The 257,872-nt window shown below is 40.7% G+C and overlaps 7 protein-coding genes across 17 annotated transcripts; 6 read left to right on the top strand and 1 right to left on the bottom strand.

The window, feature by feature from the left end:
- The first annotated feature begins 2,454 nt into the window (after positions 1 to 2,454).
- Positions 2,455 to 5,156, top strand: RBP7 (retinol binding protein 7). The gene is made up of 4 exons (XM_032201373.1): positions 2,455 to 2,530; positions 4,196 to 4,374; positions 4,676 to 4,777; positions 5,106 to 5,156. The coding sequence occupies exons 1-4, from the start codon at positions 2,458 to 2,460 to the stop codon at positions 5,154 to 5,156; spliced, it is 405 nt and encodes a 134-aa protein (XP_032057264.1). The 5' UTR covers positions 2,455 to 2,457.
- A 3,860-nt stretch (positions 5,157 to 9,016) lies between these two features.
- UBE4B (ubiquitination factor E4B) lies at positions 9,017 to 47,302 on the top strand. Of its 2 annotated transcripts, XM_032201347.1 has the most exons (29): positions 9,017 to 9,211; positions 14,987 to 15,173; positions 18,985 to 19,120; positions 19,681 to 19,768; positions 21,399 to 21,543; positions 22,391 to 22,619; positions 23,073 to 23,480; positions 24,336 to 24,449; positions 27,962 to 28,103; positions 28,616 to 28,716; positions 29,509 to 29,623; positions 31,001 to 31,084; positions 32,549 to 32,605; positions 32,971 to 33,087; positions 33,173 to 33,271; positions 33,735 to 33,848; positions 34,785 to 34,983; positions 35,220 to 35,358; positions 37,163 to 37,262; positions 38,010 to 38,137; positions 38,520 to 38,618; positions 39,458 to 39,693; positions 40,283 to 40,409; positions 40,697 to 40,841; positions 41,918 to 42,052; positions 42,431 to 42,622; positions 45,513 to 45,687; positions 46,179 to 46,325; positions 46,739 to 47,302. In XM_032201347.1, exons 1-29 carry the CDS (start codon positions 9,188 to 9,190, stop codon positions 46,798 to 46,800), a joined length of 4,044 nt encoding a protein of 1,347 aa, XP_032057238.1. In that variant the 5' UTR covers positions 9,017 to 9,187; the 3' UTR covers positions 46,801 to 47,302. The 2 variants fall into 2 exon arrangements, with proteins under 2 accessions (XP_032057238.1, XP_032057237.1); XM_032201346.1 differs by lacking the exons at positions 23,073 to 23,480; positions 24,336 to 24,449.
- Positions 47,303 to 52,448: 5,146 nt separating this feature from the next.
- On the top strand, positions 52,449 to 146,533 carry KIF1B (kinesin family member 1B). 10 transcript variants are annotated; one of them, XM_032201589.1, is made up of 49 exons: positions 52,449 to 52,654; positions 59,043 to 59,226; positions 75,754 to 75,830; positions 78,100 to 78,279; positions 80,410 to 80,475; positions 82,073 to 82,251; positions 82,966 to 83,077; positions 83,817 to 83,894; positions 84,114 to 84,179; positions 84,954 to 84,971; positions 86,480 to 86,555; positions 86,855 to 86,933; positions 87,447 to 87,589; positions 88,757 to 88,798; positions 91,178 to 91,389; positions 92,460 to 92,539; positions 93,973 to 94,048; positions 97,114 to 97,193; positions 98,635 to 98,741; positions 99,006 to 99,089; positions 100,683 to 100,863; positions 101,479 to 101,551; positions 114,022 to 114,115; positions 114,879 to 115,027; positions 115,605 to 115,783; positions 116,292 to 116,429; positions 117,182 to 117,430; positions 122,296 to 122,414; positions 124,079 to 124,164; positions 124,307 to 124,436; positions 124,752 to 124,914; positions 125,352 to 125,442; positions 126,056 to 126,174; positions 127,101 to 127,156; positions 129,325 to 129,433; positions 130,342 to 130,408; positions 131,894 to 131,978; positions 132,226 to 132,331; positions 136,531 to 136,645; positions 137,164 to 137,297; positions 137,792 to 137,853; positions 138,590 to 138,735; positions 139,080 to 139,319; positions 139,721 to 139,792; positions 140,375 to 140,496; positions 141,282 to 141,431; positions 141,923 to 142,115; positions 142,657 to 142,775; positions 143,574 to 146,533. In XM_032201589.1, the coding sequence occupies exons 2-49, from the start codon at positions 59,121 to 59,123 to the stop codon at positions 143,614 to 143,616; spliced, it is 5,451 nt and encodes a 1,816-aa protein (XP_032057480.1). In that variant the 5' UTR covers positions 52,449 to 52,654; positions 59,043 to 59,120; the 3' UTR covers positions 143,617 to 146,533. The 10 variants fall into 10 exon arrangements, with proteins under 10 accessions (XP_032057480.1, XP_032057482.1, XP_032057479.1 ...); XM_032201591.1 differs by having other exon boundaries at positions 59,040 to 59,226; positions 91,256 to 91,389; XM_032201588.1 differs by having other exon boundaries at positions 59,040 to 59,226.
- Positions 146,534 to 149,119: 2,586 nt separating this feature from the next.
- Positions 149,120 to 160,601, top strand: PGD (phosphogluconate dehydrogenase). Its single transcript, XM_032201599.1, has 13 exons — positions 149,120 to 149,190; positions 149,391 to 149,466; positions 149,820 to 149,999; positions 150,142 to 150,207; positions 151,399 to 151,517; positions 152,920 to 152,989; positions 153,362 to 153,496; positions 154,191 to 154,380; positions 156,850 to 156,980; positions 157,239 to 157,372; positions 157,707 to 157,806; positions 159,230 to 159,352; positions 160,312 to 160,601. The coding sequence occupies exons 1-13, from the start codon at positions 149,183 to 149,185 to the stop codon at positions 160,429 to 160,431; spliced, it is 1,452 nt and encodes a 483-aa protein (XP_032057490.1). The 5' UTR covers positions 149,120 to 149,182; the 3' UTR covers positions 160,432 to 160,601.
- Positions 160,602 to 161,677: 1,076 nt separating this feature from the next.
- LOC116497691 (centromere protein S-like) lies at positions 161,678 to 166,264 on the top strand. The gene is made up of 5 exons (XM_032201600.1): positions 161,678 to 161,738; positions 162,039 to 162,162; positions 162,508 to 162,541; positions 163,169 to 163,235; positions 164,372 to 166,264. The coding sequence occupies exons 1-5, from the start codon at positions 161,697 to 161,699 to the stop codon at positions 164,525 to 164,527; spliced, it is 423 nt and encodes a 140-aa protein (XP_032057491.1). The 5' UTR covers positions 161,678 to 161,696; the 3' UTR covers positions 164,528 to 166,264.
- Positions 166,265 to 169,088: 2,824 nt separating this feature from the next.
- On the bottom strand, positions 169,089 to 173,616 carry DFFA (DNA fragmentation factor subunit alpha). The gene is made up of 6 exons (XM_032201444.1): positions 173,500 to 173,616; positions 173,183 to 173,344; positions 172,348 to 172,475; positions 171,351 to 171,540; positions 170,801 to 170,955; positions 169,089 to 170,101 (listed from the first exon to the last, which is right to left on the bottom strand). The coding sequence occupies exons 1-6, from the start codon at positions 173,594 to 173,596 to the stop codon at positions 169,898 to 169,900; spliced, it is 936 nt and encodes a 311-aa protein (XP_032057335.1). The 5' UTR covers positions 173,597 to 173,616; the 3' UTR covers positions 169,089 to 169,897.
- Positions 173,617 to 173,671: 55 nt separating this feature from the next.
- PEX14 (peroxisomal biogenesis factor 14) lies at positions 173,672 to 251,414 on the top strand. Its single transcript, XM_032201528.1, has 9 exons — positions 173,672 to 173,736; positions 180,293 to 180,340; positions 210,080 to 210,164; positions 233,086 to 233,208; positions 239,887 to 239,972; positions 242,375 to 242,477; positions 243,725 to 243,822; positions 247,035 to 247,126; positions 249,574 to 251,414. The coding sequence occupies exons 1-9, from the start codon at positions 173,701 to 173,703 to the stop codon at positions 250,037 to 250,039; spliced, it is 1,137 nt and encodes a 378-aa protein (XP_032057419.1). The 5' UTR covers positions 173,672 to 173,700; the 3' UTR covers positions 250,040 to 251,414.
- The last annotated feature ends 6,458 nt before the right edge of the window (positions 251,415 to 257,872 follow it).

Genomic DNA, 257,872 nt, shown 5'->3' with positions numbered 1-257,872 from the left:
CTTTTGGTTGTACTCTATTAAGAGAACATAGGGTCCTTATACCACAAAAGTAATTCAGACTCAAATTATTTTACAAATACTGCAACAGCAGTAGGAACCATTTAATTTACTTCTGTAATGAGGCCACATCATTGGCAGAATGTTTTATAAGCTCAGTGCTGAACAGCAATTAAGATGGACATGGAAAATATATCTTTCCACAAAAAAAGAAAAATAGGGGAAGATGAAATGAACTATCACAGGAGGTGGCCAGAACACTAGGGAGTTCTCACAAAGTTGCATACACAGTTCCTTGGCTTAGTCTTGAAATAGTTACCTGAGTATCCTCCATAAATCTTAGTTCGAGATTTTGAACTGATTTACAGAAAGAAGCACCACATCCTGGGCAATCAGCACAATCTTAATTTTCAGCTAAAAAGTTAATCCAGACTTTTGGGGAGGATTTATACTAGTACCGACTTCTCTTTACTTGGAAGAGTCAGTAGTATTGCAACAGTGCTCTTTTAGTATAGTAACCTTGTAATAACAAATTGTGGGTGAAATGCTACTACTGGAGTCCAGGGGAAACATTAATTTGCATTTCTCTGTACCATTCCCAGTTTAGTATAGGTTAGAGAACAATATCCAACTGCAAACAGGAAAGAAGCTTTGACGTCCTAATTTCCTACTCACATGATTCTGTGAGTCATATAGGTCAAACTGTCAGCTCCAAAAATGTAGTTAAAGTTCAGTGTAACAATTTTCTCTGCAAAATATTATCCTTTTGTTCAGCCTGACCTGAATCAGTGACCAGGTAAATGTAGTAGCTGTAGGTGATTTTTTTAATTCAAGATTCAGAATACCAAATTCTCTTTTTACTAGCAGCAGTTAAGATTTCCCTTGTTCATCAATTTTGGGTTTTTCTTTCAATGTAGCCTTCACTGTCATGATCGTTATTGTCCCATCTGACAAATTAAAATGTAGGATTAAGCTGATGCTTAAAACATATGCACAATTTTAGGAACTGTTGTTTTCCCCATTTTACAGATAAGAAACTCCAGTACTTCAAAATTCTAGACTGCTTACTATTTCAGGGTTATAAATTCCCATTTCTTTTTAAATGTACCTTGTAAATTGTCACAATTAGGCGTACAGTTTGCAAAAAGTGGCCACAGATGGAAGAACTGCAGGTGACTGGAGAATTGTATGTATTCTGTAGGAATTCAAGTCTTATTTCTAAATTCCTCACATATCATTTCCCTTTGAAGTGTTCTTCTATTCATTTTTCAAAATATATGACTGGGTCATCACTTAAGGAATTTATTTCACTGTGTTGAAGTCTAATATTGAAGCTTCCCAGCTGCACCATGTGCTATACTCTCTATATACTCTAGCACAATGCACAGCACCTAATAAAGCATCAATGGGATTAATGCTCCATATGATCTCCCCTTTACTGTATGCGTCAAGAATAAAAAGCAAGGGGAGAGCCACATCTTCTATCTACATGAGTACTTTTTGAATTTCTTATTGTCATTAGCTGTTTTTAGGAGTTAAATGTGAATTGCAAGAACAGGTATTTGACTTCTTTCCTTTAGAAAAACTGATAAATATAGAGCTGTAGAACTGTGAACAGATCTCTGGCCTCTAGATCTGTTGTCTCATGCTTAGCTGTTACATAAACTTTCTGTCTGATAAAAGCACCAGGGAAACAAGAGAATTTGGTGTTCACTCTGCATGCTTCCCATGTGCTTGGATGTCCATTTACCTAAGATATAACTAACAGAAGTACAGAACACAAGTGGGTAAACTGTGGCACAGCAGAGTTGTGTTGAGAGTCACATTAGAGAATAACATATGCAAAAACAATTGGTCTCTCACTTTCCTGTTACAGCCACTAGACAACAATGCTGCCTATTATTCATTCCAGGAATAAACCAATGAGACACTCTACTTAGTTCTATTCCTGTATCATAAGTATTACTTTAAGACTTGCAGATACAGTACCATGAACAATTTACCAGTCAACCCCTGCCTGCTAAAACATCATGAATTTGCAGTGGGTAGATCACCTTTTCAACAAATATGTAGATTTCAGATCATAAACCCCCATACCCAATATACACGCAAGGAATCTGACTAATGACAAATTGTGTCCATGATTCTCTTTAAAGTATACAAGACAGACAGAAGTTTAACCAGTTTTTCGTTTGTACTGTGTGACTCTTGGGTTAATAACATTTGCTCCATACAAAGATTTCAGAAACTGTGAACTTTTCCCTCCAACCCAGCCGAAGCTAATCCACAAATGTCCCGTCACCTATTGGCTCAGCAACAGTACCCCTCCCCTCCATCAGAAAGGATCTCTGATGTAATTCCACCCACAGTCTTCCTCATATAAGGCCTGGTTGGAAGGCTATTTCTTTATTTTTGCTTGTTGCTCAGGGGTTCATTGCAACTTCTTTCTGCAGTCTAGAAATGCCTGTAGACTTCAGTGGAACCTGGAACCTTGTCAGCAATGACAATTTTGAAGGCTATATGGTGGCTTTAGGTAGGTGAAATACCTCATTCTATCCTTCTTCCTTCCCCCATAAGATTCCTTCTGAATTTTAAGTGTTTGAGTTCTTTCAAAATCTAGATATTGGTGAAGCTTTTTTGTCCAGAAAAACAATGGAGAGGTATTTGTTTGCTGATTAATTACATAGCATTAGCAATTATTTTATCCTGTAACCCAGGCATCCTGGCAGGTTCCAGGAACTCAGCCTGGTACTTGTTAAAAGCAGAACTTCTGAATACTTTTTATATGAGATGAGGGAGAGTTCTCCCTGTCCGCTGAGTTTCTCTTGCTTTTCAGAACAAACTTATAGACCTTAGTTTAGGTCTAGTCTTAGGGTTAGTTACTAAATAACAAACAAGTTCTTGTGTATTTGTCAATTCAAGGCAACTGTTTTGCTTAGTATCATGAATCTTTAAACAGCTCACAAAAGACTTCGCTTATTCTGTGACCTGTTGAGCAGTCCTTCTAACTATCCCTTTCCTCATGTGCTTGAAGTTAACCTCTTATCTCATTCAGATCTTTATGGAGATATTAATGGTGCTGTAATGAGAACTAAAAGTTCTTGGTACTCTATTACCTTCCATGTGCAAAGCTAATTATAGACTGACAGCAGGTAACCCTGCATATCCCCTTCCCCTCACCTATCTCTGCCACCTCTTTCTGCCTTGCAGACTTGTGTAAGCTGACTGCTAGCAGTATCCCTTGCAGGTAATTGCATGTGCAAGTAGAATGCAATCTATTTTCTATCCATATATATGCTGGGTGACCTACTTTAATCGTCTAGTCGATAGCTTTAGCATGTTGAAAACTCTTCTCCCTTTCTTCATCCTGCTGTGTTGTCATAGGGGGAGGAGGGTATTCCATAATGAGGATTTATTCCCAAGTCCCCAAATCTGAAATTTGAATACAAAGCAATTTCGTTATAAGCAATAGATTCACTTTTTTTTTCCATGATAATAAATATTGTCTGCCTATATAAAGGATTTTTAAATGAAATTTAACACCTCATCTTATGTAAAACTAGAGCATGTAACTATTGTCTGCTAAATAGATGGTTTGTTCCTCTAAATAAATAAACATTCACTACGATAAAATAAAATAGAAATAAACCCTAAAAGCAATACTTCAAGCTCAGTATTACCAAGACCGTGAGGATGATGTTCAAGACAACTGATTGTTACAGATAACCAGGCAATATTTTAAGTGTGATGTTTTCTAGTTGCACTCAAAAGGTCTTAATAGCCAGTGACATGTCCTGAAAATGAGCCTGAGTAATTCAATTTTAGGACTGTCTTTCATTTGACTCTAAGGTACAGTGTAGAGAAAATTCTTGTTACTTTGCATAACACCTTTCCTCTTTCAAAGTATGAAAGAATAGGTATTAATTATTCTCTGTATCTAATAAAGAAGGGGTTCTTGAGGGGTATGTGTGGGGAAACCAAATTTTGAAGAACATGCATTGAACTGTATAACATATAACAGTTTGGGACGGGGGAACCCAAAGCAACAACACAAAAAAACAAAGCAACTAAAAAAATCCATCGAACCCTTGCATAGCAAGCTATTCTTAAGAAATGCTTCTAGAAGCAATAAAGGTAAATCCTGGCTGTCAGAATGGCTGGTGATGAGCACAACTTATCCTTTTTTCTCCTGTCAAAGGTATTGATTTTGCAACACGCAAGATAGCAAAAATGCTGAAGCCTCAGAAAGTGATCAAACAGGATGGGGACATGTTATCTATCCATACCACAAGCACATTCAGAGACTACATGCTCCAATTCAAAATTGGAGAAGAGTTTGAAGAAGACAATAAAGGCCTGGATAACAGGAAATGCAAGGTAAGATTGACTATATATAAAATAATAATAAAAAAAGTTCTTACAGAATTAAGATGCCATGATCAATCTTGCTACTTCAGCTGAAGTTATCAAGAATACTATTTCTAGTGTGACACAGAGGCAGGAACCTTAATTTACTTTTTCCTGCACAATAGAATTTAGTATTTTATTTTATTTTATTTTATTTTATTTTATTTTATTTTATTTTATTTTATTTTATTTTTTCACAAAAAGGATATTAACTATTAGGTATATTTCAGAACTGAGATAACGTATAGGAACACTGTTTCTTCTTCAACAGAGCCTAGTTACCTGGGACAACGACAAACTTGTCTGTGTCCAGATTGGTGAGAAGAAGAACAGGGGCTGGACTCACTGGCTTGAAGGAGATGACCTCCACTTGGTATTTGCTTTACTTCAGATTTGTATATATATTTCAGAATTGTATCTATGACAAAAATACAGGTTTTATTGTGATCATAACATGCACAAGTTATCATCTCAGTAGTATACGCAATTGACAGTACACATTCTGCTTTCAGCTAGCCTAGCTGGAACAATTTTACTGTTTCATTCTTCTTTCTCTTGCATATTTAAATTCAGAATATTAAGCATAACTTACTAGCATAGCAGGTGAGTGATTGTCAGTACTCATGGCAAATGACTGATGTTCATCTTTGGAGATGATTCCTTTGATTACTCTATATTTAATTTTATTATTATTTTTTTAGGAGCTTCGTTGTGAGAATCAAGTATGTAGACAAGTCTTCAAGAGAGCTTGAATATGAGTGTTGGTTCCTACATGGAAAGACAGCTATATACAGGAGGCCATGCATCCTCGTGTCCAATGACAGCTGTACAGACAAGAGTTGATTCCTTCTACCTGTTAATCTAAATGATATTATATTTCTGGCTCAGGAAATGCTGTCTGTTAGCCATGTTAAATATCTGATTTTTGCTAATAAACACCAAAAACAATCTTAAATACCTGTCTTCTGAATGTATTGACAGAGGGAAGGAGAAAAAAGACAAATGACAGGGCTTGGTTTACAGTTAACTACTGGTCTAAATCAGAACAATACACAAAAATAAGAAGTCTAAACAGGCATGCCAACATCAAACAAGAAGAGAGCTGAAATCTGTGTAATTCTGGGAGTGGTAAAAAGTAAAGAGGACTTCACAAGATACAAGTTCATTATTCAAAATACTTCTTAAGCTGCAGATTAGTATTTCAGGAGAAGTTAATGTTTGCATTTTAAATGTGTTATGTAAACTTTATGTTGTGCCATAGCTGCTTTGTTCTCAAAATAATTAAGTTCAGCTTACCAGAGGGGGAGCGAGCCTATGACAAAATAGTGTCATCCCACAATAATGACAAGAGGTTTGAGCAATCACGTAGGTTCCAGTCTGCAAGGCAATTGAATGCCATTAGCACACACACAGAGTAAAAACAATGCTACTCAAGACTTACTTGCACGTGGTTGTTCAATTAGGTTAACACATCTCTCATTTTTGACCTTGTGTGCTGTTGCACAGAAGCTTAATTCTGCCTCCTGTAAATACCTTTAAGCGGTCAGACCAATCTGTTGCATGTGCAATGTATCTCTCTGGTAACTCTAGTATTGTAGGGATGGGCTTTATAGTGGAAAAAGCCAGAGGAGTTTAACTTAAATCTAGCTTAAGCACAATAAATGAATTAGAACTTCATTATTTTATTTTATTTTATTTTTTTTTTTTGTAGAAACTGAAGTTACCCCTGACACTTGGAGAGATAAGTAATCCAATCTTACAGACATTTCTTCTTCCCCCCTGTCAGTTCAGAATTACTACAGCTACTAAATGAGGCAGACAAAACCTGTTGAAGCTTGAAGGGCTTAAAAACATCGTGAGCTTTTGTGAGATTTGTGGTAATTATGTGGGATACCATCAGACTAAAAAGGCACAGTAGCTTCTAAAATATGAAGAAATGACTCATACTCTGGACAGGGAAATCTATTGGACTGGGAGTAAAATACTACATATATTCTATGATTCCTGACAGTGTCTTCCTTATGGAACTGAGTGATGATTTTACTTATTTGGAAATAAGGTTAATGCTACCACGTTACTCTAATATAAACAACAAAATGACTCAAATCTGCTCTGTCATGTCTACCGGCAGTGTACTGCAACAGCCACAGGCTTCACTATTCCACTAGATGGCACCACTGCGACATGTTGTTTTTTATTTAAAATTGAGGTTTCCAACAGCAGTACATGTATTTTAGGCATTAAATGTTGCAAAAATGCTTAAACTGCACAGCTTGAAGTTGTATGTTCCAATCAGATGTACTTGAGAAGCAACACAGAAAGGCCATGATGATCTTAAGAAGTCTGTTAGTACAGGGAGTGAATCCAAGTAGAAATCAGAAAAATGCAATCTTCAAAGACTGTATGACTAGAACTGTAACACTTCAGTAGTAAGGCTGCTATTCAGAAGCCTTTGCTAAAAACAAAAACAAACTATAGAAGATTTATCAGCTGTGATATTATTTTTTTGTTGCTACCTTCCTTCTTCAAATTGTTAATTTGAAAGCAGGTGATGCCATGCGGAACTCACTTGAGGATGCTTTGGAGATCTTCAGGATGAGACAAGCCACTACAGTGAGAGAACCGCTTATAATTTCATTTTTATGCCAACCATTTTGCATGTTTTTATAAAATACAAATTAAGCATCCTGAAATTCAAGGTGAGAAAAAGAAAGGGAACAGCCCTATATTCTGTGACTGGCCAAAATAAATAAATAAATACATAAATAAGATATTAAGATATTTTTTGCCAAGAAGACATGCACTTGAACTCTATAACTGAAGGACAGAAACAAAATTCCCCAGGGAAGCATTTGAAGGGTTTTATTCAAAGGTGTTTCAGACCACTTCAATTATCTCGAAAGCTTTGGTGGTGAAACTTTTTCAGCAACCTACCCTTAAGTTTTTTAGTCAGTGTAACTGCTGACCATGTGTATTACATGAGTTTAAAATATATTGGCTGCATGTAAAAGTACTTTATAGATGGGTGAATGGAAGGAAATAAAAAGGCCCTATCAACTTAAGAAAGGTGTGCACTGAAATACAATAGCAAGGATATCTGCCTAACATATGGATAAAATATGAGAGCTGTTCAATTGTATTGCTTTATAATTACTCGTGGTACTTGAGGAAATATGTCTTAATTTGATTCCTTGTTCACACTGACTGGTTTGCTTCCGTCTCACATCCTGTTGTCCTTCCTTTATGGGATTCTTTCACCAGCTGAGTCAAACTACACGGCATGGCACAGAGCTGTCTACTAAGATCTTATTACTAGTGACTGTTCATCCTAAGGGCAAGTCTGCTGATGCAACTCCTTTTTTTTTTTTCTTTTTCTTTTTTTTGTTTTGTTTTGTTTTCGTTTTTGTCCTCTTCCAAAAGAGCAGCTTTTCAAAACCTTTTTCTTTTTGCCTACCTGTCCTGTAACCGATGTAACATGGAGTGGGAAGCAAACATCCGACTCACCTCCAGTCAACACAGCCCCTGGCCACTTTGTTCTCTAACTGGAGTATGATTTTTGACAGGGAAAGAAAAGGAAGCGAAAGAAAAGGTTAATATCTTCCACACAAATATAATTTTTAAGGATTGGGTGGCACTGGCATAGGCTGCCCAGGGAAGCGGTTGAGTCATCATGGAGGTCTTCAAGAAACGTGTCGATGTAGAGCTTAGCAGTGCGGTTTAGTGGTGGACTTTAGCACTAGGTTAAAGGTTGGGCGAGATGATCTTACAGAGGTCTCTTCCAACCTGCAGAATTCTGTTATTCTATGACTAGATGCAGATGCAAATCTCTAGATGTTTTTCCACAGGAAGAGGAAAAATATACGTCAGGTTCAAACGAGAGTTAGGGGTAAGGCCCAGTATTGAGTGCTCAGTGCTTCAGCTTTCCTTTGCCATATCACACCGAGTGTGATGATTAGACTAAAAGCTTAATTATGGCTCACGGAGAAGCGGACTAAGCCCTTCAAGGCATGAGGCAGGAGAGCCCATGAAGGGGTCTTCAAGGAGCATGAGGGGCACGAGGGGACCCACAACTGGAGGTCGGTGCCACCACAGCGGGTGGCTCCACACATCCCTCTGAGGCTTCCCCCTCCTGTGGGCGAGCGGAGACGCCCCTACAAGCGGACATTTCCCCCATTTCCCCTCATGCCCACCCCTCCCGGCCGCTGCCCCTCAGCACCGCCCTCACCCCCTCCACTCCCCCCCCTGTTGCCATGGCGCCGCCGGGCCCCTCCCCTCCCTCCCTCCCTGCCCGCCACGACTCGCCGCCGCTTGGCCCCGCCCCTCGCGCTCTCCCCGCGCTCCCCGCCGCCTCCTCCCGGCCCTGCCATTGGCCGGCGCGGCGCGGGGCCCGGCATGCCCGCTGCCCTCGGCGGCCTCACGTGATCCCGCCGCAAGATGGCGGCCGCCGCCCTGTTGTTTTGATGAATAATCCCTGCGCGGGGCAGCGGCGGCGGCGGCGCGGGCGGGGGCCGGGGCTGAGGGGAGCGGGTGGGGGGCGGCGGCGACTGCGGCTCCCCCTGGGCCGGCGGCGGCGGCGGCAGCAACAGCAGCAGCTGAGCAGTGGGAGAGGGGGTCGGGGGCTGCGGTAGCAGCGGGTTTGGGGCGAGCGAGGCGAGGCGGCCCCGGCGATGCCCTTGTGAAGCGGCCCGGGGGGCTGAGGCGGCGGCAGAGCGCTCCCCCGGAGCTGCCCCGCGGCGGGGCGGAGGAAAGCGCCCTCGGTGCGGTCACCATTAAGAGGAAGGCGATGGAGGAGCTGAGCGCGGACGAGGTGAGGCTGGGAGAGCGGGGAGGGTGGGTTTCGGCCCCCCTAGGGCGGCCCCGCTGGCTCTTGCGGGGGAGATCCCGGTGGGATCCGTGCCCGCAGGGTGCTGCCAGCTTTGCCCCCTGCCTTCTCCCCATGTCTGACCCCCCCTCCCCGAGGCTTGTGGATGGGGTCTGGCTGCTGCTCTGCTGCCCGTCCCCCGCCTTCCGCCTGCCTGCCTCTGGAGGATGTCTTTGTGCTGAGCGACAGGCGTTGCGTGCGTCTTCTGCCTGCGATTTCAAAAAATAATTGCAAAAAACACTCTCTTTTATGCAGTCAGCACCTAAAATATTGCTTTCTCGGGGTCTTTGCTGAAAAGCAAGGTGTGTGTGGGATCTTATATTGAATATAGTTTTGCCTCGAAACAGGCTTGCCAATCTTCTGAGGCTTCCTTCTGATTTGCTCTTTTTCAATTTAACCTCTTATTCTTTCACTTCAAAGTCATAGGTGTTGTGCTCAGCATCAGACATGGAACTATTTCCAGTTTGTTCCCTTAAAAGGGTGCCCCCACCCCCTTTTTATTTATTTATTTATTTATTAGTATAAACTAAGATCTTACGCTTTGCTTACATGTTGGTGGACTCTCAAATGAATTCTGCCATGGTGTTGATCGGGATGTAGGGAGTTTCCCACTATGCTGCCCAGTTTGTGTGCATCTTCAACTCTTCTCTCACCTCCTTAAAATATGGGTTCATATCAAAGTGTGTTGTATGTAATGTGTGGTTATCAGATCAGCTACAGCCTAGGCTTCTTGCTATAGTTGTATTCAAGGAAGATCAAAAGAAGTTATTTTTGTGCTGTACTGTATGTTATGGCTGGGTTGTAGATCAAGGTGACCACTGCCATCACTCAGGTTTGTATTCCAAAAAGTTGTTTTGATTATGTTGTGCCTCGTGATTTAGCAATCCTGCTACGTTGCAGCAGGGGAACTGGGAGGAAATGCTTCGTGCTGTTTATTTGCTGAGGTCCTTACAGGCTAGGGAAGCACTGAGACAAGGAGCCCAATTCCGATGGTGGGGAGAGTGGGGTAGGATGCTGGTGTTGTCATTTCTGCCATGAAAAGGCATCTTTAATTTTATGGCTGTATTTTATGAGTGCTTTATTTACTTGTGATCCTTCCTATAAACTGCGTTTTGATTATGAGGTGTTCTATGATTTCAGAGTTGTTTGATCTGTGTAAGCTTGTTTGTGTCACTGCTTCTGCAAGTCTCTGACATCATTCGGAGTGCTGCATTGTGAACTGAGGTTGCAGAAAATGAGCTCTCCGGCAGGGACTCATCCACCTATTCTGGCAAAATGTTTGTCCCAAGTGACTTGGAGTTTTCCCATGTCCTTCTAGTGCAGCTCAGCTAGGAGCAGAACTGATTGGTCTTTTAGGTGATTGCTTCAGACAAGCTTAATCTTGTAGCGTTTTAAGAGAGTCGTGCTGTCACTTTTTATTGTTAATGGGCCCCTCATTGTAAAGGCAGAGCCAAGTCAATTTTAATACCACATCACCATTTACTGTTACTTGATGCAGTGGATCCTGCATCAGAATTGAACTGCATAGAAAAAGAGCCTTCTAAAATAGAAATGTTTTTATCTTACATACGTGTTCTATCTGAAAAAACTTATTTGGCATTAGCTGAAGGAGAAAAAACACTTAATTGATTATTTCCTTATATTGAAACATAATTAAGTATAACATTAACAGGTTTTAACTTTAAAAGAGGAGAGATAGGATTCAATTGATTAATCGCTTTGGTATTAAAGAGTATATTATAACTTCAAGAAGTTATATACTTTTTTTTTTCACTGATTTTTTTTTTTTTGGTGTGTTTATTAAAGCAGTAAAGTTGTCTTTTACTACAGACCATACTAAAATCTTTAGATAGGGAGAAAATTCATTTTCTGTGTATGAAATTTAACATCAGTGATAAATAACACAGTGAGAATAGGGACTGCATATAAAAAAGCAAAAGGAAACCAAGCATGGCATAAAGTGGGAAAGAATGATGTAAACTTAGCCTCTTTAACCATCTACATACGGTTTTTGAGTAGTTTAGCATTGTGCCTTCTGAGCATAGACCATGATCAGCATCCCCAGAAAATGAAGCATTCCTTAAAATCTATTAACATGCTGTAAAGGGTGCAAGAAAATAAAGGTAATCCATTCAGATTACCCCTTATTGTACAAATTTGGAGCTCTGCCATGCTTGTGGAAGGATAAAAATTTTCCTTAAAATCTCACTGAGCAGTTGCTACTGAAACAGCTGCTGACTCCGGACCTTTTATACAAACAGGGTACGTGAACCTGAGGGACTAGTCCTCTTGCTTGTGTCTTTACTGGTTTGCTGTGTAATTGAATTATTGGTTAACTGTCTTTAGCAGGGTGCTATTTTAACATCTTTGTTGTAGTGTGCCCAGCTAAGAGTTGTTTACAAGTTCAGTAAGATCCAAAATGCATTTCTGAACGTTACTATCCTGAGATACAGTCCAGATGTGTCCAGCGAAACCAGTACTAATTAAAAACACAATGTCCCGTTTCCATTCAGCCAATTACATTTCTTCATTAACCCTTTAAAGCGTATATTATGGAGTTGTGCTCTGTAGGGAAGGTAGACTATGGAACAAAGAATGCCCATGGAGTAATTGGTCCCAAATAACTGGTCATTATTAGGTAACTTAACGATGTGTAACAGCCTGTCACAGGTCGCTAGTGCAAGTAGTTATTGCTGAACTCAAGGGTTGGGTATTACCGAGGTACCCAAAATGTCCCTAACAAAATATTTAATACAAAAAACCCACGTGTTATTTCATGGTGATGTGGATAGTCATGTAACCCAAAATGAAACCAGGCCACTGACTTTGAACCCGCAATTCTAGTATGTGGTCTCTGTTGTGAGGAGGCAGGAGGTCAGGGCCTCGTTTGGGCTCAGTACCGCACAAACACCCTACATCTTCCAAGTCCCCGCGTTGTGCCCCAAGCAGAAATTCTCTCTTATTCCCACATCTCAATGCTGTTCAGTCTCCAGGCCTGAATGATTTGATTTGGTAGAAGGTGTGCACTGGTTTTACGCTGTCTTCTCAGACCTCTCTTTCAGCCTGCGGCTTTCCCGTTCGAGAGTTGTATCTGAAACCCCAATTTTTTCCTCTCTTACTCAAGTCTATAATCTTCAAATCAAATTTCAGATTTCCTTGAAAATATTATGTAAACCTAGAGGAATATGGTAACTGGGTATCTAGGAACCAAATCTGTTTTTTTAACCATCGTTAGATGTAACCTCCTTCATGAAATCTGTCTCTTTTTCAGTGTAAAAATATTCAGAATGTATTTATATTTTTATGTTAATTTGTTCAGCAGTAGGAAGGGTAAGTATAATTTGTCTGTCATCCTTAAACGGGTAGGGAAAATCTTGTATTGCTTTAATTGCGGTATCTTATCTAAAAGCATCTCGGTGTCTCGGCAGGTTCCGCTGTTATCTCTACCCTTTTTCAGAGTTTCTTCAGGGCAGTTGACAATCTGCAGTGTAGGTCTGTAAGAAGGATAGGTGCTTGCTTGATGGACTCAGAGTGACAAACAAACAGCAAAAGGTCCAGCTCAGTGTCCTGTTTCTAAAGCATTGATTGCAGCTGGTATTGACGTAACTTCGGTGTTGATCTACTCCAGCTCTGTAGATGAAGAAATGTCGAGTGGCACAGAGGACCTCAATTATTTGCTTGAAGCTGGGAGATGATGAAGAGGATTTGTGCAAATTATACCTTGTGAGGGATATGAGCTTGTTTGAGTAATCAAGGTTTGGCTGTATTTGAGAATAGATGATAAATAAGTTGATGAATATTAACATTTTGAATATATTTGTGTGTTCCTCATACAGTTCTAAATCTGGTGTTAGAAAGGAAATGGCTAGCAAGAAAGAATATCAACACTTGGGGAGGAGTTTCACATCACATTTATTTTTCTTGATCTCTGCATAATTTCTTCATTTTTCTCCTTCAGCCACTTCTGCATATATGGGGGGTTTGTGTGCATCTTACTTTTTTTCCCCCTCTATTCCTGCGTGCTGTTCCACTATCTGAAAAAGAAAAACATGGTTATGAATTAGATGAATAATAAAGAAACAGCTTTAAAAAAATTTAAATCAGCCCCCTAATTAGATTTCAATTCAGGTTGTTTAACTTGTTATATTTTAGCTTTGTGAGCTATGAATAATTCATTTGGATTCAGCAATAGGGAAAATAGATATCGGGATGTGTGGCTGGCATGTTCTCAGGTATGCCTCTGAGGAGTGAGAATTCTTTTGGTATTCTTTTTTCTTCCAGATAACAATTGTGGAGAGAAATTGAGATAACTTTTTACATCTTTTTTTGAGAGACACTAGTATGTACAGTTTCTACTTGTGGTAAAACTAAACTGTTTATGCAATAATAGGCTCTCCTGTTTTGCTCAACGAGGAGGAGGAGTTAAACAGAAACACACTATGATTAAAATGTATTAAGAGCAACAACAAAAAAGGATTTATTTTGTAGCTGCCCTCCATACTCATGTGGTGACAGCACTCATGGTAGAGATGTTGTTCCAGACACTGTTTTCCCACAGTTTTTGAAGTCTGATTTAATTTGATCTGTTCTTCTTCCTCTTGGGGTAGATTTCACAGACCATTAAATGACTACAGTGATGTGGCATAGACATTGACTTGACACAAATCTTTTGTTCGCTCTTTCACTTGCTTGGCAGTTCTTCAGGATTATGAGCAGAGATGAAAACCGATATATTGCATTCAGCGCTCGGGCATCGGAACGCAAATAGGGAATAAAATGAATGGCTTAGTTTTGCAGGGTGTGGGCACCCTCAAATACGATGCTTTCATTTATCTGTAGCTGAAGCTTTTGTATTAGATCCTTTGAGGCAGCCTGTATAATTTTTTTTTTCATTTATGCTCCAAGCTTCATGGTCATAAGTTACAAGTTCTATAAGTTGTTCTGCCCATTTGTTTCTCATGCATCATATTAGTGTTATGCAGTCACAGACTAATTTTAATAAATAGGTTCACAATAGTATACTGAAGTTAGATTTTTAAGGCAGATGCTACTACACCCTATTAGTAATGTGCAAAACCTGATTATTTTTTTTAATTCTGTTTAGTTGAGCCTCTCCAGGTGATGAGAGCATGTAATTTACTGTCTTCAGTTACTACTTGAGATGCTTCCATCCAGCAGTTGCCTTGTAGATTTTCCAGTGTTGCAGATCTGTTTCACATGGTATTGGACAATGTTTTTTTTAATAATGTTCTGTTGGATCTTCTTAAGCAGAAGTTTTTATTAGTATTACGTGGTGTGAAATTAAGGCAAAGGTCATGTTCATATTATCCTTTTTATCAGATTAATGCCGTTTGTTTAATCAAATGCCAAAATAAAGCAGGAGGTGTGTTAGAGGTTTTGAAATAGCCGAATAGTAAATGTTAAACTTGTCTTACACAACTGTTTGAAGGACAAATTCTCAGTGCAGGTGGTTTTCCAAGGCAGCAAATACATATGTTCAAAATAAACATCAGAGGTACTTTAATATTGTCACAAAGAGCAAAGAATGGCAATAAGACTCAGCTACAGGTGGCAGGTTATCAGGTAAAGCTGCTCTGTTTGCAGTATTGCAGGAATAAATACCCATACCATGTGGGAGGCACAAAGCGGGGAGACAGTGGGGTGAATGTGTATGCCCATGCAAATGAATTTGTGCATTTATGTTTGATTTCCTTTGTGCAGATCCGTCGAAGGCGCCTTGCTCGGTTGGCAGGTGGGCCATCTTCCCAGCCGACCACACCACTTACGTCACCGCAGAGAGAGACCCCGCCAGGACCACCTGCAGTTGCACCAACCCCAGGGCCATCCCATAGTCTAGGCCTAAATGTCCACAGCATGACCCCAGCTACCTCTCCAATTGGTGCATCAGGTAGGTTGATGTCTGAGTGACAACAATTTTTATTACATCTGTGCTGAGTCCATTTTCCAAAAAAATAAATGGTTAGATACAATTCTCCAGGTATCAGTAAACTAAGGATGGTATTTAAAATCTTACCAAAGATTGCTAAGTTTGTAATACAGTTTGAAGTTGAGGAATATGACGGATAGAATGCCAGTCTACCAAGGAGCAATGAAAAGAGCTTTCTAGTCTTGCAACACAGTTCTTAATGTTTGGCTGCTACATACGGTTTAACAATGAGTCCCAAGTTCATTTCTGATCCTTAATTACAAGCGTTTGGTATAATAAAACATAGTAGGCTGTGACTTTGCATTATCAACATAAGAATAAATTATTTGCTTTCTTGGTTGTTACTTTGCAATGTTTTTGAAAAATAAAGGTTCTGATAATTCCAGTTTTTACTGCAGTGAGTACAAGTGTCATATATATAAATGACATTTACTTTGGAAGATATGAATAGTTTTTGATCTATTAAAGTTAGACAACGTAGAAAGCATGGAAAGTTGGGAGAGTCTCTGTAGAGAGGTCAAGACCGTATTCGTATGTGTGATGCCACTAAATATGACCTAAAATATTTTGATTTACAATTGTATATCTTGGAAATAGAAACAAATTGGCATGTTTCTGCAGTAAGGTGTTCTCATCTGCCAACTTGTTTGACGTGTTTTGTGTTAAGAGGGTCACAAAACCAATCTCACAACAAATACACCAAGATTGTTTTAAGCAGGTTTTCAATATGGTTTCTAATAATTTGATAGAAATAATTTTCTGATGATCCTCAGTAAGCATGCAGAAATCCTAATATATTTGCTTTCTGAAATGTCATGTTTTTTGCTTTGGCAAGAACAATAAATTGAGATTTCTAGTCTTCTGGTAGCTTGTAAATGAATTATTTACAGTGCTGCTCTGAGATATCTGGAAGGCACTGCTTTCTGCTTATTTTGCTGTCTTTTATCCAGGGCAGGCCAGAGAAAAGTTACCAAAAGCATTTCCTGAGCAAAGCACATCGCAGTTGGAATTTAACACTGCATATTGTCCTCATGATTATATACAGCAACCCAGAAGCAAAGGTGTCTTTTATTTCACTTATTTATTTTACAAATAGTGCAGAGTTCACTTGCTGTGTTCACTCATCCTGTGGTTACATGACTATTTTAATCCCTCTTAGGTCCGGCCCTTGCTGAAAGGAGTGTTTCTCTCTGCCTCTCGCTCTGCTGTCAGTAGCAACTCTGTGGTGAGGTGGATTGTGGACTTGATCCAGGTGGAAACTAACCCACAAAAAAAATTAATGGCTAGTTTTCAAACAGATGAGGTCCTGATCCATCTTACTGCACAACTGTATAAACACAAATGCCAACAGAACAGGACGTGTGGAAACGCTTACCTGAGGGTAGAAATGTTCATACATTGGCGGACCGGTTTGTTGTGGTTTAAAGTGGTCTTACAGTTAAGACCTTAGAGATTTTTGTTTAACGAGTTCATCCATCTGCACTGGACAGTTGCTAAATACACAGGCTAGACTGTTTGATCACCAGCAACAGAAGGTATCTAGCCAGTCTAGTGTTTGCTTCCTGGAGTGCCAGTCATAGCAGCAATTCAATAAGGCATGATTTTTTTTTTCATCAGGATAAGGGATATGGTGAAATTTGGGAATAAATCAAGAAAAAATCTTGACAACTGATTATCTGCTGTATTTGTTCAGCATAAACGAGGACTTGGCTAACGCTGTGTGGTTTGCAGGAGTTCCTTTGCAGCAGTAGACTGAAATGACTGCAGAGGATTTAAAACCATTTGGATGTACAGAAAGCAGCCCCATCAGAATAATGTCCTTGGAAGCATCTGTTTCTGTAAGGAGTTGCATGTCACGACGAGATCAGATTCATGCATTTGTTTCATGGAAAGTGTGATCATTTATTTTGTGTGCGCTTCAAAAATATTTTGGAGAGCCTAAAAATAGTGCCTCATGGACAGCCACGCGTACTGGGTGTGTGGTCTTTGTAACTTTTACAAGTCCTTGCATGCTGTTGTGCTTAAAGAGGCCGGGTACTGACTGCTGCAGTGCAGTGGGTAAAATACATTTACCTGGCAGAAAGACCCCAAAAGAATGTAGGACAGTGCGCTCTTCACCACGATAACCCATGTTTGCTCTAGTCCCCTTATCCACCGAGCTGGGGAGGAGGAGGAGGTGGAAAGATTGTGCCTTGGTGTGACTCGAGGAAGACTGCCTCTTTATAACTAATGTACTGATAGAGAACCAGGCTGTCACTGGGCTATCTTTAATCAGAGACATGCTAGAATATCCTCCTGAAGCCAGCCTTTCCCTGCCATGGATATTGTTTCCGCTAGGTGCTACCTGCGGGGGAACTGCATCATTGAAGTTCTGCTATTGAAAGTTGCCTTTATAGAGATATAACCCGATTGACATGAGCAACTTAGTTCAGAGGATGCATTTGGTGTTTCTGTATCTTTGGGTTTAGGGAAGAGACTGTGCTGGGGTTTGGGTCTGTGCCTCCTGCAAGGGCTTGCAGTGTCAGAGCTGTAATAGCCATCCCTGCAGTCCCGGGACTGGAAGTAATAGAAACACCAGTTCTAAATGGACAGCTTTCCTTGATGTTTCCCTGCTTCTTGGGTGAAATCTTTCACAGACATTTAACATTGGTAAATAGGTGCTTAAGCAAAACCTAACTTTCTTGAAGGAGTGATAATATCCAGTTAGAGCCTGAAAGATACTAAGCAAAACAAAGAAGCTTTGAACAAACTGGAGTAAAATTTTAAGTCCAAGTACTTTGTGGTGGACGCAAGTTACTTATGCATTCTAGCAAGGTGCTCTTAGGTGTCTTCAGCTACAGAAGGTGGCTGTTTGGGTAATCTGCTTGTTCAATTCTTTTCTGAATACCAGTGCAAATTAATTTGACCTCACGCTTTTTTCCACTTTTATGTGAAGATCGCAGTGTTTTCTGGATACTGACTAATTTCCAACTTAAATAAGGAGGAGTTAAATATAAACTGTTTTTAAGCACAGGGAAGTGGAACAGGAGTTTCAGAGTGGTACAATGAAGCAACTTTCCCTACTTCCCATGCTGAATATCTAGTTGTTCTTCAGCAAACTGTTTCAATGATGTTCTTTTAAACTAGCTGGATTTTTTAACTTCATTTTTAACATTTGCATGGATTTTTTTTTAAAATTAACCCGTTTCAAAATCCCACTGAAAGCAGACTTGCTCTTCAGTGGTCACCTTTACATGTTCCATATATGTTGTGTTTTAGGATGATGTGAATTTGATGTTCACTTCTCACCTGATGAGGCTGGAAAAAGAAGGATGCACATGAGTGAAAGGCTATCGTTTTTTTTTTCTTTTTTTTTTTTTTGAACACTCTTATAAGTCCATGCTAATTCATTAACTGTGCTGGAGTCAAGTTTAAGTATTCGTCAAGCCTGACATCATTCACTTAGCTAGACCATATCAGATTTTAAGTCCAGACAGTTTTCCAGCACTTTTTATTATGGGAGTGAATCTCTGAGCACTCATGGATGCAAATTGAATTTTGTTCTGTGTTATAATGCAGGTAAGCATTACTATATTGCTGCTGCAAAGGGAAATAGAAAATGTCATTATCTTTAGTCAAATGTGATTATTATTAACGTTTATTTCCTAATACATTACTAAGAATGCCTAACAGTTGTACTGAAGAACAGTATTCCTTCCCCCTTTCCATCAAAGTGATTGTGTAGTGCCTTCTTATCTCTGCAGTAGTAATCTTGGTGGTGTCTTTGCTTTAGGAGTAGCCCACCGAAGCCAGAGCAGTGAAGGAGTGAGTTCACTCAGCAGTTCTCCATCTAACAGCCTTGAAACACAATCTCAATCTCTCTCTCGGTCTCAGAGCATGGATATTGATAGTGTCTCCTGTGAGAAAAGGTAAAAATAATAAGAAAGAAAGCAGTTTGTATAAGCCAGAAAATGTTGCACTGTGCTAATCATCAAAACCATTTACACAGGAAAAAATTCTGCTGTTTCTCACTTCCAGCCATGTTAATACAATAGGTTCAAATGCTTAAGTATGACACATTGTTTAGACCATTGTGATCTTTTTTCTAGTCTGTCTTAGATGGTAACTCCTTACCTGAAATGATAAAAGACAAAGCATCATCTCAGACATCAAATGATGAGCATGTCTGTTGGGGATGATTCAACTATTCTATTTAAAAAAGAAAAGATTATGGAATGTGATAGCAATGTGGTTTGTATTGCCTGCTGAAGAAATTTAGTGTTGTGTTTCTTGAATTCAAAATAAATGTAACATGAGAAGCATTTATCAACTAGTGACTTTTAATTGCTCTTTGTGCATATGTCCACTGCTGTTACATTGGTTCTTTCTTGGCTGCTTAAGGTGATGTTCCTTTGCTCAGCATCATACAGAGGACTGTCTGTGACTTTCTGCAAGTTAATGGACTTTTTCCTCTTATTTCCACTTACAGCATGTCCCAGGTAGATGTGGATTCAGGAATCGAAAACATGGAGGTTGATGAGAATGATCGCAGAGAGAAGAGGAGTCTGACAGATAAGGTTAGCCCATTATGTTGGCTGTTCTCTTCTAGACTACATGTGTAGATTATTGCAACATCAAGCTTCAGGATTTCATGGCATGGCTGTTCAAATCATGCAATTTGCAGTTAAGTGTTGTTTTTTTTTCAATGTAGCATATGCTTCCCATATGTAAAACCTTATTTATTTTATGAAGACTTCACCTCAGATTTGATAAATTCTGCCTTTTCTTCTACTGCTAAGTTTTCCCTCGCTGGCATAACCTTACGTGGCTACAGCTTTGCCATCTGTAATATTCCTGATGTTTCCCAGGTGTTCTCTTCTTTCTTAAAATGAAACTTTCTTACTAGAAGTCTGTGTAGGTAAGCATCCCAAATAGTGGAATTGAAACAGGAGCCAGGGGTTTAGGATGGAGGACTGATGCAGAACATTAGTTTACAGTGAGTTCAGCTATCTCCCTGTTTTCAACACTTTCTTTTGAGAAGATGGAACTAACTTTCAGATGTCACCTGTGAAAAACTTCTTCACTGTTCCTCATTGAAATTTGCCTGAAGAAAAAAACAACCTCCAAACCTCTAAGATGTCTGGATTTTCTCAAAATAGGTTTATGAATGATTTCTGAAAACTCTGAGGAAAAATACTTTGTTATGTATCCTGCAACAGTGACCTATTATTGTCCAGATCTATTTTTTAATGCGCAGTATTAAGAAGAAACACTTTTTAATATACTTCTGAAGAATGTTGCAGATTATTTGTGTAGCTTTTAAAAGTCTACTAAGTGCCACTTCAAATGTAAGCTGAAATAATGCTATGTAATAAGATTTTGTTCTTAATGATATTATATGAAAGTAAATAAGAATATTTAGCTATCAAGGATTACATAGGAGGTAAAACCATTTAAAGTAGAAAAAGGAAGAAAGCATGTACAAAGCTTTAATTCACTTTTGAGAAAGTCCTCTTTGTCATTGGGTTTTAAGGCCCTTGTGAAATAAAACCACAAAGAAATGGGACATCAGCGTGGTGGAGAGAATTTTCTACAATTCTTGCAGCGCTCATTAGATGCCTTTGTTTATTCCTGCACTGTCAGTAATAAGCTCAGTTGGTAAAAGCCTGGCTTAAAGCCATCTAGCAATAACCCTGCTGCAGAATCCTTTCCAGTCAATTCCTAGCTGCAAACAGGGCAGCTGGACAGCTTGCATTGTGCTACTGTGAAATAAATAGCTTGGAATCAAGGACAGTCTTGAAAGGGTGGGGGGTCAGCGGAGAGTCAAGTGAAGTTTTGCACACTTGGCTCAATTCCTCTTAACTTTTTGGTGTCTCCAAATGCGTAAGTGAATAGACAGCGTGGTCCTCACTTATGAGCAAAAAATGTTCCAGTTATCAGCATTCTTATTATACCATTTTTTAATGTGTTTGGGGAATTTGCTTCCTGCTGGTATAGTGTATTTCTGCTACATCTTTTCTGCATCATGTTTCCTTTTTTCTCTAAACTGACAGATACCTGCATTCCTTGATAAACATGCCAAATCTTCCATTGAGAGTTAGTCTGCAGCTATTTAAAGAAGACCTGCATCTGATAAAATTGTGACTTGACCAGTACAGTTGTAATTAATGCAAATAAGTTAACTTCTTTTCTCCCCCTCTAACCAAGGAACCTCTGTCTGGGTCTGAAGTATCTGAGGAGCAAGCTTTACAGCTGGTCTGTAAGATCTTCAGAGTCTCTTGGAAGGACCGAGACAGAGATGTTATATTCCTGAATTCCCTCTCTGCTCAGTTTAAGCAGAACCCAAAAGAAGGTAGGAATCCAAGCTGTTATTATTGTTAGAGGTGGTTTCAGTTGAGTGGCACGTTTCCTCCCCTTATCTTTAGCTTTTTGTATTTTTGCTGTGAGCCACCTACTTGCAGTCTTTGTTTGATTTCAAGAGTAGGAGGAAGGTGCATCTGCAGTCAGCAGATGTACCAGGAAATGGAATTCCCAAGAAGAAACATGGGACAGCTTGGTCGTAGTTCTTGTTGTAGTCAATTGCTATGATCTTGCTAGTTATTTCTTCTGTTGTGAGACTGCTGTGCTGATACTGTCATGCTGTTGGATTTTTTTCAGAAAACTTTTACTGACTTAATAGGTTATCTTGAATCATAGCTGACATTTATAGAAATTTAGCAGTTTATTTGATAAGCTAACAATTTCTGATTATTTTATATAATTTATATTTTGTCAGCTGTAAGATATCACCAGAATGAAACTTGATTTTATATGTAGGCATGTGTAGATTGTGTTACTTTGCGTTGTTTTTCTTTGTTTTATGACATACCTTTTCCCATGCAGCGTCAGGGTGGGAGTATGTGAGAGGGATGGACAAGGCAACTCTGTTAATGAGTAGTAGCAGCATTTGGTCATGTATGATCTTTGGTACTTCCTATGACAGTTGAATTCTTGGGTGGTTGTAATTTCGGAACCTAGTTAATATAGACAGAACTGTAGTTACCGTATTTATAAATGTAAATTTAATTATTTGCTTTTTGCCAAGAGCAGCACTGTTTTCACACATGTAAATCACTGTCCTTTTTAGTTGAAATCTCTGACTAATGTGTTGTTGAAGACAGTAGATAAGGGTACTAAATTTCTTCTTGTATTCTTTACAGTGTTTTCAGATTTTAAAGACTTGATCGGACAGATTTTGATGGAAGTGCTGATGATGTCCACCCAGTCAAGGGATGAAAACCCATTTGCCAGTCTGACAGCTACATCACAGCCAATTGCTGCAACTGCCCGGTCTCCTGACAGAAGTCTAATTTTAAACACGGGCTCCAACCCAGGAACCAGCCCTATGTTCTGTAACGTGGGCTCCTTTGGTTCCAGTTCATTATCCAGGTGACTTCTGATTATAACTGAATATTGATTTCACTTTAATATTGATTGGTAGACTTAGAGAGGCATAGAAATGTCCCAAGAACCATAAACAGAGTAGATATTAAAAGTTCTTCATTCTTTTTCATGTGAATGTCTCCCTGCAGTCTCACCCTTTTTTGTTGCATTGCTGTGGCTAGAAGCATATTTGACAGATTAAAGCCATGTAGGTCATTCCATCCAAGAAGTATTCCTAACATACATCAGCAAAGGCTGTGGATCTTAATGTGTAGATTGTGACATAGTTTTATTCAACATTAATAAAAAGGACTAATGTGTGTGAGCTGCAGAGCTATAGCTGAAGAGTCAACAGAAGGGGAAGGGCATCTGCTGCTCATTTGATCTTTTTCACCCTTTTTCTTCATATCCTAAAACATTGCTTTTTTGTTTTTTCTTCTTCCCCTGTAACTGGTTTAGTCTCTATGGGACTAGTCCAGCTCCTACTACCAATTTCACAAGCTATGTACCAATGACTGGTTCATCTCTTACCCCACCAGCCAGTTCAGTTGCCACCACCTCTGTGCCTTCCATTACTGTCAGCTCTCACCTGACAGCAACAAGCCCTTCTTGGATGCAGCCTTCCTCTCCGAGGTACCGGCCGTACACTGTTACCCATTCTGGAGGCTTTTCAGCTTCTGTCCCGCGTTCCTTGAATATTTCCATCCCACCTAGTTCACCAAGTCCTTCGGTCATGGCTGCGAGCCCTCCAGCCATGCCAGTCACCGCATCCAGACAGCGACCCACAACAATGGGTCCGCCTTTGTTTACTGCTTCACCCAGTACCTCGCGCAGGCGTTCGTCTTTACTGAACAGGATTCCTTCTAGGTATTTCACAAGAACACAAGAGTGCGTTTCATGTGTGCAGTGCAGGGTGTGGCATGATCTTGCAATTTGGAAGAACTTATGTTTGTGCCGAGCTCACCCTACTCACCCAGAGATGATTTCTGCATTTCGGTTTGCACTAATACATTGACTTGCTAACAAGCTGTCTTTGCCAAGATGTTAAAGCTGCTTCTGTGAGCATTTGAGGTGGATGTTATTACTTTAAAGGTAGCAATATTGTTTTGATTTTCTCCGCCTTTTACATCCATCCCAGCTAAACTTAACTTTCCGTTCAGTTGTTACTGCTGGATAGTAAACCAAGCAGACCTCCTGCTTTGAAAGCAGTTTTCTCAGTAGGGCTTCAGTCGATTTGATGAAAGCTGTTACTTGCTGGGCTGTGTTAGATTTGATTCTCTAGTGCCTACATTTAAATTACAGATTAGCCTGTTTCTGTAGGCTGGGCCAAGTACTGCATTTTCTCTCTGGCTGCTCCTAGAATCCCCATTTGCTGCAGGGGGGAAAAATGGAAAGGCAAGGTCTTGGAACCACTGCTTCATAGCTCAGTAGCTTACAATTTTAGTACTGTTCAGTGATATCTAAATATTCCCACTTCAGTCATATTCTTTACAAGGCCTTCAAAATTAAGTTTTTGGTTTGTGACTGTGTGGTGTTTGGATACATGAATAACTTGTAATAGTGCCATGGAGCATGTTAGTATAGTCTTGGTTTTTACTAACATGGGGTTATCTATTGCCTGCATGTTTAGGAAGATGTTTTTTGGCAGACTTGCAAAGAAAAGTTGTGTACTATTTTTGGCTTAAAAAAATCTGATGGCCTTTTTCATTTCTGTTGTGGTAGTATATACGACAACCCTTTCTCCCTCCTCTTCCTTGCCGTTTCTGATGTGTCTGAGGACAGTAGTGATGAAGAAAATGAAGATGATGATTTTTCTTGTGTCCAGTTTGGGTCCAGGTATTGGAGAAAGAGAATGTAACCTGCATGTCTGGTTGCCTAGGCACTAACAGTATGTGCAGCGTCAAGTGTTTCTCAGAGTAACTTGGGAAATGAGTAAAGCCGAGCAGCTGACTGGGATGGTTTTTAAGATGGTGTATAAATATGGATAATGAATGCTAGTTAGTCAGCTATTTTTTTGAAGAGATGACTAAGATAAAGGAAATGTTAATCATGCTGCCTTTTAAGTTTAATGAGCATGGTTTCTGAAATGATGCTTGAGTTGAACTCCTCGTTGACTATGAGAAGGAATATTATTCACCCATGGCTGTAATTTTAAAACCAGTGGTACATCTTGTTGATGTTTTCCTATTAAAAACTTGGAAAATGAGGACAAATACTAAGATATGGTGGCAAATAGCCAGTTGATGCAATCATTATCATTTTGTCTCAGATTCATTGCTGTCTGGCACCATAGAATCTCTTCTCTAGCCTATAAAGAAAATACACCTGAAAGGTGGACCCCCTGGGGACTGTGATTTTTTTTGAGATGGTGGGTAGTAGAAGCTGATGTAGCTGGAACAGCCAAGAATGGAGGGAAGAAAAGAGCAGAATATTTTTCTGTGAAACAAGCTTAGGAGTCATGTAGCAAAAACCTTTTACTCTGCAAAATGAGGATTGTTATTAGTTCTGTCTGGAGGCTAGCCAGGTAGTTGTGCAAAAATAACACAACCTACAGAACACTGGATGTGCCAAGGGAAAAAAAAAAAAGCTTTTGGAAATGTGAATGTGGGGTAGGATCTCTAGTTTTACATCCCATTGCAGAGTAATATTGCAATGTCTTGGCACGTACAGAAGTGTTTTCGTATGAGGGGTGAATTTTTGATGTGAAAAAATGAGCAGCCCTCCTACAAGGTTGTTTGTCATATCCAAGTGATTTGTGTTCTTTCTCTAGCTGTTGGTGCAAGTGATTCTTTCTTCTCCCATTAAAATATGACATTCATCAGCTTCATCATATGCACCAAAATTCCCAAAGCAATGCCCATTTGTCTTGTATCAACCCAAATTGGAGAAAGGGAATAAATGTTGTATACAAAACCATATATTTTAGGAAGACTCTGAGAAGTGATACCTCTATAGTCTTGCTAGTATTTTGACTATTTTCTATGATCGTTCAGGTTCCTGATTATGATTGATAGTACTTTGGAGGTGCCTTATGGCTGGCCACATTGTCTTATTCTAATACACAGAGCCAGTGACAGCTTACAAATGTTTCTGTTGAACAAATGTGATGAAAAGAATTTTTTAGGACTTGCAATCCCTGTTCAAGTATTTCAGTTACAGCAAGTCAGGGAAAGCTAACTTCTCAAGCCTTTTAAAACTGTCTAGGTGCAGACTTTAGGAAATATCTTGGGCTATTAGGGAATGCCCTAAAACTAGGTATGAGATAAATCTTTTCTCCACCCCCCCACTAGCATTTCTGTCCATGACTGTTCCTGTGGTATGTTGGGACACTACTGATAAGTCAGTTAATTAGAAGACCTTCCAGTTGCCTCTCCTCTCTTCCATACCAGTCTAAATTCAGCAGAGGGAACTCAATAGCAGAGGTTTAGGCCTTTGTGTGTGTGCATGTAGATGGAATTTAGGATTGTTTTTCACCATTGTTTTGTTTAATACTTTTGCTGTTAGCAATTTAATGTAAATATTGGATTGAGTTGCATGGCCTTTGGTAAGGATTCCTGAGGTTGCTATGCTTCTGGAATCTTGGTTTCTATATTATGTCCTGGCATTCTACAGCAGTAGATATTAGTTAAATTATGAACACAGTGACTATACAATTACGCAGCAACTGCATTCTGAAAATACCAAGGCATTCAATACGTTTGTAGGGGATGTATGAGCTCTGCATTGGAATAATTTCAGTTACTGCTGCAGTGAAATCATTACCAGAATGACTAACTACAGAAATAGTAATTTTGTAAATAAATAGATTTTCTTAAAGGGGTAATTTTTATGCTGAGTGTGAGAAGTCAGAGGTTCTGTTTCTCTTAGAATCATAGAACCATGACGCTGTTCCTTAGAACCATAGAATCATATAAGAGACAATAGAGAACTGATGCATGGTTTCATGGTAACCCAGTACTATTTTATTAGAGCTACGTTTTATGTGTATTAGTTTCAGCTGAATAGCTGAAAACAAATTCTCTCTGCAAAAGAGACTTCTGCTCCTAGAAGTTATATTTCTTCAGATGCTCAGCTACCAGATACTTCACAAGTAATAACCTTTATGCAATTCATTGGTTGGACTGCAAACCTTACCTATTAGTTTTGTAAAAAAGAAAAAAAAATATGTTTTGTAGGAAATCCCAGTTTTGATGCAGTCTGTAGTTCTAACCATATTTTTGTAAAGTTGCATCTAAAGAAAAATGCTCTTATTTCTAAATTTAAGGTTTGGGGCTTTTAAATTGATCTTCCTTTTAAATACACTGTGATTGTACACTGATCTTCAGTGAGGAATAGGAATAGACCATCCACATGATTGCTATTTATTTTCTTTGTATTTTATCTACATAAGGTGAATATATCTTCTCTTAATTCCCTTCTGTAAAATAAGGGTTTCATTTTTAATTAGCTTTGTTAAGCTGTTACATAGAGAATAATTCTGTTGAGATAACAAATCTGGGACTGTGAGTCGAGGGGTCTGTTCTCCTACTTAATTTGTCACTTGTCTCAAGCATAGTTTTGTCTTTGTGGGTTTAGTTTTCATGTTTACAATATCAGTGTTTTCTTTTTTCTCCCCCGGTAGCTGTGCTACTTAATGAAATGGCCTATTTTACTATGAGGGAATTAAAATGAACTGAGATGAAATTAAATAATCTTTAATGTGGAAATGTCAAAAGATACATTGCTTGGATGTGTTCCCTCCTGTTTGTTTTCTCCTTCCTTAGAGTATATAGCATGATTGTTTGTAGTCCTCATCTATAATCTGGGGTCTCTTCTTTGTAGCAGGAGACTTTTATTTTCCACGGGCAGGCTAATGTTAACAGAGTTGGTGAAATTTGTAATTTCATGAGTGATGTCCACGAAGACTTCTGCAGAAACTGTGCAGGGGTTGCATCATTGCGTAGAAGTGTCGTGATGTCCTAGGACTTCAAACAGCGTTGATGTCAAGTACAACATAAAGGCTGTTCATTTTCAGTGTTGCCATATAATGATGATTTATCGATTCCCATTAATTTTTTGCACCTTGTTCCCATCTCTAAGATACCTTATTTAATAAGAACAAATTCTTTGCTCATATTCCAGTACAGCTGAGGGATTTTTTGTGTGTTGGACAAACTGTTAAATGGAAAGTTATTTGTATAGGGCACAGAAATGGTCTTAATTGTTGAGAAGGTCATGTGTGTGATGGAGTGGAGTCTTCAGAGATTTGACAGAAGAAGTCAAGAGCTCATTAATTATTAGATTGTGCAAGAGTGAAGAACTGGACCTTATGCTCTGTTTCTTTTCTCTTTGTGTGTGTATTTTTAAAGTATGGGAGGCTCTGGCAGCTCAAGCGTTTCTGATTCCTGCAACGACCACTTCACCATTGAAAGCTGTAAGGAGACAGAGATGCTGAACTACCTCATTGAGTGTTTTGACCGAGTTGGAATAGAGGAGAGAAAAGCACCAAAGGTATATTTGAACAGACTGAAATCACGTCAGTGCTGTTGCAGACAGTGCTTTTACTTTTTAGTGGGGAAAGTTCGTAGAAATGGGTAGTTTGTTCTTGATGGCTTTGTAGAAACAGATTTGGAGAATTTATAAAGTCCCTTTACCTTGTTAGATCATCATATGTGAATCTTGTATGTGTTTTACATTTCTAAAATAAGCACTCTGCTTGAAGCTGTCTTTCTTCATTGGAACTTCTGCGTTTTATTGGCATTTAATCTATGTAAAGCATACTTTCATGAGACCAGCTCCTAACCAGGTTTGTGTATTTTCCTTTAAGCTTTACTTCTAGAGAAAAAAGCAAAACAAAACACAGCTTTCTAGGTATAAGCTAAGTTTTTAGCTGAAGTAATATGCAAATTAAAATTTGCACTACATTCATACTACATGAATGAAGAAGTTTATCATATTGTCTGCTTGTTCTGTATCTGGATACTTTTAGTTTGTATTAAAATTACCTTATTTTTTTTTGTCAGATGTGTAGCCAGCCGACAGTTAGCCAGTTACTGAGCAACATTCGATCACAGTGCATTTCACATGCTGCTTTGGTGCTACAGGGATCCTTAACACAACCAAGGTAAATACAGCTCATGTTAATCATGAAAGCTAGGCTGTTTGGGGATTTATTTTCTTCTGAAGATTAGGTTAAAAAAAAAAAAAAAAAGCTAAGTTTTTGGAACAAGGTATATTTATGTGCCAGAAGAATAATTTACTCTTCTGCCATTGAATACTGCCATTAATATGTTGATGGAGAGCAATCTAGGTGCTTTTAAATTGTGTTTATATCAAACAATTCAGGTTGATTTGAACAGTTTAAATGGGGGATCTGAAATAGATACTTGATTATCTTTCAAGCTGTACCTTTTATCCATTGTGTTGTGAGATTAGTTTTGTCTTTATGTGAATCAGTGTTGACACTGGAATAAGTTTTGTGTATGTAGTAAGACAAAAAGATTTTTTGCAAAAACCCAGGGAGCAGGTAAAAGTAATGACTGTATTAATTCAGCAAAGACTAATGTTAAATTTTTTCTTAATGCTGGTAAAACAACAAAAAAATGTTGTTCTTTCAGTAGCTGAGCTTAACAAAAGGTCTTTTCATTAGAGAGGAGTAGAAGGCAGAGCCAATTACTACACAGAAGCCGTTATTTTCTTCCAGACTCATTAAACTGAAGTGTGATGTTGGCAGCAGCATCTGCTTGAGAATAATCTTTACACAAGTACACTAGAGAAGGCAAGGTTGGTTACTTCTGAAAAGAGCAGGTGTCTACATATGGATTATCTACTTTCTGGCGCATCCTTAAATGTGATGACTCTGATGTTTTTTTCTGCTAGTAATCAATAGTTTTGGATTTCTTTCACATAAATAAAGGTCATTGCAGCAGCAGTCTTTGCTGGTACCCTATATGCTGTGTAGGAATCTCCCATTTGGTTTCATCCAAGAATTGGTGAGAACAACTTATCAGGATGAAGAGGTGTTCAAACAGGTAAGGCATAGGTTAAAAAAATAAAAATAAAAATAATTGTAGGATTTTCATATCCAAGAAATGCAAAACTTTATTCTGCATGTCATAGTTCTGTACCTATTACTTCCAGGGCTAGCAAACTGTTAAACAAAAAGGGTTTGTAACTCTTACGATTTTGTGAAGAAAACCAACTTACTTGGTGATTCTCATTATTAAACGTGTCTTTTAAACAGTGCGCATTTATGAAATATTGAAGTATTCTACTCGGAATATGTCTGTATTACTGATCTACGTTACAGGATTGATTTTGTTTTCATCCATCTGTATTTCTATGCAAAATGTCTTAATGTGTATCTAAGATAGGAAAAAAATATAATTATATGTATTAAAGAAGATTGCTATTTTGCTATTTTTACTGTTCTTTGTAACTGTAATGGCTTATAATTAAGATCCTAAGAACACCTTGCAAATCCTAGTTCATGAAGTCTATATTTTATGGAGGAGATAACTGAAAAACATTAGCTTATCCTGTGTGTCAGAGTAGTTCACTGAGATGTCACTTCCTCTTTCATAACAGTCCGTGATTACTGCTTATTACCTTTACTCCTACCTCAGTTCAAGTTTACCAGCACAAAAACAACTTACATTCATGACATGTAAAAATTAAAGCTATATGATTTCCCCAACCGTATAGGCAAATAAATTGTTATCAGGTTGGCTATCAAGTTGTTGGAGACCTCCACAGTCCTTGTGCTCGTGTGTGTTTAACAAACACTTGTACACAAGCACGCAGTGTTTCCAGTGATCTTGTATGAAGTGTGTGCTTCCCCTTGTGGTTTCCATGTGCAGAGAAGTTAATGGAATAACAGCTGATTCTGTCGGCATGCTAACGTGACTGTTTTTCAGATTCAGCTTACATCTGCTAGCTTTATATTTAAATCTAGATGTTTCTGGGGACATTTAGTTTCTAAAGTAGAAACAAGTTAGAAAGTGAACAGGAAAGATACGTACAAGTGCTTGGAAAGAAGTTTGCATGGGTAAGCTGTTATGCCCAGGCATGAAGTCAGTATATCATTTATGCTACATCAGATCACAGAGAAGATTCAGACCAGATAACTTTCTCAGCATGTAACAAAAAATGCCATTTATGGATCTTCTGTCAGAGCTTTGAGCAAAACAATTGGCTGAAAGCTGTTGTGTTTTCTTTAAGCGTTGATACTCTTGTGCATTCAGACATTGAAATGTTCCCTGACATAACTGATGGAAATCTGGAGAGAAGATCTCAATTTTTCTGTAGTGTAACTTTCAGTAGTTGATGAAGAATGAGCAGGCATTTCATGCTGTGTCATTTGATTGCTTCCTATTCTTGAGGAAAGTAATCTATTTCTGTTTTTACAGATCTTTATCCCCATCTTACAAGGCCTGGCTCTAGCTTCCAAAGAGTGCTCCCTTGATAGTGACAATTTTAAATACCCCCTTATGGTAAGGACTGTACATTTCTAGAAGATTTTTTTCATCATGATTATTAATAAACTTAAGGAAATTGTATACAAGATAATGTACTTCAACATTTTGGGGCCTCCTTTGGTTAATGGGTTAATATTAAACTTGATACTGAAAGCTTAATGTGATATGAGATGTTGTAAAGCCAGTGATATCTCAAATGTAAGGTACAGCAGACTTGGTATAGTGGGCTATTCAAATATTTGTATGAATTGCTTTATATAAAACAAATGTATGGACATCATCACGCGTACTTGTAAAATACTGTGGATGCTGAGTTCTTCCAAATTTAAGTCTGGGAAGCAAGGACTGATATTCATAACCGTGTTTGTTGGTCTCACGTGGGTATGTAGTAAATTAAAATCTATTGCGTTAACACCAAAATTATGAGTTGATGGCTGTGTACTGTAGGAAAATGTTGTAATGTTCCTTGTCTGAAAAGTTTTTTTTTAAAGTGTGTATTTTAGTCCCTCGATCTGCTTCCCTCCTGCTGCTTTTATTGACAAAACAAAAAAATCTTTTGAACAGCATGCATGGTCACAAAAGAGCGAGCTAAATTCTTGACTAAACTGAGCATTGTCAGCTAGCACCTTCGGATCTTAAGATCTTCAGTGCATCGTGCCAATAAAGGCAGTCCTTCATATCTCGAGTTTGATTTGTAACTCCGGAAATTAGTTGGACGGGGGTGTGTGCTGCAAATCAACTCCCCCACATGTTAAATTGCAAACTGTTACAAATTTGGTTGTCAGGTACAGTAAGGGCTATTTGAAAATGATACTCCATTTTGGTCATATTTAGTGGGCACAGCGAGCATGAAAAAGAAGGAATATAGTTACTAACTGCAGTGTAATTGAAGTATGAGAACCTATAATACAGGAGAAACAGGATACGTGAAAGCCTACAGTATTTTTGTGTTTTCAAAATTGTCTGTTATAACTGCTTTCTTTTTTCTGTGCTGCAGTTGAAAGTGAGTTAGAGATCTGGGATAGGATTCTTTGTTTCTGGCTACTGTGTTCATCTGACATTTTTCCACTCTGACTCAAAAGACAAAGGCCTTGGTGTATGTATAGTACAATTGCTCTATTTATTATTGTTAATGACTTTTATGTGGCAGTTCAGGCGCCCAGCAAAGCTATTGTTATTTTCTGAACAAGCAAATAATTTGCACAGCTAATTTTTGAAATAAGTGCAATATTTTATTATCTGGTGAGATGTTAGCTTTTTTGAGGCAGATGGAAACTTTTTGGAACAGATGTAAGAACTAAAATGGGAGCAGGGTGTGCTCTAGCTTTTTTTTTTTTTTTTTTTGGTCCTCTTTCCCACTGATTAAGGGAAAAAGGTTTGGCTCTTTTTTCAGCAGTTTACTATGTTTATCTTGTTATTTGCAGAAAGGTTACTTAAGAATTACACACACAAGTAATTTTTCTTGTATTTTCCTTACAGGCACTATGTGAACTTTGTGAAATCAAGTTTGGGAAAACACACCCCATGTGCAGTTTGGTAAGTGTATCCAGGCTGATTTTCAAGTTAAATGAATCATGCAACTTATTTGTTGGCTGATACAATCTACATTTATAACCTTCCTTAGAACTCTATAAAGAGGGACTAATGTAAAATCTCATGCTAACTAATAGTTCACTTTAAACTCATAAAGGGAGTCCTTTTCCCTGAGAATTTAGAAGAACTAGAGCAAAGTTGCTTAGATTTCTGAAATGCTGAGGAGAATTCCCATTTACCGGACAGTATGACTGAATTTTGAAGAATCAAGGGTGTGTGGTGAAACACTGAATAGTGACAGTGCAGATAAAGGAGTATGGTTGACGTGGCAACTTTATGGTCAACTTGCTGTTTATCTGATTTTCTAGGTTGTCTCTTTACCCTTGTGGCTGCCTAAATCGTTAAGCACAGGTGCGGGAAGAGAACTGCAAAGACTTTCCTATCTTGGAGCCTTCTTCAGTCTCTCTGTCTTTGCTGAAGATGATGTAAGTGTTACAGAAGGATGTTGACAGTAGTATGTTTTATTTTCAATATGTTTAATATGTTTGCCAATGTTCATTCCACTTTCAGAACAAAGTAGTTGAAAAGTACTTCTCAGGGCCTGCCATCACGCTTGAAAACACCCGGGTTGTTAGCCAATCCTTGCAACATTACCTGGAATTAGCAAGGGTAAGTATCCTTGTGTGTAAACAACTGCAAAAATATTGTGGTTTTGGAGGGGAGAGTTTACATAGATGAAAAATATAATATAAAAGAAAAAAAGTCTCGTTGGTGTTAACAAGAAATCTGCTAGGATATGGTCGAAGGGAATTAAGAAAAGTTGATGAGCACTACAACCCTTTTTCTAAGGCTGTAAGCCAATTCAGAAAGTATTAGAACAATTAGGATGAGTAAAAAAAAATTAATAAAAAAATTACCTTCTGTATTAGATCTGTGTTGTGCTCGTCTTCCATATGCATCCTTTCTGTAACTAATGTTGTAATTAATGTGTCCATATAATCCTAACAAATAGGATCACAGCAATAGTTGTAGTGAGCAGAATTTGTAGAACATAAAAATATGGAGCAATGGATAGTGGGAATACAACGTTGAAAAGTCTGTGCAACCTGACACTGTTTATTTGAAATTCCAGCAAGAACTGTTCAAGATTTTACATAGTATTTTACTGAATGGTGAAACTCGAGAAGCAGCTCTCAGTTACATGGCAGCCATTGTCAATGCCAACATGAAGAAGGCACAAATGCAGGTAAATAAAGGAAAAGCTTTTCCTGTGACTTATAGATCTAGCACTAGATGCCTGGTGCAGTGGTGGTTCTTGAATGGAAAACTAAAGAACTGTGATCTTGTACTACAGCAGGCAAAAAGCTGTGTCATCAATCCCTTTCAGTACATTTCCCATTTCTGAAATAATTCTGTTCTATGTACTTGATCAACTTGTGTTATTTCCTCCCTTGGGACTGATGTGTCACTTCATTAACAAGGATTCTGCTTTATAGCTCTCCCCTCACCCCTCAAAACAAACATACATCAGTCTGAGGGTTTTCTTCCAGCTGGCTGTGTTTAAAACCCCTTTTTCCCCAGCTGATAAGTTGCTGAGCTTTGCTTGTGTGGTCCCGTAAAAAGAGTAATGCAGATATGAGCTGGTGTGGTTCCAATGAAGGACCAGGGCGTTATTTTGTCATTGTTTAAAGTAGTGCACTCATTTCTTATGCGTGAACAACTGAAGTTTGAATCACTGTTGTCTTCAACTCCAATTTCAAAAGCAAACGTTTGGATCCATCACTGTATTTCTGTGAAATTCCAATGAAGAACAGAAACTTTATATTTAGGATAGGAGTTATAAATTGGAGCTCAGCAACTATTTGAAACAGCTGTTGCTGACTACCTGTAGCAAACCATTCTTGAAAGAAATGCTTGCAAATCCTTTTCATTTTTTCTACTACTTCTGTTTGTTTAACGTTACTGAGAATGCCTGTTTGAACATGAACCATGGAGAAAGAAAAAGACAATATATGTTAGTAAATGATCTTCCAGTTCTCAGGAAGGCTTTACATATCCATGTTCTTACTCACTTCTCCCTTTTCTTGAACTGATATACTTTATGTTGACTACTATTAAAGCATCAGAAAAGTCTCTTGTATTTCTAAACTTAGGTTTTGAATCGTTTCCTTTTACTCTACAGACAGATGATCGTTTGGTATCTACAGATGGTTTCATGCTCAACTTCCTATGGGTACTGCAGCAACTAAGTACGAAGATAAAGCTGGAAACGGTTGATCCCATGTACATATTTCATCCCAGGTGTCGTATTGACCTCCCAACAGATGAGACAAGAGTGAAAGCAACAATGGAGGATGTTGCAGCCTGGATTGCTGAGCTTTGTGAGTGCTTTGAGTATATTTTGAACATTAACTCTGCCTTGTATTTTTGCTGTTGGAGGCACATGGAAGTGCTTGATTCTAGCAGATAGTTCCCTTATTCCTAAATGTATTTTTTTCTTGATGCTGTCTGCTCTTACTTGATGTAAAGAAAGATGAGTCTAAGGTCTCACCCCTACATAAGGCACAGCCCATTTGTTAACTTCTTCACTGACCCTGCTTTTTTGTTTGTTTTCTAGACAGGGATCCCTCTCCATTTTCTGAGCCGAAATTTCCAACAGAATGTTTCTTCTTAACCCTGCATGCCCATCATCTCTCCATCCTGCCAAGCTGCCGTCGGTACATACGTAGGCTGCGGGCCATCAGGGAACTCAACAGGTTAGAAGCTGTTAATTATGTAGTATGTCCCCTGCTGTTCTACTGATGTCTTGTTTTCGGCATGATGGCAAGTTCTACAAACCTAATGGAAATAAGAACACTCAACAATGGCTTTACTCAAATTGTCAGAAGTCATCTGTAACCATTTGTTAATCTGATGCTTCTGGCAGTTAAGGATTTTGCTTACATTTAGGGACTGTGGCTTGCATCAGGAATGCAAGTAATAATGGGAGGGAAGATATTATTTACACAAGGCAGCTCAAATTGGTGAGAAGACCATTCCATTTAAAAGAGGATTGGATTGATCTTCAGAGCATGTTAGATTCCATGACATTACTAAACACTATTTATCATAACTTAATATGGTGTGTGGTTGATGGTGTGTGGATGTCAGTGTCTTGGGCTCTTTGGCATAGCCATAGGCTAGCATGTAAGTTTACATGTCTGATAAATAGAAGTCGTGCAGATGACTTACAGTTTCAGAAACAGCACACCATTAGCAGTGCTTGCGCTGTTTTGTGTTTCACAGAAGATACTTGCCTTGTTCCCTTGGTTTCCAAGGTGGAATAACTAATTGTATTATCTGTAAAAAGGCTTCAACAGTAAACTCTTAGTATTATGGATGTACACGTCTTTCAGCATGTGGTTTACCACTTTAAAAATTATAAATAGAAGTTATGATGTTGACTTGAAGATACTGCTGTTTTCCATTTGTCTTGGCATAAAGCCAAATAGACTTTTATAGTTGCTAAACCTCGAAGAATACTCTGTTAAAATTAGAATGATTTTTTGTATCATCAGTATTTTCCATTGTTTATAATTGCACTCACTGCATTTTGGTAAATGTTCCTTGGCAGTAATACCATGAGTTCATTACAGGATTTTTGGACTGCATTCATAGTGATTTCATTTTTAGCTTTTAAAGCTCATGCAGGCCAAGAACTTGGGAAGCTGCAGAAAACAGAGCAGGAAGGGTCAGTATACTTGAAAGAAAAAAATATTTTCAAATAAACAGACTGAATTATTTGTAAATAAGCTACACATTTGGCTTGAAGAAGAAGGTATTTCTTTTCCTTATTTAGAGTTGTTGAAAACGAGTTGCCTACGCAGCAGTCTCCATGTAGTGCTAGAGTGCATTGAAGAGCTCTTGGCTTTCACTGACTTCAATAGGACCTTAGTGCTCAGCATTTTCCATAAGTTGCCTAGTTGCTTGCAACACCAGACAACATATTTAATAAAGAAATTAGACTGAGTATTTTTCTGCTGTAGGCAGAGGTTGATGTGGAAAGGAAATTGTGTTTAGAAGGGGGAAGAAAAGGGATTGTATTTATATAGCTCAGTATATTGAGTTTTGTTCTAATCAGCTGCCCTTCTAAAAAGAGGTAAGGCATAGGAGTAAGCAGGATTTGTCAATGTTAATAGTGCATGTGTATAACATGCATTTGAGTTCTTTTTTTTATATAGGGCAGAGTGACAAAGTAGGTAAGGGAAGGGCAGTAATATCAACCATCTTGATTTAATGGCCCTTATGCTGGCAGGGAGACTACAGACTATTCATTTGTCTAACGGGCATGTATGTTGGAGCTAGTGTATATTTGAATGCACACTGTGCAGATGTTACATCTGCATTTACAAAAGCAGTTTATTTTTCTTGTGATTATGGTATCTTCTGTGAAGATAATTGCCATTTTCCTCCACTTTTTTCAGTCTTTCCTCTTTATTTAGCAGTTATGTAGGTTAAATGACTTGCAGATGGCAATAAGTATCCCCTCTGTCATGATAACCAATTATTGCATGTTTGCAGGACTGTTGAAGATCTGAAAAACAATGAAAGTCAATGGAAGGATTCCCCTCTGGCTACTAGGCATCGAGAAATGCTAAAACGCTGCAAGACACAGCTTAAGGTCTGTAAGTGGTTTGGATCACAACAAAATGCCTTTGTCAAACCGTCTGTATGTTTATTTTGTCCTAGTGCTTAAATACAAATTCACAGTAATGATTCAAAAGCCCCACTTCCAAGAAACTATGAACCATGTGAGCATGTTAAAGCTTATTTTGAGTGTACTAAGTGGTGGTCATGACACAGTATCAAGTGAATTGTGACTTGAAAATTTGAAGTAATTCCAAAATGAACTTAGCCAATATTCCTGAGAAAGAAGAAAATACTGTTTTTGTTGGAGAGAGAACATGAAAGGGACTGTGATTTGATCAGGGGTAGTTGTGCACAGTTCATGCCCAAGGGGGAGACAGAACTCTCAAGTCTCTCATCTCAAGTAGAATTCTTGGAAAGGTGAATACACTGGGGGTCCTCTTATGGAGGTGTCTGTTCTTCTTAGGTCTTCCTCGTATAAGGTGATAAAAATTTCCTGAGCTGTATGAGCAAGATGACTTCAATTGCACATTTTCCCAGTTTGACACCTCTGTTACTTCTTTTTGTTCCCTTAGAGCTAGTAAAAGGCTCTGTCCATGCCTGCGTTATGTGCTTTTTGTGTTAAGTTGAGGTTTAAGTGCCCTGTTTTAAGTGCATATTTTAAGAAGAGACCTTTGTACAATTGTCATAATTCACATACACATTGATTTAGCTTTAGGTCTGGTCTTCCTTTCCTATTATGTTGTCTTGCTGGAATAGTTTTTGTTTGTATCTTCTGCAGAAACTGGTGAGGTGCAAGGCTTGTGCAGATGCTGGTTTGCTGGATGAGAACTTCCTCAGGAGATGTCTGAATTTCTATGGCATGGTTATTCAGCTGATGCTTCGCATTCTTGACCCCGCCTATCCCAAGTAAGTTCCAGGATTATCTGTGTAAATTTTATTTGGTATTTCAGATCATGGTAGGCTGTTTACTGAATTTAGCTGTTCTAGTATTTTTTACAATATCTACCTACGTTTCTATGTAAAAGTTACTTTAATTTTTATCAGTGACATATGTTCTTGCATGGAATATGTGTCTTATTCATAGTTTAAGGTTTGGTTGGAGGGCATGGGGTAGATGGGAAGCAACCCTCAGGTGTGGTTAGTAGATCTGAAGCATAGATCTTAGAAAAGTTAATGTTAAATCTTTTGTAAAGTGTTCCCATAGGTGAATTCTGTAAAAGAACTCAGGACATGTGCTACTTAACCCCGATATTTCATTGTCCTTTTTGTTGCATCTTTCATTCTACAGCATAAAGCTGCCTTTAACTCCTGAAGTTCCGAAAGTATTTGCAGCACTGCCTGAGTTTTATGTGGAAGATGTTGCTGAATTTTTATTTTTTATTGTACAGTAAGTAAAAGTGATTTCTGAAAATTTGTACTGCCCTTTACCCCTGTAACAGGTGGTGTGCACACAAATTGAGGGTGTGAAAATAGTTTGCTAGTTTTTCTGTATTTATTAGAGTTACGTACTTCGGAGCTTGACACCTTTTAATTTCACATTAGGGTTAATCATCACTAGAATAATACCTAAAAGAAAAAATCATGGCTTAAGTATAAAATCCCCTCTATTATAGCTTTGATAGGATGAAATTTATTTGTATAGTTTTAGCAGTTAGGACAGGTGTGAATGCTGTTTGGGTGTAATTCTGAAGTTGGTTACTTTCTTCCTGAAGACATGCCTTCAAATTCAGACTTTGCTGTTGTGTATGAGGAGCAGGTGAATGGTTGTTTTTCCTTTTCTGAGGTGCTGTTACAGCAAATTTGCTATGAAGCTCTACTATGATACACAGCAAAAGAATATGACACTGTTTCAGAAAATGCTTGGAATCAGGCCAAAATTCAGCTGCCCGTGAACAGCTGGCAAGACCTCTTGGAAGAGTAATAATTTATTTTTTGTAGAGAGGCAGATATTACATTAAAATGAGTTAAGGTCTTCCTATTTCTAATAAGACCATGAAATCACAGACTGGGTCAGATTGGAAGGGACCTTAAAGATCACATAGTTCCAACCACTGCCTCACCACTCTCTGAGTAAAGAATTTCCTCCTATTATGGGAAGGTGAGAGATATGAGTTCAGAGATATCTGAACTTTGTGTGTGTGTATATATATATATAATATAAAATTTTGTGTTTGTAATACAGGGTTGGGATTTCTCATTTTATTTTCCTCCTCTCCATCTTTTCAGATATGCTCCTCAGGTGCTTTATGAGCCCTGTACTCAGGACATAGTCATGTTCCTTGTTGTGATGCTGTGCAACCAGAACTACATCCGAAATCCTTATTTAGTAGCCAAGCTGGTGGAAGTGATGTTCATGACAAATCCAGCTGTTCAGCCCCGGACCCAGAAATTCTTTGAAATGATCGAGAATCATCCTCTCTCCACTAAATTGTTGGTCCCCTCCTTGATGAAGTTTTACACAGGTAAGCGCTTCATCTGTAGTTCTGTGACTGCACAGTAAGCAATGAGTATTATAGGACAAAAGTCTGTGTTGACTCTTATGATCTTTCAAAAAACAAACAAAACACAAGAAATTCAGGGTAGATCTTGGAAAGACAAGGCTTTGCTGCTCAGGAATCAGGTGAAACTAGCATTAGGAGGAACCTTAAGAATTCTAGTCTTTCCACAGCTGCTGTCCTGTAAATTTATATGCTTCTCGGTGTCCTTGCGCTCATGGAACTATTTTTACTGTAATGTTTCCAGTGCCTTTTTAGCATTGAAATTTAGGTACGTAGGACAAAGAGTAGAATTGAATACAGCAGAAAGTGTGTTTTCTGAGGCTTTTCTTCAGGAATGAGGTCGGTTCTGGATTAGATAATGGCCAGTGCTCCTTTAAGTAGGGATTATGATGGAGATTTCTGAATGGGAACTGAATTTAATCTCTTAAAGCTTGGTGCTTGAAGGTCATCACATGGGAGACAGTAGGAAATGATTGTTATTATTAGAGAGATGTAGGGGATCCCAGTGGGAAGGAGTTTTGATTTCAGTGCTGGGATCTGATTTCTCTTTCAGATGTTGAACATACTGGAGCAACTAGTGAGTTCTACGACAAGTTTACAATCCGCTACCACATCAGCACCATTTTCAAAAGCCTCTGGCAGAATATAGCTCACCATGGTACATTTATGGAAGAGTTCAAGTGAGTAAGAAATTGTCTATGATGCTGCTTACTGTCATGCAATCTGCTGAGGAGGCCATTACCATTGGGAATGGGTGATGCTGCTTTCCATTGTGTTTTTAAATGACAGCCCCTTCCAGTAGAACTGGAGTGTTTCTAAAGCTGAGCTCTGGACATCACAATCAACTTGGCTTGGGGAATGGGGTCATTGTTCAGAATATACAGTGCAGCAGGTGTGTTGCTGGGGTTGCAGTCTGCTCTGCACACCCATCTACTCTGCAGTGATAACTGTGTTTCAATGTTTTCAGCTCTGGGAAGCAGTTTGTTCGCTACATCAACATGCTGATAAATGACACAACTTTCTTGCTGGATGAGAGTCTGGAGTCCCTAAAACGTATCCATGAAGTGCAAGAGGAGATGAAGAATAAAGAACAATGGGACCTGCTGCCCAGGGTGAACAGAGCTGTTTTTCAAAGTGCCCTTTACTTATTTTCAATTTTTCAATACAAGACCATTTTTAATTTTTTTTTTTTTTTTTTAAATAAGGAGCAGCATCAAAGAGCTGCTCATGAAAAGCAGTTTTCAATGCTTTTTCTTGCTGCCAGTATGGCTGTGGTCACTCTGGATGACATTCTGCAAAAAAACATCCTTCTGCATAGTTATGTTGTGGCTGGCAAAGAGTGTGTGACATGGAAATAGTATGAAGTTTTAAATTGCTGTGCCCTTAAAATACTAAATGGAGAAACTAAGACTTTAACCTTCTTGAAGGAGGTTGTGGAAGATGCTCGCCAGTTGAATTGACTTCAAGGGAATAACACTTTTATTTTGTTAATGCATTGATCCTTTGTAGATTTGGTATAGACAATTAGAGTACTGAACCTCAGATCTTAGCCTGATTTGACAATAATTGTGTTAACCCACCAATGTCAGGTATTTCTGTTTTAAGGTTATCAATTTTAAGAAAGTCTGAAAAGTTACAAAGATCTTGTTTTTTAAGTCTTGTTTTATTAATTCTGGTTTGCTCTTCTGAAGCCTTTGTTCCTGTTTATGCTAGCAAGGCAAAGCCATTACTGTGGTCACAAAATGATCTGGTCTGTAATCTGCAGATTGTTCCAGTGTAACTTGCGGTACTAATGTTGGTACATAAATTAAGAAAACCTCTCTTGACTCTCAGATTCCAGGCTGATTTTAAGTATTGGCATTTGGATGGAAAGGAAACAACTCAGTTTTGTAGTTGTGAGGAGCAATGATGTAAGCAGACTCACTAAACTTGGAGTCTTGTGATACCATTTGTGTTCACTTTTACTTTTGCAGAATTCTGGAAAATTAGTGCAGACTTCTGTTTAGTAATAGATAGTAAAAGTGAGCTGCGTCTTCAGTTAAAAATGTATCATGGATTTGGATTGCAGTCTGTTCTTTCTCCTTCCTAGATCATGTTAGCTTTGTGGCTGTTCAGGTTTTTTGATTGGTAATATGGAAGGAAATTCGGTGGATGTAACCTTTTTAACCACTCAATATTTATTTTCTAGGATCAGCAGCAGGCTCGGCAGTCACAGCTTGCTCAGGATGAGCGTGTCTCTCGTTCATATCTCGCTCTGGCAACAGAAACTGTTGATATGTTCCATATCCTTACCAAGCAGGTTCAAAAGCCTTTTCTCAGACCTGTAAGTCCTGCTCAGTTCACTTAGTTTCTACCTTCTCTTAATATCTCTGCTATTGGATAATGTTCTGGAAATGTTTGGTGGCCCTTTGTCTCCCTTCACCTCACTTTTTTCCAACTGCATTGAAATCTAATTGCTCTCGAGGTTATTTGATGTTAAGAGCATTACTTGAGTCTCTGAGATGTTGTGATCCTTCTAGACAGAAGCTGTTTACGTTCCATTTTTTTATGGAAAGCATATATAAAGAGAAGATTGTTCCTGCAAGCTGACAAAATAATTGTATTGGTTAATAATTTCTGATCTTGTTGTATGCAAATCTAATGATAATCTGCTTTATCTCTGCCTTTGTGCTGTGATCTGTGTTTTACTTTGGTCTTGTAGGAACTTGGACCACGATTGGCTGCTATGTTGAACTTTAACTTGCAGCAACTGTGTGGCCCGAAGTGCCGTGACCTAAAAGTTGAAAACCCTGAGAAATACGGGTTTGAACCAAAGAAGCTGTTGGACCAACTGACTGATATTTATCTACAGCTAGATTGTGCTCGTTTTGCTAAAGCAATCGCTGATGATCAGGTGAGCTCAAAAAACATAAAGGGGAAGAGTGAGTGTTGTGGACAAACAGGACTTCGGAAGATTCTCTTTAAGAGCTTCATTTTATTTGTATGCTGCCACCCAGTTTCCATCATGTGTGTTTGCAATTTTTCTTCCAGAAAATAATTTGTGTTCATATTCTCTCTGTTCTTTGTAGATGTATGTTTTCCAAGTGTTTTGTCCCTTGGAGACACACAAACTTCACATACACAGGAAATTTCCCAAGCATTAGTTGTTTATTAGCTACTGCCTCCTTGTAATGTAGTGGAAGTACCTTGTCCTGATTTTGCTAGAGAGAAAAATGAAGTATGCAAGGGTTCTGACTCCCCCTTCTCCTTCCTCATCAAGAAAATGCAAAATAAGCAGAGCTGAGACCAAGAGCCTATTTTAACAATCCAAAAATCATTCTCTAGACTGTTTCTAAATTGTGTTCATTTTACTGAATGTCTGTGTAGTAAACTGACAAAGCTGAGCATAAAAGGGACATTTAAGACACCTTTGTACTGCCAATGTGCTTTTCAATGGTAGTCTTCAGACCAGAATGTTAACAGGGTTTTAATTTTTGAGATAGATAAGTTATTACTCACCTCTTTGTTCTTGTAAAGATGGTATGTTAGTTAAACTACTGAATTGCTTCTGTCCATGCCTATGTTTTATAACACAAACTTTTCAAAATCCAGAGGGACAAACAGCATTATCCATGGCTACTTGAAATTCTAGTGGAAGCAGTTTTAAAATACGTAACGCTGTATTTGCATGTCTGGTGAAGCAGAGATAGCAGAGGTGACTCATAATCTTTTTTCTGTAATAATTTAATTTCTGGCAGTAACACTCCTGAGACAGATGGTGAGTGTGTGCGTGTAATGAGCATGCAGGGTATTTTTCATGCTGCTCGGTATATATGAGAGTGAGAACGTTGTCCATCATTCATTCATCAGTGCTAGCTACAGCAAAATGCACAGCAATGACGTAGGGATTAAAAAGAAAGAAGTGCTGGTGTGGGAACTGGAAAAAAGCTTAAATAACAAAGTGGCCATTCATAAAAACTGGGGGGAGTGACCAGTATCTTGGAAACTGTCAATGACAGGAAAGAAGCAGTAAGAAAATGCCCAAACGGTTAACTGCTACTGGTATTTAAAAATAAAAAAGGTGCTTGATCATGGCAGCATCTCTCAAAAGCATTTTGATACATCCCCCATTTCAAATCCTAGCATGTATTAGCAGGAATTTGGAAACATTTACAAAGCCCTGGGCATGTTGCCATAGTTCTGCTCTCTGTGGACTAGTAAGGAGTTTGGGTGGGCACCGTGTGTCCTAAGTAACGATTGGTATTTCATGGAGTGCGGTCGTGTAGATGGGGGATTGGGACTGTATTGAGTATTTTCAATTTCCCAAAGGAAATAGAAACCTGTGAGACCTACTGTCTTAAGCTCTGTAACTTAACTCAGCCTTGCACTGTGTAAATAATTTTTATTAAAAGAACATTGTCTAGACTACTAAAAGGCTGACACCAAAACACAGCATTGCCAAGTTAAAAGCAAACGGTGTCTTCAGAACATAAGCAGCTTCCAAAAATTCTTGCCTAATGCTTTCTTTACAAGAAAGCAATGTTTGTATCAGTTGAAGCTTTAGGATGCACACTTGGGCCCTGTATGTTGTGCTAGGTTGCTGCATGCTGCCCCAGCTGGCAAGTGGGTATTAGGTGCTTCAAGAAGTTGCCTTACTAGTTTGGCAGATGGGTTGGTTTGGGTGTTAGGAGGAGGTTATCACCTCTTCCGGTATTGCATTGCACACCAACAAACTGCATGGTATCTGTTAGCTTGCAACTCATCAGTTTTGTTGTAAAGCACATTTCAGTAGTCACTAATACCATGGATGGGCTGGACAGTCTTGTACTTCCAGACATTGTTTCCAAAAGATTTTAAGTCATGGCTTGACTCACAATTTTTTGAAGTATGTGTGCAGAAATCAATGATAACGAGTGAGTCAGCTGTGCTTTTACCAGGATTTGTCATTTCGTTCCTACCACGTGGGAGAAGAACACCAACAGCATCAAGAGGCTTGGGTACACTGCTTCTACTTCATATGGCAGACTGCTCCAGTGTTGTTTTTTTTTGTTTTGTTTTGGAGAGGTTAATAAATCATACTCCAAACACTGGAGTTCCACAGAAAACTGCTTTTTCCTTTGAAGTAATCTGTCCAGCACATCATCTTGAGGGAACAGGAGTGGATTTGCTAGTTGAACTTTGATGGCAAAGTGATCATGACATAATCCCTGTAGTACTCCTTGATGTTAAATACTGGAAGCTGGTGCATCAGTCTTATTCTGTTATGGTATTCTCTCATAGCCAGGAGGAACTGGGATGTTAATGATCCTGAAGATCCACAAGAAGTGCTTAGAGGGTATTTTTGCTGGTGTAAACAGCAGTTTCCTTGCTGCCTTCGTGTAGAGTGGTTGGAGATCTGGGGTTCAAAAAAACCTTTTATGCTATATTTTCTGCCAAGACCTGTGAGAAAAAAGAATACAGACAGGAGTGACAAGACAGATGTTTTATCTAAGGAACTGTTCTAATGATTATAGTCAGCCTATCTGAATGCTTCAAACATTTTGATTAGTTGGTATTGTCTTCTCTTTTTTTGTCCTGAATAGTTCTTCAGTAGCGATGACTCTTACAAAAGGATAATTATACCCCAAAGTTGACATTTTTGTGCTAGATAAAGTGTTATGTGCATACTTCTCCATCTGATGTAATGTTGAGGTTTCATTGATCCCTTCTTCTGAAGCTTTAAAAAAAGCATTAAAAGGTCTGTAGAATTTTTGATGGCATATTAGGATACTACAGCTCAGCAAAGTTTTATGCTTTGCTTGTAGAGGTCCTACAGCAAAGAGCTCTTTGAGGAGGTCATATCAAAGATGAGAAAGGCTGGAATCAAGTCAACCATAGCAATAGAAAAATTCAAACTGCTGGCAGAGAAGGTGGAGGAAATTGTTGCCAAGAATGCCCGTGCAGAAATTGATTACAGCGATGCTCCGGATGAATTCAGAGGCAAGTTGGTTTTTCTAAATGCTGAATTGTTAGGCCAAGAGGGATTTGTTTTGTTGTTTTGCTTCTAAATATGAATATATATATTAGTAGAAACTAGGTATTGTTTATGGAGCCTCTCATCCTTCTCCATTTCAATTAAATGACTAAGTAAATGAAAAGAGCCAGAGGGTGTTTCTGTTTGTTTTACCCTGAGATTGCACTGTCCAGTCCTAGCCTTGTCTTTATTACATGTACTTTAAAACAGTAAGGAAAAAAAATAGAAATATGGTGAAAATAACTAATGCTTAGCCTTTATACTGTTTTTCCCTTTCTGAATTGGGGCCGTATCTGTTGTTTATTTAAGCCTGCTGCTACTTTCATCTGTTTTCTGTACCTTCAGCAGCATTCCTGAGTGGGGACTCTGTTTCTGAGTTCTGTGCGGTAGTTTTGTGTGCAGGTTAAAGTTTTATTTATTGTTTCCAATTTGATGATTGTGATAATCGTGTCCTCAGATCCACTCATGGACACTCTGATGACTGATCCCGTGAGGTTGCCATCTGGAACTATTATGGACAGGTCAATCATCCTGAGGCATCTGCTGAACTCCTCCACCGATCCTTTCAATCGTCAGACACTGACAGAAAATATGCTGGAACCAGGTATCCTGGCTTTTAAATTACTCATGGTGCTGTTGATCTGGAGAAGCAATTTGTGTAGTTTCTGTTCCATATACTTTCGGAAGATAGTGTTGATGCCTCAATACGACTACCAGTTGTTTAATCTCAATTTGCACAGAAAAGTTCATTCCTTATTCTCCCCTTTTCTGCAAATAAACTACCCTTGTTTTTGTAACTACGGGGTAATGAGTATTGTTCTAATACGTAAATGAGTAATAAATTTACTGAAATCTGTGCAGAAAATATGTTGACAGAAGAAAATAATAGTAGATAATCCTGATCAGATTTCTAGAAAAGGAATTTCTGTTAGTCACAAGCAGCTTTCTTATAGTAGCATTGCTAAATAACTTAACAGCCAATTTAATTATTTTTTTTTTTCTTCTTTATATTACTAGTGCCAGAACTTAAAGAGCAAATTCAAGCCTGGATGAGAGACAAGCAGAATGCTGACCATTAAAAGTTCCCTTGCAGTGCACGCCAACACCAATGGGAAGATCAGGGCGTGGGCTGTTCTGCTAATAGTGGGGCAGATACACTTTGAAAGTTATTGATGGGATTAGCACGCCCACTGGCACTGACTTGCAGTAGTGACCAGAAGCATGTGGACGAGAAGAAAAGCAGCTTAATTCTTGTACATATATTTAAGTGATAACGATGGTCAATAACATGGAGGACAAATTAGGAAGTTGCTTATGTTACAAAACTGTCCTTCAGTATGTCACGTTTTGGAGTTTTTACAGCTGAATTATTTTAGCAAAGATGAATGGATCAGGGCAGCATCCCTTCAACCTTATTTTTTACAGCCGGATATCCGTTAATTTGATTGTGGTTAGAAACTTGGACATTTTGCTGCTACAGTAACTTTTTCCTCTTTCCCTCCCTTTTTCCTCATCCACCCATCAAACCTGCACTGCTGTCTTTTTTTTTGTAATGCAAAAAAAAAAATCCCTGTGAAGAAACAAAATCATTCCCCTGCCCGCAAAAGAACATATTCTGTGCGATAACTGTGCCTGCAACAAAGTGTTAATCTTGGGATCGTATTTTTATATTATACATATTCGCATATTTGTTTTTTAATTGGTGTTAGAAGAGACGAGGATTTCAAAAAGGCAAAGGTTTGACGCATGGATTTTACGTTCCGTTATTTGAGATGTCCCTCTGTGTTGATCTAGATGCTCTGGTATTTCTGAGAAGCCTTGAGACAGAAATACATTACAACAGCTGCCAAGAATTAGATGCTTGGGAATACCAGGATTTCAGTGACTTTTTAAAATAATAAAATCCATTCTTTTAACGCTGCAAATATAATATATGCTAAATGACAGTTCTGAGCCATTAGAGCTAGTCCACAGAGATCCTTTTATTCTTGGAGGCTGCAGTTTGGGGCAGGGGTCATTTTTTATGTTGCTTACCAATTTGTATCCATGGCTTGGCTTTACCAAAGCAAAAAGGGTGCAGCAAATGTAGAATTACTTTTTTTTTTTTTTTTTTTTTTTAAGAAAAGAAAATATCCACAAACATTTTTGTATTACTGCCCCCTGCTTATGATACTTGAATTTCCTTTTTAAAAAGGATTTGAAACCACAGTGTTTTAAAATTAAGTCTGTAAAAAAAAGGTTGTTTTTCTTTTATGTTTTTCGCTGTGTCCTCTGTTCAGTTCCTGACTCTTGAACTACAATAAATGATGATACACACTCACACAAAGTGTTTCCTTTGTCTGTCTTTCCTTTCAGTCAGTGAAAGCAGAAAAAATACAAATGATTGGGTGGCTTTTTTCACTTCTGCTGATAGTGATTTAGGATCTGGGGATAATAAACCATTTCATGTGAAACTTCCATGAGCACAGTTATTATCAGTACTTCCAACTAAAGCATTTTTCCAAGTGGATGAACCCTGTTCCTATTCATAGCTAACTGACAGCTGGTGACAAGGCTTCAGGGGGAAGTTTTAGTTAGGCTGTATGTAATCCAGTGCTGGCCTTTGCAACGGGTATGTAATTCTAAGTTAATTTTGATTTTTTTTATATTTACTCAAGGGTGGAGGGGAGCATTCCAAAGTTTGTGTCTCCGTCGACTATTGGAACAGACATGTTTGTTCTATGACTGTTTTAGTTCCTTAATCCACACCCCTTCCACAAATTCAAATCTTCTTCCCCCTCCAAAAGTCATGGAACAAAGCAAGTTATGCTTTTATCTTCAAGCAGTCATTCAGCATCCAAATCTATCCTGGTTTCTGAACGTTTTATAAGGGCATGAGTTACACCTTTCAAGAGGTTTTGTTTTCCATAAAGGTAATGATTTTTGCATAAAGAAAAACTTCAGTGTTCCGCTATCACCTAATTTTTGAGGCTTGTAGCATGAAATCTCTAGAAACAGCTCAGAATTTACACCCTACTTATATAAAGGACAACTGTTCAGCTGTTTTTAATGGAGGATAACTAAACTGCAATGGTTTCACATTATGGTTTGTTTTTTTTTCTGTGGTGGTTTATGTTGTCAGTTTTAGTTTTCTTGACAGATTACAAACATATCAGAAAGATGGAAGAAATACTTTCTTATTTCTTTCAGCAATTTAAAAGTTAGACAGACTGCCACCTCTTCTGAATAATTGTGGCAACCATGAGCAGTCCAGTCCTATAAAGTGAGAAGATCACAAGCAGGGAAAAAAAAAAGGGTATCCAGTACAGGGTTTGAGGTTTGCTATTCTCTATTTTGCATCTGAAGTGCTATAACTAGTATTAAAGATAGCCATGAATTTAAATGTTCTATTAAAAAAAAAAAAAGTATGAATCCAGCTCTTTAATATAATGAAAAGCTTTATATTTAGTGTGTATTGTATGCTCTATTGTATCAGTTGAAAGGCTTGTTTGAACAAATTCAGGATGTTTTCCTTAACCTTGTCTGACAGAAAAGAATTTAAAAAAAAAACAAAAAAACAAAAAAACACACATACGGCATAGGATGGAACAACTGAGACCATGTCTTTCAGACTATGGATTTATAGTTATTCTGCTGTGATACCAGATTTTGACCCGAGGACTATAAATAGTAAAGTGCATTACTGAACTCATATTGACTAGTTTTGGGATCCATTTATATCATTGATACATTTTTTTTATCAGTGCAGATATTACTGAAGGCTAATATTAAGTAGCAAAAAAACTTATTTGGAAAACTCAAATACTTCAAATTTGTGAATTTAGCTAAAAAACTATTCCAAATTCAGCATTCATAGGCAAAATAATGAAATGTATTTTAATAAGAGAAATGGAAATTACCATTGCTGCCCTCTGGGTACAAAAGTGGATAAAAAGCCTGACATTCAGAGGGTAGTGGACATTTTAGTACTTGAAGAGAAAGTCTGAAGATAGTATTGGATTAAGAATAAATCTCCCACAAAAGCTTATCAACTGCTTGACAATTCTTTTTTTAATTCATTTAATGCAACCTGCAGATTCTTGCATTTTTTCGCCTTGCATACTAATGTGTCATTTACTTTCTTCGATCGAACTGCCACCTTATTACAATAAGGTAAGGAGACCTAATATTGTAAATGGTGAAAATGTCAGTGATCAGTTGATATTTACATGTATCTGCAGAATTTGGGTAACTTTGATCTGTGAATTGTTCATCACAGTAAGGGCTAACTTAATACACCTTGCAGAGGTGATTTTTTGGAGAACTTAACATTACAAGATCACATGGCTTGTCTTTGCTTGCCCTGTAGTTATGTGACCAGAGAAATTACTGGGGCGAGTTCTGATGCTGATAGCAATACAATTCAGTGCAATTGATTCTATTGTATCACAATTCACACTTATGTAATAGCCAAATTTACATCTGAGTCAACTGTTTGCTGCTGGCAGCAAGGACAGACTAATGTTCTTAATGGCAGGATGACAGTGCTGCCCTAGCCAGCAACAGATAGACTCTAACAATCCCCAAGAGCATTGCACTACCATGTAGTCGCTTTCCTTTTCCTTTACTACTTAGCTCAAGCCTATCTATCCTCTGCCCTGTGCTTCAACAGACTTCCCAGCTTTAGGTAATGTAAGTGATCCGAGTAACCAAGTGCATATAAGAAGTTCTTCATAGCATTGCTTGCTTTCATTTTTCATTTATAACAGTTTAAAAGCACTTCTGTGCAGGGGACCGTTGTTACATGCATATTTTCTTGACAGCAAATGTTAAAGCTGGTTTAAAATGCACTTGCTAGTGGGGAATTGGATCAGTCTCCTCTGTTTTGCAGGATGTTGGTCAGATGCACAGTAAGGGAAAGGACACTAATGTTTTTCCTTTTAAACAGGATTAGTTGGTGGAATTCTACTGCAGTGTTTTAAGTACTTTTTTTTTTTTTTGGACAAGTTTAATGCTATGTTACACTCAGAGACCTGGCTTTTGAAAATGATATTGAGAAACCTAGCCAAAGCAAGGGCTGATCTAATTGAACTGAGATAATTAAAAAGGTGTGGCGCAGCCAGGTAGATGAGGGCTGCCTTCATATTCAACCGGCTTTCAACTAAATAACCTGGTATTTAAAGAGCAATTTTCCTGTCTCTCTTTGCAGGGAGCTACCTCCCAGGTCTTATAGAGCATGTGTCATATGCCCTTTACAGTTTTGTTTCTTGACACGTAACTAGACTTCTTCTGAATGTTCTTGGCAGATTTTTCATGACAGTAAGCAATCAACCGAAGAGCTAATGTAGTGGGATTATTCCAAATGAGTACTTCCACAACTTAGAGTCAAGAGAGTGATGCAGGAAATAGTATTCCTCAGAAATATTACAAATTGCTAATGTAGAATGAATCACTGGGGAGGAAAACTGCACCCAAACGCTGTTTTAATGCTTTGTAGGGGTTTTCACAATTGTTGTAGTTTTTTTTTTTTTATTTTCAGAGAAATCACTGACCTAATTCTGCACAGCCCTAGACAGAAGTTAGTGGAGTTAAACTGCACTAAGGACAGTACTAAATATGATGTCCCACCAACACGAAGTCCTTTGAAGTTTAAGCAATGGTATTTTTTAGGACATATTTAAACCACCTCTTTGCTGTTTCTGCAGCAGTATCTCCCTCCTGGGTACTGTGCAGTGATGTATTTGCTTTTGTGTTCACGGGCATAACTGTAGGGGATAAGCACACAAGTTCACAAACAAGGCTGGCAAGAGGGAAAATTCCCCTCTCACCACCCAAAAAGTAGCAACTTGTTCTTCCACAGTCCTGCAACCCATGGGGAATGGTGAATAATGTAATTAAGAGCCAGGAGCTTGTTAAAAAATGAATAAACTTTGTTCTGAAGACAGATGTCTCAGGCATCAAATGTTTTCAAGTTTAAATCTGACTTGTATGAAATCTGACTTGTATGTAGTGGTTTGTGTGGAAAGTAAGATACTTCATGTAAAATTATTATTTTGAGAATTGTAAATGGTATTCAGAAATGTAAGGCTGTTTATAGCACTGGAACTGACCAAACAATTTGTGCAAAGGAGGAACTCTACTGAATTTATTGCCACAGAAATCACTTTATTATTTCAGAAGATTCACAGAATTATTTAGGTGAGCTTATCCAACTCCATTTAACCACAGATATTTAAAAAATAATCAAGAAAAAAAGAATTGAGGCAGATCGCAGCAGGAACACGGGGGTCGCCAAGGCCTGTGAGGGCCGCGTTCCCCCCTCGCAACCGTCGCGCAGCCGAGGCCGACGCACGCACACAGCGGGGCAGTGCCCCCGCGTCCTGGCGCCGCTTCCTATAGGCTAACGGAGGGCCGACGCGGGTTCCGCCCCGAGCTCTGATTGGCTGTTCCGGCGGAGGAGCCGAATCGCCTTGTCCTCGGGGTTCGGCGGAGGGATTGAGTCAGGAAGAAGGGAGGGGCCCTCCAGGGAAGGCGTTCCCTCACGCCCCTCCGATTGGCTCTCGGCCGTGTCAATCTTATGATTGGCACTGCGGGGGGGCGGGAGGGGGCCGGCTCTGCGCGCGGCGATTGGCGAGCGGGAGGGAGGTGGGAGCCTCGGCGCGCGGCGATTGGCGGGCAGGACTCTCCTCCCTCCCCCGCGGAGGCGGGGCCGGGCGCAGAGCGCCGCGCTCCTGTCAGTGTGGGAGCGGCGCCGTGGGGTGCGCATCGCTGCGCTCCCTCCTCCGGCCGCGGCCTTTTTCTCTCTTCCTTTCCCCGTTCCTTTCGCTTCCCTTTCGGCCTCAGCAGCGAAGCGTGATGGGGGCGGCCGCCTTTTGCCCTCCCTTCGCCGGCCCCGCCGCCTTCCCCAGCCGCTGACAGGGCCGGCGGCCCCCCGCGGCCTTCGGACGCCCCCAGGTGAGGCGCTGAGGGAGCGCGGCCCGGCGGGGGGGGGCGGTTGGGGGGCGGCTCGGTGCCGAAACGCGGGGGGAGCCGGGGCTGGGCCGGGAGCTCCCGGGGCTGGGCTGTGGGGCCCCGGCCCCTCCTCGCCCGCGGCCGTCCCTTCCCTTCGCCTCTCCCCCTGGCGGCGCGGTCCCTTCCCGGTCTGGTCCCCGCCTGCATCCCGGCCGCGGGGGCCGCCGCCTTCCTCTTCATCATCATCCTCCTCCTCTTCCTCCTCCTCATCCTCCCCGGGCCGCCGAGCGCCCCCTCGGCGAGCCCCAGCCGCCCGCTGCGAGGAGGAGCCGGGAGCAGGGCTGTTTTCAGGGTGTCCGCTTGGGTTCTGGGCACCTCGAGGTAGTGCATTCCGGCCCTGGCTCCCGCACAGCACAAGCAGAGGCAGCCATGTTGGGATGACGAGCTGACAATCCGCCCTGAGCTGAGGCAGGGCGGCGGGCCTGGGAGGTTGGGGTCGCGGGCAGAATACGGGCATGAAGCTGAGGCCAGCCAGCAAGAATTCACCGCACGCAGGTACCGAATTCAGAGCTGTGCTCTGAGATAGGATCAAACACCACAAGACGTTCACGGTATTTTTCAAAAATATCTTTCCCTTCATTTCTAGCTCTTTCTCAACTCAGTTCTCTTCGTTATTGTGCAGTGATGTGTTGGTGAAGAGCCATCTGTTTATAGCATTTGATTTGTCAGTGCGTGGCCAAATTCTGCGCGGCTGTTTTATCTGGCATCATCACTTTATCCCAAAGCACTAAGATAGCAATTCGTAGTGTATGAGTTCAGCTGATATATCAGGCTGTCAGCACTACCTGATCCTTGGTGGGGGACCTAAATTTGGATTCCCTGCAGTCCCCTTGTTCATAAAGCCCTGCTGCTCTGAACAGCTGTTTTGTTAACTTTCCACATACCAATCGCTGTGCTTCTTCCCCTCCTTTCTCTAGAGCTAGTTTAGCGATTAAGTGATAAGCGTATAAAGCGTTTTTTTTTGGTTTAAAACTTAGCACGTTCTCTGGTAGGCATACCGTATTGTTCGTTTCCTATACAAATATGACACAATGGCTGGTCGTGTTGAATAAAAACGATGCTTCTTTGTTTGTGACGTGTGTTTCTTTATTCGAATGTACAGATCTAGATTCTGACCATTGTAACAAGCCAAAAGTGGTTACAAAGACAACCTTACCTGAAGACACAAATAGCAATCTGATTCTTTGAATTCCTATTTTGTTAGTAACCATCTCAGGAAAGAGCAATATGCTCTGTAGCTTGCTGTAAATTGATTTGTCAGAACTTTCAAATACATCCAAGGATTCAAGTCTTAATGAACAGCTTATTTGTTTATACGTACCAAATCTCTTGAGACTGACTGGTGATTGACCAACATCATTGAGTTTGGCAGCTTGAATAGGAGAACAGGGTATTTAGATGACTTGTTTAGTGATATATTTTAGTAATAAAATCTCAGTACGTGGCTTATTGGGTGGATTTTGGAAATTTTTAAGTAATGGCTTAAAGTAAGTGGAAAATGAATACGTAGGGTTTGCTTTTGTGCTGGTAGAACTCAGTAAATTCTCAGACGCTGCCTACTGCCCATTTTACAGACAGTGGTGTATCATGTCAAGAAGTCAAATATGCATTTCACTTCCTTACTAAGTTCTCAATTGGATTCATACAGAAAAAGCATTTAAAGATATACAGCAAGTAGATTCTTTTCCAGACGTTAGGAGAATGATTCATTCCAGAATGAACATCAGCCTTCTAAGCCTGTAATGAACATATAACAGACAGCTTCATGTTCTTCAGATTGGTCTCCTAAATCTGTACCACAGGCTGCATTATACTTTTAGGCTTACTTTGTTGCAATTTGCATCTCCTGTTACCACTCTTAGATGGTGTTTGGTAGTATTAAGTGATACTGCAAGGAAATGTGAACCATGAAAAACCAGCTGTGGTTTATTTCTAAATTCTGTGATGCTGCTCAACTTGATCTTGCTTTGCCTTATGGTATCATTCTGTATGATGAAGGCAGTAATGCCTTTATAAAATATTATGACCAGTTAGACTTTAAAAAACAAACAAAACAATTTAGACGGTTTGGGGTTAATTTTCTTATTAATTAAAACTGAATCTTGCATAGTGAGGTGGTGTTTTGAACATCAAAAATCTGTGGGCAACAGCAAGTAGGCATTTTGCTTACTACAGCTATGAAAAGTGGAGTTGAGAATGAGACAAAATTAAATGCGGTGTAGTTTTAAATGAGCACAAAAGATAGGGTTGGAAAAAGTCAGTAACTTCAAAAGTCTACCAGTGATTTTTTTTTGCTAATGTAGTTGGTTCTGCGACCTGTTCTGTAAGTGTTTCTTCACAGCTCGGTTTCGAACAAGGCTATCATTTAGCTGGCGCATGTGGAACCTCTGGTGGTGTACTTTTCATGTTTTCTTGCTGTGAATCTGGTGTTTACTGGTGAAATTAGTTTCCCCTAATTTCAGCGTGTGGTTTGCTTGTTGGAGAGTAATGATTTCTGTTGATTGAAATGAAAACACAGTCAGGTTGCTCAAGGCACTTTCAGAGGACATTTCATTCGCACAATCACCGTGTTGTTCTTCAGCCGCTGTTTGAGAAGAGCAGGGATAGCATTTTGTGAAAGTACTTTTATTTGTGAGGGTTTTCCTTGTCGGTGGCCATAAGCTGATTTGGCTCCTTTCCTGAGGTCTTTCAACAAACGCTAATGAATCCTGTTTTGATATCACCCCCAACTGTTTTCTGTTATTGGTTTTGGTAGTTTAAAGGATTAAAAAAGAATAGAGTAGAAGTGAGAAGCTCTTGATTCAGTACCGTGCAGATCTCTGTTTTATTAAAGCTCTGTTTCAGTGTTAGGTATTTTTGTATATGTACTGGAGGAGGAGGAAGAGAGATCCGAGCCCAGTATCATGTGAGATAAAGGATTTGAGCAGAGAAGCTCCAAATAAGTGAAATGTTTCCCATGCAGCAGGATGAGTTTCTAGAACTGTTGTTCCATGCTAACGCTGGGATGCTTTTGAATGCATCAATACCAGGAGAATAAGTGCCTAGCAGTGCATGGCATTGTGTTACGGGCAGCTTTGTTTTCTTCTCCATAAGTCTATGTTCTACTCTGTGTGCAGATAATCCAATTTTACTTATTTTCACAGTAAAAGATAAATCTTTATCTTCTCCTTTAATTGCCATTTAAACGTCAAAGTTTGCCTGAAGTGAGGATTCTGCTCTGTGCTTGGGTCATTGAGAGGAGCTTGGTGGTGGTGTGATGCTGCCTCCTGTAGAGGATTCAGGCGTCCAGTTCTTGTTGGTGAGAAGTGATTGAGTTCTGCAGGACTGCACTCTGTGTGATATAGATTATAAAACAGCATTGAAGCAAAAGATAGTATATTACTGAGAGACAAACTTTCTTACGTAACCTATTTACAACCTTAGTTGTCTTACTTTCTGGTCAGTTAAACCAGTCAGAGTGCCCTGAAGGGCATCAGACTACTCCAACGGACACAGCTCCTCTAAGTGCCCGCCTTCCACTCCGCTGCAGTCAAGTGTGTCTCATGGACCAGGCATGCATCCGGAGTGCTTTCTGGTGCACTTAGTTGTAAAATGGTTTCTGTTTAAAAAGTAGCTGCCAGCAGCACTTTGGCATTTCTGGGGGCAGGAAGAACGTTGGCCTGGTTTAGAGGTATTCAAAATGTTTTAAAAGTAGATGATTCTTTCAATCTGTCATCTGTTTTCCATCTTCTTGTATTTATTCATTGGTTAGCTGTAGATATTAATGTAGTACTCAGAGGTATTTCTGTGAGTACATCAGAAAAAAAATCTTTATATGTGAGACTTCGATGTGAAAGGGATGTGAGCTCCTTAAGTTTCATAAATCATATGAAAAAACTACATTGTATTGTTTTTAAATCTCTTCATGAATGCCTTTACCTTCATTTATTGGTCCTTGTAGCAAGGTGTCAAAATTATGGTTTCACCTTAAATAAGGGTAGATAGAGAAAAGGCAGCTGAGAACCACCAAGCCGGTGTTAGGCGGGGTTTCCAAAGTCTACATCCTGAGAAATCTGTGAAATTGGTTGCGAGTTCGTGTTTTGTTGTCCCTTCCTGTGATGTGCCACACCCTCGGAAAACTCCACGTAACCATCATTTTCTGCAGTCTGGCCAAGTAAACCCCTAAGCTATGAACTCGATAATAACAGAGACTTTGCTCTTGATAGAACTCTTTAGAAGCAGAATGCCGACTTGGCCACGTTCAGTAGCATTCCTGTTCCGTAGCAGCAATATTCGGGGTCAGTTGAATAATGCTGCTGGCTGTATCCAGATTAGTCTGTCACTTAGCTTTCCTGGGAGGGCACAGACACTTATGCAAGGGTTGTATTAGGAAGGGAGAGCAAAACTTCTCCTGAGTGGAAGGTTATAATGAAGGTACAGATTCGACACGCTTTGTTATACAAAACCTCTGTAAAACAACCACAGAATCTCCTTGAAGCTTTGCAAACAATGCTAATTCATTCACATTACCTCTCTGCTCTAGTCTGTGTTCAGGTTTTTAGTGAAACTTCTTGAGCTATCATTAGTACAGAATTCTAATGGTTCAAGTTGATTATTAAAGCCATTCAAGTGTGTCTGTCTCCCAACTAGTTATTCTTGCCAGTTTGCTGTACCACTGGCATTGAAATTCAGTTGACTTGTTCCTATGGATGTTCCTAATCATGTAGTCTGGTGAGCCACCTTAGGTACAGACTAAAATAAAGAACGCTTTAAATTGCTGCTTTTGCTTGGTGGAATAATTTAATTTCCATCTTCTCCATGTGATGGCATTAATGAAGGAATGCAGTTTTATTAAAATCTTCTGTGTGAAGGTGTGTCATCGCTTGAACGAAGCGTGTAGAAGCATTTTTACCAGCTAGAAAGCTTTAGAGCTGATATGCTTTCGCTTTTGATCTGCTAGTACATTGTCATCTAGTAACATTGTGATTACAACCCTAAAATGAGCATTTCGTTGCGTGTGGATGTAGCTAACCATAAAAGAAGCTTTCAAGTTTTCCAGGCCAGGCATGCTGACTTGTGCAGAGAAGGGTTCTGCCTGTGTTAGCTTGGACTCAAGTTAGAGATGTCTCCATTGAGTCAGACCAAAATTCACCTAGCCCATGAATCCTTTCTTCAGCATACACAGGTATTTAAATGTAATGCTAAAATATAAAGATAACACCTTCTCAATCTACTCTTCCAGGTTCTGATTGCCTGTGGCGTGTAGCTTGTTTTTTTATTGGGCCTTGAATGACTTCTTTAAATCTGTCTTACTGTTTTTTGAGCCCTCGTTAGACTTCAGTACTGTCAGTGTCCTGTGGCAATAAGTTAAACTCCTTAATGGTAGATCAGGTGGAAAACTTGCTTCTAATGGAATCAGCTGGTTGGGGGCAATGCAACTGAACCAAACTGTTCCATCTCTGCATTGCACCGCTGGCTCAGATGGACATGCCTGGAGGTTTGGGTTGTGGGTATGATGGATGGTTTCCTGCTGCTAAAGTGCTGCATCATTTGGATGTGGTAGGGAGGATTTGAACAAGTATTTTGATAATGAATGAAGATGAACTCACTGGTGAACGTTTGCGGAAGATACAGATAGTAATATTTACCCTAAAGGCGATAATTTTTGCTTCCTCTTCATCCCTATGGAGTAGTGTGTCCTTTCATCGCTAGATATACAAGTTAGTTAGGGAGATTTTTTTCTTTGAGGAGTTTCCCAGTAGTGCAAAGGGTTCTTTAAAGTTGTTGCCTGCACCCTTTTGTCCGGAATGGGGTGTACTAAAAGTCAGCGTGGGCTGGCCCACTTCACTTGTGTTAGTTTTACTATTATTGCTAGGGCATTGTGGCAGCAGGGGTTGACAGCTAGAGCACATAGGCATGTAGTATATGGCAGCTAGCTCATTCTGAAATCTAAGCAGCTGTATCTTTGCTGCTAAAATTATCTCTGTTAGGTTAAGCCTAACACATGTTGCAACCAGATCTGTTGGTATTAGTGTCCCTTCTTTCTCGGAAGAAAACCAAGTAATGAAAACAAATCTGTTTGTACGCTTCAAAAGAAGCTGCTTTGGGTGACAAACTTTGGAACAGGGAGACAGCATACAGGTGCTGTTAAGTGTATTTCTAGCTCTGTCCTTGAAGTGACAGCTTGTTGCATGGGGGGAGGTGTTTGCTGGAAGGGAGCTGAAGTTATCAAATCACTTTGTACAGTGATTTGTACAAAAAAAATGTACATTTTTTTTTTTTTTTTTTTAAACAGCATTGTGAAAGCACTAGCTGAAATAATCAAAGTGTATTTTTTTTTTTTCTTTAGAAGACGCCAGCAAGAAGGTAAACTTGGAAGGATTCTGACCCCTTCACTTTTAATTTCTTGACCGCACTACAAGCAACCAGAATGTCGGGGGCTTCTGTGAAGGTGGCTGTTCGGGTCCGGCCCTTCAACTCCCGAGAAACCAGCAAAGAATCCAAATGTATCATCCAGATGCAAGGCAACTCAACCAGTAAGTTTATTTTAATTGCATGAGGGAGTCTCTCTTTCTCCTCTCCCTCTCTGCTTAATTGTATTCTTTTTATCAGACTAAACTTGTTCTGTGTACATTACATCATCTAGAATTACCCTGTTAGGAAACCTTCATCTCCTCTGAGGCTGTCATTGCAAACTAAATTATCTCTGGATTTCACTAGAAAGTCTAAGTCATGAGTGTCTTGATTTTAGTGCTGTTGCTTACGGTGTGTGCTTGCGGTGACTTGTGAATTCTGCAGGAAAATTAGGATACAGAAGTGAAAACCTTTTTGGTTAACTTCAGTATGTGGGAATATCACGTGGACTGACAGATACAGGGATGTGGTAGGCCGCCAGATGATAATGCTTGTGGTATATCTCATGCTCGGGTCTGCTGCTTTACTTCCTAATTTGCTTATTTGGCAGTCTGTGCTTTTGTTTAGGAGCATAGTTGGAGTGAGACAACTGAGGGAAAAAAATACCAGGTTTTATGCTTTCCAGACTAGATGGCAGAGCAATGGACTCCTCTAACCAATTAGAAGTGTTAGGTTTATTAACTAATTAATGTGGATCAGATTAGGAGGAGAACATTCTTCTTATGGGAAACTGAATATGGACACACCATTAATTGATTTTTATGTGCTTCTGAAAATATTGGTACAATTTTCTGCAGTGTTGTGTAGACTGAGCTATACCTATAAATGGATCTTCTGATGGTAGTTTTTTTACTGTCGGGTAATGAAGTCATGTCTTGCACGTACCTTAAGGAAGTAACATTCTAAGAGTGCTGAGTTATTTCCCTGTGATTAGTTGCGTATTTGCTGTTAATAGAAAGGTTACATACGCCCCCCCTGCTTTTTATTTCCCTTTTAGTTGAGGCTGTACTTCACTCTGCTTATGCAATGGTATCTGTGGTGTCAGTCAGATCCTGTACAATGTTTGTGGTTCAGTGAAAGAGAGGCATCATGCAGAAGAGACCTCACGCTTTTCAGTGCAGTGACTTTTTATCTTCAGACCTTCTGTGGAATATTTCCTGGAGAGACAATTTTGAGCTGGATTTTCAAGATTCCATTTAAAATGAGGGGAAAAAAAGTGTTTAGAAGTGTTCCTATGTAGAAGCAGGACCTTGTATCCAAACACTGCCTGCCAACTTTCAGACCGAAACAGCGAGAAGGGAAGAACTGTAGGCTCCAATAGATGGCATTTATTATGGAAATGCCACCAAGCTCCAAACTACAGCAGCACTGCTGGGTGCCTCTGTAATAGGTTTTCTCTCTGCTGTCATGACGTGATGGCAATAATTTTAGAAGCTTGAGATTGCTTAACTCCAGGAGCCTGTGGAAACTGTTTGTGCTACAGTGACAAGGGTGACCAGAGAATCTCTGTCAGCCTGTCTGTCAACGACTATAGAAGTCAGCATAGAAAAAACCACCGGTTCTGTTTCTGAATGCTAGAGCCGCGCTGCAGAGATACTTGAATGGTCAAGAGATTGTGTTAGCTTTCAAAAGGAGAAAAATACTTTGTGATTTATCTCGTTGGAAATTTCTTTATGGCTTTTTGCTGTATTTTGTATTCTGGAAATGTTTAATCTGCAGCCTTCTGTGTGAGTCTTATGGCTGTGGTACAAGATGGGTGATACGACAGATGGTCAGGTTTAAGTCATCAGGGGCCATTACAGGCTGTGGGAAAGGAGCCGTCAGTTTCAGTAGTTACACGTTCTTACGGTGTGGGGGCTATTTTCCTCATATTCCCTTCTTTGAAGAGACATTCAGAAGACAGCTGTAGACAGAGGAGTAATTTTCCCTCAATGAACAGAAAAGGTTCTTATGATAAAAGATAAGAAAAAGGCATTGTTTGATGGAAAAACCTGAGCAGAAATCTTCCTCTCAAAAATCAGTTAAGCTGTCTGATGCACATAACTTCAGGCTGAAATCTTTCTGGTGTGCTTCCAGCCTAGGTGCATAAGTACTGTGGCTATTTTTTTCCATTCTTTCTGACTGCTGTAATCTTGCAGCCTCTCAGTTGCATTATTGAAATAATTACTATAAAGTTTGGAACTTGTTGGCTAAAAGCAGACTACAGAAAGTGATGCTAATGCACCGTATGATGCTGCAGTTGAAAAATAAAGGGGAATCAGTCATAATTTTTGTAAGGCACTGGAGTGCCAGTCTTGTACCTTCAACCATGTGGTGAAGTGAACAAGGCTTAGATAGCTTACCTCTGAGAAGGTTATTTTTTCAATTGTGCACTGGTCAAGTTGACAGGCAGGAAATCTGAGAAGCTGGTGGAATGCGGGATAGTAACTACTTTAAGCCTCCAAGGCAGTTCAGGTTCCCTTATCTTGGAATTAAAGTTGAATAGACTATTGTGATGAACAGGATTCATGAGGCAGTGTGAAGTCGGATGACCAAGAAGGGATTTTGCCTGCTACTTGAGCCTTATTTTCTTCTGTATTGATTGGCCAAGCTGAGTGAATCCTGAGTTTAAATAGAATCCAAGTCTGAGTTTTGTAACTATACTGGCAATATAGGCAGAAACTGTGCTATAGTGAAACCAAAGTGAATCACTCAGTGTTATTTTAAGAAGAGCAGTATAGAAATGTAGATAAGTATGTCACAGGTATGCTCCATTTATCCTTTCCTAATGAATGCATGCAGAAAATGTTTTGTGAGGCATCCATAATCAAGTATTGTTGAAGTTGGAATGCTGGAATTCAGGGTTGTTTCCTGATGTACTGCTTTTGTTTGTCAGTTTTTGTGTGAATTCAGCTGTTTATACTTTTTGGAGTGCCTGCTATTCATGGGGGACTTGCCGGCAAAATATAGCATTCTCCTGGGCTAGAAATCTTATTCTCAGTTTCGTTCTGTGGTTTAACTTTGCATTCGAAACAAAACAAGTGTAATTTTGCAAGCTTCAGGTCTCCTCCAGAATTAACTTGGCCTTGGCTTTTAGGTTACTTGTATGTGGTCAAGGCCTTTAATCGAGGTCTGTAGGGAAACTCTGATTTCTAAAAATTCTCAGTATTTAAAAAATGTCAGTGTAGCTGACAAGCTGTAGTTCTGTTTCTTAAAATGTCAGAGAAAGTTCTTGCAAAGTGCTTTACCCTGCTATGTTAAGAACACTAATGATGCAGTGACAGTTAAGTCAGTTAACAAGGAAATGTTTCTGTTTCTGTTTCAACAATCCACATTTAAACTTGAAACATATAGAAATCACTTGACATGTGGTTTGTGGTGCAGCAATTGAACTAATGAAATACACAAAAGTAACTAAACCTGAAAGTAATGAATACAGCAGTGCTCCTGCAAGAAGTGCTCTTACTGTGAGCAGGCAGGATTTCTGTGTTTCTGTCTCAAGGGTGCAGAATATGGAAATTCTGAAATCAGAAACATTTTTTGTCTTGTATTATAAAGTCTTTGTTTTCCTTTACGGTTGTGGAAGGTGGTGAGCTGCAGTGATACGGTATCATGCAGGCAAAGCATTGTCAGAGTGCATCACTGAGTCTTTCTGGTTCTGGAATGTATATTGCAAAAATGGAATTCTGCAGTCCAGCTCGAGTCACATGTGCTTACTGCATTAAGGGGCTGGTATTTTGGCAGAAAGCCTGTGCTGCTCAGATCGTATCAGATTGCAGATGGTATCCATTTGAATCATCCTGTCAGTTCTTCAGTGGAAAAGGGAGAACTGGGGGGACAGAAGAATAAAAGACAATAGAGGAATTCCTAAAGACAGGAGATGTTAGAAGCTGCAAAATCCTACTACTTAAGTTAATTTGGGAATGTGAAATTATTTCAAGAAAATAAGACATAATGCCACTATCAAGTAATTAAATAAAAATAATTAAAAAGACATTAACTGAGTGGGATTCTTTTCTTAAAAGAGCTTCCTTGTATTTTATTATCATCACTTAGGACTTCAGGGAAAAAAATAAGGCATGCTTTAAAAGTACTTGCTATGCAAGCAGGTAGTCCAGTATAATCTGGTGCGCGCATACCCTCTCAGGTCTAGGCATGATATGGTTCTGTTTGCAGCATTGCCCCTAATCCAGTCAGCAGTGCCAGGGTTCCTGGTGAGAGATGTATGTACCTTGAGGGAAAAGTTAATGGGCTCCAAAGACTTTTCATATTGATAATTAACTCCCTGGGGTGATCCCTCTGCTAGCAGTCCTTACGATCAGTTAGCTTGACATGGTGTAATGCATTGTTTGTTCCATATTTGCCATTATGGAATACTTTCAAGTGAAATTTGGTGTTAGTGGTCTTGCAAGTTATGTTTGTGGTGGTAGTTTGATAAAATCCCCCATAAAACTGAAAAAGACTGAAACTTCTTAGATAACCCTAATGCAGTTTAGTCTTTCCCTCTGAGACAATTGTATTTCGTTTTTGTCAGTCTTTATATTTGGAAGTTTATCCACTTTTGTGTTTTCCTTAATTTACTGGATATATAGCTTTATCATGCTTGGGGGTGAAACTCGCTAGCAGCTTTTTGATATGAGATTTCAAGAGCAGGTCTTGAACCACTGGCTGTCAGCATACCTTGCTTGGGTGTTTTATTGTTAACTCCTGCTTGCTCTTTTTTTGTTCAGGGTGGTTTGCACCAATGCATCTTACAACATTCGTTAGTGTCAGTCCATTCTATAAATTACTCTTTTTTATGGTGAGTGGGAAAAAGATCCTGCTGCATAATATATGGGGTGAGAGGTGAGCTATAGATCTGAAAGTATTTCATGTCTGTGGTTCTTGTATCAGTTTTTTAAATATTTCAAATATAAATAATGTTGGCAGCTGCTGCCTTAAATTACTGAAATAAAAAGCCAAACTGTTCTTTTTCTAAAGAGCTTCTTAGTGTTATGGTGCTTTTGTGGTGTTTGTTTTGTTTTTGGTTGAAATGATTTGATAATCCTTCTGTCCATAAATAAATAATGCAAAAAGAAAAAGTTGAAATGAAGCAGAGGTTCAAGCTATTAGCTACAAGACAGTATTTAGATAGTCATCGCTAGTGGAGAGCCTAGTTGGCTTTTTCTTTTAAAAAGCTGGGTAAGTGGAGAAAACTAAAATAATGAAGACAGGAAATAAGGAATTGTCCTACTTGTAATATGTCTTGTGTAATTGATTGTGCATTAGATAATGAAGATATGTTTTAGCATCTCATAACATGTTGTAGCTTGTGGGTGCCAGTGAAGGGGGTGAAACACATTTTTCAAACTCAGGTTCATGTGAGATTACTGTGTACTCTGATTTTGCCACAAACTGTGCAAAATGCAGCTGCACAGCCTCGGTATATTTAAAGATGGGAGGGCAATTGAATCCTCAGGCTAGGACTGAAAGGGGATTTTAGATGGGGAGAAAAAAATCCTTTTTGTCTTCTTAACTCAGTGATGGTCTTTGTAGCTTTGTAATGTTGGAAAGTTCTTTTCTGGACTGCTTAAGGTATTTAATGAAAACAGGGACAGTGGAGCAGTCCTGGCTGCCAGTAACAATAGTCCCAGCTGCTGCTGCAGACAGATGGCAACTAGGTTCTCAGGCAGGCATCCCTGGTGTCAGGAAAGCTTTGTAAGGATTTCTGGAGTTAATTTGTAGAGGTTGGGGGGGAATTTTTTTATTTTTTTTTTTTTTCTAATTGTGTTTTTTCCTGAAGGTGTCTGAACTTTAATAAAATAAAAAATAAAAAAATAATAATAGAAGAGCATCTAATTTGAGACCCTTTTTTCTTCTTCTGAGATGAGTCCTGCTTTATGCAGCTGTTCTGAAGCAAAATAGAAATGAGTGGGAAAGTAGGACTTAGCCTTGCGGGGATTTGATTTATGGTGCTCTTTGTGTAAATTACTTATTTCAAATATAATGCTAAAATTGCTGGTGTTTGGATAATGTGAAAGTGAGAAATACTGAAAGGTCCTTGGAGCAAGGTAGCCTAATCAGTTATTCACCTAGCACTTTACTGGTGTACACGGACAGGGATTAATTGTTAAAATTGGCCTTTTTCATTGTTATGGGTCTCTAAAAAGTACTAACCTCTTTCAAAGAAGCTTACTCCTTAGGGTAAATGAGTAGGATTTGCTGATCTTTTGCGTTCTGATCCAACTCCTGTCTGGTTTCTGAATGAAAAGCCGTCCTGAATGGCAAAGAAACCCCATTGTGTGTGCATGCCTTCAAGGGAATACATGTATAAAGTTGTTTTTTCTTCCTTGAGGTAGCATTCTGTAAGCGTAGTTCAGATATTTTCCCAATACACATGCCTTAGTGAAGCTAATCTTTGGTTTAAGTTACTGGTGAGAGAAGTCCTTAGTGAGAACCTGGCTTTCCTTTAGACTGGCACTGAGGATTTGTAGGTAGTAATGTAGTGGGAATCTGTGGAGTGGCTGCTACACAGGTAGGAAAGGCAAGCAAGGAGTTTCGTGTGGTGGCTTTACCTAATACCTCTTCCTCCTCTTATAAATCACAAATGAGACATTTTCAATGAAATTACAGAGTAGGTGGGAAGATTGACTTTTATAGATAGTTCAGTCTCAACTCTCAATCTGTTTTCTGGAAATGAATAATTTTAGATTAAAAGAAAAAATAAGCATACCGTTTCCAATACGGCTTGTGCCTGTCAAGAAGCAGGCACAAGGTCTTAAAGCCTGTCTTGATTAGTGTTTATTTTCAACATCCAGCTTGTTTTTCATCTTTTAAAGTGTTTCCAGTTTTGTTGCTTGCATCTTGAGGTTGCATCAGGAAGATAAACTGAAGTGGAAGAAAGTCACTTAACCCCATCCACATTTTGTGGTCTGTACGTGCACATAACTGTGGTTGTTAAAACAAAACGAATGTTTGACCAGTTTGTTAATACACACTGCAGTCATGGCAGGTGTTACAAAAGCAGGCTGCCTTTTGAGAAGGTACTCCGTGTGTCCCGTGGAAGATGCCTAAATTGCTTTGCAGGGGAGGTTGAACTGGGAGCTCACGTGAAAGACAAGTCACGGTCACGGCGCTGGTGATGACCCAAGTTCCTCTACTGCCTCTCCCGTCACCGGTTACCACACTTGTTGCAAGTCCCATAACAGGCAAGAGAAGGCTTGAATGCAAGCTGGCTCCGAGAGAAAATGGAGGCAATTGCTGTTCTCTTTAAATAGCTGTACCATAAGGGGGGTTTGCTGGTAGGGGAGGGATGCTGCTGGAGTTTTTTCCTGACGCTACTGGAGGGAGCACTCCAGGAGTGGGAGTCAGAGGGCAAATGGTAATGTCAGAGGTAACGCTGAACACAGATGAGCAAAGATTCTACATCTGAACATTAGATTTCTCTTTTGCAGGGTTAGGGGTTTCTGTTGCTCATCTGTAAGACTGTCTTAATTGCTGTCTCTGAATGCTCTACAATATTACCCATTTATATATTTTGTTACAGGAATTTTTTGTAGAAAACAAACATGGAATCTTAGTGGGGTGTTTGGTTTTCCTTCTAAAGCATTTCTCATGGTTGTACAAAAAATAACTTGAAATGTTAATTCTGAACACCATTAAAAAACATATATACGCAAGGTGGGGGTGGAGAAGATGAACAGTTAGTGATTAAGGGTGCAAATATTTGGCCTAGAGCAGGACAGTAGGATGGCCAAGCTATTTCAGCTAATACTAAATGCAGTGGGACTTCGGCAAAACTGTTAAGGAGTTAGTACAGATAGACAGGTGATAACAGTAGCGAACCCAGAGAGGTTCTGTGTGTCAGTGGTGAGTAAAATTGTGCAAAATGCTTCTTCAGAATTAGTGCCCACTGACTATGCACACAGAACAAGGGCTTTTAGAGGTGTTTCTTTTATAAAATGCTTAAGTAATGTGCCTTCTCTCATTATGGCCATCTGCATTATTTTTACTTCTACTTGCAATGAGAACTGCTTCAAGAATCCAACATTTTCACTGTGTGAATCATTTCAGCTCTTGAGGCTGGCAGAACCGACTCCCCAGGATTCTGCTGCTGCATGATGTCCTTTTAACGGAGCCCTGACAATGTGTCTGAAGGTCAAAATAGATTTAGTAGAAGGCCTTTGGCTTTTGGAGACACAGTCATGTAAAAGCAGGGAGTGGGGGGTGAGATTGTATTATCTTAAAATTAAAAACAAAACAAAACACAGGAGAAAAGAATTGAGCAGAACTCCAGGTGCTTAGCCAGCCACGGCATGAAGCTGATGCACAACTTCTGCAGCAGGACGCCGTCAGGTAATCGAATCACAATGGAAGTTTTGGGATGGCTTGGGTTCAGCTTTTCTGATACCTAGAGCAGTGTGGTTCGACTAGCTCCCACTTGATGCGAAGCCTGCTGGCATGCTGTTCTCCCAGAACGCCAGCTGTAGAGATGGTATTTATAGCGGTGGGATCTGCGAGAGCAGCTGAGGATGAGAGCGGCTTTCCAGCAGCTTCTGTGAGCGAGCCTTTGCCTTGCTCTGGTGCTGGTGAGCACAATGCCCTCCCCCACCCAACCTTTCTCCCAGTGCAGGGCTGAAATTCCACAGTGGGGAGAGAATCCGGTTGAATTCCAAATGAGCTGTTCTTAGCTTCTATTTGGTCGCCTTTCCTTTTAATGATTTGAAAAATGCAAACAATGCTTTGAAAAGCAGGCACTGTTTTACAAGCTGGAAGTGTCCATTTCCCTTCATTTATCTCTTGTAATAACAACCCTGAAAGTCTGTCTTATAAAAACAGTATAGCCATATATCTGATTGCAACGTATGCCTAGTAAAGAAGCCTGTATTAAACGTGTTTTTGCGGGGTGTTATTCACGTTCCAGCACATAAGAATTCCTGCTCCACCCTGCTCTCAGTAACGAACGTGTTCTCATTGTTGTCATTCCAGTCTACAGATGGCGCAGATATATTTTCCAGACACACACATTTTAGGAGACTGTATATTTAATGTTAATTTGGTCTTGTGGATTCGATTCCGAAAGTCCCAGTTCTTTTATATGTTAAATTGATTACTCAGATGTCATAAAATAAAACTACTGCTTGTATTGATTCAAATAGAATTTCAAGAAGGCACAGTAAAGAGTTATTGGGTGTTTGTTTCCCTAAATGTTGCTGATCTTACAGAAGAAAACTTAGCCCTCTGTATTTCTGTCCGGACTAGCATATTTTCTGTCAACTTCTACCTGTTTCTTTACCAATAATTACTAGAACAAAAGTGTAGGCAGGACTGTGCCTTTTCTGCTAGCTGTTACCTCTTAATGTGTGCTGGCATTTGGTAGGAATGTGTGCTCTGGGTAGGCTACTGCTGCCACTAGGAGGGTTACTGAGGCTGGTGGGAACTCTTAATTAGGTGAAAACTCATCGTTTGAACTGTTTCTGTTTCATATGTAGAAATAAGAGAGGGTTTGCACCTTCAGCATTGACAGATGGGAATACAGGGATGGAAGAGGGAAGTGACAGAAAGCAGACTGCATTGCAGAACGATGGAAGTTCAGTGTCTGCAGCTCCATACCCGGCCTCCACCATTACTGGGTTTTATTTCTGAATGGCAATTGATAGGAGGCTGCTTTTTTTTTTTTGAATATTAATCTATCAGCTTCCTTCCCTCCCCTGCACAGACTGTGTGTCAGCTAATCCCGGGATTTAGCCCAAGTTAATTCTGTCTGCCACTGTTCATCTGAAGGGCAAACTGCAGTTAGCCCGTTCCTTGCTGGAAAACCCTCCAGAGCGACCAATATGTGGCGTGTTTGATGGCAGGATGCCCCGAAACATGACTCTGATCGCTGGGGAGGTGGAGCTGTTGAATCAAGTGACTTGAGCTAAATGCAGTGAGGAATAAGAGAATACTTTCAGTTCTTACCTCTTGTGTGCTTTGCATCCTGTGTCTCCATTCGAAGAGTGAAGGGCATTGCTTGTACCCCCAGACAAAGGGCTGTAGATAATTTTGAACCTGCAAGATTTATGGCATGCTGAGGAGCAGCGCTGCCTGGGATGAAAGCAGATTTTATTTGAACCACGAATTCAGTAACCTTGTAAACTGACATGAGATTAAAGCAGTTAGGAAGGAGTTTTCTTTATTCTTTGTGCCCACAAAAATATTGATGCAGCTGAGTAGATGGGAATAGAAATGGGGGCTGATCTTGGCTGAGCTTTCCTTCCCACCCCCCTTTCTCCTCTGTAGGTTTCCCACTGTCTCTTTACTCTGCTTTAGAGGGGAATGGAAGTGTAAGTCCAGAAATGAAGGCCTGAAGTGGGGCTGTGTTTGGGTGTATGTTTAGGAAGGAGTGAGGACACTGAATGCTGCTTCCAATTAATTGAAAGTATCACAGGAGGCTAGAAATTTGTATTAGCTCTCTGTTGTGCTTTGCACTCTGGTTACAATTGTAAAATTAAGTGTATATTTGATGTGTGCTTTGTGGAAATAAACTTCAACAAATCAAAACTGCATTGTAAGGCAAAAAAAAAAAAATCCTGAAATGATAGTTGGAATGCAAAATAATACATGTTAGAAAATATAAGGGTACTGTCTTGATACTGAAGCTCTCTGTCAAAGCTTGCAAACAGATCTGCTAAAATTAAAAACGAGAAGTGAATTCGATCACATAGGTTTGAAAGGCTGAAGGTGTATGTTATTTCTGTGCTGGCTGATCCAGCAGATGGTGGGTGGTATGAAAATGTTACCTAAGGAACAAGGAGTGAGCTAGAGGTTGGGCTGTGGAAGTGCCTCTGCCAAGAAACGAAGTTACCTGTTAATGAGGGCATGTAGGATCAAACGCTTTGTGGAGATGGGCTTGTTGTTGATACTGCACATCTAAAATTGTAATCCCTTTGATTGTGCTTCAGCTTTCTTCTTATCTTTTATTAGTCAGTACCGCTCCTACTATACACTTTTCCTTTACAAGGACTAATTGGTTAAAATATGTGGGTTGCATCTTGTAATCTAAATCTGCACTGCCAGCCATCTGTTCTGTTTTGAAAAAGTTCTTTTTTTTTTTTGTAGTTATCCATACAGATCAGCTGCATTGGAAAATGAAGAAGTAGCCTGGAGAGGAGGGGAAAAAAAAGTCTGTCATTTCTATTGTATCAGTTGATTAAGTGGAGAAGCAGAACTGGCATTGTTCTTTTGTGTTTGAGGGAGTGTGGGAACAGGAGTTATATGAGTATCTCTTATATTCTGGGTAACGAGCCATAGGTCACTTTTTATCCTTTATTTGCCCCTGCAGTTTTCCAATTGTGTAATCGCACAGGATCTCTTTTGATAAGCAGACTCCAGGAAAGTCATGCTAACCTTCTGAAAGCTTTGGAGCACGCTTCTGCTTTTGGAAGTTGTGCTGGTATGGGAGCAGTACCTGTGAGCTGCGTTGGAAGACTGTCATTGTGTTTGGGCTCTGATTTTTCTTTGTGAGTCTTATGCTCTGATTCCTCAGTGATGGTGATTTGTCTGCAAAAATGACTTAGTTGCATTTATTTTCCTTCCACATCCCAAAGAGTGTCTGGCAAGTTATATGTACAAAGTACAGAGTGTAGCTTGAAATTACAGCTGCTGGCTTGTGTATTATCATTTAATAGCGCACTTAAGAAAATCAAAGTTTACGAAAGAGATCAGGATAACATATGTTTGCTTATGTAATGATACACAGCTTTAGATTATTTGGTGTGAAGAAACTTGTTTTAAAACTATCGGTTTCCTTACTTTTTGGTCAATGCTACATAAAATCCCTAAATATTTCTAGGTACAGGTGTCAGAACAAACCCCACAGAAGTTAAACAGCTAAATAAAACTCTTTAAATAACTTGAGCTTCAGAGAGTATATGGATTACTACTGCTTAAAGGCACCTCAGACAGCGTGAAGAAGTTCTCTACAGTTTACCATGTAACTGTAAGGAGAAAGAAGCTTTTAAAATGTAAGATTATTTTCTGCAGAATTTATAAGTCTGGGCTGGGCTGGCAGTGAGTATAAATGTTGCTGTATTCAATTAAATAAATGGAATCAAGTTCAATGGTAACACTACAGAGCTATTCACCCAGTGCGCTTTTATGTAAATTTTATATCCGCTTGACAGCTGATATTTTTTTAACCTATTTTGTTTTCTTATAAACTTGGAAAACTCATTTGAATATTATGTCTGAAGGTCAATTCTGTTACTCAAAATTTGGGGGAATTCATAACTCAGATTTAAAAACACTACACCAACAATGTGGACACTTACTTCCCTCAACCAGACCAACAAGCTGCAGAGTATTTTTATAGCAGGAATATTCCCATGCTTTTTTCTCAGCCTTCCATTCCAAAGGGAAATGCTGACCATTAATCCAGAGTTTGCTTTGCTGATCCCAGAAGAGATTTTAATCACTGAAGTCAGAAAACAGCATCTTCAACTTGTTCTATCCTTTCCACGTATGTGAAATAGAGTTGTATGTAACCTTTGGTGGCAGTGGTATGAGATGGTGGTCTGATCGAATACCCCTGCCAGTTCTGTTTGGTGCAGAAACCTGAACTTGTGGGAAGCCGAAAGATTCCAAATGAGCTAAGGAGTTGGCTCGTGGTAAAGCAGGGGGCCTGAAAAAGGGATTGAATTTCTCAGAAACCGGCTGCTTAGGCTAGCTCCAACGTTCTAAGTTGCTACAGTGCCATGCTGACGGTAACTAATTATAGCTGCAGCACAAAGCGTTAGTCTCAGTCTGCAAACAGAAAAGTTAATTGCCACGTTGGACCTTTGAAATATCAGATAAACAAATTTATCCTGTAAGATAAAAAGGCCATTAATGTGTTCCTGCTGTGATCGTCTGCCTTATTGCCTTTCTCATTTCCTGAGGCTCTGTAATTAAACCATTAGCTTGTGTACCATGCCGTGAGTCTGCTGTGGTGTGAGGAGATGGATGATGACCTAGTTCATGATTCGCTAATACAATGCGTCTTGGCCTTGCGTGGTTTAAAAACCAAACAAAATAACTGAAAAGCTTTTACTGTTCTTGTGAGTGTTGAAGACCCTGGAAGCAATCCTTTTACTTGTTAATTCTGTTTGTTTCCTTGTTCAGCCGAAAACACGGCTTGCTGAGTAACATGGTATGTGAAATCAGTGGTGCCCACTCAGTCTAATTTCTGTGTGATCATGGTTTTTTTTTCAGTTTGGCTTACGATATTTGAGGTTAAAACTTACCTGCACTACAGGAGGTCTTCTAATTTTCTTCAGATGTATCCACGAGCTTCCTTAAGAAGTCCCTCCAAAGATGATGCTTGGTGCAATAGACACCTTCAGGCTAGGTCAGCTGCTTTAATTTGAATTCCTGGTTTGTTAGCAGCCTCACCATCTTCTTTCAGGCATTGTATCTCACTTTATGTATCCAGCCACTTGGTTCAAGTTCAGACCACGTCAAACGTGATTGATGTTAGCAGCTACCCACTTGATGCTCAGTGCTGTAAGAGAAGAGGGATTTGGTCCGCTTGAAATCAGTTGAGGTTGTGATCTTACGTTTTCTCAGTTGTTCTGCTCTCCTGGATTCCTTTGCAGACAGACAGCATTCTGTTAAACCAGTGATTCTGAAGATGGAGAATGTAGACTGTTTGTAAGAAACCAGAATGGGGATAAAAACAGTTCAAGCTTGCACTTGAAGTTGAGTGAGAAGGCTGTGGCTGGATCAGAGCAGCGAGGGACAGCATGCAGAGTTCCTGGCAGCCAGGAGGTTTCCTCTACCCTGTTCCTGTTGCTATGGAAGGTTTTGGCCAGGCAGCTGCATTCCCAACCTCTGACAGAGCTGCCTCCTTGCACGTTGATCTCCCTTTTCCTAATATGCTTCTCAGGATATGCTTTGCAAAAATGTGCATCCTAGAAAGTAGCTTTGAGAATAGTGAGCTGCACACAGGACTTAATGTGAAGGAGCTCAGAGAAGCTAAAGAAAATAAATAAAAGTAAAAATTGGAGGGGAACTGCTAGCATAAACCATGGAGCCTAAACTGGGCTCTTTGTGAATGTGATGGATCAAATTTAAACCTGGAGCCAGCAGAATGGAGCTGTGAGGGCAAGCTTGTAGTGCGTGTCCTGACACTAAGCGTGTTGTATCACTGCAGATCTTGTCTTTCATGGGTAGTCAACGTGCTTTTTTATGCACAGCCAGCTGAGGGAAAAGCTAGTTGTTGCTTTGACTAAATGCTTGGCTTCCTCGCTTTCCTTTTGGAAATAATGTAGATATTTTCATTTTTGTAAACAATCGGTATGATGTGTGTATTTTCACATCAAACTTATTTTTGATTAATGCTGAAATTTATGCCGTTGCTTGTAATGTTTCCTGTTCCTGACGCAGTAGAAGCTTAGGATGCAATTTCTCTCTCGTTTCCTTGGAGAGAGCAATTGCAGCTTTGCCTTGGCCAGGAGGAGTAGCTGTCTTGTTTATAGACAATGAAGTAAAAATAAAAAAAAAAAAGACTGAATACCTGCTATTCTGCTGTAGATCCTACAGAGATCTACAGTTGTTCTGTGGGGTAAATAAGGCGAGATCAAAGCTCTCTTCTGCGATTGAATTTGTACCTTGGAATAAAACTGCACTGATGTGGCATAGGGGTGAGTTTTTAGATTGGGGTTAAAAGCAGGTTTCTCGGTCAGCCAAGCCATAGCAAGGCTTCTGCTCGTCTGGATTTCCTTCCCAGGTTGCCCGGCCAGGAGTTTCCCATTTTCAGGCCAAGGTGTTCCAGTGAGGCAGTCACTCCTCTACTTCCCTAGCCATCATTCCTCCTTCAAACAACACCAAGAGTTTGGGTTAAAATGATATTCTGTGGAGATTAAGCAAGAATGTAAATTTATGGCCAGGAGAGGTGCGTTCTGCTTAAAATTATGTTAGCAATAGAAAGGCACAGGTTCTATTTATTGCTGCTTTTTCTGCTTTTAATGGTTAAATTACTTTACCTTGAGCTCTTAACCCAAAATGATTAAAGGAAAGTAATGTTCTATCCCAAAGGACATTACATCAAACTGAGTTGGAGACGGTGTTTTTTGTACTGTTTTTTGTGTAGGAGCTTCCTGGTACAAGAGAGGACTTCCTTACCTTCCAGAGCTTTGATTGCTAATAATTGAATGAAAAACAAGACAAGTTGTAAATCGTAGCAGCCTGGAATCCACTGAAAGAGAACTGGTTTGGCTTTGGGGCGGGAGAGCTGCCTTGTGGGATTTGTTCACTTTAGAGCTGGTTTAATCCTGTGTGCTGTAGATTTACTGCTGTTGGGCCAAGACTAGCAAAGGGAGCCCAAAGCCATGTAGGACTGCTTAGGTTACCTCTTTGTTGTGTGTTGATGCCCATGTTGCTACCCAAAGCTGCACGCGTTTCTGCCACGTGATGCTGTACTGGTGCACAGCATATTTTGCGTTGGCTTTGCCTGTCTGTCGGCTTTTGTACAGCAAGAATGTCAGCACAAGGTGCATCCAAGTAAAATGGAGCTGACCACAAGAAATAGAGTAGCAACTGTTGCTATTTGCAGTCCACAAAGTGATCCCTCCTCCACACTGTAGTTTTGGCCAGCAGCCCTGCGCAGGGACTCAGCATCTGGTGGAGTGATTACATTTTGAAGGGAATTCTGCAACCGCATTTTCAGGGACTTCACTGCAGCATGTTAAGCTCATAACGCTTGAAATGCCAAGAGATATGGGTGTTAAGATTTTATTTCTTAGAGGAGAAGTGGAAGAAGCTCCCATCTTTCAGAACCATGGCCTTCCTGGCCTGAATATGTACGAAGGAGTCATTTGTAGTGTAGGATGGTTGTTTGGGATCAGAATGTATCCTTTGCTTGGTATCGGTGTCAGTTTTCCCTGGGACGAGTGTCACCACAAGTCTATTCTTCTTTCTTTGTAGATTTTGTTTGCGTGTGTCTTAATAAGTACATCGTTCCCAAAGGCAAATTGCTGCAATAGGTGCCGGTGGGCATGTGTAAACCAAAGGTGGTTTATCTAATTTTGATATCCTCATGAGTGTGCCTTTTTAGAATCCTTATTATGTGGATGATTTTGAAAACAGCTGATGGAAATGATAATGTATTTCCAGTACTATAGTCTTGAGAGAAAGAAACAGTAGAGATTAATTTTGGCATCAAGAGCTGTGCTTATAAATTACCCTCCTTGGAATATACAATCTAAAGGCATGTTGTATGCCATTAAAAGAACTGGAATCTATCGTGTATTAATTGCTTCCAGGCAAAGGTTATGGGAATGTTTTATTGCTGGGAAGAAAAAACCCCAAAAAGCCACCCACACACCTAACATGTATCTGGAAAAGTTTCCGTTAATCGCAGGGAGTGCGTATGTATGGATCAAATATTGAAAGAAGTAAAGGGATTGAGAGAAAGAGAATTAAAAATACAGAGGTACTGCTATGAAAATTTTGTTTAGCAGCATCAATTCGTTTTAGGAATGTTTTTCCTATTTCAAATAAGGCTTACGTAAATAGTATTAGGAAACTGCGAGTCTATTGCTTCAATCTTATTACTGCTCTGCAGTGTGGGAACTCTCTGAAAACTCACACAGATTAACTTGAGGGTCAGCAAGTTCATTAATTATGTTGCCAAATGCCAAGTTAGCTAAGTGTTTAAATTTTGTTTCCTGTAGGTATTATCAACCCAAAGAATCCTAAGGAAGCGCCAAAGTCCTTCAGCTTTGACTACTCTTATTGGTCCCACACATCGGTAAGTTCTTTCAGAAGAAAACCATTTTTACTTGATTTGATTTAACTGCATTCTTTTTTTTTTTTTTTTTTCCTGACCATGTCATCCCTGTCAGATGTTTCTGCACTGTCTCTCTTGCCCTCATTCAGATTAAGAGCTTGGGAGATGGGGAAGCTAAGCTCCTGGGAGTCTGATAGCAAGTTGTAGTTATTTGGAAGATTACTTAAAATAATCACCAACTGTGTCCTGTTGTAAATATTTAAGGATGCATGTGAACCACAGTTACTTCACTTCGACGTTGAGCAACTTTCACTCGTCTGCAAGTTCGTGCAGTTCAAGAGAAGATGTGGTCTGGGTTCCCTTGGCATATCTGGAAAAGGCAGAGTAGTGACCTATGCTTCCACTAGCTGCAAAAGCAATAATCTCTGTCATTTAACTCCTCTGCCCCACCCTCCTGCAAATTAGTACTAAGGTCTTGCTGACTTCCAGTAATTGTTCTAAAGCAGGACTGTGTTCTGCCATCTACCCTCCGCCTTTTTTTCCTCCAGAAATACAGAAAGAATGGGTCATGTTTTTTGAAGTTGTTAATTTTATTAATTTGGATGGCGCAAAGACAATCCTGTTGGCCACAGATTTGCTAAGAATGATATTTTCACGATGAAAACCTAGAAAAATTTGGATTTGTGCAGCTCTTTTCACAATTCTTCCTGTTGAGTGACCTAATTTCCAGAGCAGCTATGCAAATAGATTATGGGGTCAGTGGGAGGAATATTAAGAACATAAGTAGTACTCAAAACCAGCAGATACTCTGTGTCAAGGAAAAGAACCCGAAAAAAAACCCTTGAAACTCGCTTGAGAGTGTTAGCGCAACTAAATTTTGTCCTGGTTTCAGGAGCAACTAGTGTTAAAATGCAACATTTTGTGAAAAGGGAGAATGTTAATTTAGTAGTAATGTAGTGATGTACGCAGTGAAGTTTCAATGATATGTTATCTGTGCAGTCTGCTCTCATGTGTGCAACATAAAACTCCTGCATAGATTCTCAGTAGTGTGATAACTTTTAGGAAAGTCCATGGTAAACATTTGCAAATGATGAAAAGGACATCAGGAAAAAGAGCATATCCAGCAAATCCCACTTTGTCACTATTTTTGTATCCTGTACCATGCCTGGAGCTGTGTCTTGGACTGCCTCCAGTGACTGCATGTTGGAGTCTGACCAGGGCAGGGCCTGAGTGCCTGACTCGTGCTACATAAAAAATGGAGGATTCATTTGTTCATTTGATGAAGTTTTGTTTTGAGCAGGTTCTATGTTTGCCTTGAGATCGGGCACCTTTGTTCTCTTTGATGTCTTGTGATTATTTGTTCTTTTATTGCGTTTGCAGCAGTATTCCTTTTCATCAGGCAGTAGTGGAGGTGGTTCTTTAGCCGAAATATAACAAACTTTTCAGTCAAGCGTTTGAAGGTGATGCCTTGCTTTGTCCTTCTTCGCATTTCTGTCACTGGAGCCACCTGTCATAAAGTGTTTTTGTGCATTCTTTTTTTTTTTTTTTTTGCTTCATTTTATTACCTGGATGAAGTTCTTTAAAGTAGTTTCCCTCCCCTCCCAGTGCTATATTTCAGTTTTATTGCTAACTCTGAGTTTAACCATAGAAAAATGTTCTGATACACTGTCCTTGACTGGTTCAGCGACTAGGTAATTTAAAAATGTATATTTTCATACTTAAGGATTTTGTAATCCCCAGTACAATTAGCAAGGTTGCAAACAGAAATCTGGATTGGATTATAGGCTGGGAAATAAGAAAGCTGCAAGAATTTTTTTTAAATTATTTGCATACACCTTTAGTCTAAAAAAAAAAAACTAAGCAGCTTTTGCTTTTCTTCCTCTGCCCTGCTGAGCCCTTGTCAAGACCAGCCGCTGGGGGATTTTGTAGCTTCTAGACCTTCTCTGTTGGTATTCTCTCTGAGCTCTACTTCTCTTTTTTTAGCTCCCTCTATTCCAAGCACCTTGAATTCTGTTTGGCAGTGATCTTGCACAAAACATGTCCAGTAGTTCCAACAATGTTCGCAAACCAGAATTGGTTTCTTTTCTTGTGGAGATTGCTTCCTGAGCAGCGATGGAGTGGTCCTGCCAGGGTTGTCAGTGTCATCCTGTTGGTACTGCCTTTGGAAAAATGTGTAAATGTGCTTTGTTTGCCTTTCCCTAAAAGATTGACTCAGAAGATTAAAACTAATTGCTTTCTGAAATGTTATGTGAGAAACGTCTGTTCTGATGCTGTTTTCATGTCCTTACAGCCTGAAGATCCCTGTTTTGCGTCACAGAGCCGTGTGTACAATGATATTGGAAAGGAGATGTTGCTGCATGCCTTTGAGGGCTACAATGTGTGCATTTTTGCCTATGGACAAACCGGAGCTGGGAAATCCTACACGATGATGGGCAAGCAGGAGGAGAGCCAAGCAGGGATAATCCCCCAGGTAGAACAGAACCCAGAAAGGGGTTTATTTTTATACCATCTTCAGATTCTTGCTGGCTGACAGAGTCTTCTTGTATTGCAATAGTTCACAGAGAACCATAGCTTACTTCTGAAGTGAAAGAAATCTACTCAGAAAAAGAGTAAAGAGATGCAAGTAATTTTTACTGTTGTTTTTTTTTTTTTTAATTGTACTATATATTCTCTGTATATTTCTGCATCCAATGTCTCTGCTCTCCCCAACAAACTAGCAAATGAAGATGTCTTTTTCACTAGGTTTGTTGTCTGCTTCTCTGCCTCTAGTTAGGACAGCACTTGAGCACTTTGTATTTAGCAGAAATTCCAAAGGTGATGCTGCTCATGAACTTGCCAGAAACTATTTGTGAAAATGAGTTTCCCAAAGCTAAAAACTGAGTAATACCTTTTATCTTAGTAAGAAATGAAGTATATCAAATCTATGGGAAAGTTAGGGCTTCAAATTTAGAGCACAGCACAGTGTTGTTGCCTCCTGAGGTTGGTTTTGATACTGCCCATGAAATATAAGAAGTTGAGATACGCCCACAGAAAACTGGGACTGGCATTCAAACGATGCTGCCACTTGTTCTAAATGAAGACCTTCCTCAGTGTGGAGGTGTTGACAGTGGACTAAATTTGGGAATGGAGGAATGCACTGTCTTCCAGTGAAGTAGAAATCTGAGGTTGGCTTTCTGTTTTAATAAATATGCTGAACAGCCTGAGTCGTCATTCTGCTACAGGTTTGCTGTAGGCATTGACCCTGTGCCATGGGTATGACATAGACAATGCAGAGCATTGTTTTCTGTTAATAGTACAGGCATTGTATGCTCAATTATTTAGCAACTGCTCTGGTACCATTTGAGGCTGCATGTAGGTTATCTTGAAATAATGTTAGAAGAGTGTATTTGTACACTTCTGCAGAGGTGCCTTGATGTAAGACATTGTTACATGGAAGCATTCCCTTTTTTTCTTCTGCAGTAATGTATCAGTATAACAGGTGAAATTAGTTAAGTCTGTGGAAACAGCTCAGTGCTCAGATTCTTTGAGTTGTAATCTTGATGTTCCTATTTGTCTTTTTGTAACCTCTAATGGTAATTAAAGACTGTTAAAATCTGTAACATTCCTGTAGATGTAATCACGTTCCTGTTATCTACCACAGTTTCTAAGCAAAATCATTTCCTTCCACTTTCACTGTGAGAAGTTTCCTTATAAAGGAACAAAATGAGTTATCTGTTCAGGGAGAACTTGTTGACTCTGTTCTTTTTTGTCATGTGTGGAGAGGGTACAGCACAATCACATTCAAAGTGATATAGGTTGTTGACATCAAATTTCAGTGTGTTGGCAAAATTCCCTGGCTCTGTCTGCCAGTTTCTAGCGTGAAATCTTATGCTTTAACCATGTGTGGACTACTTTTAAATTGCCTGTGTTCATCATAATGATTATTTTCCATACAGAGGCTAGTAGCTAAGTTAGAAACCTCTTTTTCTGTGCTTATCCCTCCATGTGCTCCTGCTTTTTAATCTCCCTGTATGTATCCATGAGCTTGTGAGTTGTTTTTCTCCTTTATGATATTAATTTTAGTTCTTACACAAGTTATTTGTAGATGAGCACTATCAAAGTAGTAGAATGCTGACAGCAGAAGTATTCGTCATATGAAGATGCTGTTAATAAATTTTGAAACTATCTGGCTGTTGATTTAAATCTGAATCCTGAAACTTCAGCACACCAATAAATTCACACAGGGTTGTTAGTTTAAAAATAAACAGACTGCTATTTTTATGAGACTAGGAGAGGATTAAGTATTTTAATATTTCCTTAATCTTACTTCCACTTTCAGTTATTACAAGCTTTAATGTTATAATGGGTTATTTTTCTAATTTTGTAGTACATTATAATAATATTAGTTAAACCTAGAACAACTGTAGTACTCTATAATTCAACCTTAATAGTTTATTTTATAGTGATAGGTGAGATGATGCCTCTTCCTAGTGAGGCTGTTTGTGGTTGAAATCTGTTCTTTTTCTTCCCCTTCCCTCCTGTGCAAAATTAATGATTTGTCATAGTAGTTACTACTTCCTGCGCAGTACTGATTTCTGTCCTGGGTTTAATCTGTTTCCAGCTATGTGAAGAACTGTTTGAGAAAATCAATGACAACAGCAATGAAGAAATGTCTTACTCTGTAGAGGTGCGTATAGTGATCAATCAATATTTGTGTGCTGGTCATCCAGCTGAGCTTAGGTGCAGCATTCTTGATACTTCATTAAGATGCTGAGTTCTTTGTTTTGAAAGCATTGTCTTTTCTCTGCTTCATATTAGATGCAAATGTACAAGCAAAATATTTCTAGGACTTTTTTCCCCACCAGAAAATGAACGTACCTTTACCTGTGACAGTAGTTGTCAAGTACATGATGGGTAAAAAAAAAAAAAAAAAAAAAAAAAGATGCATTCACAGATAATTTTTTTGACCACTAGATGGAAAATTCCACGTTTCTTGTCAATTAAAATAGTCATAATTTGTATCTTGACTCTCTGCGAGACTTGACTAGAAGAGCTTAGTTGCTCATTCCTACCTAGCATCTACCATTAGCAAGACAAGTTTGCAGACAGACTGAAAATAGGAGCAGAACTGAAACAATGCTACAGATAAGTGTGGTTTTTTTGGTCATAGACTGAGCTTAAACTGGTGGAATGAATCACCTGGTGCTAAAGGAGGTCTGGGGTGTGAACAAAAGGAAAGTGCTTAGGAGGATGTTGGTATCCACAGTTGTGGCTAGATGGGTTACATTGGTCTCTACAGCAACTGCAGTTCTGTTTTGTTTGACATACCATCTTCTGGATGAGTGGTTTTAATTTGTTAGTTACAGTCCCTGAAACATGCCCTGAGTTGTTTTGTTTAGTATGCCAGGCTTTTTGCTGAGTTTTAGGTGCATAGTTATGGGATAATACTGGTGGTGATTAATTGAAACAAAATATTTCTTGTATCCTAGTCTCAGATAGAAAGGCAGACCAAAGTACAGTTTCATTTTTTATTTTTTGTTAGTGTAGCAGTTCAGGGAGGTTGTCACTGGTAACCTATTTGTAACTCAGTACTCATTTCACTCAGTACTTGGTAATATTTCTTTGTAGGTTGTTACCTGTAATAAAGATCGGTTTACAGAAAAAAAGTATTTCAACTTTGCATGTGGTTAGAAATTTATTGGCACTTAATTTTCAAAAAAAAAAAAATCTTTAGAATTTATTTTAAAGCATGTTGATTTAAAATTACCATTGTTTGAATAATTGTACTGATAACTCAGGAATATAATAGGACTAGGGTACAGGTCAGAACCAAAAGTTGCTCCTACATGCAGGGAAAATATATATTTTTTTCCCCTAAGTTTACCTTGGGGTTTATATGAGATTACTTGTAAGGAGACTCTTTTTACCATTTGTTGTTTGCCTCTTTCTAAAGATAGTTTTGTTAGATGTGTCACGTGAAAAGTGATTATGAACTCAAATATATAATTTTTTAGCCAAACACTAATGTTTTTTTGAAGTAGTTGAGGGATCTATGCATGGGCAGAGGGTCTGTAGCTTATAGTGGAGACTTGCCACATGTGACTCATGACTCTTCTTCCCTTCTCCCATTGTGTCAAGCCATAAAACAAACTGAGACACCCACCTACAGCTTTCCTGTAGTGGACTGGGGGAATTTCTGCCAGTGGCATTCTGAATGCTGCAGAGTTTCTTGTGGAGAAAGCTTTAAGAATCGCTAAATTATCCATGCAAATTCCTCTTTCCAGGTGAGTTACATGGAGATTTACTGTGAAAGAGTCCGAGACTTGTTGAACCCGAAGAACAAAGGGAATTTGCGGGTGCGAGAACATCCTCTGCTTGGACCATATGTGGAAGATCTGTCCAAGTTAGCAGTCACATCTTACACAGACATTGCAGACCTCATGGATGCTGGAAACAAAGCCAGGTGAGCGACAGTGGTACAGACTTTTATCTCCTTTGTGGGATTATATAGTCTATGGAACCACATTTAATAAACTTCTGTGATGCACTAGTGCTTTTTTAAAACCTGATGTCAGATTTGGAATAGTATTCAAATACACACTGGTCAATTCTATTAAAAGGATAAAATTGATTTGTGTGGTGTAGAAATGTTGCAAATCACTGTACAGATACATAAAGCTGTAATGGCTTGAGATGAGATATGTAAATTACTGGCTTTTAATTCTGCCTTTTGATGTCTACTGTATTACATTACTGGTATAAATAAGCATGTAAGCATAATGCTTGATTCACTGAAGTGGTCAAGACTTAAGTTGGCATTCCCGTTTTAGGTTCTGGTTCACTAGTAGTTATTGTCATACGTAAACTGTACAATCCAGTTAGCAGTCTGTGTGAGAGACTGATGTAAATTTGTGTTTTCTTATGGGTTAGTGGTGGGCAGATTAGTGACTATACAGATTGAGCAAGCTCTATTTAAATTGTGCTGAAACTGGGAGGAGCTGAGCAGCAAAAAATGTTCATGGTATTCAGTGTGGCTTGGTCTTGGATAGGGCCAAACGTCAACTGTACAGCGTCTTGGTCTCAGTACCCTGCAGCTGCACTGAGTCCTGCAGGTTGGTTTACTTGGAGAGTAGAGGCTACTGTTTCCTAAACATATTTGTATCTGTTCCTCTTTTAGGACTGTGGCAGCTACCAACATGAATGAAACTAGTAGCCGCTCTCATGCAGTGTTTACAATTGTCTTTACTCAGAAGAAACATGATGCAGAAACTGATCTTTCCACAGAGAAGGTATTTTACAAATAAGAAATAGCTTTGTTGAGTGGTTTTCACAAAGCCTCCCTGCAATGACCTATTCTTATTGGCAGTGTGAAGAGACAATAGGAATTACTTTTTCTGTTTTTTTTTTTTTTTTTTTTTTTTTAAAGGGTGAACTTGCTGTATGCTTTGCCAGAAACTTCTTATTTCTTACTGGATTTTGTTTGACTGTAATTCTAAAAACAACTAAATTGGGAATACATGCAGGAGGAGGATACGTAGGAAGAACTTAAACCTTAAGGACTAGGTTCTATGGGGAGGGATATGTGACTGGGGAAGATGAATTTATTTCATGTTCCCAGAACTTCCTGTGCTTTTGCTTGTCAGGGGGAAATTGGAAATTTTTGTTTTGTTAATTCTCTGTGGGAACAGGGATGGAGATGAATATGACTTAAGGAATTTTTGGAACATGCACGTTAAAAGGAGATATACACTATTTAGCATGGAACAGTTTTCTGGCTTCTTTTTAACTCAAGTATATGCTTTGCATGCAGAGGTAGCTGAAGTATGGGTATCATTCACATTTCTCAATTGATTACTTTGGAAAGATACAAAAAAAAACAGTCTGTATGTGAAAACTTGGTTTGACTAGTTTTAAGCACAGTATGATTTTTAGACGGAGTTTTTTTCATGCTATAGAATTCTTCAAAGTTCTGTTCTTACTGTAGTTCACTAAGAACTAATTCTTGTTGTTAATGTTTTCTGTCATCAGGTCAGCAAGATTAGCCTTGTGGATCTAGCTGGGAGTGAGCGAGCTGACTCAACTGGTGCCAAAGGAACCCGATTAAAGGTATCAGGCTGCTGATCTACAAGTGAAGAAAGGGGAGTGGGTGTACAAACAGCACAAGGAAAAGAAAGAATTGCAACTATTTTTTCTATACTCATAATATCAAAAGCAAAGACTTCTTTTTCCTCTAATGGAGGATATAACATTTGTTTCTTTTAGTCTGCTGAGATTCATGGTTGAAAATTATGAATTACTGTATAATACTGGATTATGTTTTCCCAGGAAGGAGCAAATATAAACAAGTCTCTCACAACTCTGGGCAAAGTTATTTCAGCATTGGCAGAGGTGGTAAGTACAGCATTTACTTACCTGCAACAACCTTTCTATAACCTGTAAAACTGAAACAGTGAATACTGTACAGTACAGCTGAACCATTCACTGTTCTTGGCTCAGTGGAGTTAGTTGTGTGTATTTTGACAGATGAATTGTATCCTAAGAATCTTACGTAACCTACTAGAAACTTTATTTGTAGGTAGCTTGAAGTATCTGCTTATTTAGTTGTGAGGAAGCCTTGCAAAAAGTCTACATTTATATGTAAAGGGCATGTTCACATAGCAAGCTTTTAGTTCTGCAGAGCTGTAATAGTATTACTTATTAGAAAGAATAATTTTAGGAAACAAAGTGCAGACTTCTTGTTAAAATACTAAAATGTCAAATGTTAGAAATACCAGTGTAATAACCTGGTTATCACTTTTTTTTTTTTTTTTTTGCAATGGCCAGACTTAATATTTTGAGTGGAGGAAGCATATAGTGATCCAAACATTATCTTCTAGATTTAGAAAAATACTCTCAATTATTATTTAAAAGTTCAGTAAATTAATAGTGCTTTTCAAAGTGAGTTGTGAACAGCTTGGGGCAGGTTGAATGTATTTAAGTGCTTTTTAGTTGTGTTTTTTTTTTTTTTTTTTTTTTTTTTTTTTTTTTTTTTTATGAAAACCATTCTAATTCATGGGGTTCTCAAAAGAATATGCTATCCAAGCTAACATGGAAATTTATGCATAAAGGTATATTAAAAAGCTTATCTTGTATTTTACTCCCCTTCCTTTAATGCTTTCAACTTAGGATAACTGCACCAGCAAGGTAGGATGGTCTGAGTAGTAGTAAATGTTGTCTTTTTCTGACAAGCTGTGAGATTTTATTCTGTTGAGTTTGAAATCAAAGAGCAGGGATCTTTCATGATAGGTCTTTGGGAAGTTCCTGTAATTACAGGAAGTAAGTACAGTTACGAAATCTGAGAATTGTCAATACTAAAACTCAAAAAATATACTAATGCTGGAGATAAATTCATGAAAAAATCACATCTGAGGATATTTTGGAGATGCTCTTTTATTACATCCCTGCTCCTGATTTGGTGAATGAATTTTGCTCTAGGAAGCAAAATTAGGATTATTTGTTCTAGGAAGAAATACTTTCTTTGCTGTCATGCTTCTGCTCTCCATGCGTTTTCTTTACCTCACATGGTAGGCTGCAGGCAATAGCTTCTTCTCGTTTTCTAAATAGACTTGGCAAAATTTGCAGACACGACCTGGTGCTTACCTGTTCTTCATAATTTCACTTGTCCATTGTAAGGTTACTCACTTTTGGCAAGGGTCAATAGAATTGTTGCAAGACTAATACTCCATTTTTATGTACTTCTTGACTGTTGAGAGTAGTCTTGCACAATTTATAACTAGGCCTTTTATTGCAAAGGCATATCCTTTGTTAAATGTTCTGTTGAATTAAAGTTTTGGCATCTTTTGAAGTGAGATGTCTGCCTTTTAAACTATTTCAATAAGTAAATGGATGACCCAAGATTCACATTCTCGTATAGAGTTTCAGGAAGTTAATGCTGTTTCTCTTAGACCAAATAAGGAAGCTAGGGAAAGTCTTCGCAATTAAATTTGGAGGGAATTCTGCCAAAGGTGCTGACAAGGTCTTCTTTCTTTGTCTGAAAGCTTTACATTACTGATTTGTGGACAAAGTACTTAAATGCTTGGGCACCTGTCTTGTGACCTTGTGATTTGTAAAAAGGTTTTAGGTTTTAAAACAAGTATGTGCCCTTTTTTCTGCTTCTAGTTATGGTTACTAAGCCTCTTCATCTTTTTTGTCAAGTTTCCTAATAACTGCTTACAGAAATGCAAGAAGATGGGCTAGTTGTCCTCTCATATGTGTACCTGTACCTCTGTAGCTGTGGAATTTCCTGTAATGGCCTTTAGACTACTCAAAGTCATAATGTGCCTATTAAAGGAAGAGTGAATTTTTCCCTGAAAGTCAGATTTACTGTGTAAATTTTCTTGTAATGGTATTAGAACACAGTATTTAAATGCCATAAAGATCCTCTTTGTCAACAGGAATGCCTTTCTGAAGGCAGTGCTACAAAGGTATTATGTGGACTGCTTACCTGTGTAGATGTCTGAATATGTTCCAAATTACCTCATATCAATCTCTGTAATCATTTTTCAATTAAGGATAGGTGACCGCCCTGTTTTAGACAGTAAATATGTATGCTTTCATAGTTCTTTTAATACTAATCCCATGCTGATGTTTTACAAGTTCATTTTCCATTCAGTGTTGATTTTTTTTAAGTGTGTTTTTTTTTTCCTTTGCAGAGTAAAAAGAAGAAGAAGACAGACTTCATACCATACAGAGATTCTGTACTAACATGGCTTCTTCGAGAAAATCTAGGTATGGCTGATTTTACCTATGCCAATTTAGAAAGAAATTCCCACTACATTTTCTGAATGTTTTTAATCACTTAACATAAATTTGTATTCAGTATGGGTTTAAATATTTTAAGTAGTCAAATCTGAGCCTTATGTTTCACCCTTTGGTAAAGTTGCAGCTCTGTTACTGTTCTATGATTTTTGTTTTCCTTAGTTATGCACAATGTAGTTGAATTTTGTACTTTATAGAAAATAGTGGTATTTAGTAGGTAATAGTATCTAGATTGTGTAGTCATCTAAAACTTGACCTGTGCATTATAGGTGGTAACTCCCGAACTGCTATGGTTGCTGCTTTGAGTCCAGCGGATATCAACTATGATGAAACTTTGAGCACTTTAAGGTACAGTCTTTTCATCTGAGATGGATAGGGGTAGACACTAGCTCTACTGGGCACAGGCTGTCCTTCAAATCTTCACACTTTGAGAAATTTACAGGGAAGAAAAACTATAATGGCAAAAACTCAGTTATCCTGAAAGAGGAAAACTGATTTTTAGTATGTGAGTAAGGAGCTAGGATCTTACTGGCTACTTTTAATTTGAAAAATCAAACTCATCTTCTCATGTTTGTATGTTGTTTTTCTGTGTGTTTGCTAGAATTAAGCATTTTAGTTGAGCTGAGGCTCTTAAATACCAAATAAATGGAAGAAAAAAATCTATTATACATGTGATGCACCTTGCTAATGCATCTTGATTAGATCTTGAAGAGGTCTTGTCCTTTTTGGAGCAGTACCCTATGTTAAGTATGAATTAATCTGACATACAGCTACTAACTAAATGTCTCCTCTGTTGCTGCATTTCTGTGTTGCATATGGGCAAGTATATGTTTGTTATAAGTTGCTTTTGACTGGTTCCAGGTATGCTGATCGTGCAAAACAGATTAAATGTAATGCTGTTATCAATGAAGATCCCAATGCCAAGCTGGTGCGTGAGCTGAAGGAGGAGGTGACAAGGCTTAAGGATCTCCTGCGAGCCCAGGGGCTGGGAGATATTATTGACAGTAAGTGGATTAAACAGACCTTGCCATCTTGGGGTTGGTCTCCTCTAAGGAGAAAGGAGAGCTGGGCCTGTGAGAGAAAGGAGTTTAAAAGATGGAAGTTGATGTAGGTGCTGACTTCGGGTTTTGCACATAGTTTTAGGAACGGTAGCTTCTTAGATCTTTAAACAACCCATCCTAGTATTGTCTGTAGAGTTCATAGGATACCTTCAGACTCCCATGGAAAAACATTGAGATGGATTAACCTATTGTTGCTGTGGAGGGGATTTTTCTGTAATAGAACTTCCACATTCAAGAGTTGCCTTGGTGAGTTACGAAGCGCATTTTGTCTGGCTGATGGTAAGAGGATAGTTGTGATACAGAAACTAATTTCATACTGAGAAAGCATACACTTTGCTATTTCTTGAAGGGTAAAGGTCAGTAGTTGATACCTGGCTTCACTACAGTGCTTTTTCAGAATGGAAAAGGATGCCTAATTCCTGTTGTACAGTGCCCTTAGTAAAAAAAAAAAAAAAAAAAAAAAGAATTTGTCATCTCAAAATTAGCTATGAAACAGCTGCATGTGAATAAAATAATGCATTATTTTGGGACAAGAGTTTGTTAGGTTAGCCGAGCTGTATTGTACTGATTTGCTTTGCCAACAACCTCTTAAAGTACTAAAACAAACTTGTTCCTGAATTATTTCCTGGCACTCGATCCAAATAAGGCAAACAAACTACAATTTTAATTGCTACATTCTTTTACAATATGAACAGTGTTTTAATTCCTAGTGAAGGAGGTGCCCATAAAAATACACAGTGTATTCTGGTGGATTTGAATTAGCTATGATTTGCTGCTTAAGAAGGAAAAAAAAAAAAAAAAAAAAAATATTCACCAGTCCTTGGTTTGTTAGAGTTTAATTGCCTGTGAAGCAGAAGTCCTGACTTAAAGATGTGTAATATGTACGTTACCTGTCTGTTTTCAAGAGATGGGGGCCAGAAGAAAATGAAATGCAGGTGTTTTCATGATTGGTGTAGTCCATGTTTTTTGGTTCTAAATCAAAACTGGAAAAGTTACTGAAAATTGTGTATTGTCTCTTTAAAGTTAAAGTAGTATTTTCTTCCCTTCCTATGTCACTGGTGAATCTTCAACTATGATCCTTCTTGTATTTTCCCTGCTGCTTCCCTTCAGTTGATCCAATGGGAGATGAATACTCTGGAAGTGGAGGCAAATGTGTGTATTGTGTGGTTCTCTTCTTAACCTGCTTCCTCTGGGTCAGCTTTTAACTGAGCTTTGCATGCCAGCATTTCTCACAGGGAAATCCCAGACAGAACACTCGCTGTGGATATGTAATACAGTTTCTTAGAAATCAGCTTAACCAGCTTAGTTAAAGTTGACAGTCTAAAAAAAAAAAAAAAAGTTTGGAATGCAGCATATGTTCCTAGCTTGCTTTCTGCAGAATACAGCAGGGAGAATGGTGATTATCTAGCCAGTTTTCGTCACAGCTAATATTTTACATTTGAGCTAGAAATAGTTTTCTCAAATGTCTTTCAAGTTACTCAGCTGAAACCTCCCTTACTCACCTAGTTTCCTGACCTTTTAACTTTTCCACTTTGAAGCATTTATATTTAAATGTGTTGATTAACTGAAGTTGAAATGGTATCAGTTCCTCCTGGAGACTGAGATTTATTTTCTTTATATATAGTCTATTTAAACAAAGAAGTTCCACATCTCGTAATGATGAAGGTCCCTTATTTGAGCTGAAATACCTGGTTGATGATGGTTATCGTAATAGAGACAGAAATACTCAGTAAATACCATTTTGGTTTTGTTCTTCTGTTTGTGTTTATGGAAGGGAAATATGCGTAGTCCATTGCAAAAGAAACATCTGTTAAGTATTTTATATAAACTTTGGGTTGGCAGATAGTTTTAAACTCTTTCAGCCAGTCTTTACTCTCACTCGGAAACAATATCAGCTAGAAGAGATCTGTCTGAAATTTCCTAAAATCAAAGCTACTGGTGGTGTAAAGACTCATCCTGGCCTTGTCTGATTTTCTGATGCTGCTTCCAGCGTGTGCATATGTCATTGATTAAAGCTGCAGCCTCCGGGAGAAGCGTGCATGGTGTTGAGGGTTTTGGTTCTCAGCGGTCACAGCAAGTGTGAAAGCTATTGCAAGAGCCACTTCTTTATCTCCAGGAGTGCATGTGTCTACTGGCCTTTTGAGACTTCATCCCCCTGCTCTGCCATGTCTGCTTTTCTCATCCCGATGGCGTTCCCTCTCCTTAACCTACCTTTCTTTTGTTAACCTTCCACCCCTGCTTCCTTTATCTGCAGATGGTGGTTTTCAAACTGACTTGATGGCAATCATTAGTTTCATGAGGCTGAAATGGAAACTTGAATGTGGAGTGAGCTGGGGTGTTAGGCTTCCCCATGGCACTGTTCAGGATAGGAGCAGAGGAGATGTGGAAGGATGCTGACATTTTTTGCAATGTCTGTGTGACCACCTCTAATTTTTCTAAGTGCAAAGCACTTGTTCGGAACTTGAGATCTGATTTGACCTGCTTCTTTCTTGAGAGTAATTACTTGAAAGGATTTGTTTGAGATAAAAATTAAAGCTATCAGAATTATTTAAACTGTGAGCTACCTAGTAGTCTGATATTTCCATGTTAGAAGTTACTTTTTGTGATTATTCTGAGGATATGGTTTACTGACGTATCTGAGAAGCTAAGTTACATCAAAATAACTTGCCTCTGGATGTTTGTTGGTAAATCATTCACGTGCCTCGTCTTTGTTTTCTGCCTTTAAAAGGGGCAGCTTTCAGGTCGCTGTTTTTTCAGACTAAACAAGCTGCCTTATTAGCATTTTTTTTTTTTATTAAGTCCTTTGTGTAAATGAAGACCAAAAACCTCTAAACCACCTTCTGAAGTATAGGAGCTGTAACAGATACTTCACCAATCACGTATCCTAGATCTCCATTTTTGAGATGAGGAGGGTTGAGAGGAAGCACAACCACGTTACTGTGAAGTTGTTCTTCTCTCCCTGGCGTGGGCTGACAGGTGGCTTAGGTACTCACTCTGCTGGGAGAATTTAGCGAGGGGTTAGCTTTTTGTCCTTGTGGTCATGGTGCTTCAGCAGCAGAACTGCTTCTATGACAAAGATTTACTTGATCATCCCTTTAGATTAAAGAAGTCAGGAAGAGAAAGTTTTTGCTGAATTTAAGGGGTATATTCAGCCTTCAGCCCAGAATGTTGCTATTCTCATTAGTAGGTGCTCCTGGTCTGAGCTTCATGGTGCTCAGCAGCTTAGTGTTCATTTAGGAATAGGACAGTTCATTTTTGGTGAGTGTAATTTAAGGATTTTTTGATCGGAATGATCCTTACTAATAATCCCCAGGGTCTGATTTGGGTTATCTTTGTCATGGATACTAATATTCAAGGACTTGTTTCAGAACTGCCATCTAAAAATTACAGAAATTGTTTTGTTGCTGCTTAAATGCTTTCCTCTTATACTGGTATTTCCTTCCTATCTTCCTCTTTCCCATTCCTTCCCTCCTCCTATTTTCCTTTTCCCTGTCTCTCTGCTTTCCCTCTGTCTGTGTGTCTTTCTCTCAGATCTGAAAGATTTTCAGAACAATAAACATAGATACTTGCTAGCCTCCGAGAATCAACGTCCTGGCAATTTTTCCACAGCCTCCATGGGGTCCCTCACTGCATCTCCATCCTCCTGCTCTCTCAGTAGTCAGGTGGGCTTAACATCTGTGTCCAGTATACAGGAAAGAATCATGTCAACACCTGGAGGAGAAGAGGCAATTGAACGGTTGAAGGTAGGTATTGCTGGAGATTAAGCAGGCTGATTTGGTCTTTTCCAAGGGTAAATAGTGGCAAAGCTGGGAAAACTTGCCTTCAGCAAAGATACGTCCAGTACACTGCTGTTTTCTGAAGCCTCCTTGTATCCCCTTGAAAGTGGGTTTAACTGAGGTGTGCTAGAGATTGGGTTCATGCAGAGCCTTTCCTGGTAGGATTGTACGGGTTTGATTGTAGCCTGGAGCTACAATGAAACTATAAATGACCATCTTGATTTTTGTTTGTAGGTTTTCTGATAAAGTGGCAGTTACAGGGAATTTAATCTTAAGTAAAGACTTCAAGAGGCCTGGTCAACACTGGTGTGGACTAGGTCTGACTAGAAAATGTAGTCAGCTTTCAGAAAGCCAAATTACCCCAAAGTTGAGAAAAGGAGGCAGAATAATCCTGCCACTGTTGTATTCACCCAGCCCCCACAGATTAAAATGTGAAGCACACAGAATAGCATGCTTCATCCAGACAATAGCAGCCTTGTCCCAATTCTGCATAGAATTGAACCGCATCAAAAGTGCATTACAGTGAAGTATTTCTTTATTTTACCAAAGCCCCCAATCTCCATGGGTGGATGAGTGGGGAAGGCTGGCTGTATTGAGTCTGTGCTTCGTTCTCATGTCTTGTCCATGAGACAGTGCCACAGGGATTGCAATGGGCTGGAACACACACTGCATTTCCCTTTCCTATTAGAAACTTGCTGTTACCATGGAAATAATGGTGTGGTCTCTGCAGTTCCCTGGCGTACAGTTACTGAATGATGTCTGTAAATTAGATTTTAAAGAAAAAAGCAATTTTTAGGTGGTTCAAATTAAAGTCTGATTGAGTTTAAATGTGAAGTCTTTTCTTCTCAGCTTGCCTTTGAGGATATTAACTCGAAAAAAAATTAAGGAAGACAACTTATTGATTTGAAGCACTGGGTACTTTTTGTACCCAAAATTAAATTGACATCTAGCACTGATAAAACCTTTAATTATTTTGTATATTATGGAAGGAACTTTGTTGAGAAAACTGTAAAACAGCTTGTGGGATTTTTACACAGGAATCTGAGAAGATCATTGCAGAGCTGAATGAAACATGGGAAGAGAAGCTGAGGAAAACAGAGGCCATTAGGATGGAAAGGTCAGGAATTAGAAATGCTGTACATGTGGGTGGTTTCTGCTAAAAAGAAGTGTGGAAAATGGAGAATGTCACTGTTCAAAAGCAATGGAGCAGCGGAATAGGGCTTAGTGATAAATCTGCTGGCCTTTGTATTATGTGTAACAGTAGGGGCAATGCTGAGAGAAGGCCACATCCTTTCTGATGTTTCCTAACATTAATGTTTAGAGTTGTAACATGGATAACATCCAGAGCTGCTGCTATGGCTTCTGTTGTAAAGCAGCATGCAGTTCTGGTCTCTTTCTTTCCCCTTCCACTTACATTCCAAAAATTCTGGCCCTTAGGTTAAGCAGATAAGATTAAGGTTTTTGTACCAGAGTATCTAAATTTGTGATACAACTCCACCTTTCCAGCTGTGGTTTGACTTGAGTCTTAAAGCAATAAGCCATGCTTAAGAATTGTCAGAAGGTGGTTGGAACAAAACCAAGCATTATTTGTTAGAATATTAATTGTTTATAAAATATATAAGGGTAACATCTTTGCCTGGAAACAATTTGAGCAGTGAATAAAATCATGAGAGGTATATGAAAGTGGATAGAGAATAATTATTTACTGACTAATGTAAGAGCTAAGGGACATCAAGCCCAGCAGGTGGTAGATTTCAAACAAATAGGAAGTTCCCACAACAGATTGGTAAGCTGCAGAAATCTGCTGCATTATGCTGATGATGCTAGGAGTTGAATTCAAAAAAAGATGACAAACTAAAACAGAAAAACAGCCCCAAAAACACCAAACGAAAGCACTTGGAAAGCTATGTAAAAGAAATATTACCCTCAATTCTGGAATTTTCTTGGGAAGAAACTGGGAGACTGAGAGAATACGGAAAAAAAACAGTTTGCCATGTTCTTATTCTTCTCTGGAGTCACTGTTTGCTTTGTCAAAGTCAAGAGTACTGCATTACATGAGTGGTTTGTCTGACCCAATAAAATCCCTTTTATGTCTTAAGGAGAGAATACTTCTTACATTAAATCAGGAACAGCCAGCTAAATCTTTGTAAATTAATGAATAATGGTAGCTTTATTTAAATTAAATGTTTAAATTTAGAACGTGCTTGTACATTCATTGCCACCTTAAGGGAGGTCAGTGTCCTAAAATATACTTACCTTGTGATACTTAATTGCACTAAAATCACTAAAATACTGTCAAACATCTGTACTTTTTTTTTTTTTTTTTTTTTTTTTTGCCTTTCCTGTGCTACAGGCCTGTAAACTCTGGGGCTGAAGTTTAGAAATGTGCCCTATTGTGTTATAAGGTGGCAACAGTTCTTGTTGTATGGTCCATGGATGGGCTGGTTGAAAGTATAATGTATTTCATAGTGAAAATGAAACCTTACATTATCTAAAATTTGCATCTTTTGAAGCCTAAGATATGGTAAATGACTCATTTTACCCTCTCAGGGAGGCATTGTTGGCAGAAATGGGAGTTGCCATTCGTGAAGATGGTGGAACGCTGGGAGTCTTCTCGCCTAAAAAGGTAAAGAAAATTGATCATCTTTGAATCCCGTCTGTCAGTGGCAGATCCACTTGCAGGGAGAAGGTGATGAAGGAACTGCCATTCACACAGGGGTTTGTGTCTGTGTAAGGTGCAGGAGAATGCAAGTGAGGCTCGGACACTTTGCAGAATAAGTTCCTTTTACAATACCTCTCTGGAAATACCTTTATTAGAACACTCTACATCTGAGGATTATTTTGCTCATAGCAATGAAGTTGGGTGCTGTTTGTTGTGTGAAATGACATGACCCAGTGCTTCTAGGGAGCTGTGTAAAGCATATTGCCTGCCATAGCTTCCATTGGTCATTAAGGTAGGGAAGCATGTGCTAGCCTGATGTGCTGATGAAACAGGAGCAGTATGAAAAGTTCACTGGGGGATTTCTGATATCCCCAAATGGTTGAATGCTCTGCCTTTAGAAAAAATCTGTGCTGCTGGTGGAAGTGTTTGTAGCTCCTTGCGTGTCTGTTGAATCAATAGCAACTCAGAAATGCTGCCTCTTATATCGTTGCTGTTTACTGGGTGTGACTTTGATGTGCTCTGCCTACTCATCTCTGAGATACATAGAAGAGTTCCAAGTCTTGTTTAGATGCCCTTTCTTGAATTTTTCCAAGGTGGAAAAAGGTTAACAGAAGGGATTGTGATCTAACAAGCCAAACACTGAACGCAGTGGGGGCAGGGGAAAGAATGTTTCTTTCAATACATGTCAATAGTTCTATTTTCTGGAAGTTAAAAGGAGCAGAGCTGTGCAGAAAGAGGGCATAAATCAATACTATAAATATAAAATGATCTACTTAAAGAAGCTACCTATGCAGCTAATGCAGAATTAATGAAGTGTAAAGAAAGGAATGCACTTTCTTGTACCTCATATCTTTGAACAGGTAGCATAGGTTAATATTTAAGTGTGAACATTGCTTCTGCAAGTCTAATAAATTTGATCAGAGGGTGAATGGGGCCCTATCTGCAGGCATAGGACAGCAGAGTTGGTTAAAATGTTTTATCTTTATGGTAAAGGAGTGCTAGTGTGTTATGTCTGGAGCAGGTAGAGCTCTGGTTAGCTTTTGGTATCTAGTCTAGAAGTGTCTAAGGTTTGTAAAGGTGCTAAATCGTTGAGTGTTCTTTAAATTTCCTTCTCTTATGTTATGGATCCTAATCTCCTTTTAGATTTTCCCTCAGAGGCCATCAACTCTTTTTGATGACTCTTTTGATGCATTTTCAGCTGATCAGGTTTGTGTATAAATGCCATCTGAGTGAAGTAGTTGCTTTGGTAATAGATAGTGTTTATTTTTACCCACGTAGGATTTATTAGAAGTAAAACTTCTGACCTAGTCCTTGCTGTTTCTGTTCCTTGCTGTCCTTGCAGATCTCTCATTAGTTCTCCTCTTAGTAATTGTGGCTGCTGTTGTGAAATAGTGGGAGATAGAAAATTTTGAAGTTGTTAATAAAGATTTAACGTTTCTGAGGTACCAGTATAAATATAATCATATGCTACTAGGACAGCACTGTGGTTTTACCAGCTGAGCTATAAAATGAACTCTCTAAGGTAAATTTTGCACACTTCAGAAATTAAAAGGTATTACATTGTGCAACCATTATTGAATCTACTGGTTGTGCTTTTGATGACAGGAAACTACTTGAAATGGATTGTGGAAATTTAATTATGTTCTCATCAAAGAAGAGAGCAGGGAAAATTTTTCAGTTCATGCTTGAGGAATGCTGTACAGGAGAATGTTGAAGACCATTGTCCTTGGGTAATAGCAGATCTCAGAAGGAGTAAATAGCAGGTTTAGCCAGCATCATATTTCAAATGGTTGAACTTTTTTATTTTTTTACAAAGCCTTCTGTTGCCTGTGACAGACACATTCAGACTTAGAGCACAGTGTATAAAGTGATCTCACATATCTGTATAGGGTACAGCTTGAATTTCAGAGTGTCAAGTAGTACAGTCATAGTGTTGATATAGCAGTTGAGTATGTCTGGGATTTGGTTTCTCAAGTTTTCTCGTGATTCAAGAAGTTCATACAGCTCTGAATGTCTATTTTAATGGTGTGAACACGGTTGATAGCATGGCATATCTCTGGCTACAGTTCTGGGAGCCCTCTTGAATTTTAGGGGTTGAAAAACATCTTTTTACCCCTCCTTTCTGTCTCTCTAGTTAGTCTTCCATTGGGCCATAGACAGACTTCTTCATTCAAAGGGAAGTTTCATTGTGAACAGACAGTAATTTTTGAGCTTCCATAAACTAAGTGCTATTAACGTTTCTATTAAGTCAACTTTTTTGCAGCTAGAATGAGTTGAAGGACAATGTGCTTTAAATGAATCTTAACCAAACTTATTTCATTTTGTTTAGTTGTTCTGAGAGTAACAGAATGAAGGGAGGTTTATTAACACTTTTATCATCATCTTGCATTGTTTAACCAGTTTTGCTTTTCTTTTGTGCTTGTGCTTACTGCTATCTCACTGGCTAGATTTTCACACCAAGGCCATGTGACTTGTTTGCTGATTCCAATGGGGTTTTTTCACCAAAGAAGGTTGGTTTAGTAACTGTAGTGAACTTAAATTTAGAAGCACTTTAGATGAAGAGCTTTTTAGTTGTTTGTATCAGAAAATGATGGTAGTTCTAGATTTTCCTTTGACTTTAATGGACGCTTTGCCAAACCAACTCCTGAAAAAAACAGTTCCCAAGGAAAGCCAAAGTTGATTCCACATGAGTTTCAAAATTGTATTTAAGCACCCTTTTCTTGTGTTGGCCATCCCATATCAAAGTTTACAGAGACTTTCTAAGGAATCATTTTTTTAAAACTTGAAGCTGTAACTATTTCCCCTCTTTGCTTTATTGTCTGAAATATCAACTAATCTGAGCTGTACTTCTGCTGTTAACTTCGTGATGCTCTTCAGTACTGCAGGAGGTTATTTGTAAAAAAAGATGGATTATGGAATAACCTGGATATACATAGAAAAACTGTATTAATCTGCACTCTCCACAGCTGTGGGAAGAAGCATAAAAGTAGGTCCTCAGTTCTTAATTATCTTCTCTTTTTTTGTTTCAGACTCCTCATCTTGTAAACCTTAATGAAGATCCACTCATGTCTGAATGTCTGCTCTACTACATCAAAGATGGTATTACTAGGTGAGGGTTGGTACTAATATGCTGACGTCTGGTTCTTTGCTTGCTTAAGTTCCTATGCTGGAGACACCTTGAGCTTAAATAATAAGTATTCCTTGAGTTACTCAACTTCCAGGTATAAATAAAGCATGAGATTTGCTGTAGGTGCAAAAGTACAGAAATTCATTTCCCTCTATAGTTTACTTTGTGCTTTAGAAGTAATTTTTGCAGTTGCTCTGCTTTATAAGTTGTTGATTACTGCACTGGGCAGTACAAGAAAGCAGAATGTCCCTTTTGAAATATAGGGAAACAGAAGAAATGAAACACTGGAAATGCAGTTTTGATGAACTGAGGATTGAAAACCACAGTGTCTAATAAAAGGAAATGGAATAGGGCTGAGCTTTCACTTCATATAAACAAACTGTTATCCATGCCTCTTCTGCTGTCTTCTTGGATGTAATGCCTTCTCGTCTTTGTAATACGCTTCTATAGCCAGTCACATGGTGTTCTTGGCTGACAGTGTAAATGCCCAATTAATGTAGTTCTGAATTCACATACATGAGACTAAATTTAATTGCCAAAATTGGAACTTAAAGCAGACTATATTCGAAAACTTGTCAAGATACTTGGGAGAAGAGAGGCTGGTTTGCTTAACTCTGGTGCATTAAGCAGTGTTTGGCTGCTTGGTTTCTATTTTCCTGGGGTACAAATGGAGGACAGTACGCAGACAGGTGCTGTTGTACTACTCCAACTTGCATTGGATCTAGTGAAAAAAGTATCAAACTTGTACAGAATTCACCACAGAACGATGACAATAGCTTAGGGCTTAAGAAATCATGTTAAATTTTGAGTCTAACCAGTTGGCAGTAGAAATATGTAGAGTGATCAGCAGAGCAACAAGTTCATAAACATTAGGATTGAAAATTAAGTTGTCCATTTTTATGGATACCAAATATCTATAATTGCTCAAATATTTCAGTTTGGAATGGACATGAATCTTCATGCTTCTGGGATATAGCCAGCCTCCTCTTGTTGTCTGAACGCTATGTGAAACTGCTTGTGGCATCAAATTATTCAGCAAGAGCCTACTGAGCCATTTTTGCTTTTTTGTTGAAGTGCAGATGGTAATTATTGGAAGGGATAATTCTGGATGAAATGGACCACTGGAAGCTCCTGTCCCTTTGTTCTCCTCCGCTTCCCTTTGTAGTGAGAGGGGGACTACACAGGGAAGGAAATACCTCAAATTCAGAGGTCTTTAATGTTTCAATTCTCTCTTTTATGTTTTCAGAGAGAGAACTTATTCCTTTTCTCAAGCTATTTTCCTCCAATTTCCAGTAAATCTGTTATGTCCTGTACAACCCAGAGTTAAGCACCACAAACCTTTCACTTGAAGGATAGCCGTATTGTCTTACAGAGTTGTAGAAAGTGTCTGACTTGCTCTTGAAATGTTTTTTATTGGACTCAGGGTTGGCCAAGCTGATGCTGAGCGAAGGCAGGATATTGTATTGAGTGGGGCTCATATCAAAGAAGAACACTGTATCTTCCGGAGCGAGAGGAACAACAATGGTGAAGGTAAAAAACTATTTCTCCTAGTAAAGTGTTGGAAATATAGAAAAAATAGAAAATAACTAGTAATAATTGCCACCTGCAAAATTAAGATGCCAGTAGTGTTGATTCTCTGGTGGGGTTTTATTAACCAGTATAGCATGAAGAAGTGATTCACTTTTATTTTGTTTTGGTGTTAGTAGGAAGACAGCCAGAAAATTAGGGTCTGCACACTTAGCTGTTTCTACAGAGTGCTCTCTAAAGTCTAATTTGTTGTTGTTCTCTTTGTAGTTATTGTTACTCTGGAGCCTTGCGAACGATCAGAAACTTATGTTAATGGCAAGAGGGTTGTGCAGCCTGTGCAGTTGCGCTCAGGTAAGAAATGTTAGAACAGATGTTTTTTTTTTTCCAGACTTTGTCTAAGAATTGTTCATTTGTGACATTTGCATCATTGTTTGAAAGTGCTGGGTGCTGTTAAAAGGCAGGAGTATTACCTTCTTGGAGTGAAGCTCTTGAACAAGTTGGTAGCATTTTTCTCTTATCAGCAGGTTTTTTTTTTCATTCTTTGCTGCATTAGCTGTAAGTGTACTTAAATATTCACTGCCACACAGCATCCTGCTTGTCCTTCTGCTTACCCTGATATTATTCTAGTACATTCTTGCCCAAGCCTATTGCCCTTGGCAGTCTCAGTGAGACAGAGCAGACAGACTGCCAGCTGCTGATGGAAAATTCCCAGCTTCCTGGCAAAGCTAAGATATGACCCTCTGCAGGAGTACAACAGCTTCTCTTTTCTCTCATTGGGTTTCCCACTCAGTCCCCTACATTCCTTTAGAAAGGCGTGTGGGGAAAGAATTAGAGGGGAGGGAGTGACTGCTCTAAATTATGCTTTTTAACCCATCTTTTTCAAGACACGGTGCTTTCTGTGTCTTTCCTCTTTTTCCTCTCATTTAAAACAAACAAACAAAACCACCTCAGTTATTTGCACCAAGTTATAAGTCAGTATTTGCATGGAATCAAGCATCCTGACTTCAGTACAAGCCTGAACAATGAAGGGCAAGTGTTTTGTTGTTCTGACAGCATATAGCTCATACTGAAAACCATGACTCTATCCTTTAGTAATTACTTTCTTTAAAAAAAAAAAAAAAAAAAAGTAGATATTTGCTTTCTGCATCTAGACAATTGAGTTACCAGGAGAATTTAGATATGGCCTAGACATCTTGAAATGCCTGTGTTGTAGTAACATATTCATAAGGGCAATTTTGGTTACTCTGGGGATCTACTTACTGGAATATATATATTTTTTTAACTACATTAATATGTTCCCTGGGAGAGCAGAGGAATTCCACTGTCTTCCATCAAGCACGTCTCGGGCTCTTTGGACATTTGATATCTCTAGGATTTAGCTTAAAGATTTGATATTACATTTCTTCAGCTCTTCCCACATTAGTTAAAAGAAACTAAAATCCTTGTATAAGTATTACTGATGAGGGTACAAATTAAATCAATGCATATAAACCACATTTTAAAGAAAAGTAAGCTCCATGCATTCCATTCTTTGAAGTTAGACTTTTTCCAAGCTGAAATTTCTGCTAAATTGGTCTTTGCCCATGCTTTGGCGCTGTTGGTAAAGGAGAGGAATGGGACTTAGTGAATGTTTTATTTGCTGCAACAGTTGGTCAGTTTCCAAGTCCATCCTTTAATTTTTGATAAATTTTTCCAGAATGTTTGATTGGATCTCTTGAGGGCGATGCCATCCTCTGTGAGCAGTGCTTCTTATCACCAGTAGTTCTTTCCTGTACAAACCAGACATTCTTTTCTTCCTTGTCACCTACTAATTTGAATGTATTGTAAAATCCTCATTGAGCAATCTTTTCCAATGCCACACGAGGATAAATGGGATGAATCATTGAGTGATGTTTTTAATTGCCTTGGAGTCCTGAAAGAATTAACTTGTGTTGCTGTTTTTAGGAAATCGTATCATCATGGGTAAGAACCATGTCTTCCGATTCAACCATCCAGAGCAAGCACGAGCAGAGAGAGAGAAAACACCATCAGCTGAGACTCCCTCTGAGCCAGTTGACTGGACTTTTGCTCAGAGGGAGCTTCTGGAGAAGCAGGGCATTGACATGAAGCAGGAGATGGAGAAAAGGTAATGGAAAGAAGAGTTTCTTCTTGCAACAAGAACGATACAGCTGTAGGCTATGAGTTGTGTCAGTGCAAAACCTAAAGCTAATGTCTGCCGTATATATGGAAGACTTTTAAATGAAGCTTCCAAAAATAAACAGAGTTCAAGTACCCTTCTTCCAACATATTCCCGTGCTCGTTCAGACAGTAATGTCACCGCTACCTCTAGTGAACGTTCAGAAAACTTCCTCAATTTTACTTCAGTGCTGTAGCTCCTTAAAAGAAAAAAAAAAGTTAAGCACCTGAAATTAATTCCCTAGACCAGATTTTGGTGAAGGACTGCACTATAACTTTTAGGTAGTTTCACTTATTTAGTACCACAATAGACATCTCTTATGTAACAAATTAAATGCACTGAATTGATAGTATGCACAGAACTGATGGATCTGAGTAAACTGTACTTTATTTTAATTTTTTAGGTTAAAGGAGTTAAACAAATAGTAACTTTATAACAAGTATTTCTTTTTAAATGGAACGACTTTTACTCTTGTTATTGTAATTTAGTGGATTTTGTGTTTACATCAACACCAACATGAAACTAATGATATCTGGCTATTTCTGTTCTTCTGTCTGTCTTCAGATTACAAGAAATGGAGATTTTGTATAAGAAGGAAAAAGAGGAAGCAGATCTCTTGTTGGAGCAGCAAAGGCTGGTATGTGTCCTTACTTCACATTAACTATACCTTTGGCCAACAGTAATTCCTGTCCTTGCTTATCTGAGAGTTTAGGAAACCTGCTTGGGTTGTCTGCACAATGCAGTTATCCCTTTGCTTTTAAATACTTTGTGCCTACAATGGATTACGATCAGTGTGAGTGAGCTCCTTCGTGTTAAATTGGGAATGTAATTGACACCGAAGAGGCTTTAATCAGTTCTTGTTGGGACAGGTCAGATTTCTTGCAATGTAACCTTAAAGAAGAGCATTTCTATGCTCTCATGTTTTTTGAAGTTCATTTTCAATAGTCTAATCAGCTACTTTTGGGATGTTTGCCTTGATTTTGATCTTGGATCACCAGAAGGTACTCATTTTGTGCTGCCAAAGAGACTCATAGAACAATGATATGCTAGGTTTATTTTTTCTGAATGATGTCTGAAAATGTTGCTGCATTGTGCATGTTTTAACCCTTCTCCCTTCCCCTGCATGGAGTTCCTTGTAAGGTTCTTAATGCTACACGTGCTGATGGTGGGGTTATGACTAGGGAATAAGTGTGCAAAGGGAACGTTAACTCATTCAGAACAATGGGAATTCCGCCATTTCACCTATTTCTTCTTATAATCAGACTTAATTTATCAGACTTCCTGTTTAAGACTTCAGTCTTTTCACAACAAATGTCTTCTGAAGTTCATTACAAATAGAAATGCATGCAATCTCCAAGCATCCTGTGAATTTTAAAAACACGACCAAGCCCAGAGGTTTAAACCACTGTTAGCCTTCTCCCAAAAGCATATTGGAGCAGAGTACTCTGGCTTCCATAGATAGAAGCTACATCATTTTTTTTAATTTATATTATACGGTGCACTTAAAGCCTTCTGCATCTCTAACTAGAGAGTACTCTTGGGTGGAGAGGAGTTGCTGTAGGCTTTGAGTCAAAGCAAAACTTAGTTCAGAAAGGAGTTTAAGATGCAACTAATATAACGTTACTTCAATTTCATTTTTTAAATTTGTGGAGCTGAAAGCAGTATTGCAAAAAACAATTCCACATGAAAAGAAAAATAGCATCAAGGTTTGGCTGTGTGTCAAAAGAGATGCAATTCCATCCCTTAAATTCTGGTGACAGGCGTGTGCAAAGCTGCTGTATGAATTAAACAAGAGAATTGGCTGCCTGGGGATCCACTTCAAATAAGGCTGTGTTGATGCAAGTGTTGTGAAAGGAAATTTTTCTCCCTGTACTTATGATTGGGGGAAGATTTAAATAGGTTCGTCTAATACTGTAGTATAGTTACTACTTTCTTAAAGCTTTTTTTTTTTTTTGCTGATTATTTTGATCACTTAGTGGGCAAAGGTGGAAGACTATCCTGCATGCATTACCATTGTAATTTCTGAAGGACAGCTTTCCTAGTTGTAAGGATCATAATAAATGTGGTCACTGGTCAGTTCAGCAGGATACTGCTTTTTACGCTGCTTAGTGAGAATACAGCACAATTGCTTGACACATCTTGTCACTTCTGTGTCACTATGCAGTCTGGAATGGACAGGATGAATGCCCTCTTTAGCTCTCGAATAGTGATTGGGAAATCTGGGAATGCATTCCAGCTTGTGTACTTTAAAAGTATTTATGTTGCCACAATATCCAGCTACACTGTCAGGTTCTGTATCTTGCTGCTATATAAGATTGATGTTGAAATATAAATATTCTTCTTGTTCTAAATGGGATTATGATCTTGGATATAAGATAGTGTTTTCCAAAATGTTTTGGTTTTGTGCTGAGATGCCAACCAATTTGGGCATTTCTTTGTAGTTAGATGTGCTATACAAAAAAGTGAGAACTCTTTTTCCAAAATTTACAACTAATATCTATTTGCCTTGCTGGCATTATTTGGAAGTAGAAATAATCATTCTCCGTTTTTCAAATTGAATGTGAAAAGGTGTTTAATAGAGCTCAAGTTATCTTCCAGGTTTTCCTGGTCATTATGCCTTTGCAGTGACCCCTTAGTGTTAGAATACAGGTATATACGTACGTTCATTGGGTTGGTTAATCTGAATACATGCAGGACAATGACTACCTAGTGTCACTTAGTCAGCTTTTTATAAGCAAGATGTCCTTTACCCATAAGTAGTAATATGGTAGTTCTTGTAATCTGTAAGAATAATCCTGTGGAATTTATGCCTTAACGTCTGAGTAGTTTGTTTTGCCTTTGTGGATGTAGTCTTGAATGCGTAGTTTGTGCAGTGTTTTCCTCCAGGGCATCTTTTATTTCCACTGCAACATGCAGTTTGTTAGATGCTCTTTCCTTAGGCTGCAAAGTTTGTTGCCTGTAAACTCGTGAGGAGTTGGGTCTGTTTCTAATCTGACGTTTTTTGGCCTGAACTAGTACAAGTTGATTCTCTAGTGCTATTCTTGAATACTGAAGATACATAAGGTCACAAGAAGCTCACATAACTTGATTCTTAGGCTATAGAGCTTGTTGACCATAGGGTAGAGCAATATTTTTGTTACTCCCTTTCATCGTTTCTAAGACAAATTATATTGTATTCCCCATTCTTCGTGGTCCTCTACCCGAAGTCTTAAGTCTAGAAACTTGTGGTGCAGAGTAAACTACCTCAGTTTCCTTTGGTTGTAGAGTAACTGGCTGTTACTGTTCCTGACTTCTAATGCATTATAATTCTCCATGTGAAAAATATGGACATTAGAGGTTCACTAGAGACTGACTGCTGTGTTTTATTGAGGATGATGTGGATCTAGTGGATCACACTAATACATAGGACTTTTTTTTTATTTGTTGGAGAGGTCTTAAATTAGTAATCCTTTAACAAAACAAAAAAAGGTAGTTTGACTTTAACTCCTGGTTGCAGTAAGCAATAATGGATACGCTTAACTTTTGGTGGCAGTATACCTGAATAAATATTCTCGGCATATGAAAACCCGAAGCACTGCTCATTACAAATGATTTAGCAAAAGATGGAAAACTTGTAATGAAGAAGCAAAACAAACAAGCATAACTCTTAGCATGTGGAAGCTCTAGGGTTTGAGAAGAGGACAAATCAAGGATATCAAATTGAGAATTCAAATTAAACAATTAAAAAAAAAGTCACTACTACATTCTTCTGAAACTCGTTCTTCGGACAGTGAAGACTGTTAATGTTTTTGCTTTTTTAAACTAAACAACAAGGTGACAAATGGAGAAAAAAAAAAGCAAAACAAACAAAAAATAAACAAAAAAACACACCTCTGAAACTCTGATTCTGGATATCCTTTTAGCCTGTAGCAAGTCTTGGAGTATGAACCACTGTCTTCACCTGTCATAGTGGCACTTACAGTCCTTTTAACATTGAAACCTTTCGGCTGCTTCTGTTTCATATTTTCTTATCGTCTAACACTTCTCTGGCTGCTGTTGTAGTGAAGCGGATTCTAAACTTGAGCATCCCTGCAACCATGTGCAACGTTACTAACCAGTGTTAACCTGACTTACTCTGGCTGCTCATGACATCTTCTATGATGGCTGTTTTGTTCACCTACCTGGGGAGGATTTGCTGAAAGAAGCAACAGCAGTAACCAAGGCAAATGTGTGTGGCGGGGATTTGCATGTCTTTGTAGCATGTGTGAAGTGCAGTTGACACTTGATATTTGTTTTTATTTTTTTAATCAGGAACTTTGTTTTTCTTGATCAGTATAAAGAATTTTGGAAGGGATTGGGAGGGAAGAATTTAGATTATCTGATATGTCAAGATGACGAGACTTCTAAGTAATATTAATCTTAATTTAGTGAAGAGAGCCAATTTGACAGTCCATGATTCTCGAAGATACACATTAATGTCTTATTGCTCAGTCTTCAGGGACTTCACTTGTTCTATTTTGATTTTTGATTTAGTTTTCTTTGCCTGCTACTTCTTGTTTAGCTTTTCCATTTTCTTACAATTTTAATTTTGGTTATTTTGGGGCCACTTCTTGATTTTTGTTTTTCCAAAGGATGCAGACTCTGATAGTGGGGATGATTCGGACAAGAGATCGTGTGAGGAGAGTTGGAGACTGATCACTTCCCTGAGAGAGAAGCTGCCCCCCAGCAAGCTCCAAACCATTGTAAAAAAGTGTGGCCTCCCCAGCAGTGGGAAGAAACGAGAGCCTATTAAAATGTACCAGATACCCCAACGCCGACGCCTTAGCAAAGACTCCAAGTGGGTTACCATCTCAGACTTAAAGATCCAGGCTGTGAAAGAGATATGCTATGAGGTAGCACTCAATGACTTCAGGCACACTAGACAGGAGATTGAGGCTCTGGCCATTGTTAAAATGAAGGAGCTTTGTGCCATGTATGGGAAAAAAGATCCGAATGAGCGGGAATCGTGGCGAGCTGTTGCCCGCGATGTCTGGGATACGGTAGGAGTTGGAGATGAGAAAATTGAAGATGTTATGGGCAATGGTAAAGGAATAACTGATGTGGATGACCTGAAGGTGCATATAGACAAATTAGAAGATATCTTGCAAGAAGTGAAGAAGCAGAACAACATGAAGGATGAAGAGATAAGGGTTCTTAGAAATAAGATGCTAAAAATGGAGAAGGTTTTGCCTCTGATAGGGTCTTCAGAGAAAGCTCAGTCAACCACAGCTAATGATAAGTCTCCAAACTCTGACAGTGTAGCGGATGTGGATAAGAAGCCCACAGGTGAATTAAAAAGAAGTGACAATGATGATCTTGCTAAAGAGGAGCGTGTTTCTCAGTTAATGGCAGGTGATCCAGCTTTCAGACGTGGGAGATTACGTTGGATGAGGCAAGAACAGATTCGATTTAAAAATCTGCAGCAGCAGGAAATAGCAAAACAGCTTCGCCGACAAAATATGCCTCACCGATTTATCCCGCCTGAGAATCGCAAGCCCCGGTTTCCTTTCAAAAGCAACCCCAAGCATAGAAACTCCTGGAGCCCAGGCACTCATATAATTATCACAGAAGATGAAGTTATTGAGGTTAGAATTCCAAAAGATGATGATAAAAACAAAGATGAAAGCAAAGAAAAAGAAAGTAGAGCTGCCCCTAAGGACCCTCAGCAGCTGTGGAATCTTTATGGCCCCCAGAGGAATCAAGATAATATCCAAATTAACAGGCAGCAGCTAAACGCTCAGGCCCAGCCTAGCAATCAGCAGCAGCAACCCCAGTTGCGTTGGAGAAGCAATTCTCTCAACAACGGCTCTCAAAAAACCTTGCGGCGGCAGGCATCGGGCTCGTCCGAATCGTTGCACTCGTACAGCGGGCAGCAGAACCCAGACCTGCAGACTTTCCAGCAAAAGCGCCACATCCACCAGCACCGGCAGCCTTACTGCAATCACAGCACCGGCGGCGGTGCGGAAGGCAGTACGGCGAACTCCCACCCGAAACAGACTGACCGGCTTAACCACTATAACCAGTTTGTGACGCCCCCACGGATGAGGCGCCAGTTCTCAGCACCTAACCTCAAAACGGGCAGAGAAACTACCGTATGATTAGTTGGCCGAGGCTAGTCTCGGGGAGGAGGGGAGCAGGGGCAATGCTGGCTTCTTAAGAAACAGCCAGGATTGGCTTTGCTTATGTCTTGGGTTTGGCCAGGGAGAACTTGAGTAATTCGGCACAAGGTACCGGCGCTTCAGCCCGTTCAGTTTGCATGTGACTTTTGGTGCAGTTGTAACAACCCCGATTGGAAGAACACTGACAAATTGTAAGAACTTCGGTCATAGACTAGAAGATTTGGAGGGAGGGATGTGGAGGGGAGAACTTCTCTGCTAGCTCATTTACCAATTTTTTTGTGTGTCTTGGAGTATTTTTCTAATGTTGAAAATATTGTCTGGAACTTACCAAGTGCTACCTTCCTCCTGTGTTTTTATGTAGACAATCAAAAAAGGAATTTAGTTTAGAGCGTTGAATGTTTCTTGTGCCTTTTTTTTTTTTTTTTTTTTAGAAATAAGGAAACTGACCATCTGTTTTTAAATCCATCTGGCTCTTCAGTACAATATTTTCCACTCTTAACCCAAATTCTCCATAATCTATAAACGAAATGTTGGCTGACAAGATAACGTGGCTTTTTGTATAGAGAAATGAAGAAGAGCTATTGGGCCACAATCTTACGACCTGAGTAGGAAATGCCTTCTGTCCTTCTGCTCAAGTTCATAATTATTGGTATGAAATTGCTGTGACAGTTAAAGCTGCCTGAATGGAATTTGATGTCAGGATATATATATGTTTGAAGCAATACGTTGGAAATAATTGTTTTCTAATTCTGATTGCATCTCTAAGTATAATAGTTCTTAATTATTATACGGAGATTGCAGAAAGGAACTGGGATTTTTTTAATACTCTGGTGCAGGAAGAAGCCTCAAAGAGCTAATTCTTATTTTGTTTTCAGCTTTCTCAGGCTGTCAGCCTGGGAGGTAGTTGTTATTAAGAAGATTTATCAATCGCTACTCTGAATTGGCTGGGGTAAAGATAGGATAATTGAACTGTTTTATCTTAATGTGATACCTCATGTTAGTGTTTCTGGTCTTGGATTATACCCCTGTTTCCAGACTTTTTTTAATAAAGGAGAAGGTCACATTTAGGAAAAAATAAGATGAATTTTCCTTCTCCCCATGCTTAAAGTGCAAGTTAGTATTTTTAATATCTATTCTGATCTGAGGTGTCTATACTTGCAAGTGATTTGCCATAAAACAAATGCTTGCAATCCCTACTTCAGAATCTTTTAAACAAATGACAGGGAAAATACTGATTAAGCAATAATGTTTTTAAAAGTTTGGGGTTTCGTCTCAATTGGAGAGTCCCGTTTTTGATTACAGACCTTTCCTTCTGAGTTTTTTAAGGTGCAAAACAAAATCAAGCGTACTTCTAAAAAAACTGTGGACATAAGCATAAGCCAATCTAAAGCTTTGAGGAGAACTTCCTTTTGCTGTTAAGTTTAACTTGAATAAAACTTTAAAAGCGAACTTGGCTACTATACCAGATTCGGCAAGATTGGTCCACTTTGCAGTGCATTTGTACAGTTAAGTGACTTGTGCTGTTTTGCACAAATATCCTTGATTTACTTGAGGTTGCTTTTTTTTTGATTAAAATACAAGCCCTACTGGTAATTGTTACTTCTGCATGTTTCAACATAGCTGTAGATAAGTAGAAAATGCCTCATGCTTACCTTCCATCTTATTTTTATTTCTTGTCCTACTTTTTTTTTCCCCTTTCCCAACTGTGCATGGTATAGGTGCTGGTTGCAACACATGGTAAGTGGCAGCCATGCACCGTTTATGTATAGTTTAATCAAGTGTCACCACTGCAGCCTCTGCACGTGCCTTACTGATAGAATACTGGCCCTCTGATATAGGAGATCCAAAGTCTGACTGTCCTAGAAGAATCAGCTCATCCTACCATTTAGGACTTTTTTTTTTTTACAGCAGGTTTAATTTGTTTGTCCACGTATGGATTTTCAGTTTGCATTTGTCTCATGTTTGGCCTATGTGAACAAAGGAAACCAAACATAGCCAAAAATGCCTTGATTTTTTTCAAAAAAAAAAAAAAAAAAAAAGGAAGCCTTATAGATGAGCAATACTTAATTTTAGCCTGAGTCAAAATTGCTAAATGAGATTTTGGGCTGCAAATACTATTGTCCTGGTGCCTTTCTTTTGAGAATTCTGTTTTGAGTGCATTGCACTTCACCCTTGACATGCAATGAGTTCTCTTTCATGTCCTCAGAAAGGCTTGGGCTCTCTTACAGATGTAAGCTCTGCAAAATCCTCTTAGCTCTGTACGAATACCTGAGCCAAAGAGGTAGTAGTCGGCGTTAGGGGTAGGCGGTAAGAGAACAAGTCAGGATTCTCTTGTCCCATTTATTCATTGAGGATTGTGGCTGCCACAAAATCACGACAGGATTTCAAGTCCATGCAAGTACATGTACTAATAAGAGACTAAAAATAGATCCTTCTATTTGATGTCTAAATGCTAAAAAGTTTTTTCCCAATTTACCTCAGCAGAACATGCTGAAAAAAAATACCCGTAAATGTTTGGATGTTGGTGATGATGAACAATAGGTTGCCATCAGTCTGTTACCCCCCTGTTCTAGTGCAGCACTAGAAGAATAACCTCGTTCATTTTATTGAATGGTTTGACATACCATTCCTTTGAAAAAGGAGTAGTCATTGACAGAAGGGTCAATGTCAAGCGTCCAGCCTGCTCAGAGGAAGCAGGTTTCTTCCTGGGTTTCAGGAGGTTGCTACAGAAATGAAACTTGGGAAGAAATCTTAAAATGATCAGCCACTTTTACTAGAGCATAGTGCCTTGTCTTAAAAGGGAAAGGGTGAGAACTCATGGATCTCCTTGCAGTATTCGGAAATATGCACACCTCTCACTTCAAATTCTGCATTAATGGGGCTAATGAACACTAATACAGCTGCTTTCATAGAAGACTGTGGAAAAGGCTTTCAGGTTAATGGAAATGTGGCATCCGTGATGGGAGTGCTGTTTTAGTGAGCTTAATTGCCATTGCTAAGTGCTGATGTGCTGTGTGCTTTGACAGCTGGCTTGTATCCACCTGTGCCTTAGTGATGATTGATTAAATGTCCTTTAAGACACACTAGGGACATGTGGATTTGGGGGTTGGGTGGGGAAATGCATGACACTAACTCTCCTCTGATTGACTTCAACGTCCTTTCTGACACAATCTTGGGGATCTGTCAAACTAGAGGATGCTATTTTTATCAGTGCGTTCAGCATAGTTTCAATAACACTCACTGTTTGTTCTTTATTCTTTATATGTTAGAGGTTTGTCCTTTATCCTTTATATGTTGACATTTGACTCTGATACTTCCCTTTGAACCACTTCAGGAGCTGCCAAATGAGAATTCTATGCTGTGTGCCCATTTGTACTGTAAAGAAAGCAGTGAGTTGCCTTTTGAATTAAATGGGATTTTCAGATCTGTCTATTGTTAAAGAAAATACAAGTTTTGAATTGTCTTAAGAGCAAGCATCTGCCTCGTGAAAAGCAGAACTGGTTTGTATTGTAACAAGTGCTCTTTCAATAAACTATGAAATACTCTTGTAAGTGTCAGACTTGTCTCAGTACTATACCGTATTGCAGGCTTGTCCTGATTTTATTTTTTGTCTTGGGGTCGATATTGTTCTAGGTGTTAATATTGTTCTAGGAGTTAAATTCAAGGTTTCTCTAATTTTTCCTCAGTCTGAATCTTGCAAGCACATCCACCCTGCTGTTTCTGCTGTATAGTTGTGTCGACAGCAGCTTAAACAGATTTCTGTCTGCTGTCATGTAGTTTATTTAAAACAAATAGATAAAATCATACTGCAAGGGGTAACGTCATACTCATCTTCAGTACTATACCATTGCACCATCACAGGTGGTGTTTATCTAAATCCTGGAGAAAATACAGAGCTGACTGTTCTGTATGTATTTGAAACCAAAGTTTTGTATGCCTCAAATACACGAGGGACTTGCAGACATCACCTGGGTCCAAAGTATCTATGCTGAGATACAGTGTTCTGATGAAAAAGCTGATCCAGTCTGGTCCGAAGAGATTAGACCTAGTCAGGGCGCATAAATTTTCTGTTTTCTGAAAACAATGATTGACATGGCTTTACCTATTTCCATGCCCCTGAGCAAGATAAAGTTTGCGTTCCCTTTTACTGCATTCATGAATCTGATGATTAAAACACAGTGTGAAGCTGTGCAACCATGTGCATTGGGTTCCAGCGAGTCTCAGGCACGGACCTCCAGGACAGCTGCTTCTAGATGCATTTTTTGTTTGTTTTCTAGCATTTGAGGTACCTTTACGTTGGTACTAACTATTACATGTGTATTACCACTAATCAGATCTGGAAATGCTGCTCAGTAGGGCTGACCACTCCTCAGTCAGTGCTCTGTAAGTGAACCAACCTGAAATTCGTCCATCATTAGTTGCTCAGTGCCAATTACTGCTAAGTACTGCCAGAGTATCAAGTGCCAGGAGGCAATCTTAGTCCTGTTTTTCTGCGTAGAGAAGTGGTACCTATTTTTTCATTATGGGAAAACAAGCTTGAATTCTTCTACTTTTAAAAGTAATGGATAGTTTGTTAGTGTGGAGATTAAAAAAAAAAAAAAAAGTCTACTTTATTATGCATTATTTGCATTTGTTTGGCTTACCAGTCTGAAAATACAGAAGACAAGAAGCAAGTCTTTGTCTTTGAATAAATGAATGTAATGGGCATGTGGTTTTTCATGCTGGAAGTAAGATGGTGGAATGTTCCTGATTTTTGACCGTTCCCTCTGCAGCTTTCCAGTTTTTCTGAAAGAATCTGATCAAAGATTCTATTTAAATGCTAACTGAAAAGCTCTTCCATGGAGCTGTTGTCCAACACATTCTTCATTTCTATAATCTAGTCACTCAAAATGACACCTGCAGATTATCTCCTTCAGGGTGCAGGGAAATAAATTGTTTTGCCTTTCCTTGCAAGTAAGAGAAGCTTGTTTCTGTCACTTCCCAGCTGACCCCTTTTATCTTGGTTTCAAATGTAGTAGTGTTATCTACAGAGGTGGTTGGGGAAGAAAAACAGTGCCTTTGTTAATGAATTTTTAAGAATACTCCTGGGTATTTTCAGGGCTATAAATAAGTCTGAAGCTGATTCCATAAATCTAGAGTAGCCTCATGGTGAATTAAGAATGTCAGGAGTAATATCAAAAGAATGATTTATGCCCATTCTGTCTGGTTCTTTTGCTGCTGGGCTGGGATTTCCTTACGTGTGCTGTATGTAGCCATCATGGAGTCAGTGGAGCAGATACAGATGAAGAAGGAGGGGGCATTTTAGCCCAATAAAATTTCAAGAGGGAATTAGAAAAATTAAAATGTGGTCTCATATGATGGTCTCTTATGAAGGCCATATATTTTTAATAGTGTGGTTTTCTCTTCTGAAAGCCATGGGGCATGTAAGGATCTTAACTAATTGGAAATCTTGTACTTTTGATGTGTTGTTCTAAGAGCACAGCTACCATTTTTTAATGCTATCTCCCAGAAATATTACTTAAAGGAACGCCCTTACAATTTATCTTCTCTAAGTACTGTCTAAAGGTCTTTCTGTATGAAATGGTGTTAAATTTGATGTGATTCTGTTATGGCAATGTCAAGTACGTTGAATATTTGCACCCTTGCCACTGTAGGAAAAACCTGTAAGAAGCCAATTTAATGTGTGTAGTAAATGCCAAAGGATCATCTTTTTAAAAAATAAATTCGTGAGGTAGGCTCTGAGACCAGGAGCTTAGTATCTGTTCTAAAAACCTTGTAAGAGTTGCAGAGAAGAGTAGTTGTTATAAAAATAAATAAACAAACTGAACAGCAACAAAACCAGAAAACAACGTTGGGACGCATTCATTTTACTAGCAAATAATAAAAGGGTCATAGTAGCATCTATTTCAAGGTGTGATAAAGCTGAACAGGAGGAAACGCTCTTGTCCCAGAAGGTGTTGAAGTGCTGAGCTGCTTCTTGTGCAGAAGCCTCGGCACAGATCTCTCTGGCTGTGTGCCAGGGCAGGTTGATGGTTGCCTCCCAGGGATGGTTCCCACCTCCAAATTGTTTCCTTCCTCCAGTGCTGGGATCTGCCCTTGTCCCGTTCTGATTCCTGGGTAGGTCAGAATAATTTCCCTGATCAATTTTGCTAAAATCTGAAAAATAGGATCTAAACCCTTCCTGCAAGATGAATCTGAATCGTTCACTGGGGCTTATTCCTGTATATTCCAGTATTTTGTAAATATACGTATGCCTAGGGAACCAGGTCATACAGTCCTTTCCATGGAAAGAACAAGGCTTGGCAGAACTTCCTGAATCTTTCTATTCCACACCTTAAGCCAATTGATTGTCTTAAGGTGTGGAATAGATATAGAGCAAACACACTTCTTCCTTAAATAAGTTCAGCCTTTTTGTCCTGGAAGTGGTATTTCATGTTCTATTAAATACAGCATGAGAAAAGGATACTTGCCCCCTCAAAAAGGAAAACATAATTTAAAACAGAATCTTTTTTCTAGAATTTGCATTGCTTTTTGATACAACAAAATTTAAAACAGTGGTGCTGTAATCCCCCTGTTTGAGAAAATGAATTATCTTTCCCTTTATTAAATTTATTTCCATACCTTTCTCTATGTCCCTCCAGTGTACCCATAAGCGGGTTCCCAAAGTCCACTTCATCCAGTCTTTAACAAAAATTCCTAAACCTTTTCATCTGACACATATGAGCATGGATATCTGATGATTTAAAAACAACACTTCCTTAGCTGTGTTGGCCTCTGTCTACCTTCTTTCCATTGTCCCAGGACAGGCTATCCTAAAACACTAGATGTTGGTATGTGGCCTCTGTGTGTTAACAGAAGTGTCTTCTTATCTCTGTTCTTTGTCTGTCACTCCATCTGAGGTTTTTGTGTGTCTCTTGACTGTTCTTGCTTTTGTCTGTCCTCCTATACAGTATCTCCTCTTTCCCCATAGGACTATGAGAGTAAGCTGCAAGCCTTGCAGAAGCAGGTAGAGACACGGTCCTTGGCAGCTGAAACAACAGAGGAGGAAGAAGAGGAGGAAGAAGGTGAGTTTGAAGCTAAAATTAATTTTGGACACAAGCCTGAAATAACAGTTGCTATAGTCTCTTGCAAGAGAAAACAGAACGGAAAATTTGCTCTGGAAAGCTGTGAAAGCCTTTATTACCTTGTGGATCTGTAATTTTCACAGCATAGGAATGTAAAATACCTACTCATAGAACATTTCACATCAGCAGTAGATATACATCCTCAAATTCAACTGATATACAAACTAGGTTAGTTCAACTATAAGCTTAGATTTGGTGATCTTGAACTTGGAGTCTGTCTCATCTTGGTACTAACGGGGTTAAAGTGTCCTTAAAATAATACTATTGCCTTTGTTTCTTTGTCCTGATTTTTGAAGGTACTTTTTTTTCCTTTGTAGGAATTCTTATGTACTCTGACATGCCTGACTAACTCAATTTCTGGACAATGGGTAGAGCTTTATTAGTCCTGTAATGCTTGCTTTCATTCCAATGTTTTAGTATTTGGCTTTAATAATTGCTAATTTAAACTAATAGGATTGGGATTTGTTTTACTTTCTATGTTCCAAATTCTATTACTTAGCATTATATCTCCAATACCAGTGGTAAGAAAAATTGAATCTATTTTTTGTCACTGAATGATAAAAATGCAGATCTTTGTTTTCTGGTTTTAATCCTGCAGAAGAGGTGTTGAGAACTTGATGACAATATCAGCGATAAGTAATTTCATGTGATGGCTTAGAGAAGAAGCCACAGTGTTTTTATTTTTTTTTCTTTGCTCTTCTAGTGCCCTGGACACGACATGAGTATGAACTTGCACAGTGGGCTTTCAGGAAATGGAAATTCCACCAGTTCACTTCACTGAGGGACCTACTCTGGGGAAATGCAGTGTATCTGAAAGAAGCCAATGCTATCAGCGTAGAGTTAAAGAAAAAGGTTAGAAGCATACAGAGCATCTTTTTGAAATTTCTGATTGACTGTGTAATCCTGCTTTAAATGCTCAGAGTCACTTATCCTTAAAGCTAAATGTATTTTGGTTATTAGTTTGGGTTTTAAAGGGTTCAGAAAATCATGGATCTCTGTGATTCAGTCTTCTGGTTGAATGAATATTCCATTCAAATCTGTTTGATATATTCTCCTCTTCATTTTCCTTATGCTGTTCCTGTCCATATTATAAACACATGTGCGTGCCCATTTCCCCCTGGGGCCTCTCTTTTCCTTGTTGCTTTTAACTTCATTTGGTCACATGTCTCTCTAAGACAAGTGGGTGCTGCAGGGTGTGCTAAGTCTATAGTTTTCTGGACCTCTGCTAGTTGTGATAAGAGCAAATTATGTGTATTCAGCTGAAAAATGTTTTGTGCCACTTTAGACAAACAAAATCATGTGACTTAGCAAAAGCCTATTCACAGAGGTGAAAGTCAAACTTTCTTCATATCTGCCTTAGGTTATATCTCTATCCCCCATGTAATACTGTTATCTGATTGCTCTGAACTTTGTTTTCTTTTTGATTCAGGTGCAATTTCAGTTTGTCCTGCTGACAGACACCCTTTACTCACCACTGCCACCAGAGCTTTTGCCCACAGAGGTGGAGAAGAACCGGGACAACAGGCCTTTTCCCCGCACAGTGGTAGCTGTGGAAGTCCAGGATCTAAAGAATGGAGCAACACATTATTGGTCCTTAGAAAAACTCAAGTATGGAAACATTACTGGAGAACAGAGTTCCTTATATCCAAGGAGTTTCACTGAAAAATTTCATCCCTTGCTGCTCACTCTGTTATATTTGGTTTTATGTGTCCTCCTGAACGCCACCTTTCTAGATAGTACAGTGTTATAAATACCAGCTTTCTGCAAGCACTGCCTTAAATTACTCTGCAATGTTTTACATAAAAAGATACCGAAATTAGATGTCAAAAGAGCATAATTAGAAGTTTAAATGAAATCCAAGATATATGTAGTTTTCTGAAGTGATTTTGCCTTGTGATTTGTGGGCTTAGCCTACAGATATTTTCTCCCAATCCCTTCCATGCAGGGGATTTGTACTGCAGAAAAGGGGTACTCACTTTGTTCTTTATTCTCCCTATTCTATGTGTAATTTGGTATAGGTGAGTTTAGTTCACCCAACTTTGTGGTGTCTGCTTTTTTGTCTGTTTTTTCTTCCTTACTCTGTTTTAATTTTTGAATCCTGCTTTCTTTTGTGCAGGCAGAGGTTGGACCTGATGCGGGAGATGTATGACAGAGCTGGGGAAATGGCATCTAGTACGCAGGATGAAAGTGAAAGCACAATGACAGGCAGTGACCCCTTTTATGATCGCTTTCATTGGTTCAAGCTGGTTGGAAGGTATGTGGCGATAACCTCAGCTCCTGGTATGCTGAGAGCTCTCATCAGTTTCTGGATGGGTTTTGTCTTGGAATGTGGTTATAAACTGTGTAGCCACTTAGTGTCGGTTGTGTGTGTTGTCTTGCAGGGTTTTCTGATAGACTTAAAGTATAGTGAAGAGCAGAAACTGTTTGTTATAACGTTGCCTGTCGTGGTGTAACTTTGTAGAATCAGATTTGACCATACACATTCTAAGTAAATCCTTTAAAGAGGGTGTCTAGCTAAAGTTCTATCTCACGCCATTGGAGGAGAGCACAGAGAATATGAAGGACACTGGAAACTGATGGGAAAAGCAGTCCAGCACCTTATTTACATCTGTTGTTCAAATGATTTGGTTATTTTCTTCAGAAATACAGAATATCTAATGGGGTTCTTTAATGTTTCCTAATGTTGGCTGCATCTTTATGGTATTTTTAATTACAGAAATGCTACATGTTGGAAATAAGAATTGTAGCTCTGTTAAATGGATGTGCTGTCAATGTATGTTCACCCATGTTTGTATTCATTTTTTGTTGCTTTCACTCAGTTCGACGATGCCCTTTTTCCTGACTGTTAGTGATCCCTTTCCTTATGTTTCATTCCAGTTGAGACGGTTTGAAGGCTTTGCTTGTTGTTCAGGTTGGCTCTGTGCTGATGGCAACAGAGGGCTGTTAAATGAAGCATTTTTCTTTCCCCTCCCTGTGTTAATTGGTGTTCCGTTAACTGATATCTAGCTCCCCCATTTTCCATGGCTGCGTGAATGAGCGTCTTGCTGATCGCACGCCCTCCCCCACTTTCTCCACGGCTGACTCTGACATCACCGAACTGGCTGATGAACAGCAGGATGAGATGGAGGACTTTGATGATGAGGCCTTTGTGGATGATACCGGCTCCGACGCTGGAACTGAGGAGGGATCAGACCTCTTCAATGATGGGCACGACCCGTTTTACGACCGATCCCCTTGGTTCATTTTAGTGGGAAGGTTGGTGAGGTTACTGTGAGAATGGCCAAAAGGGACCAGCTCTTGCTGTAGGCCGCAGTGTCTTAGCTTTGTGTTGCACTGAATGTCTATTAAGCCAGCCAAAATAGCCATATACGTAAATTGGCATTACAAGAGAATGAATATAGTTTAACACTAAGGTTTAAAATCCCATTACCAGAGGCCAGGAAGGCCTAAGTAATAATTGAGGAAATAATCTTAGATGTGACAGTGTGATTAAATCCACTTCTAGTTATATAGAAGTCACAATATAGAATGTATTTGATTTTGCTTGTGTGCAGTATTTAAGCTTTATAGCAATGCTCAACTTAGCCATTGCAAGCTCACAAAGATAGTATTGTAGTATCTAACTTTCTTCTGTAGAAGAGAATCTCAGGATATGGTGGAAGGTCTTTAAATCCATTCCAATAAATCCGTTTTTGGAAACCTCCACTAATGTCTGCTGTGTGGGAAGAGAAAAGATGGCGTGGGGAAAGGAGAATGGCCCTTTCTGGATGAGGAAGAGTATTCCTTGATTATTTGATTCTCAGATTATGTATGACTCTGAGTAGCATTGTATTGTGTAGCGAAAGGTTGTCATCATTAAAAATCATTGGCCGTTTATGTTTGTTAGTGTGTTCCCCGTGCACTGCTTGAATTTCTGGACCAAGTTAACCAGAGCTTAACTTTATCCTTTTCCATGACTGTAAGCAGGGAGGACATCCTAGTCAGGAAAGTGCGGTTTCCTCAAGTGCTGGAAACTCACTTGCATTATGAAGGAGAAACAACAGGATCCCCTAACTGCTATTGGTAAAAATGGGGGCCTGAGTTTGTTCTTCTGAAAGGAACATCAACAAAAAAAGCTTTTAGATGAGTTCAGTGGTACCATTTGTGATTTAAGCTGGGAACTTCCTTTACCTTGTTTTCAAAACAAACTGCAGTTACTAAAAATGTAAGAAACTACAATAGTCCTCTTTTATCTCTGCGACTTTATGCCTTTATGTGCAGTGTCTGATAATGTTTTTAACAAAATTTAATTCTTTCAGGCCAAGAGTTATTTTGGGGAAGCCATTTATCTGGCTTGGTAATGGTTGTGAGCTAGTGAAAATGGCAAAGACCAGGCTGCTTTCTTGTGACAGTGCTGGCACCCTGGGCATTTGCCTGTTGTGCACGTTCCTTCAGAGCAGGGCACTCAGTGCTTGGGAGAAAGTTGAACTATTCATCTTCATTTCATAGACTTCAGGAAGCACAACGCAAGCTGAGCAAATGCAGTGTCCAGTAAGAACCATTGTGCTTCCTGGCAATTACACAGCCTGCTTCCCCTTTCCATGTATTAAAGAGAATTTTGAGCTGTCTCTTTAGGCAGACGTGTGAAGCTGCAGCAGCTCAGGAAACTGTCCTGACCCGTGTGAGCTGCACGTATTAAAGAGCTCTGCTTGGGTTGTAAGCTGTCTTGAGGAGTGAAACTTAGTTCATATTTCTGAAGAGAGCTGAGTGACTTTTTCCCCATTTGTTGGTTGAATTCCACATGTTTTCCTAGCACGCTGCTTCTGTCAGCAGAAAGCTGTTTAACACCACTTAGCAGAAACTATTTTGATTCTTCAGGGTCCTACAGGATGAGAATTCTACTTTTGAACAACGCATCTTAGAGTATCAGAGGACATGTCAATCTACATAGTATCTTGAGCAGAAGATAGTGTTCAGTCCTTAACAAAATCAACATTGTGTGCTTTTAACTAACTGTGCACTGTTTTACATGTTATGGAATGTGTGGAAAAAAAGGAGATCGTTTTTATTTTCTTTTTATCAGCAATAGTGAGCCCAGGTCATGCAGGAGAGAATGAGGATAAGAGACTGATCATGCAGTTACCCAATTCCTTGGGCATCACAGTATTGTTTTTTTTTTTTTTTTTTTTTTTTTTTTTTTTTTTTTCCTGTGCTGTGCTGGCCTTTTATTTGTGCTATAGTTAATAAAGAAAGAAGAAAGGGAAAAAAAGAGCTGGTCCCTTTAGCCATCTCTTCTGGCATGCTGGGATGTCTTTTAAAGCTGATTCTTTTTAACAGCGTGACTTATCAAACAGTGATGTTTTTAAGGGAGGTGGGAGAGGATTATGGGACATTTTATTGTTGTGTTCATTTAAAAACGTGTTGTCATTTTGAGTGACTTCTGTTGGTTTTCTTTTGATTTTTTCCAAGTATTTGTGTTTGTTAAATTTCATTTCTAGTTTTTGTTGTCAGTATGCCATTTTACCTCACCAATCTTTCTGCTAATACAGCTCCCCCCTTTTCAGTCTGCTGGGCTAAGGTGCAGGGGGACACTTGCATAGCGTGTGTTCGGGGAGAAGGAGTCCTCCCAGATGTGGGGAAGAGGAGAAGGAGAAGCTTAATACTTCATCCCCTCCTAATTTAACACTGTCTTGTAATGAAGCAGATGGAATGGCAGAGGAAGGCAGTATTACACCGTAAAACAGCTCTTTACCTCTGTACAGCAAATGTGCTATGGCTCATGATTCCACACAAGATATTCAACTTTATTTTTGCCAAATGGGAAATGTAACACTTTTTGCATTATGTGCTTTTCTTTCTCCAAGTCAAAATAATTGCAGTGAGCTGGGTGACTGGATGGAAAGACGTTAAGAAATAGTTTTTTCTTTGGGATTGTGATTTTTGTTGAAGCAACAAAATTGCAGTGGCTAATAAAGCTGAATGCTTTGGCTGTCATGTGTTGGACAGCAGCTTCAGAACTTTAGCCATACATATAAAATACATTTGCATGCAGTTAATATTTTTACTTTCTAGCCATTTGGCTTTGGAGTAGGAAGGCTGTACCAACTTCTTCTATTAATTAGTTAAACTGTCTCTTACTTGTATACATATTATACAAAAGGCTTTCTGTAGGGACAATGAACATTTTTCCCTAGCTTGCAATGTGATTTCCAAAGTCCATGTGTTTTTCCTAATGAGCATAGTCCAAGTGAACAATTCCAGGCTGGTACTGTGGGAGGCTGTTTTATTTTGCATGGTGGGACAATTCTTTCCCAAAATGAGCACTGCCTGAAATTTCAAAGCTGAAAATATTTCCTTAGAGGAGAAAAAAAAGCACCACCAAACTTCCTATGTTGTTACTTTAAATTTACCTTCTGCCTTCCCCTGCTTTGTCAGTGTTTACCCCACTTTGGAGCAGACTGAAAAGGAATTAGATCCTAATCTTAGTCAAATGTTAAGTTGCAGTTGTTTTTTTGTCATTGTATGCTTTTTTTTTCCCCTGTTACTTTTATAGCTTCATTAATCGTTCTCTTTTCTATTGCATTTTGTCACCACTTTGTTTTTTAGTAGCATTATTTTTGTCTCTTTGGTTCACAATTGACACCTGTTTGACTTCTTTATCAGTTCAAAACAATTCATCCTGGGAATGGGCATGTGAACTCATGGAGGAACACTTAATCTTTTATAACTTTGCTTCTTAGCTATATGTCACAAGGAATTGAGTTTGGAGAATTGTGTTTGTGGAACAAATTCTGCAGCTGATGGCACCAGACAGGCAGTGAGCATTTGGAACTCTCAGTCCTGTTTTGTCAGGCAGGACTTTCCTTGTGAATATTAAACAAGAAAACTTATAAATCTGAGGAATTAATTACACTTAATAATAAAAAGGACTGCAAGAAGCAAATCCAGTTAAATAAATTACCAATGTTTCAGTGTAATTTAATATGCATACATTCCTAATAATTTCCTATATAATTAGTTTTACTTTAATGACTGGTAAAGCTATTGGTTAAACTTCTGTCCATCTCAGCGTTCTTCTGGACTCTGAAACAGCTCCCGTAAATGAAGGCTTCCTTTCTTCCCCTTGTTAAGAACCATCTTTTACCAGACTCATTAGACTTCTCAACATTTCAGGTTTTCCTGAAGCTATAATCATACTGAAGTGTAGCATTTTAAAAACTGCAATTCATTGCAGAAACCTAAAATAATTTAACACTGTTAGTCTAGCTTATAATTAAAATATATGCAATAAAGCTTGTTAACTGTTCCAAAATAGACCCTGCTTGTAATTATACATAATTTTAAAAATTAACGTTCAGCAGGATCATCCAGTGCTGGCCCTAAATGCTGTTTTTCATTATTGTAAACTGTAATTTCTAAATGGCTGTTCAAGAGTACTTTTGTGGTCTTTTTTTGTTTCTTTTTTAGAGAAATAAATGTAATACTAAAGGTATTTATTTGTGGGGACTGACTTCCACTATCTGTACACTCAGTGAATCTTCCAAGAAACCTAGATGATCTGTGATTCATTGGGGATTTCTGATTCCTCTGTGTGCAGAGTTATCAAATGTGGAAGAGAGAACAGTCGAATAGCTGTTTTGTAGAGTGTTTTTATATGTTTGATAAAATACTTGAGGCTGTGCAAACACAGTATATCAATTCCCTTTTATCATTTTAAACCGTGCTTACAGGGTAGAAAACTGAAATAATTCTTTATGAAATAATTCTTTATATTCAGTAGTTCCTTAATAGATTACCATCTTGTTAACAGCTCTGTTTACAACTGTAGTAGATCTAAAATTACCTTTTATAAAGCCATCACCTTAAATTGTCTCCTTCATCTGTTTTATAACTCACTAATACAAGCCCTGTGTCTCCAATTTACCATGATTTAGAGCATTTCGTGGCTTCACTTAGCTTTGGCACTGGTGAAGAGCCCCACATGGGCAATGTGAATACAAGACCACAGTGCAGGTCTAGCAGATGGAGTGAAGTAGACTGTCTGAAGATTTGAATGTCCCATTAGCCAGCCAAATGCTGCAGTCTGGTTCTGCAGATGATAGCCTAATGCTGTTCGTGTTTTCTTTCCTTCCTATTACCAGAGCATTTGTATACCTGAGCAATCTGCTGTACCCAGTGCCTCTTATTCACCGAGTAGCTGTTGTTAGCGAGAAGGGAGAAGTGCGAGGATTTCTGCGAGTAGCAGTGCAAGCTATAGCAGGTGAGGTGCTCAGCTTTGCATTGCAACTCCTCAGTATGCTTTGTATAGCTGCAGCTTTAAAAAAACATACAAACAAACAGAAACTATTATGTTATACTCAAACCTCAACAGTTTCAGTGTTTCAATGAACACTTGTTCTTTATTATTAAGTTGTTCTTGAAATTTTTCATTGGTGTGATCATGTGGACTGAGTGTGGATAAATATTGAAATAATGATGCTGACCAGAACCTTTGAATGACGGTGGGAACCACTTAACTTATACCTGGTGACTAATGCAGTGCTGCTTTTTAAATCAGCAAAAAATAAAGCAGAGGTTCTCTTTCTGGTGCACAGTATGAACAGTGCACAAGGGTATATGCAAGCCTGATAGCTGTGGTGACTTGCAGAATGGAAAATGTACCAGCTGCTTGTTCTTCTCAAACCACTCATTGAAGTGATGAGCACAAGGGTGCTCTGTCATACTCTGACTGAATAGCACGTGGAGATGTTCCTGTTTTCAGTCCAGAAACTGTCCAGTTTTTGGCATAGAATAAACAGAAATCAGCAATTTTCCATTTCATTGCCCCGCTAAAATGCATGGAGACTTAGAAGCTGCTTTAACATCTTATCACCAAGAGCTATCAACTTCCAGAAGAGCAGGGTAGATGTATGAGAATGGTAACTGCTTCATCCAGTTTGGAACTGCCTTGTATTCATGACAGAGCCTAAATCTGTCTACTAATCAACTGCTAACTTAACTTCTTTTCCAATATGAAGTCAGGTAGCTGACTCTTACTCTTGGTAGTTAGCAGTGTTTCATCAGTGCTGGTGAGACCACAGACACTTCCTGTAGTTTGTCCTTTTCAGCAATGGCAATCTGCCAACATTCTTCATTTAAGTATGGTAACCCTGGAAGTTTCACTCTCCGTGGGAACATATAATGAAATCTCAGACTCTGGAGATCTGTAAGAATCAGTCTGGCAGGGACTAAAACAGCAAGTGAAATAAAATCTATTTTAATGTGTACAACAGTCTTATTTCTAGTTTAGTTTGGTTTCCTTGGTGTTGTCATCCAAATGGATGATAATAAGGAGTACACTGCGGTTATGAGAAATTAAACTGGGGACGTCTCTTGAGAAAGGGCCACAGCTTTATTTTGAACCAAAGTGAAGCTTCAAAAGGCATTCTAAATGCTAGAAGCATGCATTTACTTTGGAAAAATATAGGTGGTATTTCGCTAGGCCTTCTTTCTGGTACTCTCCACAAAGGGGTAGAGGTTAAAACAGGCAGATTGTATGCACAAAACCACCTTTCAAACTTGCATCATGTACCTGAGGAACTTGGCTAGTGTGACTGCTTTCTTTATGACCAGGGAATTTTAGATGGTAATTTAAATCAATGTAAGCATACATTTCCATGAGGGCCATTGTATTATCTAAGTTAATTTGTTTCAAGTGTAACATTCAGAAGTAAATAAATAAAATGAGTATTGAAGTTGTTTTGCATTCAAAACTCTCTATAAAGTTAAATATATTCATGATGAAACTTCATGGCTTGTCTTGGTTTCTCACACCCAAGAGTACATGCTGGGTGGAATTCTGCCATGATTTTTTCCAGCACTAAGTCAAATCAGTTGACTGGTCTTTTTTTTTTTTTTTTTTTTTTTTTTTTAATGTTTTCTTAGCTGATGAAGAAGCTCCCGATTATGGATCTGGTATTCGACAGTCTGGCACAGCTAAAATTTCATTTGACAATGAATATTTTGATAAGGTAAGAAGTCTTAAAATTTCATCAGGTTTATTTGAACACAGTAGTTGGGCTTCTAAAAGAGTAAGTAATATAGGGGAAGAAGGGCGTGGGAAAGCAAGAACCTGCAAGAGTTTGTTAAATGCAACTTCACCTCACTTTTCAGAGTGATTTTTCTTCGGTTGCAATGACTCGATCTGGACTGTCATTGGAAGAATTAAGAATTGTGGAAGGGCAGGGACAGAATTCAGAAGTTATTACTCCTCCAGAGGAGATCAACAGAATTAATGAGCTAGGTAAGCAAGCAATATGTAGTAATTTTGGAGAATTTAAGGGAAATCTAGGACACTTTCAATCTGTGATAAAAAGGGGTTTGGAGTATCCTTCAAGAATGTGATATGGAGAGGTTGTTATCAATTCATTGCTGATGGTAAATGCTGGAATTCTGTATTTGAAGATCTATGCAGAAAAATTGTTTCCAAGTACTTGGAGCTTGTTTTATAATCAAAAAATAATTTCAGCTCTAAGAATGTGTGATGGGACTAAATGGTTGCCCGAGGAATATTTTAAAAAACAAAAACCTGACCTAATGTGGTTTATTTCTCTTTAAGACCTGAAGTCAGCAACTTTACTGGATGGAAAGATGACCATGGAAGGATTCACTGAAGAAATTGGTAATCACTTGAAACTGGGTAGCGTGTTTACCTTCCGTGTGACAGTGCTACAAGCCAGCGGCATCCTTCCCGAATATGCAGATATTTTCTGCCAGTTCAAGTAAGAATTTGCTCCTATTTGTTTGCATTAGGCATTGTATGGTTTAATAGAGGGTGCAAATAATAGTGGCTAGTGGAGGGTCAGATTGAGAGCTTTACAAATCAATGATAGCATGCATTTCTCTGCTGTACCACACTGTCAGTTATCAGAACTCCTGTTACAAACAGTACCTGCTCTGTGTCAGCATGGTGTTGAGGAATAAAGTTCAGTATCAGTAGCTCTCAAGTGAAGTGTTGTTTGACTTAGTTTCTTAGGAAAGAGAATGAAAATTGGGTGTCATAAAGCCAAAAGGGGAATTTTGGTTCCAAAGGCCTAGCTTTAGGCCATCATGCAACTCCCTGTAAACCTCTGGCCAAATAAATGTATAGATTTAGTTTTGGTATTGGGTTCACAGCACAACACTCTTTGCTAAACTATTGTTTGTCTCTTTTAAAAAGCTTTTTACATCGGCACGATGAAGCTTTCTCAACTGAACCTCTCAAAAACAATGGTCGTGGGACTCCCCTTGGGTTTTACCACGTTCAGAATGTAAGTAAAACTTCAGCTGAACAGTAAGTGATTGTTTTAGCACTGGGAAGTTGTGTGTATCCTTCCTGTTAACCACATGAGAGATGTGTAGGAAAGGGGAGCAAGGGGAATTGCTAAGAATAGACAATAGGAGGAGTGATCAGATGAATGATGTAATCCCCCATGGAGAACAAAATACAGGATGATTCTATGTGGAAGATTTAACTCTTCTGTTTCACATCTATTTCCTGCCTTTGAATTCTCTGTTCCCATTGTAGGGTGTTCAATGAAACTAGTCTAGAGTTCAGGAAATAAAATATATGTGAATAGCAGTGCTTATGATATCAAACAAACTGAGTAAATCTGTCATTATGAACTGTGGAATCCTTTTGTTATGTGTAGCTCCCTCTTCTGCTTCTTGAGAGACTCGATTTAATACATTTATTTTTTTCCTTTAATAGAGAGTAGAATTAGTGCTTAAACCAAAATGGAATACAATCGCTTTTACTGCGAGTTGCTCTAAACAGTAGGAAAAATGTAGGCTCCTAAAATTTACAATTGGCACTTTCAAGACTTTGTTCTTGCTTGTTTCATTTCTTTTTTTTTTTTTTTTTTTTTTTTACTTGCCTAATAGATTGCTGTGGAAGTGACAGAATCATTTGTGGAGTACATCAAAACGAAGCCTATCGTATTTGAAGTCTTTGGACACTATCAGCAGCACCCTCTCCATCTTCAAGGACAGGATCTTAATAGGTATTGCACACTGTTCTGGCATAAAGGCTGTCTGTGATCACACTCAGGTTAGCTCTGCAGTTCAGGCACCTCTTTTTCATGCTCTTGAAATCATCCAGTCACACTCTTACGAGTGGGCTTTCTGAGTGGTGTAGGAGTGCTGGCAGAGGTCTATTTTTACCCAGTATAGTGTGTTTTGTTAATGACTGATGGGATTGTTTTACCATTTCAAACATGGAAAGCTGCTTTGTCAATACAGCTGCATCCACCCTGTAAACAGTGGCAGTAGAATATTGTGCACTAGTCTTTAGTGGTGATCCCAGTGAGTTCTGGATAAATAAATCCTCACACTCTGCTAGATGCAGTGTTCTGTGGCATGAAGGTGGGATTACAAATGAGAGACAAGATTAAGGGGAAAACAAAAGGCTCTGAATGTGTTACGTGTTTGGGAAGTACTGGTGACAAAGTTGCTGAGCCTTTGAACTGGGGAAAAGACCCCCAGTCCTCTTCTTCAACAGCTTAAGGGAAGAGGCTGTTTGGGTTATTTGTTCTGGTTACCCGTCCTACTGAAAGCAGCAGCTGCAAAGAGGAAGTATGTCTTGGTTTTAAGAGGAAATGTCAGCTGAGACGTGCTTTCTTTCCTGAAGATATTTTGGGAAATGCCTGTTACCCACTGAAATTTTTAATGCAAGATGGGGGGTGGTCCAGTTGGAAAATGTAGATAAATATATTTCACTGACGGCTAGGATTAATTTAGTTAGAATAGAAAAAAGTCTATTAGAGAAGTTTGCTTAGTCCACTTGTTATGGTGACAGGTGATATTTACCTATCTTCATGGGACTGTAAGAGACATGTACTGGAGTGTGTGTATATATGTGTATATATGTGATTGTATATGTCTTTACTTGGCTGCCTCTGTAAAAATAACTCTCTTTATTTCTCCGTAGCCCTCCACAACCTTCCCGAAGATTCTTTCCTCCCCCTATGCCACTCTCAAAGCCAGGTGAGAACAGGTCTCTAATTCTGTACATCGCATTTGTTTGCCATGGAAAACAAAGGTCACAGTGTATTCTGAAGCCATTCAGGACACCGAGAAATGAGATGAACATTGCAAAGGGCATTGGAACCCTCTTGGGCTGTCTTTCTTTCCTTGTGTTCAACCACCTCTTGCAGTGAAGTGCTTCTTGGTTCATTAAAGGGTAGAATTCTTTTCCTCAGGTGTTATCCATATTCCATGAGTTCTGGCTATGACTCTCCATGTGCATACTGAGCACTTGACTGGAAATTTGCTTATTCATTAACCACTCCATCTTTCTGCTCTGTAACATTCTTGTTCAGTGAGCCAGCCTTGTTGAAATTATCTATGTTTTTCTTTGCTTAATTTTAACAATGCATGTTGAACTTCTATGTTTTTTTTTTCCTCCTGTTTCACCTTTTATATCCTCCTCCTCTTTTTTCCTCACCTGCCATCTCTACCATCCTTTTTTTTGTGTGTTTTGTTCGCTTTGCAGACCATGAAAGAAAAATTGAGCTGATTAGGTATCTAATGTCTGGCTATGTAAACGTGCATGTGCTGAACACACTATCTGAGCATGCCAATGTGCTTGCATCCTCTGCTGTGGCTGCTTTCCAAGATGGGGCTGACCAGCTGCCTCCTTTTCTCTTTCTGCCTGTTCCCAACTGTCAGAGTGAGCGGGCTCCTAAACGAGATGGTTAGTAGCCAAATTTGACCTATGGTAGATGTAGAAGTAGTTTTGAAACATGCTTCAAGATTTCAAGATTCCTTTTTCCTTATTTTTATCTCGTAGTAGTCTTGGGACTAGAATTGCCATGGCCGCAGTCACAGAATGGTGACACCATGTTTTTGTTTATGGCTATTCTAGAGAAAACTATGTAGAGAATGAATAAACTCCGGTGTGATAAGTATCACAGATTTTTCTCTGGCTGTGGATCTGTTTCCCAAAGTTTCCTGGACCTCTGTTTTCTTGTCTTCTGTAAATAGTTCTGAGATACTGGGAGATGCTACATATGAAAAAATAGCTAGGTGTAGAGGAGACATTCTGCTTTGTTCTGTATAGCCTTTCCTTTTGCTCATCTTTTTGTCATTAACTTGACATGTACAGTGCTCTTCATTGTTTACATTTACATTCTGTTTTAGAGGGGAAAAAAAGGAAAACAAACAAACCCACACTGGTTTTGCCAGAACAAGTCTATGAGAACATCCAGAACCAGCTTTCAAGTTTAATTAAATGTCTTTCTGGTCTTTTTTTCCTCTTCTGGTGCTTTTGAGTTTCTCTGTGTAGCAGTAAACTTAACTTGAGTGACGTGTTTTGATTTTTCCTACTCTCAACAATACTCAGTCCAGCTGTCATGAGTTCATGTGCAGCTGCAAGTGTTGCTTTATCCAAGCTCTTAAAATATTCTCATTTACAAAAATGAAATGAGTGCAGAAAGAGGAGAAATATTGTAATGGCAAGTAAAAGGTGTGATGAAGGTATGCATGAAGGAATATCAGGGTATTTCTAGAATTTCAGTTATCCTATTAGTAGTAGTTTTTCTACATGAATTATCCCTACGTTAGTATGAAAGGAATTTGAGGAGATCTGGTCAGTAGAAATCACTAATACCAAAACATAAGGAGCCCAGAAACATACTTTGACGGGATTACAGATCTGGAATAAGTCTTATTCATCCTCTTTCTGTGCACATTTTCTTATCTAAACTGATAAAGGAGACTGGCATTTTGCAGCGCAAAAAAGTGAAGACCGAATTCTTTAGTTCTTAATTTATTTTCTTATATGGGGAAGGGAAAATGTATGTTCTGGGTGAAAAAATGTTACAGGTGAACTGATCTAAGCAATTCAAATCTCTAGCTGATAAACCAGAAAGTAGCTGGTGGACATCTGAGGAGACTGTGTGGATCTAGAGATGTTTTTTTCTTATTTTTGCAAATTCTTTATTTCCACTACGTTTGTTTTCTTATTTAAATTTAAATAACCTTATTTGATGCCAATACTTCGAGGAATAGTGCTGTGTATTTTCAGGAGACAAGATGTGATCTGCCCATGTACATAGAATACATGGAATCAATGAAATGACATGTTTCTGTGAGCCCTAGGGTATCTTTACTTCGTTCAGTCTTGATAAACTATTCTTTTTTCTTTCTTTAAGTGCCAGCTACAAAGCTAAATACTATGAGCAAACCCAGCTTGGGCCAGAGTGTGAGCAAATATGACCTCCTTGTCTGGTTTGAGATCAGTGAATTGGAGCCAACAGGGGAGTAAGTCCAATATTCATGCTTTCAAGATGATCATGTTTTAAGAACAGTGGTTTATGGGATCAGTTACCCTTTGTTCCATTCAGACAAGGTTGATGTTCAGCAATCATCTGAAGGGTAGCCTGGCTTGTGTCAGCCTGGTCTCTTAATAGCTTGTAATGAGGGGCTATGAATTCTGCTGGCATTTGTCATCCCCCTTGGAAAGGACTGAAGAGACAGAATGTCATTTTTTTAACACTTGAAGTAATCTGTCCATTTTGGAAGCCCCTGCACACCAGCTGAACAGGTGTTGGGAATGTTTATTCTATGTTTAGCCCATGAGTTTAAATTCTTTGTGTCATTAGAGTCTACACTGCAGAAATTCTCTAGCAGACCCTATTTTACATTCACCTCGGCTATGCAGAAGGCTTTCCCCTGAAAGGTCTTTAGGGATTATATCGAGAAGTGAGTTTTCACAGAGTTTTCCAGAAGATTGGATGCAAGGAAACAATCTCAAATTCATCAGAGAAGTTTCGATTGGACATTGTGGAGAATTTCTTCGTATAGAGAGGCTGGGTGGTTAAGCCCTGGGATGGGCTGCCCAGGGAAGTGGTGGAGTCCTCGTCCCTGGAGATATTTGAGACACATGGACATGGCATTAAGGGACATGGGACTCTGCAGGTCAAGTTGATGGTTGGACTTGAATGATCTTGAAGGTCTTTTCCAACCTAGACGATTCTGTGACTGGTACATGAGACTTCTCTATTGAACTTGATGCTGTGGTCAAATAAAGAGTCCATTCTGAGAGCTGGTAGAAACACCCCTATTTCTTCAGATATTATATGGAGAGGTAAACATCGGCAGTACAATAAAGAGTAATGTTGCTTTGCTAGTGTATCTTTCCTGCCTGCTGATTTCTGTCTCTCATACAGGTATATTCCTGCTATTGTGGACCACACTGGAGGCCTGCCTTGTCAGGGGACGTTCCTGCTTCACCAGGTACTAATGAAGGCTGTAGAACAGCAAGTTTCATCTCTGTGGGGATTAGAGTGCTAATGATGGGATTTTGCATCTCATGTCCTGTCCTTTCCCACACAGCTGTCTAATGATAGCTGTAGGGTCAGTCATCTTTCAGTCTGTATTTAGTCTGTTAGCTCTGAGCTATGTGGAGAATATGTTTGGCCCCTGGTATATTGCTGTTTCCTCTGCTTATCAGTGTGTCTCAATCATAAAAGATGAAAGCCTTTTGAAAAGCAGGAACCCTTGAGACCAAATTTGTGCCCCTCACATTCTCTGATTTCTGTACCAGGATCAATGGAGGAGCATGTGGACTTAACTTTGTTATTTCAACTTGGTTCTTTCTCACTACATGTGGCTGGCTATAAGATGATTCTGTTCAATGACTGCCTCTGTGCACTTCAAATCTTTGTAGTTAATCAAAAATGCTACTGTAATAATCCTTAATAATAATTTGTCTTTAGCCATATTCTAAAGATAATCCTGGTTAAATACCGTTTATATTTTTTCTCTACTCTCAAATTCCCAGTTCCTTTTCAAGGACTTTGCTGGTGACATGCATTTCCTCTTTTTCTTACAAGGATAGGAACAACTCTTGTACCTTGGGAATAATGGTCATATTCCAATTATTTCCTTAATAAAACAAACACCACCAACAAAAAAAAAAAGGAACAGGTGTTACTTCTGGATTTACCAGTGTCCTCATCAGTTACTTCCAGTCCAAACCAGAGTAATTCTATCCTCTGTAATCCCATTACTAATGTAAATCCACAATACAGGCAAACATCTTTCAACTTCTTTTGAAGCAGCTATGCATGCAGCACTTTCTTTCTGGGTAATTGACACCTTTGCTTGGAAGAGCAGAAATTATTGAGACCAACACCTGGGGATCTTTTCTTGTTCAGATGTGGTCTTTATTTCTGTTGTACTACTCTACCTCCTTTCTAGCTGTTGCAGAGTATTTTTTGTATTTTGACTATATATAGATGGATGTGAAAAAGAGGGAGTATATCTGCATGAATAGTTGCTGGTTTGTAGTAACTTTTCTTACATTTCTTCAGTACATATAATTCTTTTGCTATATGTACCTTTTATTTTGTTGTATATACTTAGAAGTGCTTAAGCATACATTATCTGAATATCTGCTTAATGTTTTTGTAGTTGAGTCTGCTATACCCCAGGGACTGTATGTATCGTGCCAATGATTTCAGGGCTATTTTAGGTGAAAAGCCTTTGTCTTTGTGGAGTAGAGGCAAGAAGTGTAATTTGTTACTTATGAGAACATACTGTTCCTCTGGTAGATTAATTTTAGGGTCCAGACACACAAAGGTTTTTGTTCACAGTTACAGGATAATTTAAATGATTATTTGCTCCATATTTATTGAATAAGTGCAAAATAGATGATGATAGTGTGTGGGGGGTGGAAATACTTCCCCAGTATAAATTCTTGGTTTTGAACTCTACCAGGGAATCCAGCGTAGAATCACAGTCACTATTATCCATGAGAAGGGCAACGAGTTGCACTGGAAAGATGTACGAGAGCTGGTTGTTGGTGAGTGTATTCTGTTTTGTGTGTTTCTGCATGAGGAATGGAAATGTCTCTTTACAGTTTATTCTGCTGTCTTTGTGAGTATTGGCTGTGGGAGGAGTTAGGTTTTGAAAATTACCTAGAGGAAAAACTGAAGTTTTACCATTTCTACTTGTAGCTGCTTGTTTAATCGTGTAGTCTGAAATGATATTTGGAAAATAAATTTTGTATTTCAAGATTTTATTGATTTCCTTCCTTCTACCCCTATCAGGACGTATAAGAAACAAAGCAGAGGTAGATGAAGCTGCTGTGGATGCTATTCTGTCTTTAAATATTATCTCTGCAAAATACCTGAAGTCATCTCACAGCTCCAGTAGGTAAGTGAATACAATGGCTACTCTTTTTAGCAGAATGAGGTATTGACAGGGTGTTTGGAAAGCTAGCAGTGTTGCTCATAATCAAATGTAGAATTCCATGGAGAGGGGCATACAGAGAATGAGGGGTGCCATAGTTTCTTGATAAAGCTGGTCCGTTGAACTGCATGGAAGATTTTGGATGACTTCCCATTTGTGAGGATTGTAAAGGGAGGAAGGAAAGGCATGGTTTGTGGGAGACTAAGAACTGAAGACAGAAATTTTAAACTGACGTCAAGGTTTGTTTTGAGAATAAAGCATTGAAGCAGAAGGGCCATATCACGGGGATATATTTATGGATGTGTACATACCCGTATTATTCCTGTAACAAGCATGTGACAGTTTAAGCAAGAGCATACTTTGTAAATTAAATGTCATAAGTTGTGGATTTATACAGATATATCACAAGCTGACGCTAATTCTGATAAGGAGATGTCTGTTCTGTGTAACTGCAATCGCTGGGGCAACAGCAGGGCCCCTCTCTGAGAGGTTTCTGGCTGCATGTGTCTCCTCATTAGGGTGCATTGCTGCGAAGATCAGTCAGACTGCATTGTTCTGCTTCAGTGTCTGCAACAAAGGGCAGCGAGGCAGAGTTCTGCATTGCCAGCAGAGCCTCCCCCTGCTCTGACATCAGCCAAGTCACTTGACCACTTCGTGGCTCTGTTTAGCTGGTGCAAAGCAGGAATATCTCTGAAATTGAACTCCGTGTGTTCCCAGAGGGGAGCAGGGCTGTTTTGGGTCTGCAACTGCTTAATTCTGGAGGCGGTGTCCTTCTCGGCTCTGAAATGGCTTCTAACTTCCTTCTCCTTTAGAGGCTTGGGCTTCAAAATATCACTGCAATATTAGAGGAGGATTCAGGATGCTGCTCCTACTAACTGAATGTCTTCCTGCCACCTAGTGTCTGTAAACACACATGCTGATGGTATTTTCAGCAGCTACTCCTTGCCTCCCACACAATGTTGACGTTTTACTTCTAGTGTTTTTGAACTAATGGTTCAGTAGCACTGGAACTTCAGGGGATTGGTGCTGGTTTCCAGTCTGATGCTGTTAGGTAGTTGGGAAGTCCTATACCTTCTGGATGCCTGCTGTTTCAATAAATTCCTGCAGCTCTGTAGTTTTCTGCTGGGAGGGCTGCTTGCATGAAGGATGAGGGTGAGCGAAGTGAAGCCGTTGACAGTCTCTTACCAAAATGCCGAAGTTCAAGTTGAGGGACGGGTGTGTGGAGTGGGACTGAAGCTCTGATCAGGGATGTCTTATGTTTGCCTGTCGTCTGCAGACTTGTTTTGTGGTTGTGGTGGTGTTTTTCTTTGTCTGTTTGTTCTGTTCCTCTCAGCTGTTGCTGCTTTGTTCTGCTTTTGGCTGCACTAACTGAAGCTCTTTCTGTGTTTTTACAGGCTCTTTCTTGATAAGGATATGCCTAGGTATTTTCTGTTTGCTTCCTCTGCACATAAAGATTCTTGAAAATAGAATGCTTTATGTCCCACTTCTATTGCTGCCATTTCCCTTGTAGCTTTTACTGAATTTTGTTAGCACGCCTCTTAGCTCTTCTAGAAGTAGTAGATCTCCTGCCTTGTCAGGTAAAATTCAGCAGAGAACATGTGAGAATAAGTTTTCCTTCACATGCAACAGATAGCTTCCCTCATTCAGTCTTTCTGATCCTCAGAATGTGCCATCTGAGTGTAGTTCCTATTCATAGTCTTTGCTATTTTCTTCCTTTGTTCTGTATCGGAACTAGATTTGGAATTTCTCGCAGTCTCTGACTCTGTAATGTTTGCCATGGTGGAAGTACCAAGGCAAGGACTGAATGATTAAGTTACTTGAAATTCCAGCTTGCAATTGCCCTGAACAAAAAGCTGTGGCTGCCATGTGACTGGCATTCAGCCTCCCTTCTTGGGCTGGATTTGCATCGGAAGTTTAACCGTGTGGTGGCTGTACTCACTTTACCAGTTGGCAGGGAAGCAAGGCGTTTAGTAGCTGCTCCGACTGGATTCCTCTTTCACCTTCCAGGTTTTCCTGTGGATCACAGCCAAGCATGCTGGCTGCACAGCCTGGGACAATTTGCTCTCTGCTTTCTCTGTTCTGCCTGTTTGAAAAAGAGAAGGCTTAAGTTTTCAGTGCTTTCAATTAACCACTTTTCACTAACACTAAAAAACATTTAAAAATCAGTTTTAACTGTACATGTGTGCCCTTAACCTGCTTCTCCTGTTTTCTGTGCTTTGTTCAGTACTCCATTTTCCTCCTTGCATTGTTTGCTATACTGAAAGAGGTTTGTTCACTGCTGCTTTTTTGTCTCCCTCTCTAGCTATTCTAGTAAGTTCTGGTTTGGACAGGCAGGCCTGTGTATATTTAACTTCCTGGCTAGACAAACTCCAGTAGAGGAACCGTCTCAAAGCTGTGTTTGCCTTCGACTTGGTGTTGATCCAAAAAGCACCATTTTGCTTAGAGGAGCCTTTTGTTCTCACTGTTGAACGTTTACGCACGTGTTCTCTCTTCATGAGAAGCTGTGTTCAGCCCAAAGTGCAGAGCTGGCTCAGGGGCTGGGTACCCTGGCTTTGCCATCTCTGGAGAACCAGGCTTCTCTTCCACCCAGAATGTAGATCTGGAGCCTGCTTAAATGGTTTTTAAAAATTGCTTTCAGAATTAAGCTATGATGAAAGCTAAAATCATGAGCACTACACACAGATTTGCAAAGGGTTAGAAGACAACCTGTGTTGTTTGCCTAATCTAACTCAAGTGGGGATTATTACATTATAGGGCTTTTCAAGTTTCCTATTACTTAGCCTTTGGAATGTGTTTCTGTGGAGCATTTTTAATAGAAGCAATTTAGATATTACTTCAAACACTAAAACACATGCTGCAAGCAGTGTTTAGTAATAGTCTCAAATTATATTACTAGACTGCACAGTTCATGGTGTCTCAGTGTATTTATTAGCTTGAAATAGTGGAACCAGTGTTAGGAAAATAGGATTTTGGGAACTCCTTGAGGTCAGAACTCATTTCTGATGTGTGTGCTTTTAGGTTGTTCCATCCCTGAACTGCTTTTTGTCATTTGTCTTGGGTTTCATTTTGTATTGTACTGAGCTGGCCTTGAGTATTAGCACAGAAGCTCTTTAGATATGTAACTTGTTTTGTTTTTAAATGTACATGAAGCGCTTCCTTACTTTAAGTACTGTTTCATTTATATTCAAAATGGGATGGAAAACCTGAATGGCAAGGGAGTTTGGAAGGGAAATCATATGGAGGTGATGAAGAATTAGTGCCTCCTTTTTTCTACTAGTGTAAACACCTGAAAAGCGTGCTGTATCCCTGAATGACAAGGGTACAGGACTCTTTTCCAAAGGAACATACGTGAAATCAGGTCTTTACTTGTGAGGAAGGAGAGAGCTTGTTTCCCTAACCGCCTGTTAGAGAGGTAATACTATAATTCTGACTACAGACATGATGGCTTAGATGTGCTTTGTGTGATGCTCCCTCTCACTTTTTATTTGAACAGATGGACATTCCTGACTGCTGAGGTAGAACTGAGGGAGGCTTTAGCTCCTTTCTTTCTGTATACCAAACTGAAGAAATTTCTTACAAAAGCTTGTGTTAGGTCTGCAAGTTTTCACTTGAAGCTAGTAGGGAATTAGTAAGAAATCTTTATGACTTGAATATACAGGATTTACCCGTACCTATCAATCATTCTGATCTGCTGTCAGAAGCTATTGTTTTTATATGAATAGCTATTAAAGGGATCTCTTCTGTTGCTAAATGCCAGCCCTAGAATATGGTGTAGAATGAGGTTTTTTAAAATAAATATAATAAAAAGAAGGTTCATCTGGGCTGAATTGTACCTAAAGCATTAGAGAGAAGCTCTGTTTTAGAAACACTGTCTATTAGTGCTGTTTTCCCTGTGGTGTTATGATAGCTTTTGTTCTCCTCTGTGTTCCTTTTCTCTTTCATATGAGTCTTTTTTTTAAAAAACAGGCAGTAGTTTCTTGTGCCAGACTCTTTTCAGTAGAAGTAATCTTGGGAGAGAAGAGATAACTCTCTAATTAGTAATGCAAGCCACTGTGGTCCATAGCAATCATACTGGGTGATATCAAGGAAGAAGTGCTTTGCACTGACCGATGAGAAGCTTGCAGAGGAACCAACTGTTGAGCTTTTGTTGTACTTTTTTCCAGGACTTTCTATCGGTTTGAAGCAGTTTGGGATAGCTCCTTGCATAATTCCCTTCTCCTCAATCGAGTGACACCGTATGGAGAGAAGATATATATGACCCTTTCTGCTTACCTGGAGGTTAGAATCCTGTGTTGTTTTTTGTACTTGTGACTCCAACAGAACTACTGAAGACAGCAGACTGTGTACCTGAGACAGACACCTACTGGACTAAGGGATTTTCACACCCTGAAGGCAGTGAAAGTCTATTAATTTTCTGAGAACAGGGTAGAAAAACTTATTCGCAGTTAACACAACAAATTTGAAGTGAAACTGGTGATATCCTTACCTTTCTGTGCCTCGTTTTATCTATCTGAAAACCCCTTGAAATTGGTGAATATTGTAATACAAGTCCTACCAGTGTTGCAGACACTGGGTTAACTCTTGGCTTTGTGTGTGATACACTGTTGTTCTGTGTGGTGCCACTGTTTTACTCACGAGATGCATTTAACAATTGTCTTTCACAAACACATACCAAAAAGCCCACCAAAGACCCAAAGAAGAACAGATTCTAAAAAGCTGTCCTACTAAAAGAGGGAAGGTAAATAACGTGGCATAAATGTCTTCAGGCAGTCACTCTTTACTGTTTTTTCTCTTAGCTTGATCACTGCATTCAACCTGCTGTTATAACAAAGGATGTTTGCATGGTCTTTTACTCACGAGATGCCAAGATCTCCCCGCCACGATCGCTGCGCAATCTTTTTGGCAGTGGCTACTCCAAATCTCCAGATTCGTAAGTTCAGTTGGTGGTTTTGGTATCTGATGTTTGATGTCTTGGGGAGGGCATGGGGAGAACATAGATTAGTTTTTTTTTCTTCCTTGAAAGTTTACCTAGTTATAGATCTCCAGTCTGGTTTTGAACATTTTGTCTTGCTTGCATGTCAGTGAAACTCATAGTTTATCTCTTTAATGACCCCTTTTTTGGTCTTCTGTCTGAACAGCCAGGACTAGAGATCTATTTTTCAAGCCTGCTTGTAGTTGACCTGGATGCCAAGCTGAAAGCTGCTGCTGCAGCAGCAGCTTTTAATGGAGAAAAAAACACCTTGAGGGAAATGCCATTTTTAGAGATCTTGCAGTGCATGGCTATTTTATGTCAAGATTAGAATTCAGATGTAGTTCTACTAGGAACTGTACTTCTAATTTGGGGACCACAAAACTAAAGCTAATGTACTTTATCTCTGAAGATAATTTTCTTCCTTTTTTTCCCCTCTGGCTTCTTATGAGCAGCAATCGAGTAACTGGGATCTATGAGCTAAGTTTGTGCAAAATGGCAGACACAGGAAGTCCAGGTAAGCAGTCACCAAGTGTGAATGCATTAAAGATGCTGTAAACTGAGATACTGCAGAAAATTTCCTAGACAAGATGGAGTAAATACTTCTGTCTTGATGGGGAGCAGTTTCCTACATTTTGTAGGAGCAACGAAACATTGCTACTTCATTTAAAAATAAAAACTTATGCAGGCTTTTACATTTGACCTGTGTCTGTGCTTATCATTGATGAACCAAGGATTTGCAGAAAAATTCCTGTTTTCCTGACATTCCCAGTAACACAAAACTTATCATGTTCTTGTGTCATAGATTTATGGGGCATAAATACATTGCTCATTGTAACTAAGACAGCTGGGACTTGGTTTTGCAATGATAGAATTTTTGTGTGGTCTTTTGAAGACCACATTTTAGATATTGCTGACACTTGAGGCTAGCTTGATAACTTGGAAGGAATGTAGTTCGAGTTGAATCAGTCTGTTTTCCTCTAGTACCTAGGAATCAAAGCTCTTATATTGAATTAGACTGACCAGGAATTTGTGTTCAATGGCAGTGAATAGAAAATACCCGAATGAAACAAAGCTGAACTAAATGAAACCTCTTTAGGATGTGTGATTTTTGTTAAAGAATTTGTTGCTTTGTATTCCAGCCAAACAGCGGAAGTGTTGTTTCTTTGCAGATTGCTAATTGATAAGTGTTTCTTGTTGGTTTCCCTCCTGGCTGTTTTTAACATGTATTATGCTATTTTTTGACTGCTCAGGAATGCAGAGGAGGAGGAGGAAAGTCCTAGATACATCTGTGGCATATGTGCGTGGAGAAGAGAACCTGGCAGGTTGGAGGCCCCGCGGTGACAGTCTCATTCTAGAGCATCAGTGGGAATTGGAGAAACTGGAACTGCTGCATGAGGTAAGTAGCTACAGGAAGTGAAAGCAAAAAGACAACTGTATGTTTGAGGTTGCCTTTAGTGTGGCTACTGCCTAACCTTCTGAGCTGAACAGGTTCCCAAATGGGAGCTGAGATTTAAGTAAGTTCTCCAACAGAGAGGATAGAATGTGGATAGCTGCTGCATACAATGTTCAGTTGGAAATCTTGCTATGCTCAACAAAGTTAAATTTAACTTAGTGCCATAGGAGATTATTGTTGGAGCCACGTGTTTACTTGTATGAATTTTATGAGAATGCCTCAGAATGAAGTGCTTGTCAACTACAGAACACCGTGGAGCAGATGATAATGCTTTCTTTCCTTACTAGGTGGAAAAAACACGGCACTTCCTTCTACTCCGTGAAAAGCTTGGTGACAGCATCCCCAAGTCTCTGAGTGACTCGTTGTCTCCCAGTCTGAGCAGTGGAACCCTCAGCACCTCCACTAGCATTTCCTCCCAGATTTCTACCACAACATTTGAGAGTGCTGTGACGCCCAGTGAGAGCAGTGGCTATGACTCCACAGATATTGAGAGCCTGGTGGATCGGGAGAAAGAGCTGGCCACCAAGGTATAACATAAGAGAAGCAGTGTGGGTCTAAATTGAGTTGTCAACTGATTATGGATTAATGATGAGCTTGTCACGTAAAGTGGTGAATACCCAGTGTTGCACGAGTTTCGCTTTAATAAGCTCTACAGCAAAATCAGCCATTCTCACCAGCCAGCGCAGGTGACCATGTTTATGTGGTTATGGCTGCATCTCATCCCTCTTCCTTAGTTGTTCTGTAAATGAAACTTCAAAATTTAATTAAGGGAAGTGGTTATTCCCCTCTTCTATTTTTTTCACAGCAGTTTAGAATTTGCATATTCTTTCATGAGCTGCCAAGTATGTTTGGCTAATTGCCTTCTGTTCTAATTTCCCTAAAAATCTTAAAGTAAAATCCTTTTCTTTGTTTCTTCTTTTCCTCTCAGTGTCTGCAGCTTCTTACTCACACTTTCAATCGGGAATTTAACCAGGTGTACAACAGCATCAGTGATTGTAAGGTAAAGAATTCATCTGATACAATGCATTGTATTTGTAGTACAATAACAATATATTTGTAGTTCATGGAATCTGTTGATACTATGAAGAGACAAAACACTTTGTATTAATTATCTTTAATTTCAGTCTGTTGGAAGCATTTGACTATTCAGCATCAGGTTCCAAAGACTACTGAAGGAATTAGAAATTATATGAACTTGGACAATGTTGTAGGTTCTAGTTTAACAGCAGACTGGAGGTTCTCGTTATTCACTTCCCCTATGCAAAAAGATAAATCAGGTCTTAAAAATACTGACAGTAGGCGTGGGTAACACTACTTGGCAAACCAGATAATCTAATATTCTGTTGAGGAAATTAAGGTGTGAATACTCAGGAGTGTAGGACATTAATAACAAGCTGCATGCACAGAACTGCCATTGTATTTTCACCCACAGATAGGCAAAAATTGTAAAACTGAGTAGGGAAACAATTGATAGAAATACTTTTCTGTTATCTGAGCCTTCTGCATGTAGAATTGTCACATTCTAGCCAGGACTGAATACAAAAAAAAAACTCCAATATTTTGTGTGTATTTGTCCTTGTAGTTGTCTGATATTTCTCCGATTGGGCGGGACCCATCAGTGTCAAGCTTCAGCAGTGCTACCCTCACACCTTCATCTACCTGTCCTTCGCTGGTGGATTCAAGATGCAATTCAATTGATCAGAAGTAAGTTTAGGATATGAATAGGAAAAATAATTCTTAGTTTATATAGTGCGTTTAAGGCTATCTTTGCTATGTTTTCTGAATTTTCCCCTTCTTTTTCTGTATTTTCAGTAGTATTTTCTTTATGTAGACCTTCTCCTTATCTTTTCCAGTCACTCCGCACAATTATTTTTCCCCTTGTTTTGTAGTTTTCAGTTTTTTTATCCCATGTGCTGAAAAAACGATCTGTGTGTGTTGTTCTAGGGCCCAGTGCTTCTTTAGCAAGCAAGAGTCCCTAAGTTGTTTTTTTCAGGTGTCTCTTTAAAAGCCCTACAAACAACAACCCAGAATAAACTAGTTTAGCAAATAATGTCTTCATTTGTTTTTATTTTTCTCAGCTGTATCTGTAGAAGATATGAAATTAGGAATGAACTGGATGAAATCAGGAATAACTACTTAGTGAAAGATATAATTTGTACTTTCACTGTTTAACATCCTTGAGAGGAGTACTCCGTAGTAAGAAATGTTTCTGTGTTGTGACGTATTTGGCAAGAGAAATGAGAGAAGTAGTGGGAAACAACTTACTAGCAGTTACTGTTTATCTCCTTACAACAGAGCTTCCAGTTTTATTCAAAGATTTTGAGGGAAATGATCTTTAATATTGTACAAATGGCTCCCAGTATTATACAAAACCTTGTACTGGAGGATTAAACTTATAAAACAGCCTAGATTGTAGGTGCACTTTAAATTCAGCTGCCACATTCAGTTCTTTTGTTCTGATTTATTTTTCTCTCTCCATTTTTTTAAAGGACTCCAGAAGCAAATTCTCGTGCCTCCAGTCCCTGTCATGAGATGGAACAGTTCCAGATAATTCCTGCAGTAGAAAGTTCCTATCTTGCCAGAGCTGGAAAGAATGAATTCCTAAATCTTGTTCCTGATATTGAGGAAATCAGACCAGGGTATGTTTCTACTGTAGTGTCGTCATGGCTTCTTGAGCCCTATCACAAGGGTTTCTGAGAGTTCTAGTTTCCTTTCCCCATTTGAGGAAGGTAAATTAAACAGGTGATAGCAGAACTACACATGGTCAGTGATGTAGGCTGGAAACTGGACTGGTGAGAGTTGTGTCAATATTTGATCTCTGCAGTATTCCTGCATCTATATATCCCTGCATCTATTTAATGAATTCTAGTTAGTTATACGTAAAGGTTTTTACTATCAAAGCCATGGCTAAAAGTCACAGAAGCAGAGATCTTTGTGGTTCCTTTTTCCTGTGAGACTTTTTACGTAGTTATTGAAGACAAAATTGAGCTTGCTGATGTTGTTGCAGACAAAACATACTAAGGACCAAGTTCTGTACAGTGCTTAGTAGTTAATAGGAGTACTCAGTAGCTGCCTTTTTTTTAGGGGAAAATGTATTGATATTTATCTGTGTTTTTTTTTGTTTTTCCAGCTCTGTGGTCTCAAAGAAAGGATACCTCCACTTCAAGGAACCACTCTCCAGCTCTTGGGCCAAGCACTTTGTGGTGGTCCGCCGTCCCTATGTTTTTATTTACAACAGTGACAAAGATCCTGTGGAAAGAGGGATCATAAACTTATCCACAGCTCAGGTGGAATACAGTGAGGATCAGCAGGCAATGGTAAAGGTGAGTCTCAGAGCAGGAACATTACAGGTAGTAGTGCATCTGTAACATCCTGTGTCATCCCTGGTCTGATGGACATGCATTTGTTTGGAGATTTATCTGGTATCTGGTGGCTCTGCTCACAGTGTTCCCAATTTGTTCAAGGTTTCTTGTGATTTGGATGTAGTTCTACAGGAGACTGAAACTAACTGCTGTGCTGGATTGTGTTTGCTTTCAATGAGCAAGTATTGCTCCAATGACCCTATTTATTGTTTTGTTTTTAAAAAACCCACATGCAAGCATTCTGCAAAGAATCAAACTTGCTTTACTTGTCCATCTTAGCTGCCCTTAAAGTCCACACTCTTGCTTGAATTAAAACTGTATTTTGGAGGTGATGTTCCATTTGTCTGACTAGTAACATCCTGGAAATGACCAGTGAAACTTAACGGAAAGACCTTAGATCTTTTTAGAGGTTGGACGTAGCACATCCTTCCTGAGGGAGGGATTATGCATCAAATTCTGTGACTGTAGACTTAGTTATTTTAAATTGTCCTCAATATTCCAGACACCCAACACCTTTGGCGTGTGCACAAAGCATCGTGGGGTCCTGCTCCAGGCCATCAATGACAAAGACATGAATGACTGGTTATACGCCTTCAACCCACTTCTTGCTGGCACGATAAGGTAAGAGGCAGTTCCTGAGCAGACCGGCTGCAGAGCATAAAGACAGTGAGAAAGTCATAAAGTAAGCAGATAGTTCATCACAGAATTTAATCATGTTATGAAGAATTTGACGTAATGGTTTGCCTGAAGGGGAGCCAGGGGGGTGGGCAACAACAACAACAACAACAAAAAAAAAAAAAGTCCTATATTTCAAGATATGCAGTGGCTGTTGCTTTGGTTTGTGACACTCTAAACATGTGTATACAGTTTAGATATGTGTGGTATGCATCATGCAATGAAGCATTTGGAAGCCACAAAATGTCTTTCAAGGTCCTTGTTATTTTACAAAATTATAAAATTTCTTAGTATCTATGTGCAGATGGTTCTGGACTGCTTTTTCATTCTCTTTATTGTGGACTAAAGCAGAAAATCTTGTTTCCTTCCTTTTTTGACCTTCTCCAGAAGCCTTCTCTTTAATACAAGTCACAGACATCCCCTGCTTGCTGGAGAGGTCTCACTACTGTACCTTTTAATGTCAGTAAAAAAGAAAGACAGAATTAGAAACTAAGCTATTGCTGTAGTGTCAAATGTTTCTTAACAGTGCAGTCCTTTAAAAGAACCAGTCATCCTTCCAAAGGAGCACAGCAGAAGAATGAGATGTCTTTCAGATTATAGCCCTTGATATGTTTTCCTTTCTAAATGTGTGAAGTAAGCAAGGACTATATGAAAAGATACTAAAAAAACGGAGGAAGTCTGGGGAGGGAAGAAAAATAAACTTTCAGAATTCAACAAATGCTTTTTTACTTCTTTCTTGTGCAGGTCAAAACTGGCTCGAAGACGCACGGGCCAGCTGAAGTACTGAGTCCATGTAATGTTCTCATCTGTTCTCCCTAACTCGCCTTCTGATAGATAAAGTGTTACCTCTCATTTTCTCTTTGTGATTCTTGACAGTTTCTCTTGTATGTAATCCTGTGGCTTAACATCCCCTACCTTCCCAACTCCATCACATTTTCTAGATATTCTAACACTACCTTGTTTCTTTTTCACTTGTGCGGAGAATCCTACTGGTAGCATGTGGCCAAACAAAAGGGAAAAGAAAAAAAAAAAGTGATTATGCACGACTCTAAAAAAAGAAAAAAAAATCTTACAACAATTGTTTTCCCATTCCAACTGACCTTTTGGTGTCTGTCCCACTGTCCATTGTTGTCTGTCTGGAGCACTGCAGGTTTTTCATTCAATTTGTGACTTGGCAATAGTCATCGGTTCCCTCAGGGCAAAGTGCTAATGCCAGGGCAAGATTATCCCTTCTATGTAGACAATACCCGGCCAGGAACTGCAATAGCTCCTCAGGCTTTCTGGATCCAGCCTCCGATTTAAACTCTGTTGAAAGCTGATGTTGGATAAACCTATCTGGGCAGACTGGATTTTGGACTTGGTGCAAGTTTTTGAGTTCCCCAGATCCAACAGACTAAGACATAAACTGGAAAGAGGTAGGGAACAAATCAAGAGGGGCTGGCTGCAGTGATCTACCTTTAAACTTTTGATGTGGGGGTGCAGGTGAGCAGTGCTTGGCTTTAACTCTTCCCCGGAAACATTAACAATACTTGTCTGTGAGCTGAGCAGACAGAACTGGGGGAAAAATAAATGGCATCGCTGAAATATTAGATATATTCTCTAAAGTTTTAGGTGCTCAGCCTCAGATTTTACACAGGTGAAGAGTGTTGAAGGTGAGGAACCAGTGTGGTCATTCCCTGTAGCGTTTTCAGGAGATCACCACAGGAGGGCAATATCTCCCCTTTCTGCTTTTAGCTCTGACTTTGGAGTTAGCGTAGCGGCAGTCCTCACCTCTCCTGGAAGAGATTGCCACTTGTAATTGGTTTGCTAAGAAAGACAGTTCTTTGGCATTATTCTGAAATGCCTGCTTTATGCATGCACACCCCTACCTGTAATCTTCAGCTGACACCCTGTCTGTCCATGGGGCAAAGTACCCTCTGCCTACAAAATGCTTTCTAGACCTTGCACTTGCAGTATTCTTCAGGGAACAGCAGGACACTTTCACTTCCGTTTGGAATAACTGTTGAATGTCTCTAATCTACCTGCTGCAATTCTCATCAGCTAACCCCCCTCCCCACTTACTTTTAATTTCAGAAATAATCCTTCCTGGAGGACGGATCAAGTAGATTCTGGTCCTGGTCAGTGGGGTGTAACATCTGGCTTCTTGGAGATCAGCTGCGTGGCGGTAGTTCTTGACCTACAATGGAAGTTCTCCTTGTGGGCAAAGCTTTGCTCCTTGCCCCAAGAAAGAAAGGCAAAATGAGTTTCCTTCCTGAGAAGTGAGCTCATCTTTCTTAGTTAGGTTTTCAGGGAGGTTGGGGGCTTTTCTTTGTTTTCTTTTACTGTGTTTGACTGCTACGCTGTACTTTCTTGACTTACCTTGGGCACTGATAGGGCTAGCTGTGATCCTGGGGGAACGTGCAGGAATTTCATCCTGAGGTTCCTGTCTCTTGGGGAGAGATAAAAGGGTTTTGTTCCACCATTACAGTAGGCACATCTAGGGAAAAACAAACAAACAAAAAAACAGTTCTGTGACTCCAGCTCAGGAAGGTCATTTTGATTCAGGTCACTCATCACCAGGTCTCACGATGCCTTGGAAGTTCTGTGGCCAAAAGTATATGTGGGACTGTCATCAGCTCAGCACTTTTTTTTTTTTTTTTTTTTTTTTTTAGCTTTATGAGTTTTTCATTTGATGAAGTGCAATGCATAATGGGACCTCTTAAAAGGATGGTTGGAAAAAGGAGCAGGGAGATGGAGTCTGACACTTGCTAGGACATATCCTTATGTATTTCAAGATAGTACTCAAGCTAAATCATGTGCTCATCTTGTCTCCTATGGACCTCAGATTTATTTCAGAACTGGAACCCAGAGTTGAGTGTATGTCCTGGGGACCCAGGAGCATAATAGTTGTTTTTTTTTTCCTTCTGTTTTTGTCTTGTTTAATTGTATGTGACTCTTAATACAGTGATGGTAGTTCTTTGTTATGCAATGGGCGCTATGCACTTCCAGTGTGTGGATAAGTAAGACCACTAGAGCTGGGAGTGGGCTCCCCAGGCTGGAGCTAAGCCGATGTCAAGATGTTTTAAGAATGAATTAGGTTAATTTTAAGCACTAAGTTGTTGCTGCCACCACCACCACTGTATATAATAAAAGTGGAACCAGTCTGAGGAGGGCTAGCAATTTAAGTGGTGGTATTACGTGACGCACTGAGAGATAAAAATTTTAATTTTTATCTTTTCTTTTTTATACTAGAAGAAAGCTAGTTTGCTAAGTCTTTGCTTTGGATAAACCAGAAAAAGAAACAAGGAGAAATAAGCATTAGATAAAAACACGATTAAGGGATCTTCCTTTGAAAACAGGAAGAGATGGATGCTTACTTTATACAGAGCTGGAAATGTTACAGCTGTGTTGCATAAGTGTCTTATATCTAAAGACTCCAAGCAGCTTCTGATGACTTGATGTCTGTATGGATAACAGGTCATCAGAAGAACAAGATGCTATTTTTAAACATCAGTACCTCTTAAAGCTGCATAATCTATGACAAAATCAATTTTCACGTGAAGTTCAAGTGGGCATTACTATTACTGTGTCTGACATGAAGGCACAGTTTTTCAGTATGTACTGAGACATTGGTTTCCCTGCTTAAAACTGGATGACTGAAATCCAAATGTTCTAAAGGAGAGCAAAGCCAAAAAAAAAAAAAAAAAAAAAAAAAAAGTTGATTTCCATTCACTTCAAAGATTTTTTGATTTAGCCTGACAACTTAAAAATGTCTGTTTAGAAGGGAAAAATATGCTAAGCTGACTTCTCTGGACATTAAAAAACCCTCTCTTGGTTATGCTTATGATGTCCTGGAGTCAGACAGCTCTCAGGACCAGCCACTAGAGGCAAGGCATCGTGCTGTGGGCCTGCCAGCCCATTCAGCATAAACACTCGTAGCAAACTTGATAGGCATTTCTTAGAGAGAGCTGGGAGTGAAGCTGTGCCACAGTTTGGGTTTTTTTATGTTCATCAGTGAATGGGAGAAGAAAATTATCTTTTGGTCCAATGAAAACCCTGCGATGTTTGATGGAGCTTCCTGGATATTTTTAAAACTAAACTGAACCTCCTATACTGTATTTTAGAAATGCACTTTAAGTACTTTTTAAAAGAAGATTCCTCTATTGTGGGATGCAGAAGGGAAGGGAATATTATTTCCAAACCACTGAGAAGTTTTTTTTTTTCTTGCCAGTGTGTGATAGTCCTTATTACTGATTAGCAAGGTATTTCAAAGCAAAGACTTTACCTTTTGCTGCTTATTACCTAATTTACAGGGATTTAATTTTATGTAATGTATTGTATATTTATACATCTGTAATTAATTGCACCTTAGATAAGAAAGAGGATTAGCTTTGGAATAACACCCATTGGTACTCTCCCATCAACTAATACTGCCTCTGCATCTTTCTGGTACACTTACACAGCCTCAGTTTGTGTTAGTTTATACTGTGGTGGTGTTTTTGTTGAACATGCAGTTGTTAACCTGCTGCTCGAAGGAAGGATACTAATGCTGCTCTGGAACGGTTTGCTGAATGTACTTCAGAATGGGTCTCTGACGTGCGTGTTGCATCTCTCCATTGTGGTTAATAACCCCAATCTGTGGTCTGAACTATACTGTATGTAGCAGGAATGTATTAATTTTGTGCTTCCTTGTTTAAAAACATCAGGTGTTCAAGAACAGGACTGAGATTTTTTTGTTCAGAAGGCCATTTATGCGCTCTAAGTATTTGAAATCTAAACTAGTCCAACACTAACCAGATGGTCGTGTCCAATGTCAATTGGAACAGTTTTTAAATTAACAGGAGCAGACGTGTATTCAGAAAACTGAGGGTGTGGAGGTCAAAACTCTTGAATTCTTAATGTTGCCAAGTTGTGGCCCGATCCTGAGCAGTACTGAGCTACCTCTTGCTCACACTGAATCCAAGGAGTAGAAGCAGAGGGAGTCTTGGACGATCAGCACTTCCCAGGATCAGTTCTTAATTTTCCACTCTGCTTGTTCATACTTCACGTGCAGTTGATTAATGTTCTTGACTTTGGACATTAGACATGCTGTTGCACTGAAACACATCCTTTTTCTTCTTGCAGTTCCCATGTCCCTGTTTAACCTCTCTGTACACAAGGTATACAAGGTATACACTGTATAAGTGGCCTTCTTGAACAAATGTCTTTGCAAACTGATTTCATCCCAGCGAAGGAGTGCATCAGCAACACTGTACATTAATTTCAGATTTTCATTTTCATATTTTATTTTGTAAATATCTGATGTTTGGAGCTTGAGTATACAAAATGTAAATATAGTTCATGTATTTGTACTAATTCTGATCCATTTGCTGTATAGCCTTAGGTGTGCAATGCAGATATTATCTAACTGTGTATGGTAACCTTGCACCACTGAACTGTTAGTGAACGAGGTGAAACAATAAAGGTACAACCAAGTGCATTAGCAGGTATAACGTGTGCTCCTTTTATTAGGATTTCATTACTAGTTTCTTGTTTTAAAAATCTGTCCTGAGCAAGTTTATGCTCTCGTGGAAAGAAATTTGACCCCGTTCTTCAGGAGGGTGGGAGACTGTCCCTATCCTTAGATGTCCTCTTCCCTTTGGTATGTTCCATAGCATTTCTAAGTAGCTTTTAGATGCTTTCAAAAATGTTTTTTGATTAACAGATAAAATAAGGTGGTACTCATGGTAGTAGTGCTGCCAATGCTGAAATTTATCTGGGGGTGACTGCTAAGAATGACAGGAAATTTGTGAAATCAAGCCGCCCTTGTGAGGTCCCAGCTCTGGGGACGGTCACAATACGCGTGGTCGCATACGGACAGTCATGTTCTTCCACTCAGTGCCCCCTCCTCAGGGTTGCTGTCCTGGGCAGTCCTTTCTGGGAGCTCACCCCTGTGTTTAAAACACGGCTGTGCTGTGGTGCTGCTTCTCCTGTGGCACCCCCTGGGCTGGGACCCCTCCTGGCCAGTGTTTGAGGTGCTGGCTGTAGCTGGGGCCCATTTCCCAACAGTGGTTACCTAATTACTGCTTGGTTAGCTAATTACTGCTCCTTAATGAGAAAAAGATCACAGCCCCCACGCCTTAGGTCCTCACTCCCCCCCATTTTAGCAGTCCCCTCCCCCAGCCCCGCTGCCCCTTTAACGGGGGCCTGGCCCTTTAAGGGGCGGAGCTTCCCCTCCCTCCCGAGCCCTCAGCCCATGGGCAGTGGGGCGGGGCCAGGCGGCGGGACCCAATGGGCGCGCTCTGTCCTCGCCCCGCCCCCTCGGTGCCGCTGAGGGAGCGGGGCGGGAGGGGGGAGCCGCGCACCGAGCCCCGAGCGCTGCCGCCGCCGCCGCCATGGCCGAGTGAGGGCGGGGGGGGGGGCACCGGGTCCTGGGGGGTCGTGAGGAGCTGAGGGGGCCGGGGGGGCCCTGAGGGGCTGAGGGGGTCGTGAGGGGGCTGTGGGTGCAGAGGGAGCCGGGCTGAGCGCTGGCAGGGTCAGGGTGCGGGTGCTGCCTGTGGGCGCTGCCGGCTCCCTGACGCGTTCTCCTCTTCCTCTCCACAGAGCCGACATCGCCCTGATCGGCCTGGCCGTGATGGGCCAGAACCTGATCCTCAACATGAACGACCACGGCTTCGTGGTGAGCCGAAGGCAGCCCGGCCGCGCAGCCCCTATGTCCCCCTGTGGTAGCCCGCTGGGTGCTGGGTTTTCCTTTTCGTTGTCGCCCCGGCTGTGCTTTGACCCGTTTCCAGCAAAAATCAGCCCGTGGTGATTTTTTGCTGAGGCGTGCTCCAAGCTTGTCCCTTAGCAATGGGTTCCTGAGGTGCTTGCAGGGACTTGCTGCGTGTTAGAGGCTCGGTGCCTTCAGGTGGAAACAGAACACGCACCACCAGGCCTCACTTATACAATTTGTAGCCTGAGCTAATGTAACTGTTCAGCTGGCAGCTTTTGTTAATGCACTTTTATTGAGGTGTTATTAACGTGTTCCTCCAGGTCTGCGCTTTTAACAGGACGGTTTCCAAAGTGGATGACTTTCTGGCGAACGAGGCCAAAGGAACCAAAGTGATCGGCGCTCACAGCCTGGAGGAGATGGTCTCGAAGCTGAAGAAGCCCCGGCGCATCATCTTGCTGGTGAAGGCTGGAAACGCGGTGGATGATTTCATCAATAAACTGGTGAGACAAATGTTCTTCTAACTGCGACTAACATCTGGCTCTTTGAAAAGCTTCCTCTGGAAGATTTCAATTATTTGTTAGTAATAAATTTTTGAGCCTAGGCAAAAAAAAAATAAAAACAATACTGATTTATTTTTGGCAGGTGCCGTTGCTGGAGACTGGAGACATCATAATTGATGGTGGGAATTCTGAGTACAGAGATACCACGGTAAGCCTGCTTTCTGCCTAAAGTGGGTGAATAAAATACACTTCCCGTGATTCTTTCTCCTTTGATCATGAGAACGGTTGGTCATCTCCCCTTGGGAAAGGCCAAGCTGAGTTCTCTGCAAAACTAGATCATGCAGTGTATTAAAAATCAGTTGTTGCGGTAGATAAGGACTGTTCTGCAAGTATATTTCTTATTTTAAGTTTCCCAAATTATCAAAGGATATTTTTACTGACATCTTCTAAAGAGAGAAGTCTCTTAGAAAATGTCCTGTTACAGTCTTAAGGAATAATTGAAAATCTAAGGATATTTATTGAATTGGTCTTGTGTGCTAGGAGCTGACAGCGTCCTGAAATACAGGTTCTGAAGTAGTACGGACAGCATTGCATTTGCTATTGTTATTTGTATTGTTATTGCTCTCTTCTGCATGACTGTGGGAAGATCCAGTAAGACAGAACTGCTGGTTTGGCTGTCTTGGTAATGAAAGCAGCAATGATCTGGTTGTTGAATGCTCTTTTTTTTATTTTTTTATTTAAAGGCCTACATGTACATATGAGCAGGCTGTAACTGTTGAAGTTACGTTAGCCTATCTGGGATGATTACATGAAAGTGTTGCACACAAATTGGTGCTTCTGAATCTTAGAGGGGATACTGGTATTAGCCCTTCTGCTTTCACGTTCCTGTTTTTCAATAAGTGACTTGGCCAAGCCAGAGTTAAAAACAGGTATTAAATGAGGTTTAATACTTGGCGAGCTTGCAGCTCCGCTTACAGATCTCAGCTTGTGTTTCTCTCCCACTCAAGAGGAATTAGCTTCCTATGTAGTTGTCCAGAATTGCACCTTTGCTGCATAATGAACTCAGCAACTTGGGCCTAATCTGCCTCCTCCACATCTTTGCACACAGCATGCATCACCTGGCACTATTGTGAGCCTTTTCCAGCCTCAGTGCGGTGCGCTTTTCTCTGGTGGTTACAAGGAATTTGTTCTCTTGGCACGTCTCTTTTGCAAGGATCCATGTCAAAGCAACAGGAAGTTTTCTAACGTTCACTTTGTCGTACAAGCTTTCTCTGAAGTTGTCTGCCAGCATGTTCAAAGCAGAGTTGAAAACCTAATTTAGGTCTGATTTGCTAACCTTTGTTTCTAACACTCTGGCATTACAAGAAATTAATTAATGTTGCTCCTCTTTTTGTTCCAGAGACGTTGTAAAGAGCTGATGAAAAAGGGCATCTTATTTGTTGGAAGCGGTGTGAGTGGTGGAGAGGAGGGTGCCCGATATGGCCCTTCACTCATGCCAGGAGGAGCCAAAGAAGCCTGGTAAGCATTTGCTTGTATATTCTTCAGACTGCTCTGCAATAATCGTCTTTTGTTCATGCTAAAAGCTGAGGGAGGAAAGGAGGAGGGACATGGGTGTGGAGAGAACAAGATATGTTGCCATCTTACTTCCTCAAGGCTCAAGATTTCTCAACATATCTGGGGTCATCCGCCAGTGCGGATTTTCATAGCAGGAAAAACTAGGTCAGGTTTGTCTTTCAGGGAATCACAGGCAAAAGTAATACCTATAGAAATCTAGAGGCAGAAATGTGTGGAAGAAGAGAAAGTACTTTTTTTTATTAGTTTAAGCAAAATCCCTGTTTCTTTATTATGATTTTTCCTTTTGGGCCCTGTGCACTAGGAAAGCTGTTAGCCATAAAATGAGCAGCAGTATACGTCACTGTATCAACATGAATTATTAAGGGAGGCTTCACTACATGTTTATTGTCTTTTTTTTTTTTTTTTTTTTTTAATTTCTGCCTTGCTACCCTAGTTTTTTGTACCCAAGTTAACGTAAGAGTGATGTTCATATTTGACTTTATCCCTGATTGCCCATTCTCTCTGTAAAGGTAGAAATAAAAGGTGTTTTCCAGACTTTACTAGTGCTTTAGAATCTCAAGTCCCTTCCCTCTTGCTTTAGCATTTCACACCAGTAACAGCCTGTTCAAATTTGACGGCACAAAGCCAGTGACAACGTAACAGTTATCTCTGCTGCCTGGTCTTCTTTTTGCTATAAAAAGCTCTACGAAGACAGCTTCTATTTGCCACCCTTTCCTGAACTTTGCCCCCTGTATTTCATTGCACCTGCAACCCATGTGCCACCCATGCTCCTTTCCCAGTGGTCACTTTTTAGCTTGCTTCAGACTTGGTGTTCTGTAATGCTCTCTTGCTGGCTTGGAAATTTACCATGTGATGAGGAGCCTGATAGTCACAGAAGCTCCTAGTTACTGACAAAATGCAAGTTACTGTATCCTGACTCGCATTCATGGAGTTTATTCCCTCCTTCCTCTCCTCCTCCAGATCACCCTGGATTTTTCTTGTAGCTATTGAGCAGAATTTGGCTTTGCTTCAGCTCTGCCACTGATCCTCTCCGAGTATGAGCCTGTATCATAACCTGCCTTGGTTTCCCCATCTGTAAAATGGAGAAAGTGATATTTGGACTCTTTTAGGTACACTAAGCTTGTCTGCACAGTGCTTTAAGTGTATGACATGGGCTGTCCCCGTTTCTTGCAGTGTCTAGTTCTGGGAAAAGCATACTTTTTGACATTGCTGTATGTTGCGTATGTCAGCCTGCCAGCATGCCCTTGCCCCATCCTTCCAGAAGGATGTATCATACTGATGGATTTTCTCTTGTGATGTTTGTGTCCTCTGCTTACCTGTTGAGCCATATTATTTCTCCCCACAGGCCCCATATCAAGACCATATTCCAAAGCATTGCTGCTAAAGTGGGATCTGGGGAACCTTGTTGTGACTGGGTAAATATTTATTTGATACTGACCTTACCTTGTGTAGGCAGCTTGGTTGCTGAAACTAATGCATAAAATGCTAATAAAGTAGCCACTTTGGTATGTTGATTTTTCTGGCTGACTGCATTTAATTCAGATTTACTCTGAACCGAACTCTGATAACTTACCCAATACAGTGGAAGAAAAAAGTTTTATGGCTGGGTCATGAGGCAGGGAAGCAAAGTGAATCAGTGATTAGACTCAAAGCGTTTTCAGTCAGTACCTGGCTGATAAAGCTTTCTTAGGCAGAAGAAATCCATAGGTAGGTAATAAACTGTGGACATGGTGACGGCAGTGTTGCTGATGACATTTTTAATTTCTTTTTTTAATGTTTCCTGACAGGTAGGAGATGAGGGTGCTGGACACTTTGTGAAGATGGTGCACAATGGGATTGAGTATGGAGACATGCAGCTGATCTGTGAGGCCTACCACCTGATGAAAGATGTGGTGGGCATGGAGCATGATGAGATGTCAAAGGTGATTTGTAGTTTTAAGTGTCTTCCCTTGAGGCTTGGTGTCCCCTGTTGATTAGGGCAACTTAAAGCTGCTGTAAGTAAGTGAAATTAATATTTCTGACACGCTTTGTGCCAAGGACAGGTGAGCTTCAAATGAGGTAGTGAGCAGCAAGCACTTACACCTCAATGTTTATAGAAATTATCTGAACTCTCCCAATCTGCAGCAGACTTGTCTTCAGAAAGCAACTTCAAGCCAGAAAGAAAGCTAGTAAAAGATTGAGCCTTATAATCAACCAGGGAAGTCTTGCCTGAAGCAAGTTGATAAGTGTGTTCTATCTTGAAAGGCCAGTTCTGCTTCCAGCCCTCAGTGCCTGTGGTGATAGCTAACAGTACCAGCTCTGCTTCTGCCTTTCCATTTGGAAATGGATGCCCTGCAGCTGTGTTTCTGGGGTGTCCTTCCAGCGCAGGGCTTCTGAGCAGTGCTGAATCAGTGGTGCAGAAATCATTGGTAGCTGTGGCGAGGTACCAAGAACCGGTAACTGAGATATGAACCATTTCTGTAAGCATATATATCTATCTATATGCATATATGTATCAGTAAATCAGTGTGTGTATATGTATCAGTAAATCTGTGTGTGTGTGTATATATATATTAGATACATAGTAAATTGGTGCCTATGTATGTATGTCTACATATACTTTGTCTTCTCTTCCAGGTATTTCAGGAATGGAATAAGACTGAGCTGGACTCTTTCCTGATTGAAATCACTGCCAATATTCTCAAATTCAAAGACAGCGATGGCAAATACCTCCTCCCAAAGATCAAGGACAGTGCAGGACAAAAGGGCACAGGGAAGTGGACAGCAATTTCCGCCCTGGAGTACGGAGTCCCTGTCACACTCATAGGTAAGCAGCTCTTTGATCCAGCCTTGTCTTTCCTACCTGCATGCAGCACATCACACTGAGGAGCATGGTAACTCACAGTGATCTCAGGAAAGATTCCCATGCTAGGGCTTGGCCCACAGAAGAGGCTGTTCCAGATGTAGCTGTTGCAGTCTTTCTGCTCTTGACTGCTGTTAACTCTGTTCTTTTTCACTGAGCCTGTTTTTACCTGGTTTCTCAAATGTTTGTAGTGCTGTTACTGCACCTTTGTATGTGGTATCTTCACATTGCTGGTGATTACTTAGTGACAAGTAAATGTAGGTCAGTGTCATGCTGAGGCAACATTCCTCTCAGTCATCCTCTGCTCTATCTCCAGCTCCCAATCCCATCATAGCCTTGAAAGTGTTTTTTGTTTTTGTTTTTTTTAAAGGCAGGGAGGGAAACCCCAAACCTTGTTGCTTGCACACTGCTTGATAAGTACTTCTTTTTCAGATATCTACTGAAGCATTTCCTTCTCCTTTTTCTGTGTTTCACTATAACTAGACAAAAACACAACGGCTGGACCATTTATGGGTTGAGGAGCACAGACATTTTTACAAACAGTGGCAAACTGCTACCCTGTGGTGGTGACTGCTGTTTTTCCATCATGGCAGTTGGCTGTGGTGTTTCTTTATATGCTGAGGAATGGTGCTGTGTTTTGTTTTGTGGCTAATACAGCCACTCACTGAAAGCCAAACTAAGATGATAGGAATGTATTTTGTAATTACTTTAGATTGTATCCCTAAAGTGTGTGAGAATTTACCTGTCCACATCCATACCTAGTAGTTACCTGCCCTTTTATCCAGCCTGGCCTCAGAGTTGTGACACCTGAGTTGTAATAGATCTGCAACATGTTTAGAGTGCTCTTAGCACAGGTCTAATGTGGACTTTCCTTTTAAGTAAGATAATGACTCAAAAGATTCTTTGCTCTCAGACTGGCTTTGTTGTTCATGCTTTCTCTACCTCCTTTTCCCTTCCCATGTCCTGCTGTATTATAAGACAAGGTAAACTTTATTGTGTGCTAAAGAGAGTAACTGCAATGATAGCTATGACAGAAATGTGACTGCATTGCAGCAACATATTTTTACAAAACAAGCTTTGTAAATGGTTTTAGCATTCTACTGCAGCTATAGTCTTTCAGTTGTAGGCTTGAAAAACAAAGATTTTCACTTGTGCTATTAGTATTCCCTAGTTTAGGGTTCCCGGAAAGATTAGGGTGGAGGAGCCGCTCCTTGATGAGTCCTCTGCAGTGCCAGGGTAGCACTGTTAGGTAATGAGCAGTAGATAAGGAAGTATGTGTAATAGCCCTTGTGCAAACATGGCCATTCTTAGGGCAGTTGCTGTGCATGTGGTTTTATTGCATAAACATGACTCGCAGACTTCTCCTTGTAAAAGCAGCGTCATGCTGCCTCTGCTTTTTCCTGATTTTCCCCCCTCCTTCTTCTCCCCAGCTGCAGAAGGAAGTTTTTGCTGAAATGGAGAGGAGCCAGCTCGGATTTTGATATGCTCAGTTAATGCTGGGAGGGTCCAGAATTCTGTGAAAATGTGACTCATGACACATTCACCTTTTTTTTTTGTGTGTGTAATTTACAGCTCACTTAAAAGGAAGAAGGAAAGTTCAGTATGAAAGCTATAAAAGCCTTAATTACTTTCCTTCTATCAGACACTGGAAAGGATGATTTTTTTTTTCATTTGCCAACACTGTTTTCAGTTGCAAATAAATACAACTTAAAGCAGCATGATTAGGAATCAGATCAAGAGATTGGCATTTAGGCTTATTCTTTAGCAGCTGAAGATACAGCTTGGATAACTCCTTAGCCCTGGTGAATGATGTTTTATAATCTGCTTAATGATGTTATAAAACTGTCTTGTGGGTTTCTAGAACCTAGTGTTGTGGGCCTACCAAATTTGTTAAGTTTATTTCCTCACATAAGTTAACATCTTTGTTCAAACCTGCTGGTTTACTCTCGATTCTAGTTATGGTTATTTTGTGTGTGTGTATTTCAAAGCACATTTAGTGTTTTGATGTGAGCTGGCATTTATGCAACAGCTTTTTATCTTCAAGGTATGTTACAAGAATTAGTGAAGTCAACAAGCCTTGCGCTGCTGTGCAAGACTATCTGCTTTCTGTGGTTAGGGAGAAGTATTAAAGCAGCTAAAACCTAAGAGCTGGTGATGGTTCCTGAGGTTAAATTTTCATGTGGATAACTTTTTTTTTTTTTTTTTCCTTTATCATTTCAAAGCTGTATCAGACAGTATTTAACCAGGGGCTGTGGTGCTGGCAGTTTGGTCCCTCAGTAATGCAGCTGAAATAATTAATTTGTACACTTCTCATTTGTCTGAGCAGTAGCTCATTATACAGAGGCACTTTGACTGTGCATTAGGTATCTCAAGTAGACCTTACCGGTGATGCTGAACTTGCTAATTGTCTGCCCTTTCCTTCCCTGTGTAAAGGTGAAGCTGTGTTTGCACGGTGCCTGTCTTCCCTCAAGGAAGAGAGAGTACAGGCCAGTAAGCTGCTGAAAGGGCCTAAAGTGACTCAGTTTAGTGGGGACAAGAAAGCCTTTCTGGAGGACATACGCAAGGTGAGTCGTCGTGCTTTGCAGAGTACTCTGTTAAAGCAGCAGATCAAAGCAAGTTTTGGATGCAGTAAACCTTGGTGAAAAGCTCTTGTGTTTGCCTTTCATGACAAGTGTTGCCTGCTTTCGGCCATCCCATTTTGGGTTGCATAGTGGTGTCCGCAGAGCGAAAGGTGGACTACATAGAGCATGTCAGTCATAAAGTTTCTTGTTCAGCTCTGTTGGAGTTCTCTTTGAATATGTGTATTTGTTGGTTTTTTTTAGGCCCTGTATGCATCCAAGATTATCTCATATGCCCAAGGCTTCATGCTGCTGAGACAAGCAGCCAAAGAATTTGGTTGGACACTGAATTATGGTGGCATTGCACTGATGTGGAGGGGAGGCTGCATCATCAGAAGGTAATTGAGATGAATTGTAATTTAGATATTGAGGGGAGAAGTGAAGGCAATTTTCTTTATGCAGTGCTAAACTGAGAAGCCTGGAGATCTTCTTGGGAAATCCACGGAGTTAATCAGCTGATAAGACACCAGGTTTCTCTAGTCAGCATTAGAGATTAACAGATGACACCAATTTTCTGGTGGCTTAGCCGCTGTTGATCTTTGTTTTCTTTTAATCTTTCCTGATGTTTGGAATCACTCTAGCTTAGTCAAATCTTGGCGCTGTAATTTTTGGATTCTGGGCCACTGTAGAAAGATAAGAAATTTGATTCCTGCTTTACATGTTTCTGCCTAGTGTGTTCCTGGGAAAAATCAAAGATGCTTTTGATCGGAACCCTGAGCTCCAGAATTTGCTGTTGGATGATTTCTTTAAGACAGCTGTTGAAAAATGTCAGGTGAGTTTCCAAGGAAGAAAAGGCATAAAAATAGCAGTATAACTTCTTCAGCTTGTTTCCTTCACAAGTATAGCTATTTACAACTGCTTTTGTGCATCTGTACACATGTGAGCAGGAATTAATCACTATGGTTTCAAGGTATTCTTTTTTAATAGACTGTACCACTCTTACAATATCAGGATGGGAAATAAACTGAACAATTGGAGCTGGTTGAAATTGCACAAGCGAGTTAGTATGATGAGGTGGGCTATACTGAGATCCAAATTAGAATTTTGCCAGACACCAGGGTTAGTGACCTGTCCTTCAAAAATACCTACAAATGCCTCTTACCTCTGATTCACCAAAAAGTTGGAAAATGTTGGTTCTAAACAAAGAAAAGCTTTTGCATCACTTTATTAATCATCATTCAAATATATCATGCTGCAAACCTAGGTCTTATATAATGTTGCAATGTATATTTATGCTGTGAACATCAAGATAATACAGAACCAAATGAACATATAGTCCTTGTGTCACGGTTCTTCTCTTTAACACTAGCCAAGCTATCATTAGAAACTAAAGGTTTCTATTTTACCATTACAGAAGAGCCTTAAGCCAGAATGTAACAATTCACTAGAACCACAGTGTCAGGAAAAAAATGTCTAGCCTGTATGAAGATTCTCTTCTCTGCCACGTACATGTATCTTATTCCTACTATGCGCTTGGATTTCAGTGGTACAAAGTATAAAGCTCTGATCTGTTACTATTGCTTGCAGAGCACAAAAATAACAGTGTTCCAGACACCCTATTCATTAGATTTAGGTCTGTCCAAACAGTGGTGTGATTCGAACAGGAGATGACAGGCAGAACTAAAACCAGATTATCTGGCAAACAAAGCAGTCATATGTTATCATTAATAATCCTTTTTATTGAATCTGAATATTCCATGCAGGTTACTAAATCAGATATACAGATGAAATAATGATTATCCACGTGTCCGTATGAAGCAATGTGCCGACCTCTTTATGCCCTTGTGCAAGTTGTTGTACTGTGTGTGCTCGATTAGATGTCCTGAAAATGTCCCAATGTTTGTTCAGTATTTTTGCAACTGTGTTCATGCTTTTGGGATGCACAGATGATATTTTTGTGAAAGAACAGCACCATTGCTTGAGTTGTTTGACTGCATGTAAAGTCAAAAAGTCAAAAGTGTATACCTGCACTTTTATTTTCCTGTTTGCTAAGTCTGTCTTACTTGCTACTATTTCAGATCAACCTTCTTTATGTAAAATCAGTAATCTACCAGTGCATTTGCTCAGATGTAGATTTTATATAATGTGAAATGGCATATACTATTATACTAGAATAGTTTGTGTGCCTGCATATGCATTTGAGCAAGCACGGATAAGGTTTTTTTTTTTTGTTAATATTCTCTCCCCTCCTTCAGGACTCCTGGCGACGTGTAATTAGTACTGGAGTCCAGATTGGTATTCCTATGCCCTGCTTCACTACAGCACTTTCTTTTTATGATGGATACAGACATGAAATGCTACCAGCTAACCTGGTTCAGGTAGGTGCCTGAAATAGCATGGTATATCATCTATTTACTGAAATATCATCATGTTGCTGTATAAGTACTGCTCTAAGGACCATGATGGCAGTATCTCATACTCCACTATTATAAAAATATAGGCATAGATTGCCTTTGAAACCTTAAATTCAAGACAGAAAAACACTATGAAATGTCTGGTCATAGAACATCAGAGGTAGGGGTATGAGAGTGCCTAGCATATGTTAGTATTCTATCTGTGAACTAGAGGTGATAATACAGTTGTTTAAAAAAACAGATCCTTTACCCAGTGTGTCATAAGCCAGTTCTCATACAGCCAGGAAAGAGAGTTGTGTAAGTATGTGATATCTTTCTTCTTGGTTCCTGTTCAGGCCTTTCCTTTTTTTGGGGGTCCTTGGTGGTCTTCCTTGATGAAGTACCCTAACCCCTTTTATCCATATATGTGGTTGCATGTCACATAAGGACAGCGTAAGGCTACTTTCTCTTGCCAACTTTCCTTTGTTTCTTCCAGAAGTAGCATTTGTTCTTGATCAAAGATTAAAAGTTAAATGTAATTTTTGTCAAGTACTGCATAAATGATAACTGATTAAAGGGGCGCTCAATTAAACACAGACAATACCTCTTTTCCAAAGGAGAGTTTGTTCCATTACAATGCCTTTGGATCAAAATGCTATATAAAAAAAGTATTTATCTTTGGACTTTTGGATGTATGTGCTTGTCTTTTAGATTAGTATGCAGAATAAAATAATGCACTTGTTCTATGGAACTCTTAATTGCTAGTATTAATAAATGTTTCATTGTAGTTTTTCTTAATAATGAGAAAGTATGAATGTTACACTATCAGAGTTGGATCTTATTTCTTGAATTCATATACTCAAGTCTCAGTGAGTGCAATTTCTAGTAGTTGTATGACTGTGATATTTACGTGTCTTTTTACTTTGTGTTTGTTCTTTTTCTAGGCTCAGCGTGATTACTTTGGTGCACATACATATGAATTATTATCGAAGCCAGGTGTATTTATCCATACTAACTGGACAGGCCATGGAGGAAATGTGTCTTCTTCTGCCTACAATGTCTAATGGAAACATTTCCTGTTGAAGACAAGATACTGTAGATCTCAGATGTACCTCCTTGAACACCCCTTTTTACTGTACTGTGCTAGAACTTGTGTTTGCACACTTTTGTAATAACTTGTGGATATATTTCATATATCATATAAGAGAGCTAAATAAACCTGCTTATAAATGTATCGAGATATTTTCTTTACTCTGCTGCTGGCCAAAACTGGCTAAAATGTCTCTGTGCAGTGTTTCATAGAATACATTTTAATGTGCTAATATTTTTATTGTATTATAGTGCATAAACACATAGGAATCGAGATAGAAAAGCCTGCATTTCAATAATTGCTGAAGTGAAGAGTGGCAGACAGCACAGTAACACTGCACAAGATTCCAGGGAGGTAAAGGGCTTTTTCCTCTGATTGTTTGTTTAGAACAGGCAGTAGCTTGGTTGTTAAAGATTGATTCCTGGGTGTTACTTGCACACAGTACTGCACACGGTAAGCTGTGTTTGCTTTTAGTGAAAGGGCGTAGGGTGGGATGGGTCATGGAGAAAATTCAATACAAATCAAGGGTGTCAAGACTGGTATTCCTGTCACCAAGCAAATCTCTGTTCAGATGCAGTTTGTGGTTTATGCTATCTTTATGTTCCTAGCTTAAAAATGATGGCTTAGCTGCCATCTTACCAAACCTTCCTGCTTTTTTTACTTCCTCCTCCTTGGTCCAATTAAAAATACCTGTGGAAGCATGCAAAATTGTCTCTGTTTACTTGATGGTTTTGAAGGAAGAGGATATCATCTTTAGATTACTGGAACTTCACGTGGGTACTTGTACCTTTATTTCACAGAACCTATCAGGTGTTAAAGTGTGTGTTGCGAGCTGTTCACTGTATTATTTTTTTGCTCGCCGTTTACTGAGACAGCTATTTAACAGTTATCAGTGGAATATCAGTATGATTAACAAAAGATAGGCTTCAATTTAAAGCAACTCTTTGCAGATTGTGTAGTTAGGTGAAAGGATACCATGGAACACCTGGGTGACACTGCAGGCAGTAGCCATAATTGAGGCATCGTGAATATTTTAGTAATTTGCCCTAACGTGTGCTGTAGAAACCTTGTATTATAATTTTCTGTGGTGAACAGCAGCCACAGCTGTACCGGGGCGTTAGAGCAGAGGGACAAGAGGCGGCTGGGGCTGGGGCTCCCCTCAGCGGCCGGGAGGGGCCCGACATGGCGGCGGCGCGGCCCCGCCTCCGCGCTGGGCGGGAAACCGCGCCCGGGCCGGCCATGGAGGCGACGGGCGACGAGCAGCGGGTGCTGCTCGAACAGGTACGGTGAGGCCGGGGCTGCCTCAGCCTCCTCCTCCTCTTTCTCCTCCTTCACCGCCGTTTTCCCCCGATGCCCGCTCTTCTCGAAACAGAACCGGCCGCAGCACCACCGGAGGGAGCCCCCCGGGACAAGATGGAGCCGGGGCGGGAGCGTGTAGGGGCACTGAGGGGCTGAGGGGGTTGAGGGGAGGGCTGGGGGCTGCGTGACCGCACGGCCGCTTCTTTACCACACAATTCGTGATTTCCGCGAGAGATCGGCTGTGGGTCTGCGGGGAACTGACCTGTCGGTCTGACCTTCCAGAGGCTGCGGGCTGCGGTGCACTACACGGCCGGCTGCCTGTGCCAGGACGTCGCCGAGGACAAGGGCATGCGGTTCAGCAAGCAGGCCATCGCCGCCATCGCGGAGATCACCTTCAGGCAGTGTGGTACCTCCCTTGTGTCCTAATTACCTGCCCAACGGCACGGGCTGGACATCGGGTGCTTTACAAAAAACAGCCGTTAAGCCCGCTGTCACGGATGTATCGCTTCTTGCGTCGCGATTTTAGAAGTGCAAGAAGTTGTAATTTTGTTTTTCAGACCTGCAAAAAAGCATTTAAATGTAAACGAAGTAATTTTATGGGCCACCTGCAACAGTGACACACAACGAATTATGATTACTTCTTAAAACTTACATTGACAATTTGCAGCTGCACCTTTGTTTTTCTGTATTACTTATCTCTTCCTAATCAGAGACAGTATTTTAAAATCCACGGTGTCTGTTTTTTCTCCAGAAAACTTTGCAAGAGACCTCGAAATGTTTGCCAGGTAGGTAGTAGGACACTTGATCACTGCAAAAGCAGCTCAGATAACTGCATAATCTTTAAAATGTGTCTTGTAACTCAAGTTTTAAAAGGTTCTGTTGACTGATTAAATAGCAGCTGTGAAGTTAGGGAATAAGTATGCTGCTACAGCTTCTTCCTCATCTTTGAAGCCAATTTATGTGGTACAAGTGATTGTTTAGACTAATGGCCACATAAAATTGTCAAATTCATTGATGTGTAGTGGTGCTGAATGGTTTGGGAGTGACAGATGCTTGCTACCATGCCTGTGATTCATCTAGTTGCTCCAAGGAGGTAAGGGAATGTTTTAAGGAATCTGTTTGGTGCTCTGAGTCAAAACCAACTCAGTAACTTACTGGGAAGTAGGAGCCAGCAGCAGCGCCAGATATTCTCTGCTAAATTCTACTCTTTCTACACATAAGTGTGAGTATTTAGATGTACGCATGCACACTTGAAAAAAGGCTTTTCTATGTTGTAGTTGGAAAAGATTGTCATTGTCGGTTGCTGGGTCCCTATTAAGCTGCACTGGTTAAGAGTCTGTATTACACGCTGTATGACCTTTTACAGCTGGTGTTGGCAAACACATCAAGGAGTGTTTTTTAATTATATGCAGGCATGCAAAACGAAGCACAGTCACTACAGAAGATGTGAAGCTTTTGGCTAGAAGGAGCAATTCTTTGGTGAGATTCACTGTATTTTCTGTCTCACAACACTCTTCTCAAACCAATTGATTAATTTCAAAAAGCATCTGAATGGAAGGTATAAATGATGAAGCAACTATTGCTTAAGCAATTTAAATGATCTGTGGATGATGGATGGGCATTATTCAATGATTTAATTTCTTTTCTTTCTTCACTGTGGGAACAGATCTGATTGTAGTTCAAGCAACAGTGTTCAGGTTGCATCAGAGCTGCTGAGGTTTCAAGTACAAAAATACAACAAAGAAACACTATTTTTTTTTTGCTGATGTTGTATTACTTTGTTTTAGCCTAAGGTCAGGAACAGCTTGTGTCCATGTCGATATGCTGAGTCTCTTAACATTAATTCAGGGATTATTCATATTATTGTATTCTCTTATGTTCTGACCTATATAAACTTTGGTGGACTTAAATTGACTCATTTTAAGGCATACGTGTGAATGCTTACATGAAGAAGAGGGCAATACCTTCACAAGGAGGATGCTCTTGTCAGTATCTAATAGTTGGTAACTGCCAAAATTGTGTTCAGTGTGCCGTAGAATCCAGAAGGAGGCTTACCTTTGCTTGTCAAGTTTTTTTCAAGGTTTTACAATATAAACAGATGCTTCTTTTCAAAAACAGAATGTCTGTGCAAATGAATACACCTCATTTGAAGAATACTTTGAATGCTAATTTTAATTTTGTGTGTTTTTTCCCCTTCTCTCTGTGTGATTTGAAATATGCAACATGAATCTACTGTGAGAAGGCATAATAAATGCTGGAGCTGAATTTTTTGTTCTTAACTATTGCGAGTCATGTCTAGTGGGTGCAGAGGAATCTGACAATGTTTCAGTACTCTGATTATATCTCAGCAAACTCCAAGTAACTGTTAATGTTGCTGTCTTAGTTCCAGTGATGGATGCAAGATTTGTAAATCCTACTTTTGCTAGGGCACTGCAGTATCTGAGACTATCCATCTGAGACTGAGGGCTTTGTGCAAGAATTAAAAGGGATTGATACATGTCACTTTTTTGGGGTGATTTTCTTATTTTTTGTAATAAGAGTTTGCCCAGTTAATTTATCTTAAGATACATGAATGAAGTTCTTCATTAGATTACTGATTAGTTTATTGTTCTCAGCTAAAGTACATCACACAGAAGAGTGAAGAGCTCACATCAAATACCATGGAGCAAAAGGAGAAGAAGAAAAAGAAGTCCAGTGCAGCTAAGGGAGGGAGAACTTCTGAGGAACAAGAAGCACCAGTGTCTGAAAGTGAAGACTCCAGCATGGCATGATTTACCTTTCAAGTAACTTCTCTGGTCGTTTTCTCATACTAACCCAGAAGACCAAAGTTAGCATACCAGGGATGGCCCTTGCAGGTTAGCAACAGTAACAAGTCTTTACCTTCTTAGGTGCACATGATTAGTTGTATTTTTTGTTCCAAAACTGAAAAGGCTGTCAGAATTCAGCAATGTATACAGCCAAAATGCCTTAATTGCTTATTAAACATTATCTTACTGTTATTTAAAAGAAAATCCTTTACTGAAAGGATTTAAAGGAAAGCATTCCCACTGAGCATAAGGCCTCAGTATGTGCAACTCCCTCCATGCAAAAACTTAGTTTTTCTACTAATTGATCTCTTCCTCATTTCCATTTCTGTTTTTTTTTTTTTAGGTATTATATTTTCTTTTTATTAGCCATATTGCTTGTTCTCTTGACAATTAAAGCATATTTTGTGTAATTTTTCTACTGTGATATTGTTGTTATGCAATAATCACTTTCATTTGGTTGCATGACACTTCTGAATTTTATGGAATATGCCCCCCCCAGTGGTGTTCAGAAATATATCACCATTGCCCTCTGCTGGCCTGGTACAGACTTACCAAATGTTAATTCTGTAGAAGCAGATTTTAAGAATCATAGAATCATTAAGGTTGGAAAAGACCGCAAAGATCATCTAGTCCAGCCTTAAGACATGAGGTACTAGATATAGTGAAATGAAAGGAGGAGAAGGCTGCTTAAAAAACTGTGGTATGAGAAAGTTTATAGAGCAGGAGGATGCTTGCCCAGGATAGTCTAAAATGTGCAGTAAGAGACAAAATGCTGGTTTTCCCTTGCTCTTGACCCATCAGACAAATACTTCCTTGAAGCCAGTTGTTCCGTCCTGAAGGAGGCAGCTTAGGGCAACTTCCCCAAAACATGTTTGAAATTATCAGGTTCTCATTTCAGTAATTCTCAGCCCTTAAATACTACACCATGATTACAGGATAGCTCTAATTGCCCTGAAAAACTTCTAGGTATAGCTTTGCTTCTTGTTTAAAATCATTCTCTCTTGAAAGAACAGTACTATTTCTGGACTAGGGTCATTCATTTGTACCTGGCACATGGGAGAAAAGTAATATTCTAGGCTCCTTACATGCGCTGCATTTTATTCTTGCTCTGTGTTTGAGCTATCAAACAGTGGCGGGTGGGGAGAAAAACCAGGCTTTTTGTAGGCTGTAACTATTCAGTATTGATCAAATAAAACCAAGCGTTGCAGTGCAGGAAAAAAAAAAAAGCAAGAATCTCTCCCTCTGGATCTATACGGGACATTTTTCACAATCACACTTCTAAACACCCTCCTGTTTTCTAGTTCCAAACTGCTCCAGTTCCAGGGATGAGATGGGCTTTTAGAAAACTTACTCTACTTTAGAAAACTTTTCTACTGACTAAAAGAGTAATAACCCAGGACAAAAACCCAGTATTGTTTTTTGCTCTTACCCACTTCTCACTGAAGGAGAGACGGTTCTGTATTCCTTGTCTGAAATCTGTCACTTCCTGTCCGAACACATACGCATATTTCACTGCAGAATGCAGAAGATGCTGGCTGAAAGCTAGAGATCGTTTACTGAAAAGCCTTGTAATTGTTTGCTGTGGAAACATTAGATCTGGCAGAGATTATTTTGTTATCACTGACAGGAAATTCTAGCTCTGAGCTGACTTTTGGAATGTAATGATCTAAAGATCTATAATAAAGTCTACCCTAAAAAAAATCAATTTATAAGGATAATTGAACTGTTAGGTTTAAAAATCCCATTAATGGAGATGTTTTAGGAGTTTTCAGCTTTGTTTGATTGATTGCACTATTGAAAGAGATCCAAGAAGCAGTACATAAACTTGACTATTATAAAAGGATTTTTCATAGAAATTAGAGGATGAGGTATAGCACTGGAGTCTGTTAGCCTATTAGCTAATCGCTTCTCATTTGTCACAGAGACATTTGAAGGATGTTGACTATAATAGAGTTTTAAAGAAAGCTAAGTACTGTGTATGTGTTCTTCGCAGATAATACTCAAGATTACTTCAGCTCAGCTTTAGGATAGATTTTAACTGCAGCTCCCATCAGCTTATGAAAATCTGTTTTTGTTGTTAGTAGAACAGAACAATTAAGAGTAACAATTAAAATTATACTGTGCTACATCTAGTTGATAATTTGAATTCTGTAGCATAAGAACTGCAGCATTTAGTAATTTACAGGCATCTGAAGAGCTCTAAACTTGATAACAGAAAAAAAGCAGAAATGAAAACCCTCTTTTTTCTTAAGGCTAGATTGGAAGGACCATCACTGCCTTCTACAAGAAGTATCAGCACGGTCTCTGTGACTCCCATCTCAGTGTTCTCCTGAAGTAGTTAAAATGTTTGTAATACATGTAGGATTGAAGTAATTATGCTGTTATTTCAGATATATGGAAAAGTGATAGGTAAAACCCCTTTCCTCTTGTACAGCGTGAGCAGTAGGATTTCCATTGCTAAGCTGAGCTTGAAAAAAGCAAAGCACTGAAGCTTTGAGCAAGACTGAAAAAAGGGTTTAAAAGGGGAAGAGTGGTAATCACAGGCAGAGACATAAGCTTACAGAAAAAGCCTGCTGACAGCTAATCTGCTCAATGCACTCAGTTTCAATGGGTAGCCAGTGTAATTAGCTTTGAGTGCAATACAGCATGCTTCAGAAATTGTTAATGGACAGCCATACGTGTTCTTTCAGAAAGCCTCGAATATAAAAAGCTTGCAATAAGTAGCTATTTAAAGCAGCAGGAACCCCTTTTACCTGCCGTGGCCTATGATATTACAAGCCAGAAGCATACACTGTAAGAAGCAGTCACTTGCCCAAGCGAAACAGATTGTCCAAAAAGTTGACTGAAGGCTTACCCCCAAATTCCAGCCAGATCTCAGGGAGTAGAATCTTCAGAAGTTCCTTGAAGTATTTTTTGCTTACCTGCACAGATGTACTAAACTGATAAGAATATTTTAATTACTGAATTAACCACATGCAAAGTTAGACTTCCAGTGTATCTATATACAGTACCTGCTGTAGCAATACTCAGCAGACAGCATCCAGTACCATTTAAGGTTATGTTAAAGGTTTAAGGTTATGTCAAATCAGTGGATTTTGCATGATACTAGGAAGGATTTATACCTACAAAAACTTTCCCGGAAGTTTCAGCTCACCTTTCAGCTGCTTTTGTATACATTTTACATTCTCACAGGAGAAGAAAAGATTACACCAAAACTGTCACCATGTTCACACCTATACCCAAATATCATCTTCAGACAGGTTAAATATGGAATACTTTTGTATTTTAAGTTCTTCCTCTATCCGTAAAGTAATAGTGTACATATTGGCACATTCTTCAACCATAGCCACCAGCAGGAATATCAAAACTGGTCCAACAGTATAGTAAAAAGGTTTTAATGACATTAGAAAAAGACTTTAACCAATTTAAAAATAAGCAGGTTAATACAGAGGTGTTATGATACTATACCAGTGATTAGGATAGGAATACAGACAGGCCAAATAGAAGTCTTTGTGGGTTTTACTCAGGTGGGCAGCCGAGCTCCACCACAACCACTCTCTCACTCCCCCTCTCCTCAAAGAGGAAGGGGGAGAAAATACAACACAGAGAACTCGAGGTTTGAGATGTACTTGAGGCACACACTTGCTATCCCCATCCTTCTGCATTACCCACCAGGTATACCCTGGTCCTTGGGCAAAGGCAATCCCACAAGTGGGTTTGCCTTTTCCCATGGCAGGGGCAACCCACACCACCTTCCCCATCTGCTTCCCCACATGCGCTACAGGGCCTTTAGCTTCTCCCACAGTGTGTCGGGGTTTTGTTTCAGCAGGACCAGGACGGCTGTCGGACCCCCTGTTGTTAACTAGCCAAGCAGCCTCTGGTAGATTTATATCCTAATATTTCCACATCCCAGCACCTAATGCTCGCAGCATAGTTTTTAACAGTCCATTGTACCTCTCAACCTTCCCAGAGGCATGTGGGTGATAAGGGATGTGAAACACCCACTCAATGCCATGTCTCTTGGCCCAGGAAGTGACCAAATTGTTTCGGAAGTGACTCCCATTGTCAGACTCAATTCTCTTTGGTGTACCATGTCACCACAGCACTTGCCTTTCCAGGCCCAAGATAGTGTTTTGGGCCGTGGCATGGTTTACTGGATACGTTTCCAGCCACCCAGTAGTTGCTTCTACCATGGTGAGTATGTAACATTTACCTTGGCGGGTTTGTGGGACGAGAGTGATGGAGGAGGAGCGGCAGAGAAGTGCTGTAGACTGACCATAACCCCCGTTCCCCCATTCCCCTGCGCCGCTCGGGGGGAGGAGGTGGAAGAGGGCGGATGGGGGGGAAGGTGCTTTTGGTTTCTTTCCTTTGTTTCTTGCTTCTCTAGCTTGTTAGTAATAAGCAATAAATCTTACTATCTCCCTGTGCAGAGTCTGTTTTGCCCGTTACAATAATTACTGTGTGATCTCCTCGTCCTTATCTCAACCTCTGAGCCCTTTTCATCGTATTTTCTCCCCGTTCCTCTTTGAGGAGGGGGAGTGAGAGAGCAGCTGTGGTGGAGCTCAGTTGCCCACTCAAGCGGAACCATGACAGTCTTCCGTCCCACAGCCTTTCAAAACAAGCATTTCCACTTTTGCTATTTTACAAATTAGTGCTTACACTGCACTCGAGGCAGGAGTTCCTTACAGAGAAAAAAAAGCCACAGAAATTAAGAGGTTTTGATTTTACTTTTAACTGGTGAAATTAGAGAGAAGTTCAAGTTCCTAGATGCCAGGCTAGAGCTTAAGGCCAGACAGCAGCTGGAAAAACCACATGACAACTTTAATAGGCCAAATCACAACAAACCCCTCCAAAGAAAAAGCACGCTGTGTTCAATGAGCAATCCTCAGAATGCCTTCTTCCTATTTGTTAATGTCCACGAGGTAGATGAATTTCATCCTTTACACTGCAAATGGTGGGAAGATAAAGTAACCAAACTGCCAGAGGCTCCAGAAGCTAAATCCAGCATTATCAGATGGAATTTTCTGGCTCCCAAGCAGCTATTCAAAGCTGAACTCTTACATGCTGTGTTTAGTAATTCCATTGTTCTAGTATTCTGCAAAAAGTCTAAATCCCTTTGGTTACACATGATTTGAGTCATCACAGGAGTTTAAGCCTCAGGACAATGTCCAGATTTTAGTTGTCTACAGCCAGACCATGGTATGACCAGCAAACTATGGCTGCCAGGACGTATCATGTTTACGTTGATTGCAATTTAAAAAAACAAACAATAAAAAAAAAAAGAACAGCACACCCCACTTGCATTCCCTTGGCACTTGAGGCAGAACAAGAGTCTTATTTTTTACGTTTTGAACTAAGCCAGTCTCCCCAGGGTAGCGTTTTCTTGCCCTTTGATGTGCTCCTCAGGGAATGCAAGGTCTGCACTTGCTGTAGGCGCTTGGAGAGCTCCTGATCGCAGGCTTGCTGCAGAGCTTCAGCTTTCTGCTTGTCCCAGCTGAGAGCTGCAGCCAGGGCTTGTGTGTCTTCTTTCACGACCAGCTGTAATGAGACAGATTTGTAACAGTCTTCTCCACTGATGCTTTAACACCACAACCTCCTCTGCCTGCACTAAGAACAGGAGCAATTAGACACCTATTTAACAATGCCAATTTGGTGATGTTTCTAGCTTACATATTTCATCTTTTAGGTTACTGTATTTTTCTTTCTACTGGTACTTAGAATTTGAAGCTATGTTCCAATGTTCAAGCAAACAGAAAGCAGTTGTTTTTCTCTTCTGTAGAAACTAAGACTCATAGTATCAGAACACATCCTAATGGTTAGTTTACCTAGACTTGCCTTTCAAAGCTATGGGTTTATTTACACTATTTTCCAAAATAAGGAGGTTTTTATTTTGCCTTGGGATGCACACAAATACAGCTAAATGTATCTGCATCCAAAAGACTTGCTGGTAATACAGCTGAAGCACTGGCTGTCTGCTATCAAGATTTGGCAGAGATCAAAACCACAATTTTTTCCTGTGGCTTTTCCAAGTATGTCCTAGAGTACTTGGAGGATTATCAGCTGCATTTAACAGTGAAGCAGGAGGTAGTGTTACTGAAGAAGAAAAACGGGCTAAACCTCAGCACTTTAAGACTGAGGTATATTGACAGTAGAGCCTCCAGAGGCAGGGACAACTTCCCCCATCACCCCTTTCACCAGAGAGATTTGCCAGAGTATGGTTATGTGATCCTCACCCACCTCTAGATCCTGACTGTCCAAGCAGAGCTCTGGGACAGGTTTCCCTTTCAGAACAGCAAGGAGGTGGTCGCTGAGTGTTGTTTTGGCTGAAGTGCCAGTGCTGCTGGTACCCGTGTCAACCACATCCATCTCCTTTCCTGGTACGGTCTCAGACTCTGAAAAGTGGCAGCAAAATCATTACAACCTGTGACAGGCACAGGAAAGGAAAAGTAGCTCAGACTGCATTGTTTTTGAGATTAGTAAGGCATACGTTGTATCTAGATGCAGCCTGTAACTTAGGAAATCTATTATGCTAAGGATTACTACATGATTTATGCTTTTCCCCCCAATATTCTACTTTCAGGCGTGAGAATTGTGACAAAGCAGCAAAAGGACTCCTGATCTCTCCCATTCAGAGAATTCTTATGCTACACCAGCTTAATACATCAGTCATATTAATAGCTGCTAAGCAAGTGGCTCACTCCACTCTTTCCCTCCGCCTTATTTGTTCTATTCAACTATTCCAGGCTTTTCTGAAAATCTAATTCGTTAGTATACTAATGCTGCCTACCTGCTACTTTGCTTAAGATACTGCCTTCGTTTTTCAAGGCCTCTAGGTAGAGTTCCAGGAGCTGCTTTGACTGGCGTTCTTCTTCTCGTCTGTCCAGCACCTGCTGCAGGGTGTTCTGCAACGCCTGGATTTTGGTTTGACTTTGGGCAAGTTCCTCTGCCAGGTCTGAATGCGGGACGTCAATAAGCACCTTGAAAAAAATAGGAGTGCTCCTGTTAACTCATTCCATTACACCAACTGCAGTGCAAACAGCAAGCCTCCTGAATGACAGAGCCTCCACCTTCATGAAAGCTAACACGTTTCACAAGGTTTTCATGTCACAGCAAGTCAGCCTGGTTCTGAGAGGCTGTAGTGGTACTCCACCAGCCCACATTCTTTACCAGCAGCCAAAAGGTCTTCAGGGAGGTGTAGAACTGTATGTTTTTAACAAACATCCTGTCAATTTCTGGCAATCAAAGCACCAATTCTTACGTGTGCATGGGAACACATAAAAGAAATACAACAGGCTGGCACTTGGGAAGCTGCACAGTGCAGGAAGGCACCAGGAGGCTGTTATCACCATGCCTCACCACACACAGGGTGTTAGGCACTCCCATACTTGAAACAACGAGCTCTGGAAGCTGTCAGCAGCTCTTCACCCTCCCTTGGAGCAGACAAATTTGGCATGCTGCTCTACCCACCCTTCTGAGGCTTTACACAGGTGTCTATTTTCTATGAAAAGAGCCCACCTCTGCTGTCATTTGGCCCACACTTCCTTTTTCACTCTCTTACAGCCAGAATTAGACATGCTTTGAAGGACAATCAGTGATGAAGAGCATCCTCCTCAAACACATGCCCTGACGGTGAAACAAGTCAAGGAGAAATTTCAGTCTAGCATCACAGCCAAAATACAACAGCTGAATTAAACTTTGAGATCTTGTGTGCTTATTCTGTTCTGTGCCATTTACTGCAATAAATGGATGAGGGGCAAAGCTAAGAATAGTTTTTCCCTGTGTACCTGTAGGTCTTCTTCGGACATCAAGATGATATTAGACAGGTCATCCTTCAGCTGCCTGGCCAGCTGCTTCCACTTCTCTGCAGCACCGTCCACTTCATCCACATCTGAGAGCCAGGTTGTTCCGCTGCCTGACACAAGTCACCCGCAAAAAGATGGAAACACAAGTAAGCAATACAGGAACAAGAGCCCTGACTTTGTGCTGGAAGCTGTGTGACGCTGTTTAGGGTTGTTTGATCAGCATCAAAGCAGCAGTGAGGTCTGTTACTCCCACTTCTCAGAATTGCAGAATGTTAGGGATGGGAAGGGACCTTGAAAGATCATCTAGTCCAATCCCCCTGCTGGAGCAGGAACACCTAGATCATGTCAGACAGGAACGTATCCAGGCAGGTTTTGAATGTCTATAGAGAAGGAGATTCCACAACCCCCCCGGGCAGCCTGCTCAGTGTTCTGTCACCCTCACTGTAAAAAAGTTTTGTCTCGTATTTATGCAGAACCTGTGTATGGAACCTCTTATGTTCCAGTTTCCACCCACTGCCCCATGTCCTATCACTGGGTGTTCTGAAGAAGAGCCTGGCTCCATCCTCCTGACACTCACCCTTCACATATTTACAAACATTAATAAGGTCATCCCTTATTATGGAAGAGGCCCAGCTCCCTCAGCCTTTCCTCCCAAGGAGGATGCTCCCCTTGTGGCTCTGCTCTCTCCGTTGCTCGCTGTTTCGTTCGCTGGGTTTGCAGGAAGAGGAGCAAGCAGCCAGGCAGCACAGGCTGTTCCTGAGTCAATATCAGGAGTATTCTTGGCTCGGGGAGCCCACCCAGCACCCCCAGCCCGTACCTGGGCTCCTCCCGCCCCACTTCTCGTCCTTTGCCAGCGCCACAAACTTGGTGTTGGGCGGCAGGCACCTGAAGTAATCCTCATCGTCCACGATGGTGCCGTCCTCCGCCAGCACGATGGTGATGGGCTCCAAGGCTTTATCGATGGCCAGAACACCGCTGGCTGAGGCAAAAAAAAGAAAGAAAACACCAAAAAAACACAACATTTTGCGTGACAAGCACGGGGGACGCGCAGCTCTGTCACCTCACCGCGGGGCCGGGCAGCGCCCTGAGGCGGTCGAAGCCGCCTGAGCAGCGGCCCCGGCGTTGTCCCCTCACCTTTCTGTCGCAGCTCCCTCAGGCAGGAGGCGGCCAGGCCGTGCTGTTTTCTCCCCCCTCCCCGCCTCACCAGGCAGCGTTTGGGCCTCGCCGCCATGGCCGGGCTCCCTCCCCGGGCACGCCGGGACGTGTAGTTCCGCCGGGCGGCGGGGCGGGCTGTGCCGCCGGCTGGGCGGGGATGGATTAACCGGGCCTGCCAAGATGGCCTCCTCGGAGCAAGCGGAGCAGCCCAGCCAGGTACGCGGGGCCGGCGCTCGCTGCCCGCTGCGCTCCGCCACCCCCCGGGGGCGGGCCGGGGCCGGGGCCGGGGCCCGGGCGCTGCCGCCGGGGAACGATCGTGGGCAGGGCCCCGGGACTCAGCGCCCCCCCCCCCCCCCATCCCGCCTCACGCGACCCCGGCGCCCTCCCCCCCCCCCCCTTCTCCTTCACCCTCCCCAACGGTCGCTGCTTGCTGAGGAGGCGCCGACCCCCCCCGGGCTGTGTAGGAAAAATGAGGGGGGAAAAAAACACAAAAAATACCAAAATCCCCCTCCAAAACACGGGAAGGGAGAGCAGGCAGCTCGGGGGGCAGCGGGGTTGGAGGTGGGCAGCGCTGGTTGGGGGAAATGGTTGTGGTTGTGGTTCTGGCTGGAAACAGTGAGAAAGTCTCAGGGCCACAGTCATGAAAAAGGCCGGTTTATTGCTTATTACTAAAAAGGCCGGACGGCACCTCCAGGTTCAGCAGGGCTTCGAGTCCCCGAGATCCCTGCAGAAAGGGCAGCGCCGTGACAGATGCAGCCCAAACCTTGTCAGCAACCGAGTGTGGAGGGTGAAGGGTCCGTGGGTTCGCTGGTTTGGGTCTGTGCTCAAGGAATGCACTGAAAATGCCATGGTTTTATAAATCAGGACCTGAAATGAAAAGGGAATCATCGCAGCATGGGTTTCAGCCAGCTGTGCTGGCTCACCGATGGCCCAGTGTAACTTCAGGCCCGCTGCAAACTCAGCTGACCCCAGTTCAGTGACCTGGCACCTTCCCCGTCCCACCAGTATCCCCCACAGACACCTGAACGTGTGGCAGCCGTGGAAATCTGTAAAACCACCCCCGAGGTGGCTGCAGCAGGGCCTTGCTCTGCAGCAGCCAGGAGATGAAAGGGCTGGCGGTTCAGCAGGAGGGAGGAAAACAGAGCGAAGTCTGCCACGCTTTCTTGTGCAATCGCTCAAATCTCTCCTGATTTGACTCAATGGCCGCGCACCTCTCCGCTGGTACTTTTATTTGGGACTGGTTGAGTTTGTAGGGCCCAATGCTGAAGTGAACTGCGATAGCAATACATTACATAAAGCATGTGCCCTGACTAATCAGTACAAATCTGCCAGGTTGTGAAAGGCCCTCTTGCCAAACTAGCGGTAGGCTTGCTGGGCAGTTTTGCTATGGATATGTGCTTTCATCAACAGCAGCTTGAGGTGCAGGCACTGCAATCCATTCCTCGTGCTCAGAGCGAATGCCTTCAGCAGGAGGAAACCTGAAACAACCCAAGACAGATCTGTGAGCCACTGGGCAGTCCACAAGGCAGCTGACTGCAGGTTTAGATAAAGAAAGCTGGTTAATGGGCAAATGTGAGTGCCCGAGAAACTTTCGGGTTCTCATGAGTTTGGGTACAGTATCCTCCCATTGCACCCTTCACATTTTTGTTTTATAGTTCTTTAGTGTTGCTTTACCTCAGGGCTTGTTTGCATTTTGGATACAGGCTGCTGGAAAGGAACTTCTCACCACAGAGACTTTAGTGTCTGGCAGCGCTGAGGAGGGAGACAATCTGAAGCCACCCTAGGAGGAAATGGTCAATTAACCGCATCCTTGCTGGAATGTGCCACATTGTATGCAAAACCACGGGATTCTCAGGCAAGAGCCAATTATTTGTGCCCTGTTTGGCTCCTGGCCTGTCAGGACTTTGTTAGCTGCAGAGCTGGATTAAAGGGCACCTCTGGCGATTTGCCTTGCTTCAGCCAGGTTTGGCTAAAGGGTGGCCATGCCTCTCGGCACCCCTTCCCACATGCCAGGAGCAGCTCTGATTCTCTATTGAATTCCTCCTTCCCCACGGTGTGTGCTCGTGTGAGACACGGCTCACCAAGGCTGCTCCAGATCTGTGGTGAGAACTGTTCAGTACTCTCAAGTTCTGTCGACTTGGGTAGAATTTGAAAGCATCTTCCAAGTTTGGCTGGAAAAAAAAAGGGGTGTAATCTGTGATTAAAGGGTATATTGCCCAGGAGATGAATTCCTAGGGGCACAATTTTGGAATAAAACAGAATAATGACAGTGTCTTTTATTAGCCTACCAGAATGTAAATGCCGCTACTGTTGAGCAGCCACTGCAGTCTTGACACTGGTATGCAAAAAGTTGTCCTTATTGCACGCTAGATGTTTAAAGAACTTAAAGGAAATATTTACTTTCCACCACTGAAGATACTTGTTTATTTATTATCAAGCGTTCAACATAAGGCTATGAGTAGTAGCAGTGATTTGCTCAATGTGTTTATGTTTGGCTCCTGTCATTTTCTGTTACAAATCTAGCTAGTTTAGGTGCTGCAAAGGGAGTGTCAGATATCTTTTGGCTTGCTGTCTGTTTTACTTAGTTTCATTTTCTCATTCTCATGAATTAATATATTGCCTCAAGCATTGTGGGGGGTGGTGTTGGAGCTAAATGAAATTGGAGGTTTAGGCTAGACATCAGGAAGAGATTCTTCACTGAGAGGGTTGTCGCACCCAGGGAAGCAGTCACTGCACCAAGCTTGTTGGAGTTTAAGAAGCGTTTGGACTGTGCACTTAGTCAGATTTTGGGTAGACCTGTGTGGTGCCAGGAGTTGGAATTGATGATCCTTGTGGGTCCCTTCCAACTTGGGATATTCTATGATTCTGTGGTTCTGTATTCTAAAGGCAATAAACATTTCTACCAGAGATGTAAAGATTCATTAATTGGTTAAAAATCACGTTCCTTAGGTCTTTTAACAATGTCTTTGCTAAAAAAAAAAAAAAAGCCCATCTCCCTATGACTCTTCCTAATAATAAAAGTAAGGGAAGAGCAAGAGAAGAGTATGGCCTGTGAATAGAGTAACCAGTTACTGATTTTTCTTGGCTATCAGTATTTCTTTGGTGCATTTCTTTGGTGCTGAGTACCTTGACAGGATATTTGGAGAGTTTTGTTGGCCCAGCCAGCCAGCAACCCAGTTCCTCGGTGTTGCATGTAACTTTGAATCCCAGTGTTAGAGAAAGTTATTATTATTATTTTTTTAACGTTATTTAGCACTTGGTTTAGATAACCATGTCTAAATTTTCAAAGCTGTTTAGTTTGGGACACAAAATGATACTTAATTGTCCATGTAATTATGTGCAGAAGGAGGAATCCTGTAGCCTGGAAGTCGGTGTGTGGCGAGTTGCTGTGAGTCATAAAAGGCCTCAAGTTGGTACAGTCAGTGGCTGAGCTGGACTTGGTACCAAAACGGTTGTGCAGCCGTTGAGGCAGGAAAGAGTGGATTCTGTGCGTGGAATTGTTCTGTTTGTTTCATAACACTGCGAGGCTCTCTTTGCTGTAGCCAGACTGCATGTAAATGTCATGTGAGAGACTGAGAACAGAGAGGTGACAACGTGAACAGAATGCGTTGGTGCTCGAACACCTTCTATGCTTGGTGATGCTCCTACTTGTCAGTTAGTGGGGAAGCAAGAGGAATACAAAGGCCCAAATCTTAATTGTTTTCTTTCCAAAGCTTCATTATGGCAGCCTTGGGCTGAGTCTGCCATCTAGCTGCATTTTGCCTTCATGTAAAGAGATAATTAAAGATTATAAACAAAGGTGTTGAAAGATGCCTGATTTCTTGCTCCAGAGACTTCTCTGGTTGCATTGTTAGCCAATATATAGGGATTTTTTTCCTTCCCTCTTGCTCAAGTGCTTAGCCTCAGGATTCTCTGCTGTGTTCATCTTAAAGGATGGTTTATGATATAGGATATTAGGTCTCTGGACTGGATATCCATTGTTTCATTAAATACAGGCTAATGAACAGCTTGTACGTGGAATGGATGGATTCTTCCCTGACTTGTGTCAGAGCCACCATGTTCCAGAGGGCTGCTGACTCCTGCCTTACACGAAGCTTCCTTCGCTGTTACAGTATGTGCTGTGCTTGGAAGTCTTGCTGGAAGGAAAATGCAGATCCCATTTAAAGTGTTGGACCATAAGTTATCCGACTAATCAAATATGTCAACGGGCTGCTCACACACACATCAGAATTTCTGAGTATGCGTATTCAGCATCAAGCCTCTTACCCATCCACTTAATACACATTTTCTCACAGTAACCTGCCTTCGTGCCAGATGCTTTTCTTTGGGCAGTGTCCCAGGTTGGCTACATATTGTGTCCGACAGTCCATAAACACTACGGCAGCTCCTTAGGGCAGAGCATACAAGCATTGGAGGCTCTGGGAACTTTCTGAGGATGTGAATTCTGTGGTGGGCAGTGCAGGGAGATGGTTTCTTTCTTTGTGGCTTTGCGACCTCGCTGTTTGCTCCTCACAATTCTTTGCAAAGCCAGCTTAAATAGTTAAAATGCTTCAAATTTTCCTTGAAACATGCTGCAGATAGCAAAATATGCACATTCGTAGAAAGCTCAACACTTAACACGAGTATCTTGATGGAGTAGTTCCATGGAAATAGTAGTTATCAGCTCTTGGTACTTTTTTGAAGTATTTAACAGGAATTTTATCTGTGCTACGCTTTGGCTGCTTTGTCTCAGCAGCTCTGACCCTGTACTAACTGAATTTGATGAGAATCTCTTCCTTAACTTCAGTGTCCTATTAATCAGGAGTATTCACCATAGGAAGATACCTGTGTTAGTCCTGGGACATGACTAAAGAAACAAAGTAGGGCATGTGTACCAAAGAAGTTTATCCACAACCTAGAGAGGCTCAACTAACTTACTAATAAACCCTGCAAGCCATATTCTTGTTTTGATTCTCATATGTTTTCCACATTTTTGGAGCAGTGGAGCAAGCTTGAGACTATTCTTTTTTTTTTTTTTTTCATCCAGCTATAAAAGATTTGAAAGCAGATGCACTGTGTATATAAAAATAGGAAGCCAGTGACAAGCCTGAAGAGAGAGGTGCCCTTTTCTTGCTATCACACAGTGTTGCCTCCCCTACAGCAGGCAGTGGGACTTCTAGCATGGCATTGAAGCTGATAAGCTGGTATTTGCAGTGGTTATATTAAATGAATTGATAGTGACTGAAATTTTAGGAGATATTCAGTGGGCTCACAAAAACGAGGATAAGGGCCTCTTGAGAAAATCACTGCCTGGCTGTGACATCTAGCTGGGCCCTGGGAATGATGCATATGTATCTGGAAGCAGCTGAGCTGCAGTATGTTTGGGTTACTGGCACCCTCTTGTGGCAATGTGTACTTCTTTCTGTATTTTTTGAGTATTTTGTAGATGGGAAAAAAAATCTTGAGTTGCTTTGGAGGTGTGGTGTATTGCATAAAAGTGATGAATGCAATTGGAGGACAGAAAGTCATTTAAGGACTTCTATGGTATCGCTCAAAAGTTTTAGCTTTCACTGTACTCCATGAATAGGATCTCTTTTCTGTAAGTGAGCCTAAAACATGGCTTCTTTACCAGTAAAATTGCATTTTTTTTACAATTGAGGTAACCTGTATGTGTCAGCTCTACTAAGATAAAAACACAGTGAAGGCAGTATAGGTTAGACCATCTTAACATCATGTGAATCCCATTGGAAAGTAGGTGGTTGACCAAGGTTAAGTTTAGTTTATGATAAAACTTTGGGAGAGCCAATGTATTTCAGGTATACAGGAATCAAACTTTGCTTTTTTTCAGCACTACAGACAAGCCCAGGGAAAAATTTCACAAAACATGGGACTTGGCTAAAAAATTACAGCAGGAGAGTGGAAGCTCCTGAATTTTAAGTCTAGGCCCACCTTTGACTTGCTGTCCTGCCTAAATCAGCTTGTTTCACTTTCCTACTGTGTCTCACTCCTTCCTAGTGTGCAAGGGGAAGTGTTCAGCATTTGTCCTAAAGCTATGTCTTTCACCTCTGTGTGGGGAACAAGGATGGCGCTGGTGTTGCTGAGGTGCAGGGGGCTGTAGTTAAATCGTGATTGCTTTGAAAGCAGGAATAGTGCAGAAAACGAAGGGTGCATTACTGGATCATGGAAATGGGAGATGCTCAGCGTCAGGTTAGGTTTAGTCCCTCTGCAGAGGAGAAAAAGAACCCTGGAATTAGAGCAAGGTGCCTTTGCATCCACTCTAACAGCAATACTTCGGGCTGCTGCTTTTTTAGTATCTTCCTTTTAGTATCTCAAAGTTCTTTGCTGCCACCAGGTGCTCATCAGGTTTCCTAGAGACAAAGAAGTTATTATCCTCATTTCATGTGTGATGAAACCGTCCTGTCTGTGCCCTGCAGTGTGACAAGTGTTGCAACCAAGGGTTTAGCAGAGGGAGAGCAAGTTTAATGCTGTGCTCATTCACTGCACCACTACAGAGGTTGAGTTAAGGTGAACGTTTCTGTCGTGACATCTATCAGTGGCATTTGGCTCTTAGCTGCTGGCTCCCTAGAGCAAGTCCTGCCCATTCTCTGAGTTCTGTTGGTGTAAATGGGGACTGTTGGGACTAATTATCTCTGTGATCCAGGGATTTTTGTCTTCAGTGCATCGCTGATAGTGGAAACAAGTGTCTACCCAAATGTGTAGCCTTTACAGACGAGCATTTCTACTCGTGTCCATCAGGTGGCAATGTAACCTCACTCTTCTTTTTGTTTTACAGACTGGCTCCTGCCCTGCGACTGAAACTGCAGCATCTCGGGAGCCACTGGTGAGTTCTTCTAGAAGCAGTAAATAATTTCTTGCTAATAATATTATATACATGGCTTGTTGTACTTGCTGCATCATTTTGCATGCATTGCCTTACGTTTCTGAGGAGTTGGTTTTGTGAACGAGGTGTAAGCTGCCTGATGTCGCCGTGCTGCTGGCCTCTGACCTGTAGCTCCTGCCTTTCCAGTGGGTCACACATGGGGCACCCAGGCTCTGAATTGTCCTTGAGCAGGGACCATCTGTCCTAAATGTGTGCAGTGCGTGCTCTCGATTAGCGCTTATTTGTTAAAGAATCTGAAGAAGGACCAGTGCAGCATAATTTGAACAGAGATTCCTAGGGCTGTTGTCTAATAAAATAACTTCTGCTGCTCAGAGACCTCACTCAAGTTGTCTTTATTTTCAGACGCACTCAGAGTTAGCTTAGAAGTGTCTTGCAGCTGGCAGTGCATGTGATCCAATGTTTTGACTCTAGAACTGTTCTGGAAAGGGCTCTGGGATTTTTTTTATATGAGGATAACTAAGAGAACTTTTTTTTTTTTTTTTATGGTGACGCAGCCTGGGAAGCAAGCCACCAGTCTCCTGAGCTGCATTAATTTATTTTACAACCTTCTTTTTTCTTTTTTTCCTTCTTCTTCAGCTCTCTATAACTCAGTCAAAACGTTGCCAAAAATGTTAGCCCTTCTTATTGTGCTAAACATATCGTCCCCTCGTTCTCTGGATTTCAGTTTGTGGCGATGGTGAATACAAGCTGTTTGCAGTGAGAAGACTCGAGTACTTTCCATAATGGCATGGCACCAGTTACATCAACATATTTTTACCTTGTAACTCTTATCTGGATAACCCAGGAGATGATTTTTAAGGGAGGGAGATGTGAGTAAAGACTATGAACTGGGAAGGGTCAGTAAAAAGCATTTAATGAGAGGGCTGTTCATGAATTCTGTTAAGCTCTGCAGTGAAAATCCTAGTAGCCTAGTAACACCGTGTGATCTCTTAATTGCATAGACGTCTACGTGTGAATTTACCTGAAGCTGTTACTGACAAGGGTAGCACACCAGCTTTGTGATGGATTTGGTGGTTTTGGTGCTCCCATTTAGGAGGCTCGTAGCTGGCAGCATATCATCACAGCCTGTGTTGGTAAACTGTGCGTTCTCCTTCTCAAGGCAGATTCCAGCATTACCTTGGATTTAATTAATTTCTTACTGTATGTGCAACTGAAGAATTGCTCAGAGGAAGCACATAGCAGCTGTGTATCTTTCTGTGCAGATATATATTTGTAGACATGTACAAATATTTATAAATGTAAAGAACTCCAAAGTAAACTTTCCTCTCATGATGGTGAGTCTTGCATGTGAACTAATTAGGGCCCTTTGAAAGGTGGAGCCTTTCTCCTTATTTTTTCATTATTTGTCTTTTATATTAAGCTCTCACAGCCTCTGTCACGTTTGCTTAGGAGCCATTATTGTTTCCAGCTGAGTATCTGGAGAAGCCTTATTAAAGGAGCCGTTCGGTTCTGCGAGCCAGATGACCGAGCTCCCACCACGCTCCTGTGGCTTCTCTGTAGCCAGGATCATGCACGCCGCCTTCTAACGCAGGCAGCAGATCTGGGCCCACGAAGGGGACTTGTAGGCACATGGAGCCATGTCATAAAAAATGTTTACGGAAACGCCAGAACAAACTGTGGCACAAGTCCAGCAAGTGGCTCCATGTGGAAGGGTCATGCGCTCAGGCAGGTCGTCGCTGACTTCAGATCTGGTGGTAAGCAGCTGAGGAGGAATATAAGGTTTCAGAGCCTTACAGGGTCTGGAGGAGGGGGAAAAGTGTCTCAGGACCACATTCAGATCTGTACCCTCTTGCCTTTTTTGACTTAATTGGTGGCTGATGGTACTTGGGGCTTTGTAGGGTTGGAATGTGCGTTGAACAAATCGGTGGTGCTATACCCAAGAGTGAGAAAGCAAGGAAATTAAAGCATCTTACGCTGTGTCAACGCATGTCATGATAGGGTTGAGCTGATTTTGTATCGCATCTGTGATTGTAATGGGTACTGTATCCTGCACGGTGCTGAGTCCCTTCTGCTCTGTGCTTGGTCACACTCTTCTGGGTGCTGTGCCCCCAAAGCATGCAGCTCGCAGGGGGAATGCAGGAGAAGCGATGACTTCTGGCTGTTTGCAGGAAGACTTCGATGTTCTCCAAGATCACGTAACCAGGTGCGATCCAACACGTCCTCGGTGTCCTGCGTTTTGTGTCCTCAGACCGTACCTCGCTGTTCTGGCCTTACTGAGGCCTCCAGAATAGGGCCCTACAGATTCCTGTCACACTCCTAACAGCTCTCCTCGCAGCTCCCTCGTGGTGTGCGCTGTTCCAAACCACCAGAATGGAGATAAGGGGCTCCGCAGCCATGCCATTAATCCCTTGAGTTATCCGGTGTCCTTACAATAAACTGTCCCAACTGAAAAATACTCCCTAATGAGAGGTCATTGTGTTACAGCACTGACAGTGGAGAATGGGTTGGAGGGGGATGGGAGCAGCTATAATTTTTGCAGCCGAGAGCGGACACTCATTTCCCTAGCTGTCGGTCTTGGCCCATTAAAATTTGCCGTGTAGCTCCGTAGTGGGAAGTGTAACCTTGTGTTAGCAGAGTGTCAGCATCTCGCTCCGCTGCTGTTTACAGCCACGTTTGTCATCGTCAGTGCAGGATCAGCTTCTCCTTGAGCGCAGCTTATCAGTGAGCGGTGCCGCATCCCTTTCTGCTCTCCCCAGCTTTTGTATGTGCAGCCACCTCCGATAATCCTCTGAGCACTTGTGGCGTTGGAATAGGTTTGTCTTTTTGCTGCTACTCACAGCAAAGTCCTGGGATGTGTAAAAGATGTAACGATAAGGGACAAAGCCCCTTTCTGCGAGGTTAAAACATTAGGAAATCCCCTTTTCTTCTCCAATCTTTGTTTCTTTCATCTCATTTCTCTCTCTTCTCTTTAGAGTGATTACTTAGTCTTTTCTGCTTCTTTTTAGCTTGTTTTGACTCTCCCTAGCAAGGTCTTGTAGCTTGTTAGACCTACTGTGCTGCTTTTGAGGTGCTTTCAATAGCCTGAATATGTTTGCTGTTGGCCTTTGGTTTTTGCCCAATCTACTGCAGCCTAAATTACAGCTAGGAAGGCAGTGCATCTGAAAGCCCCTAACACGAGCCTGGGCTGTGAGAAAAACCTAAGGGAACGGAGCCCATAAGTGAGGTCTTCCCACATGCTGCTATTTTTTTTTTTTCTGCCACAAAACATACTCCTTCCCCTGCTGCTGCTGGAAGAAGTACTAGTAAATATAAAAATACTGGTTGCAAATGTAAATCACTCTGTTGCTTTCTTACTGAGTCACAAAATGCCTGGATCATGTTGTAAAGAGCGGGGTATTTTCTTTTGTAGAATTATTTAACTTTTATTTTTAGCATGTGCTGTTTCTTTCTGTTTCTTATTGCAAGTGATAGCAGTCAGCACTGAAATGTGGACGTTTTATTCCCTTTTTTACAGGCAGGCAGAAGGTACAAGGTAACAAGAATTACTGCTGTCTCTACAGCAATTAGTGTAGAATTTGTTGGTATGTGCTGGAGCCCTCATGGCTCTTTCCAACCCTTTGTTAAGCAGATTTTCAAATTTTTAAGGCTCATGGTAATGGCCAAAATACTTTTAATAGCCTCTTTTGTGCAGACATCACAGGCTATATACTATAGCCCTTCGTTATCATGTTTAGGGAATGCGTCTGTGTTGTTTCAGATTTTTAGAAAAGCTGTTTGAGATGTTCTGGTTAACTGTTCAGCCAGGTTCACTTGGCAAGTTGGTGGCGTAAGTGTGAATAAAGCTGTGGAGCCCAGAGACCTGGGCTTTTGGCCTGGCAAGTGAGGTCATTGCTATTTTCTCTTCCCTTGCATGTCTTTGGAAGAGACTCTAGGCTTGCATCTGTATGCTTGTTTTAAGTGATTGCGGCATACTTCACTCAGCTGCTTCTTTAGTTCACCCTTTTTCTTTTTGACTCCTTTTCTGGTGGTCAAGGAATAATGGGGAAAGATGAAGAGCAGAAAGGGGACTTGATATTGCTATAGCCATAGCTTATATGTAGGCACAGCTTCGCGATAGTTAATGTAGCCTCTTGCCCATACTGAACACTTTTGGTATTTGTATCTGGTTTCCTGACCCATCAGCTGTGATCCCAAATTGAAGCCGTGATGCTGTGGCTTGGTTATAGGCATATTTAGTTCCTCTGCAGTTTCTGTGTTCCGTTTCTGTTTCCTTGGAAGTAAACCAGTAAAAAATATGATGTGTGTTTGTGGTGGACAAAACTTTTGACATTGAAACTGGACAGAGATGAACTTTCCTCATGTACTTACCTCTCCCAGCTGCCTGGATTTGGTGCATGACAGCAGAATGGTCAGTTCCTCTGTTTCATCGCCTCCTTTTAAGATTTATTTGTTCTGCTAAGCTTCCTTTTCAGTAGACGGTGGTTAAAGAGAATTTCATTTCAAGTTCTGAGGAAGGAGCTTTACAATTGAGATTTTAAGTCTGATTACTTTTAGCTCTGACTGTTGTAAGCAGAAGTTGCAGGAGCCTAACACTACGAGATGATGAGTGGGAATGAGGAAAGGTTACAGAATTGTGCCATAAGGTATGAGAGAGCTCATTGGGGCTAATAAGGGGATTCAGAATCCATTTCTGATGAACAAATCATTGGGCACATTGCAAATTCATATTGCTCTCCTTCTTACAAAGCAATAGATACTATCTTTCTGCCAATCAAACCCCACAGAAAACAAGTCAAGAATTAATTATTTTAAAAAAAGATTTTCTTCTGTCCAAACTTTGTTGAAATTAAAAGCATTTTCACTGCAGAACTTATACCTGGATTTCTGAAACACACTCCTCCAGTAGGGATACCATGTAGTCCTTATACTTTATTTTGAAGTTTACAGATCTTGGTCTAGGTTTGTAGAAAAAGTATTATTTTTTCAGAAGGATTTTTGTTTTCAGAGATGATCTGAGGGACAGGAGTGTTCTGGAGGGACAATCCTTATCACACTTCTGCTTTCCATTTTCCCACCCTTTATTGTTTAACACAAGATTTATACCTGTTTACTGTACAAATTTTCTCTCTGCCACGATGGGTTTGTTCAGAGTGGTGGCCTACACTGAATAATTCTCTAAAAGTAAATCTATCCAGAGGGGATTTCCAGACAGCCAGAGTCAGTAGGCAACTAACTTATAGCCCCCAGCGAAACATTAGTCAGGATAATTTACCACTGTCAGCAGGAGAGGGAGAGAGACTATCAGCTCTGTGACCTCCTGTGCAGGCAGTAACCCTAATGGTGTGATAATGCTTCCGTTTGTTTGGGAGTTCCTGAACGTGTTGCTGTGGATTTCCAGTGCTGGACAATAATTCCATCAGGCTGTGGAAGGCAATTGCTGTGGGGATTTCAGTTTTACAGGGCCAGGAGCAGGGAGCCAGAGGTGTGTGACTGCCCTACACAATATGCCTTGGTTTGCTGCAAAGCGAATTCTGATACTGATGAAGCACACCTCTGGTGTATGTGACGTTTTCATAGCTTGGAAGTTTTTGTTTTCTTCCCTTCTTTCCCCTTTTTTTGGTCTCACTACCGAGTATTCACTGACTTCTTTTGTTGTTCATGCAAAATGTACTTCTCTTTTGCTCTGTTGATTTAGAGAAATACATTATATGTGCAAAACATGCCGAGGTAAATTTACCTACAGTGCATAGTTAAAGGAGCACTGCCACATTGAGTTAAATTGCCGGTCTGACGTCAGTGGGAAAGTTTCCTTGGAATTCCTTTAAATCCCAATTTTAAAAGAGGTTGGAATATAATCGTTTGGGATATAATTGCTGCTGTAGCATTATATGCTAATGAATGAAAGCTAGAAACTTGCAGTAGTTACAGGCCAAAGCAGGTTAAGGCCCTATCAGCCTGTACAAAATGTAATAATGGCTTTGGATGTCCCTGAGAGCTTACAGGTTAAACAACAACTTAGAGCCAGTGGGTGAAAGTATCATAACATCTAGGTAGGTACACTCATTTTTGGTTACCAACAGCGTTGTTCTATGTACTCATGCAGAAAAAATTTCTGAAAGCAATTCTCACTTTTCAAATAAACCACTACTACTGCTCAGAAGACTTTTAAGATGTTTTTGAAATAGTCATGATACTCTGGCAAAGCTGTTCCTTACAGGCAAAGTTGCTCATTACAAAACATGCAAGGAAATTAATGTACTGGGAGTTCAGTTGCAATCCCTTTAACGTTAGATATGGTTTGGCTTCCGGAGATCCCAGCTCTCACTGAAGGCAGAACGGGAGCTCTGGTGATTTGTGACGTTGGAAAAAAAAAATGTTGGCACCCACTTAGAAAATATTTAACATTGCTTGCTATTTACCTTTGAGAAAAATGAATTTCATTTCTCTGTTTATGCTCACAGGATGTTTTGGAGGCATAAACACGCTACACCTACAAGGAACTTTTTATAGATCAGGGTCTGCTTTGCTGCCAGCTGGTTGCTCTGTGTTCGTTGGCAGCCCAGCTCTTTGCCTGCTCAGAAGGATTGGGAGCACTTTGTTGTGTGCACCCCAGCTGTTGGGAAGGGTGCCTTTTAATTTCAAACAGGTGGCGGCACACAGCAAGGAGGCGCCTGCAGTGTGTGTGCTTTGGTAATGATGGGTTACGGGATCAAGGTGAGATAATAGTATCACTTCAGCTCCGTGTGCGTGGAAAATATGCTATGTGCAAAACAACTTGTAGAGGGCAGCAATTGCCCACAGTTCTTTCCGCTTAGGGAGAGGAGGGACCAGCTTAAGAACTTCACAGGAGTGTCTGCCTTTTTAGCTTCTTGAAATAACTTTATGTAGGAGACTCGTTCTTTAGAGTGCCTCTTGACTCCATGTTATTAAATTCCTAACCTGGAGAGTGTTGCCAGAGATTCTTAATTCCTCTCCTCTAATACCACTGAGCAGTTGGACTCCTCTTGCCCTTATCCAGCTGCTGTCTGGGTTGTTGTTACTGCAATCAAAGAGTTAGTCTTGTCACTGCTAGCGACTTTCATGAGATTATAACTGCTTACATGTAATAACTTTCTTAATTTCTTGGCATTCTCTTACTTTTACCTGGGAGAACACGCTGTAAGAAAAAATTGCAATAGCTACAGCGTCTTTGTAGTGCCTCAGAGCACAGGATACATTGCATCTTCATCACGTTAAAGTATGGAAGCTGAGACACAAAAGGCAGAATGAATTATTCAGGAACTTGAAAGAACTTTCCCTAGCTTTGATGAGCAGGAATACATCCTTCAGATACTTCTGATGCCAACACCTTCAGAAGTGAGGTTTGTAAAACTAGAAAGTTGAGAGTCAGTGTAGTTCATAGATTGGGAGTTCCTAAGCAGCTCGTTGGAGAAGACTTTCCCTGTTGCTCAATTTTCTTGTGTTTCTCTGGAGGTCACTTAATTGCAAATCCTTCCAAACGTCTTAATCATTTGGGGTTTTGTTTGTTTTGTGAGTGTGTGTACATAGCTCTTTGCCCTGTCGTGATTGTACAGACCGTGTCTTCTGCCCAGTTGTGATCCCGTAACACACCATGGCTTTTGACAATGCATTTGACAAATGCATTTCTGGAAAAGTAGCAATGACAGTATGCATAGCTCTTTAGTAAGGGGATTTTACAGCTGGAAAGAAGCACGAGGGATAACTTCGTATCACCAGCCACGCTCACAGTGTGCCCTGCTTTTTTACATTGTGTTCTATCTCTTGGTCAGAGCAGGATTGTCCTCTGCTGTCAGCTGTTCCTTGGGATGCAGTTCTGCAGCTCAGCACTCCTTCCTGGGACGGAGCATCCCTGCCATGCAGCGAGAGTTTCCTGTGTCTCCCCTCCAGCTTGCTTCTCCTGTTTGTGTGCCACCCCAAGTGATTCCTTTCCTCCTTAAGCATCTGCACCCTTCAGATGTTTGCAGACAGTTATCACATCATTTCTCCTCTCCCCACCCCCATCCCGGTCTCTTAGCCAAGCTCTACATATTTAGCTCATTTAATCTTTCCTCATAAGTCAGGGCTGTAATTGACAGCTCTGACACGAAGAGTCGCATTGGTTACACACGCTGCCAACAGGATATAAATACTTTCTGTGCGGTGATTGAGAATTACAGTCAAGACTGAGATGAGTCCCCCCCCTCCCCCTTGACGCTGTATTTTTGACAATCCCTTTCTCAACATCAGGTTGCCACAGGCTCAGAAAGATGAATTTGGGTCTCACTCCAGTGGTCAGTGCCCCAGGCACCGGTGTGTTTCAGAGTGGTTGTTTCAGGTCACTTGGGAATTCACTGTTAAAGCCACATGGGATTCTGTTCTGACCCGAAATTCTTACAGAGGTCTTCCCTGTGCTTCTGCTGGGCCTGTAGAGGTCTCAGCCTGCTGCTGGCCCTTCTTGCTATGCACACACACGCTGAAAGAGGTGTTGCAGCCACTGCCCTGGTGCATGTATTTAAGCAGTGCCGTCGGGAGGCTCACAGCACTGGTGCTGGCAGGGATCTGTGCCTCAGATACTCTTGGCACTGATGTTCCTCGCGGTCTCTGCCAAGAGGAAGCTCAGGATGCTATCGATCCGATTGGCATAGCTGTGAACGAGTTCAGGGTTCCTGCTCCTACATGTTGGGCCTGGGAAGAGGCTTTTAGCCCAGCCCAGGGAGGTGTTGCGTTGGGAGCAGAGGTAGCTCCGTACTGCGTGTCCAGGAGTGAGAACATACAGATCCATTTCCAGCGAAACAGATCTGGAGGTTGCTTTAGATGACTTGTCTCCTCACGTTGGCTGCATTCGTTTCAAGAAGATAGGTGGAGCTGACAAAGGCTGGGGGACTGGGAAATGAATTGTCTGCCTTCTAATGTTGTGTTCTGTGAAGCTTCATATGATACAGCTTCCCCAGCGGGGCTAGTTCACAAACATTACATGTATTATTGCAAAGCATGCAACATAAAGAGAGCATTTATGAAAGGGAATATCAGAGGAAACATTATAGCAGGGACCTTTATAGCCTTTCCATTATTATGGTTTAAATCTTGACGTGGTCTTTATTTGCAATGACACTGGGACCAGTAAAGAAGTGTTTCTTCTCTTCCCCTCCCCTCCCCTTTCTCCCATCTCCTTTTCATTCTTTTCTTCCACATCCTGTTCTGAAGCTGTGGTGCAGAGATACAAATCGTTAAACATGCAAGTAGTCGGAGAGCCAGGTTTCAGTTTGTGTGGAATCAGCCCCTTTTGACTCAGAAGTTGGAAACCAGATGACTCACTGCGATGCATGTTTGTTGTTTTTAATAACTGTCATTTTGCAAAATATGGTCAAAGCTTCAAACCCTGACTTCTGGAGTAGGGGTGGTGTGTATTTATTTTTAATTTGGGAGGCTATAAGCTGGAATGTGTTTGTAGCTGCAGTCTTCCCTTAAAGTCTGAGATAAAATGAATTAGAGCATTGACAGCGTGAAAGATTTTAGAGCTTTTTTTTTTTCTTTTACCTGAAAAAAATATTCATTTTCTTGATCAATTATTTGAAAAAGCTCCAGGTGCCAAACATCTGGTGGGATTGTCGGCCCCTGGTTTATGTTTTTGTTTTTTTAATATATACCCAAAGGGACAGGTTCCTCAAAAGGAAAGCAGACAGATGTTTTTCATTTGTGGAGTTTTAAAGAATAGATGCCATTCCTGCTTTATCATTTCAATTTCTAACAAAATTTTCGGCCATCTCCTTTCTTTTATAGGAAACCAGCAAGTGTAGTATTTTAGTGGCAGAATTCCCTATCAATAAAATCTGTTAGCAGTATGGAAAATGTGAAAATATGTACACATTTTACTTTCTAGTGATTTATCACTGCTTGTACAACAGTTTGTAAACTGTAAGCTTAATATTAAGTGCTTTATGGTCGTTTTTTGGGTGTTTTACTTTCTAATCTGCCCCAAGAAGTGTTGTTTTAATTTGCCAAAATTCTGCAGGTTCGTTCTGGAAGTCAGTTAACTCGCAGTGAAAATCTACAGCCACTCCATCACAGAAGAGTGGAGTTACATAAGTACAAAGTCTGTATACACGAGAACAGAATATGACCCTAGTTATAAAAACTGGGTGTTTTTATACAAATATAAAAACTGTATTCTGCCTTACGACAGAATTCATCGCGGTCATAGATTTTCCTCCAGTTCAGTTTGCAGGTTTGAATGCTTTGCAACTGTTTATTGCCATGATTTATATTATGATCTTTTGCAATTGCTATTGCAAAATGAAGTGCTGGGGTATCATCCAAGGGAGGTACGCTCCTAGCCCACCTCAGCCTGTTCCTTCTTGTTAGAGAGTTTTAAAAAAAACAACAAAAAAACAGGGGCTGATTTAAAATGGAGGGTTCAAGTTTGGGTTCTGCTCGTAGTCTGAGGTGGGGCATCTCTCTGAGGGTGGAAGTGCTGGGCAAAGCCCCATTGCCACTGCTCCGAGAACATTTGGCTACTCCTGGCCAGCTGTTGTGTACCCAATCCTTTATTCTGATCGGGAAAGAAGAAGGTTTGGTCTTTATTTCTTAAAGGGAATGTAATGGTTGCCAAAGACAGCAGCGTGTTGGCTTTGGGACTTAAATCATCTCCCAGGACTCAGCGCCGAGCTGGGCTAGCAGCACTGCAGGACTCCTCGCCAGCACGGCGTGGCAGGGACCCCCCTCGCCCCCCAGGAGAGGAGAGGAGGGGAGAGCTCAGTCCAGTCCATTCGATGCTTGCCTTCCCTCTGAAGCTGCCAAGAAGGATGCCAATTTTTCCATTTAGCTGCCTGTTGTATAGACCTTAAAAGGGAAGGTTTTAATGCAGTTGGCTGCTATATAGACTGTTAAAGGGAAGTTATTTATTTTAACTGGCTGCCGTATGGATTATTACAAGGGCATTCTTTTCGCTGCAGCTGCTATATTGACTAGTGAATGTGCCGGGCTGTATTGCTGGTAGCTGTCATATTGACTGTTACAGAAAAGATCTGTATTTAAGCCATAGCACAGCACTGGGATCTCCCAGGCAGGATATTAATGCTAATTCATCTGCTCACCCCCTGCTGTGAGTGTTATTTGTTTAAATCTGTAGAATCCCACAGCGCGTTTATATCCTCGCTAGAGTGAGCTCCGCTCCCTGTAATTATTTAACATTATATGCTGATATAAATTGTAACAGTTAAAGAATGGTAATGAGTAGCAAAAAAACACAAACTTAACCTTAGAAATGGCAGAGTCAGCTCTTAAAACAACAGCCAGCAACTTTCGCTGTTCTCTCTCTTTTCCCAAGTCCATATGCACAATATTGTGCATACATTATGTGTGTGCGTGTGTGTTCATGCTCGCACTGGCAACTGTGCCAGGCAAGGCTGTAATTATGCAGAATGTACTGTGAAACTTCTGCACACACTCCTAATTACATACAGTGCCTACGTACGGCAAGTTTTATCTCTCGGCAGTTGAGCTTCTTGATGAGTTGGCCTGATAGGTGATGTGAGCTGGGGTATCAGGAGAGAGGAGACGGAGCCCCTGGGTTCCTCTCCTAGGGAACGCGTGGCCGAAGGTTAGGCTGCAAAGCCATCGGGTGTCACTGTTGCTCTGCATAGGCTCAGCTCGCAGTGGGTTTGTCTGGCAATAAAAGCTGGACTTTGGAAGTAGTATTTGGGGCTATAAACATCTGAGGCATTTACACATAATTTATATGTAAAGTGCATGTCCGTGCAACACCACTGACGTGTGGGTGGAGTGAGCGGAGGTAGCTCTGTTGTGCGTTAGATGATTATTTTTTTAGTTTCTGTTGCCTATTATAGCATTCTTGTCCCAAACTGGCGTGCAAGATGGCCAACCACTGCCGGGTGGTGGTTGTGCTCTGCTTCAGGCGTGTCTGCTGCTCGTCAGCGAAGGTGACCTGATTCCTGCGTGTAATTTGTCTGTGGACATAAAGCTATGGGCAGATTGTTAATTGTAGGAAAAAATGTTTTTATGGTGTGCGCAGTTATGGTGTAGAAACAACAAAATTGTTTAGTGTGGATTTTTGAAGAGCTTTGGAGCAATTGGGCTTAAAAGGTATTGGAGGAATACAGTCTTTTAACTGCGGTGCGTGTGTAAGAGCTCATTGACAAAACAGATTTGCAATAAAACAGTTCAGCAATACAGTATGAAAACTTTCACTGACTTAAAATGGAAAAAAAAAAATGTGAATAGGAAAGAAAATATATGTTCGCAAGAGTTCTTTGTACTCTGTGTCCCTTCTGATTTCAGGTAGGGAGTAAAAGCTGGCGTAAGAGGAGCTGAGCTTGTACTTGATTTGCAGAGTAGCGTGATGGTCGGTTGGGCTGCGTTGGCAGCATGGACCTGTGCCAGACTTCACCACAATTCATACTGTGTCAGTTTAATAAATGCACTACTTAAATTATGAAATTACAAAAGAAAAAAGAGAATGCACTTATTCAGACTCTTAATACATTAAAAATAAGGCATTAAAACACTGCCTTTTTTTTTTTCCTTCCAGAATCAATAATGAACAGGAAGGGTTGTAGACATTAACAGTCATGGACATTCAAACTCTTATACATAAATTATCTTAGAAAAATGCACATAAGACTTGAATAATGTAAATACATTAATGCATTTAATAATTTAAACATTAAAGCGCATGCAGGAATTCGTGGCAGAAGCTGTTCTGAGATAAGGAACGGTCCTGGAAGTTGTGTGTCCCAGGATCGATGGCTGGTTTCTCCTTGAGAAAACTCTCAGGGGAAGTCAAGCTGTGCAACTAGAGCGACCGCCTGTCCTGTGAAATCCCAGGACGTTAGCTAGCTCTTTTGCTTTTCACTTCCCATTCTCTCCTCCTTGTGTGTGAGCACACATGTACAGAATATGCCGTGGTCCAGGGAAGGCCAGTGTACATTTTGTCATTACTCTTTTGCACGTGTGCTGCTCTTTGACTATGAATTAGGTGTAGCAGCTTCAGTTTTTACCTCTTGGCTGGAGGTAAAATCCCACCAAATGCTAAAGAAACTGCCTACAAGAATTCACAAGGCATGGTATTACACAGGGTAAGAACTGTGGATGGTATCAGGGCTCTGATCTACCAGTTCTCCTGAGAGACAGGAATATGGAGTCTGGAGTACAAAGAGCAAAATGGGGATCCTGTTCTTCCAGGGCTTTGCATGGACCTGTTATTCAGCCTCCATACCATCTGCTGGTACAGCAGTGTCAGCGGGGGAGCGGGAGGCTTGGGGAAGTAGTAGAGCTCTCCAGGAATGCTCGTCGCTTTCTTGGAGCCCTGAAAATAATGAGGTTGGCTCCAGTGTAACAACAAGTAAGGGAATGCTGTTCTTGCCTCTCCTCTTGACTGCAGGCTGAAGCAGTCAGCGCTGTCACAGCATCTAACTGGCCCACCGGGGTCCCCCTCATGCCAGGCATTTTCCTGAGGTTTTTGAGCTGTTTCATTTTTGCTGATGTAATTAGGTTTGAAAGGTGTTGCAGCAGCCCCTCGTGCCGTATCCCCTTGGTTCATTGCCTTGCTTTCTCTGTCTCTTCTGCAGGGAAGAGGACAGGTGCTTTGGAGGTCATTTGCACCCCTCAGTCCCACTCACGGAGTGGTAGAAGTTCTCCTGCTTAGATAACTTCGGATAACCTAGATACTGAAATGATGGAACTAATAAAAAAGAGCTTAGTCTGATCCCAAAGGGGGAAGAGTTGGGTTGGTTAATTAAAGGAGCCTGGCACAGGGCACCTAGTAATTATAGGTGCAAGAAGTCTGAATTTGAAGAGGACTGTGCAGCTGGAGAAGGATAGGGAGGCACCCAGAACTCTGCAGGCTGTGGGCAAGAATGCAGCAAAACCAGATCTGGAAATCAGACTCTGGCAGAATTCCTTGGTGAATTCTTATTTATTCCATTTTTTAATGAGGACCTGAATCTCTCCTTATGCATTTCTGTTTTTGCATGCACATGCGTACGTACAATTCCAGTTACACCCTATGGCTGGGAGGGTGGTTTTATTAAAGACCAGAAGATTGAGAGACAGATGTTTTAAGAGACACAGGCCTTGCCCCTGTAAGTGGTTTGGAATAATTAATGCTGACTGCTGCATTGGTTGTATTATCGATGATGCTACCGGGTCTTTATCTCAAGCATCATCTCAGCACCCATGAGTCTGTATCACTGTAGGGCAGAGCTTTTGAAGGCAAAGGGGCTGAAGCCACCAGGACCTGCTGGGAAATTGCTTCTAAACTCTTATGTAGGTGTAGGGTGGGGAACAATGCTATGTCATCACCTGCTCCTCTTTATAGTTAAGTTCCTTAAAGCAGTGTTTCTCAAACTTAGGTTATGACCCCCAAAGGGATGCAAAAGGCTTCAAAGGAAGTCACAAAGTTACTCGCCAGTAAACAGCTTTCTACTTTTAATTGCTATCAGGAGTTCTGTTTCTCCTGGTTTGAAGAGTTAGCATTTATTCCAGTAACTCTCGTTCTCCAGAAGGAACTTGCTGCCGTTTCAGCTGAGGAATGTGGGATGAGCCACCAGGACAGAGGAGTGCAGAAGGGAGTCAAGCATGCAGAAGGTTTGAGAAGCAGTGCTTTAGCAAATTTCATTTTCAAGGGACAAGCTCTGCAAATGTTCCCTGAAATGGATCTATTAACTTTACCTGATGAAAGCTAAAGACTGGTGTTTCATCCTCAGTGGAGTTCTCAGCAGTCCCTGTTTGGGGAATGTAGGATTTGTCTGTGCAGGAAAGTGTCATTTGTTTTAGTGCCCGGGACTAAATAATGAGGCTAGGAGACCACAGCTCTTATCCTACCCTTCCAGCTGCCTTGCTGTGCACTGCTGGGTGGGTCACACCAGAAATTGGAACGCTGATTCTAAGGGACCCGAGCTCAAAAGAAGAAAAGCACCATTTTCTTCAAATTATTGAAGACAGTCCACAGAAGAAAATTGCTTTGAGAGTTTGACTTGTGTCCTGCCTGTATGTGCTCCTTGGCTGTTGTAAGAGTAAAACAAACAAACGTTAACTTGAGGCACCTCCGTTTATGTTGCAATGGACTAGGGGAATGCTTCTGGTCATTTTTTTCCCTGGCTCAGGTGACTTTACAGCATCTGATCAGCTGCATAAAGCCAGAGCTGAATGCTCCCAATTTTCCCATCCCAAGCAGGCAGCACCCCTGTGTACCTGGAATAAATTTTGAGCCTCCCACACCTCAAAGGCGAAGCATCGCTGGTGGTAGGAAAGGGGTGTGTCTCTTGCATGTGGGAAGCTCCTGCAGGGGATTTTTCATAATCCAGGGCCTGTTGAGGAGAGGACTTGAGTGATGGGATGCTCTGGACGTGGCCTGCAGGGAAAAAGGAGGAGTGGGTGGGGATCTCCCTAGGCTCTCATGGCTTAACGGCCACATTTAACTGGATTTCAGAGGCGTAAGCATTTTTAGTAAATACTGCTACATCACAGCCTGCTTTCTGCTTTTCTAGCTTTGTCTCCATGGGGGTATTCCATGCGTTATCCCATTTCACAGCCTGAACTTTTGCTCCTACTTAGAGGATTACGTGGGGCAGAGCCGTAAGAAGAAAGGGAATCTTGCCGCTACCCCACCCCTTTATCGCTCCATGTATATCTAGCTGTCTGCTCTCACAGGGGCCAAGCCTTCTGCCTTCCAAAACCCTGCTCTGAAACTGCTGATACAAGCAGGTAGCAACTTTAGGGCTCCTTGCAGAATAAATGCCTCTTGCTTGCTCTCCTGGCACTGGGATTTCCTCCCTGATTTATCGTGCTCGGGTCCGCTAATGTCCCTTGACTAAACTGGGCACAGTGCGATGGTGTGAAGGTCACTTTATATATGCCATATACATTTCCAGAGACGTGGTGGGAGGGTAGGACATCTGAAACAGCATATCCTGCTGGGAGAAGAAGGAAGAAAAGGATCGCCAGGCTCTTCTTTTCACAGCCTCTCGTGGTGGGATGAAGGTTTTGACAGCCTAATTCAGCATTTAGAGAAAGATAGAGCTGAGCAGAAAGCTTCTCCCCCACCCGCTCCTTACAGCCCAGCTGTGACAAACAGACAGATAATTAACAAATCAAGACCTTCTATTAGCCTTGTCCCCGACGCACTGAAGCAGCTCCTATGTTGCATGTGTCCTTTAGCAAATGTCTGTGCTTTATGGCTACGGAGAGAGGTAGTTAGATCACTTCAGAAAGGCGAAGGGTGCTCTAAGGTGTCAGCGCACAGATGTTCCCAGGAGTGGAAGAAGTTGGCTCTGAACAAAAATGGTGGGCAGGAGGTGGGAGGACTGTACTGTGGTTGTTCGGGTGCAGTGTGTTAGTGTGAAGCATCTTCTGGTAATACAGGACTGAAAAGGATGCATGGAATTAGTGAGTCCCTCCATTTTTTTTTCAGAAGATGACATAAGCTGAAGCAGCAGTTGACAGAGCAGGGACTAACCATGACTATAAAAACTGCGTGCAAGGAAATGTGGTTTATGGGAGAAACAGATCTTAACATTACGTTGTGGGTAAGGTGTTGGTGCCCTTTCTTTTCTGTCGTCAAGCTGTTGAAATGCCATGGGCAAGCCCCAGGTAAGCCACCTCTTCTTTGCTGTAGCTCCACAGATTTGGAGCAGAATGAGGAAGAGTGTCAATGTCCTAGTTCGAGATGTTAAATACACACAGGCCATGGGTTCCAGAGCCTAACACATGTTAAAGGAGAGAGACAGGTCTAATTGCATCAAAGCTACTCTTAAGTTCATGTATGTGGAGCCCATCAAGCTGAAAGCATCCAGACAGCATCTGCTGTTATCAAATCACTCTTGAGTCGAGCTAATTAAAATAGAGCTTCATTTTTCTGAACCATTGTTTGGCAGGAATTCGAAACAGGTCTAACCCAATTTCTTTGTGTTTATGAGCCTTTATTATATCAAAAGTACTTTTCTGTAAATGTACAGGGCAGTGTTAAATGAATTGATCCGCACTGTATCACTGTAGATGCACTATGGACTTCCTAATGATTTCTCTTCTAGTTTTTTCCAGATATACCCCAGAAAGCTCGCTATGTCCCTTATCGTGTCATCTTTTTTCTCTCTTTCCCTTTCTGTCTCACTCTCAAGAAAGTAAATGTCCTTGTATTTCTTTATTTCATATCCTCCTCCTCCACTCTATTGGGATTTTTTGTATTATTAAAACATTTACACATTTGCTGCCACATGCAAATGCAGAATAATAAAACAGGACTCTTTATACTCCAAACAGGAGCAGGAGGTCTCTCACCACTGATTCTTACCCAGTACTCATCCCAGTTGATCACAGGGGAAGGAGAGGAGGGGAATCTAAATGTTGCTGTGTTGAATCTGTTTGGTATAGTGTTTTTTTTCCCCCTTATTTTTTTATTTTAAACATTTTACATTTCAGCGTGCAAATTCCAGGTATCACATTCCTCTTTATAATTTGCTACACACTAAACACAGAAGTTAAAGAGACATAGAAATTGCTCCCTGAAGACAGGCTGTACTCCTGGGCATCTAAAAGGTAATTCATGAATATTTGCTGCAGAAAGAGAATACCACACACAGGGCCAGTCAGTTATGAACATGTGAGAATGAGTAGCAGCCCAGTGAAACAGCAAAGTCAGGAAATAACTACTTTTCAGGTACCTGGTACTTTACAATCCAAGCTGTTCATATGTTTAATTCTTTATTTTTGAGTAGTGGATTCATATTAAGGAAAAGAATCGCAAGGGTTAACGTTAGGTAAAAATCCTGACAGTGATCTGTAGTGAAATCTTCTCCCTAGAAAGGTAGTAAAGACTTGAGGACTTTTAAAAATAGATGGACAAAATACAGAAAACAAATAGGTGGCAGCAATCCTGCAATAGCTGAAAGAAAGAAGCCCTTTTCATTTTTTTTTGTACTTTCTGTGTATTTTTAGGAACTTTGCTTCTTTTAACTAAATAAATTCACACTGGAATGGAATTTCAGTACATTATATTTTTCATTTAATGCAGCCTGTTCTGAATGTGTATATTCAACTCCTCTGTATGAAGTTTAAGAGCAGCATGCATGAATTAATGCCGGAAACAAGTGTGACATTTTTGCTGTAAGCAAACCAATGGGTAGGGTTCAATGAGATGCTTCCAGACTTATCAAGTGTTATCTCATGCTCTGTGGTTTTAGAGAGATGAAGAAAATTGTTACTGAGAAGTTTAGTCGTTTGTTCATTGACAGTGACTCTCTTCTGATTCTCTTTTAAAAAATAAGTGAATTTAATGCTGACAAAAAGCAGCAGAGTCATAGTATCCAGGAAGATAAAGCCTCAGATGGAGCATGGGCATTGTACTGCGTGCTTTTTCTGTAAATCTTGTAAAAGAGACCTAGTTGGAGGGCACTACGACTAAGTCTTCACTAATCTCACCATTAGTTCAGTCCCTCTCTTGTCTTTTGAGACCACCAAGGTGGATAGGAGCTACTTGCCTTTTTGACAACTGTCTCATCACCGTGATCGGTTTTCCAGCAAAGGGCCATGATGTAATGGTTTTGAGAGAAGAACTTCTGGTAGAGTGCAGCAATAGCGGTAAAGGTGAATCCAGACACTCTCAAATGGAAAAGTAATTCAAACGACATTTCTGCTCGTGTCATGGTGAGCACAGAATGAATGTGTGAGATCTAAGAATATCTTCATAGGCTCCCCCAGCATTTCCTGCACATGCAGTTGTTCCTGTGGTTGCTGCTGCAGAAAGAAGGTTGCCATTCTAGCGAGAAACGCTTGTGCTTTTTTTGTTTTACAACAACAACAACAAAGTCAAGCATTTGGTCGAGGGATCCAAAAGCCCAGGAAATGCATCTCTAGGGCTCCTCGTCAATTTGGAACCTAATGAAATATAGAAAATACTCAATAAAAGCGCCTTTATTACTTTAAATGTTTAAATGTGGAGTTTTTAGCCATCAGGTTAATGTTTTTGTATCATTTTTTGATTTGATTGTGAGCACTTTTCCAGGTATCTCTGCCACTTGAGCACTAATTGGATTTCCACAGATAAACGGTGCTAGCTGCAGCCCTTACATCACTGCGTTTTTACTTCATCATTATTTTATTTGTTTTTACTGTAAAGGTTAATAAATCTTGGTATGTTTAGAGTATGAAACAAGGCAGGCAGGCTAAGAACTACAACATGGAGGGGCGAAGTTTTATGTGCTGCTCTCTCAAATCCGAGGGGTGGAAGGAGAAACAGGGAGCCTTTTGTGGCATTTCTAATGGGCTGTTGGGTGCGTTAGTCAGCCAAGTAGCGATCCATAATCCTTAAGATAAAAAGCGTTGATCTCTCCACTAGTTCTCAGACAGAGCTGTAAGGCATTTGAATTGGGTTACCATTGATTTAAGGTGGGGAGAAGACTGAGTAGCATGGGTCTGCTTAAAAAAGGATATGTGGAAATTATTTAATTTTATTTACTATTTTAAAGAAAATTGGAAGCCTTTCAGTGCAAGTGCACCCAAGTTCCCTCTGGATTCGGAAGGAAGCTAATATTCCCTAGTCTTTTAGGGAAGAGCTAGTTGAATGCAGATTTTAGTCAAGATTTGGACCACAAATAAATTTCAGTAAGAATTTATCAGCATCCCAGACACTTGTTGTCTCACCTATTTGTTCAGGGAAGAATGGTGAATTTTTTGTTTGTTTTGTTTTTTACCATTCTCCTGATTTCCTGGGAAGGTGAATGTCAATTCCTACCACAGGGAAGCTGCTGCAGTGTAACCCTCAGTTTCCAGCCACAACCACAACACACAAGCTCTTTTTGGCCTGGCAGGATTAAAACGGGTGCATTTCAAACACTTCCTCCCGTTTTGGACTTTGTGGAAATAGAAATTGATTGAACAGCCTGAGTTGGGCCAAAGCAGAAGTGAAGGCTGAATCTTCTTTCTTCTGTTACAAAGACAGGAGGCTGCTACGGGTGGGTGCAGTACTGAGCACAGCGTTTGCAGCGCCGCCGAGTCGAGCTTTCAGCTCTGCCAGCTCTCAGAAGCAGTAGTGCCTGTTCCTACATTGGTGCTAATCCCTTGCTGTGGTGTGGACCCAGATTTCAGAGAGATTGCTGATGCTCTCTGCAGCATTTGTCAAGGAAAAAGGCTGCTTTCTTTTTTTCCTGAAGTGAGTAATTGTTTATTAATTTTTCAGCACATAAAGAGTATAATTATGATAGTCCCTGACATGTGCTGGCTGTGCCAAGGTTTAAGGAAAACAAAAACCAGTAGAAGCAGAATTTTGAAGCTTCTCTGATTTTGTAAACCTTCCTGGTTTGGACCCAAATTTCTGTGTAGAAACTAGGCAGGAGCACCCTGGTTTTAGAATAAATGTCTCTAGAACCAATTCCCTTGGACATTTTAATTTAGCTTACGATGGTGGGATCTTACTCAAGTGTTTCAGGAGATAGGAGCTGGTGATCAGTACAGTACCCACGATTTTTTGGTGTATGCTGTCTCCTGTGTAGGTGCAACAGCATTCTGAATTTTTCCTGACACCTATATGTGTTATTTCTTTAAGCAGAGAATGTAACATATCCATGAAAAATGCCAAATTTTCCCCATGGGGAAGCAAAATGGACTCATTCTTTGTAGAATATTAATGCCGTGGGCAGCTACAGTGGAAATGTTCTCTGTGTTTGCCCTTATGTTGTGTTTCACTCCTTTTCTAGAGGAAGCATCCTGAATTGCCAGGGCAGCTCAGTTACTTTTGAAACTGCTCATGCAAGTGCCTACAAATGAAGGAGAAATGTTGTGATGTGTGCTTCCTTCTGCTGAGAACTGGACAAAGACAAGGGACGCAGCTGCTTTCAAATCTATAAAATTATTACACTTGCAATCCCTATAGACTAGGCAGCTCTGGCCAATCAGATTTCTTGCCCCTTACTTATTTTTTCCCTTAATGGGGCAATTAACAGCAGGAACAAAGTGCACGGTCTGCTCAGTCTTTATTATTTGTGTTGTAATAAGTGTCTAGGAGGCCAGTTGCAGACCAGCACCAGGCACTCTGCAAATATAGAGTAAAACGACTATTCTTGTCCCAAAGAGCTCTAAGTAAAATATTAAATTTACATTAAGGTCTTCAAGTGTTCCAAGCCCTTCTTCTTTTGCTATTACTTCTCAACTGCTGTGGTTTGCATGATTTATTGTGCACCTGTCACAATTTCCAGCTTCTTTAATCTTTCCAACATGAAACCTTTTGTTTGCTAGATTTGCCAGAAACCAAGTAGTTTCCTTCTGTAGCTCCTTATGTATTCTGGCTTTAGGATCTTCCATATAATACCAGCGCAGCCCCCTGACTTCTCTCCTAATAGTTTGGGGTTTCGTTGCAGGAGGGATGACACTGTTTCTAACCTGCATTTCCTATGGAGCTATTAAATGGGGTGCTTGAAATAGCAGGTTCAAGGACTATTAGCTTGCTGATTTTTCACGTCCATTTGAGTTACTTCAGCCTGAAACATCTTTACTAGCATCTTCCACAGATGGGATCTACTTCCAGTTCTTTTGCATTAAATCTAAGCTGTCATATTCCTAGTATTTGCCAGTCTCTTGACTGTGGAATTAGAAATATCTGTGTAAGTCTGAGCAACGATCCCATCCTGGTGCTTCTCTTTGATTGATGTCGCCTTCTGGAGACTACCATTCAATGGCCATTTGAAGTATTCAGGCACAATTGTTAGATGTGACACAGACTTCCTATTCTTGAGTCATCTTCTAGCTCCCCAGCATGTGAATGAAGCTGGAATGAAGCAGCAGTCCTTTTCCATGCTGCAGTTAAAAGAATGAAGACATAGTTACTGGTTCATTGTTTTTTGACTTTGTGCATGTGTGAAGATAATAGGGTAAAAGATATCTTCCCATAGCTGTTGTGAGCTCTTCAGGAATGGCAACAGGGGGAGAGCAGTGGGAAAGGTAAGAGCTGGAGATGCTGCCCATCTGCTCCCTGAAGATTCGTGCTTTTTTAATTTTTTTTTTCAGTTGTGGAGCCACAGAATGATCTCACGGTTCTGCTGTAGTGAGCATCTTGGACACTGAGTCATTGCATTCCTTTGGAATGATTCAGCTCAACAACTTGACACTTGCATTAATTTTACAGCACAGAGCCTCAATGATCCCTAAGCTTCCTTCTACAAGAAGGGAGAAACGAGATGTATAAATTGGGTATTGCCTGAAAAGTTTAAAAATCAGCTTCTCTTTAGTCAGTTTTAACCTTTCGTCATCTGTCTGGCACCTTTCTTGGGTCCCGTTGAATCAGTTTGTTGACCTGATCATGGCATGCTGGCTTCAGGCACACTTGGAAGCTGTATGCCTTACCTACTTGCACGAGGCACTGCCTCTCTAGTCCATATATTATCCGCAATGATCCCGTGCATTCAGCACTGAGGTTATTGCCATTTTTATGTAAACAGAACTTCAAATAATTTGCTGCCAGTTGGATCGCAGGCATTATCTTCCCTCCCCTCCATCCTGTTCATCTTGCTCTAATACCTTCTTTGGTGGTTCTGGTGGCTGGAGTAAGCTTGCAACTTAACTTTAGGCAGAAGTACAAAAAGGGGATTTTTAAAAAGTTTCCCTCCCAAAGTGAGATTATATCTTTCCTTTTCAGTGAAAAAATTGAATGTTTGAACTCCAGATAAAAGGTTTGTGCTACTTATTGCTTAAAATGTATTATGGCTGCATTTTCAGCTGAAGACAAGGTTTGCTGTTCTGCTAATACTTCCTACAAGGTGTTTTTCTAGCATTTATCACTTGCCTGTAACAGTTTGTGTGGCCTTAAGCCTGGTGTTACAATGTCTCATTCGGAGCTGTATTCCTTTTGGAATTAAAAGAATACAGAGCACATCGTGTGTAGAAATATAGTTATTGTACATTTCTTTTAAAGCATGAGCAAAGGTTTCTTCTTCCCTTCAGTTTTACGCATGGAAGTGTTACCTGAATGAGCATTATTTCTGATAAAAAGAGAGGAATTTTATCAGGATGTCCACTATGTTTTAAATTGAATCAGAAGAAACTGAAGATGGCAGAGATATTTCACTTTGAAAGGTGACTACTACACAGACGAAGTTGCTACTTTTCATAAGGGCTTTCACTCCATATATCATTGTGTTTTAAGAGAGACTTGGGTCAATAATACCATGCTTTAGAATTCCCTAAATACATATTTACACAATAGACCTTAAAATATATTAGTCTATCATGTCAGCTCCTGTACACTTCTATCAGGGATGTTTTATGTCCTTAACATATGATACAATAAAACTTTATTTTATACAGCATTTTTCATACAAATTGTATCCTGGAATGCAGCGTGGGGTTAAATAAGACTTTCGCAAGGTTAAAATTAAAAAAGCTGGAGGGTGCAGGAAAATTAAGGGGTACGCATGGGAAATATTTAACCGAACAATGGGAATCTGGATGGAGAGGCCACAGTGCTGGGAGAGACCGTGAGGCTCATTCAAGCTGCAGCTCAGGATCCCTGGAAATGGTGAGGTTATGTGAGGAAAGACTGGTTCGGTGTGAATAAAGAAGGTGGAAAGGTCATGCCTCTCCGAACAGCTGGAGGAAACGCGAAGTGCCTCCTGGAACAAAGAATCCGAGAACGGGGACTACGCGGAGTCGCTCCTTCGGAGCAAGAATAGCAGAGGAAACGGGGGGAAAGTGTGCTGAAAGGAAAGAAAGCAGCTGAAAGCGTGCCCCAGGAGCTAACCTGCGGGGTGGGAGGGATGGCAGCGGGGTGGCAGCGTGCACGGGGGCTTTGCAGCGCCTGCCTCCATGCTCGCACGCGCAGGGAGCGCAGGGGTCTCGGCTGCGCGGGGGCTGTCCCTGGAACCAAGTAGGCACAACAAGATGACACCAAGACAGCTCAGCTTGGGATTTTTTTTTCCTGGCTTTTATCAAATTTTTTTTTTTTGGTCACCCTATTAATGTAAATTAAGTAAGGCTTTTTTGTATGTGATAATTATAGATAAATGTATTTAAAGTAGATCTGGATTTTGTAGTCCTCGGGAAAAAGAGGAAGAGTAATTTTTCCCCCCGTCCCTGTCATGTGTTCATTTTAATGAGCAATTTTAAAAAATTGAAAATAAAAGAGGAAAATGAATAGGTGTTGAACCAGCCTGTGATATGTAAATGCCAACTAGTAATTACCTAAAACCTCAATTTTCTTTCTGTTTCATCTTGCAAAACATTTCATTTCCACTGAGTGAAAACACTTAATTTGGGCTCCGCCGCTGAAGCCTGCCTCTCAGCACCGCCGCCCGCGCCCGCCTCGGCTAGGGGGAGTCCTGGCTCCGCGCTAGCACCCGCTCGCCAGCCCAAGGTTATTCCTCCTGCCGCCCGCTACCTCCTCGCTGCTGGATGGAAATTCACCTGCCCCCAGCTCACACTCGGGTTCGCTTTCGGGAACCTCGTTCTTTCAAGGCTTCGTGAAAATTGGGTGGCAAAGTCACGGCTGGAATTTGTTTTCCTGCCTTTTGTCTGCTTGCTGTTACACTCGTGCTTTCGAGTTGGGTTTCATTCATACGACTGTCAGTTAGAGTTCTGGGCACCTGGGATTTTTCCTTTTTAGTTTTTATTGCCCTTTTTTGGTTGCTCTTCTGTACTCTTATAGTTCTGGGTTCTTAATTTCAGGTACGGTTTGAAGCTTGTTCCTTCCTTGCCTTTGTTCTTTTCTGGTTCTGACTCCTGTGAATCTTGCTTTAAATTGTATTCATTTTTTCTTTGCTCTGTTTTACATGACAGCTTTTTATTTTTTTTCTTTTAAAAACTTTTCTCTGTACAACACTGAGATCTACCAAACTTCGTAGCTTTCAACATCCTCTCACAACAGAAATAAATCCCTGATTCTGTCCATTTTCACCAAGATTTCAATGAAATCCTAGGAGCTTTGAAGCTTCTATTTGCCTCCCTTGCCTGACCTGCTGTTTCTGGGAAGCATCACTTGGGCATTTAGGGACCCAGGCTGGTGGGTTGGGACGAGGCTTGGCCAGGAGCAGCACGCTGGCACTGGCGCTGCGAGGTGTCCCAGGACCCCGGCTCCGAGCGCTCTGCCTGCAATCGCGAGGCGCAGCGCCTCTTTAGTGAGATATATGGCTTCATAATTAGCCCCTTGCATTTTTTCACGAGTGCTAGCATCAGCGTTCTATGATGTGTTTCCCTGATTAACAGCTGCTTTGCAACTATTTCCGTGTGCCACCGCTAACCGTATTTGTCAAGTTAGTCCTGACAGAGCACTGCTTTCTTACCAAAACGCAGCGTTTCTCTTCGAAGGGCTTCTCGTGTTCGTCGCAGTGCCAGGCTTTTAAGTCAGCCCTTGTTAAAACGTAAGTTGGCTTTAGCCTGATGCTTGTTAACAGGATTCTGGGTATCTCCTTTGGAGTAGGAGTGCAGAAACCTTTCACAGACAATTTAATCTTCGGAGCCTTGTGAACATACAGCCATACACTGAGGGGGTGTTGCTGTAGGCTAATATATTGATCAGTTCCATTTGCCCTATAGCTGTGGCCTTCTGCTCTGGCTGAAATAGGTTGAGTGTTTGTTGATACTGCCATATTATTATTTTTTAATACACTGGGAAAAAAATTAATTCCAACTTCTTTTACATACGTCATGCATATTGCCAGTGTTGATTGCTTCCGCACATGTAATGTAAACTGTCTGTGCATAGTTCATGGCCTGTGCCGCCTCTGCTTAATGAAAAGAAGTGTTGCATTTAAACAGATACAGATCCACTCAGAAAGACAAAATACCAGCCCTTGCAACGTATAATTCAGACCCAACCTTTACATCACAGGTCATCTCAAAGTCTCAGTCTATCAACAAATGCTGTTTAGTAATAACCTGCAGAGGGTTCCCAGAATTAGGAAATCTATTAGAGCTCTTACTGGCTGCACTCCCAGTGGCATTTGCTTCTCTTCTCCATGTGGACCTCTTTTACCAAATCCTGTGGAGCTTTTAGTGATGAGGGTGGTGTTTTTTTTGTTTGTTTTTGTTTTATTTTGTTTTATTTTATTTTATTTTTTTTTTTTTTTTGAGATGGTAGAAAGTGGGCATTTGGTGCTGCAATTTAAATTTGAAGGTTTATTTTTCTAATGCTAGTAACTGATAAAGTAGCTTAGACTGCTTTCCTGTAGTCTTGAGCATAACAAGAAATAAGGCTGGCTTCACCTTCCCCATTAACACAAAAGGGAGGGAAATTAGAAATGAGGGACCTTGGCTATAACGTCAAAGTGCCGTGCTTTGGCCCAGAATTTCACCAGCCTGCTGCACTCCCACAACATCTGCAATAAAGTTCTTGTCTCCATTTTATATCTTTGACATTGGAACAGAATATTTGGCCTGAATTTATGTAATTTGGCCAGACACAAATATAATCCATGAATAGTAGCATTCATCTTCTAAAATCAAACTGGAGGACAGGACCTGCCGCGGAATCCCACCCACCACCACCCAGAAATACGCCCAGAAATATGTTCCCCTTCCATGTCACTGCAGGGGAAGAGCTGGTGGGATAGCAAGTTTATGGGATTAACTTGTTCTTAAACCCCAAATATGTTAGCTTTCATGAAGAGAAATATGTAACTGATCCGCTAGATAAAACGAGTTTGCTGGCCAGTGTGTGCTGGCAATCTAAGAATCGGAGCAGTGATACAATGCACATTATTTGGCAGTGTCCTAATACTAGAAAAATTTGGAGAAGTGTTACAAATGCAACAGAAATAGTACAGAACAATGTTACCAGCTGAGTCAGAGTGCTATTTGCTGCATGATTTTTTTCGGCTATACATAGGATTGCAAAGTCTTCTTCTCATCTTCCCCCCTCCTTCTTCTTTTTCTGTTTTTTAAATTATGGACTGCAGCTGCCCTTGTTTGTGCAAAGAAAATGATCCATAGAAGGTAGGAACGTTCTTGGGTATGTTTGTTGAAAATATTGGCGTTTTGACATGGCCAAAATTGGTTCGTAAGTATACAAGATTGGCTCACGTACACAAGATGAATTACAGAAATGAAGAAGTTTCAGCTCAGCCTACAGGAGACAACGCAAACACAAAAATATGAAAAACGTGGGATTATTCGAAAGAAGAGTAAATGTTCTTTTTTTTTTTTTTTTTTTTTATGAAGTTTGTTATTGCCTGTAATTTTATTTTGTTTTAAGATTAAAAACTTTGTGAATAATGCAGGAAATGATGCAGGGAAGAGATAAAATAGAAGTTTATTTTGGAGTGAATTTTACTACTGAAATGTTTACATTTTTGCAAGGCAAAAATAAGTTTTAATAAAGAGTTAGAATCAATAAAACGTTAAAAGGGTTGTGATTAAAATAGCACAATGAAAAATACTGTTTATTTCTTACAGGCTTTTTTTATGCTTAAAAAGTGATAATTAAATATGAGAGCTTGCAGGATTTCAGGTCTGCAGGCCTTTTGTGTCTGTGTCTCTCGCTCACGAAATGTGGGAGGGAGTGTTGAGGAGTTCCTGAAGAAACAAACAAGTAATTATTGTTAGAGGGAAAGTGGTTTTGATATGTTCGCATATCTGGTGGTCTGCTCGTTTGGGCATCTTTCTTATTCAGCATATTACCTTAAAGTTATTAGTTTGTGTGCTTCATATTTCTGCATCTGGTGTAGCAATATCAGCACTGTTTAAATATGTGATTTGCCTGTCACCTGCATTTCAGCCGGAGAGAGATCAAGTGCACATAAATGAGACCAAAATGTACTTTATGTGGGGTATTTTGCTGTAGTATTTTATGGTTTAAAATTACTGAATGTAAACTTAAGAAAAAAAAAAAAAAAGAAGAAGGAAAATAAGAAAAGGAAAAGAATGAAAAATACCCCCTTCATTTTATCCTCCCAACTTCGAAGTGTGCCGGGACTTTGTCAAATTCCCGTTAAAATAAATATGTCAATTTCATCTCTCTTCCAAATTCATTTATCATGCTTTTTTAAAAGGTGTTTTCTGCTTTACCTGATGTTTAAATTGGATTCGCTCGTTTATGCTGTTCTTTGCTGTATCCCCCATGTTTTTCTTAAATGAATTAGTAATGACAGCGTACTCCATCATACCCTCTCTACAGCCACTTTAAGGGAAGCCTGGTGATCTAAACCTTTTAACCTATTAAAGATGATTTTCCCCAATTGAATCAGACCCACCACAGGTGTAATAACTAATCATTTAAACTACACCTGCTATTATGTATTTTTAAGCCATTATGCGTGTTGGATAGATGATAATTCATGTTTATTGCATTGTCCAATGGATCCGTTTTGCCTACACTAGCCTGATTAATGTATTTAAAGAAATAAGAGATGCAATTTAAAAAAAAAAAAAAAAAAAAACATTGATGGAATGCACCGAGGAGTACATTGAAAGTGCCATTAAACCCATCAGAACTTTGCTCTCTGACCAGAAATGCATATTCGAAGGCTTTGATTCAAACACAAAATGAAACTTGGTGATTTCAATAGTGATGCTATTTTGTCTTTCTTTTTCTGCTGTGAAAAATTTTGAAAACCTTTTCGGAACTGAATTTCTGAAAGTGTTTTAAGTAAAACTCTTCAAGAGCTACCTAACATAGGCCTGCCATGTGCCGCCATTTTAGGAGAAAGCACGGGCCTCTGTTTGGGGGAAAAAACCTCTTCCCTGTTTATGCATGGTTATTTTTAACTAGAGAGGAAGGAAGTCATCTCTTCCAGTAGTTCACATAGATGCGTCCATCTCCTACATGCTGTTAACTTTAAACAAATTATTCCCCCTGATGCCACAATCAGAGCAGATGCCTTTGTACAGAAGTAAATCAAATCAGCTGTTTTTCACCATTGCAGCAGCATGTAATAATGTGTGTAACAATATAGGAGGGTATGTGGAAAGTTGACCTACCACACGAACAAAAAAAGGAAATACCTGTCACTGGCACTAAATCCTGATGTGAAAAACCGGTGCCATTGTTGCTGATGCCGTTCAGTGTTATCCCAGTCTTTATCCTTTGTTTGGATAAGTGAGTTTGTTTTAAGTGCTATGACACCTTAAAGAAGCACGTAGAGGAAGTCGATCATGAGACAAAAATGATCTGTGATTTCTACCAGAGCGGAACATAAAATAACCACTCACCAACCCACTTATGTCATGAGAAGTGACTTTTTGGATATTTTTGTTGTGTGATCCACAACACGGGAAGTTGCTTCTTTTCCAGTCGTGACAAGCTGAGGTTTATTTATAGCTGACAGTGAGTTGGAATGATGGCAGAAAAGGCCTTAATCTCTGAGAATTTGCAGGGAACTTCAAGTCAGAAAGAAAGGAATCATTCTTCCTAGTAAGAGTCTAATGTTGCAGATCACATGCGATGTCTCAAGGTTGCCATGAACTGTAGGAGCCAACTTAGGTAAGAAGATCACTGTAAATGACAGAAACTTCTGAGAATCTTAATAGAGATTTTTGTACAGATCAACCTGCCGAAAGAGCAATTCAAACAGAAACTTCTAGGTTGAAACACTGTAATTTACTGATTACAGTTTAGCCACAAACTCTGATGCTTGTTGAACCATCTCTGAAAGTTGGATCTGTGTCAGCTCCAGACTGTCTCCATGTGTTAGATTTGATGCCTTCTTTGCAGTACAAAATGCATAATGTAAAATAGGAATTTGCCCATTCCTAACTTGGATCTTTTTCTCTCTTCTGTTTCTCCAATCCTCCTACCCTCATCAGATTGTGACAGCAGTGAAGTTTTTACAGAATCCACGAGTTCGCCAAAGTCCTATTGCAACCAGAAGAGCATTTCTGAAGAAGAAAGGTATGGACTCTTTAAGTTTGTGGTCTCAGTGATAACGAGGAAGTTTGAGTTAGGGTTAAAGCCAAGAAGTATTTCTATGGAAAACTGGATTCTAAGAACAAAGCAGGTAGTCTGTCTGAGGAAAAAAAAAAAAGTTTTTAAGAAATACCACTCTTTTCTTCCATACTGACTAGAGCAATATTGGCACCAGATGTGGAATTGTAGAACATAGAAGACACATTGGAAGTTCTCACGTTAACTATTATTGCACATTTTCTGAGATGAGGACGGTTTAGAGATGTGGAATAGCTGGCCAGTTCTAGTCTTCGTGATGTTGGCTTTAGAATGACCAGCTTCTAGGTGAAAAGGTCGATTGTTTCTGAAGAGAGCCAGGGAGAGGAATGAAGGGCGAAAGACTTTGTAAAAGTAAACAAGATCAGGGTAAGGTTAAGCTTGGGGTCAACCTGACTTTCAGGCTGAAATGGTAAATTACTGACTGAGTTTAGTCCTTTTCTATAGCAGAGAAAGAACAGATCCTGACAAATCCTATATTGTCTTAGACAGGTGGAACGTATTTTTGCATTGCCTACTGAGAATTTATTTTACTTTTTGATTTATAAAGGAACTACATTTTGTTTATTTTTTTCTTTAATATAAAGTTTTGTTCAACAACATAGAGTGTATTTCAGGTGAAGTTCATTCCATATTATGCTGCCTTCCATATGATTCTACTTTTTTTTAGGACCCTATTGCTTAAATCTTTAATGTAAGATGTAAATAATAAGGACAATCATACCTTGGAGTTAATTACATGCACTGTGGAGCACTTTAAGCACTTGGAATGATACTGAAAATACGAACTCCAAACTTCAGAGGGGAGTGACCCACTTAAACGGTGAAGTCATGAGTACTTCAGAGTACATCAAATTCTAAAGCTAAAGATCTTGGGCTTTAAAAAGTAGGGAAGCCTATGAAATACTTTAATAAGTTTGGGGATATGAGCTGTTTATTGAGATGCCTGAGACCCAATGTCATGAGGAGAGTTTAAGTACACACACCACTCTGCTCATCTTGAACAGCAATGGACCTAGAAGGCAATGGCACAGTCTTGTGTTTTAGCAATGCTGTCATGACAAGTAGTTCATGGGTCCATCAGTTTTAATGTGCTCATCTCCCTGCTTGTCCTAGCGCCAGTTAGAGAGCATTCCAGCCACATAGTTAGGTACGTTGCTTGCCCTGCCTTGCCATCAGGATGGCATTAAAATTTGGAGCCTGTTGGCCGCCGTGCTCCATGAGTTTTTCCTTGAAATATGTGGACCTACGGGGAGTAATTAATCATAAAAGCTTGGGGATTTCAACTCTATCATCGAAGCAATGAAGCAAGGGAAAGCTGAGCCTAAAAGCTGTGCTGATTACCCGGGGTAACCTGATACAAAATCTATTGTTGCCGAGAGATCCTTAGCCCCCAGTATATCGTGCAATATTATAACTGCCTGATCTTCTCCTGTGCTGACAATGACCAGTTATTCCTCATTTTCTCTCTCAACACAGCTGGGTTAGAATTTCATTTGCAGAAGGTATTTAGAGCAATTTAGAGACAAATGTCTCTGGTGTTTGCTCTGCACTTCCCCACCGCAGGCTTCGCTGAACAGTTTTTAGTATCAGGAGCTCCATCTAATCTGTTTAATTTTAATAAATCCCTGACTGGGAGAAGAGGAAGGGTGGGGAGATGGAGGCAGAGAGAAACTGTGGCCCGACTAATACTTCTTATGAATTACTTGGCTAATAATTACTAAAGAGCAGAAATGGTTTGGTAGAGCTGTTTGTTTGTTCCTGTTTGTTAATTAGCCCGCCTTCCCTTTGTGCTAATTATTTGTTTGAAAACGTAACAGTAGGAGATAGGAAGGAGCAGGGTCCAGTAGTGCCTGTACCCAGCGGTCTTTGGAAATACGGCCGTATGGAATCTGACCACTGAGCTCACAACGTGATCTCTGTCCAGTACTCGAGAGCAGAGGGTCTGTACTGTTACTGTATGCACATGCTGTAGCAGATGGGGGCAATTATTCCTGCAACCTAGGTGTTGTGGCTAAATCCAGTCCTGGGTAAATGGGGGTCGTACTGTTTGGTAGGCTGCTTCTGCTTTGCTTGGATATACAGTCACTGTCATCCCAATGACAACGTTTATCCCCGTTTTAGAGAAAGTTGTGTTGTCTGCTAGAGAAGTCCTCACTGTCAGTCAAAAAATAATTTCTGTACAGCAACCATTTCGGTTACAAGAGTCTCTATTAAAATAACGTTGTAGGAAATTATACAGAGATACCCTTGTGGTTTCTTCAGTCCAGGCTACTTCCAGCAGAACTTGCAGTAAAAGAGAGAGCTTTGATCTTCCTGTGGACCACTGAAGAATTTCAGTGGAGGGTCAAATCCCTGAATTTTCATATTGCCAGTTAGATGTACACCATGTATGAACTTGCTTTTTGTAGTTACTTTTATGGAACCCTGCAGGAGAGGTCTCTGACTGCCCACTGGGTCTGGCTGAAAGCTGCTGCTGTAGAGGTGTCTGGGAACGCTGAAGGAAAAGGCTAGGTGCCCTGCCCTGCAGCAGCCTCCTGCTATCCCAGCTACAGCCGTTGTAGCCTCCAGGAACAGAACTGGAGCGTTACCTGTGGGTGAGCTTTCAGGTCCTGCAGTCTCACTTCTGAGACTTACAGAGATGGTTCCGCCTTGAATTATGGTTTTCTTCTTTTTTTTTTTTTTTTTTTTTAAGCATCTCTTTCCTAAAAATGCCAATCAAATTTTATTTTCTTTTAATACTCTTTAATATAGGAACTGAGGTTCTTAATACATTTTGGTTGAATAGGAGATGAAAGGTACTTCAGGATCAACAGTCGGACTGGGGCTGGTTGTGAAACAGCAGTTGCAGCAGCTGAAAGTAGGCTTCCCTGGGTGCTCACAGGTCAGGGGGTTGCTGAACTGCTCTCAGGAACCTGGGATGAATCTGTTGATGACAGTTGGGAGAATGAGGGTGTCCTGAATTTGTAAAAAGGTCTTTCAAAAGTTGGTTGAGATTTCTGTGTTGTCTTAAGCACTTTTAAACTCCCAAATACAGAGGCATTAATGAGAAACATGAAGTTATTAGAATCATTTATCATTTTCTTTGAAGCTTACACTGGCATTTTGTGTAATTTATGACATTTCCTCCTTTTTATCATGAACTTCTTCAGATGAAGGGAAAAACAGCTGTTTCCCTTCAGAGTATCTGAAAGAAAAGAAAGGAAAAAAAGATGCTGTTTGTTTTTTGTCCAACTCGCTGATTCTGCTGATGACATGCCACAGAATCAGCGGCGCCTTGGGAGTAATTAGACAACATGTGGGGTTTAAACCCTTGTGGAAATGTGTCTGTCATCTAACTGTTGTGCCTCAGATGTCCTGTACTGCTCAGCTACCCATCCGGTAACTCATGTGGTTTGTTAATTTTGTGTACTCCGAATCTGTAACTTCTGGCAAGATAAAGAGTCGGGGTGGAAGTGCACAACACACGTGGTGCTTCATTATTTGGGGTGCTGGTACCTGGATTTGTCCTTTGTATCAATGTATGCATATATGTATGTATATATATGTAACACATCAGGCTACATGCTTCCCAAAGTAATCGCACTCTTGCTTGGTGAGATGTGCTGCAGGCTGTTGGAATTGTTGTCTTTGTCTTTTTCCATCCTGTGTCTATTAATCTGTTTCAGTACTTTGGCTGATAGGGAGTTACTACACGATGCTTTCTTTTGGGTCTCGCACAGCTTTTTGCAGTGCATCAGAGTTCCAGAAAATTATGCAAGTGTCAAGCTGTCAGGCTGCGGTGATTTCTGAAGAGATGAATAAATAATTTAATTTTACGTGCCCCTTCCAGCCAGAGCTCAAAGATACTTGACTCCCTGGAAACAAAGGCCATCATCCCCAGAACCTCCAGTAGAAAACCAGCTGAATTTTCTTCTCCTTTCTGTAGTCTGCATCCCTGGAAGTCGAACCCTTGTCTTTTCCTCTTTGCCAAAGAAACCAAGGTGGATCACCTTGAGGACCTGAGAGAAGGGGGCACAGCCTACTGCCGGAGGGCTTTAAAGGAAGTAAATTCTTCAGCAGATTTCAATTTAACCCTCTTTTATTACTTTTCTTTTTTATAATTTAAGTCCATTTCATGAGGCAGTTTGCATGTCCTTGAATGGAATCTCGTTACCATGAAAGCTTTTTTAGCATTGATTTCATAACAGTCTTAATTTAATAGCGCCGTCATTACTGAGAAGCCCGGAGAGTGAGGCCCTAGCTTTCCAGGTCACTGACCTTTTAATTACAAACCTTGTTCTGATGGCCAGGTTATCGACTGGACAGCTCCCAGCTTCTGCCCCCAGCATGAAGATGAAAATAACTTTCCTCCCCCACTTCCAGAAAAGGGAGGAAAAGAAAAGTAACCTCTTGTGTTTCCAAAATTAATTTTCTCCTTCAGCTTTACTTTGTAATTAATTCTTTAACATGTCTCAGTGAAGCTCGAACAGTTTTTATAAAGCTTTTCCTAGAGCAGAAAATACAACGCAAGCCAATAGAGTCCAGTGACAATTCATGCAAAAAATACAGTTGGTAATCTGTGCTGTTGAGTATCTGGGCCAACTGCAAGGGCCCTCCAAACCTCATTCTTCTCTAGAAATGACCAGTTTTGAGAAAAGAATGTGTGATTAGGCCAGAAGTGTAAACTATTCAAGGAATGCTAGGTGACTTGCCCTTCTCTTCAGACATGCTGGCAGGATATGGATTTAAGAGATGGTGAAGAAAAGGAACGAAGACCTGACTTCACTGCCCAGCCGATAGTGTGAGTGAGCACTTGTCTTGTTTCGCACTTGCAGATGGGGTAACTTGTTCTCTAGCTGTCTAATTAGCGTTCTGTGATCATGCCTGGGTAGACCTCATCACCTGCACATGCAAAGCTGCAAGTGAGGCCTGGAATTCAGATATTGATTCAAAAAAGAAATGGCAAGAATGCACTTAGTATATTAAGCATCTAGAACAGAGTACTTCAGCACTGAAAGTCCACTCCATGGCTAGAACCAGGCAGGGTGTGCTTTCTGATTACTACAGGAGTTTGGAACAGGTGTTCAGGCAGCACAGAGTATGTCTAACAGCTTGTGTAGATGTACGGAAATGATTGTACAGGTTAAAGGAAAGTCAGAGTGCATTCTACATTTTCATAATGCTTTTCATTTGAGAATCTTGGAGTACATTGTACCCATTAACCACTGAAACTTTGCAGCTATTTGCATCGAGCACATTTGATGGCGTGTATAGGGTTATCAATATCTTGCCGTGCTTTCCACTGAAAAGCTTTCACTTCTGAGGTAGAGGACAGTGGCTGTTTAACATCACTACATCTTTTTTAGGAGAGGAAATGAAGAATACTTTATCTAAGTGATCTTGCAGGGGGAGCTTTAGGGATAGAGAAAGTAATTACCGAGTAAAAAATTTACTAAGATTCTTGAAAAGCACTATGGGATATTTAATTACTAAAGATGCTTAGGCCTCTGTTTATGACTTTGAAAGACAGCAAATGTACCTCATAATATTCTGCTTAAGTTAAAGAAAAATATCTCCTACACATGTTCTTGCTACCAGTTTGTTCTTTAGGTGCCACCTGTCCCCAGGCTTTGGGTCGATACAACCATGCCTTAGTGGGGAAATCCAGTTGTATCCTCAGGGAACTGATCAGGGACCCAGAGAATGAATGCTTTCAGTGCTAACAAACTCCCAACAGCTCCTGTCTCAACCAGCACCGTCAGTCGTCACAGCCGTTACTGGCACTCTGCTACGTTTACCCAATGCTGATAATGTTCAACATACGAGGAAGACTTCCACCACTAGAGTTTCATAATCCAGAAGAATAAATGTGCTCATGAACCAGAAAGTATTGCCACAGTTCTGTATTTTGTATTTGTTGCCTTCTTTTTTCTTCCTGAAAGTGATTGAGATTCTCCATCCATCTGCTGTGAAGGAGATGTCTCTCTCTCCTGCCAGTCTTCTGTGTACATATCTGTCACCTGCTGTTCAGCACCAGCCTATTCATCATGCTGACTCTTTTCCCCCATCAATTTTACCATTGCTTGTGTTATCTGAACTTGTCATGAACTCTACAGATTTTCTTGGCTTGTGTGCCAAGAAGAGACCTGCAGCAACACTGTTAACAAAATGAGATCAAATGATTGACCTTAGGACATCCTGGGGAATCAGGTACGCTAATTCTTCGGAATTGTCAAGGTTTTTGGAAGGAAATCTTTATAATGGAAAGAAAGCCTCAAGATTTGGAAGGAAGTTTGGAAAAAGGAAGCTATTTAGTCCCTATCTACGTGGAGTAATCTGTTCATATCTCGTCTTTGACGTGTTCCAGTCACTAGTGATTCGAGAGAGGGCAGAAAAACACCTGGTATAACTTTAGGCATAGCTAACCATGTGACGACCTGTTAATGTTTAGAGTAGCCAGATGATTAAGGAAAACGTGTGCATCTGTGTGTTGATAGAAACTCTACTTGCTTACAAATGAGTTTATTTTAGAAGAGCATTGTACTCAGTGTACGTTTCATTGTTTTATAACAATTGTTTTTGTAGCTCAATAGTATCCAGAAACTAGGTTGAACAATACATTTCTACCCCACAGAAAATTCGTAGTTTTTAAATGTTTTCATATTAAATTCGGTTTAAAATTTAAAATCTCACTTTTTCAGATGAAATATTATTCATCCATCAGATCACTCTGATTTTTTTACTCTGATTTTTTTTTTTTTCCTATTGACTAGGCTGGAGTATTTTATATTGTAATTTATAATGGAAGAGATTTTGAATTTTCTCCAAAACAATTTGTTTTTTGTTTGTTTTTGAAGGAGCACTTTCTTTCTGTATGAAAAAATGCTGTGCTGGACATTTGTTAACTAGCTCTACTTGGAACTAAAAAATCCTCTATAGAAGTGCACCAGTAGGACAATACATCACTGTTGTTACTGGGTAGCTCCAAGAAGCTTGTCATCTTGCTCTGTGTTGTGCTTGCAAGTTAGGTTTGAATCTGCTAGACTGCTGGCTCTGAACTCTGCTAGTATGTTGCTGAACATGAGAGGAAAAAGTCCTACTTGGGCTTGTTTAAAGTGAGAAGAAAAAAGTTAGGGAGAATTCAGGCCTACTAAGCTTCACAGGATATTGCTTTAAGCAAATTTGTTTTAAAGGGCTTTGATTCAAGCTCTGCTAATTATTATTGAAAACATGGAAATCTCAGTGACTTTTTCTTTGGTTTCTATGGGAAAGATTGAGAAGGTGCAACAAAAGAGGCACCCCTTTGATGTTACTGACATTGTGAGGAAGCCATTGAGGGAGAGACTCTCAAATTTGATGTCCTCTAAATGCACGTTTACGTGTTCTGTAACAGAGAGTACAAGTTACATTAGCGGTAACATCCTCCTGCTCTCACATCGGGCTCAACCTACAGTGATCTCAAACCATTTAGATGTATACTCTGCAGAACAAGAGAGGTGATTCATTTAGAGTACATTGGGTGGGCAGTGTGCTACATCTCCTGCCTCTCTTGGGCCACAGAAATTCCCCGTGATTCCAGTGAAAAGACCAGAATCAAGTTTGCTGTGGTTTTGTAGCTTGAAAATTATTGATAAATTCAAACAGACTGCTTTTCTTCCTGGGAAGTTGTGTGTGTGCTCTAAAATATTAGTCGTAGGCTTAATTTTAAGAAATAATTAGAATGTCATGAGCTTAATGGTATCTCTTCACTTGGCTATCTGACAGTAACTACGTAATGCAAAAGAGCCGTTAAAAAATGGCTTTGCAAAATTAACTCCTATTGCTCAGTGAGTGGGTTTTGAGTCATATCTGCCTTGTTTACTGTCAAAATAATATTTCCATTCCTGGTAGCATTGAAAAACCAATATGATTACAGCAGAGTGGGTTGAAGTCTGTTCTGGAAGATGATGCTAAAATAGTCAGTTATATTCTGAGTCCTGAAATTGTTAACCTTAGTGATGGGCAAAAAAAACACACATGCTAAGTGTGACCTGTAAATTTAAGAATTTCTTTATCATGTTTTTTAAGTGAAAGTAAATGTAGAGTACCAAAAGAAAGTCACCTTTGTAGCTGCAATCTAAGCACAGACATTGAAGATCTGAGATAAGACTGCTTGCTTGGTTGTGGGCAAGTTACCTGTTCTCAGCTTGTCTGTCTCTAAAATGGGTTTAATTACCACTTTTGCATCATCGACATAGTTAGATTTATCTTAACTATGTTTATAAACTGCTTTGATATGCTTGTTTTGTAATTGTTGGTGCTGCAGCATGTGTGATTTTCAGAGTTTCTTGCTGCAGTAAGAGCCACTCTTTGCAGAGAATTTACTTCCATCGGTTGTGCATGGGAGGGGAGAGCTGCAAACTTGAGAATGTCAGGATGTCACGGTTTGGGCAGATTGCGTGCAATCCTAATCCAGCCCTGCAGCTTTGACCTTTGAAGCAAGCTTCACCTTGAGACAGTTGAAGAAATCTGTGTTCGTTTGGATAAAAATATTTTTGTTACAGAAATAATTCTCTCTTTATGGTCATGCAGCCCAGGGTTTCCCCACAGTCTTCCTGGAGCGAGTGAAGGAATTCAGTTCCTGATCTGCTTTGTGGATGAACCTGGTACTCTAAGTCTAAAGAGACAGCCTTCTCTCTTGGGGCTAAAACAAGGAGTGTAATTAGGTTAATCTGTGTTGCTCTTCTGCTGAAATCCATCTCAGACCTAATGATACTTTCCTGTTAGGAAAGATAAAATAAGTTCCTGTATGAGATAATTCTCTAGGTTCTCTGAGACAACATTCCTACCCTGCTTAAAACTATGTCTTGGGTGCCCACAAACATGAAATCCCATTATTTACTTTTCTGCTACACATGGCTCTCTCTTAATTTTAATTTGGAGGGCTGTCATTCTTTCCTTAGCTAAAAGGGAAATTTAGTCTTCGGTTCATTCTTTCTGATAGAGCCTAGCCCAGGCGAGACTCCACTCCCCTAGGAGGAGAGCAGAGAATTCATTCTCAATGAAATCTGAGGCTCTCTTAAGTAAAAGCTGTTGACTTTGTCATACTGTGCAAATGTGCATTGCTTTTAGCAAGACAATAAAGGGTAAATGGGGTGATCTCTGCTCCTGTGGAGAGGTCGGGTGGTTACATTACACAATCTTCTAGAGCATCTTGCAGCAAATACATGGGTTATATTAAAAGTTGCAATCATATCATTTTTTAAAAGTAAATTGCTGACCTTATGCAGTGGAATCAGCTTTATTGAATTTCGCCAAAAATGCGTTTATAATCCCCCCCCGCCCCCGCATACACATGATATTCATGTCCTTGCTGCCCATGTGGAAATGTCCCTTTTTATGGTGATAAAATTAAATTTGTCTTTGTCTCTGCCTTGCCTCACCTTTTAAGATTCCATCCTTAAGAGACACAGGTGGATATCTGTACCAGAGAATGAAGATGGGCAATATCTCTGCATGGGTGGCTGGCTGATCGCGAGCCAACTGCCACGGAACAAATAAATAAGCTTTTCACATTTAGAGGACAAATAAAGTTGAGGACAGGTGTAGTATGGGTATTTTTCTAGGAGAGTTGTGGCCTTAGCATAGGTAACAATTTGTTTTTACTTAGATGTACTTAGTCCTTGCTTGTAGATTTTTTCCAATTGCCATGCAATGCAAAATGTAAAATCCACAAATAGATCATGTGCTACCCAGGTAATACACGTTATGTGTCTTTCTTCACTAATAACTAAGCATAAAGCCCTCTAGTCTGTGGCCACCTGCAGCCCCCTCCCTGAATTCAGTGGAGAGAAAACAAAACCAAAAAAAAAAAAAGTGTTTTGCAGCATGCTCAAGAATTTAACAAATATGCATTTCATATTTGTATACCACTTTGCAAATTCAAAGTACTCTACAAATATTAACCAACTAAGGCTTGCAGAACCTTTTGTGGAATGGTAAGATGATAAGATTCATTTCATGTCCTTCTATTTACATTTTCTCTTCTCGGTTAGACCTCTATGTTCTCCCAGCAATTCACAAACTCCAGACTTTAGTGGGAAGCAGAGGAATTACCATCTCCATTCTAGATGGGGGAAACTGAGTCAGAGGCATCAAGAACAGTTAGATCCGAGATAATCCCGACTCCCAGTCCCATAAATAGATAACCATTCTGTGCTACACCGTGTGGTGAACTGATGTTGCATTTTCAGTAAAATTACTCAAAACACTCCCATGTTTATCCTCCCCAGGCCCCAGCTGCTTTGGGGCGTGGGGGTTGAGCTGGTTGTATTCAACAAAACCAATGCAAACCATCCAAGTTAAACGGAGGGGCAGGCTGGCCTCTGCGGCACTCGCATGTCTCCTTCCTCCAGCGTCTCCCCCAGCCTGTCTTCTTTTTATTTAAAAGGTAAGCTGCTCGGAGGTGAGGAGTATCAGAATACCATTGCTCCTGCACTTCAAGTAACCAGGAGAATGCAGCTGTTAAACTCAGAAATATAAAATACATGTTTAAAAGATGACTCTGTATGTGTTTAAAAAAGAGAGCGAGAGAGAATTCAAGGGAACCAAAAAATAGCAGCTTCCATTACTGTAATTAAACGGCAGCATTTAACCTATCAGGCCGTTGCGTGTATGTGAGAGACGAGCAGGGAGCTGCATTTGAAATGATCACCGGCTTCCTTGGGGGATAGAGTAGTTAAATAATTTGTTTGTGAGGTGTGAGTTCAGTGTCGGGTAAAGCAAGTGCGTGCGTGTGTGTGTGTGTGTGTGCAGCCCAGGAGCTGGGGCTGGCGCTGTGTGTAGTGAGAATACCCAGGAGGGTGGCGGCACCGGCGCCTGCCCCGTCGGATCGAATGCAATCTGCCCCTGCCCCGTTGGCCGGGTACCTGCAGGGTCAGGGCCTCGCCTGGCCCCAGGTGCTGTCAGAAAGGGAGGGCTTGTTTCATGGTAGGCCTCCTGAGGCAGGCCAGAGTAGCACTAAAAGAAAAATGGGGGGGAAATCGGAGTCCTTCTGATGAACTTCATCTGCTGTGGTGGGTGCCTGGCACTGGGGAACACAGGGGCTGCTGTTCCTCAGGCACCAGGGCTGAAATTGCTGCGCAGGGATCTGCCCCTAAATGCCACCTCAGACAGCACCTTTCCCTGCAGTAGCGTGCCAGTGAGGCCTGGCCTGAATCCTGTGCCTTGGGGCCATAGTTTGCAGATTTAGATGGACAGACGGGGATCTGCAAAGTGTGTCCTTGGCCCTTCATCGCTCACCCTGACTCTGTGAGTAGCTCCTTGTAATGATATTGATTCCTGCTTTGGCATTCTGTAGAGGAGACACATTCTTAGGTGGTGCCCAGAAGGACATATCTTCCCGTTTTTCTTCACTCTCTTTTTATTTGTGAGGTGATTCCTTTGTTTAGGGGATATCCCCTGACCCTGGAGCTCCAACGGGTATCCTCATAGAGAATGTGCTGATACTAGTCACAAGCTTTTCAGCTGCTCCAGCTGCCTCACCTACTGATCTGACTTGCGTTATATTGCAGTAACATGCCCACAAATGTTTCTTAATCTTCCTTCCAGTTTCTGTGTGAATTCTGTGTAGCCACTCCTGTTTTACTCCTGGGCTGGAACTTTTGTGAGACACTGGAAGAGAGCAGTCTTCAAAAAATGTACTTTGAGATTCCCATTTTGAACGTGCAACCCCAGTAACTGGATTTTGAGAGCAATGCTTGTGCAAAGGGAGACCAGAGAAAGGCCAGGTGTTTTAGCAACCAGCCGAAGCAAAGCACAAATTCGGGTACTTGCGTAGTTCGATGTGAGGCGGAAATCCAGAAGTGTTACCAAAGATGATCTGCAAGCAGAAAAAAAAATGTCTAAACTTGTTACTTGAATAAGTTACAAATGCCTTACATAGCTCAAATACACATAATGTATGTATAGATTCTCAAAACCATCAGTTATGCTTTGTACATGATAATTGTCCTGTCAGTCTCCAACGTTGTACAAAGGATGTTGTGTAATATTATTCCTGTTTTACAAATGTAGAAACTGAGGCAGATGGAGGTTAAGTGACCTACCCAAGGTCAATAGCAAGGCTGGGAATAGAACCCAAATGTGTAGAGGCTTTTTATTATACTAATAAGGAAACTCTGGAGGTGTGTTTGGCATGGTAATCGGAACCCTAGAGAACTAGAAGCAGTTAGTATGTTCTGTGCATGTCCTGAGGGAGCAATGATGAAACTCCTTTTGTACCTTACCACTCCAGTTCTCCGTGTGTGGTCACCATAGTTTTTTCCACCACTTAACCTCGTTATTTTTAGTATTGTTAGCATTAGTTGTCCTTTGGGCGTTTTATCCAGACTCCTTTAATTTTCTCCAGAACTCTGAAGAGCTGCTGAAGGCACATGGGGAGAAAAAAATAACAATAAACAATCCAAAAGATGAAAAATGAGCTTTTGAAACTATTCTGCTGTTTTGTTGACTTGTCCCCTAATGTTTTTTGTCTTCGCTCTTCTTTTATCGTGAAGGTCCCTGCTTGAATGTATAATCTTGGTTTCTTAAAAGTTCATTTGCTATTGTTCCTTTCTTCTCCACCCAAGATTAACATCCTGTATGATGACATAGATGGTTGTTGTCTAAATGGACGCAGTGTAACCAACAAAATTGTGAAGGGTGGGTGGAGAAATATTTATACAGTTGTGTTAAAAATTACAAAGTAGGTTTGCCTTTTAAACAGAAGGTATTTCAACACTTATTGGCAGCATCAGCCTTTAATTTTACAGGTGGCTAGCTTTGTAGTAGCATTCAGCAAACAATATTTTAATGGCATGTAAAAAAATTTCTCTAAAACAAAAGAAAGAAGAACGAGGGTGATTTATAATCTGTAATGAATACTTGCTGACATGTCTTTTTATAATAGTGTGCTAGTGTCTGTGTCTTTCTGGGGGAAACGCAAACCGGATTTACCTGAAACGTTTGTGCCATAATAATCAAATATGTAGTACTTAGATGTATTTTTCATAATTGTGCTTATCTTCTCAGTGCTGTGATACCTGACTCCTAGGTGTCTAACATCGATTCCACTTCATAGAAACTGGGTTACAGAAGCAAAGTCACTCTGTGAGGTTGTGAAGAAAATATCTGTCCGAAAAAGCACTTAGATTTCTGCATTCGTGGCTACTCATTTCTTTTTGGCCACTCGTTTCATTACATTTCCATATATTTTCTCATTCATACTTCCATATATTTACCCATTTTCTTAGGAACGTGCAGCTGTAGGTACTGTTCTCAGTGCTCCTTAGAGCAATGCTTTCTGACAGAGGGCACAGCAGCTCTGTTGTGCTGCATATTCAGCGTTTCCATTCTGTGTCTTCTTCAAAAGCTGAAAGTTCCTTAAGTATACCCTCTGTATGATTTTTCATGTGATCAGTCTAGACTAATGGGTTTGTTCTGTTCCTTTCTAAAGCTAAAAGTTTTAACAGTAGAAGAGGAAGTAAATAACATCAAGGCAAGTTGCTCCTTACATTGCAGTCCATCTTAGCCTGTAGAGGGTATGCTGATGGGTATTGTCTAAGGTAAGAAATGTGCACATGCACTTGTTAGTGGGTGTTTAGGGCAATCTGTAATTCCAGAGTAACATAAAGAACTATGAACGGTGCATCAGGACAGATTTTTTCATTCTTGTATATAAAATGAGGTCATCCTTTGGATATCATGACAAATGTGGTTAAAGAATTCCTTATGGTGGCTTGAATGTGCTGTTCTCATCCACAATTACTTTCTTTTGAACTCAGAGTTGGGGAAAAAAAAAGAGTCTGCTTCTAGAATTTCACACCACTCTGTTCTAGTCAATGGCTTCTAATCTGGAGTTAGTTCACATTAGTGCCAGTTTTCTAGGTCAGATCTAATAGGGGCCATACTTGGGCTTGTGCCTCTGAAAGGCTTGGTGGTTCTTTGCTGCAATAACAAAGATGTTGGTGTTGCAGCTGTCTGGTTACCTTCAGATCTTCCACGCTGGCTCCTTCTACTTCAGTGCCAGAATTCTTGTGACATGCTAGTTCAAGTTGTTTCATTTGAGTTGGAAATACAGTTTAAAATTGGAGTTCTGAAGGCAGATCAAAACCAAAACTCTTATACTGCCAGTGTTTTACCTTTCCCGAATTTAAGACAACCTCTTGCTTTCCCCTTAAAAAGCTCCTAAAGATATTATCACAGATCAAAGAGTAGCCAAAGGCCAATCGTTTTGTTACTATTGCTCAACAAGCTGTTTAACAAAATATTTTTCTTTCACATAAAGTAAATGTATATGAAGCACAAACGTTTTCTGAGATTGCTATTTTTAAAATCTGCGGTAAGTTTTGTTAATAAAGTCTGGTTACTAGGTTTTTGAAGTTAAGTACTGTCTTCCAAACTGTTCTACTTTTGGAAATGAACCTGTAGAAGAAATACATATCTTTTCACATTTATAGAATGCTTTTTTGTTGCAGTTTTTCAATTTAATAGAATGGGAGTTTCATAGACCTCCTGTGTACTGTGGTTAAGTTGCTTCATTTATGCATGCAGTGTTCTTCCTTCCAGCCTGTCTCATTCACATGAACTGGTGAGGCTTTGGCTCTGGCTGCCTTCTACTCTGTTTCTGCACAGTGCCTGGTGCAGTGAATGCCTTTTGGAGCCTCTAAGGAGTATTATAATATACCAGTAATGAGGATCAGGAACCATCACCATGAGACTTGTTTCTCTGCAGGAATAACATTTGCAGATCACAGGCTGGGGTATGCTTGGAAACTTACCTGTTTGGTGTATCTAATGTTTGTTTTCTCTGAATGCATAGCTTTATTTCTAGGGAGGTTGTCAGTTGTGGTAACAAATTATGACAGCACTATGGTTACTAGAGTAGCGTCTCTTCCATTATCTGGATTTTCTGCCCTATGCAGGCTTCTTTTAAACAAATGACAGAGCTTTGGTAATATTCCATTCCTGATAAATTACCCCAGAATTGGCATCTTGGCATGGAGTCTTCAAAGCCTTCAAACCCTGAGGTAGATATTCATTTAAAATCTTTTACAATATGCAGAGGTTTTTGGTCTTCACATGGTATTCCTACATCATGTGCTGGCTGAATTGGATGTCCTGCATTCCCCTGTTAAAAATTGGCTTCCAACTCAGCTCCATGTGCTGTCTCCTCATCACTAGTGTGCCACAGGCAGGTGCAGACATCTTCTACCATTGCCCACTCAAAAGAGGCTTTCTATCAGATACTGTTCTTCTGCTTGTATGATAATAGAAAGGAAAGGCTGCGGGCAAGAGACTTGTAGATGATGATAGAAGGAAATTTCCCCCTATTTTTAGAAGGAGAGATCTGTATTTATGTTACAGAAAGACTCATTTCCTCTCTCTTTTTTTTGCTGATCGTGGTATTCCTAGAATGGCTCTGTAATAGACAAGTTTTTGGAAGAAGATACCCAAGACTGAAGTTTCAATGTGTTTTTGCATGCCCTAGTTACGCAGGAATTTAACCGGGCTTTGTAACAAAACTTCTGGTCCTGCAGTTCAGGTTTCTGAGGACTTCTGGACATGTCCTCTTTGATTTAGAGTCATGTAGCTGGCTGCCCTTTTTGTAGTTTGAACTTTCTGTGAAGCAAAAATTGTGCCTGTTGAATTATGCTGTCTGCTAGTTGAAGGTTTATTGTAGATTAATTCAAAAATGAGGCGTCCAAATCCTGTTAAGGCTGTGATACTGCATCTAATAGGACTTCTGCGTTTCAGAGTCCTGGGTCTGAGTCCCATTATCCAGCGATTTTGTCCTGCATGTTGTTCCTCATACTCTCCTCTTGGTGCTTTGCCCCTGAAATACACACTGTAGTACTGGGAGCTTTTACGTAAGGCATGCCTTCCTTTTTTCCTGTGTGGAACAGAGATAACATACTTCATATGGGCAAGGAGCAAAGAGGTTTCTCTACGTTAGAAGAGGAAGACCTGACCTCTCTTACTGCAAGTGAAACTGTACCTTCCCTGCCTTGAAACTACCAGTGAAATACATTTTGCACTGACTTATAATGCTGTGATTTATGCTGTGATATGCTTTGTGATATTACAATGTCCTTTTGCCTTTGTGTTTGATTTTTTTCCCCCTAATAAATTTTAGTGGGTATGTTGTCAGTGAACAGGGGTATTTACCCTAAATGCCCATAGGAAAATGAGGCATCCTCCCCACTCTCTGTGGCACAGAGGAGTCCTGTGCATTCTTTTTTTTTTCCTCCCATTAATCTCACTGCATTTTTTTCTGTACCTTTCCCCCTCCATTCGAAACAGTATTAACGAGGGAGATATTTTTAAATAAGCAACAACTGGACGGAAACATTTCTCTCTTGGGTGCGTGTACATACATGTAACACACACACACGGAAGAGTGACCAGAAGCAACTTTTTCTTTGTATATTTTGAACTTCTCAAATATAGAAAACTGAGAAGAAAAGTTGTAGTACTTGTTCCTGTTTTTTCCATTCCAAAACATGCTCAGCAAGCAGGTCATCCTTTCTTATTCAGAGTGGAAGTACTTTGATCCAGTTTTCTGAAGACAATACTCATTTCAGGAGAATATTTAATCAGTAGAAAATAGGGAGGATTTAGTTTGTTTGTTTAGTATTTAACCAAGTGAATAAGGCAGATTAGGGGAGGGGGGGGACTGGACCCATAAACAAGGTGATATATAATATTTTTTTTCGTTCTCCTTTTAAATAAATACCGATCAGCTTTATGTTCGGAGACAATAGGAGCCGTTGGCTTAAATTTGCAGTTTACTGTATTTATGGCTGTAATATCAAGGTGCTGCCGTCGTAATTTCATGCCCCAATGAGAAGAGCAAGGTCGAAGCAAATGCTTCCATCGGCATCTGCTAACACACTAACTCATAAACAAGGCCCGGCTGGATCAGGTGGCACGGAATAATACAGGCTAATGAAATACAGCACAGCTTTCCATTACTGTTAGTTTTTACAGTGTCGTCATTACGTGTAATTTATGTTTAAAAAATTCAATTTTATACAAGGCTCTGGGAAATAGGGGTCTGCAGGTCACCCGACGACTTTTAACGGCTCTGAGAGTCCTTATTGCACTCTACTGTTCCAACAAAATGTTAATAATAAATAAAAAAATTCCTCTTTTACTTTTTCTCTGGTTTGCATATCTTGCTCTGTCCTTTTAATTACAAGTGGCCTGAGGAGAGTTTGGGGCTCTGGATGATGTCGGGAGTTATCCTCTTTACTGATGCTCCCGGAGGGGGGTTACTATCTGCTTGCTTTTCTTTTGTCTATCAATCACCTGGGGTCCTGTAAATGGAGTAAACACAGCTGAGGAGAGGGAGATACTTAACAACCTCTCTCCCAAACCCTCACCCTCTGACATTGCCCTCCTCTCCTCCATTACACTTCATTTTATTATAGACTCCAAAAAGCCTGGCCAGGAAGAGAAACTGCTGCCAGGCTTATTTATTTATTTATATTTGTAATGCCAAAATACTTTTTTGTTTTTAACCTTTTCTCTCCTGGTCGGCTCCATGTAATTCTTAGCATTGTATCGTCAGCTGGGTTTTCCTTCCTCATTTCAGTGCAGTGTTGCTGAGGTTAGAGCACCTTTATCAGTTCTAAATGCTGCCTAGGCACCCTGATGTATTTAATGTAAGTATAATAAGCGTATAATGTTTCTTAAAGATTGGAACTGCAGAATTAGCAGTCCCCCAGATGAATAAAGCTGCAAGAATTCAAAGCCCTTTCAGTAACTTTTGAAATGATTTCTATGTTTGCATTTTTCTGCCACACAATTGAGACAACTCATTCTCACTTTGATGTTTGGGTTCCTTTCCCCAGTGTTTGAGTTGGAAGTGCAGCAGTAGGATGTTTACGTTCAAATAAAGTGTCTTAGTGTAAATGAAGGGTAAAAAAAAATAAAAAATCAGTGATGTTCCTGAGACCTTCGGTTTCATTAGGAGGTTAGGTTGGGATTGGCCTTGTGAGAGCCTGATGAACATGGACATGTGGAAGAAAATGGAGCAGGAGCCTATACCTTTTGACCCTTTTGAAATGTGTTAAACTAAGCACAGAATAGACCACAGGATTAACATTTGACAAAACGAGTCACCCAGCACCGCGTGCAGCTGACTGAACAGGTGGAATCATTAGTCTGGATCAGATCCCAGAAGGTTTTTATGATGATTCTTTTAAAATGTGGCCGTGTTCTTTCTGAGCAGGGTTGACATCGTGGCTTCCAGGAACAGGAGTGTAATGTCATTTCAGGATGTCTACAGTGGGTCTTCCTTTTAGTCATGTGCTTCTTCGCCCAAACCTGGTGCAGCCATACAGTTTGTTGTAGCTAAACTTGTCCAGATCTGGTTTGTTTTCTTCTGAATAAGAAGGGTGTGCATGTGTGGGGTGAACAACAGAAAACCCACCCAGCTTGTCTCTGCAAAAGGGTAGGTGTGATGATTGCTCCAGGGCGGGCTGTCAGAGCGGTAATAAAGCTGGAAAAGCACAAAAGGAACTTAATTCTTACCACCACCTTCCTCTGTTATGGCAGAATACTTTCTGTCTTCCTAACCAGAAATTTTCTCCTTAAAACTAATGCTGCCTTCAGCTTGGAAAAATGTTGCATGAGTTACTGGATTGAGCAAGACAAGGGAGAATAGAATGTAGAAAATTATACGCTCAGTGGATGGGAAAAAGAGTTGTCGCTCACGTCTCCTGAGTTTTAGTTTCTGACTGGGTCAGGGTTTGGTTCTGCCCTTGGAGCACATCTCATATCTGCATGTCTCACTTCCTCATCTGCAGGTACGGATAACAGTACTCCATTGCTTCAGAGTGGTCATAAGAGGAAAATATTTTGATGTACATGAAGCCCTAAAATTAAATAGCAGTGGATATTGTAAACAGACTTAAACAGACAGTCAAGTCCTAAAAGTTCTTGGGCAAAGGAGGTTTTTGTACAACAAAGGTGCAGGCATCAAGAGATGTTTCTGACAACCCATTTTATTCCCTGACTCGCCCCGATTCTCTGTTTGACTACAATTTACAGAGGCTGAGTGATCCCTGAAAACAGTGGCAGCAGTGACAATCACAAAAGGGGGTCAGCAAGAACCTTTGAATGCAAAACAATTGTGGGTGCTGGATAATTCAAATCAACACCCCGAAGCCTGCGAAGGAAATTTTAAGGCTTTGTGAAAATTACGACTAATTCTTTGCTAAGGCTGTGGCACAGAAGAGAAATGAGATGGATGGTTGGGGGAAGGGAATAGGTTTGCATTCTGTAGGGCTGTGAAGACAGCTTCCTTGCATCCTTCTCCTCAGCTCAGTCCTTGCTCAGTACCCTCTGCGGTTAGATTATTCCTTGCAGATAGCAATCAACTGGAAGGAAGTGTGTGTCTAATTTGCATGAGATTATTTAAAACAAAAAAAAAGGTCTGCATTAGTCAGGGTGATGGTAAACAACGCAAAGAGATGCCTTTTATAATATAGCCGTGGCTCAGCTTTCAAAGCCAAATATAATTCACTTACAATTGGCAGTTTCCTTTATTGTTCCTTTTAACCTTTTGCATTCTGCATGGTCTTGATCTTGCTGAAACTCTAGAAGAACTAAAACGTTTGTTTTCCAAAGTGTTGAGAAAATGGATTTAGAGCAATTCTTCTGTTAAACTGAGGTCATTTTCTTGACATACCTATTTGAGAGAGGATTATATTAGACACAAAGCTCCAGTTTTCATAGCACTGCTTTTGCATCCAAGGGAAGTGGTATTATTTTGGGGTTACCAACTTCCTACTAGATTAATATAATGAGTAGAACAGGGATATTTTTCATGTAATATGTAATAAAATAAAGCAAGATGAGATATTGGAACAGATGACTCTGAGCTGGTTTAGAAATATTCACTTTTCCTTGCAATTAATACATCAAGGTTGAATAATCTAGGGCATAGAAAACTCACTCAGACTGTATGCATACGTGTGTATAGGTGGTGAATCTGAAAAAATAAAATAAAATCCAAAGGGAATTTTGATGAGTTAGTTATAAATGCCCAAGGACAGCCTTGGAATATCTTTTACATTTTTGTTAGTGGGTGTGAGAAATGACAGCCATGAAGACGAGTATATTTCTGAATCCACAGATGCCTCAGTGCAGTGTAGACTCACTCCATATGTATGCTTAAGGAATCAGCTCCGGGAGATTATTCCCTTGATGCTTGGAGGCCAAGATGACAGGGCCTTAAAAACATCTTGTTCAGGTGAATAAAAAGGAGGTGTTTCAAGGTGACGGCGCTCCCGGTCTTCTGTGATAATTAAGAAGGGAGGTAGTTGTGATGTTCTATTTTATGATGGCATTAGTACGACAAACAAGACGACTTCACGAGGCAGAATAGTCCAGGGAGGTAATAACATTTTTTACTTATTCTACTTTGTACAGGCTTCATACTGGGGACTCAAATGTGAAAGGTTTCCCATTGTTCTATTATTCACATGGGCTTTTTCTTCAACGTGTAGCAGGGTTTTAACAAAAACAGTGATATTTGAGTGTCACTAGTTGGCAAGACCAGAAAAAATCCTAGAAGTGTGTTTTATCTGTGAAAGATTTTAGTGTTTTTCCCAAGTAGGGCGAGAATTGAAGGGGGCAGTATGGTTGGGAAGCAGTGAGTATTATTTCCTGCCCTTTTTGTAGAATGAGTAAAGGATCCTTCATAACCTCCATACATTCCCAAATGTTAAATATTTTCAGATTTGCTATCTTTGCATGGAAGTAGAACAAAATGCCCCCGTTCTAGTGGGAGCCACATTTACAGCCAGCAGCTGATATTGTCTTGTGTGTCTGGCTCCATCTTTATGAAATTCCATAGTTGCTAGTGATCTGCAGTGTTGGCATCTGTTTATGCTTTCTCCTATATTGGATAATTAGGAGCTGGTTAAAACCGCTTCTTTCTTATTAGGATTTCTCTTTTTAACATGGATTAGACACCATAAATATTGTTTTTGTGACTAGAACAGTAGGCTGAGTTGATGCGTTCATGTGCCTTTTATTACTTTCACTGCGAGTCCATTCTATTCTGTGTGGTTTGGGTTCCTTACTGTTTGAGGCATGCATCAAATAAAAGTAAAGGGGTGATTTCATCAGACTGCAGGACCAGGGATTAGGAACTTCAGATTTCTGGTACAGTTTCTGACACTGACAATAGTCTGTGATGTTAGAGAAATCACCTAACTCCTCTGCACATCCATATCAGCACTGCACAGTGGACAGAATAGTAGTTAACCCACAAGAATAGGGGAAAAAATGCTCATAGTTATAAAGGCTTCTGAAGCTCAGAAGCACCGTGTTAGTGCTGTGTTATATTGAATAACAGTTCTGAGACAGCCTTGTATATTAATTCCTGGCAATACTGTTTGTGCTATGGATTATTCTGTCTAGTCCCCCAGTAAGCAGTAAAGTTTAAGATTGTGAAAAAAAATATTTTTGAAGCTTTGGTAATATGCCCAGAAACCTGGCCATTTTCTATATTGCATCTCCCCGTGTTGTTGAGGAGCTAAGTGTTTTAAAGGCTGAAGTTCAGAAATTTCATCTGCCAGCAGTACTTCATGGACCTCGAGTGGAAGTGCTGGAGGGAAAGTATTCCTCTGTTTGCTCCCACTGCTGTCGCACTCGTACCATTTTCTTCGCTGTGCTCAATCCCTGCAACAACCACATGAGAATCAAGTGGTCTGTCTCTTCTAAATCTCGCCCCTTAAATCCATATCCACACTTCCAGTCTCTGAAGGCTTTTGCATATGCACTGTATGTATAGTAGAAGGTCCTGAATCACTTCAGATGTTCCTCATAGCAGGGCCACTGGCTTTCTATCTGCTTTTGTGCAGGAGAATAACAGACAAATAATACCCAGCTCTCCTGCCCCACATCATGGTTGCCATCTGAGTACCGAATTCTTTTTCTAGAGGATGTTTTCTGCTCTTGGAAAAAATAATCCAGCTGTGCTTCTTTCTTCACAGATGCTGGTCATCATGAATCCCTTAGCTGCTTTTCTTTTCCCCCTTGTTGGCCAAATCCTTTCCATATGTTGTGGCCAATTACAGATGGTCATCCTGGCATTTCCTGATGGCAGGAGGGACTGCACCAACGTGTACCATGTGTGCAGTGTGACTACAGCTCTGCGTGAAATAAAAAACAGGCTGCCCTAGGGCAATCTAATCAGGCAGCAGTAGGCCGGGGCAATGCTAAGCTGAAAGTTTGGGCTTGGCCTTGTTTTGATCTGTTTTGTTATAGTTTTATTTCCTCCTTGCATTCTGTGTCCCATTCATACTAATCACAGTCAGTCCTGATTTTTTCTTTTTATTTCTGCATTTGTCATAAAATAAAGCAAATTATTCCCGTCTTCGGAAACGATCTAGACTAATTAGTCGTCTAACCCAATAATTAGTTTTTTGTTTCCCTGTCTGTTTTCATGCATTATTGTTAGTTTTTTACCCTCTTTTTTTTTTTTACACCATTACAGATTAAAATGAGCCACATTTGCAGTTGATGGTATCTTTTTTTCGGGGGAAGAATGGAGAATTGCAATAGAAAGCTACTTCAAAAGCAGCAATAAACTCAAGGATAAATTAAGGAAATTGAATGAGCCACATTTGGAAGCAGCGTTGAGGCTAATATTCTGTCGCTTAAGGTTAAATTGCAACAGAGAAAGAGAGAGGGAGAGATTCCAGTGAATCCAAAATTGGGGAGGCAGTACTGCTCAAGTCGGTGCCAAAATTCTTTGCAGCTTGAAAGGGTTCTGCCTGGCTTGAGAATTTAATTATGCGTGCATCAAGTGGGTAAAGGTGCTAAACTGATCTCATTTCCTCTGCTCCCCCAGGCCTGACAGATGAAGAAATTGACCTGGCTTTCCAGCAGTCGGGCACCAGCACCGATGAGCCGCAGTCCCCAGGTCCTTCTCCACAGCTGGTGCCAGCTCAGCCCGCTCACCCCATGGTGTACAGTAAGTAACCCCTTGAAAAACATCTGGTCACGGTGCTTTCTGCAGTGATTTCTGCAAAAATTTCACACGTTTCTGTGCCAGATCCTAGGTTTCAATTCCAATAATACCGTAACTTTTGTCAGAATCAGACACCGAATGTTACTTTGAATGTACTCCGTAGCTGTTGATGCCTGTGACACGATGGAGCCACAAGACCATATTACACAAGGAAAATTTGATACAAACGATCATGGTCTATGAACAAGCATCATAAATACTAGCCTATGACACCTCTTGGCATGAAGGGTTATAGTCAATAGAAATTAGCTTATGACTTGCTGTAAGGACTTGCAAAAGCATTTAGCCAGTGTAGGACTCAGTCTTCCCTTCTAAAACTAAGGGTCATACTTCCCTTCATCAATAGGGCTTTCTAATATTTAGATCATTAATGTATGATAGAGATGATAGATTCTTGGATAGAAGGTGATGTAAAAGTGCAATGTTATTACATCTTTAGGTATTACAACAATGGAGTCTGTTCACTAAACTGGCTGCAGCACATGATCACAAGGTTTTGCATCTTAGTTAAAGGACTTATTTTCTTAACTGGCCAAGCAACGGATCGGTTAATGTTGAATGGTTAATTGAAAGAGGTGTATTTTCAGCACAAACAACAAAACAGAATATAATGTCTTCAGGACTTAGTCTGTGACTTCCCATGTGTCTGGCACAATGAGTTTTAAGAATACTGTCTGTTTACAAATAATAATAAACAGTGATGCTTATTTTTAACAAGATTTCTATTTTCAATCTTAATGTAAGGGGTGACAGCAGAAATTCTGTGTAGACTGTGTGGATAAGATTGTATGATTTTGTGTACGAAATACACTGCCAGAGAATTTTTAAAGTCCCAGCATAATCTGTGTAGACTTAAAATTTACATATATATTTGCATTTTAAAATAAACCTCGCAAAAAAGTATCTAAGCTCCAAACAATAAAAACCAAAGTACACACCATTAAAAATCCATCAAAAGAAGCTGTTCAGCTCACATGTGTGCCTGGCAGTTTGAAAAGCACTTCACTTACCTGCCAAGTATTAAGAATTGGATTTTGATATTGTTGCTAAACAGTTTGAGCTCAGACATGGACCAATGTAACAGTCTACATAGGGCTGTGTTTATTAGTTTATGACATAGTTTCACTATTGTCAGAAATAATGCTAGGCTTGTTCTCCGAGATTTGAAATGCTCTTTTTGAAATGCTCTGGTTTGCCACAGTTTGGGAAGAAAAATGTTTGTGTTGGTGTTGGGTTCAGAACTGGAATTTTCTTACAGCTGTATTGGGTGCACTGGTGAACTCCAGGACTGAATTCTTCCTCCCGGGCTAATACTGCTCTCCTGCAGTTCACAGAAAATGCCAGAAAAGCAAAATCTGCTGATCAAAGTGTTAGATCCCTGTTAGTGTCATCCCTTTTTTGTTCAGCAAACTTTGTTCTTATCAGAACAAAATACTGGAAGAGTTATTTTTTTCTTATTTTATAGTGTTCCACTAATACAAGTAAGGCAGGAAAGAAGTGTGCAATTCAAACTGGAAAACGCTGTCATTTTTGTTAACACTTACAGCTTTTTCATTTTTTTCCCCTTTTACTGTTTTGGATTTCCTCAAAGCACTAGCTCTCTATTTCTTGTAATTAGCTAACAATCTTAACTAATATTTAAAAATTAAAGTTCCTAGTAACATCTCCAAAGAGAATTGTGAAAGTATTATTCTGTAATGCTCAGAAACCAAAGGTGAAGAAAAATACCACCAAAGTTGAGCTTTTTTAGGGGTTGTGATTATAAACGTATGCTCTAGCTTTGTGATCTGATTAGTGCTTTTCAAGTAATTTGAACCAAAAGCTTTTGCCTGTGAGCCAGTCTTGTTTAGCAACCCACAACATCTGGGAAGCAGTGGCAATAGGTTGATTAGATATTGTTCCTCCCCTCTCCAGCCATTCTTTGTAGACCTTCTATTTAACCTTTAAATGAATCTATAAAAAGAATTAATAGCTAAATATATGTGGTATTCGTTTAACCAAAACATTTGTTTTGATTAGATGTCATCTGTGCTTAATTCTGGTCCTTGACTGGTGTAGCACTGGTGTTGTTAATGATGGATCCATCTCTGTGTTTTCCTTTTAAATGCTTTCCGTGGTGTCAGAACTGCAAGAAGAAAATGTGAATTTCTCTAGAGCTGAAGGATGAGACTGTGCAGAGGCGCAGATTTGAGTCCTTATAGATGTGGCTCGGTGCTTTTTTCAGGTGCTGGGTTTGCTGTAGGTTATTGTTGAACAGATGCTAGTATTGTAATGAATATTGCTGAATTGGTCCAAATCTGCTCCAGGACAGTTGTTTCTGTGATAGTTTACAAAGTCAATTTTTCTTTCACAGATTTGTCAGGCGTTGTCATGTGTAAGACAGATAGTCTTTTTCCTGTCTATCTATTATGCTCTTACAGAGTATTCTTTAGCGTTAGAATGTTTTGAGGTTTGAAGTTCAAAAGTGTATCTAAAGGACTAACGAGATAGGTAGACTGTTGAATCTAGAAGTTGATTTGTGGATGGGAACAAATTATTCTGGAAGAAGTGTTGAGATTATTGGCTGCATTTGCTTTTTCTAAAGAAGACATCTGAGTTTCTTGTGAAGCAGCATCTAATGTGCTGGAGTTTAAGTCTTGAAGACTAAACCGTTTTGGGTTTGATTTTTTTTTCTTCTGGTTATTGGCTTTTTGATTAGTTTTGACACCTTTAAACCACAAGACTAGAGAGAGAAAATTATGTCGGCAGAGGAAAAAAAAAAAGTGGGGGGGGAGAGAAAAGAAATGATTGAGGAGGTGCAGTGCTGAAAAGCAGTGGCTAGTGGCTTGTGAAATGTAATTTCTCTCTGTCCCACTTACACCAAGGTATTACTGCTTCATGTTTAAAATTTGTTAAAACTATGGGTTAGGAGTGCAGAAGTTTGGGATGGCTTCAGGACTGTCTCAAGAGTTCATTCAGCAGGAAAGGAGTGGGTGATCCTGCCAGCAACTCCGGTGTAAGGTGTCCGCTCTTGTGAGTCAGAGCACTAAGCCCTACACACACCTTTTGGTTTTATTTGCTTGACCTACTCCTGCTGTAGTTGACTGAGGCTGGTGTCATTTTGAAAGTTGCAGGAAATAACTTATACCTCTTAAATACTTCCTTTTGCAGAAATTGTAATGATGGTGTAGGTATTACTTAATATTCAAGTCTTTTGTTGGAAATAGCTGTTACTGCTGGGTTTGCCTTAAGTAACTTTTTGGGGAAAGAGAAAAGAATTCAGTTTTTAAAGTTTCTAGACATTGTATTTCAGCTTAATATTATCTCTACTATTTCTCCTCCCTGTTCTGGAGGAGTAATTCCTTCCCCACGGTTTGTACTTTTGCCAAGAGGTGTCAAAACTGCTTAAAAAAAAAAAAAAAAAAAAAAGCTTAAAAAAAGCTTGAATTTGATTAATATAGAGAAACAAGACTTTGCCTGACTGATAATAAAACTGATAAATGACATTTGAATTACTTGTAGCGGTAATTTATTACATAAAATATCTTTTATTTGACATGCGATTAGTTGCTGGAAGCATCACTCAATCTGACTAGTTTAAACATGCTCTAAAATGAACCCCCAGTAAAAAAACAGGGCTGTCTGCTGTTGGCGTTATGAAATATACTAATCCAGCAGTGAGGACAAAAATCTGACTTTAAATATTTAAATGATTAATTGGGTTTATGTGTGTATATTTTTTTGCCTTTCTAACCCTTGTAATTACATGCAAACTCGGGGGAGTTTCTGCGCTAGGTGTGCAAAGCTGCATGCTTATCATCCAGGTATTGTCTGTGCTCTAACCCATGGGGTTTATGGTACTTTGTGGAGATTTTACACCTGTGTAAAACAGAACTCCAAGGACTGATTTTCTTGCCATTTGGGTCTTCTTCTCTCCATGTGTCCACATATCTTCTCCCGTCCCTGTGTCTTCATGAGGTGAGAGAAGGCTGTAAAATACATCCTGTTTCCTCCTACAGTTGAAAACAGAAACAAGAATTTGGACTCCTGTATTTTTTTCCCCAACTTCTTTGTATGGGTTTGCTGTTTGCTCTTGAAAAATCACCTCTTCTGGCCTCAGTTTCGATGGGTTTAAATGTGAGTGCCAGTGATGGCTGCTAGTGATGCACGAGGCCTAATTAATTGAGACCAGGAAACCTAATTCTGAGGCAGATGGGGTTCTTAAAAATAGTGAGTATTTGCTCTGGAGGTGCAATTTACAGTTGCTGTTTTGAGAATTAAATATACTTACAGAAAAAAGAAAAACAGATTTACAGCTGGAGAAAACGTCCATGTCACTTCTACCTGCATTTTGAGGGTCTCTGTATGTTTGTTATATCCCCAGTATGCAGCGTATCTCCTTCAGGAGGATTTCAGTACTTAAACTCAGGAGTATCTAGACTATTAGTGCTTTTTCACTTCTGAGTATTTTTTCAATTTATAAGTGGGGAAATTGAGGATATGCAAAGTCAGCGTGAGCTGAGAAACTTCTAGCCCCCCCTCCACTGCAGACAAAAAGGAAGATTGAATGTGGATTTCAGGCAGAGCTGTGACATTCTTCCTAACATCGTAACGTTGATGTGGTCAGCACAGAGCCTTTACTGTATCCCTCACTCAGTTTTCCTCTCCACCCCCCTCACTTTTTTTTTGCCACAAGACAGAATTATTTCACACATCTCTAAAACGAGTAAAATGGCATTTCGGCTTCTTGCCTTTATAGACTCTCTGAACTTTAGGAAAGATCATTCTGGTCCCTTTTCATTAATAATGAAAACTAGGGGGCAATAAAATGTTCTTAGCTCCAGCATTAGAGGAATGGAGGGAGAGATGAGTGAGGTGAAAGGGCAAAGCAGGCGGGGTGCTACAGGTGTCTCTCCATCCTGCTCAGAGGTCGTTGTGGCTGGGGACAGTCAGGGACAGCCACAGACTGCCATGGACAGGCCACAGCTGGACCCACCGACCCTCTGAGATTAATTAACCCTTTGCAATAGGCAGCTCAGCCTGGAATGAGTTGCAGCATCACAGAAAGATCCTTGAAGCTCAAGGCAGAGAATTGGACATCCAGGAGAATTCGGGTACCAGAAACGAAGGTGGGAGCAGAGCAAGGAGTGGGAAGTGGGGTGGAGGACTGGGGTTTGCAGCAAGGCTAGCCAGGGATCATTTTCAATCCTGACATGTACACAGCCAGTTACTGCAGCTTAGCTGACGTGTTTTAACTCATTAAGTTAAAAAGTTATGGTAATTTGATCATGTGCCTAAGCTCCAAAGCTGCAACCACAGCAACCCAAAATACTGCTGGTGACACTATTCCTGGGTTCTGGCAGAGCTGTTTTAATTTGTTCGGATTTCTAGCCAGCAGATAATCTGAGAACTGTATCCTGAGATGTAGCAAGAAGCTAGGGGTGCCAATATTTGAGTCAGTGTCTGTCTGTAGAGCCCGAGGGCTGGAATTAGGAATAACTGTTGCAATGAAATGCCTGTAGGAGACCTCTGCAACAAGAAAACTGACAGTTGGTGAACCAAGCGGAAAGAGGACAAGCTTCCAGGCATTTCGGCCAGTTAAACCCGAGTTAAAACTTTGGAGAACAGAATGCATTTCCTAGACATCATAGGTCCCATGTAGATTTGGGTCTGTCTGGTTGGAGACTGCACACCAGCCTCCCCCTCATCACTTCTGCCCACATCCTGCCACTGAACTTCAGGAAAGATCACTCTGCATCCCCATTATTATTACAGAAACCCGGGGGTAGTACAAGATTCACTAAGGGAACTGCGAGGGAGGTGAAAGGATAAAGCTGGTGGAAAACTACAGGTGTCTTCTAATTCTGCTCGGAGGAGCAGCCCGTGCCATATCTTTGCTCTGCTCTGTTGAGTCTCTAAGCTTCTGTGCAGAATTGTGTGTTAAATATCTCAATCCTTTCTCTTCTCCTTTACCTCTCTCTCTGTAGGTATTTAATTGCATATTTTTTCTTTGCTGTTTGTATGTGCTTTGGTCCCTATTTGTAATTCAGGCTTGAAAGACACTGGATCGTTCCTTATTGAAACAGTCTGTAATTGCTGACACAGCCTTCATAAACCCATTTATTGCCCTGATAGATTTCTCTTTTTCCTCTAAACGCTTCTCTCTTTCTTTTTCCTGCACTCTTCTGAGTCTCTGGTTTTGTCCCCATTTAAAAGAATTACAATAATGAAGAGTAATTGGTATTCAAGTAATGAGTTAACCTGAGCTAGCACTCAACACCATAGTTGTCTGGGGGGAGTGTGGAGTGCCTTCTGTAAGGAAAGAGTAGAGAAAAACAGCTGGATGGAACTTCATTAATTGCTGATGTGATTTGTCTCCCTTTGACACCTTGAGCAAGGCCAGTATCGATGCTGGTCTGGACAGATGTTTCGATGTCCTAAGGACAGGAGCCTGTACACCGTACCTGAAGTGCTACCAGCATCCAAATGCCCCTTGTTCATTAAATCTATGCCTGCTAAGAAACACAAATGGCATTATTCATTGCTTTTTTTTCTCTGACAAAATGGGCATATCAGGAAATCAGTTGAAAATGTTATCACCTGCAGTTCTGACTATGGTTATTTCTTGATTTTGGCCTTTAGGTCCACCTGGCTCCAGATGGCGAGATTATGGGGCTTTGGCTATCATAATGGCAGGAATTGCCTTTGGCTTCCACCAGCTGTACAAGGTAATGTCTCCTTCACTACTCCAACACCATACTCTGTACTCTGAGAGAACGATGTTATTCCGCTTGTTTCCAAATGATCACATTGGTTCCAAGTTGGTCAAGCATCTCAGCTTGTACTGACACTGCCATTGGTGTATGTGAGAAATGTAGACACTTCACATGGAAATGCAGAGGCAAAAAATGGCAAGCAAACAAAACTAGTTTTCAGGAGTGGATCTCAAACTGCCAGAAACAAGGTCATTTGATTCATGGATGTGATTTGATTCATTCATTTAATTTTTAAACTGGGCAAACTGAAGACAGATCAGTAAAGGGATTTTCTCAGCATTGGCCATCAGACATTACTGTCACAGCCATAGTCTAATGGTTTGTACACTGCTGATCCTGCACCATAGATTAGCAAGGAGTTGTCTTTGACTGATGAGAAGGCTGAAAAGAAGGTGCTAACTTCTAGCTCTATCCCCCCAGTTCTACTCCAGTGTGCTTAGAACTAGGGAGAGCAAGCGTGTGTTTGCTTGAGTACTGTAGAGACAGTACCTCTTCTTATTTCTTGAGCAATGTTCCTCTGATTGAACATACTCTCTTCACTCTAAATTTGCTTTCCAGTACTGTGGTAAGTGACATTAGATAATCCTACTGCCTTTTGTAGTAAAATCTATTTTACAAATCAAGTGCTGACCTTCTTTTCTAAAACTACTTTTCTTGTTCCATTCTATCATTAATTTTCTGGGTCTCAGGGTAAGAGAGGGAGGCCAGATTTAGCAACTTGTTCCATCTATGCAAGTAAAATTACACGACTTAGAGGATGGCTCCTTTGAAGCTATGTTATCCCCTTGTCTTTTATATGAAAGCAGTGATGCCAACCTTGCTGATCTTTTCATTCTTGCAAAGAATGGTGAGGCTGATCAGTGTCCAGAGAGATGTGGAGACAACAGCTGCTGGGCCTTGCAAACCTTAACACATTGCTGTTACTGAATGACACACCTCTAACACATATTGATGGTTTACATAAAAATTTTGGTGTAATGTCACTGATGCTCTTAATACATCTTACTGCTGTATTCTTTGTTTACAGATCTTGCTCTGCTGTCTATCCAAACCTCGTAAGACATATTGTGTGCCTAACAGAGACCCATATTCTTTTATAGGAGTAAGAAATCTCTGGAGACAGTTGATAAATTCCCTCTGCCCTCCGTGGCATTTTGAGGGAGTTTGCAAATAGTGATTTCTAAATGAAAGATAGGATGCTAGGATAAGACTTAGTTGTCCATGTGTGTTCTGTGAGGACTAAAAGAGAACTGCTTATGAAAGTCATCAAAAGCTATTTGGTTTTCAGAATGTCTGAGTGTAAACATATGTGCATACATATGCTTTGTGAGGGTAAGAGCTGTGTACAGCGACAGTGAAATCTTAAACCAATGCTATTAAGTGTAAAAGAGAGCTGTCCCACACATGTCAGTTTGGATAATCAGCTCTGTCTCAGAAACGGTTCTGTATGTATGCCCCGACAGTGTGTGTACATGCAGCAAAAGCCAGGATGAAGAATTGATAGGCACTATCAGAGTTGTTTCCACATCCTAGACCATCCTTCTCTCACTCTTCTTCACCTGCCATGTTGCACTTGGATGTGTTCATCTTAGAGTGCATAAACAATTCCTGTGCGCAGTGCTGCAGAAGGATCTATGGCTGTTAGGGGACAGTTGGGACCTAATAGATGAAGACAAGCCTCTGCAGGGGCAGAATAATGTAGATTTCATGGCTGTGTACAGGGTCAGGGAGCTGCCTTGCTTCCTGTAGTAGCTTCTCCCTTTCTTTTACTCTCTTAACATAGTTCTTTCATACTACCTCTGCTCCATTTCCTTTTTCTACAGATTCCTCTTTCTCTAGATCTCTGATTTTCCCTCCGCAACTCTAACCCTCCTAACACCAGGATTCACAAGATTTTACAACTCTCATTCCCTCTCTTATGCTCCCTCTGTCCTTTTCAGGGCCTTTCCCCTCTTCCCCCAACTTCTGCATTTCTTATCTTGTTGATGGAGCTCAAAATATTGTTCAACATCAGTGTGTTCACATTTGAGAACAGGAAATCTGAAATCTGAATCTGACATCTATATGTCATCAATGTTTCTCTGGAGTGAGAGCCGTCCCAGGAAACCTTAAATAGAGTCAGGAACTGTTTTTCAGCACCCCCAAAAATATACCCCCAGGTCTTGCATCTTCTCTTCAGCAGCTTCTTTTAATACCTAATTTAGGAGGATTTTTTTTTCTCAGCCAGGTTTGTGGATAAATAATCTATGGCTCTGTGATAAAGATGGGGTTTGGGTGGTGGACTTTGAGGAAGATTAGAGAGACCGCTTTGCATATCCCTGTTTTGTAAAAAAAAGTTTATGTCCTCCATGCAGAAATACCTGCTCCCTCTCATCATGGGAGGCAAAGAAGATAGGAAACAACTTCAGAGGATTGAGTCAAACATTGCCGAGATGAGTGGCAGTGTGACACAGACAGGTAAAGATTAATGACTCCATCAATTCACCCCTCAAAGCCCTTCTCCCTGCATCCTCCATTCTGCCAAGACCCCCACCCTCTTCTTTCCCTCCATCTCCACTTTATGTGGTGACTTCATTTATCTGCTCTGAGAATCTGTTCACATTTGCAAATGAAGCCGCCGTCATTTCGGTTTAATTTGAAATTGCTTGTTTACTGTCGGCGCGGCCTCAATTAATTATGTTTTTACGGAAAGGCTCCCAACCTCAGAATATTAATAAGGGGAATAAAATGACAGCCTTTCGGAGGGCTGTAAAGTTCATTTTTAATTTCTGCTTCTCTGATGTTTTCAGGGGCTTTTTTGTGGTGTTTTCCCCCCACCTTCCATCTGAAAATCCAAGGCAGGGTCAGGAAAGTCTGTAATTACTGTGCCTCCCTGACCTTAGCCACCTTCTCTGTTATTGACTCTATAGGGTGCTTGTTCATTACCCGATGCCCTAATGATGGTCTGGATTAGCTGTTACCTGTCACACCAATAGAGCTTTTAATTTTATTTTATTTTATCAGCTTGTTTACTGCCTGGAAGCTTTGGATAAAGTACCAAAGTAGAAAAAGTTCTCCTGCAGCAGGAATTGGAGTCCAACAGTTGATCTTCAGTGTTTGCTGGGGTGGAGGAGGGAAATACTGGGTTTTCTCTCGAAATACAAGAGAAGATACACAAAGTATATGGTGGGATGGAAAAAAGCGTGATTTTCAGCAGTGTTTGTAAACGTGTTGGAGGTGAAGGAGCTGGTGAGTTCAGGGCAGGAGGCTGCTAATTACACTTTTTAGTGGAGGGCAAGAAGACAAGCATCTTTCATTTCTCATGATACCCTAAGGTCAGCCCTGAGACCAGCCTCTTTCCAGGTTGGAGCTAGCCCCAGAGTTTGCCTGTGTGAGGCCCAAGGTAGATAAATGATACAAACATTGTATAAGTTCAGGGAGATGTACAAATCATAAACCAATATAATTAGAAGGGAGAGGTTTTGGACGGATATACTGTGCTCTATAGACATCTATACAATGGAAAGATAAACTAGAAATACTGGAGGTTAGATGCAGTGCAGGTAGATTACCCGTAGTGCAGATAAATCATATGGATTAAAGCGAGCAGGCGGGCGTAGATAAATTAGATATAGTAGGAATAGAGGCATCTTTGTCGCTAGACAGCAGAAAGGACATGTGTGCATGTATCTCAGTTTAACACTCTCCTGCTTTTTCCCTCACAGTGACTCAGTTACAGAAGACTTTAGCAGCTGTCCAGGAATCGCTAATCCAGCAACAACAGAAAATCCAGGAGCTCACCCAAGAACTGGCTGCTTCTAAGGTATCAGCCTTCAGCTCCTCACCTTCAGAACATCACCATCTGTAGAAGATGCGTGTCTTCCTTTGTGTCCACATGAAAACGACTTTATTAGGTTCACAGTCCAGCCTTTATCTCTGTCATATCCCCCACCAGTTTCTCTGCATTTGACATTTCCATAGGCTGGCTGTTTAAAGCACTGGATATTAATTGGGTACCCAGTGATATATCTGACTTCTAAGAGGGCTTTATTATATGGCTTTGCGTGCAGCATTTCTGTCTGAGGCCTTAGACCTGTTCTCAGCTCTGTAACTTCTGAGATGCAATTGAAATGAAATAATTGTCCTGTTAGTCCAGTGACCAAAAGAGGTGTAAAGGCCAGATGTGCATTTTTTTTCTTTCTGAAAATATGTAATTTTACATGTTTATATATCTCCTGTACCTTTGTATTTTGATTCAAAACAATGGCTTAACTCCTGTTCAGCTAAGCATACAGTTGAAATACTGTATGTAAGTCACTTGTTCAGATCCAGAACAGGTAATGGCTGAACATTCGTACTATTTGGTTGCCTGTTTCAAGAATTTTGGCTATCTCAGTGTACTAGGTGGCCCCATCACAATCACATTAGGTGCTCACAGTGGCCCATTTCCCTTGATTTCTGTCTGGAACTTGTCAATAAAACCAGCAGTGTTGGCTGGTTTGTGTAGTTACCTGTGTTTTCAGGTACCTGTGTTTCAACTTTTAATCAACCTTGTTTTTCTTTCTGGCAGTGAGACTTAGCACTTTTTGTCTCTGAAGTACTTGGCAGCTAAGCATTCTGTCAGTCAGTAGGTGTTAGTTAGATGTGGGACGGGATGGATTTGAACCAGTCACAAAGAGATGATGTCTTCCTTTCACTCACAAATTTGGAATTATTCAGGTTCCAGACATCTTTCAGTACTCTTAGTACAGGGAGAGAATTTTCTTTCTACTGTTAAATCCCTTACACATGCCTTGTGATCTACCTGCAGCATGAGAGGTTGTCTTCTCCCCATACCTATACTTCAATCTCATAGAAACCCTTTGATGGTGTGTAACTGGTGGGCCACAGCTGACTCTGTGGTGTGCACACTGTACAGTAGGAATCCCTCAGTGGCACAGCTGTAAACCCAACCATGAAAGCCAGTTTATGGTCACAACACTCCACTTCAATTTTCCTTGGGAACTGTGGCCTGTCGGTGGCCTGGAGCCAGTCCGGAAATTGGAAAACTGTTTTCAGGTCGTAAGTGTTAAGATTAAGGCCACATGTTGAGCTTTAAGAAGGGAAAAGGGCATAAGAGTCTTGGTGGTTTAGAGAGTCTTAAAGTTTTTCCTCCCCCCTCTCCACCCCCTGCACTGAAATGGTAGCACACATTGTTATGATATCTAAACCTCATGTGTACAAAGAAAAACTTGGGCAACCCCACAAACCAAAGAATAAAAGCTGTGTTTTCTCAGCTGTAATGTAAGTTTTTATATCTGCTTTTCAAACTCCTACTGGCATGCTGTAAAAAATTAAAAAGAGGGACTTTAAGTAATTAAAAAACGTACATAAAAATTCAAGGCTTGAATTTTCTACAACTGTTTTTTAAAGAGACTGGCTAAAAAGCCCCAGATGTCAGATTTTATTTCTAAATCCTAGGCATCTGGCACCATATGTGTTTTGGAAATTTGAGTCCTTTGCAGGCCAGTGAGTGGAAATCACTCCCTTGTTAATGTGCTGCTGTAGCTTTCAAGGTCTTGGAGAGCCAGAACAGTGGCTCCTGGATTCTTGCTGTCTGAGGGCTGGGAGTGTGAATCCCAGGGGAACGCATCTGTGTATATCACAGCTACTACAGGCTGAGCCTCTCCCAGCTCACTGGGTTCACAGCCCAGAAGTCACTGTGAGGAGTGCTGGCTGTGAAGGTGTTCAGGGCTGTTCAGCACTAGCTGAAGTCTGGTTGAGGAGTGAGTAGGAGCAACCAATCCTGGCTACGTCTAGGAGGAGCTGGCAAGGAGGAGTTTTTTGTTATTCCAGTCCTGGCTTCCTTCATCGGGGAATTTACTAAGAGTATCTCTGGAGAGATGCTCGTGAATGGATTCATTTGTAACGGCTTCTAGCAGAAATTACTATGGGAAGTGCTAGATGTGAGTGTTTTTTGGTCCCACACTCAGCCCATCGCTACAGGAGCTGCTGCAGTGGCAGGATGGGGTAACCATACCATGATCTCTCTTTCAGAGTGCTGTTCCCATTTCTCAAGTTCCCAGAAGGGTTAAAAGAAAAATTGCCAAAAGTATTATCTGCAGCATGTTCTCTTCAGTTGTTACCTTACTCTAATTTCTGCCTGATATCCCATAGCAATTCTGATGCAGTGCTGACAGCAGCTGTACCAGGCTTCCAAGAGTTACTTATCTTTCCCCACCAAATTGCATTCATTGCTTTGAAATATCCGAGAGACAGTGCCTAGTCCAGCTGCTTCCTGGAGATACAATCTGGTAACTCAAGCATAGTTCTAATTGTTCAGATCTAGTGGGGAAAGTTTTTGGAGCTTTCAAGCATCACTTTATCAGTACCTCTAAACACCACAGAACGCAGATAGTCGACTTAATTTCATGATTTAGGAGAAATGAGCGAGTGGTTTTAAACCAGTTGCTGCTATTTGAGTTGCTAATATTTGAATCTGTTACCTCAGCTAATTGCAGGCACAGGAGAGAGTAAAGGACCTGATTCAGCGCAACTCCCACTGCCTTTCAGGATCCTAGTTCTTATCTAAAAATCATTCCATAGGTCAATGGCAAATAATTTGGTTTATGTCTTTGTGTATTCTTCTCTGTTTGACATACTGGAGGAAAACATGCTGTGCAGAGCTTGCTTTGTCTGAATTCTCACAAGTGCTGGCTGCTTTCTAAAGGAAAAAGAAAGGTCCCCTTGAGATGCTTCAGCAATGGTTGTTGGAAACAAGATTAATTAGTCCTCTAACCTGAAAGCAAATATTTGAATTGTCTGAGCACCTTGAAACAATTTTTATTTCTGGTTATTGTGGGGATCCATCCAGGTCCGCCTTCATTGTGGAAGTTGGTTTGCTCAGATCTGAGATTTTAAGTGATAGAGCTTATGTTAGCCCCAGCTTGAGATTCCCAGATGGGAGGAGAGGTAAGATGAGATAGAAAATTTGACATTTCTGAGCTATCTCCCAGTTCATGCTTTGATCTTTACACCTTCTTTTCCATGTTATAGGCAACAACTTCTACCAACTGGATTCTGGAGTCACAGAATATTAATGAACTGAAATCTGAGATCTACTCGTTAAAAGGACTCCTCCTGAACCGGTATGGACAGAATATGTTGATGGAAGATGGTTGTGTGGGGAAGGGTTGCTTTCTGGGATTCTCTTAGTCATAGAGAGGAAAGACATTTCCAACAGGAACTAGCTCTATATCCTGTTATTGCTATTTTAATAATACCACTTTGCACTCTGCTACACTTTCTATTTGCAGGTCTCAGAATGTTTTTCAAATTTGCCTTAAATCACAGAGCGCTTTGGGCAATTAATAATTAATAAGATTTTTCCCTTTTGTTTGCAATAGAGGAATTCTCTGCCTTTCACCACAGGGAGGATGCCTCTCACCTAGTTTGTGGTGTTGGCTACACGTGAGCTGCCCTCCTCCATTCTGTTATGGAGAGAGAACCACTGGTGGGTACGGTTCCTCTGCCCCATTCATGGTTAGGGCACAACCAGGATAAATTGCACTTTAGCGGAGTCTTTTTCTCTCCATTGGCTAGCTCAGATGTAGACATCTTACACTGTACAAGTCTGAAATGAGGTGAGAGAAATCTCAGCCTGTAGGACAGTCCTAAGGAGAGGGATCTCAGTTTTTGAGGAAATCCTTTGTTTTCTAAAACACTACTTTAGAGTTTATTTAGCCTTTCAGTTTTTGATCCTTTCACTCCGATATGACTCCCTTACCTCCTTCCACAGGTAACCAAGTCTTCTCAAATCATCTTTTTTCCTAAAATATGGACTTCAAAGACCGATCTCTGATTGGACTAGACATGCTCTGAATCTCAGCAAGAATGCTTTTCAGAAGTCTGAAGAGTGTATTGGCTTTAATAGTCTTTTAAATTCTTGCCACACCTCCTGTTCCCACCAGCAGTCACAGCAGAAAGCTGTGGAGGACTGGGGACACATACTAAGTTACTGTCTGTTAAGTTGGGTCACAGTGGCACCACTGCTGGGAGAGAGCACTAGTTAATGACATCTCTTCAGCAACAGGAAGGTTGCCCAGAGATTACAGACCCGGTCTTCTTTCTTAGGCCTCTGCTTGTCAGGCTGGATGAATAGGAAGCAAAGAGGCTTACCTGTCCCTTGGTCTGTCTATCAAGGAGGGTTCCCTCTTTGATTTATACATTTGGCACAAGGTCTTTCTGCTGTCTACTGATGGCCACCAGCAGAGGAGAAGTGGCTTTCCAGAATGGGCAAGGGTGAGGGCTGTCTGCCATTAGGGAAAAATCACTTTTATGCAACTGGGGTGTAGGTGCTTTAGGGAAAGCAAACTTTGCTGTTGTTTTTTTTAACAAAAAGGCTAATGTTTCTGCAGTGAGGAGGCAGCAGCAACACTGGAGCCAAGAAAGTCTCCAGACTGAATTTGCTGATTGCATTTATGATACTGGTTTGAATAATGCAGGCATTAGCTTATTGCACTCACAGGAGATGGAGGTTAGATCAGCAGAGTTCTTCCGTGACTACTGGTGGCAATGGGAAGAGGAAGGTGAGCACAACTGCTGTTCCTAGGTCAGTCTGTGGAAATGGACCCTGTTGTGTTCAAGGACTCCCTGTAGGAGAACAGACAGCTTTGGTCTGCTCTGCTCTCGCCCATGGCACTGCCCTTTCACCTGAGTGGCATGAGGATGCCCTGTCACAGATCATCCTTTTCAGAGGGGGATCTGATATCTCTTCATACTCCTGCTTTCCACGTTACAAAAGCAAGAACACATAGGGAGTACCAGAGCAGACATGCCTTTTTGCTGTACTCTTCGTTATGGATCACTTTCTGAGGGTACCAGGGCTCCCCATTGCACTTACATTTGTCCTGTTTAGTATTTACATTCTCATTTCAGAGCTGGGATTAGCTTGGCACTATCAAATCCTTAAAGCCCACCTGGAGAGGACTCGCTGAGGACAGAGCAGCTAGCTTCTCAGCTGGTGCAAGCCAGTACATCTCCATTCAAATCAGAGAAGCTGAACCAGTTTGCAACAGCCAGGATCTGGCCCAAACATGTAAAGTGCATGCTGGGACTAGGAGATAGGCTCTGGATTGTAATGAGCCAGCGTGCAATAGCTGTGTATCACAGTGGAGGCAAGAGCCAGGTGGTGAAATTTCTTGGCTCAGGTACCAGGAGCTGATGTCTCTGACTTCTTGCTCCAGTGGGAATTTTCCTTACCAATTAATTAGTGATTGTTTTAAAAGGGACACTCATGTCTTTCCAGAGGCAGCATTCCTGAGTGCTAACTTACTCTGTGAAATTGGCCGAACCAGATCATTTTAGTACTTCAGATTACTGGTGTGTAGCCTCAATTACTGGGTAAAACACTTTGAGCTTCTGCCTGAAGAAGTGGCCTTGTTCTTGTTCACTTGTGACAAAGGAGACTTGAAGTTTCAGTCCTGCTTTACGTGATTTCCCCATTACAAATACCATTCTCTCCAATGATAACCCCTCAGTGTTTTTAATAAAAGCCCCTTTCTCTCCTTTTCTTCCTCCCTTTCTCTCCCCCAAGGAGGCAATTCCCTCCCTCCCCTTCGGCTCCTAAGATCCCGTCATGGCAGATCCCAGTGAAGCCAAGCTCGCCCTCCAACCCTGCTGTTGCCAACCACAACAGCAGCAGCGACATCTCACCCGTCAGCAACGAGTCCACCACCTCCTCGCCGGTCAAGGAGAACCACAGCCCGGAGGGTTCCAAGGTCAGCTGCCATCTGCTGAGCGCCGAGGAAGGCAACAAGGCGGTGATCGATGTCAAGAGCCAAGTGCGGATGGAGGTGCAAGGCGAGGAGGAGAAAAGGGAAAACAAAAGGAATGAGGAGGAGGAAGAGGATGATGAGGATGATGATGTGAGCCACGTGGATGAGGAGGAATGTCTGGGTGTCCAGACTGAGGACCGGAGAGGAGGGGATGGGCAGATTAATGAGCAAGTGGAAAAGCTACGAAGACCTGAGGGGGCCAGCAATGAGAACGAGATTGACTAAAGCACTTTTGCTTTTGCTGATGCTGCTGTACATCTTCCCTAGCCTCCTGCACTGTCCCCGGTGCCTCTCCCATTTTGTGGAGTGCCACCATCCCTTCCAGTGATTCTTCCATGATTGACCTTGAGTAGGGTCATGATTGCCCAGTGAATAAGGTGGGCCCTGTTTCACCACAAGGCTGTGCAGCGTTGCAGTGGCTTCTTCTCCCCTCCCAGACCTACCTTCTCCCCATGAGCTGGGGTCACTGCCTAGGCTGGAAGACCAGTCGCCTTACCATGCCCCACAACTACATAAGTCCCCTTACTAAAACTCTCAGCATCTCTCCTGAAGTGGTCAGCCTCTTTGCTGCATCCTAGAGTCCTTCCATTCAGTTTCAGAAACTTTTCTGTGCCGAGCTCTTTGATTTCACAAGTCTTTAATCTCCACATAATCCCCTAGGCAATTTTCACTGTTTCCCCAAGTACCTGTTTTATTTCTCAAACTAATTGGTATTCTGTCACCAAAAAAGAACGGTTTAATCCTGAATTCCTCACCAGATCTCAGTCTCAGCCACCTTCTTCCAAGCCTTACGTCAAGTCTCAAATTCCTGAAACTACCTAGCATTTGAAAACACTAAATTTCTTGTGGGGTCCAAAGAACACTATTTCCACCCCACACGCTCCCTTCCGCTCTTCAAACTGGCCTCTTGCTTGGGACCAAGTCCAGGTTTCATGGCCACAGTAAAATGCATGAGAACAGGTGGCTTTGTTACTGATTGCTCCCCAGTAAAAGAAGGCTTTAAAAGATGACCCCACTCATCCCAATTACTACACTTCTTCCTCCAAAGAGAAGGAGCTCGCATCAGTTTTTGACATCTTACTTTTTATTTATAGCTGCCCTGAACGAGATGATATCAGATGCTGAAATAATTGGTTAATTTTGAATTGTTGCAATGGTTCTTAGCTTGTTTTTCTCCCTAAATGAGGAGAAAACCCGTATTAAATGATCAGTTGAGACCTGCACCTACCCAGTGACAGGCACCTGCTTTAGCAAGGCAGTCTTTACAGAAGAGAAAACAATTCCAGCTCTGAGGTACACCGCTGGCCCTTCTTGCCCAGTCCAGCCTTTTTTTTTGCCCCATTGGGGCTATATACAAATTAAAACAGTGAACTTTAAAACCTCTCATTTGCAGCATTGTGTTCTCGGCTGTTAAAATGGTGGTGTCCAATTATATTATTCACTGCATCAGAGCCTCTTAGCGGAGCAATTCTTGTAACAACTGAGTCTCACTGTCCTCACCAAGCAAGCGTGCTCGTCTGTGTGATCATGTATAGATTCCAAATATAAAATACGATTGTATATAATTGTAATAAATATGAGTTACCACTATTTAACACCAGGCTGTTACTGGATTACTGTGGCTCTTTTTTGAGGGGAGAAATATGGAGAAATAATTTGTGCAGGGTGGTAAAGGGAGGGAAAAGGGGAGGTTACAGAAATTCAGTCCGTATAAAATGTTTTCTGATGGATGTTTGTGGTTGGCTTGCTTTCTAGCTGCTCCAGTCCTAGGTTGTGTCAGCAGGAGGCAGTGTAGAGAATGGTGGAAGTGCATTATAAAGTACAGCACAAATAGCTCCAACACCACCGTAATTCTAGGTTGCCTCCGTTGTTGCAGAGGGCGAGATGATGGATGGATCACTGGTGAGTAAAACGCAGCTCCTCTGGTCCCCGTCCTCCCAGCAGGAGGCTCTGCAGGGTGCAGAATGCGGCGCAGCGCTCCCTTCCACCCTGGCAGCAGGAGGTGCTGAAGGCAGCGTGTGAGATATCCCATGGCCCCGAGGCTTATCTGCGGGCAGGGAATGCTGTGCCGGGTCCCATGACTGGTCTCTAACCCTGCCATGTCGGCACAGAAGCCATTGAAAGAAGTGGTGTACAGCAGCTCCTCGCTACTGCAGCCCCGTCGTTGCTCAACAGAAGTGTTTGGCTCCCTCCTTAAAAATGAGGGATTTACTTGAATCCTGAGTATTTGGGTGTCTGGTACAGAGTGACATTTTCCTGCTCAGGGGGAGTGAAAGGGACCTTCATATTACTGTATTTAGACCTGCTGCTGAATGTGATGATTTCTCATTCCTTAAATGGACGAATATCTTCCCCAGGAGTGAGTGAGTGTGTGTGTGTGTCTCCCGCTCCCTCTCCGTCTCTCTCTCCGCTGTTTAACGTTCACAAAGAACGTCACGTTTAGCTAAAACAGGGCAAATTTGAAAGTGTTTAAAAGGACAGGCTTTTATTAAGGGATGGCACTTTTCATTTCTCCATGCCAAGAATCCTTGTGAGAAGAAAACACGACTGAACGCAGGGATGTAATGAAAAAGTGTTGTCCTGCCTGTGTACATTTTATATACATAGAAGGTTTTGAAAATAGAAAGTGCCTGGACAACAGCAGTTGGTGAAATGTGGAAAATATGTTGCTGAGGTATGTGCCTTGCAGAGTGACTTACGAGGTTTACAGTACAAGCATCCCTGCGGGTTCATTTTTCCCCCCTTTCCTTCATGTTCCCAGTGTTCAATTAATTTACCTTAAGATTTCTGGTGCAGAGTAAAAGGCAGTTTTCCTCAACTGCCCTTTTTCCTCCCTCAGCTTTTGCTCCTTGCAACCTTTACCAGCTGAATAGGTCACGTTTTTTCCTTACCCCAGCCCCATATGAATCACAGAAAGCTCCCTCGTAGCCCATTGCTCAAAAAATCTGACTCTGGGCCTCTGGCTGCTGATGGGGTCTTGCGTACTTCGTTGAAGAGATCCAGCCCACCAGGAGGGAATTTGGAAGAAGCCAGACCTTCTTGCCAGTAGGTATTTTTGGGAATCATGAGTGTTATTCTTCAGCCTCTAACTTCTTGCCTTTCTTTCCAGCATAACAGGAGTTTCAGGGCAAGTGTTTTGGTCCCAATGAACCACGTAGTCTGCCTGCTAACTTGTGATTATTTTTTCTTTTTTTTTTGGCTAGAAACAAGCTTCTTGTATCAGCTGCTGTCTAGCTCACTAGCTAGTAGGCACTGAGATCACATCACGTTAACTAAAGGTGACCAGGTAGCGAACCCTTTTTCTGCAGAACAAGACAGACAGCACCGGCAGGCAGTCACTCACCAGCTGCATAATTCAAGGACTGTATTTTAGTGTAACCAGCCTGGGCTTTGGCAGAGAAGAAGACAACACTCAGGTTGGTGAGTTCAGTGGGTTCGCAGCATGGTTTCTGTAGGTTCTTGGTACAGGGTAGAAAATGGGTGAAGGGAGCTCCCTCTAAACAGTGTCATTTGGGCACATTCCAGTGAAACCCTGTGAGCCTGTGCTCTCCCCTAGAGGAATTAACGTCAGGCTGGTGCTTTCCAGTAATTTAAGGATATAAAAGCTCCCTTTTCAATAGCTCCAAGAGAAACACGGGGAACTCAAAAAAATGTGACAAAGTGTGAAAGGATTAAAAGAGACATGTCTCCTGATCGTCTTTGTCCAACCTTCCTCACCCCTGGATGTGACAAATCAGCTCTATGTGCACCTTTGTACGAAGCAGGAACAATTTTCTATTGCCTTTTACATGGCCAGGGTGTTCCCTAACAGTGTTTGGGATCAGAAAGGAGGTGGATTGCAGGGTCCCTCATGCTCTTGCTAATTTGCTGCATGACACTTTGCAGAACCTTTTACTTGTAGCGTGCCTCAGTTTCCCCATGCAATGACAAAAAGTACTGACTGGTGAATGCTGAGTTGCGACAAGAAAAAGCAAACTTTGGGAGCCAGGTTTCATGCCAGGTCCTGCAGCTCACACCAGAGCCCCAGCCCGTTACCAGCTGTGCCCTGCAGCACACTGCCCAGCTGCACCCAATGTCCCCGGCTGCTGATGGCCAGGACTGAACAGCTGTGGGAGAGGAGCTGCTCCCCCGTCCTGAGCAGTCTGTGCTGCCCCGGCTTCGAGGCAGACATTTTAGACCTGGCCTTTGCACGTTGTGACTCGGCTGGTTCTGGCAAGTAAGTGCTTTTTAATAACTGTGTTCTCTCTTGGTTTTGTCCTCGGTAGACTGGGGGAACTGGCTGCGTTTCCAGTGGGCACCTCACCCTGTGGTGTTTGCTGGCAGGGCTCCCCAGCTCCCCCAGTGCGTGCTGGTAGGAGGCAATGTGCTGGGCTGCTGGCTGGGCAGAGACATGAGACAAAACCCAGTCTGTGTCCGCCTTGGTGCTCACATTTGCAGTGCCTTCTACAGAAACAGGGGCTGCCTGCCCTTTGGTGTGGCACTGTGATGCTTGGGGGAAACCAAGGCAGGACAGCAGGGCCAGGGTTGCTTTTTGGTGCAGCCCTGCTGTGTTCAGGTCGGGGTCTCCATGCCTGGCCAGAGCCTTCACACCCAGCAGGCTGTGGAGCACGTGAAGTGTTTCCCAAGGCTTTGGTGACAGGGGGCTTTGGAAGGTCCCTTCCATGTGGTGGAGTCTTTTGTGCAGCACAAACTGCATGTGGTGGTGAGCCAGCACACCAAAAGCTCAAGGTGAGTCTTCCAGCCTGGACTTGGGCTCTGTCCCACTGCTAGTGCAAACCAAGAGAGGGGCTTGGCCTCCAGAGATAGGAAATGTAAATAAACACTGCTGGAAGGTGAAACGGAGGAAATGATTTACCTGAGGGCGCAGGAGAGTGTCCAGCTTCCTTCATTTTCCCTTTCATCCTCCTATCTCCCAGCCCGTGCTGCTTCATCGGGAGCCAGCCTTTGTGGTCACCCTTGAGCTGTGTCCACCTGGTATGCTGATGGGAGGCTGGCCCTTACCACAGCCTACGCTGTCAAAAAATAAAATAAAATAAAATAGTGCAAGTGTAGCTAAGGTGAATCTAGGGTAGCAGGGAAGAGGGAGGATGGAGGGCAGGGCCCAAGTCCTTCCCTTGCTGTGCAGCAGAAGCTCTGAGCTGCGCACTTGTAGATCGAGGGGCTGGCATGGTCTCTCACAGCTCAGGGAAAAAAACAATCCCATCCCCAAAAGGGAGCAAGCACTAACCTAATAAAGGCACCAGCTGGACGAAGGGAAAACCGGCTCTTTGGAAAAAAAAAAAAAAAAAGCTCCTTTCATTAGAAAAATAATATATTTCATCCTAATAAGGTAAAAATATTTGAAATGGGGCAGAAGTGAGCACTAGGCAGCATCTGTCAGGCCCTTTCTGGAAAGGGGAAGATTATTAAACTCAATTACAATTTATTTTTGTAAAGTGTCTTTCAGACTAAAAATCTCCCCAAATGCTTTGCAAGGACTGCTCAGGGGTTACTTACAGTATGGAGCATCTTAGAAGAATGCCCCTGTTCCCCCCCCTAGTCCCTCTTAAGTCCCTCTTTTCTGCATCTGCTGAAGGATTTAACCTTTTTTTTTTTTTTTTTTTTTTTTGCTTCTGTATTTGTGCAAATGATGAGAGATCTTTTGTGATGCTAGCTGCAAGAACATGCCCGAAGAGGGGCTGGGGGGGGAAGTTGATGTTGCATTTTTTGGTTTCAGATAAAATACTTGCTTCTCTCTAGGACTGTGTCTCCCGAGCGAGGAGGTGATTGCTGGGTAGGGCTGATTCAGAGCATCGACGAGTACAGCTGGTGCATTTGTTGCCTGTTTTTCTTTTCACGTCTGTCACTTTGCCAGCTCGCTTGTCTGTCTCTCAGTTACTCTGTCTGCTTGGCGTGGCTGTTCCTACAGCATCCCCGCTGGTGTTTCAGCCCTCCGTCGTGCCTGCCTGTCTCCTGTTGCCCGATGCTCTTCTCTTTTGCCCCCTACCACTTCAGACACCGGCTGCTTTCAACTTTGTCCCTCCACTTAGATAAGCTGGCACTGAGGTTTTTTCATCTGTGTGGAGCCAGAGCAACACCTCTTTAAAATTAATTTCTGTAACGATTTAATTAAAGTAGAGGAAGTTTTGGGGTGGACATCCTTCCATCTCCTTGAACAGTTTACTTTAGTTAAAGCAGCTTAAACTGACGTGTGCATGCACAAAAGGCTCTGTGCTAAACTCCTGCAGCTTTCCGACGTGGAGGATCTGCTCTTTGCTCCCTGCCCTCAGACAGCACGAACAGCAGGTGCTGTTAGTTGGTAACACCAACTCTTCCACCACAGCAGACACAAGTTTTGGTGTGAAAGGGAGGTTGGGGCTTGCAGTCTGATCCATTCCCCAGAATGAGCTAGGTGCCGGGAGCTGGAACATCACGCTGTTACACCTGGGTTTTGCCTCCTTTTGTTCCCAGCTCTAAAATCCTGAGGCAGAACCCGATCCCTCGCCTACAGCAGAGGAACACCGTGCATGTCCCCGGTCCCTGCTGGCTGTGGGGAGCCCTCTCTGTGCAGGTGGCTCCATCCCAGCCTTGGGGACAGGCAGGGGGACACGCTGCTGCCCGGCCACCAGCCAGAGCTGCTTCCCCTCCGTCCCCTGTGCACAGCCGGGATGGGGCTTGCAGGGTCAGTGCCTGGTGGCTTGGGGACCCAGCTCGGTTCCCTCTGACTTGCTTTGGGTGCAGATCTTGGCTTTGTTTTATCCTCAGTGATGCTGGGGACTGTAGGGCTCTGGTATCTCAGCAGAGCTTGGCCTCGGGATCACAGGAGAGTCCCAGGGACCGCTGGTGACAGCAAGGGCACGGGGCAGAAGCTGTGGGTAGTGAGAGCACGAGGCAGCACCCAGCCCTGTGGGAAGGGAAGGGGGCAGGGAAAGGCTCCTTAGTCTGCCTGTCAGATAAATCTTTGTCTGTTTACTTAAATCCTCAGTGTTTCTTCATTTGTTTGTTTAAAAGTTTCCCTGCCAAAAAAGAGCAAAAGGAAGGAGGGAAGCCGCCTCCATCGGTCACCCCTCCTCATCAGGATGGGGCTGGGGCACTTCAGGGACAAGAGCAGGACCCAGGCCCAGAGCACCCAGCCCCGCTCCCGTCTGCTGAGCCAGCGCCGACCCGTGCAGCAGAACACGTGGTAGGGATGCCAGGAGCCCCCCTCCATCCCCAGGGCCACCACGAAGAACTTGTCCTCCCTTCCACCACCCGCTGGAGCTGCAGGTGCTGAGCAGTGCCTTTCTGCCCCCCTTTGCCAGCCCCCAGCCCTTTGGCAGAGGCTGCTGCCTCCTGAGTGAGGAGCTGGCAGCTTGCAGGTACTGGTGAGCTTGGTTCAGGGCAGCAGAGACCCGAAGAGCAGGGCTCTCTGCCCGAGAGTTGGATTTCAGCTATTGTGTCTACAGCACAAAGATGCATCGTGCCTTTCCTTACGGGTGTCGTGCATGGCACTGAAGTTGTGTGCAAGGCCTCCTGTGTGCTCTGCTAGAAGTGGACAGCCTCACATGTTGTTTTTTCTCTCTAGATACATGAGACAAAAAAAAGTTGCATGATCAGGAAAAGCCATGAAACTATGCGTACCCACAGAGCAGCTGGCTTACAGATACCCATAAAATATAACAGGTGTAAGAGATGGCAGCCGTGCAGGTCCTTCACAAGCTGGTGTGTGCTTCATTCACCCAGACTGGCAGACCCCCCCCGCCCTTGTCCCACACAAGCACTGTGCAAACCTGTACCCGCTGCTCTAAGTGTGCCAGTCTTGTGTGCAGATAGTTCATGCATGCTCTCACTCTTCCCCAGTTCGGTCAAATTAAGCCAAGTTCAGCTTTGGTTTGCAGAGAAAGACAGAAATCATTTATTCATTTGCATGTTTGTGTATACGTGAAACTCAGAAATTCCCAGCTACCTGTTGGCTTTTTGTTTGGAGTAGGTGTGAGCCCGAGAAGTCTTTCAAGTTCACATTCCCATTGAAGATGATGTGAGAGTTCATTGTCAAGTCTTAAAGCTTCAGGCCTCTGGAATGCGACTGGGGGGGGAAGG

Source organism: Aythya fuligula, chromosome 21 (assembly GCF_009819795.1).
Source record: "Aythya fuligula isolate bAytFul2 chromosome 21, bAytFul2.pri, whole genome shotgun sequence".
NCBI lineage: Eukaryota > Metazoa > Chordata > Aves > Anseriformes > Anatidae > Aythya > Aythya fuligula.
This window is presented reverse-complemented; position numbering and strand designations above follow the sequence as displayed.

Bases quoted from the DNA above. Each gene is read 5' to 3' on its own strand.
- RBP7 (XM_032201373.1), top strand. From the start codon at position 2,458: ATGCCTGTAGACTTCAGTGGAACCTGGAACCTTGTCAGCAATGACAAT. The intron at 2,531-4,195 runs GTAGGTGAAATA...CTCCTGTCAAAG, and splicing joins AGGCTATATGGTGGCTTTAG to GTATTGATTTTGCAACACGC. The intron at 4,778-5,105 runs GTATTTGCTTTA...TTATTTTTTTAG, and splicing joins AAGGAGATGACCTCCACTTG to GAGCTTCGTTGTGAGAATCA.
- UBE4B (XM_032201347.1), top strand. From the start codon at position 9,188: ATGGAGGAGCTGAGCGCGGACGAG. The intron at 33,849-34,784 runs GTAAATAAAGGA...TTTACTCTACAG, and splicing joins TGAAGAAGGCACAAATGCAG to ACAGATGATCGTTTGGTATC. The intron at 34,984-35,219 runs GTGAGTGCTTTG...TTTGTTTTCTAG, and splicing joins AGCCTGGATTGCTGAGCTTT to ACAGGGATCCCTCTCCATTT.
- KIF1B (XM_032201589.1), top strand. From the start codon at position 59,121: ATGTCGGGGGCTTCTGTGAAGGTGGCTGTTCGGGTCCGGCCCTTCAAC. The intron at 124,915-125,351 runs GTAAGAATTTGC...TCTTTTAAAAAG, and splicing joins GATATTTTCTGCCAGTTCAA to CTTTTTACATCGGCACGATG. The intron at 127,157-129,324 runs GTGAGAACAGGT...TCTTTCTTTAAG, and splicing joins TATGCCACTCTCAAAGCCAG to TGCCAGCTACAAAGCTAAAT.
- PGD (XM_032201599.1), top strand. The intron at 149,467-149,819 runs GTGAGCCGAAGG...GTGTTCCTCCAG, and splicing joins TGAACGACCACGGCTTCGTG to GTCTGCGCTTTTAACAGGAC. The intron at 150,208-151,398 runs GTAAGCCTGCTT...TTTTTGTTCCAG, and splicing joins CTGAGTACAGAGATACCACG to AGACGTTGTAAAGAGCTGAT.
- LOC116497691 (XM_032201600.1), top strand. From the start codon at position 161,697: ATGGAGGCGACGGGCGACGAGCAGCGGGTGCTGCTCGAACAG. The intron at 161,739-162,038 runs GTACGGTGAGGC...CTGACCTTCCAG, and splicing joins AGCGGGTGCTGCTCGAACAG to AGGCTGCGGGCTGCGGTGCA. The intron at 162,163-162,507 runs GTACCTCCCTTG...TTTTTTCTCCAG, and splicing joins GATCACCTTCAGGCAGTGTG to AAAACTTTGCAAGAGACCTC.
- DFFA (XM_032201444.1), bottom strand. From the start codon at position 173,596: ATGGCGGCGAGGCCCAAACGCTGCCTGGTGAGGCGGGGAGGGGGGAGA. The intron at 171,541-172,347 runs GTACACAGGGAA...ATTTTTTTCAAG, and splicing joins TGTCCGAAGAAGACCTACAG to GTGCTTATTGACGTCCCGCA. The intron at 170,956-171,350 runs GTAGGCAGCATT...GCCACTTTTCAG, and splicing joins TATCTTAAGCAAAGTAGCAG to AGTCTGAGACCGTACCAGGA.
- PEX14 (XM_032201528.1), top strand. From the start codon at position 173,701: ATGGCCTCCTCGGAGCAAGCGGAGCAGCCCAGCCAG. The intron at 210,165-233,085 runs GTATGGACTCTT...CTGCTCCCCCAG, and splicing joins AGCATTTCTGAAGAAGAAAG to GCCTGACAGATGAAGAAATT. The intron at 243,823-247,034 runs GTATCAGCCTTC...TCCATGTTATAG, and splicing joins AAGAACTGGCTGCTTCTAAG to GCAACAACTTCTACCAACTG.